Consider the following 288358-nt stretch of genomic DNA (forward strand, 5'->3'; position numbering starts at 1 on the left):
TCCTACTTAATATGATCCATGTTGGAAGACCTCTTGCCATCGGAGTCGGTCCATGCTTCCACGATGGTAAAAACATCCCCTCTTGGTATGGGGATTCAACACCTATCCTTGGGGGAGGTATATGGCTCCTCAATTTATATATGTTCCAATACTTAATTCAATCAAGATCTAATCTAGATAATCAAAAACAAGATTGATGTCTTCAAGCAATTATAAGTTCAAATACTCATGCAACTTTCAAGTTATGATTAATATCATAGCAATCGACACTTGAATTTCACATAATGAACTCTTCCCCTTTGAATTTAACTAAGGGTATCTAGATTTTGGGGTCTCTAACTTCCCAATTTAAGGTTTATTATTGTAACCAAGTTTCTTGGCCTTAAGTTAGTTTCTTTAACTTAGAGATATTTCTCGTCTTAAAATCTTCTATCAAAGCTTCTAGATTAAACTATATCCTTGACTAATTTCTTTGCGGTTCATTCTTAATAAATCCGTCTTGAAATGTTCCTCATGATTTCTCTTGAGTTCTAGAATTTCGTAGTTTCCCTAATAGTTTCTAGCCTATAAGATATTCTAATAATTTACCAAGTGAATACTCTAAGATCACGACATTTCTTAAGAGAATAATCTTATTTCTATTGATTTCAAATAATTTTTTTAAGAAAAAAACAGTGGTATCGAAATTGGTAAATGGTTGTTATCCATGCCTGTGACTTCATTAGTAACTCCCGTGCTCGTAACTCCAACTGTTGCTTCCACGTTAGTACGGTCATTCGTGATTTTCTCTTTTGAATTCTTTTTCTTTGGGGCCATGACGAAAATATGATTCATAGAAGAAGAAGAATACGATAGTAATACCGGTTGGCAAGGGTGTAAGACTCTCGATGATGATAATGGTTATTGCAGGATTCAATGATGTAGGCCTCACAAATGGTTCTTCTTGCCTCGTGGAGAACAATACTTCTCTCTCTCCAGATGGAATAGGGACGAGAGTAGAGGTATGACTTCTAATTGGATTGATAGAGTAGGATAAAGTTCTTCAGTGTCTTGTCTTCTTGGATTAGAGTAGAAGAGGATGAGAGACCTTCTGTGTATCCCCTTCCTTGGGTTGAATGGAATGATGTCTCTTTGTCTAGCAAAATAGAGTCTCCTCCTTCTCAATAGTGTCTCATCCTTGTCAAGATTGCTCTTGTCCCCCTTTCCTAGTCATCCCCAAGCCCTCAATTTATAGTTTTGTAGGGGGTAAAAGAGAGGACACTTGTTTTTTAGTGTTTTTCGATAGCATCATTGATGCGCGAAGATAAAAATTTATGAATATATGGATGAGCACCATGTGGCTGTTGAGATATCGAGCTCCACTCATGATATGCCAGGGTGACCGTTGTGCATTTATGTCACCAACTTGTCAGTTGCGAATGCGGTTGGTACACCCACCGCCCATGAATAATAGCTAAATGATAGCTATCCTTATCTACTCTAGTTCGTGGCTCAGTTAGTATGCCACCTTAGTTAGTTGAGTTTGGTTTGAGACCCATATATAGGGTTTTTCTATTTTTATGTACGAGAGTTCTTTTTGGCTTACACAACTAAGAAGAGGAAAATTGTTTTCAGCCTCCACCCTTGTGTGTATTCCCCCATTGTGCAAGCAAGAAAGCAACAAGTGAGACTCCTTCCTTCTCTCCCACAATCTTGACATGGTATCATAGCCTTGTTCGTGGTAAGGAGCTCAAGAAAGCAAGCCAAGTTCGCAGTGTTCTGATTGAGACACCCTTCGCGGTGAAGCAAGAGAGCAGTATATGCTACGGGAGAGGGCATTAGGCCTCGGTGACCCTGCTTTTTTTTATTTGAGGCCATTTTGGGGCTTGTTTTGGAGGCGGAAGTTTTCTGCACGCACTCAGGAAAAGGCCCAGTTTTATGTTGTGTAACCACTGTTCTGCAGGTCGGTGAAAAGTTACTGTAGAAATTGCATCGTATGCCTGTGCGCAGAGACATTAGGAGTTACAGAATCATCCTTGTTGCCTGTTGATGCAAAATCATCACTAAGAAGTGGCTGTGTGGTCAAATACCACTTTTGTCAGTTTTGCAGATTTGCCCTTGTGAGGCTGAAGCTGTGTTCTTTGTAGTGACAGAATTTTTTGCAGTGTTCTGTAATGGCGTCTGATTCTCTTTCACAGATTGTCACTGAAAAGCTTGATAAGAACAACTTCCAAGCATTGAAGTTTAGAATGACGAATTTCCTTATGGAAAAAGGATATTAGGAATTTGTTGCATGAAATGAAGAAGAACCAATTCTTCCTGATGTTCCCAATCAACAGTAAATGCAGGCATTTAAAGCATGGCATAAGAGAGCCAGGAAAGTTATGTACTGGCTGTCTATCAGCATTTCAGACTCTATGATTGTGCATATTCAAGATGCAAGTACGCCAAAGGAGGCATGGGATACTTTGTCAAAAATGTATAGCACAAATACGCAAGCCAGGAAAATGCAGCTCAAGCAAGAGTTGCATAATATGCAAAGAGAAAATATGAGCATCAATGACTACCACATGAAGGTGAAGAAGATTGCAGATGCACTTGCTTCCATTGGGTCGCCAGTGGAAGATGATGATTTAGTTTCTGTGACCTTGAATGGTCTAGGAAAGGATTATGCACAGTTCCGAACATTCATTTCCGTACGTGAAAGATTTCCTGATTTTGAGGAGTTGATTGCTCTTCTAATTTCTGAGGAGCAGAGAAATGGTGGTGCATCTTCTTCAGGAGGAACTTCAAAAGAAGCTGTCTTCTACTCAAATACTGGAAGAGGTAGAGACAGAGGTAGAGGAGGCCGATCTGGAGGCCGTGGTAGAAATCAGAATATGCAGCAAACTCAAGAAAACCAGTCCTATGGAGGAGGACGTGGTAACTCTAGAGGCAGGGGGAGCCAAAGAGGTCGTGGTGGATGGCAAAGAGGCCAAAATACAAACAGTAATGTTGAATGCTACTATTGTGATAAAATGGGTCATATGGCTAAAGACTGCTATAAAAAGCAGAATGACATCATAAATGGAAAACTGCAACAAGGGAATTATGCATCTTCTAGTAGACAGGGTGATGACAAAAATGAGCATTTGTTCATCGTGCATCACATGAACAATTCTGTAACAAGTGCAAAAGAAAGCAACGATGTATAGTATGTTGACTCAGGTGCATCAAACCACATGACAGGTCATGCAGAATGGATGGAGGATGCAAGGAAAATGGAAAAACCAGGATTTGTGGAGACTGGTGATGATACTGCACATCCTATTGTGCAGATTGGAAAAATTCATTTGTCTATGCAGGATGGGAAAAAGAAATACCTGTCCGATGTATTTCATGTCCCGAATATCACCAAGAATCTAGTTTCTGTTGGTCAAATGGTTGAGCAGGGCTTGTAGGTCAGATTTAATCCTCATGGATGCTTTGTTGAGGATATGAAAAATAAAGGTCGCTTGATAGCAAAAGGAAATAAGAAGGGCAGAATGTTTACGTTGGATGCAGACATGCCTGAATTGAGTGCAGCAATGTTTGCACATGGGACTGGTGTAGTTGCAGATATTGATATCTGGCATAAACGCATTGGTCATGTTAATGTACAGTGACTTAAATCAATGCTGGCCCAAAATATTGTTGCAGGATTGCCTAAATTCAAGGTTGCAGAAATGCATAAGGTATGTGAAGCTTGTCAATTTGGAAAACAGGCAAGGAAACCATTTCCTAGACATGTTCAAGAGAGTAAGAAGCCATTGGAATTAATCCACTCTGATGTGTGGACTACTAAAGCTGCATCTCTTGGAGGCTATCATTATTTTGTCACTTTTATTGATGACTATAGCAGAAAAGTTTGGGTGTATTTTATGAAAAAGAAAAGTAAAGTTTTTGGGCATTTAAAGCTATGGTTGAAAAAGAAAGAGGCCTGCAAATAAAATGCCTAAGGTCAGATGGAGGGGGTGAGTACCTCTCAAATGAGTTTGCAAGGTTCTTGCAAGAGCATGGCATAAAGCAGCAATATTCATGTAGTTATACCCCACAACAAAATGGAATTGCAGAAAGGAAAACATGCATATTGGAGAGGTATCTCATGCCATGCTCAACGAAAAAGACTTGCCAGATTTTTACTGGGCTGAAGCAGTTGCTACAGCAGTCTACATAATGAATAGGACTCCCACTGCAGCAATACATGGGATGACTCCAGAGAAGAGGTATACTGGTAGGAAACCAGATATTTCTCATTTGAAGATTTTTGGTTGCATTGCCTATGTACATGTGCCAGATGAGTTGAGATCCAAGTTGGATCCAAAAGTTGAGAAGTGTATCTTTATTGGTTACTCTCTGCAGCAGCAGAAAGGGTATAGATGCTATAACCCTTCTACTCGTAAGTTTACAGTGAGCAGAGATGTTGTTTTTGATGAGATGAGTAGCTGGTATAAACCAGTAAATGTGATTGATGATGTAGATGCACAAAATGGTAATGTTGCACAGAATTCACAGCACTAGTCACAAGATATTAGTGGACCTGGAGTGTCCTCTAGCAGTGGTTCACATTCTTCGCCATGGACAGGCACATTGAGATCAGGAGAATCTTCTCAAAGGAATGTAGATAGTGGTATGCAGGTATCACGAAAAGAAAAAGAGAAGGTAGATCAACCCATTTTTTATGTGACTGCAAGTCACTTTTATGTGGATGGTGAATCCAGTGACTCAGAACAGAGCATTGATGATGAGTTGGGTATTCCTTCTCTTGTTACACCTGGAGTAAGGAAGACCATGGATTTTTTGAGAGCACCTCTGAGTGAACCTACTTTGCGCAGGTCTACCAGAGCTAGGTATCCTATGGATAGGTTGAAATATGATGGATTTACAACCATTCACTATGCATATATGGTCAAAGTGATATAGGAACCAGAACCCACTTCTTTTGAGCAAGCCATGGGAAAAGAAAAATGGGAGAAAGCCATGGATGAAGAAATGGATGCCTTGGAAGCAAATGCTACATGGGAATTGGTACCTTTGCCTAAAGGTAAGAATACAATTGGCTGTAAGTGGGTTTATAAGGTGAAGCACAATAAAGATGGTTCTGTGAACAGATACAAGGCAAGATTAGTAGTCAAGGGGTATACACAAACATATGGCATTGATTATGAAGAAACACTCAGTCCAATTGCAAGGATGGCAACCGTAAGAGCAGTCATTGCTATGGCTGCATCAAAGGAATGGTCTTTACATCAAATGGATGTAAAGAATGCCTTCTTGCATAGTGATTTGCAAGAAGAGGTATATATGGAGCAACCACCAGGTTATGTGCATAGTGTTCATCCTGAGTTTGTTTGCAGGTTGAAGAAAGCCTTGTATGGCTTGAAGCAAGCGCCTAGAGCATGGTCTGACAAGATAGGACAGTATCTTGTCACTATTGGCTTTCAGATTTCAAACGCAGATTTTTCACTTTATGTGAGAAAAACAAAGAAAGATATTATACTACTTGTCATTTATGTTGATGATTTGATTATAACAGGTAATAGTGATGAAGATATCCTTCATGTGAAAATGCTATTGAAGCAGAAGTTTGAGATGAAGGATTTGGGAGAGCTGCGTTATTTCTTGGGCATTGAGGTGATTAGATCACCAAGTGGGATAGGGCTCTTGCAAAGGCAGTATGGATTGGACATGCTGTCCAAATATGGGATGACAGGTTGTAAGCCTATTTCAGTTCCTTTGGAGCAGAATGTGAAGCTGAGTGTAGATGCAGGTGAGCTTCTGGAAGACCCTACTATGTACAGATGCATAGTAAGAAGTTTGATTTATATGACTATTACCAGGCCAGATTTGAGCTATGATGTTGGATTGGTAAGTCAGTTTATGCAGGCTCCAAGGAAACCACATTTGGATGCGGCTAGACGCATACTCAGGTATGTGAAGTCCATATTGCAGTATGGACTATTTTATGAGACTGGGGTTCAGATACAGTTGCATGGATACACTGATGTTGATTGGGCTGGTAGTATTTCTGATAGACGATCTACCAGTGGATATGTGTTCTCTTTTGGGAGTGCTGCAGTCACTTGGAGCAGCAAGAAATAGCCTACAGTTGCCTTGTCGAGCACAGAGGCTGAGTACAGAGGTGTAGCAATGGCTACATGTGAGGTAGCTTGGTTGCATAAGCTACTTTATGATATGCATCAACCTACAGATGGGCCAGTTGTCATTTATTGTGACAACATGAGTATCATACACTTGGCAAATAACCCAGTCTATCATGCTAGAACAAAGCACACTGAGGTGCATTATCACTATATGCGGGAGAGGGTTTTACTAGGTCTTATTGATCTAGTTTATGTCAGCACAGAGGATTAGGTAGCTAACATATTCACGAAGGCATTGGGCGCAGAGAAGCTGCGCAAATTCAGAGACCTGCTTGGTGTGCAGGAATTGGGATTGAGCTCGAGGGGGAATGTTGAGATATCGAGCTCCACTCGTGATATGCTAGGGTGACCGTTGTGCATTTATGTCACCAACTTGTCAGTTTGCAGATGCAGTTGGTACACCGCCCATGAATAATAGCTAGATGACAGCTATCCTTATCTACTCTAGTTCGTGGCTCAGTTAGTATGCCACCTTAGTTAGTTGAGTTTGGTTTGAGACCCATATATAGGGTTCTTCTATTTCTATGTACGAGAGTTCTTTTTGGCTTACACAACTAAGAAGAGGAAAACTATTTTTAGCCTCCACCCTTGTGTGTATTCCCCCATTGTGCAAGCAAGAAAGCGACAAGTGAGACCCCTTCCTTCTCTCCCACAATCTTGACAACAGGAACCAGAACCCACTTCTTTTGAATAAGCAATGGGAAAAGAAAAATGGGAGAAAGCCATGGATGAAGATGTGGATGCCTTGGAAGCAAATGCTACATGGGAATTGATACCTTTGCCTAAAGATAAGAATGCAATTGGGTGTAAGTGGGTTTATAAGGTGAAACACAATGTAGATGGTTCTGTGAATAGATACAAGGCAAGATTAGTAGTCGAGGGGTATGCACAAACATATGGCATTGATTATGAAGAAACATTCAGTCCGGTTGCAAGGATGGCAACCGTAAGAGTAGTCATTGCTATGGCTGCATCAAAGGGATGGTCTTTACATCAGATGGATGTAAAGAATGCATTATTGCATGGTGATTTGCAAAAAGAGGTCTATATGGAGCAGCCACCAGGTTATGTGCATAGTGTTCATCCTGAGTTTGTTTGCAGGTTGAAGAAAGCCTTGTATGGTTTGAAGTAAGCACCTAGAGCATGGTCTGACAAGATAGGATAGTATATTGTCACTATTGGCTTTCAGATTTCCAAGGCAGATTTCTCACTTTATGTGAGAAAAACAAAGAAAGGTATTATGCTACTTGTCATTTATGTTGATGATTTGATTATCACAGGTGATAGTGATGAAGATATCCTTCATGTGAAAATACTATTAAAGCAGAAGTTTGAGATGAAGGATTTGGGAGAGCTGCGTTACTTCTTGGGCATTGAGGTGATTAGATCACTAAGTGGGATATGGCTCTTGCAGAGGCAGTATGGATTGGACATGCTGTCCAAATATGGGATGATAGGCTGTAAGCCTATTTCAGTTCCTTTGGAGCAGAATGTGAAGCTGAGCGCAGATGCAGGTGAGCTTCTGGAAGACCCTACCATGTATAGATGCATAGTAGGAAGTTTGATTTATATGACTATTACCAGGCTAGATTTGAGCTATGATGTTGGATTTGTAAGTCAGTTTATGCAGGCTCCAAGGAAACCGCATTTGGATGCGCCTAGACGCATACTCAGGTATGTGAAGTCCACATTGCATTATGGACTATTTTATGAGACTGGGGTTCAGATACAGTTGCATGGATGCACTGATGCTGATTGGGCTGGTAGTATTTCTGATAGATGATCTACCAGTGGATATGTATTCTCTTTTGGGAGTGCTGCAGTTACTTGGAGCAGCAAGAAACAACGTATAGTTGCCTTGTCAAGCACAAAGGCTGAGTACAAGGGTGTAGCAATGGCTGCATGTGAGGTAGCTTGGTTACATAAGCTATTTTATGATATGCATCAGCCTACAGATGGGCCAGTTGTCTTTTATTGTGACAACATGAGTAGTATACACTTGGCAAATAACCCAGTACATCATGCTAGAACAAAGCACATTGAGGTACATTATCACTATGTGCGGGAAAGGGTTTTACTAGGTCTTATTGATCTAGTTTATGTTAGCACAGAGGATCAGGTAGTTGACATATTCACGAAGTCATTGGGTGCAGAGAAGCTGCGCAAGTTCAAAGATGTGCTTGGTGTGCAAGAATTGGGATTGAGCTCGAGGGGGAGTGTTGAGATATCAAGCTCCACTCGTGATATGCCAGGGTGACCGTTGTGCATTTATGTCATCGACTTGTTAGTTGCAAATGCAGTTGGTACACCGCCCATGAATAATAGCTAGATGACAACTATTCTTATCTACTCTAGTTCGTGGTTCAGTTAGTATGCCACCTTAGTTAGTTGAGTTTGGTTTGAGACCCATATATAGGGTTCTTCTATTTCTTTGTATGAGAGTTCTTTTGGCTTACACAACTAAGAAGAGGAAAACTATTTTCAGCCTCCACCCTTGTGTGTATTCCCCCATTGCGCAAGCAAGAAAGCCACAAGTGAGACTCCTTACTTCTCTCCCACAATCTTGACATAGATGCCTAGTCAAGGATGAGAGCGGACTACCAATGCACTTGGTTCAAGGAGAATAAGTAACCTAGGGGAGTTTACCTCAACCCCTTTACACATAAAACATTATCTCACTCTGACCCCAAAAATGATGCTAGTTGGTATCCATGACGCAACTATAGATAGTCAAAGGTTAAATCTCTATTTATTTGAATTTTCATTAGGAAAGCACATGACTAATTGGATCCATATGTTCGTAGGACCTCATCCTCGATGAGGATTATCTACCACTTTCCATGCAATGCACCTAGTATACTTAATTATGTAATTAAGATCCAATCACTCTATAAGAACACAAATGTTGATTCACCAAATCAGTATGGTGGAACCAATAACATGGTCCAAGGAAAGTCATTTAGGTTTCTTAATTATCTCATTATACAAAGTTTGTTGAATGCTTTAAGCATGACACAACACTATCTTCACTATCAATGCTTCCATGTACTTTTGCAAGGTATGGTTATATTCTTCTCTCACAAGTAAGCCAATGATACCATCTTCTAACCCCTATCCTTGCTTAGTATTCTATCAAGTGAGCATGAAAAAGTACTCAATCCTTTATGGATAGACTTACTATTTATCATCATAAAGATCCTAAGGTGCTTGACATGAGAGGGATTGAAGAAAGGATTACCCGTCTATCTCATTAAACTCAACAAGGCTGAGCAGGATAGTGAAGCCAAGGATCAACCATCTTGGCTAAAAGAATATGCAAATGTTTTTCTAGAAGACTTGACAAAGCTTCCACTAGCAAGGTAAGTAGATCATGAAATTCGACTTATTCCAAGTGATGCCCCCGTCACCAAACGACCTTATTGATTGTCAATTTCTAAAGCCATTGAGCTAAAAGAACAACTCAAGCAGCTATTAGACCAGGGATACATCTAGCCAAGTAATTCACCATGGGGAGCTCTGGTTTTATTTTAGAAAAACAAAGACATTCTCCACCCACAACAAATATCTTAATTGGGTTGTTGTAGGACTTAGACAATCCTATGTAGCCATGGTATGTAACGAGGTTAACCTAATGATATACAAAACTTTCCATGAAGCTTACAAGCTTGTGTGTAGCTCTAGAGACAAATGACAAGTTTATTCTCTCAACATCTTCAAAGATCACAAACTAACATCAAAGAAGACATGTAGACACTTACTATTGGGATCTTCAGTGTGGTAGCCGCTACTAGTAGTATTCATTTCTACTCCCATTGCATCCTTCATTTCCTTCTTTCATCTCTTCTTGCTCTCCCCCCCCCCCCCCCCCCCGCGCCCCTCTTGTCCTTTTATCTTTATCACTCACACACTCTCTCTCTTATTTTTCTATATTCTATTATTCTCTCTCTCTCTCTCTCTCTCTCTCTCTCTCTCTCTCTCTCCAACCTCTTACCATCTCCCTCCAGGTGGTTCAAAAGGGGGGGAAGTGTTTATATAGAAAAGGGGGAGTTATTGTGTGTGTGTGTGTGTGTGTGTGTGGGGGGGGGGGGGGGGGGGGGTATGTCAACATGCAAGAAGGAAGGAGAATGTGTGTTTGGCTACATGGCCTATTGAGAGAGGAAAGGGAGGATGATGGTCATGGGGGAGGAGCAACTATGTGCTTTTCTTTTTTGGGAAAGGGGGGGGGGGGTGATGTTGAGTTGTGTGAGGGTTGATGACAGTGCTTGATTGCAATCTATCGTAGTTGCTTCTCCTCCTTAATACCCTCCCCACTTCAACTAACTTAATTCACCTTCTTTTATTAAAAAAAATTGAACTACCTACCCAATCTATACTCACTACTAATTTAATTAAGTAACAAACTTACATGACCTATATTACTAATGTAGATAATTTAGGTGACTAACTTGACTCACATTAACATAATTTATTGATTATTCATTTTCATTTGTACTCATATATGGATCATTTGCATGTGCACTCATGACCATGAAAACTTTTTGGGGTTGGGGGGGGGGGGGGGACAAGTATGTTACATTCTCTTCCTTGTAGAGAAATCCAGAAGTCCTCATCTTGAGAAAACTAGAGTGTTGCTTTTATAAGAATGATGCTTGATATCAAATAGCTTCATTAGTAGAGGATTCTTTGTACATGAGTTGACGAATTTTAGTACCAAAGGTTCCATCCTTGGTACATGCCTTTTACATAATGCAACTCATTTACATCTTACTATTATATTATTTTGGTTGTAGGTTTGGAAAGCCTCGAACCTCCAGAGGGCTTCCCAAACCTACCCCCTTCTCCAAACCTCTCTTTTTCAACTTTTTCAATTAAAACCCTCTCCCCTTCCCTCTCTCTCGTGTGTAATCTCTCCTTTTTTCTTCCCCCTCCTCTTTTTAATTATCCCCCTTCTCCTCTCTCTCATTGTAAGGCTTAGGCTCTCTCTCTCTCTCTCTCTCTCTCTCTCTCTCTCTCTCTCTCTCTCTCTCTCTCTCTCTCTCTCTCTCTCTAATTAAAATCCCCTCCCCTCTCTCTTTTACATGGAGAGATAGTTATAGAGAGAGGAAAGATACAATTTAAAGAGAGCGAGAAGAAGAAATACAGGAGAGAGAAAGAGAGAGAGAGAAAGAGAGAGAAGAAAAACACAAAGAGAAGAAAAGGAGAGAGACAAAGACAGAGACAAAGAATAAGAAAAATAGAGAGAGAAAAATCAAAATTTAAAAGAGGGAGGGAGAGAGAGAATATAGAAAATTTAAAAAGAGAATGAAAAGAGAGAGAAAAAGAAGAAAATGAAAAAAGAGAAGGGGAAGAGAGAAGGAAAAGAGAGGAGAATGAGAGAGAGAGAGAGAGAGAGAGAGAGAGGGTGAAGAAAAAAATTAAAAACAAAGAGGGAAAAGAGAAGAGAGAAAGATGAGACATTGATTGTTGAACGAACTTTCCATGCACATGGCAACTTTGCTCTTACTACTATATTATTTTGGTTGTAGGTTCGCAAAGCCCCGAACCTCCAGAGGGCTTTCCGAACCTATCCCCTTCTTCAAACCTCTCTTTTTCAATTAAAACCCCCTCATCTCCCCTCTCTCTCATCTATAATGTCATTTTTTCTTCCCCCTTCTCTTTTTAATTAAAAGTCCCCCCTCCTCTCTCTCATTGTAGGGCCTAGGCTGGCTGGCTCTCTCTCTCTCTCTCTCTCTCTCTCTCTCTCTCCTCCCTTTTTTAAACTAAAACCCCCCTCCCCTCTCTCTCACATATAATCTCTCCCTTTCTCTTTCCCCTCCCATTTTTAATTAAATTCCTTTCCCCTCCCCCCCTCTCTCTCTCTCATGTGTAGGGCCTACTCTCTCTCTCTCTCTCTCTCTCTCTCTCTTCAAACTTCTTTTTAAATCAAAAAGTTTCTCTCTCTCTCTCTCTCTCTCTCTCTCTCTCTCTCTCTCTCTCTCTCATTAAAATTTTTAAAATTAAATATGTTTGAAAATTTTTTACTTTAATATTTTTTTGGACAGTTTTTCACACACTTTAAAATGAAGAAGAAGAAAAAGAAAAAAAATTAAAGAAGAAGAAGAAGAAAAAGAAAAAGATAGAGAGAGGGGGGAAAGAGGAAAGAGAATAATCTTTTTTATATTAAACTTTTTTGATATAGTTTTTGACTTAGAGAGAGAGAAAGAAAGGAAATGTATAATTTGAAAGAGAGAGAAAATAGGGGAGAGAAAGGGGAAGAGAAGAAAGAGAAAAACAGATAGAGAAGAAAAAATATATAGAGAAAAAAGAGAGTGAGAAAAAAACTTGAGAGAGAGAGAGAGAGAGATACAAAGAGAGTAAAAAAGAAAGAAGAGGAGAGAGAGGGGAATAGAGAGAGAAAGAGAATTATAGAGAAAGGAAATATAAAATTTATGAGAGAGAGAGAATAAAAGGAGAGAGAGAAAATAAGTATTATAAAAAGAGAGGAAATATAAAATTTAAAAGACAAAGAAAAGAAAAAAAATAAAGAGAAGAAGAAGAAGAAAAGAGGAAGAGAGATGGGGAAAAAGAGGAAAGAGAAAAGTCTTTTTAAATTTTATTTATTTTTTAGGGAGAGAGAGAGAAAAGATAAAATTTAAAAGAGAGAGGGAGAAGAAAAAAAATAGGAGAAAGGGAAGGAGAATAAAAGGGGGCACAGAGAGACAGAGAGAGAGAGAGAGAGAGAGAGAGAATTATAGAGAGAGAGAAAAGATACAATTTAAAGAGAGAGAGAAGAAAAAAGAGGAGAGAGAGTGAGAGAGAAGAAAAGGGGAGAGAGAAGAAGAAGAAGAGGAGAGAATATAAACAGAGAGAGAGAGAGAGAGAGAGAGAGAGAGAAAGAGAGAGAGAGAAGAGAAGAAGAAAAAAGGAAAAAAGAGGAGAGGGAGAGAGAAGAAAAAGAGACGAGAATAAAAGGAGAGAGAGAGAGAGAGAGAGAAGAAAAGCAGGGAGAGAAAAAAAGGAGAGAGAGAACTAGGAGAGGAGAAAAATAAACTAAAATAAAAGGCAGAGAGAGAGAGAGAGAGAGAATTAGACATAGGGAATTGGGGGGGAGAGAGAGAGAGAGGGTGAAGAAAAAAATTAGAACTAGACATAGGGAATTGAGGGAATAGGGGGAGGAGAGAGAGACATAGGGAATTGGGGGAGAGAGAGAGAGAGAGGGTGAAGAAAAAAATTAGAAACAAAGAGGGAAAAGAGGAATGAGAAAGAGGAGAAATGGATTGCGGCAACTTTGCTTGCCATTTCGAGATAGCGAAGCTGCCATGAAGCAACCTAGCATTATTGTGCACAAAGTGCATGTGGAATGCCAGTATAGTTTAATGTGGGGCTCCTTATAAGAATATTCTACTAGTCTGGGGATGCATTCTATTACAACTTTAAAGGGTGGATTTGTTTCTAGCTTAGTTGTTTCTATTATGTGTAAAATATTTTTTCTCCTATATTGCATTGGCCTTCTTGCTTCTCCTTTTCTTGAGAAGATGCACGATGTAAATGATTTGGTACAATCCATTTTGTAAATGTACACTCTTATGCAGTTTAGCCTTGTATATGCATCTTGGCTTTCTTGAGTAATTTGATCTTGTTTTATTTGAGAATCATCTTTGTGATTGATACACTTTTAACACTCATGTAGATACTTGTAGATGATGATGTTGCTACCTCTAAATGATCGAGACGTTAATGATGATGATGAGGATAAAGAACAGTATATTCTACATTGCTATATAGAAGACAATAAATAAACATAGTGAAAAGAAATAACACAACCATTACAATATAGTACTAGGCATGCTATAAACTTATATACTAGACAATATACATATAACCCAAAGAAACATCATAGTAGAAAATACTCTAGCAATGAATATGCTATAGTGTTGTCTCAAGAGAGCAAATAAATATACCACAAAGAAATAGCACAATAGAAAATCTTATAGTAGTGTGGGCTATGGTGCTCTATACTAGATAAGAAACACTAAGTGTGAACATGCTAGAAAGGAAGAGGTGGCACAATAAATGTGCCAGGACTACGTGGTTCTAGTCCATAGAATGACTGGCATATTGTCACGTCGGTCACCTAACATGCCAGTGAATAATATCGTGCCACATCACCAAGGCATGTAGTGGATGCCAGCTCATGTAGAGTTCCACATCTCAACAAATATCTAGTTGTATTTTTCTTTAGGTAGTATATTTACTTTGCATGATGTATAGTTTTGGCTTTGACTAAAAGCCTACTTTCAACTGGATAGTTGGATAATGCATGTTATGTTGTCTCTTTTGGTGATTCCTCGTGGAAACTTACATTTGGGAATCTTGTCCTCGTAGGAGATGCTAAGTTTGGCACTCTTTATCCCTTACTTGTATTTAGATCCATTGATCATGTTTTGGTAGTGGTTGCAGTATCACATGTATCATTATGACATTGCCGCCTTGGCCATATGTCATAAAAGGGAATGAAAATGCTTACCCGTTTACAGCATCTTCCACCCCTTGACTATAAGTATTTTGATTCTTGTGATCATTGTCTGTATGGTTGGCAGACTTGTAATTCACATAAAAAGTCAGGCATTATGTGCATGGGTGAGCCTATGGCTCTTGTTCATTCTGATATTTGTAGATCTATGTCCTACAAGTCTTTAGGTGGCACAGCGTATTGCATTACTTTCATTGAATTGATTACTCGTATACGGTTTGGGCATACCCCCATAAAGTGGAAATCAAAAGTATTGGCTTGCTTTCATTGAGAACCAGTTTAGGTATAGGCTGAAATGTCTACGTTTTGACAATGAGAAAGAGTATGTCTCTAAAGCCTTTGAGTAATTTTGTGATGAGAGAGGTATTAAGCAGTAGTGATTGACTTGTACATTTCACCCTAAAATGGTATAGGTGAGCTGATGAATAGGACAATTCTAGAGCAAGTTCGTAGTATGCTTAGCCAAGTAGGCTTATCACAACACATTTGGGTTGAGATAATTACTACTAGTGTATATTTGATTAATAAATCCCTATGGACTACTCTTGACTATCAGGCTACAAAGTAGGTATGGTCGAAAGACCTCTATCATATGCTCATTTGCATGTCTTTGGTTGTGAAGCTTTCTTCTGTGTTTCCAAGGACAAATGCAATAAGCTAGATCCTAAGTCTATAAAATGTATCTTTCTTGGTTATGGGGATATAGGTGAGATGGGCTATTACCTATCGAATCCATAGGCTTGGAAGGTTATCTACAACCATGATGTTGCTTTCTATGAGAAGAAAATGCATGATACTCGAGTGGCCTAGGACCATGATATTAGACAAGAGGTACATGCCCGCAATCTATTTTGTGGTGATCTAATACAGATAGACATTAGCTTGATCGGGTTGTGCCCTCTATGGATTATGTTACGGTGATGAATACTGGTGAGCCTCTTACCTATGATGAGACCATGCATGGAGGTGATAGTCACTCTTCGAAGAGAACCGTGCAATTAGAGTGTGTCTCATTACAAAAAAATCATACATGGGATTTGGTTCCTTTGCCTAGTGGTAAACATTCTGTGCCATGTAAGTGGGTGTACAAGTTAGAGAGTACCCTTGGATACCCCAAGCTAGCCTATAAGATCAGATTGGTTGCTAAGGGTCTTAAGCATGAGCATGGTGTTGCCTTTGATGAAGCATTCTCTTCTCTCATCAAGATGACTATCCTACACTTGGCTTTGGCTTTGATTGCATAGCTCAATCTAGACCTCTATCAAATGGATATCAAGACAACTTTTTTACATGGAGACTTGCATTATGAGATTTATATGCAGCAACCTAAGGACTTTGAGAAAAAAGGCAGGAAACATCTAGTATGCAAGTTGAGAAAGAGCCTTTATGGCCTTAAGTAAGTACCTGAGGAATGGTACCACAAGTTTGATGCTTTCATGCATTCCCATGAATATACTTGTAGTGATATGCATATGCATTTATACATGAAGAAGGCTCGTGATGCTAATCTTATGATTTTGGCACTCTATGTTGATTATATGTTGATTGATGGGAGCACTCATTATGAGCCGGATGCCTTGAAAAAGTAGATCAAGAAGAGCTTTAAGATGAAGGACATGGGATAGACCTCACATATTCTAGATGCGCATCACACGCAATCACTCTTGGGGTTTCCTTTACTTGTCATAGAAGGGGTACATCCAAAAAGTTATTGAGCAGTTTCATATACATGATGTTAAGCCTATTGGTTGTTCTTTATCTTCTCATGTGAAGGTTAGTCAGGCCAATTGTTTGTAGTTTGATGAGTAAAAGACCGAGATGGCCAAGATCCCTTATGCATCCACAATGGACAGTTTGATGTATGCCATGATAGCCACTTTTCATGACATAGCATTTGTAGTGGGAGTTGTGACCCGCTATATGGATACACATGGCAAGCCACATTAGGATGTCGTGAAGGGTACCATGAGGTACCTTAAGAGTACTGTAGATATGTGTATATGTTATGGTGGCTAGGATATAAGAGTCGAGGGGTAAGTGACTCTAATTATGGAGTACATGTAGGCAGTAGGAAGTTCAACTCTGGCTATGTCTTCACCTTTGCTAGAGGTATTGTTTCTTAGATGTATAGGGTAAAAAAATACATGATCCTTTCCACTATAGAGACAAAGTATGTTGCAGCCCCATCGAGGCTTATAAGGAGACTCTCTAGTTAGGTTGTCTAGTGGCAAACCTTGGTATTATTGATATGGTCTCTACACTCAATTCGAATTTTATGAGTGCCATTAAGTTGGCCAAGAATTTGGCCTTCCATTCAAAGACAAAGCACATTGAGGTGTGCTATCACTTCGTTAGGGAGGTGGTAGAGAACAAGTCCATTGAGCTTGTCAAGATCTTGACTAACAAGAATCATACAGGTCTGCTCACTAAAAGTCTTTGAGTGGAACATTTTTCCTTCCTTAAGAAGATGATAGCATAGAATGAGATGATGTCTATTCCTTATCATGTTGTACTTTATATATTTTTTATACTTTATTACTTTTTTATTATTCTCACAACACTAGGGGCACATTTTTCTTTAAGTGGGAGGTAGTTGGGGGTAAAGACACATGTGCCTAACCACCCATGTATTCATTACACTGACATTATCTGCACACTTGTATACTACAAGTGGCAAGCACCTAGGGAAGGCCAATCACACATTGTGATAGTTGGAGTTTCCACGTACGGTGTCTCTCTCTATCTTGCTCTCTTGCTCCATCCCCCATAGCTCTTGTTTCCAAAGTGTCCTTCCACTCAGGCTCTACCTTTCAAAAGAAATGAATGAAGTGCATTTACAATGTGAATACAATATATGTATAAGTAAAATTAGATTAATTGAATAATGTAGGAGCTTATTACTATTGAAGCCAATCATACAAGTTAGGATTGTATTCCAAGGTAGCATAATGGTCCATATCACTTGGCTTGATACCCATATGAGTGATTTATGTGAGGACATCTATGAGGAAATGCCCTCGCCCAAGTAGCTAGCAATGTGAAGTTCCTTCTTACTGAATATTCGATCCAAATATGAATGTAGTAGAATATGGTCTTCTATTGGTCACTTCCATGTGATGGTGGCCAACACGTGGAATATATATTGGGGCCATATGAGTGGGATCATACTCAAATGTTTTGATGGTGTGACATTGTTTGGCATTTGTCATTATCTGACAACTGAGTCACTCCCATTGTGTACAAAGAGTGAACCACATTTGCAAAAATGTGTATTCAAATTTGACCAGGTCCTCTAAGTTTATAAATTCTACCCTTGTAGAACTATGTGGATGTGCTTGAAGGATGTAATTAAGTGGCTATTGATAGCTTGCTCTATGCTTAATTTTGTGCCAATAAGCTCTTCAGTGATAGAAGCGTGGTTGTTGAAGATGAAGTTAAAATCTTCCCAAGAACTAGGAAGGTTGCTAACTATTGTTGTTGTGTCTTTATCTAATAGACCGAAGTCAAGGTGATTGTAGCTACAAGCAAACATGTCACATCAAGATCTATGGTGGGCATGATGGTAGCACTAGATGGACAGTGGTCCTCAATTGAGGAGATTTGACTTGGAGATGGTGCTCGAGCCCTTGGGGCTTAAGAAGAAGTGGATTCCAAGACTTGATCCTCAACAACTTCTTGAGTGGCTTGAGTTGAGGTTGTTCAAGAGGTCCTAGGTTCCTAATGCTTAACTCCCATTTTTTAGCAGATGTTGGAAGTTGATAATACTGAGACACTCTTATGCTTGACTGGGATGGTGCTAAATCACATTTAGATAGTGCTAGACTAGTTGGTGTGCTATGTTATCTTCAGCTAGAGGAGAAGATGGTAGCAAGTTCAATTGTAGATCTAGCAGGGGTGTTAGAGTGGGTTGATTTGGTCTCCTACTATTTGGATGGTGTCGAGATGGCTACTATGATGTGTGTGGTGTTGCCAATGAGAGTGTTAGGGGACCCTTGGGAAGCCAAATTCTAGTGGTTATCCTTGTAGTATCCATGTGCTTGCAGTAGGGCTTTGGAGACCCATTGCGGCTTTACATGGGCTCATTTACCATGATGCCAACTCTTTCATTTACGTTTACAATAGGAAGTTAGAGGCATGGATCTCATTGTGAACTAAACTTCAAAGGGATTAGACTTGCCCTTAGGGACTCGTTTGGTTTAGTTCTTTAGAATGGTGGCCAACTTACTCACAAGTCCTTGTTTACTCTTCTCAACCTATTTTATATCATTTAATAGTCTTATATCCCCCTCACTAGAGTTGATGTGAGATGTAGATATCGGTGGCATTACAGGTGGCGTAGAAGCTAGAGTTCCCTTGCTAAAAAGCCACTATGATCTTGACATTTGCTAGGGCAATGTGGATGCATTGGGTCTCATGGTCAACCTTACATTGAGCTTGTTTTCTAAAGGCTTGTCTCGACAACATCTCCTTTCCCACCCCCTTAGTTTTTGGTAGTATGTAAAAAATGATGGGGAGGCTTTTAATCTCGATGATAGTAATCATGACTTTGCTTTTTCCTAGTAAAGGAGTAGGGTTTTCCCTTGTATGGGTTGACTTTAGCAGTGGTAGAGATCAATTGGGGCTGTCCTATTTTGGTCCAATCCTTGTAGATCAGTATGTTGTTGTCAGTCCCTTCATCAATTAGTGTGTGAAGGACGTGGTCTCTTTGGGCTCTTCGTCTTCAAGGTCAATCTTAGTGAGGAGACTACTCATATATTTATAGGGGTAATAGCATAGGGGGCTCATGCAATGGGTGTGCTTGCGGATAGTATTTCCTAATGTGACTTTCATTGAAGAAGCTTATGACCTTGCTATCTAAAGTTACGTGCTCCACATTGTTGGTCTTGCTAATTTGATGAACTGGAAAGGGTCCAAGTCCTCTAAATTTCATTTTCTATTTGTGGCCCTTAATTGAATAAACAATAGCAAGTTGTCATTTTCAAAATTACATTATTTGACATGTTTGTCAGACCAGGCCTTTTGTCACACTTTCTCACGTGTATGTGTAGGTATGAGTCAAGTTTCACATTGTTGTTCCAACTCGCTAGGTGGTCACTCCATGCCTACTTTTCTTCCCATTTTTCTAGCACAACTATCCTTTGGCCTGGAACAAAGAACACAGCAGACAAGATCACTTCTATCTCATAGGTTGCTTGAATGGTGTTTGTCCAATAGCCATTTTTATATGCAGTCGGATAGGCCCATAAGGTTACCATCAACTTATTGTCCCATTCACTCCATGAGATAGCGATAGCTTTCATCAATATACTCATTAAAATTTTGTTTATCGCATTACCTTGACCAAAATGGCTTGGTGATAATATGATGATGATGCATTTTGACGGACTATCAGGAAGGTGGACAATAGATGGGTGATGATTTTATTAATGAAACTCATTCTCGGATCATTAACTAATTCAATGGGACAATTTAACCTACAGATCACTTGCTCCTAAAAGAACTTAGCTATAGTCCTTGCATCATTTTTCCTAGTCGCTCTCACTTTAGCCCATTTCGTAAGGTAGTCCATGTGTACAATTATATATTTGGCTTGTGAGGACAAGGCTACAGAGCGGCTAATGGATCCAATGAATTTCGTACACTGGTGCTCATCACATAATGCTTGACAAACTTAGTAACATTACAAAAAGAGTGTAGGCCACCACAATTGAGACTAAATAACTTTATATGCGGTAGTGTCTCCTTTGAACTTTATATGCCTCTGTGAGTACATCATGCAGCTCATTTTTGCAAACACATATTCTCAATAAGCCATCTTGCCTTAATGAATGAAGCTAACTGGCAATTAATTGATACGATTGAACCTTCAAAATGAGTCACCATAGTCTACCCTTCTTGATTGGGTGATTTGGGATCCCTTTCTTTAAGATCTGAACTATATCATATGGCTAGTATAAGGTGTAAGATCTGTTTTGTAAAGCTCTTCTTTGTTAGAGATCTTGAAGAGGCAGGCATCAAGTAGATCATCCACGATGCCTTGCTCAATTGCATCTCTAGTGGGTATGCATGATATATGCTTGGCTATATAGTGTTGCTTGCCTTTATGTAGCACCATTAAGAAGTCAAACTCCAATGAAAGCAATAGTCATTTTGGAATGTGCCTTGTTGCACATTGCTTGTTCACAATATAAAACAATACTTGATCATCTACAAAGAGAGTGAATGGTATAGCTAAAAGATAATATCTAAATTTCTTAACTACAAACACCATAGCTAACTCTTCCTACTTTGTCTCGTTGAGTGATTCATCTTAGTGTCAATGATTTGTCTACTTACAAAGCTCATGGGAAAACCCATATTATGTTCACCAAGTTGGCACAACGCTGCTTTTGAAGCATCAATATGCACATGGAAAGTGATAGATCAATATGGGGCTCTTAAAATGGGTGTTGAAGTTAGAGCTTGTTTAAGCCCCTCATAGGCTTGTTGACATTCCTTTGTCCACTCAAACATAATCAATAGCTTGTATAGGGGTCTAACAATTAATGCATAGTTCAACACGGACCATCGATAGTATCCAACATGGCCAAGGAAGCATTGAACTCCCTTGCAGTTGGTCAAAGGTCGGAGATCCACGATCACTTTTGACTTTTGAGTTGTCAATGGCAATCCCATCCCTTGACATTGTGTGTCCTACTATGTATCCATGTTTGACCCAAAACTAGCTCTTCAAGGGGTTCAACGAGAGACCATATTGTCTACATTGCTCAAAGATGATACATAGTTTTTCCAAGTGTTCCTTCCAGGTGGTATAAACACACAAGTTGTCGACAAACACTTCCAATCACTTCCTGAGTATGTATTTGAAGATTACACATACGAGGTATTGGAAGGTAGTACATAGTTGGTCAAGTGTAGGGCATATGCATGGCTCTACAACAGTTGCCATCCATTGGGATTGTAAGCCTATGGTAGCCATGCCAATATAAGGTAGTCTTAGGTTTTTATGTTTTGCCACTATGGTTAAGATATCAAATGACCATGTCTTGGCAATGCACATGGATATTCTTCTTCACTTCTTTCACGAGACCTTTCTCATCTACTCAACACTTGCAAATGTTCATCCTTTCTGCTGCTCTCCTTTGTGCCAAAAGAAAGTCACACCTTGGGGGACAAGAATGTCACAAAATAGAGCAAGCTTTTTCGCCATTGGTTCGTAGGTCAGCAAGGTAACACAAAATATGGCAGAAGAGGAGATGTCCCAATAATATGCCAATAATAAGCCACATGACACGCATTAATAAAAAAAAAAAAGGATCCCGCCATTACATGGAGTTCAAATATGCAAGGATGACCGTCGACTGTGCGTCATCTGTCTCACAGGGGCGCAATTCCTGTTCTTCTTTTCGACGATGCGATCGCGAAGGACAAATAATGCGACGGTGCTCTTGGGCTTCCTGATTCGGTAATTCTCATTATGGAAACGCCAGGTACCCTCAGAAGAAACCCTCCAAGGAAAGCCAAAACCTCCTCCGTCGAGAAGAGCAGCGCAAAGGACCTTTTCAGCAGCACCCGTAAGCGGCTCCTTAGAGAGGGGAAACCTCTCGCCTTCCCACCAGACACTGTGCCAGAACAAGATAATCCTCCCGCTGAGCTGCAAGAGCTGCCTCGGCCTGCACTTGCACCACGTTTGGCAGCTGTGGACATCCACCATGCTCCACTCGAAGAAACTGCACCCATCAGCATTGTGTCCAATATCCCACATGCTGTGCTCGAAGAAACTATGTATACCAAGGCTGAGTCTGATGTGCCAGCTCTTGATTGTGATGCCTCTACAGCTCAGAACAAGCTTAATTGCAGTCAGAAGAAGCATGGCTTTGTCGACAAGTTGTCTGTTTATCTCCGCATTCGACCCCCTCATATCACCGGGGCTCTCAAGCACATCAAGATGGTAGACAAATCGTTTGATGGGTACCACAGAATCACAAAAATTGCTGGAAACAGGGCTACCCATAAAAAATCTGTGGCAGTTACATCATCATTGGATGCACCTGATGTATGTCTTGTTGCACAAGGTTCCACTAAGGTTACCCTTCGTACTCCAGTGTCATTTTCTGGAGCTCGGAAGCCCAAAGTAGAAGAGTTTGATGGATTTTCCCAAGTTTTTGGTCCAGATTGCTCTCAGGTTTTTGGTTTTTTATGCACACATCTTATAATTCTCACGTCATATGTCCTCAATATCATGCATAAGCTCAGTCTATTAAAGAAACTGTAAGCGCAATTGCACATGTGCAGGATGATGTGTTTGCTGCAGTCCTTGTCCCTCGCCTGTTGGGTTTACTGAATGGAGAAAGCTCATTGGTGGTGGCAATGGGCCCTACGAGTGCTGGTAAAACTCACACAATGCTGGGGAATTCAGTGGATCCTGGCTTGCTTCCTCGAAGTCTACAATATCTGCTTAATGGCAAACAGTTTGGAAGCACACTATCTACTAGGTAAAGTCTGCCCCATCATTTTTCAGTAATATATCTTGTGTGTTGAAAACTAATTCTTTTTCCCCCCGTCCCTTCCCCCCTCTTCCCCCCTCTTCCTTCCCCCTGTCTCTCTCTTCCCTCCCCAACAAAAACGGTTGCAGGAAAGTTATCATCTCCATGTTTGAAATTTATTCAGAGCAAGGAGGTAGAAGTGAGAAACTATTGGACCTATTGCAAGATGCTGCAGAGCTTAGTTTGCAGCATTTTAAAGTGAAGGGCTTGCATGAGGTAACAACAAAGTTTGATGTGCTCTACACTATTTCTTGACTTTTTAATAGAGCTGCTGGTATATCTGTTGCTTGCGCCTTATAATATGCTTTTCCTTTTTTCTGTCTGCACACTCTTATCGGCAAAGGTTTGCTTGTGATTTTGGTCCAATCAAGGATACAGATGACTGCATCCACAGTGCAACAAGCAGAATGCATTTTGTTAAATGGATTGCAGAGGAGGACAACAGCGAGTACAGCAGCCAATGAATGCTCTAGGTATTTTCTTTGGACAGAAATTGTGTAAGTGTCTTTTTTGTCTCTGAAAATGATGATTGTGTGATTTGTTTTTCATGCATCAAGCATGGATATTATTTTGTAGGTGGCATTTCTCTCAAATCATCAATGTGCAATGACCTTTAGCTAAACGTTGTATTAATTGGCCACAACAGTCTATACTGTACACAACTCATGCAGTGGATTTCACAACACCACAATTGGACAATAATTTTGAACGCAACAGATAAACATATGAATATGCAATAGAGATAGATAAAGATAATGATAGAGAAAGTATAGAGAGATACAATTACCTTTTACGAAAAAAAAACAGACAGTATAGAGAGACTGAAAATGGCTTCTGATTCCAAACAATTGAGAATTCTGACAGAAATAGGCCCTGACTACTGAGGTGCAAGTCTTTAATCCTGAAGGTGTACTTAAACTATCCTATTCTTTCCACATTCTTTTGGTTCTTAAACAGCCCCCAAAAGCAAATGTTCATTTTAGATGCACATGAGATGTTTTAGTCAATCAACTGGCTTAGAAAGTTTTGTAAAAGGGGACTCCGTGTGCACTCCCACTTTCATCCCTGATCCTCCATTCTTCATCTCACTCTGTGCCAACTCTTCTCCATGATCATCTCCATCATCTCTTTACTCTATTGGTTGCTACCCATCACTAGCCACCAGCTGCTACCCGTCATGTCAGAAGTGGTGCAGCAATGGAAGCATAAACAACATGCTGAAATAAACTGCTGAAACACAAGACAAGAGAAAGAATGAATGAATGAACACAAATATAGATGAGAACTCAGATGTATGCTCGGGAAACGGAATCCATATCGAACACGAGACAACAGCATATAACAGTGAGTCATTGGTTGTGTGGGCACCTTGGCACCGGCTCCTCTCTCCCCAGAAGAATCCACAAATGATGGCTGAAGTATATAGAGGAGGAGGAGCCCTGGCAATTTATACGCATAAAATGAGGGGAGCAATAAATGCAGTCAGCCAGCATTAAGTGCTCCCCAGCCCTAGACAACACTTCAGAAAATGCTAGATAAATACTACATAAAATGTTGTAGCCTCTGCAGCACAGACTCACACCTAAGCTGACTAATCTACTAACACCCTCTCTTAGATTAGGGGTGATTTGAGACAATACAATAGTACAATGATAGGGAATCAATAACTGTACAACATAGAACCATCAAAAGAACCATGGATATTCAAGCAGCAAGTGGCCAGTCCACCATCAAGATGCCTCGGAGAGTATCTGACGTCGATGTCGAGCATAAAAGCACCACTTGAAAATAGAGAAGAATCATAGCAGCTCTCTGGGTTATGTTACCTATGTCACTCAGGACATACAAGATTAATCTGCTAAACATGTCTCTGAACATGTGACCATGGACTTTCCGCCTCCAGCTAAAACTGTCAAAGTGTCCCCTCATGTGGACTCCAGACAAAAGCCGCCCGCTCTCTGTCAAGTAACCAGTCCATCATGAACTTGGATGTCAATCCTAGCTCTAGGATTTGTACCTGCTAGACTTTAGTCGATGCGTTAGGGATGTCCCTCTTTGGATCTTGTGTATCTGTATAGACATATAGATGAGGCACGGCTGCTCCATCTCACCACCCTCTCACACTTCCTCTTTGGCATTGGAGAGTCGTGAAGGATGTCCGCATCACCACCACTAGAAAGCAGCTGAGGAAGGGGCCATTAAGCCCTTTCCACGATCCGAAGAAGAGGATTCCTTCCGCGCCTTGGACTTCGCCATGGCGGGAGGATCGGAATCGGAAGGTGAGGCGGATGATGACTTGTCCGGGAGTCCGCATTTTGCTTTATCTTTTGCTCCTTTTTCTTCTTGGAATCTGCTAACTCTTTGCAGTCCTTTCTTAAATGACATTTCTTGCCACAATGGTAACACTGGGTCTTCGACTTCTTTATCTTTGAACCCCTCTCTGAAGCTGCAAGAGCCTCATCTGAACCTTTATAATGTGACGGAAGCTGCCCTTGTTGTCGCAAAGTAGCCTCATGCTCAAGTAGCATGGAGGACATGTGAAGAAAACTGACAGGAGTTGTAGATGTCTGCACTTGTAAGGCATTTGCCACTCCATCAAACTCCAGAGGAAGCTTGTAGAGTACCGTACCAACAAGATGTGCCTTTGATAGGGTAGACTGCAGAGTGTGAAGCTGGTCTTGGAGTTGGGTAACACGAAGTAGGAAGGATTGAATCGTATCTTTGGATTCAAACTTGCTGGAGCTAACCATAGAGAGTAACGGCCCTCATGGTGGAAGGAGTCTCGTACATCAACTGTAACTTCGACCATACATCTGAAGCTGTCGTATAGGAGGCGACCGCCGGTAGGACTTCTTTGGAAATACACCGAAGTAATGTCAAATAAGCACGGGCATCATCCGAATCCCATGTAAGCACAGCCTCCTCATGGTTGTCTTCATCAAAATTAGATGGAACAGGAGAAGGTTGTTGAGGATGTGCCATAGCTCCACCAACCACGTACCATAACCGCTTCTGTATAAACCAAGCCTTCATCACCGCACTCCATGTGTAATAATCAGGTCCATGGAGCTTGTCATTAGTGGATGTGCATGGAGGAGCCATTTGAAGAGGATTTAGAAAAAAAGTAGAGAAAAGAAAGGATTGGGAGAGGGAACACAGCCAAACCACGAGCACAGATTGCAAAAATCAAGAGTTCACATGCAGTATAACCCAAAATGTGATCAAAATAAGACAAAAGTTGCTGTAAAAAGTGAAGAAATCTGTCAAAAACGGTCAAAAATAGAAAAAACAGCCCGATGATGAGGGTCCAGCCAGGAGGAGATGCAAAAACACCAAAACGTAGGTTGAAAGGGATGCAGAGGCTGTACGGAGGTTGACGTAAGCTATAAACGTAGGCAAAACTGGTTGCCTGATTGGAGCAGCAGCTGCCTGATCAGCAAGAGGGAAAACAGTCCTGAAATCAGCAAGAACATAAATCTTGAAATTTGATACCATGTCAGAAGTGGTGCAGCAATGGAAGCATAAACAACATGCTGAAATAAACTGCTGAAACACAAGACAAGAGAAAGAAAGAATGAATGAATGAACACAAATACAGATGAGAACTTAGATGTATGCTTGGGAAACGGAATCCATATCGAACATGAGACAGCAACATACAACAGTGAGTCATTGGCTGTGTGGGCACCCTAGCACTTGCTCCTCTCTTCCCAGAAGAATCCACAAATGATGGCTGAAGTATATAGAGGAGGAGGAGGAGCCCTAGCAATATATAGGCATAAAATGGGGGGAGCAATAAATGTAGTTGGCCAGCATTAAATGCTCCCCAGCCCTAGACAGCACTCTAGAAAATGCTAGATAAATACTGCATAAAATGCTGTAGCTTCTGCAGCACAAACTCACACTTGAGCTACTAATCTGCTAACATGTCACTGTAGTTGCTGCCGTTTGTATAACTAGCTGCTGCCATGTGGCATCCTATAGGCTGTGTTTTGTCCTGCTGGTGCCCCTGCAGCCTCTTGTATCTGGAGCCTGCATTTTCATTTCCATTTGCTCTGAGATGTGCTCCAGCCTGTCATCTACTTGCCCAGCTGCTGCATTTGGCAGTCCAGCCACCCATCCAGCTGATTGGAGTGCTCTTTCTGCTGTTTGCACTGCCTGGACAGCCTTTGCCGATTGTGAATTCTGTATAGAAATGTTAGGGTTTGCAGTGGAGGCAATAGATTTTATGATAAACACTAACAGTGAATGAACTCAGAGATCAGAGAATGAATGAAATGATGAATCAAGTCTAATGATGGTACAATGGGGGCCCAGGAGCCCTTGGTTTCTGGGTTTCTGGGTGTGCAGGGCTGATGTATGAACTATGGAGTTTGGAGTTGATGGAGTGGCTCCAAATGACAACATAGTCCTGGCTGGTGTCAGTACTTGTGAAGGAGAATGCTCTGCAGAGGGAGTGAAATGCAGTCCTTTGGGCAGGGGGATATTGAAGAAGACATTGGATAAAGGTGGATAATAGTGAATGAGCAGAACGTAGTCCTCCGTAGCTATAGGTGATGATGAAGTTGGTCTCCAAGGGTAGGAGTAGCAAAAACAAAGTTGTTTGTTGATGAATGCATCTATAGTAGCAAAACCACAAATGTTTGCTGACTTGAAATGGGAAATTCTCCGGGGGCAGCAGCAGCAAAATAGAATTCATCTATTGATGCAAGGACTTGTAACAGCAAAAATGCAAACATTCATTGGTTGGAAAGGCCTTTGGGAAGGTTTGCAGCAAGAGCAAAAACTAAATTGTCTATTGATGGAAGGACCTATGGTAGCAAAAATGTAAATGTCTATTGCTTGAAAAGCCTTTGAGAAGGTCTCTTAGGGCATTCACAACAAAAGCATAATTGTTTGTTGATGGATGGATTTGTAGTTGTTTTGTGAAATCACAAATGTTTGCTGGTTGGGAAGCCTTTTAGAAGGTAGATGATTGCTCCAGAAGGCAACTAGTATGTGGCAACGGTGGAAGGAGCAGGAAAAACAATAGTTCACACACTAAATGATAATGTGGGTATGTCATAGTAGGTTAGATGTTGGTGATGCTAGTAGGGCGGTTTGTCCCAACACAAAAGGTAGCATTTGCAACATAGAACACATCTTCAATAGAGGTTGTGTTGGCTGGGTGGGCCTTTTCCTTCATGGGCCGCAGCATGGGCCATCTAGCTGCCACCCACGTGGGGGAGGCCATGGATGGAGCAATTATTAATCATTAATGCATGTAAATTAGTATTTAATGCTACCCTTGATTTTGGTTTTGAATAGATAACTACATTTTGGTATTCTCAATCCCTTGAAGGTTGTGGGAAAGGGTTCTTTGTAGCAACTTGACCCTCATGGATGCACTTGCACTTGCTTGTACATCCATGTCCATAGGGTTGTTGGCACTTGGTGAATCACTAACATCTATCCATATTCTATGCCTCTTTAGAGCACTATCACGTGTGGTAGCATTTGGACTCTCTTGCTTGCTTTCTTCTTTATTTCTCACGTCGACCACAAGGTGTTGGCACCTCCATTGCTCTAGCCTTGCAAAAACATTTAAAAAAAAAGTAGCAAAAGTGATGTGGCAAATAATATCACTAAGAAGAAAATGCAACAAAGATAGATTCTCAACAAGATAGTTGGAGCTAAACATGAATTAAATCAAATATATACAAGGCTTGTCAAGCGATCTTGAGTGGATGGGAGGAAGAAACCATGGTGAAGATGTGCAACACCACCAAGGTTCACCATCCTATAAGTCGAAAAATAGGCCATGGCAATCCCATGTTTGAAGAAACTCTTGCCGAAGCTCTTGTCGTTGCCTAGAGTCTTCTTGAAGCTGCACCCAATAGCTTTTGACGGAGTGAATGATGGACAACCATAGCTCCACTAGAGTGGCATGTACGGAAAGGGTCACACTATTGAATATCAGTTGGTAGTGTGCCTTACTAATGTGCCACCTTGTGAGGTTGTTGATAATGTCTCACACCTCTAATTGCGGTGCAATAGGCTACTAACCTATGGCTTCGGTAGAGCCTCTTGGCCCATAACTACACATGAATCAACATCACTAATGATCATATAATGCACCTTTACCTTGATGGAGGATGGTCTAAGACCAAAGGCAATGCTTTGGGGTCTCTAGGTGTTGTTGAGGGCAATGCTAGCAAACCTCATTTTGCTATATTTGAGCAACTAGTGTTAGCAAGATTAGTCAACTCATGTGTGTGTTTGTATGTGTGTTTGTGGGTTGGGCATATATGATACAATCAGCTGTTTTATTTGGTCCATAATGTAGCCGGCATGTCATTTTTTAATTGGGGGATTGCATGTTTTTGGCTTGCTGATGCTGGTCGACTTCTTGCTCATGTTGGCGTATTTATTGGCCATTGCTCCCTCTTCCAATCATTCATCTTCAACATACTTAGTTACTTGCAGGTCTTGTTGGAGAGAGGGAGGTAGTGCCAGTGCATTACTTAGTTGATGACTCATTGTTGTATTTGACTATCTCTTGCCTTGGTATATGGATTCCATTTCTTAAGCATTCTTCTTTTAGTTCTTTTGCAATGTTCATCATTCATTTGCAATCTCTCTCTTCTTGTATTTTGCAGTCTATTGCACCAATTCTCACACTTCCATCATTGCACCCACTTTTGACATGGTATCATATGTTCGTGTTTGGTATTGTGGTGCTGTTTTCTGTTGCTGCAGGTCTACCAGCACCTTATATTGCCATTGTTGATCTTTTCCTAGTTTTTGCAGCTTGGGCCACTTGTTTCTAGGTAATGTTGGCTTGTTTCAAGCCTTTGGCCATCTACATTTCTGTACTGCAGTCTGCATTTATGGTTTTTGCACTTTGTTCTTTTTGTACAGCTGCACTTAATGCTCATTCAATCTGTGTTTTTGTGATCTCGTGTGTGTTTTCTGCATTTATTGCATTTGTAGGCTGGGCGATGGCCTTTTCAGGCCTTTGTCAATGTCTATTGGCTGTAATCTATGTGATTTCTCCTTTTCACCTATTTAACCTGATTTCGCTCTATTTGCAGCAGTCATTTTGTGATCAGCTATTCTCTTACTTAATGCAGTCTATGCTGCATTTTGGCTGTACTCTTGCTCTACATCTTTTCTTTTCTTCATGTTCATTTCTTATCCTCTCCAAATGGTACTTCCCTATTGTTCCATAGATGATAAGCTTCATGGTCCTAATTGGCTAACTTGGAGTGCCATCATGAAAGCTTTGTTTGTGCAGAAGCGCATGTGGTATGTGGTTTTAGGAGCTATTGTGTGCTGTTGGATTCTGATTGGGATCACAACAACTACGAGGAAGCGATTCTTACTTGGGATATAGATGATACACATGCTTATTTTGCTTGCTTTTTTGGAGTGTATACCTAAAGAGGTCCTTCTAATGGCCACCTCGTGTAGGACAACTTTAGACATATGGGAGAAAATGTGAAAATATGCTAAGGTTTGTGTAGAGAAAACACAAGATGTACGACTACGACTAAAACACAATAACTCAAACAGTAATGCAATAAATGCAAACCCTAAAAGCTAAACTCAATACTCAAAATCAAAATGCAAAAACACAAACATAAACAAAGAAAGAAGAGAAATCTGAAGTGAATGAATCAATGCAGAAGATGAATGGAGGAGTGTATAGAATGCTGAAGTGTAGAGCAGTGAGAGTAGTTGTCCATTTGAGATGGATCTCGAGTGCTGAAACCACAAGTCGGAGTTGTAGGAGTGTGGAAAAGTGTATGGTAGTGGGTTGGACACCAAAACACAGCAATTTGGAGGCTGCAAAATGGTGAATGCAGTAGTGTATCTTCATTGGAAGCTAAAAACTAAATTGCACATTGTTGTTGTAAACGGCAGGGCAATAGTTGGAGGTGGTGTGTCAGAAAGTGTTAGGGCTTGCAATGCTGAAAATGTAGGCTGGTTGACCTTGTCAATGATGCATATTAGCTGGAGACAGGCTGAAACAGTAAACACTGTCACGAGGACGTGAAAATTTGATGCTTTGCTTATGTTTAATTGACATTTGATTAAAGGATTAATCAAATGTGCAATGAAAAGATGCACATGTGTTGCACATGTGAGGTGCAAGCTACTTTTTCATAGTTGAAGGCTGAAGGACCCTGTGAAAAAGATGGGTGTCAAAGGCAAAAGTTGTAACAAGTTACACTTGTTAGATTCTAGGTGAATTTTGTTGTTAGTTTTCCCCTAGGACCATTAATTGGCCATTCAGTGTCAGTGGTGACACTGGGGACTAGGCATTAATTAATGGATTAATGCTTCTCATCAAGGAAACCAACGAATACTGTAAATCTCGGTGCTCCCCTTTGGAGGTGATTTTGCCTCAATTGCACTTTTTCAGCTAAAATATCAAGAGTGTTCTCATCAAGGAAACCAATGAATATTGTAAATCTCGGTGCTCCCCTTTGGAGGTGAAGGGAGTATTTCCTTGTTTTGGAGCAAGCCATGGATAATGACAATCCCAAGGGGTGATGACCTTACCACATGGACTAAAAGCAAGCCAAGTAGAAGGGTCCCTCAAATGGCCAACAAAAGCTTCATGGTAGAAGATTTCTAAGGGGCCAATGAATCATGTCATTAATAGCATGTACCAAAGATGGCTTGTCTTTTTGCTGTACATAGGTGTGTAAGGGGTCTTGTGAAGTGCTAGGTGTAACAGTTGCCATGCCCATGTTAGACTTCTTGCCTCTTCTAGAACGGACATCAACCCAATCTCATGGTCAAGTTAGTCCGATGTTTGCTTGTTTTGTTTTTCTTTATCCACATTGATCCTCATAGGGACCTCATTTGCTTTAAGGCCATCAACCATAAGATTTACATGAGGAGCCATCCCCCCATCCAAGACATTGGTCTTCTTTGGACATTTAGCCACAAAGTACCTTAGTTTTCCATAAGAAAAACAATGCCTTGCAAAAGCATCCCATTTCAAGTGAAAGTGTAACGAAAACATTCCAAGACAATTTAAACGCAACCAATTGGGCCTTTTGTGTGTAGTGTTCCATACCATGTACGTACGGTAACAGTTCATAGCCCTCAAGCTGGGGGGAACTAGAATAGTGCCAATTTTCCCATAACATCTTTAAGAAAAGGCCAATACATTGTAGGATAGGATTCTACTTCTACCTGTATTGGGCATTCTTGTTGGAGCAAACATTGGAAACCTGCTAACTGTTTCCAAGCCACCACATGGACCAAACATCTATAAGAAAACAAAGGAACTCGAGCTGGAAGATCATCCCAATACCTTGTCAATCTTAGTACTACCTTGTAAAATCCCCTTGGGCCAACAAAGATTTCTTCCACACAATCTCCTTGCGATGTAGAGTGTAGTCATTGATGGGTTGAAGAAAGGTCGACTGCATTAAAGGTAGTCGATTGCATTAAAAAATGACCAAAAACTATCTGATTGCATAGCCTTTGACATGTGGCATCTACGATAGCATCTCCCATCACACGTGTGATTGTTGACCCGGCATAAATGATGATGTGGCGCCCTATTGCTAACATGGCACTCAAGCTAACCCCGACGGATCCGTCAATGGATTCGTCAACCTACTCTGCACACTGGAACACTCTCGAACGGCTGCTTGGCTGGAAACTACATATGTACATAGATTAAAAGAGAAAAATGCTTGTGTCCAGGGGATAATTTCTAACACCCCCTCTCAAGGGGATAATTTCTAACACCCCCTCTCAGATCCTGGATGAGGCATAAGGTTGAGGGATTTGGCATGTCTTCGAAGAAGAGCTTGGGGAACCCTCGAACAAGGTGTCCTCGTGACACCCTCCAAAGATAATCATAGTTCAGGTGGCCAAACCGATTATGCAACATCTCAGATTGTGTTTGAGAGGTAAGAAGAAGAGAAGTATGAGCTGTAGAAGACTTTAATTTGTAAATGCCATTCTCCTCATACCTTGAAGAGAGTATCTTCCTTGATTCACGATCAAGGACTCAAATAGCATCATTGTCAAACTCCACCAAAAGGCCAATAGAACAAATCTTACGTATCAAAAGTAAATGATATCCTAAACCTGGTACATGCAACACCTCGGAAGTATGGGTACCACCACGTCCATTTGGAATCAGTTGCATCTCACCCCTCGTAGCAATGGACATTGAAGAGCTATCTCCTATGAGAATTTGTCCACACACAAAGGTCGCAAATGGGCAACACCAACGATAGGAGTCTTATGCCGTGAGGCACCATTGGCAACGATCCACTCTCGAGCTTGGGGGGTTGTCATCGCAACATTAGAAGTCTTCGGTGTAGAGTCCTCAACAACCGCTAAGTGAAGAAAAGCAGCTGATGAGGGTGCAGCCACCACTCCAGAATCCTTTGGGTCCTTCTTGGTGTCCTTCTTGTCCTTGTCGGGGCAATCCTTCTTCCAATGGCCGGAATATGGCATGTCGATTCCTTCTCCTTGTCCTTCTTTGGTTTGTTGTCCTCCTTTTTCTTCTTTTGGTTCTTCCCCTTCTTTTGAGAGGCTTGACTTGTCAATGCCTCCGATTTGGAAGCATTCTTTCCCTTCACCTATTTCTCTTGGTCCAAGACCATAGGAACTAACTCTTCCCAACTAAGAGTCGACTCCCGCCCTGAAGCAATAAGAGTGGGATAAAAGGTATCGAATTCTGGCGGCAACTGGGACAGTAAAGTGATCGCCATGTCTTTGGAGGAAATCAGTTTCCCTGCATTCTGAATCTATATCTTAAGTTGTCTTAGCTTGTTGATGTGCTCCCGCAGTGAAGAAGACTTGCTCACGGACAGGGTCCGCATTTGCACCTCCAAAGAAACCCTTTTCATTAGGGTCATTCGGTTGTACATTTGGTCGAGCTCCAGCCATATCTCTCGAGCCATCGTCAAGTGCTCGATGTGAGCTATCATGGTTGTAGTACAAGACAGAGAAAGAAAAGAACGAATCCTGGCATTTAGTTTGTCCCAGTGAGATTAGGCCTTGGTCAACTCTGCACAAGCATTTGTAGAGAGTTTGGACTCATCTCTCATCGAGGGCCGTTCAATCTTCTTCGTCACAAGCTTTGCCAAATCGTAAGACTCCAGGATGGCCAACATCATCACCCGCCAGATGCGGTAATTGTCACCATCAAGCTTTTGATCCGATGGAAGAGCCGGTAGGACAGGCACCTTGTTGTCCATGATTGCTTGGAACTCCAAATCAGTCTCTAAAGACATTTACTTGCAATGCTTGCACAAACGCAACAGCAGCCCCCTCTGATTGTGTAAATGCAACTTGTTAAGGCTGTTTCCTCCGCTTCCCGAACCTTCTTCAGCTGTCGGAGGCGATGAAAAGGTAAAATCTGTAGTGGAAAGCCTAAAACACAGCCTCCCTCCCCTTCAAACAGCAATAAACTGCAGCAAATTCACCAGCTGGACTCCTTTTCCGCACGCCCACACTCGCTTCAGCCTTGTTCCGACGTGCAATCGTCCCGCTCGCCCTCGAATGCTGAAAATGCAGCCTTGTGTCATGCTGAAATCTCCTCTTCAGGTAGGTTCCTCACTTAGTCAGTCCATCTTCATTGCTTTGATACCACGTCAAAGTGTAGCGATATGGAAGCGTGGGACCAAGATTGAGAGAGAGAGAGAGAAAGAGACAGTAGAATAAGATCTGTTGTAGGAAGTATACTGAATACAAAGGAATGCAAATATGTACACGGGCGTAGTGTGTATGTCTGCATATCTCCCCCTTTATGATGTCACCACACGCGCACACCTCGAGGACAGCAAGGCCTGATCACAATCTGATCTTCACGATCTCGAGAGTGCCTGTGAATATATGAGAGTGTGCAAGAGACTGGCTATATATAGCCTAGGAAAAAACAATGCCCAGCATCAGGTTGGCTGCATTAAATGCAACCGACTGCATAAAAAAATGCCCAAAAACTGTCTGACTGCACAGCCTCTGCCACGTGGCATTTGCGACACCATCTCCTATCACACGTGTGATTGCTGACCTGGCAGAAATGATAACATGGCACCCTGCTGCTGACGTGACACTCAAACTGACCCTGACGGATCCGTCAACGGATCTGTCAACCTGCTCCGCACACTGGAACACTCTTGAACGGCTGCCTGGCTGGAAACTACATATGTACACAGCCTGAAAGAGGAAAATGCCCGTGTCTAGGGGATGATCTCTAACATTGTGAGTCTGCCATAATGGCATCAAGGGTGTGCTTGCTGCATTTGATTGTTGGCTGAACTTCAAAGCATGGGTGCACCTTTGGACAAGGTGGCATCATTTCAGTGCAAGGAACCATTTCTTTTGCCTCCTCCAGCTTTGAGTTGAGCCCCAAGACCTCCAAAACCTTATCAATGAAGGTAGTATTTAGCTTTGGCAACTTTCTCTCCCTTTCTCATACCATTTAATACTACACTCGCTAGCCTCAAGCCCTCCAAAGTGAAGTTCTCTCTCTGCATCCTCAAGCTCTCAAGTGCTCTTCCTTGAACTTTCAAGTTTGCAAGTCTGAAGCTCTCTCCTATTCCCTCAAGCACTAAATGTTTGAATATAGAATTTAAACGTTTGAAGTGTATTGTTTTAAGTCTCAACATTAAGTATAGCCCTTAAAATTATATGTATAATATTTTTTGTATTAGACATGGTAGTGGATATATGTCCAAGACTTTTTAATCAAATTAGTATTGTACATCGGAAAATATTAATCGGATACCATTAGGTGTGACAACCTTGGTTATATCATCTATGTATTATGGTGTTGAGGGTTTTCTAGTGTCCCTCGTGGTATGGGACGTAGGGAGCTTTTAGGAGATCTTCTCTAGTGTCCCTCGTACTACATCATTGCATATTTCATTGTACTCCCGTAATCGTGGAAAGGGTACTAGTGGTGTGAATTTCATGGGTGCTAGGGTACATTAAGCTTGGTGCCTACTAGCACAGCTGGGTGGCACCTTTTGTGGCTGGTTGGTCCCATTTCGCATGGCTGACCTGCTTTCTCTAGGATGGCACTCCATTGCTTATTATACAACTCTCCTCCTCCACCCTCCATTCGTCTCACATCATTGCATGCTATTGGAGAGAGGGAGATTGGAGGCACTGCTGGCCATTGTGTTGGTACCTTGGCAGTATTATAGTCTTCATCTCATGCTTCATGTTATGGATTCCATTCATAGTTACAAGTGATTGCTGTTTTTGGACTTGAGGATTGCAGGGATGGAAGCTTCTTTCTGTCCCATGTCCCATTCTATGTGCCTTTATAGTCACTAGTGATGGCGATTCCTCCCCGTCTCTTGTTTCCATCCCTTGTTCCTATCCCATTTTTCATCACTTGTGACTATGATTCTGTTGCTTGTTCATTTTGAGCATCTTGTGTTCATCTGTCTGTCAACGTTTATGCATTCTGTTCGTTTGCACATCCTCATAGTCAGTTTGTATAGGTTTGTACATGGTTCATAGCTAAATGCATGCACTGCCATCATTATAGTAATAAGTACAGCCTGGAGCACCTTTTGGCTCAATCATACAGCCTATTAGTATTCTATGCTTTTCTGAGTTATTCAATCTAGTACTTAATGATTGTCAGAGCTTCTTGACACTCAGCTTGTTCTTTGCTCTGTGGCAGCATTAATGTGTTTTCTGCACTCAAGTATACTCCTAATTTCAACATACCAGTAGCATACAACGTTGTCTTCTTCTTTTCCAGAACAAGGCCAGTGTATCATGCCATATATCTTTCTTTATTCCATCCTAGGAAATCATGACTGTTTCATCCTAGCCATGTAGAGGGTTGTGTTTTTTCTTCTTAACAACTGTACTTGTTTTATACAACATTAATGTGCAATGTTTGAAGATAAGAAATGCAATCTTTGTGCTCTGACGTTAAAAGAGGACAAGTCTTTTAACCTTGGTTTTCATTGAAGTGTCTAAGGGTTGCTGAATGTTAATGAATTGCTGTGATACCATGAATACATATGCCATGCATAAAGGAGAAAAAAAAACCTTCAAACCTTTTTTTTGTGTGATTTTGGAACAGCCGATCTCATTGCATCATCAACATTTCTACAATGGAGAGCGATATGCTGGGTTCAAATAAGGCAACACTTACAATTGCTGATTTGGCAGGATTTGAAAGAGAAAAAAAGACAGGAAACCAGGTAAGGTATCTTATGTTTGCTCTATGAGCTGTCATACTAAATTCAGGTCACTATTAGTTGTTCAAGCTCTCTTATTAATAAGGACACCATTACAAAAAGAAGAGAGGAAAAGAAAGAAAGAGAATTAGGGAAATGAAGCTTCCCACAAGTGATATGCTCTGCCATTGCAGGACCTCCCATGGGAGATATGTCTTTTGCACCACATGAGAGGAGACACTCACTCGTTTTTCAAGTTTTTGCCTAAGTGCCCAAGCAAATGTGGCCAAAAAAATGTGGGGCTTCATTTTTCAGGTTTTTGCCTAGTGGCCAAGCAAATGTGGGGTCATTCAAAGATACAAAGCTGATAGAACTGGTATAAACACAAAGAATTGAAAAGAAAAGCAAGAATGCATGAACTCAAAGGAAATGAACGAGGGAAATGGAATCCATATACCGAGGCTCAAGTGTGTATACAAAGGCATAGGCAATGGGCAACCAACAAAGTGCTGTAGTCTCCCTCTCTCCAGTAAGAAGCAGTGTGCTCATATGAATCAGTGATTAAAAATGGAGGAGAGAGAACCAAAAAATCATCTTCAAAATAGAAATGCCCTTTAGCTATGAGCCGTGTCACCTAAGAGACGTACAATGCTAATAGAAAAGCGATGGTCCCTTGAATATCCTTTTATTTGCACCTTGGTCATCAGTGCTCGTATGAATTAATGATTAAAAATGGACAAGAGACAACGAATAAATGCATCTACTTCAAAATAGAAATGCCCTTTGGCTATGAGCCTTGTCACCTAGGAGATGCACAATGCTAACAAAAAAGAGATGGTGCCTTGAATACCCATTTATTTGCACCTTGGTCATTTGTTTTGTAACCCATGTTGTTGCTCCCTAGGTTAGTGACATCTCTCCTTGAGCATCTTGGAATACCATTCTAAGCGCTTTCTTTCAAACCCCTTTGGCTTTGGGTCCCAAGCTTGTCTCCTTGATTGCTTTGCATCTCAAGTATGCTATTGGAACTTTGCCAAAGCCAAGCCAAGTGCCTATTTCTAGGCTCCTACATGCCATTATCCAAAAGAAGAGGGTAATCTTCCTTTGGTTTAAGTTTGCCTCAGCTCTCCTTCAAAACCTTATCAAGAAAGTTTTTGTGATACCTTGTCTAGACTAATGTGGTAAAGTTGTTTGGATGGTCTTAATTTGCTCCTCTTAGTTCTCTTGCTTAATTTTTATTAGAAAAGGGAATATTTAGAGTGCTATTTTGGAAATGGATCTATAGAGGGAATCTTGTTGTGCTCAAAAGGGAAAATGACATCAAACACCATCAAGTAGCCAGCCGACACGGTTATAGAGAACACATAGTGCTAGAGATCGGGCAAAGAAGAGAGCAAGAAGATGGCTAGTGACAAAGGCAGGGAAGAATTGCATAAGTGTGAGGCCACAGAAAAGAAGACACCTTTTGTATGGCATGGCAAAGAAGTGAAAAGAATACAATATTTGTGCCAATGTATGTGCGTCATAGCTGAAGATCAGAGACAAAGCTCATTGTTGTAGAGAAGGCCAACAAATGGGCCTTTGCCAACATGGGTGAGTGTCTCCTTTTTTTTCTTCTTCAGGTTGAGCAATTGAAGTATTGTGAACAACAAAGGGATAGGTAAGAGATCTTGATGCTTTGATATTAACAGACTCGGTAGTACCATACTCACTTTTACACTTCTTATGATTTGGGACCATAGACATCTGAGTGAATAAGCTGCATTTTTCAAACAACATGCATTGCACAACATGCAATGCATCTACCATATGACACCTTTGAAGGGTCCTTAAACTCCCAAAGCTCATATGTCCATAACGGGCATTCCAAAGCTTCACATTTTGCATAGGGGACGTAAGATTAGTGATTGCCAAAGTATCATGAGATTCTCGGTTATAAGTGTCCAACAAGAATAAACCCTTGTACAAGGTGTTGGATAGCTTGAGTGTATAGTCCATCTCTCTATCTTTGATAATATATTCTTTGTAATGTTAGGCATAAACAAGTTCTTTGTAATGCTAGGCATAAACAATATATCTAGAAGCATGAAGTTTGAACCATCTGCAGCAGTAATAGTGACTATCTTGATGCCACAAACATCATGAGTGTTGCTGTTTGCATATGTGACATGCTTCCTGGTAGGGGCTGAATATAAAGAAGTAAAGGGGTACTTCTTGGAAGTGATGTGCTTTGAAGCATCATTGTGAAAATACTACGTTTGTTGCATTTTAGCAGCATTAAATGTTGAATCAGCCATAGAAGAATCATAATTGCATGTGAGAAATGCATAATCTCCTCTATCAAGCTGACTGAAGCATCACCATTCACTAATTTGTTGGCTGATGCCTCTTGGACAGCCAAATTGGAGTCTTTTTTCTTGTCCTTGGCCAATCTCTTTTGCCAATTATTAATATAGTGATTGGGCTTCTTGCAATGACATTTTCCCTTCTTTTTAGACTTATTTGAGTCTTGGACAGCCTTGTTTGATAGCTGTCCAGCATCACCCTTATGCTGTTTTTTGCATTTTGCCGAGCTTTACCCTTGCCTTTAAACTAGGGAAGCATAACCACATCACTTGAACGCAATGCAACATTCTTGTGAGTCCACTTCTCTTGCAACAAGAGACCTTTCAACTCCACAAAAGTAAGGGGTTGTTGTCCCCTCCTCAATGATAATATCAAAGAGGTGTGAAAACCAAGATGTGACTCGGGAAGAGCGTTTATTGTGATGTTCACCAATTCAGCATCGTGAATAATCTCATCAGCATTGAGTAGCTACTGACGCAAATTCTGTATATGAGTCAGGTGATCTATCATGCTATCACCCTTATCCATCTTTTCATTTGCCAACTCTCCACAAAGATATGAGGTCTTGGCCTCATTGCAAGTAGCAAACATACGCTCAAGTATATCCCATGTTGATTTTGAGGTATTGCAAAACCAAACATGTGGAATCTCATTTCGAATGCTATCAAAGAAAGTGCTTGAGCATCCTTCAAATCCCATTTCCTTGATCCTCCGTAGGAGAGGGAGGAGGGGTAGAAGCAGCAACACCAACTTATCCTTGAGCCTGACGTTGAGGTGTGAGGTGCGAGACCTCTTGGTTGTTGCAAGTTACTTGTAACATAGACCCACTAGTCCTTTGAAAAGCAAGAAGGCTGTAGACCATAAAACTCAACAACGGGTAGTTGGAGCCATCAAGCTTGTCCTCTTGAGTGAGGATACCAAGGATGTTGCTTTGATCATTGTTTCCTTGTTGTGCCATGTTGTCAAGAATGATAAGAAATTTGCAGCCAAATACTATGATGCGGAAGTATAGTGTGTGTACTCCTCAGAGTACCAGAAATCCATTGGGATTATCAAACAAGTGCAAAACTATCTCACAAATGCCAAAGTGTGCACAATGTCACCCGTGATAGCACTCAGCCACAATAATAACAGGAATGCACTGTTGTATATTGCTGTAATATGCCTGCATCATAATGTGTGCCCATTAATGCCAATTCTCAACAAAATCTGAAATTTCCTGAAAACTTATTGCTCAATTTGACTTTTTAATAGCAATAAAATGTTGTACCACTGATTTCTTGCCTTGGAATGCGTGTAGGGCAAAAGCCCAAAATTTCTTCTTGAAATTTCAAAGAAAATTGAAGAATTTTTTACTTATAGGTCGAATTTCCGCAGAATTACACCCTGGGATGGGTGCCAATAGGGAGCAAGAGCTGGAATCTGCTTTGGGATGCATGCTGGAGCGGCTAGGCCAAAAAGCCCCTAATTTGTTGCACAAATCTAGTGGAAATTGTGCAATGTCACCTTCCTTGGTGTTGAGTTGTGTGCAAGAGGCTGATTTGGTCAAAAGCCTCAAATGTTGGATACCTTGGGATGCATACGAAGACTTTGGGTGGCTTGGTTGCAGCAGGGTTTGTGCTGGCTGAGCTCATGCTTAGAGTGCAGCAGAGGCGGTAGTAGTTGGCGCAACGGGTAGTAGCTTGAAGCTTGGCTGGTGGTGTTGACTGAATTAGTTGGCGGTTCCTCCTCTTCCTTGCGCTGAGCATTGGTTGGTTGTAGCAGGACCTTGGCGAAGTGGCACCAGCTGATGATGGCTGTTTGGGATCCGCATGTAGAAGCTGCTTTGATACCAACTGTGAGAAAACAGCACCAGCAATGGAGGAGAGAGAAATGAGACAGTGACAATGAGTGAGTTGTAGCAAGAGAGTAGAGTGTACTTGCTGAACTGAACTGAAAGAGTGAAAGTACAACCTAGTTTAGGTCATGAGTTGGCCTAACCAGCCTTCCACCAACTAACTAGAGTTAGGCTGACTTACTCTAGTTCTTAGTATCACTAACTTTATGTCTAAAGACACTAGGTAGACACTCTACATTGACATTTGACTAAGTGTCCACACCACATGAAATACATTGAGCTCTGCCCAGAACTACTGAATTCTAATGCTATCCTCTTCATTTGCATGTTGTTTGAGTTTAGTGTGTTAGTCATGTCTATACACACTTTGTGTTTTCTTTGCAAACCCTAGTGCATAGTTACATGGGACAGGTTTTGGAGGTAGGGATAGGAATTGCCATCCCTTGTCACTATGAGAGGGGGGGTCTAACATGGGGATGGGATTAGGTCAATATGGGAATGGGATGGGAGTGGGACGGGATGCTAGAAAATAGCCATCCCATGTTACTATACCCTAGTGTATCCTTGCATGCAGGAGCTGGGCTGTGGGCATAACCTGTGCAGTGTTGGGAGGGGCAGCTGAACGCAAGGGCAGTGAGGAAGGAGGGGCTTGATGTCGGCTGGAAAGGATAGTGGAAGGCTTCTCAACCATGCAGTTCATAATGAGTTAGATAATTCTATGCACAATCAATTGGAATTTCAGAAAGATTAGATTAATTAGAGTGCATTTGTAGACTCATGATTTATGTACAATTAATCCAGTAATATGCATTGATTGTAATGCTTCGAACATCTACTGGTTAAAAGTGCCGTCTCACAATCTATTTTTATGTGGCCACCTAAAAGGCTATCAGGGTCTAGTGAATATGGTCCGTCTGAAATTCTATTTTGCTCGAAGGCCCAGTTGTTAACTAATTATGTAGGGGTTATATAGGCATGGTTTGTGGATTCAAACAGCAGCTGGTACTCATGCTCTATTGTGGTGCAGGGAATTCGTTTGAATGAGAGCAATTTCATCAACAATACCTCGATGGTCTTCGGCCAATGCCTGAGAGTGTGTTTCATAACTTTTCTAAGATGACTTTTCTTTAGTGGAAAGCAAGGAGTGTATTATCTTTTCCTTTTTGGATTTCTGATAGTTGTCAATTTATAAAACTGATAAAAACAGTGACAAGATTTAACTCTTGCTTTAAGCTGCCAATAAATTGTCCTGAATATACAGGCCTTACTAGAACATCAAAGGAATCCGAAGAAAGCACTGCAAAAGCATTTCCAGTATTCCATGGTAAAAGAACTGTAGTTTTGTTACTGACTATATGTGGCTGCAACAATGAAAAAAGCTGTTTTGTTATAATGTCCTTGGGAAATTTTGACAGCTTACAAGATATCTCAAAACATATCTGGAAGCTAAAGGGAACATGACGTTGGTATGGGATCCATCATACTTTTAGAATCACTCTGTTTTGAAACTTAAATTAGGCCATATCTTCACCCAAAAAGCTTTTTGGTTTTTGCAAATGTCAGGTAGGTTTCTTTGCTACATTTATTGACAGGTTGCTGCCTGCAGATTGTGAATGTAAGTCCATGTGATGAGGATTATTTTGATACGGCCTTTGTACTTAGGCAGGCTGCACCTTATTCAAACATCAGGTAAGCCACACGTGCAACCTTCTCAGCAACATGTAATTATGAACAGAAGAAGGCACATGCCATAGTCATAGCACACTGGCTTTACAGTGACTATTTCCTTGTATTGAAAAGATATAGACTATGGTAACGGAAAATATAGTTTTCATATACAGGTTGAGTGTTCAGGCTCCTCTAGAAGCTCCCAGGAAGCCAATGCAGAAAAGGAAGGGTTCTGTGCCAAAAGACAGGCAACCTGTAGAGAAAAGAAGAAAGGTATTACTAGCTATTCTTTGGTGCTAGGGTGTTGCTTTGAAGAGGTGACTGATTCAAGTGCTGATTATTTTTCTGTTTATTCGTGGATATGGAATATGGATGAATTAGGCCAATGTCTTTGATGGTCAATTTACTGACATTATCGACAACCCCATTGTAGATGAGTGAGTGGAAGAGCATAGAGGGAAAAGTGGGAGAACATGTAACTGCTGATTTTGTCAATGAAAGCAGTGAAGGTCACACTATTAAAGGTGCAGTTTTCTTATTAAGGTTCACTTCTTAAGTTGGAAAAACCGCATTACATTGGATAGCTTTTCTTTCAACTTTGAAACACGTGTTCATAATTGCGGTAATTGTTAACATCCTAGTCGAAATGCTTACCCTGGGGCCTCGACTTTTTAAATGGGTTTCCTCATTATACTGTCAGTATTCACTATCCTTTTGGTATCTTGAAGTAGATTGACATCCCCTGAATTTTGTGTCAATTTAACTTGCAGCTATTACCACAGTCCGGTTTAAGTCAGATGTTTGCCTAAACAAAAACTGATCAAGCAGTCAAGTTCAGCAACAGGTGATTCTCCTAACTATGTGTAGTTCCTGTGACTTTTTGCAGGCCTCAATGGAGAGGGAGGAAATGCTCAGAGTCCATGTAGTCTGAATTCATGTGGTGAAAGGATCGTTCCTGGATTTTCTACTGCAGAGATGATACAAAGATCACTCCATCCACTTCCATGTGGATCAGTTGAGATCACAAGTAAATTAGCAGACAAGGTGGATGAGATTCTTCAGTGCAAGGAGTTTGAGAGCAACAGAGATATACGGAATGCATTGTGTAAATTAATAGATCATGTTCTGCAGCAAGAATTTAAGATCTTCAAGGTATTTTGATTTACTCTACGACTGAATTTTATGGGCTAGTTCTTGTTATATCAGTTGCTTGTCAGATGGTTAAAAAATGGCTCAAAAAAGACAATGGTTGCAATACATCATGTTTTTTGTAACAAATACTTCCTCTACCTGGAGAAGGAAAGAAGGCCTTTATTAAAGCTTAAGGCTGTTGTAAACCTGGCAAGTTGGTTGTCACATTCATGCGTGCAAGTTCGGCCATCAAGAAGGGTTGGATTGGGGTCTTGGGGGGATGTGTGGTTAAGTGCATCATATCCTTTTGGTGAGTTGACCTAGATTTGCTCTCTTGGTAAAAGGCCTAATTCAAAGACTTGCTCTTATGCTTTCAAAGTTGGCTACTAGTGATTTTCTAAATTTTAGGCTTTGTGCATGTTTAGTATGAGGCTACCCAAATTCAGAATGCACTTTTGGGGAGGTGAAGGAGTAATGTATTATTCATGGAAGGATGTAGAATGTTGCAGGCAATTACGTGAAATATCAACAATAGTGCATATCTCACAAAACTCATTATTCGAGAATGTAGGTTTGTGTAACCAATCATTTTTGGGGCTATCTAATTCAATGTTGAGATGTTTTCTCTCGCAATGAGCTGCAAACTCAACATGGTTGGTTGTGACATGTTTATGGTAGATTTGATGCTAGCTATATATCTCTGCTACATGATGCTCAGATACTAGATGATTTTTGCATAGCCTATTAGTGCAATTGGTGTAAACATTACACAGCACAACGGACAAAATCTGAGCAAGGAGTAAAGAATACACAACAAATGTGAGAAAAATAGAAATTGCTTTAATTTCAAAAGAACTGATACAAAGATGGCTCTATCCACCCGTGTGCTTCTACTGTGAAGCTTAGATGGCGATATAGATAGATGAAAGGTGAAGAGCTTAAGGCTAGCGTGAAGAACTTTGATTGGTTGAAAGATGACTTGATGATGGTTTTGGAGGGGTCTTTCTTTTATAGCTCGGGAAGGTAGTCAAGTCAGTTTGTTTGACCATATTATGAACCTTTGCTAGTTGGCTAAGGAATGTCCTAGGTAATATTTCCTTTAACGTTGGGCCAAGGGCGTTGCCCTCGGATCCTTGTTACGGGGGTTACTAGCCAGCCCCCTTGAGAACCCTGAGCCTCAGGTTGCTTTTGCGATCCTTGGACCCCCAAATAGGGGTCTATGATAGTTCCCACACCTCGCAAACTTGGTGCATTTTGTCTCCAGTTGCTATCAACGTGATTATTCTATCTAACCCAAAAGCTAGATCCGCAAAGGTCACCTTTTTGCCATCCGATCACATAGACCTCATCTGACATACAAGTTAGGACCCAACTAATATCCGCCCAAGTTCACATGTGGATTCTCCTCATAACGGGGGCCTTAAACTTAGAGCACCATGGATCATTGGTGGCCATAGTTGCCAAGAAACCTGTTTCATAAGGTTAGGAAACTTGTAGGCATTTCATAAACATATAAAACACCTATTTTAAACTTTCACAAATGCCATACCTTAAATGTATTGGGACTTTTGTAATCATTGTTTATCATGGATTTATTTAATATGTTGACATGGATATTGGCATTGATTGGCTTCTTTTACAACTAAAGTTGATGCTAGGCATGGATAGTGGACCATGATTTATACAAATATTGATGCTATGTTGAATGCTCATTTGCATTGTATAGAATAATAAATAATGTCATTGCATGTTTTCTACGTCACATGAGTTATATAGTATATGTATATAAAACTTTCATACTTTTTTCCATCTTGATTGAAACTTGTTTCTAACACTTTACAAAACTTGTATGAAACTTGGTTTCACACCTCCTGTTTTAGAAGCCTGTGGCAACTATGTTGGTGGCACCTTACGAGGGTGGGGCATTGAGCATATTTAACAACTGGTCGGGTGAATTTTTATGGGTCGGTTTCCACTGGGATACTTTGCTTTGGAGCATATGATTGAAATGTGAAAAACTAGTCTTTCATGTTAGACAGATTGACAATCCATGCTTCCATCAATCTTTCCATAGATCTCTTCATCGTTGCCTCCAACTGAAGGAAAAACATCAGTAGCAAGAATTTTTTGCATTGTTTGATCATGCAAAGGTTACAAAAGGTCCTGTCACAGCCTCATTATAAATTCAATTGATATAACAATGATTTATGAGAAAGAAGACAAAAGTAGCTCTGCAATTCTGGTCTGATCATAACTTTTAGTTACAATCACTATGCACCCCTCCTACTGAAGAAATTCTTCGTGAAAATGTCAACTATTTGATCCTGTGTGCTGACATACACCAAGTCAATCTCACCTGCTAGTACCTTCTCTCTCACAAAGTGGTAGTGTACCTCAATATGTTTTGTCCTGGCATGGAACACAAGGTTCCTAGCCAACTGTATACTGCTCATGTTGTCACAATAAATGACAACCGGACCTTCCACCTGCATATCTAAATCAGCCAATAACTTTCATAGCCATACTACCTCACATGTTGCTATAGTAGCACCTCTATACTCAGCCTCTGTACTCGACAAAGTAACTGTAGGTTGCTTTTTGCTGCTCGAAGTAATTGCTGCACTACCAAGAGAGAACGTGTATCCGCTGGTAGATCTTCTATCAGACATACTACCAGCCCAGCAGATGTGCACCATACTGATCTGTTGCTCCATGCAAACTCATATTTAATTGCATCTAGAAAAAAGATGCATGGTGTGTTGCGACTTCAGCTCTGATACCAAATGCAAATTTGGCTATCAGGTTGAAACCTGCTGCTGTTGCATTGTTGTCTTCAAACTAGGATTCCTCTATCAGTTAAAATAAATACCATGTAAAGTATGGAGAAGAGGAATAAGTACATGTGCACCCTTAACCTGGTGTTCTACAGGGTGGTGAGGACATATACAAAGTACTTACCTCTATACTGAAATGTGCCTTAAATATTGAGAGCATATGCTAAAAGGGCCCTCTTTTATGATTAGACTTGGCTCTAGTCCTTAATACAGTAAGAATTCAAGGTGTAGTCTTTGGTTCTACCTAGCTCTTACAGACTAACTGTATTTATCCTCGATCCTATTTTTGTTTTACTTCTGATGGCATTACTAAGAACTCTGTGAATCTGAAACCCTTGGGTTGGTGCTCTATAGGGTGGTGAGGACATATACAAAGCACTTATCTCTACAACCAAGTGTGCATTAAATCTGCATGGCACATGATAAATGGTTCACAAATAGACCTGGTAATTGTTAAACATAGTGAGGTTCAAGATGTCTTTGGTTCTATCTAGTTCTTGTAGACTAATTGTGTTTATCTTCCATTTTATCTTTGTTTTTCTATATTATGGCAGAACTAAGAACTTTGAGTTGAACTTAAAGAAAGGATAATGCTAGCTTAGAGAGTAGACTGCAGGCATTTGGTGGTTGTCCTGACTTTTAATACCTGATCATGATGTTTTGTATCTTTTATAATTTCAAGGTGGTTTTTCTTCAGTCTTTCTAGATTTTAAAAGTACCTGTTTACACATCTTTTCCTTGCATTCAGCACATGGAGACAAGGTTAAGAAAACAACAGGAGGAGATCACAGGCTTGAAAACTGATTTGCTAAAGGAAAAAGAACTCTCAGCTGTTTTAATCAAGGTGGTTGAAGACTTGAAGGCATACAATAGAAACTTGGAATCTCAAACGGTGAACCCTGCAGGGGATTTGCAACCAAATAAAAGAAGGTTCCACAGCTCCCCACCAAGAAAGTTGTTTAGAGCATTAGATGAAAATGCAAATGTCAGCATTGTTGTGCCCTTAGATGAAAAGTTGACTGTTGATCGTGAACAATGGAGCTCTGAGAAAAATGCAGGTAAATATAACTGTCAGCATTGTTTGTGTAAATGAGGACTTCCATTATCAAGAGTGTCACTTGTATGATCTAGAATGTTCTATGCTGGACTACATAGTGGTTGCATCAGTTTTCATTTGGGTGGTTTTAGTGGCGATTCTGTTTGTGTGGCCACACCAAGTCCATTATCATTGCAACAAATCAAGCACTTTTTCACTCTTTGTTTGTTTTGGGGGCGGGGGGGGGGGGGGAGGTTTGAAAACATGCAATATTTAATTCATAAATGCTTGATGCTTTTGTTGAAGTGAATAATGAAATCATTGATGCTTGTCAATTCAATGGGAAACAAGCTGATCTTTTGGTTTAGAGCTCGTCTAGAGAGCCCAAAAAGTGTGTGCAAGCAAAGGAAGATGCATATTGTTGCAATCTACATTCATGTTTCCCAAGTCTCTCAAAGATCCTAAATAATTTGGTGGAAAATGCCGATGGAAAGCTGTGACAACCAGAGAGGGAATCCTCTGCATATGGTCAGGTTCACAAAAGATTGTAAAAGATCACACTTGTCTCTTTTGAGAAGTATAGAGTTGGTAGGCTCTTGGCACAGTATATTTATATATGTGAAACCTCTAGTGAAAAAATGCCAAGGAGATATCTCCGTAACAAAAACCCTCTGCCTGAAGGTGATATCACCCCTCCAAAACTGTCTTACATTTTCCTTGTATATTTTTCTAAAGCAGGGAAGGGATACATGATGATTTTGGTTGGCATGGGTCAACAAAATAATGAGTAGGCCTGGAGGATTTTCCTACCAACTGCCATTACCTTGCCTCAATACATTGAACCCTTAAGCAACTTCTTGTGCTACATCTCTTATTAGCCACCATTGCCTAGGCCTTTCATCTATTTGGTCCTCTTTTTTCCATGAGCTTGATGAGAGAAAGTGTGGGAGGGGAAAGCATAGTAACATGGATGGTTGGTGAATTCTTTCCCTATGCAAAGGACCTCTTGGTGCAATCGGTAGCCTAAAGTACACAATCCTATGGATCATGATAATATCTTACTTTGATAAGATTTTGGATCAATTTTGGAGCACCAAGACAAGCTAGTGTTAGATGACACTGCCCGACACTTGGTCACATATTGACTCTTTAGGCCAAAGGGCTCAAGGTCTATTGAAGTTTTGTGGGCTTTCACAATATTATTGATGCAGTTTCATTGATTCATGTGCTAGGTGTAAGCACCCCATACAATGCAGTATATTTAACAATTAGAGCATGCACTTATTTTCAAGGCTAAACATTTCAATGGGATGGAGAGATGACCATTTGAGGCTAAAATGACAAGAAATCGAGACAAGTTGAGGGTTGAATATGGGTGAACCTTTTTTAAGGAATGTAGTTTTGTTGAATTGTCCCTTAGGATTGAGCTTAGTCACAATCAACCTTAGGATTAATAAATCTTCTAAAGACAGTATCCCAAGGCAAAGTACAAAAAAGCCTTGTAAGGGCTTTCCAAAGCAAAAAAAATGTCAAAAGGGAAGTCTATTACAAGGTTTGAGAGAATAATGAATTAGGATGTCTAGAGTGTCATCTTGCTGGTATGCCATCTTTTGACATTTGTGTTAATCCTCCACTTTGGGGGTACCACCTCCCTAATGCTCTGCATTATGTCTCTAGCCCCTCCAAGCCTGCAAAGTCTTTGTCTTTGTAATTGAGCTGATAGCTCATGAAATGTAAACCACCCCTCTTGTAGAGGCTTGTCCAATGGCGTGGCTTGTCTTCGTCTTGAGTAGTTTGTTGACAGGAAGAGCTGCCTCATCTTCTCTTCAATGATGGTTGGAGCAATTTAGTGAAATCGTGTAGTGTTTGATCTCCAGGCCCGGATGATAGAAGCTGCAAATCTGATCTTGGAATGTCTTCCAAACCCTTGAAGTACATAACGAATACAATGTCTCAATGAACAACCCAATCTGCTGGCTACAATGCCAGACCATCTGAGGTGCTGTGTGAAAACAGGTGTGGGAATCCCAGCATGAAGGCATGTCTCTTCCTCCTCATCCTCTTAGAGGCACCCTGCAACCTTTCACATCTCCCAGGGAGAGTATGGATGATCTCCATCCAAATCCTGAGTCCTCTAGAGAAAAAATAGATTTCTTTACAAATTAATGCAGGAAAAGAGGGAAAATCTGTTAGCAAACACATGTCTTGTATGGTCATCTCTTGAATGTGAGCCTCAGTTTGAGTCAAATGAGGACAGTAGGAGCTCTTACACGGTCTTTGTCCCTCAATTTCTCTCTCTGAGACTCTTTAGGTGGAACACCATTCCTGCATGTGTTCTGGCAGCTTGTATTAATGACCCCCAAGCAGGCATACTGTATACGTGCCATGTGGCAGGGCAGAAAGGTTCCACTTGGGCAGGCATTGCATGGTGGTTCCATTTTGGACATGTGGCTGTTTTAGACAGTCTGACCCACAGTTAATGTAGGTCACCCAGGTTGCTTGTTGGCCATCTTCATGGGCAAAGCCCTATTTATTGCTGCCCCTCCTCTCCACATTATTCGTTCATCATCACCAACCCTCCTCATCATTTTGTCATCGTTCTCTAGCATTGGTACTCCAGGGCTGACAAAGTCCAGGTTTACATCTTTGGATCAGTTAACTTTGTTCCTTCTATTCCACTTTGTTCCAACTTCCTCTTGTCCATTTTCTCTTCTCACTCAGTGTTCTTGTTCTTTTCAGCTATGCACCCCCACAAATCAGCCTTTCTTCATGGTCACTCAATAGCACATTGACATGGCTTCCTTCATGATCCAGAACGAGAAGAAGAGCTTTGAAAAAGAGGTGCTGTAGTGCATTTACAGGTCTGTCGTCTTGGAAAAAAGCGGTGGAAGAAGATAAAGATTGAGAGGTTTGGTGATGAAGAAGTGGAGGATGATGGTGGATATGGCTGTGAGGAACTTTGGCTCTATCTTTAGTTGCTATACAATAGATTGGAGCAAAGGAAAACTTGATGAAAAATGAGAGAAAGAGACCTCTTTTTCCATGAAAGAAACGCTCAATTGCAAAGAGACAAAGTGAGGTAGCACAAGATAAGTGTTCAGCTACATGCCACAAAGTGAAACAAGTGGAGGGACACTTGAAAGCTCGAAAGACAAGTGTCGTGGTATCTTCTTTATGGCTTTCCTTTGGTTGAAAATTGCCAAAATTTGAAACAACCATATTTAATAAGAACTGTCAAGTATTGCTATTTTTAGAACATCAAATCTAGTTCTTAGGATTAACAATTGCAGGTCAATTTGAGGCTCCAAGAAATTCAGGGACACCTTGAAAATTTAGAGATGCCCCCAATATGGGTATTATTTGAAAGCTCTTTCCATCCATATTGCAAAACCAGCTCGAGAATTTGAATATGAGATTTTCATGCTGAGACATGCACATTCTAAACTTTCATACTAGACATGTACATTGCATAAACTTTTTATAAGCTTGCCATCTTGTTAATTGTATATTTGTTTTGGCACATTCAGCCCACACTCTAAAGCATTATCTTCTTTGTGTGTGACCTTTGTATACTCGAGTGTTGGTCTTAGGCAGCATCGTACTATTCTAGATATAAGAATTGCAAAGAAAAACAAGTTTGATAACTAAATAAATATACAAATATAATAAAAAGGATAGAAGTCATTTTTTTGTTGTGTTGTGCTTATAGAACATGGGAATTACAAATAAATTACATGTAAAACATTGACACATATGATATGATTTGGTCACAAGCAGTATATGAGCAGTGGAAGGGATCTAAGCACAAAATAAAGGATATGAACGTGCAAGGAATCATGATACTCTTACATATAGGTTTGTCCGGATCTTAGACTCGCCATATTGCCTACAATTAGTGTTTGAGACTGTACATGCCATTTGCGATGAGCAAGACATACTAGTGTGATGTTTGTGAGAGTGTGCAACGGAAGAAGGAACACGAACACATAGAGAGAGAAAGAGAGAGAGAAGGCTGAATATGAATGTTGAATACAATGATGTGGATTGATCAGTCTTTGCACACAGCCCAAGGCATTGGTGACGGCACCAAATCAGGCTGAGATGATGGCAGCACCAAGTCGGAGAGTGTTTGGGAGCTAGAGTGTGCTGAAATCTGCAAGAGGAATTGATCAACTAGGTGGATGTGACTATATATAGCCAAACTCCTCTAAAGCTGGCCCCGATTGCTGAATATGCCTCTAAATCTGGCCGACCTGCTGAAATAGTTGATATGACTGCAATAAATGCAGTCCAATTGCACAGAAAAAATGGGAAAATAATGATAAAATATCCCAAGCAGGAGCAAGTACGCACTGTCAAGGGGTGGAATCAAACTGACAGAGAGAGGAAATGCACACTAAGTTGTGAGAGCTCCAATGACTCTGTCAGACTTTGATAGGAGCTCACAATGGGGAGATGGCATATTGACATGACTAAATAGGGTAGGCTAACATCCCCTCTCGGATCCTTGGAGTGTTTGAAGACCCAACAATCTCTTATGATGAAGTATAGAAGTTGTGGGTAACGGCTTCGTGAAGAGATTTTCCACATTGTCCTCCGTGGGACAATAGGCCACCGTTAGCTCGGAATCCACAATCCGCTCACGAATATAGTGATATTGAACTTCAATGTGTTTCATACTAGCATGAAACACCGGGTTTTTCGCTAGAGCAAGGGCACTCTGGTTGTCCATGTGCAGCTTTGCAGGTCCTGTTTGTGGAAAACATGTCTTCGCCAGCATATGATGGAGCCAAACTGTCTCCGTAGCCATTGAGCATAGAGCATGATACTCAGCCTCTGTAGAAGAAAGGGCCATAATAGGCTGCTTCTTGTTGCTCCATGATATAGCTCTCAATCCAAGAAGGGGGAATGCATAACCTGTAGTGGTCCATCTTGAATCTACATCACCTGCCCAATTATTGTCACTCCATCTAGAAAGAGTAACCCCCTTTTCATACATGATCCTGTAGGATTGAGTCCCTTGTAAATATTGAAGAACACACAAGGTTTCCCTCTAGTGATTCTGTGTAAGAGTTTGATAAAAGAAGACAACAAAGCCACCACAAAAGAAATATTTGACCGAGGGTGGATGAGCGAGATAAGGAAGCCAACCAGGCACCTGTAGCGGGTAGCACTTGAAAGGGGATCTCTTGTTGCCACAAGCTTGGACTTAGGGTCCATGGAGCAAGAAATAGGCCAACATTTGGCCATACCAAACTCCGAAAGTAACTTGGAGATATACTTTGCTGGGAGATAAAGATGCCCTGTGCCATTTGATAAATCTCCAAACCAAGGAAGAACTGTCGGATCCCAAGATTAGTCATCTCAAACTCCCGTTTTAGAATATTTGGAGTTTGATCAATCTCCGTAGAAGCGCTCCTTGTAATAATAAGATCATTCACATATAAGATAATCAAAATACCCATGTCATCTGCAACCTTATAGTAAAGCTTATCATGACCTGATCTTTAGAAGCCATTGTCACGAAAGAAGTGATCAATCTTGTGGTACCAAGCTCTCCGAGCTTACTTTAGGCCATAGAGGGCTTTCCGCAATTGATGAATAGAGTCCTCCTTTCCCTGCACAAGAATACTCGGAGGCTAAGAGACATAAATCTCCTCGTCAAGGATGCCATTCAAGAATGCAGACTTGATGTCCATCTAATAGACAAGCCAATGGTGATGGGTTGCAAGAACCAAAATAGCTCGAATGGTAGACATACGAGCTGTAGGTGTGAAGGTCTCAAAATAATCCAATCTTGCCCTTTGTGCAAAACCCTTGGCAAAAAGCCTAGTCTTATGCTTGTCCAAGGAACCATCTACATACTTTGTCTTATAGACCCACTTCACACCAATCACCTTCCGTTGTCGAGGACACGGAACCGATTCCAAAGTTTGATTTTGCTCGATAGAATCGAGCTCATCTTGCATAGCCTACCTCCAAACATCCAGTGCAAGAGCCTTATTAATTGAAGTAGGCTCATTGTCATGGAGAATTTGGGTCATAAGAGCATAATTCACACAAAGTGAATTGTTTCGCTAGGCTTGTAAACGAGCTGATATGTGTGGACCTATAGGAGTAGCATGAAAATGGGTAACACTTGCATTCTCCATGAGCTGTCGATTCTTCATGATGTAGGTGTGATGGTTGACCGGTGGCAGTGTGGGTTTGGCCTTGCCATTGCCCCTACTGAAGGTTGCTACCATCTTGCCTTCACTATTGGGGGCGAGGGTCTTGAGTCTTGGATTTTGGTGCTGTGCTTCTTACCTTTGATTGACTCTTGTTGTTAGAGTGCCCAATCTTTTGACAATGCTTACAATACCTATTCTTTTAGTTACACTCTGCCATGTGGGTTTGAAAAAAGATTGGGTGTTCCCTTGGGTCTCACTAGCTTGATTTTGATTTTGATTTGAGTTTTGGTTTTGTTTGCCCTTTCCTTGCTGCCCCTTTTGAGAAGAAGCAATGAGAGCCCCCTATGTAGAGATCATACTATGTTACTGATTGAACAATGGTGTATAACACAGCAAAATTGACACTCAAATTTATATTGTGGACATGGATGGTTGCGAGATCACTTGTTGCACAAAATGGAAATATATCCGCATGAGCTTATTAAGTCACAATGTGACTTGATCATCCAAGTCTCTTTTTCATGAGAATTAGTTACATCTTGCTGAAAAGAGGAAGTAAACTTAAAAGTGTAGTTTTGCGTATCTGACATAGAAGTGAATGAAGGTGGGGATGAAAATGGCATAGGTGAAAGAGGTAGAGATGGAGATGAAAGTGGTAAAGAGATGAAGGGTTTGTATTCCATGTTGGTTTCCACGTTAGGTTGGCTAGTTCTTTGTTGAGCTTATGTCCTTCCTACAAAATCATTAGACGTGTGCATTGAATCTAAAGGGGAAAACTCAATTTTACCTTCAATTTGTTGTTGGGTCTGACTCATGAGAATGAAGTCGTATTCGCTTCTTGAAATCTTGTAGGGTCTTTGGACTTCCATAACTCTTGTAGGGCTGCATGCGAGAGCCTCTTGTATCATGTCTTTCACTGTGTGCATTGGTCATTTGTCACCTATGTGAGAGAGGAAGGTAGGATTGAAGCTCAGCACAGAAAACAGTAGATAGTATGAGAGTGAAGCATGACACCCAATGCAATAGCTGAAAGAATGTAAGCTGAAAGTACAAGATACAACCCTTAAACCTTAGGGTTGTAGGGGGTGTTTACACCTGAACACAGTAATTGCCCGTAAGTGTGTGTCATAAGCATATACGATGTAATACCATAAGTCTGGGGAAAAAACCTCTCCTAACGAGAGTAAAAAGTGCCCTAGTATCCTATTGATCACCGACACTCCTATGTGAGCGTAGGCGTAAGTGAGACGTGAGTGAAATATCCAATAAACCCCCCTGGAGTGAAGAATAACAAGAGTACAAGGATCATCCGCCACCAAAGGAGATAAAATTTAAAGCATCGCGAAATACTTCAAATTTGTCACGAGAAAGAGCTTTGGTGAAGATGTTTGCCACATTACTGGTGGTAGGACAATAGACAAGGTTGATATCACTTGCATATAGCCTCTCTTTGACAAAGTGATAATGTATCTCAATGCGTTTCATGCATGCATGAAACACCGGGTTCCGTGCCACTGCAATTGCACTCTGACTGTCAGTGAACAAAGGAGTAGGCTCTGTAACAGATACATCGAGATCAGCTAGCAAGCGTCTAATCCATACGCATTCAACTGTGGTAGTGAAAGTTGCCTTGCATTCAGCTTCACATGATGGTGTGGCAACAGTGGATTGTTTCTTGCTAAGCCAAGATATGTAAGACGAGCCAAGAAAGAAACAATTGCCATTAGTGGAGTGACGTGAATCATAATCACCAGTCCAATCAGAATCACTATAAGCATGTAACTGTAGTGGTCTCCCCTTGGCATAAAGCAATCTAAAAGATCTAGTACCCTGCAAGTAACGGAAGACACACTTAATAGCTTGCCAATGTGATATGCGTAGCTGATGTATATATCTGCTCAGGGTTGAAACTGCAAACTGTATATGTGGCCTAGTGTTGCATAAGTAAATAATACATCCAACTGCTGGAGCATATGTGTGTATATCAAACAAATCACTGTCATCATGTAATGACAGCTTAAGTCCAGGTTCATTGGTGTATAGACTGGCTTGCAATTTTGTAAGTCAAACTTTTCAAGAAGTTTATCAATGTATCTTGACTGTGATAACCCAATACCTCTAGCATCATGTATGAATTGAATGCCCAAGTAATAATGCAAAGACCCCAAGTCTGACATGTCAAAAGTTTGCTGCAAATTTTGTTTAAATGCTGAAATCTGATCGGCATGTGTCCTTGTAAGTAAGAGATCATCAACATATAGACAAATGATTAGCATGGATTCCCTCTCTTTACATATGTAAAGGGTAGACTTAGATGAGCTGTTTATGAACCCTTGGTTAAGCAAGAAAGCCTCTATCCTTGTATACCAAGCTCTAAGAGCTTGTTTCAAGCCATATAAAGCATTTTTCAGCTTGCAAACCAGTGTTCCGAGCCCTCAATTGCAAAACCAATGGGCTGCTGTACATATACTTTCTCATGAAGTTCCCCATGTAAAAATGCAGTTTTAATATCCAATTGATGCACAGTCCATCCATAATGAGCAGCCAAAGCAACCATAGACTTGATGGTCGTCATGCGGGAAGTAGGAGCAAATGTCTCCTCATAGTCAATGCCTTTCTTCTGTGCATAGCCTTTAACTACAAGCCTTGCCTTGTATTTGTCAATGGATCCATCTGCATTCCGCTTCTGCTTCTTGTAGACCCATTTTGTTCCAATGGCTTTCTTCCCAAATGGCAAAGACACCAAATCCCATGTTTGATTCTTAGTGATAGAATCCAATTCAGCTTTCATTGCTGCCATCCAATGCACACTCTATTGTGTATCCTCAAAGCATTCGAGCTCTTCATCATCAAGGGTGCTTGTTGCCATAATGAACTCCATGGTATGTGCAGTATCATGCATACGAGCTTGCTTTCTAGTACAACCAGCCATGGATGCATCCAGATGACTATCTTTCATAGTCTATAAATACCATCTAGGCATTTTTTTTGCCTCTTGATTGTGCATAAGCTCTTGCTGAATTTCAGTTTCAGCACTTTGCTGAATTTTTTGCAGTTTCCAAAGGAGCACTTGGCTGAACATTGAGTTCACTTGTTGAAACTCTAGCTGGATTACCAAATGTAATGGGCAGCAGCCCCACTTGCTGAAACTCCAGTTGAATTACCAAATGTAATGGGCAGCAGCCCTCCAAATACATCACGGGCAACTTGATATGTGTCTAAACCAGCCAAGGAAAATTCTGATTTTTCATCAAATAGTACATCCCTACTGACAAACACTTTTTTAGAAACAGGATCATAGAGTCTGTAGCCTTTGCTTTCACTGCTATAACCCACAAAAATGCATTTAACTGCCTTGTTATCCAACTTTTTTTTGAGTACCTGTGGAATGTGCGCATATGCAAGGCACCCAAAGGTACGAAAGTGTCCAACAAAAGGTTTTCGGCTGTTCCAAGCCTCAAAAGGTGTAATTTTCTTCAAAGCTTTGCTGGGGCATCTGTTCAAAACATGGCAAGCTCACATGATGGCTTCCATCCAAAAACTGTGTGGCAAGCTCTTTGCATTCAACATACATTTGGCCATTTTCATGAGTGACCGATTCTTCCTCTCTGCAATCCCATTCTGCTATGGAGTATAAGCAATAGTGTACTGATGGACAATGTCCTTTTGCTTCAGAAAAGAATTCAGCATAGAGGACATGTATTTCCTCCCTCGGTCCAAATGGAGAGTTTTAACTTTACAACCAGACTGGTTTTCAACGAGTGCAATAAAATCCAAAAACGCATCATAGACTTCTGATTTTTTGACCAAAGAGTAGAACCAACAAAATCGAGTAAATTCATCAATAAAAGTCACAAAATAGTAATATCCTCCCAATGACTTTGTTTGCATAGGTCCACATACATCTGAATGTACTAACTGCAACTTGGATGTTGCTCTAAAAGTAACATCACGAGGAAACGAAAAACGATGCATTTTTCCCAAAATACATCCTTTCCACAAGTTCTTAGGAGGTCTCTCTAGTAGAGGTAATCCATCTAGCATTTGCGTACGCTGCAAGAGCATCAAGTTGCGAAAGTTCACATGCCCCATCCTAGCATGCCATAACTCTGCCTGTATCATAGCAGGAGTAAGAGTGGATGTCAAATGTGCTGAGTGATCAACTGAAAGAGCATCCAACTCGTATAACCCATGATATAAAGTGCCTGTCAAGACCAAAGTCATGTGTTCTTTGTTTCTCACCATGCATCTGTTATCATCAAATATGACGTGCAATCCACAATGTTCCAAAGAAGAAATAGAGAGTAAATTCTTCTTTATGCCTGGCACAAATAAAGCATCCTGTAGGCGGAGAATAGAGCCATCAATGGTTGTGAGCACAATCTCCCCAATACCTCGAACAGGGTATGATGCATTCTTGGCACATTGTACAGACTTGCCAATTGGAGTAGCACTAACAGAAGCAAATAAATCTTTGCGAGATGTAATATGCCTAGAAGCATCACTTTCAAAATACCAAGTACTTGTGTCCTGAGTAGAGCTAAATGCTCGATCAGCCCAAGAAGTGTCATAACTGCATGTGTAAAAACAATAGTCCTTGTATGCAACAAAGGACACGGACTCGGTAGCAGTAGAAGGAGCATCAATAAAACAAACATTTTTGACTTCTTTTTCTTCTCTTTGGCAATGCACTTTCTGCACTCAGTGATGTAGTGGCTTGGTTTTTTGCAATAATGACATTTGTCATTTTTGACTTGCGTATCCCCTTGTTTTTTACTTGCTTGTGATGTGCTAAAAGTTCCAGAACTCTGCGGAGCATTTTTCACTTGGCTTTCTTTCCCCTTCGTCTAGCCATAAAAGCTTACTCAGAGGCTATAGCATCCATACCACTATTTCTTTGTGTTTGCTTCATCTCTAGAAGCAAACTCACTAGCTGAAGAAAAGTGATTGGCTGTGCGGCAATCCTCATGGTGAGGTTTAAGGATGTATGAAAAGCCCAAGTACGAAGGAGGTAATGAGTTTAAAGTGGTAGATATCATCTATGCATCCGAATAGTACTCATCAACATTCATGAGTTGCTCTCGCAAGTCTTGATTTTTGTTCAAGTGGTCATGAATAGTATCACCTTCATCCATTTTTAATGTCTCTAGCTCTTTCTTTAAGAAAGAGATGCGAGTCTTATTCTTGCCTGCAAACGTTTGCTCTAAAGTCAGCCAAGCTTCTCGTGAAGAAGCTGTTGAACAAATGTGGGGGATGATTGACCGTTGAACTGCCAATGCAATCAATGACAAAGTGTGTGCATCCCGTGTATCCCATGCTTTTTGAGCTGTTATTCTTTGGGGAAGCGGTTGAAGTGGAGCAGGCTGAGAGTCCTCCTGGAAGAGGAGTAGTTGGAGCCACAACTCTAGGTCTAGCTTCTTCTCCACTGACATAATCCCAAAGACTTTTTGCCACAAGTACATTCTTCATCATGAAGGACCAAAGTGAATAGTTATTTCCATCCAATCTATCCTCCTTGGATGTATAGGTGAAGACGTCTCCTCCTGGATTTGCCATGATTATCAATTACCAAAAAAGTCAAAAGAGCAATGTCAAAGCGAGACCAAGTTGGAAATATAAAAATTCCTAGAAATTCCAAGAAATAACTTTCTGCAATTAGTGTACAGAGGTGCACTCTATCAAAACTGTCTGTAACACACACAATCCAAGGTACAATTAGTGTTCAGAAACATTGTACCAACAAAATTCCCAAAATTTATTGCCTCAAATTTGTTCAAAACAATCTTTCTGTGACTGTAACTACAGTGTGTATGCCAATGTCCTCAAAAAACATAAAAGCCCTAAAATTTTTGTTGAATGTGCCAAAAGATTTGCATCCAATGTGTCTCAGACATGTTTCTTTAATTTTGTGCCTGTTGCGTAGAAAACCTTGCTTCCAGAAATTTATGCTAGAATTAAAAAACAAAACGTTTATCACATAAATCACGGGTTGATTGGTGTAGATTTGTCAGGCAGGTGTCAGGTAGGTATAGTCGGGTACATGCGACGCTTTAGTTGGACTGAGTTGGCGGGAGGGATGATAAGCAAGCGGACGTTTGGCGGGGTACGTTAGGTGGCGAACAACACAACAAACACTTGGCGAGCAGTGGCGGGTGTGCAACTGTTGGCGGGTGATGTGGCAGTTGTAGGATAACATGGCGTTTGGTGGGACATTGCAGGCATAGGGACGCAGTCGATGGGCGAAGGGAAGGCGTCAGGCGGGCCAAAAGAGGCAAGCGCGTGATGTTAGACGGATGGGCTCACGTTGGTGGTGCCTCAAGCAAACTGTCGGGAAGCACAAAAAACGTGACAAAAGACAAACAAAAGGGGTCAAATGCCTGAGGTCTAGGTGGCAGGAGCTGATGGGCAGAATGTTGGCCATTGCTATAGGTCGTGCTGTTGAGCTGAGGAGAACTGCAAAGCTGAGATGAACAGAGCTGAGTTGAGCAGAGCCACTGTTGCTCTGATACCAAATGTGAGAGAGGAAGGCAGGATTGAAGCTCAGCACAGAAAACTGTAGTCAATATGAGATTGAAGCACGACACCCAATGCAATAGCTGAAAGAGTGTAAGCTGAAAGTACAAGGTAAAACCCTTAAACCTTAGGGTTGTAGGGGGTGTTCACACCCGAACACGGTAAGTGCCTATAAGTGTGTGCTATAAGCACGTACGAAATAATACCATAAGTATGGGGGAAAAATCTCTCTTAACGAGAGTAAAAGGTGCCCTAGTGTCCTATTGATCACCACACTCCTAAGTGAGCGTAGGCATAAGTGAGGCGTGAGTGAAATGCCCAACAATCTACCAATCAGCACGTCAGAGATGACACCTCCAAGGTCACTACTTTGTCTCTAATGTTGAGCTGTGCATGGAGATCAAACCTAAAATTTGGGATAGTATTGGCTGTGGGAACTATGGGGGCTGCACTAGAGTCCCTAGAGGGGACTGGCTATTGTCCCATGAGTTAAGTTTTCTCCTTCTTGTTGCTGTAGAGGTTCTTATGTTGCTCAATTTTCTGCACACTGCTGGTCTTGTGGGATCTCTTGTGAAGAGGGAACAAGTGACGAAGGAAAGGGCAGAGGCCATTGCATGGACCAACACTACTAGAATGGGGAGTGGAGCCATTTACAAGTTGTCGACTTTGATTCAATGGATCTCATAGAAGGAGATTAAGACGTCCTCTATTGAATCCGCGAGGCGGGGAGCAGTGGAGACGGTCTGTCTCTTTGAGAAATACCTGCCCACTAGCATGCTCACGATACAAATCCACCTTCTTGTGCATCTTGTGGATGAAGTGGAGATTGCTGGACTTGTCCATACGCGATGGATGTTCTTCTAAGAGCGCTTCATGAAAACCTTGAAAGGTTTTGTGCGACAACGAGCTCGGCCAGAAGGTAGCATGGCGCGAAGGTTGGTTGGTGTTTGAGGTGCTAGTGCATATTTCACAATGGCTACCAACAGTGGAACCAGACAATGAAATGCTATGGTCGTTGAAGGACGATGATAGACTGACTGGAGATGCGGTGGTTGGAAATGGGGTAGAAAAAAGAATGGATCCCTAAATGGAAGAGAATGTGAATCGCTTTTGTATGTTGCACCATGCCTATATGGAGACGTGTGTGGAGGCATTAATGGTGCAGGGTGCAACTGTCAATGGCTTGGGCATGTGGGCAGGTAAAGGAAGAAAGGGTTTATAGGTGTGTCAGACCAGTGTGGCTGGCCGGGATGATGTGTGAGAGGTAGTGGCAGCGTGCAGGTAGGTGTGATGGAAAAGTAAGGAGGTTTGGTGTGCAGCCAAGCATGGCTGGCAGGCAGGGGTGGTGTGCTGGCTGGTCTGGCATTGATTTTACCATCTTAAAGTTCATTGCCTATTTGCAGCAAGGGACTAATTTTTATCCAAGTTCGGAAGGGAATTTGATCTAGTGTTACACATGAGTGGAGACTCTTTTATTCACTCATTTCTTGAAGAATGTGGAGATGTATGTTTAGGGACCAATTAGGCACAAAGATCGAGGCAGACCGTCGTTATGCGCAGTGAGAGACAGAGAGAGTTCGAGAGAGTAGAGTAGAGAGTGAGCATGTTTTCAAGTACAATGACGAGTGTGTACCTTTAGGTTTTTAGATAGATATGTATGTGTAAGTACAAGTGCTAAGGGTGTGTTCACACTTGAGCACATTTAAAAGGCACGAGGCCTTTATTCCCAACAACCTCCCACCTAAAGGCAATGTGCCTAAAGAGGAGAAAAGAATAAGCTAAGTCTAGGTATGTACAAAGCTGAAATATCCAACTCCCATCATCTGTCGGCAATGAGAAGGTCTGTAGGGTTATCATCTGTATGCACTTTGACAAGCTCAATGCTTTTGCTGTCAAGTACATCTCTAATGAAGTGGTACTTCACCTGTATGTGCTTTGTCTTTGCATGAAAGACATGATTTCGTGCTAGCATGATAGCACTTTGACTATCACAATGGAGAACAAGTAACTCTGTGATGCCAAGCTCTCCTACCAGACGTGAAAGCCATAAAGCCTCCTTGCATGCCTCAGTGGCAGCCACCTACTCTACCTCTGTAGTAGACAATGCAATACACTTTTGTAGCCTGGAGATCCAAGAGACTGCTCCTCCTGTGAAAGTAACCACATACCCAGAAGTGGACTTTTTGCAGTCTGTATGACCAGCATAGTCTGTATCTGTAAAGCCAACAATAGATGCCTTTTGCTTTCCAAAGCAGATGCACAACTCCTTTGTGCCTTTGAGGTATCTTATAATACCTTTCACTGCATCCCAATGCTTCTTGCCAAGGGTTGCCATGTATCTGCTAACCACTCCCACTGCAAAGGCAATGTCAGGATGTGTAGCGACCATAGCATACATTAAATTGCCAACAGTTGATGCATATGGTATCTTGCCCATTTAAGCCTTTTCATCATCAGATGTAGGGCTGTCCACTGCACTAAGTTTCACATACGGAGGCAATGGAACCCCAATTGTTTTCCCCCCTCCATATTGAAACACTGCAGAACTTTGGAGATATACTCGTGCTGAGATGGATAGAGTAAGCCTTTCAATCTATCTCTGAGTATTCGCATGACAAGAATGTGATTTGAATCACCAAGATCCTTCATGTCAAATCTGCCATGAAGACTTTGCTTCAATGAATCCAAGGCATGAGTATCCTTGCCAGCAATCAACATGTCATCAACATACAAAACAAAGATAATCAGGCTGCCATTTGCTACCTTCTTGGTGTACAAGCAGTGATCCACTTGACTTCTATGAAAGCCTTGGGATTGCATGAATGTATCAAACTTATGATACCATTCTCTTTGTGCTTGTTTCAGTCCATACAAACTCCTTTTGAGTTTACATACCATTTTTTCTTTCCCTTGTTCAACAAACTCTTGAGGTTGCTACATATATATGTCTTCATGTAGATCACCATGTAAAAACACAGTCTTTACATCCATCTGTATGAGCTCCATATCCTCAACTGCAACCAAGCCCAAAATGGTTCTCAATGTAGTCATCTTGACTACAGGAGAGAAACTCTCATCAAAGTTAATTCCATGCTCCTGCTTGTGTCCCTTTGCAACCAATCTTGCTTTGTACTTTGGTGAGGAAACAGAAGTGACCTTCATCTTGTAAACCCATTTGTATGTAAGGGTTTTCTGCCCTTTAGGCAAATGCACCAAGTCCCAAGTGCCATTTTTTTCAAGAGATTCCATCTCTCACAGCATGGATTTATACCATTTCTTGCTGTTCTGTCTGTCTATTGCTTTCTTGAAGCAAGACGGTTCACCACAGTTTGTCAGCATGACATATTCAGCCACATTAATTGCACTAGGAACAAACATGTCAGGTTGTCTAGTAGCCCTAGACGATCTCCTAACCCAATGGTCATTGTTTGTTGGCTGTTCCTGCAAATTTCCATTTTCAGCATGCTGTCCTAGCATTTCAGCTTGCACATCAACATTAACAGCTTGCTGTCTTGGCTATTCTTGCATATGTAATGGCTCATTTTCATGGGCAATAGTTGCTTGATAATTTCCAACATCATTTCTTGCATTTACAAGTTCATTTACATCAGATATTTGCTGCTATACAACGGGCACATTTTGCTGTCCAAAATGTATTTTTTCTCGGAATACAACCCTATGGATCTCCTTAGTCTTTTTAGGCTGTTTGTGCATGCGATCTTCTCGAAAGATAATGTCATTGCTGCGAACTACTTTCCTTTTCTTGGGATCCCACAATGTATATCCCATTTCACCCTCGTCACCATATCCTAGGAAAATGCATTTACAGGACTTTGGCTCAAGTTTGTTGCGTTTTTCTTCACGAATGTGCACAAAAGCCTCGCAGCCAAACACTTTCAGATGAGCATATGAAGGTGGCTTGCTCTACCACGCTTCTTGGGGAACTCCCTCTGCCAAAGACTTGTTTGGTGTCCAATTAATTAAGTGAATGACTGTCATAACAGCCTCTGCCTAAAAACCATGGTGTAATGCAGCATGAGACAACATCGTACGGACCTTATCTTGTATAGTCTGATTCATATGCTCTGCAACTCCATTTTGGGGCGGATTATGAGGGGCAGTGAGCTTTCTGTTTATCCCTTTGCTATCACAAAATGCCTGAAAGGCCTTGGATACATATTCCCCACCATTGTCAGAGCGAAGACACTTAAGTGTCTTATCTGTCTGATTTTCAGCCAATGTCAATAAATTTTTAAACTCATCAAGCATTTTATCCTTGCTACGAATGGGATAAACCCATACCTTGCATGTAGCATCATCGACAAAGGTAATAAAATATTTATTTTCCCCTAAAGATAATCCTGGCATTTGATATACATCTGAATGTATTAACTCTAGAGGAGAAGATTTTAAGGAAAGAGAGTTTTTGTGAGACGTTTGTGCATGTTTTCCATAAGTGCAATGATCACAATGCTCAAAATCAGCATAACGAAGACAAGCTAAGTAACCCAAATGAGAAAGCACTTTCATTCTTGTTTGACTCATGTGTCCCAACCGGCCATGCCACAAAGAAATGCTTGGTTGCTCGATCACGACAACAACATGGTCAACCATGCCGATCCCCTGTATAGGCGGAAAACTACTCACGATGAGGGGTGATATGAAAGGAAGCACCTGAATCAAGAATCCAGGTATGCATGTCACCATTTGTATTTGCAAGTAAAGCATGTGCACCAAAGTGTGAAGAGACAAGGAGTACATCACTTCCACTGTCATTGTCATGAGTGACTACATTCACCTCTTCAATTTTTGCACTGCTCTTCTTAGGCTGACTGTCCTTCTTCTCTTCCTTGCTATCATCTGTCTTCTTGCCTTTTTCTTTCTCTTTCTTCCATTTGTAGCAGTCACGTTTAAAGTGACCCTTCTTTCCACAATAATGGCACTCAACATCTTTGCCACGTGATTTACTGCGTCCCTTGCCATCATATTTGTCCTTTTGCTGTGATCTGCCTCTAGTATGCAAAGCATTGGAAGACTTGTTGGATGCATTGTTTTGCCGATTCATCTTTTCCATAAGTAGAGCACTCTCCACATCAGCATACAACATGATTACATTAGAATTGCTCATAGGAGTCCTAAATGTATTCCAACTCTTTGGTAGAGTACAAAGCAAGAAAGTAGCCTTAAATTCCTCATCAATCATGAACTTCAAGGCAACCAGCTGGCTGAAAATGGAGTTAAACTCACTCAAGTGAGTAGATATTGCTGTATCCTCTTTCATACGCAAATCCATAAGCTTTTTCAGCCAATACACTTTGCTTGCAGCACTCTTCTGTCCATACAGTTCTTCCAGTCTAGTCCATATAGCATATGCAGAATCCAAACCTTCAATGTTGAAGAGCAAGGCATCAGAAATCGATAGCTCTATGGTTGAGCGTGTAAGCTCATTCAACTCATCCCAATCGTCCTGATCCATGTCCGTGGGCTTTGCCCCTTTGGTTTCGATCGGCTTTGCCTGCTTCTTTTGTAACAGGATATTGTAGCATTGCTTTTGCCAAACTGCAAAATTATGTACGCCTTCAAGCTTCTTTATGTGCATCAGATTACTGCTGTCATTGCTGCCAGCCATGAGTTTCAGTCCAAATGTGACAAAAAAAACAGCAAATGCAGGCCCAAACTGTCACCCAAGTGACCAAGGTACAAACAAGTATCAATCAGCAATAAATGAACACGCAGAAGTATGTATTTCAGATCTGTAATTAAATTTTCAGGAGGACCAAACCATGTGCTATAGCATTATCCAACTGATTACAGCTGTTCCAAGGGCATATGCATCACATTACATGAGAAATTCCAAAATTTCAGCTGCAATTTTTGTTCTACATGTATCCACGGGCATAAAATTTGACACGAACAGTCAAAAGCCCCAAAATTTTGTGCTCAAAGCATCAAACACACATTTGCATTTCCTCTGTCATGCATAGGACAGGCCAGTTTTTCCAAAATATAGCAATTTTAGCAAAACCCCCAAATTTTACCTAGTGTTGATGTCCAAAATGCGCGGAATTCAACTTGCATGTACATAAAATGACCAAATGCTGCACAAATTTTTCCCAAACTGCAAAAGCACTGAATTTTATGGGGTCGAATGTGCATCAATGTCGAGAAATTGGGTAAATTTCAGCCCAATTTCGAATGTACATTAAAAGCCCCAATTGTCGGGAACAAAATGTCACAAATTCCTGCAATTTTTGAGACAGATATCACTGTTGCATCTTGCTCCCACCAAATCTTGACAAATTTCCAAATTTTCCAAGTCCTGTGTGCACTCATTTCAGTGAAATTGTAAGAATTTCACTAAAATGTGAAAAGCCCCAAAGTTCCTGGGCAAACGTGCACCGACTTCGCAATTTCTGAGTTAGATTGTCCACTTTTGTGTTGAGATCCCCAAATTAGGGAAAAGCCCCAAATTTCTGGGCCAGTTTTGCATAGATCTGAATTTTTGTGCTTGCGCGTGCGAAACCCCATCAGTGGGTAAAAGAAATTTAAAAAAAAAAGATTGAATTTTTTAGAAAATCCTGACGGGTCCGTTCACTCGCCAGGCGTCGTGTGACTGATGGCCCGCTGCAGTCGCCTTCACGTTATGCCTGCTGTCGCCGTGGTCCACGGTGGACCCCCGACCAGCTGCAGCCCCATCGCATTCAGGTCGCGTCTCCCTGCAGACATCGCGTGTGCTGCCCGCTGGCCCCCTCCGTGAGTCCCGCTGCTGTTTGTCACTCCTGCTACTGCTCGCGACGATGCCTGGTCGTGACTGCTGGTCCACGGCTGCACCTGACTGTCCCGTCAGTTCCCGCTGGTCAACATTGGACTAGTCACCTGGTCCTGCCCGAGTCGCTGGTTACATGTGACTGTTTTCTTTCTCCTGTTTGGCGACGGACACACACTCAACTGTTGTACATGAGCTGCCTTTGACCTCGGGGAGTGTGCACTCTGCGCTCTAATACCAGTTTGTAGGGACCGATTAGGCACGGAGATCAAGGCAGACAGTTGTTACGCGCAGTGAGAGATAGAGAGTGTGTGAGAGAGCAGAGTAGAGAGTGAGCACGTTTTCAGGTACAATGATGAGTGTGTACCTTTAGGTTTTTAGATAGATATATATATGTAAGTACAAATGCTAAGGGTGTGTTCACACCCGAGCACGTTTAAAAGGCACGAGGCCTTTATTCCCAACAGTATGTTTTTGGAACAATGGTGAGAGCACATAATCAGGCTCATGTATTGTGTAATTTCATTTACGAGCCTCTGCAATTGCTGCTGATTGATTGATTATCTCTCTAGTCTTCAAAGTTTCCTGTCAATGACAGTATGACTATACACTGTCATGATCCGAATTTGGTTTTTGTTCCACATTTTTTGCTTCAAAAGATTTTAACATATTTGTAAATGGGTGCTAAAACTAAACTGGAATTCTGCCTGTTTTTCACTTACTCTCTTGATGAATGTGTCTTTCCCATTTTGCTTAGAAGTGCATTGAAAAATTTGTCTGAAAGAGATTTCGTTGCATTGAAAGGATACATTTTGCAGGGATACCAGCCTTATGTGCATTAGACAAGTTTGGACCAGAGGAGAATTCTTTGCAGAGATGCATTGAGGGCCCGAAAAATGAACTCAATGAAGAGAACTGCTCTCTCCAACAGTTGGATATATTACAAAGAAGTTGTGAATTGATAGACAGCAAGGACGGAAATGAGGATAATAGGCATAATGCATCATCTGTTGGAAACAGTTTCCGGGCCCAAAGTACAGGGGGACACTTAGGGAAGCTGGTATCTTTTTCTGAGATTGGAAGAAACAGATCTCCCACTAGCATGTTTGAACCTGGTGCGGATTTTGTTGATACGCAGGCAAACTCACAGCCAAAATCTTTGAACTTGCACACTCAGGATAGACCAGTGATTTTATCAAGCTTCTCATTGCAGTCTGAAGTGTGTGAGCTAGACAGTGTGGCTCAATCAATGAAGAGGAATAATCCTACTCACATTCAGGCAGTTGATGAAGTGCACCCAGCAGGGGATAGTCATGTAAGTTCCCAGCATAAACAACTCGAGGAAGAAAATATTTTACTTGGTGCAATCAGTCAGAATAAACAGTTTGAGGAATCCAATATTTTGATCAACAATGGATGTGATGAACACTCTAACCCTCCAGCAGCCATTGGAGATTACATGCAGAAACCATTATTTTCTTCAGAAAGCTCCAGGCTTGTGGGAGTTGTTTTTTCTGATGATGAGTGTACAGAACATAATGCTTTCATTAGTAACAATATTGAGAAAGAGTTAGACTCTCAGGTAAAAACTGGAGGTAGTGTGGAGACACCATTATTTGTATCAGAAAGTTGCAGGCTTATTGAAGCTCAGGCACAAACTGGAGATGGTTTGGATAAACTATCATTGGCCTTAGAAACTTGCAGGTTCAGGGAAGTTGGTCTCTCTGGGCATTCCATGCTTTTAGAAACTCTCCATTTGTCACAGGATGATTTGGCAGGCAGCGTATGCAGTAAGGATCTGGAAGATCTTGCTGTTTCTGATTCTCAGGTAGAATCTGGGGCACATTTACCAGGGGACCCTCGTGAACATGCCCAGTTACCGTCAACAGGGGAAGCTACTACCATATCAGAAGATCAAACTGGCAGTACCATCCCAACAAAAAGTTTCCAATCTCTTGATTCATGTAAGGTCGCATCACCTCCACCATTTATTTATTCTTGGTATTATATAATGCCAAGTATTTCATATTACATGTTAAGCATGGCTGAATATCCTTGGTCAAAAAATGCATAGGTGCTGATGAAAAGTCTTTTTTTTGATGTGATAAATGAGTACCTGACTGTTATAAGTCAAAGGTTGCTACACTCAGGATGTAACTAAGGGGAAAGGCATGTAAAGCTACTAGGAATGTTGTAGGCTGAAGAATGGACGGAGGAAATTATATGATGCCTATTGAGATATGATAGTTGAGTTGAGTGGATCATGTCCATGGAGTATATCAGCGTAGGTACTGAAATTGGTAAAATAAATGTGAATAGTAAGCTGAATCTAAGCCAAGTAGAATGAATTGCGAATGTGCCCAAGGCTCTTATATTATTCTAATGGAGACGTCATCCCAAAACATATTTTATGTGCTGTTGAAACATGGTACATAGTGTGGGTTAAGCTTAGTAACATGGCTAATCTTACAGTGACAAGATATCTTTGTGTGCTGTCATGGATAAGAGCAAGGTCCATAACATCTAGCTATCGCATATGAAAGAACTCAATGGTGCCTAATGTCACTTGTGAACTAGGATGTGAAAGTGTCACCCAAGTGAGCCACCAAGGTCCTTTAGCAAGAAGGTATCAAAAGATCAGGGGCCAACCAAGAATGAGGGATGGCTTTTGATACAATGACATTTGTATTTGCCAAGGGTGGTTGTTTTTGTAGAGACAAAGATGGTAAACAAGAAACTTTATTCCAAGTAGAACAAAAATGTGAAGTAGCCCTTGAAACTCTAGAAAAGATCTAGGGGAGGATTACCATCATTATGAAGCTCTGAGCTTAAATGTGTCATGGAAACCATTCCAGGTTGAATGCGCCATGCTCAAAGCATCTCATTCCACCCTAAAAAGTTTGATCACCAAGAAGCTTAGTAGTGATGTTGGGTTTTCCTTAGTCCAGCTTGTAACAAATGCTAGGGCAAACAAAGAGAAACATGAAGTGTATGATAAATGTTGAACAAGTTTGTAGGATGCTCAATGAAAATGAATGAACATCAATGTGGGGGCCTTGAACCTGTGTATCTTGAGAATTGAGGATGAGCTGAGCTGAAAGTAGTCTCAGAGATGTCGAGAAGAGCTTCTAGAGTGTGTCTCACTTGGGATGGATCCAGAAATGTAGTAGCAGTAGGTCATTGTTGAAGATGAAGTAGACAATAGTGGAAGTAGCAAAATGCAATTGTCTAGGTAGGATGCTTGAGATGCCCTCGGGCAGCAAAAACATAGACTTGTTGGCTTAGATGGCAGCTACACATGTGGAGATATGCTAGGATTTGCATTGAGGGAACACAAAATGCACGATCATGACTGAAACACAAAGACTCGGACAGTGACGTGCAAAACTCAACCCTAAACGCAAAATGCAAAAACACAAATACAAACAGAGAAAGAAGAGAACTTTGAAGTGAGTGAATCAATTTAATAAATGAATCTAAGAGTGTACAAAATGCTCAAGGATAGAGGAGTGAGTGTCAAAGTGTGACGTTCGCCGAAGATGGATCCTAAGTGCTATTACCACCAGTCGGAGCTTAAGAAGGTGAGGAAATTGCAAAATGTTGACACTTGAGGCTGTAGGATGCCTTGCGACAGCATAGGAAGTGGTGAATGATGCTAGCAGCCCTTGAAACTATCAAATGCAATAGCAAGAACTATCACATGTGTGTGGAGCTTGTTCACCAGGAGTCATGGACAGCAAACACAAGTTGATCAGGCCAAGAAGAGAGGCTAGTGATAACAGCAAACACCAAACACATTAGTGTAGACCACACGTGGTAGCAGCACAGCAGCAAGAGAGCAGTCGCTGGGTGCTAGGAGGGCTGATGGAGAGATGGTAGTAGTTGTGAAGGTTGGACAGCCATTGTGTGGAAGGTTAATGGTTGAAATCTGCACACAAGCGTGAGGAACCTGCACAGAAGGATGGGCTGAATGGTGGGCAACTTGTCTATTTATAGATATAAAAGGATTCTTCCAAATTATTTACTTCTGGGACTCAAGAACTCTTTAGAACCGCTCCTTGTTTAATGAAACTTTTTGTAATTCACTTTTTTGGGGCTGTTTTTAAAGAGCTAATCAATATATGTAATGAATTTTTAGCTCAACAAGATGTACAATAGCTTAGTAGGAATGATGTTGCCAACTGCTTGTCAATGAACTATAGTGAAAACCCAGGGTTTGGTTGGTCAAACACAGATGGCAACAACTTATGTGATGATGACAACTGGTTCATCAACCTTAGAAAGATGAAAAAATGCAGATAGATTAGCGATTGCTCCAACTAGTTGGAGCAATGGAGAATTATGATGCAACAACCACTTCTATTGAACCAACTACTTGTAAAGAAATGCCCTAATGCAAAAACATTAATGAAATGTACGATAAAACATAAACTCTTAGGGTTAGGGTAAGTTAAAGATAATGAATAGAGTGGTGATATGAATGAATTAATGAATATAATACGATGGTCATGCATCAAATCATGCAGGGAACGAAAACTATACTTTGAACTCTTGTGTCTCAAGGATCGAGGTAAAGGTAATGAGTTGGAGAGTGTGTCTTGCTTTTAATCCATCTCGAAACACAGCAAGGGAGCCTCCAAGATGTCAAACAACAGCAAACACCTCAGATGATGATGATGTTGTATCAATGGGCAGTTGGTGTGGTTGGATAGTGGCAATAGATTGTGTAAGTTGCACAGTGAAAGTTGGAAATAGGTGTCAGATAGATCTAGACAATGTTGGGCAGCTTTGGAAACTTGCAAAAATGAGATTATGAGTGAATGCTTGTTTCATTGCTTTTCATTAAGTAAGCATTTTTGGGATTGTTTAAGAGGCTACTTTAGCATGTGATGCATTATTTAGCTCAACACCCCCTCTCAAGCCCAAAAATTGAGCTAGAAAGGAAGACCAACCCAAAGTTTTGTGTGTTTTTGTGTTTATTCCAAGGCATCCTATCCCAAAGCAACCAGGGCATTGAACAAAGAGTGCATGTCGGCTGTCTAGTGGCTTACCAAGTCTTGCAAAGGCGGATGGAACCACTATGAACTTTTTTTTGTTGGAGTGGTTGTGTAAACAATATGGGTTATGGTTGGTATACAAAGGGTCAAACCCAAGACCTTCATGAAATAAGCGGGCTATTCTTACCACTACTAGGTGTTGATGAGGAAGAAATGGGGTAGGGGTGGAGTGAAGCAAATATGGGGGGGGGGGTATTTGGAGAGGCAAAACAATGTGTGAAAAGCAAGCTAGTGAAGCTAAGTAACCAAAGGAGATTGCCATGTGCAATGCTACGAATATGGTGGATTGACCACTCCAAAACACTGAAAATTGATAAATGCGCACAGATACATGTTTACAAGAATAGAATGCCAATGCACTAGAGTTAGGCAATCGGCAATGCAGGTGTGATGATGCTTATGCAAAATGCTATGCAACAGTGGCCCTTGGATACAGTGCCCTTGTAGGAGAATTATGTTAGTAGTCATGTTTGTCATGCCTTGTCATCTCCTGCTTGTGAGCCAATCTGAGCCAGACAAGGACTTTAGGAGCTTTGGCATGTCTATCACTTGTTTTGATGGAGGAGGTAGCTCATTCTAGAGCACATAGTTTATTGTATTTCAATGTATTTTCTTCTCCAGCCGGGATTTTATGTGCATTTCCAAGGGCAGTTTTTGCATTCTTCAGCTTGCCTCACTTGCAGGGCATTGTCCATCCTTTTCAGGATTTTGGTAGCATTTTTGGCATTTTTACCAGCATTAAATGCTAATTGACCATATTTTTGGCCCCAAATTTCAGCGGTCTATTTTTGGGATGTTTGGTGATTTATAGTCATTTCCCACTTGACAGTCAGTTAGATTATCAACTTCTCTCCTTCCTTGGTAAGAATGTTGTTACTATCATGTAAGTATATGTTAGGAGTTAATGTTTATTTTTATTGAGTAAATGAGGTCATTGGTGCTTGTTTGTTGTATACAATCCACGAGTGAGAGAGGTCACCTAACTACCCGGCGATCACCACATCCTATACTCATCTTGTACATTCGACATGTGTAACTACATTTCATCGTCCTAGGGCATTGACCAAGTAGTTGCACCAATACTAAATAGGCCTATTCACATGCACTATAGGGCTTTATGTAGATTTTCATATAGAGTGGATAAGCACATGTGGCCTACATGTGCTCAGATGCCATCATTTGGAGCCTACTGGGTGGAGGAGACTGTCTATTGACCAAGCGATTGGCTTCTGCAATCAAACACAACCTTTCAGGAGCAAGCAATAGCATTTACATCAGCGTTTTGGTGCTTTTGCATCCTTCGTGAGCAAGTAGTCCAGAGTATTTTCTCCCTCAGCGGACCTTCTACATCAAGACCTTTGTGTCTTGTAGCCGATTCCTCTTGTCTCCGGGTTATCCATAGCCAAACACAACTTTTTGTGGGTGTTTTGCAGATATATACAAAGATGTGTTATCACCAGTTTTTGCTGACTCTGAGGATGAGGTCTTTGTTCCTTCCGCTGAGAGACATAGATTTTCATGCCAGTTCACACAGCGATTGGAGGTCACCTAGTGCGTTTGTACGAGATCCCTCTCCTCCCCGTTCTCTCCATGTTTCACAGAAGACTCATTCTGTTGGCATTCATATGCCTTCCATGGCATCCTCTATACAGTTGCATGTACTCCCTTCTTTGCCCAAAGAAGATCGGCTTGATGGTTCCAACTACTCGCTTTGGTTGTGTAAGGTGAAGTGCATCCTTGATACCTTCGGTCTTTGGGAGTTTGTTACGCACCCTATTCCTCATCCAGTGGAGGATTCCACTGTTGGATCATCCATGGATCATGCGGCCTTATGGGATCAGCTCAACTCACAAGCTCGATCTTTCCTCTTTATATGCTTACAGGATTCTGTCTTAGTGCATGTGTGCAGGTTGCAGAAAGCAGCGGAAGTGTGGACAAAGCTTGCTTCTTTGTACCATTAGAAGACATTTGCCCATCGGGTTACTCTCGAGAAGAAATTACGGATGCTCGCTGTTGATGATTCTTCTTCCATGAAGGATCATATCCACAAGTTGGAGGATATGAGCGATGAGCTTGCATCCCTTGGCAGGATGATCTCTTTAGAGGATATGGCCATGATTCTTTTGATTCGGTTGCCATCTTCTCGATTTGATGTCTTTTGTACGAGCCATCTTACATTGAGGACCCGTGAGAAGCTTCTATGGGAGGAGCTTGCCCCGCTTGTTTTGCAGCATGACGAGCGCGCCAAAGAGGTAGGTAGTGGATCCACCTCCACCAAAGCTTTTGTTGCAGGTTGGTGAGGGGGGACATAGAAGAAATGGAAGTGATAGGCTAAAAGACGAGAGAGTTCTTCAGGTTCTGACTTCGACTTCGACTCAAAGAAGCCTAAATGCCCATGTGGTAGGAAGGGGACACATCCAGAGGAGAAATGTTGGAAGAAGTACTCTCACCTTCGTCTAGGAGTGAGGGATGGAGCTAAAACATACGAGCCTTCTACCTCTACTCCACCAGTTATCCACGAGTCAGTGTTCCTTCATATTGTTGACTCGGAGGAGCCTTCTTCAGTGGTTGCCTCATCTTCTAAGAGGCCTTGGCTGGTTGATAGTGGAGCTTCTAGTCATATGACTCCAAGAGGTGATTTGTTGCAGGATCTATGCCCTTCTAAGGGTTCAGCCATTGTTGGTGACATTGCTTCGGTGCTTATGTGTGGTGTTGGCACTTTGCCTTTATATTCCAACCGCATGTCAAGGTCCCTTTCACAGACTCTTTATGTTCCAGACTTGGGCTTTCTATTGCTCTTAGTTTATGGCCTTACACGGCTTGGTATCTGGGTTGTCTTTACTGAGCAGGCCGTTTGTATTGAGGATTCTTCTACAGGGGTTGTTATCACGACAGGTTGGCAAGAGAGCGAGCTTTACAGGCTCCATTATGTAGGGTCCTTTGAGGTAGTTGTCTATTGCTACATCCGTTGGCGCTTGTGCATCCTCTTTTCCACAGGTTCCTTTCTATCCCCCACCCTCTCCTTTAGTGGTTTCCTCGTACCCCCAATCCTTTCAGAGGGAGACCGTCTCGGTGATATAGTTGTGAATATTTTGGTCCCTATTGTTTTAGAGGGGGCTTTCTAGGATCGTGAGGAGCTTTTTCATTGTCAATCTTCATCGATAGACTTCATTGACATTGGCATTTCTCTTGCTACCCCAAGATCCGTTTCTCCCTTGGCCTTCTGCCACATCTAGGATCTGAGAGGGGGTGTTAGCAGTCATGTTTGTCATGCCTTGTCATCTCCTGCTGCATGTGAGCCTTACTTTGAGTCAAACAAGGACTTTAGGAGCTTTGGACCTTTCTATCACTTGTTTTGACAGAGGAAGTAGTTGATTCTAGAGCACTCAATTTATTGCATTTCAATGCATTTTTTTCTCTAGTCGGGATGTTATGTGCATTTCTTGGGGCAATTTTATCATTCTTTAGCTTGCCTCACCTACAGGACATTGTCCACCCTTTCCAAGATTTTTCTCAGCATTTTTGGCATTTTTACCAGCATTAAATGCTGGCCAGCCATATTTTTGGCCTAGAATTTCTAGTCGGCCAGCTTTTGGGAGTTTGGCTATTTATAGCCATTTTCCACTTGGCAGTCGGTTAGATTTGTTAGAGAGTCATTTCTTGGACAGCGCAGAGTGCCACATCAGCAGGCAGTACAGTACGGACATCGTAGAGTGCCATGTCAGCAGGCAGTACAGTCGGACAGGTGCCACGTCAGCACAGTCGAACAGGGGCAGGAGTAGTCGGCCCGTTTTTGTTAGCGATGATCAGAGTCTGGTCTGGTCGGACTGACACGTGGCAGTCCAGTCGGACTGATCAGTCGGCTGCATTTAATGCAGCCGACCTGCTTTTTTGGGCGCATTATTTCTGGCTATTTATAGCTGATATTCTGCAGTCTTTCACACTTCTGATTACAGATCTCAGGCTGGAGATTCGTGCAGATTACAGGCTGGAGATCGTGCAGACTGCAGCGTACTTCGAGGTGGACAACAGGTTGCATCATCGAGGTGGAGACACGCAGTCCCGCGCACTGCGCCCGTGTACATATCTGTATATCTTTGTATACAGCACACTTTATACAGCAGATCTTCATCTTCCACTGTCTCTCTCTTTTTTTTCGTAAAAGGTAATTGTATTAATTACGAAAAAGTACAAGATTACATGATTACACGAGTACAAGAGACACGAGGGCCGTAGGCCAACATGTGGGAAATCCCCAAACTAGTATACTAGAAAAGCTACACCAATCATGGCAAGGACCCAGAGGCAATTGCCAAATGCCAGGAATGCAAATCCTCCCGAGGGAGCAAGTCAGAGTGCCTGATGAGATCTAGCTGCCAATGCAAGAGCCCTTTAAGCCTTGCAATATGTCGCGGTACATTCGAGGCCGAATCAAAGAGAAAAGCATTTCGGGTGGTCCAAATGTGCCAGCATCCCCAGTATCTGAAAAAGGGAAATAAGATCTTCATATGTAACTGTGGCGGCGTGGGATACTTTGGGCGCACAAAAACCCAATCAAAAGGAGTCAGTGAGGGCCCCACCACTGTGCGCCAGATTTGGGACAAGAGAGACCAGATATTCTTGGCGAGCGGGCAAGAAAGAAAACGATGTCTGGCCGATTCCTCCGTAGTAGTACAAAAGAAACAATTGCCATTCGAGATTCGACGCTTGGAAAGGGCCGAGGCAAGAGGAAGACCACCAATCATTACCCGCCACAGGAAGACCTTGCATTTGAAAGGTGCCCTATTCTGCCACCCCTCCATCAGCGTTGCCTGCCACCATGACAAGGATTTCCGCAGGCCCCAAACAGTATTAGCTTTCTCACCCAGCCATTGGTGATCTTTAATAAGAAGATGATACACCTGATTAGTAGAGGCCTTTTCCAGAGTCAACCGGCCTGCAAGGTCCCAATCCTGCCAAGGGCGATCCATAGTCAGGGCAGGAAAGGGTTGCCTACCCTGAAGTTCCGATGAAAGCTTCTCCCATAAATCACGGTATCCGCGCGGGATCTTGAAAAGTCTCCTAGCGGTCCGAAACGATGCGAGGACATTGCGAGTAGCAAGGGTAGCATCCGCAATCGAAGTCACACCCAAACGGGCCATGCGATTAAATCTTGGTCTGAGCTGATGTTTATCTTCCCATGAAAGTAATCTGGATACTGCCAACAATTCCAGCTGGAAAGAATTAGTCTGCAAGCGATCCCCTACTGAATGCCAACGGGTCTTTTGGAGCACCACTTTCCAAGATCCGACCAAGTGCTGTAACAAAGAGGAAGAGGGACTGGAAAATCGAGAGTCAGCATTAAGGACATGCCACCATGAGGCCCGAAGCCGTGTATTGCCCTGGCGGAGGCCTCTATCCTCAAGAAAATAACGGGCGATGATGGTCCACGGGTGATGATCCGCACACATGGCACGAAAAAGAGACCAACGAAGAGCCAGCATATGAGTTTCTGCATCCAAAATAGCTCCACCACCCATGCGCTTAGGGGTACATGCATGTGACCATGAAATCCAAGAAATGCCTGCCTGTAGTGAATCTTTCTTCCATAGCATGAAACGAATGGGATGGGTGAGAGCCTTCAAAGTAGTGGGCGTCCATGGCAGTAATGGCAGGAAATACGTCAGCATTGGTAGCATAATTGTCTGAGCCACTTTGAGGCGGACATGGAACGGCCAGGCTTGCGACTTCCAATACATAAACTTCGCGACCAGTTTTTGTGAAATCCACTCCAACAGGTCCTTTGGCCGTACATCCACCCCCAATGGGTATCCAAGATGCCTGACAATGGAGCCACGGGAAACCACCTGGCCCTGCCAGCCTAACGACTGTAAATCCGGCTCCGTGCAACTGAGAATGGCCGACTTAAAGGCATTGATGCGAAGACCAGAGGCTTGACCAAAGAGCGTCCAAACATCTAATGCCTTGCGAATGTTGTCCCTGTCCGCCTGCAAAATCATAAAGGAGTCGTCAGCCAAAGATTGGCTAATGAAGTGCTGCCCCAAAGGAAGAGATAATCCTGCCAGCTGGGCAGAAGCCGCCATGGAGGATAGCATTGAAAGGACCGGGTGAGTCGCGAGGGCAAAGAAGAGAGGGCTCAAAGGGCAACCCTGTCTGACCGAGCGTGCAAGGACAAATGGCTCTGTAACCCCACCATTAAGCATAACTCTTGAAGAAGCCTCAGTACTGATGGTGTAAATCAATCGAGACATCCGGATACCAAAGCCCATAGCAGACATAAGATCAGCAAGGAAAGACCAGTCCACACAATCAAACGCCTTTTCCAGGTCCAATTGAATCAAGACCACTTGCTGATTGGAGTGCCGCGCATAGTCAATAGCCATTTGCACATTTAAGATATTATGCAAAATATTGCGGCCCTTAATGAACCCATACTGGAGAGGGTGCACAATAGCTGGAAGGTGCTTGTGAAGCCTATTTGCCAGTACTTTGGAAAAGATTTTATACATCGCGCCCATCAACGAAATTGGTCTCCAGTGTTGCAGCTTTGATGGCGAAGGTACCTTGGGAATCAGTTTGATAAGGCCTTCTTTCCATGAAGAAGGCATGACCCCTGTTTCCCAAACCTGCTGAAACATGACCACCAAAGGCTTTACCAACTGCGTGGCCGAGTGCTCAAAAAATTCATTAGTGAGACCATCCCAACCAGGACTTTTATCCTTAGGCAGGTGCAACAAGACATCCATAACCTCCTCTTCGCAAATATCCGCCTCCAAAGTAGCTTGCATATCAAATGGGACCTGCTGGTGGACCAGATGGTAGAAGACTGAGCGGGCATGCATAACCTGGCTGGACGGCAAGGAAGAGGAACCAAAAAGATCCATAAAATAATTTCTGCACATATCGATAATGGTCTGTGGATCAGTGACCATACGACCTTCCGAATCCTGGAGTCGCGTCATATTTTCGCGGGCCAGAGAAGCATGCAAGGCGCGAAAGAACTTATGAGACTGGCAGGCACTATCTTGCAATGTGTCAGTCAAGTTTTGCAGCTTGGCTTGCTGATAAGATTTCAAGCTAAATACTTGAATAAGATGGGCCAAACGCCTCTCCAGGGACAGTAGAAAATCATCATCTGGGGAGCTCAGGAGCAAGGAACGGACCAAGGCCAATAAATCCTCTGCTGCATGTCGATGACGGCGACAAAGAGAGGCATTATGAATCCCATACTGCCGAGCAACCCGCTGCACATTAGAGAGCTGGCGTGCGAACGAAGCCAAGCCCTCAGAGGCGAAGTCCAATAAGAACCTCTCAATCAATTGCTGCATATAACCCTGAAAGATTGGATGCTTCAAATAAGAGGAATTGAAGCGTAAAGGGAGCTTATTCAGCAACTGCCTAAAAGGTGCAATGGGTTGAGCCCGCATCTCAAGCTGGAGGGGGAAATGATCTGACAACGCATACTGCTGCAAGACCTTCATCTCCAGCATCTCGGGAAGAAAATCATCCCCCTGCATGATATACATTCTGTCCAGTCGCGACCAGGTGGTCGCATATTGTGCAGAATGAAAAGTGAAACCTGAAACAGAAGGGTGAAGCCACGACCAAAGATCTTGCTTAAGTACGTGCAAAGCAAAGGAGTTCCACACCCGGCTTTCTGGCGTATCCATAACCGAATGCCCTGAGGTGGACTGAGAAGAGTCAATACACATATTGAAATCTCCCATCAAAAATCCCCTGCGACCAAGTGCCATGGAGCCCTGCAAAGTCGACCATAGATCCCGTCGGGATGCGGGATCATTCGGAGCATAGAGCCCCAGCAACCAGAAAATTTCTCCTTCAAATAAGACTTCAATCACCAGAAATCGGCCGTGCACATCGTTTTTAACAAGAACAGGCTGGTATTTCTCATGGACAATCATCAGCACGCCCGAGTAGTGCTTAGCAGGTGTCCCTGCATAAAACAGACGGAATCCATGGCAATCCACAACTTTTCCTGCCTCACCATGACTTTTGTGCTCCACTGCACACAATACATCCCACTGGTTCTCATGCAAGACAGACCACATGGTATGTTGCTTATGGCGAGAGCAAATGCCTCGCACATTCCACGTGGCAATCTTCATATATTTTCAAAAAAGGAAGTCAGGAACGAGGCGCCTGTTGCCTCGATTGCACCTTTTCCGCGAGGGCATCCAGGACACCCTCATCCAGAAAATCAGCCAATACTGCAAACGAATTCGGGCGACCTGCTTTAGAGGTAGAAGGGAAATCCACTGCCTTGGGAGTAGGGCGGGGATAACGCCTATCCCAAGGTGTAATCACATTACCTTTTGCATCAAATGCCAGCTTAGCAGGTGGGCCCTTGGGGCCTGCTGAATAGCCTTTCCTTGAAGACGGATAACGGGGGGCGGACGGGGCCATAGTACGCGCATCCTGCTGTGGGGTGACCATGTCTTTCCTGCGCGTGTACGTGCGCACAGAATCCAGAGAAGCATTAGGCCCAGCATCAGCCAAGCCTGCGTCCAACTGTTTACCTTTTTTTTGTCGTGTCTCAATCCAGTCAGTGTTAGGAGAATCCAAACCCCGGACCTGTTGTTTGCCTTTAGCCATGACAGTAGGTGGCTGAAGGGTCTCCTGTGCCGGGGCATCGAGCACCATGTCATCCTTGGGCTGCACAACCTGCGCCTCCTCAGAAGACGGTTGCCGTTCCGGGCATTCGGCCACAAAATGCCCTAGTTTACCACATGAAAAGCAGTGTCCGGCAAAATTGCCCCATTTCAGGCGAAAATGCAAAGGATGCATGGCTGAACAATTGAGGCGAAGCCACGCAGGCCTTTTCTTGGCCGTATCCCATAGCATGCATAAACGGTTGCGGTTCATGGCCCTGAGGCTCGGGGGAACCAACACTGTGCCCACAACCGCCATCGCGTCCTTCAACAATGGCCAGTATACCGTTGGACAGTTTTCCACTTCCACCCACACCGGGCATTCTCGTTGAAGCAGACGCTGGAAGTCAGCCATAGGGCGCCATGGTACCACATGGACTAAGCGGCGATCAAAGAATAGTGGCAACTTGGACAGGAGCTCAGCTCGATGCGATTCCGATTTCAACAGCACCTCATAAAAACCGCGAGGTCCAAGGAATATCTCCTCAACACATTCCCCTTGCAGTAAATGGTGCATCCATTGGCGAATATGTGAGAGCACTGGGATCCTGCCGGTGAAAAAAAGTATAACTGCATGGTCGTAGAACACCGAGAAGGACCGCAAGACTGATTTTGGGTCCACCGTGGCTTCCAGCACATCATCCGCAGCCGCAGCAGAGAAAGTATCATTGTTATGCTGGACATAATCGCCAAGCAGAGTATTGGCAAAGTCCAGCAGATGTTCCCAGTCAATTTCCTGCGAATCCACAGGCTCGGAGGTAACCTGCGCATAGGAACGGTCCTGAGGACCCACTGGCTCGTCTGAAGTGTGCTTGGAGCGTTTGCCTGCAGGCGGTAATTCAGAACCCGGAGGCGGCTCCTCCGTGCATGGCACCATATCCTCCGGCTCCTCTGTATCGGAATCAGGGCCAAGGGTTGCCACCGTCCGGTCGAGAAAATCCATATCCAGGCCAGCCATACTGCTGTCTTCTCGCTTTCGCTCACTCCCTCACTCTCTCTCTTTTTCGCTCTGTGCAAGTCCCGGAGGGCTCGCTCTCTCTCTCTCTCTCTTCTCTCTCTCTCTCCCTCTCTCACTCTCTCTCTCTGTACAAGAGCAGATCAGATCTCGGAGGCGAGCAGGGTTGCTGTCACGCGCTGCCAGATTAGGGTTTCCTTTCCCTGTCACGGCACCGCAAGATGCAGAGGGCAGGCACCCGCGGGCAGCAGGCGTAGGGCAGGGGGCGGACAGAACAGCCGTGGTCTCAGACGAGCAGCTGTCGACAGCAACTGACGGAACGCGGGCCGAGGGCGGGAGCTCAGGCGATGGAGGCGGAGACGACGGAGCCTCTGACGGACGACGGGGGCCCAGGCGACGCGGATTGAGGAGCTCAGGCGACGAAGGCACGGCGGACGGGGACGCAGACCAGAACGACGGGGGCCCAGGCGACGGGGGCCGAGAGGCTCAGGCGACGAGGGCACGGACGACGGGGGCACAGGCCAGCGACGGGCGCTCAGGCGACGGGGATGGGGGCTCCATCATGGATGACTCTCTCTCTCCCCACTGTCTCTCTCTCTCTCTCTCTCTCTCTTCTCTCTGCGTTCACTCTCTCTCTCAGTCTTTGTCCCATGCTTCTGCATCGCTGCACTCTGACATGGTATCAGAGCAGTGAAGAAGGATTGACTGAGTGAAGAACCTGCCTGAAGAGGAGATTCCATTGCGACACAAGGCTGCGTTTCCAGCGTTCGAGGGCGAGCGGCAGGGCTGCGAATTGGAACAAGGTTGAAGTGAGCGTGGGCGTGCGGGAAAGGAGTCCAGTTGGTGGATTTGCTGCTGTTTACTACTGTTTAAAGAGGAGGAAGGCTGAGTTTTCAGCTTTCAAGTGCAGTTTTTACATTTTCATCGCCTCCGGCAGTAGGTGAAGAAGGTTCGGGACATGGAAAAAAGAATCCTAGCAGGTTGGGTTTTTACAATCAGAGGGGGCTGCTTTTGCGTTTGTGAGGGCATTACAGGTGAAGATGTCTACAGAGATTGACTTGGAGTTCCAGACGATCATGGATCGGAAGGTGCCTGTCTTATCGGCTCTTCCTACAGATCAAAAGCTCGATGGCGACAATTACCGCATCTGGCGCGTGATGATGTTGGCCATCCTTGAGTCTTATGATTTGGCGGAGCTTGTACAGGAGGAGATTGACCAGCCCTCGGTGAGAGACGAGTCCAAACTCTCTTCCGATGCTCGTGCGGAGTTGGCCAAGGCCCAGTCTCATTGGGACAAACTGAATGCCCGGATTCGTTCGTTTGTTTTTCTTTCTTGTACTACAGCTGTGATAGTCCACATTGAGCACTTGATGGTGGCTTGGGAGATATGGCTGGAGTTTGACCAGATGTATAACCAGATGACCCTTACGAAGAGGGTTTCTTTGGAGGTGCAGATGCGGACCTTGTCCGTAAACAAGTTTTCTTCGTTGTTGCGGGAGCACATCAACAAGCTTAGACAGCTTCAGATGCAGGTTCAGAATGCGGGGAAGCCGATTTCCTCCGAAGACATGGCGATCACACTTCTGTCCCAGTTGCTGCCACGATTCGGTGCTTTTTACTCCGCCCTTATTGCTTTGGGGCGTGAGTCTACTCTTCGATGGGAAGAGTTGGTTCCTATGGTCTTGGACCAAGAGGAACAACTAAAGGGACAGCATGCTTCCAAGTCGGAAGCCTTGACAGGTCAAGCCTCTCAGAAGAAGGGGAAGGACCAAAATAAGAAGAAGGAGGACAACAAGTCAAAGAAGGACAAGGACAAAGAATCCACATATCATATTTGTGGAAAGACCGGCCATTGGAATAAGGATTGCCCGACAAAGACAAGAAGGACACCAACAAGGACTTGAAGGATTCTGGAGCAGTGGCTGCACCCTCATTAGTTGCGTTTCTTCATCTAGTAGTCATTGAGGACTCTACACCGAAGGCTTCTGATGCTGCGATGACAGCTCCCCAGGCTCGAGAGTGGATCGTTGACAGTGGTGCCTCTCGGCATATGACTCCTTCATCAGTTGGTGTTGCCCAGTTGCGACCTTCGCGTGAGCAGATTCTCATCGGAGATAGCTATTCGGTGTCTATTGCAGGACGGGGTGAGATGCAGCTTATTCCAGATGGACGTGGTGGTACCCATACCTTAGAGGTCTTGCATGTACCAGGTTTAGGGTATCATCTACTTTCGGTTCATAAGATTTGTTCACTTGGACTTTTGGTGGAGTTTGATAGTGATTCGGTGCGAGTCCTTGATCGTGGGTCAAGGAAGGTTCTCTCATCAGGATATGAGGAAAACGACATCTACAAATTGACGTCTTCTACCGCTCTCCCTACTCTTCTTCTTACCTCTCAGACACATTCAGAGCTATGGCATGCTCGGTTTGGTCACCTCAACTATGATTATCTTCGGAGGGTGTCATGTGTACAGCTTGTTCAAGGGTTGCCGGACATAGTGGTGAGCCAACAGCCATGCGTCTCCTGCATTCGTGGGAAACAGCATAGGGATGCGATTCCCAACAAAGCTTCGCGGCGGTCTACTTCTCCAATGGAGCTTGTATCTACGGATCTTTGTGGCCCTATGCGGAACGAGTCCTTGAAAGGGAGCTCGTACTTCATGTATTCTACACAGTCTTTCACACTTCTGATTACAGATCTCAGGCTGGAGATTCGTGTAGATTACAGGCTGGAGATTGTGCATACTGCAGCGTACTTCGAGGTGGACAGTAGGTTGCATCGTTGAGGTGGAGACACGCAGTCACGTGCACTGCGCCCGTGTACATATCTGCATATCTTTGTATACAGCACACTTTATATAGCAGATCTTCATCTTCCACTGTCTCTTTCTCTCTCTTTTTTCTCTCTGCGTTCACTCTATCTCTCAGTCTTGGTCCCACGCTTTCGCATCGCTGCACTCTGACAGTTTTATGCAGCCGACCAGTTTTTTTATCACTTTCGTGGCATTTTTCGTCTGCTATTTATAGCAGCTTCAGTCCAACATTTTGATCACGTTCTGATCTGACATCTGATAGGGACGGCCTATTGAGACTGATAGCATGCGGGCTGACTGAGATCAAGGTTCTCAAGGCGGAGACACACGTAGATATTTTCTTTGCACCCGTGTATATTTCTGGACTCCTATACAGCATACTATACTGTAGATTTTCTGCATTTTACTGTCTCCTCTCTCTCTCTCTTCTCTCTGTGTTCACTCTCTCTCAGTCTTTGTCCTACGCTTCCGCATCACTGCACTCTGACATGGTATCATAGCGTTGAAATCGGAATGACTAATTGAGGAACCTACCTGAAGAGGAGATTTCAGTGCGACACAAGGTTGCGTTTTCAGCATTCGAGGGCGTGCAGGAGGGCTGCGCGTCAGAACAAGGCTGAAGTGAGTGTGGGCGTGCGGGAAAAGAGTCCAACTGGTGAATTTGCTGCAGTTTATTGCTGTTTGAAGGGGAGGAAGGCTGTGTTTTAGGCCTTCCATTGCAGATTTTACCTTTTCATCGCCTCTGATGGCTGAAGAAGGTTCGGAAAGCGGAGGAAACATTCCTAATAGGCTGCATTTACACAGTCAGAGGGGGCTGCTGTTGCGTTTGTGCAGGCATTGCAGGTGAACATGTCTATAGAAATTGATTTGGAGTTCCAAGCAATCATGGATAGGAAGGTGCATGTCCTACCGGCTCTTCTATCGGATCAAAAGCATGATGGTGACAATTACCGCATCTGGTGGGTGATGATGTTGGCCATTCTGGAGTCTTATGATTTGGCGGAACTTGTGATGGAGGAGATTAACAGACCCTTGGTAAGAGATGAGTCAAAACTCTGTTCCATTGCTCGTGCGGAGTTGACCAAGGCCCCAGTCTCATTGGGACAAACTGAATGCCAAGATTTGTTCTTTTCTTTTTCTGTCTTGTACTACAGCCGTGATAGCTCACATCGAGCACTTGACGGTGGCTCAAGAGATATGACTGGAGCTCTACTAGATGTATAACCAGATGACCCTGATGAAGAGGGTTTCTTTGGAGGTGCAGATGCGGACCTTGTCCGTGAATAAGTCTTATTCGCTTCGGGAATACATCAACAAACTTCGACAGCTTTAGGTGCAGGTTCAAAATGTAGGAAAGCTTATTTTCTTCGAAGACATGGCGATTACTTTGTTTTCCCCGTTACCGTCACGATTCGGTACCTTTTATTCCGCTCTTATTGCATCAGGGCGGGAGTCGACTCTTCGATGGGAAGAGTTGGTTTCTATGGTCTTGGACCAAGAGGAACAATTGAAGGGACAGAATGCTTCCAAATCGGAGGCTTTGGTTAGTCAAGCCTCTCAGAAGAAGGGGAAGGACCAAAAGAAGAAGGAGGAGAACAAATCCAAGGACAAGCAGAAGGAATTGACTTACCATATTTGTGGTAAGACCGGTCATTGGAAGAAGGATTGCCTTGACAAAGACAAGGATACCAAGAAGAAGGACTTGAAGGATTTTGAAGTGGTGGTTGCACCCTCATCAGCTGCTTTTCTACACTTAGCAGTCATTGAGGACTCTTCATCGAAGACTTCTGATGCTATGCTGATAGCTACTCAGGCTTGAGAGTGGATCGTGGACAGTGGTGCCTCACGGCACATGATTCTTTCTTCCGTTGGTATTGCCCATTTGCGACCTTCGCGTGCACAGATTCTTAGTGGAGACAGTTGTTCTCTGTCTATTATTGTGCGGGGTGAGTTGCAACTGATTCCAGATGGCCATGGTGGTACCAACACTTCCGATGTGTTGCATGTGCCGAGCTTACGGTATCATTTGCTTTCGGTCCATAAGATTTGTTCTCTTGGCCTCTTGGTGGAGTTTGACAGTGATGCTGTTCAAGTCCTTGATCGTGAATTGAGGAAGATTCTCTCTGTAGGTTATGAGGAGAATGACATCTACAAATTGAAGTCCTCTATAGCTCTTGTCTCTCTTCTTTTTACTTCTTAGACATAGTCTGAGCTAGGGCACTCTTGGTTTGGCCACTTGAACTATGAGTACCTTCTGAAGGCGTCGCGAGGATCGTTTGTTCGTGGTTTGCCGAACATAGTGGTGAGCCATCGGCCATGTGTCTCTTGCATTCGTGGCAAACTACATCACGATGCGATTCCCAGCAAAGCTTTGAGGCGGTCTACTTCACCTATGGAGCTTGTCTCTACGGATCTTTGTGGCCCGATGAGGACCGAGTCCTTGAAGGGGAGCTTGTACTTCATGTTGATCGTAGATGACTACAATAGAATGACATGGGCCTATTTCTTGACATTGAAGTTGGAGGCTTTCTTCCACTTCAAGGATTGGCTTCTCTTTGAGGAGAACCGATCTAGCCGGTGACTGAAGACCTTGCGTTCAAACAAGGGCGGTGAATTTATGTCTAATGAGTTTGCTCGTTTCTGCGCATTCACCAGGAGTTTGTTAACACCAACACTCAAGAGAATGGCATTTTGGAGCGGAAGAACAGAAGTGTGATGGAGATGGCACGCACCATGATGGAGCATCGATAGACACCTTAGTTTCTATGGGCCGAGGCCATGGCTACTCTAGTTCACATCCTCAATCGATCACCCACTTCAGCCGTTGATAGGATTGCACCTTTTGAGGCTTACTTTGGGACTAAGCTTGATGTCTCTTATTTCTAGATCTTTGGGTGTGACGCCTTTGTGCACAATCCGAAGACGCATCGTGACATGTTTGAGGCGGCTTCCCGACGATAGTTTTTTGTTGGCTACAGCTCCTAGTCCCAAGGTTATCATCTGCTTGATGCCGTCAAGTGGGATGTCTACACAAGCTGAGATGTACGGTTTGTGGAAGTTCTGGCCACAGAGGGGGGTGAGGTGCACCGTGTCCTTGGAGATCTAGAGGAGAGTTGGGCTCCCGAGACAGTTTCTTTGGAGCCAGCGCCTCTTGATGGATATTCTTCTTTTGATTCAAAGTCTTCTCTTCCACCGGCCACCCCAGTGGAGCTTCTGTCGGTGGATGTTTTTGAGTCTTTAGCAGATGGAGAGCAACGGGGAGAGATTTGGTCTCCTCCTTGTTAGGCCCGTGACACACTTTGAGATTCAAGGGTCGAGGGGGTCCTTGAGGAGTGGGAACCGCAAGATGGACCGTGGAGTTCACGGAGAAACCATGCACATTCTACAGAGCTTGTTTGCTCTAACTATTTTTTGATGACCCGTGGTTTGCAGGATCGAGAGTCCACTTCGGTGAAGGAAACTTTGTTGCCTAACCATTGGTGGAGGGCTATGGAAGCTGAGCTGGAGGCTATTGAGAGAAATGACACTTGGTCTCTTGTACCTCGTCCCTCTCACAAGAAGGTGATTGGCGTCAAGTGGGTCTTCGAGACCAAGTATCTTAGTGATGGTTCTTTGGACAAGCACAAGTCTTGCTTTGTTGCTAAAGATTTTGCTTAGTGCCCAGGCATTGACTTTCATGATACTTTTTCCCCCACTGCTCGTATGGCGACTATTCAAGCTGTTCTTGCCTTGGCTGGCCATAGGAGATGGCTTGTCTATCAGTTGGATGTGAAGTTAGCCTTTCTCAATGTTGACTTGCAAGAGGAGATCTATGTAGAGCAGCCTCTTGGCTTTGGATCCTTGGATGGGAAAGTTTACAGGTTGAAGAAGGCCTTGTATGGCCTCAAGTAGGCATCACATACATGGAATGAGAAGATTAACTCGTTTATTCAATCAAAGCTGCGATATCGGAGCTCCAAGGCTGATCGATAACTTTATGTGCACACTTCCGCGGTTGGTCGTGTGTTTTTTGTGTTGTATATTGATGATTTGATTTTGATAGGGGATTATGCTCAGAAGGTCCAAGAGACCAAGACAGCTTTACATCAGATGTTCGAGATGACGGATTTGGGGCTTTTTCATTTTTTCTTGGGTCATGAGGTTTATGAGTCTGAGAGGGGGATTTTCATCTCTCAGCAGAGATACATTCAAGAGCTCTTGGTGACTTTTGAGATGGAGACTTGTTGGACCATTTCTACTCCTATGGATTCAAATTGGAAGGCCACTTCACACTCAGATTTTCCCTTGACGGATGCTTTTTGCTATTGTTAATTGATTGGGCTCTTGATTTGTTTGCTCAGCACTCGTGTTCATCTTTGTTTTGTTGTGGATCTTTTGGCGGGGTTGATGAGTGAACCCAAACAGGTGCATTGGCAGGTTGCCATGAGGATTCTTCGATATTTGCGTGGGACCTCTGACTTAGGGATTTCTTATCCAGCAGGTATAGATGCTTCTGATCTTGTTCTTGCAGGTTGGAGCGACTTGGATTGGGTTAGCGATGTGGATCACCAACGGTCTACTACAAGCTACTGTTTAACCTTGGGTACATGTGTTATCTCATGGAGTAACAAGAAGCAGCCCACGGTAGCCCTTTTTTCTATTGAGGCGGAGTATCGGGCTGCGTCGTCCACCACATGTGGGGTTGTGTGGCTTTGAAGATTGTTAGAGGAGTTTGGATGTCCCGAGACTCGTTCTACTCTTCTACGGTACAAGAATGAGAGTTCCATTGCCTTAGTACGGCATTTTGTATTCCATGCTCGGATGAAGCACATTGAGATTCAGTATCTCTTCATTTGGACCCTCTGCTCGTTAATTTGAAGATTGACCACCTTGGTCATTATGTGTTCAAAGTTATCTTTTTTTTTTTCCCAAGAAAAGAGAATTCTATTAATAACACCTCAGAGAAAGTTCCCCTAAGGTAAATACAAAGTGCAAGAAACTCTGTGAAGAGTAACTAAGTACATCATAGATACAATGGTTGTGTAAACGACCAATCTGGTGGGCTAAAGTGCCAGACCATTTGAGGGGTAGTGTGAAAAAAGGTGTCTAAATTCTAAATCCTCAGGAAAGCCTCTCTTTTCTTCCTCATCCTCTCAGAGCTGCCTTGCAACCTCTCCCATCTCCCATGGAGAGTATGAACTATCTCTGTCCAAATTCTCGATAAAGACTCCCTAGTGGGTATATCTTGAAGATCAATGACCCAGCTACATCTCATAGTCCATATGTACCAAGCTATAATGTTGGAAATCAGCTCCCATCTGTGACAATGTCTCTGAGTCCATTGTGTCTGTGAGTAGTCTGGGGTAGGGATTCTGCTCAGATGCTCTCCAATGATGAGAAAAGAAATGCTTCCCTGAGTGTCCTCATAGCCGCATGCTATATCTCCGTTTGTGACCCAAGCTGCAGCACACTATGTCGCCACCATGGACTCTGTTGTACCATGGAATACTATCCTAAGAGCTCTCCTCCAAATGTCTTGGGCTCTAGGACAGTCCCATAGGCAATGTCTCTAAGTCTCCTCTGGCTCACCACATCGTGCGCAAGCCACTAGGTCCCTGCCATATCCAAGCCAAGTGCCAACTGCTAAACTCCTTTGGGCTAGAAGCCATAGAAAGAGAGATATCTTCCTAGGCCTAAAGCTGTCATGTAGCCGTCTTCAAAAGTCGTATAAGAACTCATCGAGACTCCCTCTCTATGCCAATGAGGGATGGTTGCAGGATGTGCTCTAATCTCACTCATCTGTATCCTCCGTCTCAATCTAGTAGTGTAGCCAAAGAAGGGGATATCGGATGGCCTATCAAGGAAGGGATCCCTCCACACCCACTCTCTTGGATCCCACTGAAGTCTCTCCCAATATCTCCATCCATCTATAAGACAAGTGCTTGGGTTTGGGTCTATGTGCCATTTTCTTTGAGAGTGTGCCACTACTCTGGTTCTCTGCATGTTTTAGCCACCCAGTGCTGTAAGGTCAAGGTTCTCTTGCTAGAGGCAGCCATCCTCCTTAACTGTGAAATTGAATGTCCTGTCTCTGCTAGATGCAATGACTTCTAGATGGATATCCCCTCTAGAGAAAAGACCAATCCAAGTCTAAGAGGAAGCTATTTCAGTTTGCCAATGTGATGGAACCCCTTCCATCATGACCTCAATCATAGCCCTGGCTCCCCTAAGATCATGTAATCTTTGCCTTTGGGTCTCTGGTGGTAACTCCTAAAATGCAAATCATTCCCCCACTGATGTAGTAGTGACCTGTAAAGAGAATCTCCCCCATGATAAGTGTGTCCGCTGCCCAATGGTGTGGCCTGACTCTGATCTCAAATAATGATTAAAGAAAAGAGGGTGCCTCCTCTTCTCTTCAATAGTAGTCGCGGGGAGCTGGTGGAGCCTTGGAGATATAGATCTCCAAGCTCTAATAATGGCAATTGCAAATCTAACCTCGAAGCTCCTCCCTAAATCTCTGGTGTTGATCTCCTGAAATATCCAATGAATGCGGGGCTGCCATGGTCCTCCATGTATAGGTGTCAAGTCCTCTAGCCTCCCCATCAAAAGTTTCTTCCAGGGCTCCTCACTTGGAAGCAGGCCCCTAACATTGAGCTTGACCAATAAGGCTTTGCTCTGACTATTTGGATCTGTGATCCCCAATCCTCCTCTGGATCTAGGCTGTACGATGATATCCCAAGCCACCTTTGCTCTAGCTCGATTCCCATCTCCTCCTGACCAAATAAAGTTCCTGATGAAGCGTTTCACCTGGCCAAGACACGACCTAGAGAATGCCCAACAAGAAGTGATTTACTACATGGTCGCAAGAAGAACTTGGTTGGCAACCACTACCCTTCTTGCCAATGAGTCTTGCCGAGCTCCAATACAAAAGCTTCTGTTTGATGCTCTAAAGGAGGGGTGTCAGTTGTTGCTCTGAGGTAATGTCAATCCCTACATGGCATCCGAGATATCTCACAGCGGTCCCGGGGAACCCATGTGAAATCCTCGTGTGGTCGCCACTTTGGCTGTCTAGTGTCACATATCCAAAATCCAAAGGATTTGTGCCAATTAATTAGTGCTCCTGATGCTCTGGAAAATGTCTCCATGGTTGTTACAAAGGCTCTAAAGTTGCCCTTATTCCCATCCAAGTAAACTGTTGTATCATTAGCAAACTCCACATCAAGAAGCTCCCCAAATTCAAGGATGGGTAGCCTGATGTCTCTGATACATGTAGATCTGTCTCTCAAGAAGGAACTCATGGCCTCTGCTACAAATAGAAACAAGAACGAAGCAAGTGGACATCCCTGTCTAACTGATCTATGGATGTTGAATCTATCTCCTCTTGCCCCTCGAGTCATGACCTAGCTATGTGCTGAAGAATAGAGAGTCGCTACACCCTTGACCCACTGCTCTAGAAAGCCCATCCTCAGCATTGTGTCCTCCAGGAACTCCCAATCCATGCGATCATATGCTTTCTCAAAGTCAAGAAGGAGCACAATAAGGTCTTGCCTCCTGGATCTAGCCAAAGCTATGGTCTCCCAGAAGATGAAGATGTTGTCCAAGATGCTGCGCTCTTGGACGAATGCTATCTGAGTGAGGTGTATAATATCTGACATCAATGGTGCCACCCTGAGACTAATTGCCTTTGCGAGGATCTTATAGGCAGTTCCAAGCAAGGTGATTGTTCTCCACTGTGTGATCTCCAATCTATCTCCACTTGCTTTCGAGATAAGATGAATTAGGCTCTCAGAGAGTCTCTCTGGCATAGTCCTTGATGCCATCATCTCCTGAAAGGCTGAGTGAAGGCCTTTTTTGATAAGATCCTAGCAGCCCACAAAGAAGGATTTATCTAGTCCATCTTTCCTTGGACACTTGGATGAGGGTAGAGCCCGAAGTGCCTCCTCCAACTCCTCCTCTGTAAAATGGGCCATCAGATTTATGCTCATCTTGTCTGTAAGCACCCTTTGCATGCTTTGCCAAACTCCTTCTCTATCTCTCTCATATCCAGGGGGTCTAGTGGTGAATCCTAGTAGGGATGTGTAGTATTGTGTGGCCACCTGTCTCGCCTCTAGAGGGCTCTGTGCAATGGATCCATCAGCTCTCTTGAGTCTTCGAACACCCTGTCTAGAGTATTTAGGCCCTGTGGTGCAGAAAAAATCCCTATTAACCCTGTCCCCAGATTGAGTCCAAAAAGAGGCTCTCGCATGAAATATGTACTTTGATCTAGCTTCCTTCATGGAGTCAATCTGTGCCCTGGCGGTATGCATCCTCTCAACTATCCATCTACATCTTGGCCATCTCTCCTTCTCCCTCTGTAAGGCAACCAATGATGCCATAGCAGCTCTTTCCTTCTCTAGAAGACTCTGTCTCCTCCTTGTGGCCTTCTCTTTAAAGAGGGAACTAATCTCCTGTAGGCTCTCTCATCCAAGTCACTAGCTGCTTGTCCAGCTGAGAAGGGTCTAGATCTCCAACATTGTGTGACTGTTTCTCTAAGATCATCCTCATAAAACAAGTGCTCTGGAATCTTGGCACTAGAATGGGGTCCCCCTACTCTCTCAAGAAGAAGTATCTGAATCGGTGAGTGGTTCGAGAGGGTCGTGCCAGGTATGATACCTGTAAGGCTGCCTCTGTGGCAGGCCCAGTCATCCACATAAAATGGATCAATCTTGGAGAAAGTCCTGGCTCCTATCGCCCTGTCTCTCTTAGAGAATTGAAGTGAGTATATGGTCCTGCCAAACTCTGCTGTGAACCATGGGTCATGGCCTCTAATCTGGAATAAGAACTTCTCCCAAGCAGCCTGCTCTCCTCCCCTAACGATTTCTGTGCATCTGCCTCTCCTGTCCTCAAAAGCCTCCACCATGTTAAAGTCACCCCCTACCATCCAGTGATCAACCTGTGGTAGAGACTGGTCCAAAACCGTCTCCTGTCTTGTTGGCCATTCGGGGAGTAAATGGCCAACAAACCAACGAGTGCCTCCTCCACTCTCATCGAGACCCACATGGCTCTTCTTGGAATTAGAATACCCCAGCCCTGTACTGACTGAATCCACTGCTCCCCAACACATATACATACTCCAATATGTATCTCTGTAGCACCTACAGCTGTTGCCTAGTAAGTGTGACTTTGACCTGGCAATAGCTTCCCGCAACATCGGGATATCTTGTCTGTTGAAAGGTGGTGCTCCTGTAACATAAGAAAATCAATCGATCCTCCTACTAGAGCTCTGTGTAGATCTTGTCGCATGAGGCTCCGGCCATGCCTAAAGTGACAACCTCCGAAGTCTCGTACATTCCATGAGAGTATCCTCATGGAGTGTGTCTGAACCTCTTGGACTGGCGTGGCTGTATATCCCATGCCTGCCTCTGTTGCCTCCTAGTATATACCTGATCATGTGTCCTCTCCGTTAGCTTTGCTGTGGGGTGTAATGGGGGGAAGTCCTCAGAGTAGGCATCTGAGTCGTCTACCTCCTGCTCTTTGTCCTGGGCTATCACGGCCTCCCTTGCCTGCTGTGTGTCGGGTACTTGAGATGGGCTAAGCTCAGGAACCTCAACCTGATGGAGCAATGGTATGGGGGATTGTGGTGTATCGAAAGCCTGTTGTAGCTCTTGAGAGGCTACTGGTGTTGCTACCTCTGTGGTCTGAATCACATCCATCTGCAGCGCTGCCCCTATCAGTGGGGCTGTGGGTCCTCTGGCTCTTGGGCATCTAGAGGAGCATCTATGGGAGCAGTGGGGGGCTGCAGTGGCTCTGCATGGGCTGACAGCTTGAGGTCCCTGATCATTCTCCATTGTCTTGGCTCTAGGCTCTCGTGCCTTTGTCTCTCGCCAGCGTGCTCTCTTCGTTGGCATTGTCTCCTCTGTCTAGCCTTGCGCCGTCTTTGGCGCTCTGCATTACTCCTCTGACGCGTCTCAGGTTTACCACCTCCCTCATCCCTGAAGGAGGTTTGGCGTCGGCGTGTCCTGGGGCATTCAGCTACAAGATGTCCAATCATCCTACAAGCAAAGCACTGACCAGGGAGGCTTGTATAAGAGACTGGGTCTGTGGTCTGAATCACATCCATCTGCAGCGCTGCCCCTATCAGTGGGGTTGTGGGACCTCTGGCTCTTGGGCATCTAGAGGAGCATCTATGGGAGCAGTGGGGGGCTGCAGTGGCTCTGCATGGGTTGATAGCCTGAGGTCCCTGATCATTCTCCATTGTCTTGGCTCTAGGCTCTCGTGCCTTTGTCTCTCGCCAGCGTGCTCTCTTCGTTGGCATTGTCTCCTCTGTCTAGCCTTGCGCCGTCTCTGGCGCTCTGCATTACTCCTCTGACGTGTCTCAGGTTTACCACCTCCCTCATCCCTGAAGGAGGTTTGGCGTCGGCGTATCCTGGGGCATTCAGCTACAAGATGTCCAATCATCCTACAAGCAAAGCACTGACCAGGGAGGCTTGTATAAGAGACTGGGTGGATAAGAAAGCCCCCGTGAATGGAGGGAATTCTAATACTCTGGGGAAGGCATTGCAAAGACTCTATGGGTATTATCACTCGGATTGATGGGTATCTATGTGGGCCTTCTGAGACTGCGTCAGCAAAAGTCCTATCCCTTTGTATGATGTGGCTGAATGCAATGCCAATCTTGGAAACGTATGGCATAAAATACTCATCAAGGCCAGGAAAAGAGACGGTGATGGCAGTGCCATCTCCAAGCAATGAATAGTCCCGGCCCTTGATCCATTTGTCAAAGTATGCTACTGAGGTCCTGACATCAAGCGGGCTGATAGCAAGCGCTCCCTCCATCTGCTCGGGTGAGTTGAATTGGAGTTTGAAGCATCCCTTTCCAAGGGGCACCACTCGCGTGATCTTGGCTAGGGTGCCGGTAAGAGCAGACTGGATGGAGTCCTTAAGATTGTGGATAGGCGGACGATCTCCAACCATTCTGCAGGCCAAGGATGATGCTTCTAGGGTTGTCACTCTCTCCTTGAGTGCCAGCTCTGTGCTCGGAGCAAAGTGTATCCGTGGGAAGGCATCGGCCAAGTGTATGCGAGGGGCTGCACTGGAACCCCCTGGGGATGGTGGAGGACCGGCTGCAATCTCAGGCGATACGCTAGCTCCATGTGTTGGTGGTGTGGGTGCTTCCTGGTCTGTTGGTGCAGGGTATAGCCGCTGGTCTGCCCGTTGGGTTTGTGCGGGGGAAGGGGAGATGGATGTTGCTCGTGCAAGGAATCTTATGAAGGCTACAAGGGTGGATGAGGAGGCTGAGGAAGTGTCCATGGCTGCGAAGCGAGGAGAGAGTGCGGGCAAAGAAGGTTGAGGCGTGGTAGGCAGGGCGATTGATATGAGCGAGGGAGGCGACTGTGGTGGGATAGAGGAGGCGGCTGTGATAGGAGGCGGAAGGTGAGGGGGCAGTAGGAACAGGGAGTTGGCAGCAGCGGCAGTGGGCCAGCAGGGCGAAAGGAGGATGGCAGGGTTGACGGCCAATTACCGGTCATGAGTTAGTGAGAGAGAGAGAGAACGATGGAGGCTGCCCCTCGTGGTCATGCTTGCACCATCGCTGGCCCTTCCTGACTGGCGTGTTGCTGCCCTAGCCGGTGCTCAGCCTTCATGCTGCTGTCCTTCCCTGCGTGCATGTGCAGTGGCTCTGCTCTGTTCACAGCCTATAGAGAGAAGCGTGCTGGCTGCCCGCCCTATTATGGCGCGTGCCTCCTGCACTCCTGCCCTGTTCGTGGTGCCAGCAGCCCTGCACTTGGTGGCCGCCCTGCCTGGAGTGTGACAGTCTGCAGCCCAGCTCGCAGAGGCTGCAGCCCTTTGTGCGTCACCTGCTCTAGAAGACCTTAATACTTCTCAGCCGTCGTATTCTCAAGTGCATCGAGCGAACCATTCTCTTCTTCTCGTGGACTGCATCACGTGGATTCCAAACTGCGTGTCATGGGGTGCACATCAACGTCATGAGCATTGTGTTGGATGAAGTGCGACGAGAATGGCCGTTCAAAGTTATCTTAATGAAGGTATAAAGTCCAAGTGGATGGTGCCTAGCTCAACTTGCTCTCTAGTGAAGTGATTATGAACTTTCTCATGCCATGCTCGTAGTGTAATGATCGGATTGTCCACAAGGGCAATGACACTTTGGTTGTTGCAGTAGACAACGGTAGGAGAGTTGCATGGAAATTGAAGTGTTGTCTGTAAGCTCCTCAAGTATATAGCCTCTGTGGTACTATTAAATGAATGTGACATTAATGTGACATTAAAAGTGATATTTAATATAACGTTAAGGTCACAAATATTGAATGTGACATTAAAGTGACATTAAGGTAAATCTAGGGGAACACGCACGAGGATGACCGTCTGGGCTCTTGGGCGCCCGAACGGGGTTAAGGGGAGCCTAGAGAGTAAGAGAGTCCAAGAATAGTAGGACTCACCTAAAGTGGATGGTTGGGAGAGGAAACGGGGAGAGAGGTACCAGCACTTATCTAGGCGAGGTTGGGAGGAGAAAGGGATCGCTCGTGCTCACAGAGAACTATTTTCTTCTGGCTTCATCGTCTTCTTCTGAATCATCTTTCATTAGGCAAACTAATTGGGAAGAGTATTTATCGATAGCAGAGTCACTCTTCCATTGGATATAGTCCATTTATGTTAATGTATGGGTTTCAGCCCAGAGCTCCTTTTGCAGTAGGACTGCATCAGGAAAAGGTTCAGGCAGCTAAAGACTTTTTGGAGGATATGAATAGTATGTTAAACTTTGCTCAAGAAAATATTAAAAAAGCTCAAAATCGAGCTAGAGCATATATAGATCCTCATCGAAGAGACATCTCCTTTGAAGAAGGAGAATTGGTCTATCTTAAGGTGCCTGAACAAACTAAAACTATGAAAAAGGGAGAATGTCCAAAGCTTTCACCAAGGTATTGTGGTCCTTTCATAATACTTAAAAAGGTGGGAGAATTGGCTTACAAGCTTCAACTACCTATTGGTAGTAAAATACATCCAGTTTTTCATGTAAGTAAATTAAGGAAGAAGCTGGGTGATTTGGATAATCTAATCTTAAATGATGACATTGAGGAGCTATTCAATGACCAATCTAATCCACATGAACCAGAAAGAATATTAAATGTTCGTAATAGACGAACGAGGAATACTATTTATCAAGAATGTTTGGTTAAGTGGAAAGATTATTCAAAAGAAAGCTCAACATGGGAGTGAGTAAGTACTTTAAAGAAAAGGTTTTCCGATTTACAGTTAGACCTTCCAAGTATCGTTTTCGACGACGAAACCGATTCTCAAGGGGAAGGAAACGTGACATTAATGTGACATTAAAAGTGATATTTAATGTAACGTTAAGGTCACAAATATTGAATGTGACATTAAAGTGACATTAAGGTAAATCTAGGGGAACATGCACGAGGATGACCGTCCGGGCTCTTGGGCGCCCGAACGGGGTTAAGGGGAGTCTAGAGAGTAAGAGAGTCCAAGAATAGTAGGACTCACCTAAAGTGGATGGTTGGCAGAGGAAACGGGGAGAGAGGTGCCAGTACTTATCTAGGCGAGGTTGGGAGGAGAAAGGGATCGCTCGTACTCACAGAGGAGAACTATTTTCTTCTGGCTTCATCGTCTTCTTCTGAATCATCTTTTAATGAAGCTCTATACTTAGCCGTGGTGAAGGAAACTGCCATTGTCTCTTCCTTACAATTGGCCCAAGAGATGAGTATTGTGCCCAAGGTAAAGAGATAGCCGCCATGGGAATGCTGGGTATTAGGATCTCTTATCCACTTAGAGTCAGTGTAACCAACCTTCCTTCCATGGATGGGTGGTAATTCCTTGATTACAACTTAGTTACAACAACATTTATTACAAAATTGAGAAATGCAAATAAACTCACAATCTTGGAAAATAGACACCATGTTGGCTCTAAAATTGGCGCTCCTTTCGGTATTTCTTTAACTTAATTAAAGAAGTTTATATACAATGGGATTTTCCCAATCCCTTTCAGTATTTCAACTCCCCTTGTTGTCCAAAATGACCAGCAAGTGTTCCATTTGATTTGCCTCTTAATTTAGGCTATCAGTACGGCCTTCATCCACTTTGATGGAGATGGAAAAAGCCCCAAATCATTTGATCCTTGAAGCTATCATCGAATTCTTCAACCCCTGGTTGGTCATTAACCTCTTTATGGATTGAAGTGTCAAGGATTGGGTCATTTTCCACATTTTCAGTTTGCTGTCCATGCAAAGAACCATGCCTAATATCGGTCACCCCTTCACCACGTGACTGACCAAGGAGTGATGCATCCTCTCTAGTTGATCCCATGTTCACCATCTGAAGACATGCTTGCTGTAATTCATTGCTAGAGCAATTTTAGTACTAATGCAATAGTCCCAAGCTACAATCAAGTGCCATCGACCCACCAATTCAAAGGATTTGTTGGTATCCTGGCAATGGAACCGTGTAACCAACCTTTCTTCCCTTGGTGGATGGTAATTTCTTGATTACAACCTAGTTAGAGTTGCAATATTTATTGCAAAACTGAGAAATGGAAATTAACTCACAATCTTGGACAATGAACACCATGTTGGCCCTAAAAACTGGCGCCCCTTTCGGTATGTCTTTAAGTTAATTGAAGAAGAAGTTGATGTACAATGGAATTTTCCCAATTCCTTTCAGTATATCAACTCCCCTTGCTGTCCAAAATGACCAGTAAGTCTTCAATCTGATTTGCCCCTTGATTCGAGCAATCAATTTGGCTTTCACTCGCTTTGATGGAGATGGAAAATGCCCCAAATTCATTGATTTGCTTATCCCTCCACTTGAATTTGATTGAAAACATCTTCAGCCTTGTTGAATCCAAGTCTTTGAGCTTTTAATTTTTGGCACACTATTCGAGGTTTCGAAATCTTAATTTTTATTGCAAGTTAGGATTTATAGGAGAGAAATCTGAAATTTCTCAGTCTTAGGTGATCTCAATGTTGTAATATTCGGAGCAAGGTTTTAAAACGTTGGGAGATGAGAGAGAATGCTGAGGAGAGAGAAATTCAAAATTTCTTCGTGAAGAAGTAAAGAAAATGAGTCATTTATTGTTGTTGCCGTGTCTTAACAGCTTATAGATGCTGTTGCTTGTTGTTGATTGGTCTTCTCTTGCCTCGGTTGCCTCAAAAGGTCCTCCAATGATTGCACATCAGATCAACAACATCTCCTCCCTTTCTCTCTTGTAGGTTGAAAGCACTAAAATGTCTCTCTCTAGTCTCTAAAGACGTTTTTCAGTCTTGCATGGGTATTTTTGACAAGTGGTAACCTTTCCAAATGGTCTTTCTAGCATTATCCATAATTAGATATTAATTTTGAATCTTTAAATATTAAGAATTTATCTAATTATTATTTCAATGCAAAAAAAATTCTGATTGGCCAATAATTAATTTGGCTAGACAATATTCATTCTTGAGTGTATCTGTGCCAGCTTCGACCATTAGATTGACATTGGATACCATCAAATACGACTTCTCTAGTGTCACTAATTGACACTTATGGCCAAATGAATGATCTAGGTTAACAACTGACATAAATGTCACCAGGTACTTCTGCAACATAACTTATAGCAGCTTTTGCCTTTGATATCTTGTGATTTTTTAGAGTCTTGAGCTTGTAAATTTACTCTAATCCTAGCTACAACTCACATGAGTAACACTTACTTATCATGTGATTAAAAATTAATCCACATGTTAACTGAGGTTTTAAAAATACATGTCCTCATGACATTGAGTGTATCTTTGTAAATGTAAATTGGAACCATATATGAGGCCATGAGAATAGATATACAGCCAATATCTCAAAACACGAGGACATGCAATCCAATGCGACAGGCTAGGCATAATGAAATACTGACTAAGCAAACCAACCATGTAAGCTAAATTTCATCTATTGTTAATCAACCAAAGGAGTTCTCCTACCATAGGTCTATAGGTGTGCTCATTGAAGGATTGACCTATAGATCTATAGGTGTGCTCGTCGAAGGGCCGACGTAGGGTATCCTTAGAAAGATGGATAGTAGGATCAAGAGATATGGCGCAGGCTATGTCAGATCTGTCCAATATTGGTCCACTAATTGAAGAGCGTACTTTTGTTGTGACACAAAAATACTTATCCTAGATTGAACTATCTTCATCTCCAAAAAGTAAGATAATAAACCAAAGTCTCTCATCTCAAAAGTAATACAAAAGTAAACCTTAATTTTTGCTATGACAGTAGAGTCTGAGCGAGTGATAAGTAAATCATCTACGAATAGTAGGATATAGCTGATCCGCTTTAAAGTGATGTAGACATATAAGTTTGGATCATAAGGGGTAGAATGGTATCCATGAGTTTAAAGGAACTCATCTATCCTTTGGAACCAAGAATGTGGTGCTTGTTTCAACCCATAAAGAGATTTTTGCAAGTGAAAGAGCTTATCTTTTTAGTTAGTAGAAGAAATCCGTGCCGTTGCTCCACACACACTTTCTTCTTTAGATAACTATTTAAAAAGGCACTTTTGATGTCCACCTGATAGATTGGCTAATTGTATTAAGTGATAAGCGCAACGAACACACAAAATAATATCAACGGTGGAGTAGGAGTAAAAGTCTCTTCATAGTCAATGCCTTGCTTTTGTCGAAACCCTTGCACCACAAGGTAAGCCTTGTACTCATCTAAATTTCCATTAGCCTTTAGCTTTGTCGCAAAAATCCACTTTGTCTCTCGATGAATTTTTTGGGACTTCAATGATCCACCAAGGCCCCAATCTCATTTCAATCAACACTCTCTAGCTCCTTTTGCATGGTCTCTCGCCATTGGAAATGTTAAAGAGCCTTTGCTAACTATTCGGCTCAGAATACATTGTGTTCATGATGGTTTGGTTCCTACGCTCTACAACTTCATTTTGTGAAGGACAGTTGGTAGAGGTAGGTTGTGTAATGCAATGCTCTTGTAGAAACTCAGAAACCTTGTGGGAGGTGAACTCATCCCATTAGAAAGTATACCGGTATGTATCTAGAATTATCATCCACAATTAAAAAGAAGTGTAGTGTTGTTCTAGGCGGTAGTGAATGTCGGCCCACAAAGATCAACTTAATCAATCTAAGAGGCATTGTAGCTTTATATGTAGACGATTGAGGGAATGTGGTTCGATGCTGCTACTTGAGGTGACAAGCTTTACAAATATCTTGCAATAGCTTTTAGCTATGGAAGGCCATGAACCGTCTGTTGACGCAATAACTCATAGAGAGTTGTATCTAAGATGTCCTACGCGAAAATGCCACAGATGCTCAGTGTTTGGCGGCTCTTGTGCAATGGCTAAAGCTTGGAAGCCATGGAACTCAAAGCTCACGTTTGTTGGTTTGGAAAGAAAGTGTACCCTGTGATAGAGGCCGCTACTGTCACAACTCTATAGAAATAGAATTTGTATCCTTTTTCATCAATTTGTCTATATAATGATTTATTAAATTTGTTTCCTTTGCATTAATTAGATATAAAGAAAAGTGTATTGGAGCTGGCCACTGATGAGTGGTCACAGGTTCTGGTGGATCCACACGGTGGGTTAGAGAAAAGATAGTTCACACTTTCCCCTATATGGCCCGATTAGGCGCCTGTGATGAGAATTTACGCATATCAGGGTTAGACTCGCACAAAGAAATGATTGATGCCTTGAAGTGCGGGCTAGATCCGCCAGAATAGACAGTTATAATCAACAAGATGACATGATCATGAAAAGCTTGTACAATGTGCCTGTGTGGGTTGAAAGCTTGAAATGCACATTTCTTTGCATAGGAAAGTCACATGAAGATTCTGATACTGTTTTTGCAATGTACACGGAAAAAGCTTTCATATGACACCCATGTTGGGGGTCCCTAAATTTTAGGAGGTCCCTAAATTTTAGGAGCCTCGAACTAGCCTAAAAATGCTAGTTAAAAAAAAATACGGATGCCATTCTAAAAATAGTAAATTCTGTACTCTGACTGTGCTTACTAAATTTGGTTGTTTCTATTCTTGATAGTATTTAGCCCAAAAAGGAAGGCCATAGAGAAGAGACAAGTGTCAAGACACTTGTCACACAAGTTTCCAAGAGTCCCACCACTTGTCACATCTCATGACATGTGGTTGGACACTTGTCTTGTGCTACTCCACTTTCCCCTTTTGTACTAGCTCTTCCCTGTCCTATAAGTAAGAGCTCATTTTTATTCATTCAACATCAATTTTTTTTGCTGTAAACTCATGTACAGCACCCGCAGATAGCCAGAAACTGGCCCCATCCATCCCCATCATCATCTCCCACTTCTCCATTATCAAATTTCTCCATATTACCTCTTCTATCACTGCTGTTTTACAGGACAGTAAGCGTGTAAATTCATTACAACACCTCCTTCTCGAGCTCTTTCTTCCATTTTAGCAATAAGAAGCAAGCCCTATTCATGTACTGTTGATCAACGATCAAGAATACTTATGATGAAGATACGAATTTTGCAGCAATTTGGTCAAATTTACAGCAAGGAGGTTCTCATCTAGATTATTCCATCAAAGACGGTTACCTTCTCATGAACAATCGCCTTTGTGTCACTCTTCCTGTTCGACAAAAGGTGCTTAAAGAAAGTCATGAAGCCCCTTATGGAGGGCATAGAGGGAGGGCAGCCACTCTAAGTGCAATTAGTGCTACTTTTATTGGCTAACATTACGAAGAGATACACATAACTTCATTGAGGCTTGTCTAGTATGCCAAAGATCCAAGTATGATAGGTAGAAGACTCCAGGATTGTTGCAACCTCTTCCAGTGCCCAAAGATCCATGGGAATCTATCACAATGGATTTTATCTCAGGTATTCCAAGAACACCTCAAGGTCATGATATGATTTGGGTCATAATTGATCGATTCAGTAAGCAATCACATTTTATTCCATGTCATAAAACATTGAAATCCGCACAAGCTGCAAGACTTTTCATTCAACATATCTTCAGATTACATGGTATGCCTTCTGAGATCATTTCAGATAGAGACTCCAAATTCACAAGTAACTATTGGCGTGCATTTATTTGAGAATTTGGGAACCACTTTAAAGTTCTCCTCAGCTTTTCATCCTCAAACTGTTGGCCAAACAGAGGTGATGAATCTCACTCTTTTGGATATGTTGAAAGCTTATGTTAGTGAACATAAGTCACAATGGGAGAAATATCTTCCATTATTGGAGTTTGCTTACAATAATACAGTGCACTCATCCACAGGAAAAGCTCCAAATGAAATAGTATAGGGTAAAGTGATTCCTCCTCCAACTATTCGTACTAAAGATAAGATTTTTGTTGCTGATGAGTTTGCTTGAGATTTAAAAACAGCAATGGATCAAGTTCAAGCCACTATCAAAGTTGCCCAAGAGCGACAAAAGAAGTAAGCAGATAAATGAAGAAGATCTTTGGCTTTTGAAAAAGGTCAATATGTCTTGCTAAAGTTTGATAAAAGCAGGCTCAAACAAGATTCTGGTCAAAATTCATCTTTTCCAAAGCTCTCCAGTAGATACTTTGGACCCTTCAAAGTGATTGAGAAAATAAATGAAGTTTCTTATCGACTGGAGCTTCCTGTTCATTGGAAAATATACAATGCTTTTCATGTAAGTTTGCTAAAACCTTACATAGGATTAGAACCAAAGAAACCCATTAGTGAAGATCCCCCAGAAGTTGAAGAAACAGAGCAACTCTTGGAACATGAACAGATTTTGTTTCACAAGGATCGAACCACGAGAAGTGGCCTTGTGTCACGAAAATTCTTATTAAAATTCAAGAATCTACCCACAACAGATGCAGAGTGGGTAGATGAAAAATTCATGAAGGATTACCCCGACATTCTTCAGCCATATCAAGAAGCTTTTCAGGTGAGGACAGTTGAATAAAAGCCATAGGGCTGTCACAAATCTATAGAAACAGAATTTGTATCCTTTTTTATCAATTTGTCTATATAATTATTTATTAAATTTGTTTCCTTTGCACTAATTAGATATAAAGAAAAGTGCATTGGAGCTGGCCACTGATGAGTGGTCACAGGTTATGGTGGACCCACACGATGGGTTAGAGAAAATATATTTCACACTTTCATGTATATGGCCCAATTGGGCGCCTGTGACCAGACCTCATGCATATTAGGGTTAGACTCGCATACAGAAAGGATTGATGCCTTGAAGTGTGGACTAGATCCGCTAGAACAGACAGTTACAATCAACAAGATGACATGATCACGAAAAGCTTGTACAATGTGTATGTGTGGGCTGAAAGCTTGAAATGCACATTTCTTTGCATAGGAAAGTCACATGAAGATTCTGATACCATTTTTGCAATGTACACGGAAAAAGCTTTCATATGACACCCATATTAGGGGTCCCTAAATTTTAGGAGATCTCTAAATTTTAGGAGCCTTGAACTAGTCTAAAAATGCTAGTTAAAAAAAATAGGGATGTCATTCTAAAAATAGTAAATTATGTACTCTGACTGTGCTTACTAAATTTGGTTGTTTCTATTCTTGACAGTATTCAGTCCAAAAAAGAAGGCCATAGAGAAGAGACAAGTGTCAAGACACTTGTCACACAAGTTTCCAAGAGTCCCACTACTTGTCACATCTCATGACATGTGGTTGGACACTTGTTTTGTGCTACTCCACTTTCCCCTTTTGTACTAGCTCTTCCCTCTCTTATAAATAAGAGCTCGTTTTTCTTCATTCAGCATCATTTTTCTTTGTTGTAAACTCATGTACAACACCCACAGATAGCAAGAAACTAGCCCCATCCATCCCCATCATCATCCCCCACTTCTCCATTATCTAATTCCTCCATATTCCCTCTTCTATCACTGCTGTTTTTTACAGGACAACAAGCCTGTAAATTCATTACAGCATCTCTTTCTCGAGCTTTTTTTTCCATTTTAGCAACAAAAAGCGAGCCCTATCCATGTGCTATTGATCAACGATGGAGAAAGGCTGATTTCCCCTCTTTCTTCTCTCATACTGTAAAGAAATCCGTTCTTATCATTGCATAATAGATAATGCATGTGTGTTTGTACATCTTTGCATGATCTTGTGAGAGTGAGAATTACTTCTCCTCACTCTCAGGTTGATTGTAACTGAGCTCTTCCGTAAGGGACTTGGGTTGAGCAGAAATACATTCCTTCGGAGGGGGGGGGGGTTTGCCATCTTTAACCCTCAACCTTGTCTCCATTACTTTTACATTTTCATGGCTGTAATTTTGTGAGTAATTTTCATTTTTAGCTTTAAGTGTTCATTCTCTTTTATATTAAATCTCGAAAACAAGCGATTATCATAATTGTTAAGCATACTACGTTGTTCGGGGCGTTTACAGCTACACGGATACAATGTGAAAAACCCTCGAGTACATCATCATCCGACTTTCTTATTAATCTAGAGAGTGAATGTCATATTAGTCTTTAGTGTTAGTGTTTATAGTATGGATGGTTCAAACTTATGGGATTTTTGAATAATTTTAGCATATTTTTGATATTTTGAACATTATTTTTTGTAAACATCCTAAAAAGATATAGAAAATTTTTAGAATAGGGTATCGTGCAAAAACAAGTTGCTTTGGAGTTAATTTTGGAGATCTCATGCAAAAAAAGGCAGCAAACAATACTCTTGACGGTGAAGAGAGAGAGCAACTTGGAAGAATTTTTGGTAAGGTGTCTTGGGGTTTTATCTCCCTTTCAGAGCGAATGGAACCATTAGATTTACCATTTGAGCACTAGAGTAGAAGCTAGTGTTTGGTGAGTTTTTGGGTATAACAGGGTGAAACAAGACACAGTGAAGGGGAGACTCATTGTAAACATGCTTTCTTAATCAAGGATTGGTTTTGGGATACTTTGAGGGCCTGAACTCTTACATGTGTGTTTTTTCATCTCTTGTTGGTGTCTACTCTATGTAATCTCTATCATCATCTTTGCTCTCATACAAGAATCTACCTAATCTCTTACTACCGTTTATCCTTGCTTAAAAATCTCTCTAACATTTTATATATATATATATATATATATATATATATATATATCCATAAATTACTGCTCTTATTTACCCCCATAGCCAAAGACTCGGTGTTTTCTTGGTATATGCCGAGATTATCTTGACTGACATCGTTTTGGTGAACTCAACATGAAACAGCGAGGGTTGGAGTTCAAAGCTATGACAAGTCTAGCTAGTGGGGTGAAAGTGTTGCGCGGCAAGAAGACATGTTGCAGATATTGAGGAAGTTTTCAATGTATATGCGACAACAACAAAGCATGGAGAGGATAGAAGAAGCTTTAACAAAAGCACTTTAATTGGTGGTAAACAAGGTAGATCAATTTGAAGGTCGTGATGTGTCTAAGTATTTGAAGACATATGCAAAGGAGTTGGAGTTGAGCAGGGTCTTAGAGTAATAAATGATGGCAAATTTTGAGCGGTTTTTTATGGAGATAAAAACAAGGATTAGAGAGATACAACGGGCGCATGCTAACAATTGGGACAATTTCAAGACGGTGCTCAAGGAGGAATACTTTATGGAAGATCTAGAGAGGGTAACCAAGAGGACTTTCCTGGAGTGGGTTGTTAAATCTAATAAAGTACAGTCGCATTACAGAATTGCTACGAGAGTTTGAGCATAAATACTCTTAATTATCAAACAAGAACAACAATCTTTTGATATTGAAAAGATTGAACTTTTCTTGCAAGCAGCTGATCCTACACTTCAAAGAAGTCTTGAAGTACTTTTGGAAGATGAGCATGTTGAACAAGGACTGAAAATTGATTGGAAAAAGGTGGAAGATGCTGTTTCTGTGCTTGCAAAGAGACAAAAACAAAGGGACAATATAGTTGTGGCTAGTATGTTCTAGCTTCTACTTCAATAGAGCAAGTAACCAAGCCAATAATTGTAAGTTTCAAAGTCGAAGACTCAGTTTTGGATGAGTTGTTGAAAGGTATGCGAGAGTTGCAATTAAAGTTTTCAAAACTTGAAAAAAAAGGAAAACCCTTTGAGCAAATACCACAAACTCGTGAAGGTTTTGTTTCGAGATGCATATGGCGTGATAATACTGATCACTTTCGAAAGGATTGTGATTCATTCAAAGATGCACTAGGCAAAGGTGTTGTCTTCTTTAAAGATGGTAAAATTCATTTGCGGGAGACACATTAAAGAGACCTTAAAGTCCCAAGGGATACAGGGAATATAAGAGGTACACAAGGCACATGCACATGAAGATGAAGATGCAAGAAGCATGGTGGATTGTAATCAGTTTTCGAGACAGATAAAGCAAGTTCAATTTGAGTATGATGAGAAATTTGAAGTTTCTCACAGATGCCATTATTCAAGGAATCATTGGGCCAGGGCTATGATAGAGACTCTAGGTAAGGTTGGTGATGTTGATGAGCCATGTGTTGCACTCATAGATTATGATTCAGAAATTAATCTTATGTCAAAGAGTCTCTACTCCAAAGAAAGGTGACGGATTGATACGGATGATGGATGGAGAATTCGGGTTGCGAATAACTCATCATTGGATTTGTATGGTGCTTGTTCCAATGTGAAAGTAACTATGAGAGATGTTGGAGATGAGTATAATTTCTTTGTATAGGATGTGTCTTCTTACCCTTTGATTCTTGGACAACTATATATTATTGCAGTCCGTATGGAGATTAAGGTGATGGATGATGGTTTTGCTTATTGCTAGAATAAGAAGTCGTGATGTGCAGCGTGCTGTTCAATTCTTGACTGTATGTGTGGATCATGAGAGGAATCGAGAAAGCGTTCGTGAGCATCCTTTACCAAAGATTAGCAAGGAGTTCAAAGAGCATCGAGATATGATGGGTTTTCTACATGTGCCATTGTAAAGCGATACTATGATAGTACACAAATAAAAAGGTTCTCGCCTAAGTTAGAAGGTAAGAAAGCTTTTTCTACAGGATTTATAGGGCTAATAGCAGAAGGTTTCATATGTTTTAGAAAGTTTCAAGACTTGTAAAGAAAGGAATGGCAACATGTTTGTAATGTTTAAAAGAACTTGAAGGAAAGTGGTGTGATTGAAGTAGATAAAGGGATTTTAGGAGTTTTTGAATAAGCTTCTTTTGTTCATATCATTGGAGAGCTTGCAGCCTTAGTTAATTCAAATCTAGAGGAAGGTAATGAAGTTGTCAAAGTATGTACAGTGGACATGTATAAAGTGATTGAAGGCTTCAAAGAAGATGTGTTCCAAAGCAAGTGAAGGACGAAAAGTGCATGTGGAGACCAACTACAAAATTGTCGCTAAAAAGGTAAAACGTGTTGCTTATTAACCTCTTCCTTCTAATAGCAGAGAGAAAATGAATCAAGCCTCTCAACAACCAAACCTACAAGATCCACAGAGAATTGAACATACATTTACACCAGAGACTTTAAAGGAATTGAAGATTGGATGTGAGGGATTTTTTTATACAAGAGGAGAAACAATGCTTCAAGGAGATGCTATCAAAACATGGTAAGGCCTTTGCTTTTTAAGTGCATGAAATTGGATGTGTGGATCCTAGTGTTGTTGATCCAATGGTTATTTTCACTACGCCTCATGTACCTTGAAACTTGAGACCTATTCCCGTTTCTAAGGTTCACTTACCAAAGTTGATTTAGTTGTCGAATGAAAAGATCAAGATGGGTATTTTGGGCCCTCTTGTGCTCCATATTCAAAGAGGTGGTTCATCGTGCCAAAGAAGAATGGAGCTTTGAGGTTTTTACAAGATATATAACTGGTGAACAAAGTGACTATCAGGAATGTTGGTTCAGATTCAATTATGGATGACTTTGTAGAAACTTTTGCAGGAAGGGCAATTTATTCTATAGGAGATCTCTACTCTCATTATGATCAATTTTAATTGGATGTGGATAACAAGGATTTAACAACTATAAGGACAGCTTTGAGTTTAGTAAGTATGTGTATCTTACCTCAAGGACCAACCAACTTAGTTGCACATATGATGAATGGGATGAACAAAGTCCTTTGTGACTTCATACTATAGGTTAGTGTGCCTTTTCTTGATGATGTGCCCATAAAAAGGTGCGAAGAAGGAGTCAAGGATGAGATAGTGGATTTGAGGGGGTGTCGCAAGTTTGTTGCAGATCATATTTTTGATTGTGAGAAGATCTTATCTAGGTTAGAAGAGATAAATCTTACACTTTTTGCGCCAAGGTTAGTTTTTGGAGTCAAGGAAGTTTTGATTGTGGGACATATGTATGGGCCTTATGGTCGAAGGTCTTCTCTAGTAAAGGTTGAAGCTGTTCAAAAGATGAAGGAGACTTGTACTTCCATAATTGAGATGAGATGATTCTTGGGTGCATGTGTTTTCTATCTTATTTGGATTCCACACTTTACACATGTAGCAGATGCACTCTATTAATTGGTGAGAAAAGGTCAAAAGTTTCATTGGCATGAATTGCATATAAAGGCAATGAGGAAATTGGAACATTTATTGTTATTTGCACCCACACTAGGGAAAGTAAATTATGAGTGTGGAAGGCCTATCATTGTTAAAGTGGATACTAGTCCAACAAGAATTCGGTGGGCTATTAGACAAGATGAGGAAGAGGGAAATAGATATGCTATGCAGTTTGGAGCTAAAGTCTTAAGTTCTCAATAACGAGATTACCCACAAGTTAAGAGGGAATTATGGGTAGTGGTCATTGCATTGAAGTTTGATAAATAATACTTTATTGGTGCACCAGTGGTTGTTGAGACAAATTGTCTATCTTTGCTTGGGGTGATCACTAGTTGCTCAACTTTGAATATTGCTATGTTGCGATGGATTGCTTCCATCAAGTCCTTGAACTTAGTGTTTGCCATATTGTAGGTAAAGATAATCCAGTTGCAGATATGTTATCGAGAGCCAAGTATGAGGATGAATAAGACATGGACGCTACTTGAGCTCTTTGACTAAGCAAGAGGGATGGAGTGATTAGGAGTTCAAGAGAATCCAAAGAAATGCATACTAGTACTTCTTGAAGGATAGCCATCTATGGAAGCATTCAAAACGAAGAAACATGACTCCACAAAGGGTAATATATGATAAGGAGACTCAACAACAAATTAGCAAAGAGTTTTATGAGAGCCTATGGGCTGGTTATCGAGGTGAGTTTCTCACTTTTACAAAGATCAAAGAAAGATATTGGTGGAAATGTATATATATAAAGATGTGTTGTAGCTTGTAGAGACTGATGCTACGTTCCAAAAGTATTTCAATGTGTGATATCGTGATGGTCTACATTCTACCTATTCGTTAGCCATACATTACAAATGGGTGGTTGACTTGGTGACTATGCCTATGGGCAGATCTAACAAATCAAGTGGAAGGCCGAGCGTTAAGAACAAATGCTACAAGTACATTATGTGTATTTCTTTTGGAAGATGTTATTTGCCGCTATGGTTGTGTTGGAAAGATAATTGTAGATCGAGGAGAGTTGGATGCAGAAGAAGCTAGGAAATTCTTCTTGAGGTTGGACATAAAGCTTGCTCTCACTTCACCATACATTCCTAAACGGAACGACAAAAGTGAAGGTGGACATCTACCTATCATCAAAGCTTTAGCCAAGGCATACAGAGGTAAGATTTGAGAGTGGCCCAAGCTACTTCTGTATGCTTTATGGGTTGCTCGCACTACACATAGTACAATGATTGGATATATGCTTGCTAAGTTGATGTGTGGCCAAAAGCATGTTATGCCTATTGGGGATGTTATTACTACTTGGAGTGTGCTATCTTGGGAGAATGATATGAACAGGGAGGACCTTTTTGCTTTGCAGATTTGAGAGCTAGAACTGAGGCTTGAAGACATCGAGATTGCAACCATGAGTTTAAAAGATGCCAGGTTGAATAATAAAGATAGGTTTGACAAGAAACACATGCTCTGACTAAAACCCATTGAGAAAGGAGATTGGGTGTTAGTCTATGACAATAGTCTTGACACTTAGAAAGGTCTTTAAGAGATGGTTTGGTCAGATTGTGAAGCATGTACATGATAATACAACATATTTTTTCTGTGAGCTCCATGATACGGATTTGAAGATTTCTATTGTAGAAAAGAGGATTAAGAGTTTTAAGGGATGGAATGTAAGTGAACCAATTGAAGAATATATGCAGGATGAAGAACAAATTTATGTTGACTTGGATCAATGTACCCCGAAATGCCATTTCGACAGGTTTGAAACAGACGGACCGTTTCGGACTGGACTGGAAATAGTAGACCGCCATTTCGGGATCTTGCGGTCCATTTTAAGCCTAGGTTATCTAGAGCTTCGGATTCACGATCCGAGTCTAGTTCAAGAGACTCCATCTCGTGGTAGGCGGCAACGCATTCACTCCAGCTCTCAAGTGCCACGACACACTCTAGCTCTCGTTGCCGCCGCCGTTGTCGTCTCCTCCTCCTCCTCCTCCTGTTCCTTTTCTTCTTCTTCTTTTTCTTTTTCTTCTTGTTGTTGTTGCTCTTTCTTTTTCTCTTTTTTTTTTTGTTTTTTTCTCTTCTTCTTCTTCCCATAATCCATTATATTCTTTTTCTTCTTCCTCTTTCTCTTTCTCTTTTTCTCTTTCTTCATTTTTCCATAATCCATTACCCAAAAGCTAATCATTATATCATGGTGCCGCGGATCCATATTGGAGACATGCCACTCCAATCAAGGGATATAAGGGCTTTGATAGATCAAAGAAGTGGCGGCGCAACTATTATGGATTGGAAAAATTGGGGAGTGTAACGCGCATGAAAGACCACTTGATATGCATTTTCAACAAAGATATTGGGCCTTGTGTAAATGTGCTGGCAGAAGTAACGGTAAGTCTTCATCTTTGGCGTCGAAAGCGTATGGGTATTGAGCTAGAAAAGTATGAATCCTCTCATCCAACACATTGGGCTAATGAAGCACAAGTGGGGCAAGGAAAGGCTAGTGGGTCTAGTGGCGCTAGTCAAATCGGAGGTGCGAGTGACTCATAAAAAAGAAGTACATGTATATCCGTATCGAATTCAAGTGCAAAAAGAACCTTGTTGCCATCTTCTGGTGGTGGTGCTGAATGAAAAAGCTCCTTGCATAGTGCAAGTATACACAGGGACTTCAAAGGCATGCAATTGTGGAGGCAACTAGGGAACTCACATGCTTATTTATTCAGTGTGTTATCTCTTCCAATGTGGCCACTATACATTAATGGAAGAAGACAATCACGATAGTGAGCGGCATACGGTGTGAGTGGAAAGGCCCATCCACAGATGCATGATGCACACGAGAGCTTCGAAAGGAGAAAGCATCTATAGAGGCTCAATTGGAGCCCTTGAAAAAGAGATGGGTGAAATATGGATGCATAATATTATACGACGGATGGTCATATATGTGTGAAAGGAATGTTTACAATGTTTTGGTGTGTTCATGGAAAGACATCTTGTTCATCAAGTCCATTGATGCCTCTTTCTTAGGTCTTACCATCACATGAGCTTTCATTTGGGAGCACATGCGATTAGTCATAATGAATGTAAGAGTCCAGAATATAGTGTAGGTGGTGACAGATAATGACAACAAATGTATATCTATGGGATGTATGCTTGACGAGTTTCTTAGCATAGTGTGGATTCCATGTGTATTCCATTGCCTTGCCTTACATATTGAAGATGTTGGGCAAATATCTTGGATGGATGACATTTTCAAGATCGCATTAAGCATGGTAAGATTTATGAAGAAAAGACTATCCGTCACAAGCATGTTTTGAGCGAATAGCATACTTGAGCTATTGAGACCCTCTACCACTAGATTTGCTTGTAAGTTTATTGTATTGGAGAGGTTGATATGGGTCTATCCAAATTTGATATAGAGTATTGTATGTCAGAAATGGCTCACATGGAGTGAGAGAGAGTCTTCAAAGGCTCTTTCTCTTAGGCACAATGTTTTAAATGAGAGTTAGTGGATTGAGACAGAGGCATTGGTGAAAAGTCTCACTTCTATTTACACTATACTAGGCACCATTGATATGGAGGGGAGTACTTTGGGCCTGTTATATGAATATATGGATAAAATTGGCGAGGCCTTGCTTCACAACAATTTTTTGCCTCAAGAAAAGTAAGTTGTTTAACTTTTACAGATGCAATTATTTGGTATTAACGACTCCTTGATGATCAATCATTATTATAATTGCTAAGTTTTTAATTAGAAGTGCTCCCTTTCAGATGAGGTATCACGTATTGGAAATAATTGAGTACAAAAAATTTTGTAGACAATTTACTGTAGCTGTCTGGAATTTCCTACAACCTGTGAATGCTCTGTTTTGGTCATTTAATGACTTGTACCATCAATTTTATTCATGTATAAACTATGTAGACTTGCAAAGGAACTCCATACAATTGCAAAACTGAGAATAACCTCTGCAAGTAACCAAGGGATTGAATAATCTTACTGTAGGTTGCAAAATAAGAATCCAATCAATGGGACCTTGTTTACATACCGTGTTTCAACTCTTTATAGTTGATATGTGAAATACACGATGGGATTAGTTCCATAAACCAATCCATGCTGTCACACATATTTTGGATTTCCTCTAGCGCAACGAGAAGTAGTATATCAATGAGGAGTTAGAGAAGGTCTTCATGGAGTACTTGAGGTGCCTCATAGGTGATGATAAAGATATGATGAGGAGAGTAGAGAATGATTTGCTGACATTCCACAATTATTCTATTTATTTTGGTCCACCTATAGCTAGGCTTTGAGAGACACAGCTTTAGTCTTGTCTCTTGGTGGAAGAAATACAACAATTGTGCTCCTACTTTGGTATGTGATTGGTGATTTTTATATTTTGAATCTGGATTATCTAATGCATTATGCAGCCTAGATATCATGTTCTATAATCTATTGTCTACTTAAATGTTGATTTTGCGGCTTGCATATTAGGAATTGCAAATTCCTCAACCTGAATATCTTAAATTTGAATAGAAACGCATTGCCATTCGGGTCCTCTTGCAAGAAAGTACTTAGCTATGATGAGTTGGCCTTGTTAGGAGGTAGCTCGCAAATGTGGATGAGACTCGTATCTTCAAATGTATCTACGTAGATGATGTGGTTCTTTGTAGGCTAGTTAGACAAGCCATTTGGCATTGAGAATGTTGTTGATTGTCATAGTTGATCAGTGGTAGCATGGTTTGGCCTTGCCACTGTCCTTGATGAGGGTTACTACCATTGTGGTTCTCGAGCTGAGGGTTACCAATTGAGGGGCGGGGGTTTGACTCTTAGCTTTTCGTGCAGCGCCTCTTGCCTTTGGTTGACATTTGTCGTCAAAGTGACAAGCCTTGTGACTATGTTGATAATATTAATTTTCTTTGGTACATTTTGCCACCCAAGTTTTAGAGATGATTGGGAGTTTTCTTGGATCTCACTAGCTTAAATTTGATTTTTATTTTGGTTTTATTTGTGATTTTGAGTGGAGGTTTGATTAGGTTTATTCTTTCCTTGCTGTCTCTTTTGAGAAGAAGCAAGGAGTTCCCTATGTAGAGGTCATTCTATGAAACTAATTTAACATGCGAGTGTAATGCAATAATTGTCACTCAAGTTTATAGATTGTGGGCATGGTGTTGTGGGTTGTGAGATCAATTGCTGCACAAAATGGAAGTTTTTCCTCAACAACTTGTTAAGAAAATATGTGACTGAATCATTCGAGGACTTTAAAGCCTTGATGGTAGAGAACTTCGTGAGAAGGCATGGATACTCAGCCAACTTGATTTTCAAGTCATCTTGGTCAGTGATTTTAAAGTTTTGGAGCTCATGATTCAAGTTGATACGATGGGTGGGTCCTATTCCGGGCGGCATAAGGGTGAGTAAATTGTGCGCGATGCTCGGATGCTAAGTCAAAATGCTGAAGGTATGAATCAAATGGGTAAACATTGCATCAACTTGAGAATAGTGAAGGCATTCATAGCCTTCCGTGAAGACAGGGCTGTATGGAACAAGTGAGGGATCATGTTGGGGTTTCAACCCTTGCACAATATCCCGTAGCTTCTGTGAGTCAAGGATATCTCGCATAAGGTTTGTCTAAGTAGTGAGGTTCAATTGCCTAAAATGAGTCTTGTCACTAGAGGCATGTCTGGTTGATGAGGATGAAGAACCATTAGGTGTCAGATAAGTGGCGTAAGATGGATAAGGAGGTGGTGGAGGGGGATAAGTAGAAGGTGGGTAGGCAAAAATAGGTTTAAAATGTCCAATGGGTGCTGATTGATGTGGACGTATTGAAACATGAATGTTTTCATTAAGTGTTGGGAGGTGGAGGAATTGGGACATGTAATCCTTGTCAAATTGTTGGCTGGGGCACAATAAGATGACTAGAAGGTCCACTAGGTAATGCCATGGAGGCAAACTGTGGTACCAAATGACCCATACTCGGTAATAGTTGGGTGGCATTCCCAAGCCATAAAAATTCCGAAAGTGTGTGGATGGGAGTATGAATCTCTATCAAGGAGACACGACTCAGTGGAGGAAAAGATAAGGTCTTAAAGACTGTGCCTAAGGATAAAGGATCTCTTGCTGTGATGTGTGAAGTCATGAAAGGTATGCATAATGAAAGTTGAAATGAAGATGAAGCAGAACTTGTAGATTAGAGATTAAATGGATTGGTCATTAGTGTACTTTTAAGGAATGAGTTAGGTTCCTATTGTCCGTTAAATTCAAATGATGTAAAAAATGATTCACCAAAATCAAATTGATCACGAGATGTAAAAGCCAAAGGAAAAGATGAAGAATCAACACTCAAGAAATAATCTTCCAATTTTTGCTTACCTTTTCTTTAGTCCAAATGGAAAAATCTAGTTTCCTCAGGGCTTATGAACCAATACTTCGTGTAAAGAGTTCATCTTGAGCATCATCAATATCTTGCGGAAAAGAGATAGTAGATTCATAAGATTGAGAAGGATTGTTTTGTCTACTTGACATAGGGGTTAATGAAAATGGAGTTGTGTATGGCATACAAGAAAGTGGTAAAGAAGTGTAGGGTGTAGATGTAGATGGAATGGGTAGAGAGAAATAGGGCTTGTACTCCATGCCAGTTTCCACGCTAGTGTGGCTAGTCCTTTGTGGAGCTTCCATCCTTCTTGCAAAATCATTAGAGTGGTGCATGGAATCTAAAGGGAAAAAACTCAAATTTACCTTCAATCTGTTGTTGAATTTGATAGATGAGGATGAGATCATTTTTGGCTTGTGAGATCTCATATAGTCTATGGGCTCCATGGTAGTCCAAAGTCTCCTTGGTCATATTGGAACTTGAAGGAGCAAGCTGTGAGGCCCAGTATGTCTCGTTTCTTGATTTGCTAGGGTCGGGAGCATCTTGATGTGGTGAAAATGTGTTCGAAGTCATCTTGCCTCCCTGTTGTTCTTGCTTCTTGCGAAGGACTTTCAAATCAAAGGCGTAGGTTTCTTCGAAGAGATCGTAGCTCTGATGCCATGTAAAGAAATACCCTAACATAGAAATGTAAATGAAAGCGTACGAAAAACCATAAATTGAATAGAACACAATTAGGGTTAGGGTTACTCAGAGACACTGAACATTGATGATTTAGATGAATGAATAAATACGATACGATGTTCATGTTGCAAACAAATCTTGTAGGGAATGGAAATTGTACCTCGAACTCTCGTGTGTCACGGAGTGAAGCAAAGGCAATGCGCTGGAGATGTGTCGTACTTGTGATAGATTTTGAAATGCAGCAAGGCAGCCTCCAAGATGTCGGATAGCGGCAAACGCAGCAGATGATGATGTCATATCTGTGTTGGATCCACAAAAGAGAGAGAAAACTATCAATGTAGCAGCAGGTGATGATGTGGCGGGTGGTATGATAGCCAACTAGTGAAAATGCAGTAGTTGGTGTAGTCGATGGGGGCAAGGCGACAGCCAGCAAGTGCAAGCACAACAGTTGCTACCATGTGGCAGCTGGCAACAACAGGGTGAGTGATCAGCAGCAGTTGCTGTGGCTAGACAGCAGCAATAGATCGTGTAGATTGTGGGGTGAAGGTTGGAAATAGGTGTCGGATGGATGTAGACAATGTTGGGCAGCTTTGGCTGAGATGTCCTCCGTGAACGGGGTTTGGGCAGCAAAGCTAGAGGTCGTGAAACCCGCAAAAATGAGATTAAGTCTGATGGAGGGTAGCCTGCATATTTATTGAAAGTTTCGGGACCTCAAACCTCTGCCCATCTTAACTCTCTTGAATTGCTCCTCGTTTTAGGTATTTTAATCAATTAAGCATTTTTGGGGCTGTTTAAGAGGCTAATTGAGCATGTAATGCTTAATTCAGCTCAACACTACTCAAAAGTCAGAGAGAGGTCACACATCATGTAGAGGACTCACTTATCTTGGGGGTTGTCTTCACAAATGGCTTGTACAGTGGGGATTGGTTTACATTTTCGGAGTCTCGGCAGCAGTATGTCTTGAATAGATAAAGAGGGCAGTTGTGCAAGCGACAGTCTAATCAGAGTGGTAGTTTAAAGTCTAGAACAGTGGTCTCTATTGTGGAGTCTGTTTGGAGTGCACAGATTGAAGAGCAGCTTGTCACTGGCTTGTAGGAGCAGAAAACACAGGTTAGACTTGTCACAATGATGGGATGGATGCTGATGTCAGCTGGCCTGATAAAAAAACAGCAATCTATGTAGTTTAGGGGCCTGGATGAGAGCTGTAGAGAGGTCAATAGGGACTGAAGATGCGTGGCAGCAGTTGGAGAAGAGTTGGCAGCTGCATGCTGAAGACAGCGGATGGTTGGAATGGACAGTATGATTGAGTCGATGAGCACACAATATTTATAGATGAGGAACCAACCACATTGGGAGAGTTTGCTTATGGGACACAAAAACTGTTTATAGCATTAAAGTTTAGCTTTTGTGGCTGTTTAAATTAGCCAATTAAGGTTTGATGAGAAATGTTCTTTTTTAAAGCTTAATAGTATCCCTAGAGAAGAATTGAAACACACTTCAAAGTCATGGATTTGGCTTTTCACCACAAGACACATCCTTCTAGTAGCGGTGGCTACTAGTGGAGGGAGTGTTTACTTTCTTAGTACATGAGGATAGTAGACCTAGAAGAGAGGATTTGGATTAGTTGGAGTTCACAGGATGCTCCTCACAAAGGATTAGGCTCGTGTCTCATTTCGATAGGACTTCTTACCCATATGTAGACCTTGAGATGGATGGCTCAAGGATGCATACAAGAGGGGCTCCCTTCAGAATCCAAATACTATAGTGTGGCCCTAGGGGATGGGTATGCACACACATGGTTTGGCCTTAATAATGACCTTATTCCTTGTGCTACATGAGAGGGTCCAAGCCAACATAGTAACATCACATGTTGGATTGAGGTGGAACTAAGGAGGTTTGGAGGAGAGCCCTTAGGACGGTGTTTCATAGGTGTACAAACTCTATGATTGTTACATGGGGAACAATTGCTTACAGTAGAGTCCCAACATGTAGATATGAGGATGCACAAGGGTGTCATGCTTACCTTTTTTGGAGGAAGCTTGTAAGTAGGATTGTGAATTGAACCTTGAAACTCTTGCCTAGGTCTCTAGTTCTGATATCTTTAACAAGCAAGTGAATGCTAGGCTACCATGCTCATCCAAGTTTATGTTTAATGGATTGTGGCATCTACAACAAAAGTTTCTTCGAAGGCTCCTTGCGTGGAAGTAAACCCTTGACAATGAGTTTAACCAACAAGGCTTTGCTTTTACTCTTTGGGTCTATGATCGCCAAGCCTCCTTTGTATCTATTTTGAATAATGGCATCGCGAGCCACCTTGCCCTTGGTTGGGCTCCCGTCTCCTCTTAATCAAATAAAGTTCTTGATGAGCCATTTGACTTGGCCAATGGATGGCCTAGGGAATCAGTAGAAAGCAATATATCACATCATTGTGAAAAGAACTTCGTTTGGAGCTACTACTCTTTTTACTAAAGAAGGCCTCATGAAGCTGCAATACAAGAGCTTTTGGTTGACTCTTTAATTATTGTCCACACCACACAAATTACATTGGGCACTACTAGGATTGGCAAATTCTAGTATCCCCCTATAGTGCCCATGTGATGAAGTAGAAGGATCAACAAGCACCAAAGAGTAACAAGTTCAAGGAATCAGGGAAAGCCTCAGACTTCTCATGTGGTAAAGCTTGTAAAGAAAATACCCTAACACAGAAGCATAAACAGAAACCTTACGACAAAGCACAGACTGATAAAAGAACATAGTTAGGGTTAGGGTTAGGGTAACTCAGAGACAATGAACACAGTTAATAAATGAAATGATATGACTACTAATAATACGATGCTCATGCAGCAAACAGATTTAGCAGTGAATGAATACTTAATCTCAAACTGCTGTATCTCAAGGTTCATGGCAGGGGTAATGAGGAAGAGAGTGTGTCGTACTCTGAATGGATCCCGAATCACAGCAAGGCAGTCTCTGGATGTCGAACACCAGCAAACGCAGCAGTGAGAAGTTGGATTTGATGCAGATAGCAGTGAGGAGAGAGAAATACTAAAAACGCATGCAGCAGGTGAGAGAAAGACTAAAAACGCAGGCAGGACAGCTTGTAGGGGAGAGAAAGACTAAAAATACAGGCAGGAAAGCTTGCAGGAGAAAAAAACTGCAACGACTGCAGCAGGAGAGAGAAAACTGTTAGGGTGGTAGCTGGGGCCTATAAACGCAGCAGTTTGCTGATGTGGCAGGCGGTACGACATCAATGCAGATGATCAGCAATCAGTTGCCAGGCAAAAACAGCAGCAATCAGCATGTGGAGGGCTGGCAACATGCGCCAGACTGTAGGGAACAGTGATGGACAGCAAGGGCTGAGATGTCCTCTGCGAATGGGGTGTGGGCAGCAAGCTGATAACACTTGAAACCTGCAAAAATGAGATTCAGGGTAGAGTCGAGGGCTTGCTACCAATTTATAGAAAATTAGGGTTCTAGATCCTCTCCCACTTAATTGCTCCCCATTTTAGGGTTTTGGCTAAAATAAGTCTAAAATAAGTATGTTTTGGGGCTGTTTAAGTGGCTAAGAGCAATTCTTAGCACAACAAAGCCTTGGTGAAAATGTTTATAGCATTTTCTTGTGTACGAACATACATCAAGTTGATCTTCTCTTGCATAAGATCTCTCTTTGACATAATGATAGTGAATCTCAATGTGTTTCGGGCGAGCATGAAAGATAGGACTTTGGGTCTACTGCAGTAGCACTTGGATTGTCTAAGAGAATGGGTGTAGGACCCTTCCATAAAACCTATAGATCAGCTTGCATTGTGTGTGTAGCCATACACATTCAATTGTTGCTTTGAAGGTTGCCTTGTACTCAATGTCACAAGACGAGGTAGCCATTGTAGATTGTTTGTTTTTATTAAGATATGAAATGCATGAATGGCCCAAAAAGAGACAATCTCTCCTAATAGATTGCCAAGTGTATTTGAGTCTCAGTCCAATTTGGATCACTATAAGCCTGTAGCTGCAAGTCTCCCCCTTGGGAAATATCAAGGTATTTGTTTGGGTACCTTGCAAGTAAGGGAAGATCAGCTTAACAATTTGCCAATTAATTGTACGTGGGTTATGCATAAACCTACTTACTTGAGATATTGCAAATTGTATGTCAGGACATGTGTTGCAAAGATACATAAGGCATACAACATCCTGGCTGTAAATTGCAACATTAGTCATCTTACTACCGTCATGCATAGAAAGCTTCAGCCCTGGCTCCATAGGAGTACTCATAGGTTTCAATCTTGGATGTTAAAACTATGTAGAAGCTTTTTCACATGCTGTGATTTTGACATGATAATACCATGTTGATTTTGGGTGAATTGAATCCCCAAATAGTAATGTAAGAGCGCCATATCTAACATATTGAATATATTGTTCAATTCAGCCTTAAAATCTGCAATTTTATCCTCTTTAGGTCCGATGACCAGCATATTGTTTGCACAAAACATGATGACGAGCAAGTCCCCACGATTCATTCTTAATGCATAGAATAGGAGGAGTTGGATTGTTCTTGTACCCTTTCCCACCAACCCCTAGAGGTTGTGACACGTAAACATCCTCATGTAGGTCATCATTAGAAGTGATGTTTTAATGTCCAAGTGATGCATCTTCCGTCTATGATGTGTAGCCATAGTAATAACACATCTAACAATACTCATGGCGGATGTAGGAGTAAAAGTCTTCCATGGCCGCTTGAAGATGATGACATAACATCGACATGCATCCTTGCTCTTCTTCTTTGTTGCTCAACAAGCACGGACATAGTATCTTTTACATATTGCCAATCAATTTGCAGTCCTTGCTCTATGTTTTCATCCTCCAAGAGCTCTTCAAGGCTCAACTACAGTGCAAGATGTGCCAATTGAAGAAACAACTCAATCTTTTCCAATTCTAGAGATTGCTACTTTGTATCATCCAAGTGATCATATTTGCATCTAAATTCGTAGAATAGCTCTATAGCAGCTAGCCCTTTGTTAGATTTTGCAACCCACTCCATGAAAGCTCTTTTAACGTCCAATCTTGCATCCTCAATAAGGTATTCTTCTTTTGGTGCTTTCGTGAAATCATCCCATGCAGCGCCTTTTACATAGATTTTAATTATGTGTGGTTTCAATTCATGAACTGCAAGTTGTGCAAAATAATGACTCATTTGGTTTGCAAGTATCCCAAGGAAATTTAATTTCTTTGCTTAAATCTTCAAAAATTTAATACATTCCATCCATTAAACAACTTTACTTGACATTTAATAGCCTAGAGTGCTTTTGCCACAATTGACTCATGCTTTGCAAAAGACTGCTATTGTTTGCTATTGGAGATACATGGTCAAGGTGTGAAGGAGTTGCCTTACATCATCAAATTTCCTTTCACACTTTTTCTTTGTCCTTTCATGTCCCGTTCACCAAAGATGTTTGGGTATATAGTGTGTAGGGCCAAAAGTCGCAGAGATTGAGGCAAGAAGAGCTTGAAGTACAAAGAGAAGAAATTTCATAGAAAAAGATGGTATAAACTAACATGGAACTAATATATGTTGAAACCCAATTGAAGATTATGTCTATGGCATAAAAGCTTATGCTCAACCCATATACAGCATGTACATCAACATATAGACCAAGAGTTGAAGCTATGGCTCAATATAAACTCAAACGTGTTGAGTCCATATGCATTTGAATCACCATCCACGAGTTTCGACAACAAACAATGTCTTTGTGGCTAAAAAACAGTTTAATACATTCATGAGAACAGCCTAGAACCTATGTAGCCCATACTGACATGAATAACCTTGTTTTGGGCGACAAAATATGCTTCTTTTTCATCTATCAAACATCAATCTTGCACCCCACAATAGTATAGAGGAAGATACACCCAAACCGTCTTTAAAACCCCTTGATTCGGGATGGCCAAGAGCAATCTTCAAACATAGCATAGTTACAAATATCTGTGTAAATCAGTACATAGCAATAAGTTTCTTCATGCATCAGTCCTTTGCCTTTCTTTTTCCACACAGCACTACAGTTGATCTCCAGCAGCAATATGGTATTTGCTTGCTGCCTTGTCCACGATTTTTGCAAGCAAGAGGGCATTCTGATCTGCTTTTGCAAATTGTTCAGAAAAAGCAGGGCTGTTCCTGCTTGACATCTACACTTTGTCTTACTCAAATTAGGTTGTGGGTTCATAAAGAAGTCCACTTTGCTGTTCTCTAAAGGCACTTGACACTTTTCTCTCAATTGAGGTTTGAAATTGACTTAATCCTCATGATAGATGCTCACTAAATGTATGTATTTAGCATATACACATGCAGTCCAGCCCATAGCCATACAACTTGAATATTATCATTGATGCTCTTCTGTAGAGTTTGCAATCATTGGACCTTCATCCACATGGCACTGAACATCGGGACGGTGTGGGTTGGTGGTACAGGACACCAGTCCTTGGGACATGATTGTGGCCTACAGTCTTGCAAGGTCTTAGGCTTGAGGTTGGGTCCGCTTGGCTTTATGTTTGGGAGGAGTTGGATGTCCAGTTTCTTTATATTGGTAGATATAGCTTGTGTCATGTCTTGCGTGCAAGTTGGATCCTAGGGGAGTGTTTCAGTGACTGCTCTTAGGATGGCTAAACATGATGGGTGGCAACAGACAACTGCAAATGCAACCACCTAGGTGGTGGAACTGGTGACTGTTTGTGATGGAAACTGCCAGGCTGATCAGGATGCTTGTAGACAGCTGCAAACACAAGGGCTGACAGCTCCAAAGCAGTGTTAGGAATGTTGGTGTGAGCTGGCAAGGCAGCTCCTCAAGCTGATGGAAGATTGATTGCCCCACAAACTGAGGTATCCACCAAGGAGGGGTGTAGACAACATTGGGAATTGGTGCCAATTGATGAAGGATTTGTAAAACAAGGATGAAAAGAGTGGTTGGGCAGCCTCGTATTTATAGATATGGATGCTTCCAAAGTTTGGGTGTTGGCTTATGTGACAGAGAAACTTTCGTAATTTTTGATAAAGTTTGGTAATTTGGAGTTTTGGCACTATTTTAACAAGCTAATTAAGGTTTCAAGTTAGTAATGCTCCCTTTTAGCTTAACAGCACTTGTATACGAGCGCTCTTTTTGAGTAATATCTTTATTCTAAACATACCTCCTCCGCTGAAAGATTTGAATAATTTTCTCTTGAATTGAGAGGTCTCTTGGTTTATTCTCCTTACGTAGTTTGATTTCTGAAATGTCCTCTATGTATAGTGATGGAACATGCAAGTTGTTTGTCTTGTAATTTAAAAAGTACTGTTATATGAATAGTTTCAGGGAGAGTTCCTAATCAATTTTTGCTTTTGACATAGCATGTCCCAATGGGAAGAGCAAATCTAATTTGGAGGATACAAGATTGCTTGAGTTGAGGCAAATGAAGGGGTGTAGATTATGTGGAAAAGACTGCAGCCCAAAGGCATGACTTGCTAGCAGACTTCTCAAAAATATGGCATTAAATCTTTCTATGAATGTCTGTATGTGTGAATTCAATGTGCTTTCTTGCAGATACTATCAACAAGTATTTCAAACAACCTAAGTTTGCTGGGCCCCATAGGACTGGCCTTAAAGGTTAGTTTGAAATTTTAAATGGTGTAGACTTTATTGGGCGTCTTTTCCTCTGTTGTTAATGGATATCTCAGTATAGCCATTCGCAAATAAAGAAAGATTTTGTGACATGCACTTGATTACTCAAGGGAATATAAAGTGAAATGGCCAATGAGATTTTTATTTTTATTTGTATTTTTTGTGGGAGAAAATAGTCACATATCTTCTGCGTTGTTATTGGCTCCAAAGCCTCTCTAAAATAGTGGTAGTTTGTAAGGGATTAAAAAGAAAGAGAAATGAGAGGGAATGATTTTTAGAAATGTTGAGTCTGTTAGGATTGATAAGCATTATTAAGGTGGATCACTAAAATAGGTGATTACTTCAGCTATTTACATATCTCTATATGAAACAAGAACATAATAACTTTGTTGGTACTTCTAAGATTAGAGCCATCATGACGAAAACAACCCTTTGCTATCTTCAAAAATGAAGTGAAGGTGGCTGTGTAGTGGTGACCGTACGGAGCTTATCTGCTTGCAGCAGGTCTAGATGGACAAGCTTATGCCCTTCCCCTACTGAAGTGATTCTGTCTAAGAAAGGTTTGTCCAAGTAAGTTTTAAATGTAATTTGAAGCAGAAAAAGTGCATTCCAATGGTTACTGAAAAATGTAGTGCAGAACTTTGTTTGGGTATGTGGGACACTCTGGAAAGATGAAATGAGCTCGCAATATGAGAGCCCTTCTATAAAGTTCGTGAAATGCCTATCTAGGCTTCGAACCTTACATGCAGAATTATAAACGACTGAAGACAACTTACAAGCTTGCAAAATGAAAGGACGTCCACGAATTTCTCAAGAGTCATCTAAGGGGGAGGCCTTACATGTAGGATAAATAGTAACTGAAGAATATCCTTCTCGTAGCATAATTAGAGCAACTGAAAAGCAGTGTAACACATGTTACGCACTACCAAATTCGAACAGAAGCTATCCAAATAGCTGCACGACAGTGGGGACTGCTGCTGGAAGAGTGCAGAACTAACGATGGGATTAATCATTATCAAGCTTGATCTGCATGATTATGTAGACTGGATGTGCAGTCTATAAATAGGCCAAAGACAATGAACTCACTGACAGATTTTTGAACGGAAGAGTGGGGACTGCTGCTGGAAGAGTGCAGAACTAATAATTGGATTAATTATTATCAAGCTTGATCTGCATGATTATGTAGACTGGATGTGCAGTCTATAAATAGGCCAAAGACAATGAACTCACTGACAGATTTTTGACTGAAATAATCTGGTCTGACCACTAGATATCATAAGTTTGGTGCGATTAAACTTAGTCTGGTCCAACTAGGCATAAGGCCTCTGTCTGACAGGCAGTTAACACTGCAGGCTGTCACGTGGCAGGGTACTGTGTCAGTGTCCAAAGAAACATGGCCCTTGCTGACATGTTGTGGACCTGCTGCTCTTTCCTTCTGCCTGTTCCTGTTTTGGATGTTGTGCTAAGCTTAGGTTGGGTAAAATGAGTCTTTTGATCACATTCCATTAAATAACTTCAGCCATGCTGAGGTGCACATTTCCACCTGAGAAATGCGTCATGTTGGGTTTGCATTATAATGTTGTGTACTGATATTGGAGCAACCACAAACATTGGTACTACAATACTGAATGCTGGGTCCTTATCTGAAACGTAGAACCAACATCCTAAAGCCTGGAGGACTGCATAGAATCCTCTCATCTGAAACATACCTAAATGTACACTATTCGCAGGTGTTTTTCAATGTTTCCATTGAGCAATCCCTTTCTTGAGTACTCCCTTTTTTAAGTCTATATGACATAAATGATAATATGAGTCTATGATTGTTCAAATGTTGACATCATCATTCATGGCATATTGTAGTCTTTTATATCCTGTTCCGAATCTTGATCTTGAAAGTTTTGGAAACTCATGGATTGTGAATTCAGTTGTTTCCTACGTTTCGAAAATGTGCAGATGCTTCTAACATTTCCTACTCGTAGGAAACATGTTTCTTGACAACTATGATCAAGAAGGTGCTTCTCCAAGAAAGTTTTGTGAGATTTGTTGCTGAGAACCATGTTGTATTGCTTTTGGACCAAAATGTATCTTAGGTTATGAAGATAGTCACAAGTGATCGGGTTGAGGATGTGGACAATGGCGCCATTTTGGTGGGGTGCCATTGTTAATGTGATAGGTAAGATTTCTATCATAGCTTTCTTTTCTGTTGATTGAGCCTCAGATAATATTGTAATTTAGGTGTGTTTTCCACAAAAAGACAAGATAGATGGATTCAGTCCTTTGGCCTACACAAGAAAGCTTCTTCAAAGATTATGGTGGATCTAGGAGAGTAGGTTTGGAGGATGATTTTGATAGGATAATTTTGATGTGTAGGATCGGATCACAGTCTATAGCCTCTTCTTATTGACATGCAAGGACATAGTTGTTAGCTTTAGGCCTAGAAAGATATTCCTCTTCCTATGTTTATTAGGCCATAGGTGCTTAGCAATTGTACATCCCTTGGGTATGGTAGACTCCCATTTGCATGTGTTTGATGTGGTAAGGTTAAGGAGATGTAGATATATTGCCTATGGGATTGTCTCATAGCTGAAGAGGTATATGAAAGGGCCTTTATGATGGCCTTTCACGACACAACATGGACGATGGTTGCAACTTCTTGCTCAAGCTTGGATCATAGACAGAGGCCTAGCATGTTGATATGAGTATTTCTAGGGGAGCCACTTCCTATTGAGAAACCCTTCACTCGTAGTTTTGCATTCCGTGTTTTGCATTTAGGGCTGTGTTTTGCGTTTTGCGATGGACAGCCCCAAAAAGGGGTTGGGTGCCATCCTAGACATTTGACGCCCTCCCTCCAAGTGTCACCCTAGATAGTCTGTTGCTTATTTATAGACTGCCTCTATCACTCATTCAACATAGCTGATTCATTCAATCCGTCACCTCTTTTCTCCAGCCTCTCCACTGCCCTCACATCCCTTGAGGAGGACATTGCAGTTCGTGGTTCATGGTTGTCTTCATCATCTTCCTTGTGCTACGACACCCTTGTTTCCTTGTATTACATTCACTCCATGATTCAGAACTTCATCATTCCATTCATTAGAGTTTCTTCTCTTCTCTTCTCCGTGTTCGCCGAGTTCACTCCGTGTTCCTTTCCACAAATCCTATTGTCTCGTTGGTACGTCATCTTTTGACATGGAATCAGAGCTGGATCTGCTCAAACAGTGGCAAAGATCCTCCACTCTAGTGAAGGCAAAGATCGGTGGCTGATTCAACATCTACTTCTCTTCTTCTTCTGTTGCATCAACATCCTAATTGGAGGCTGCCTCCTCTTGCGTTTGTTGTTTTGCAATCTACGTTCAAGGTTGGTGTTGTCACCTCCACCTCCGAAACTGTTGGTGGCTCCTACCACCTGGTGGCAGCTGTTCTCTGTTGCTGGCAGCCTAGTCAGACTGTTGGCGGTTTCTCCCATCTGTTGTTGGCGGCTCAACTAGACTGCTGGCGGCTGTTCTCTGCTGCTGTTGGCGGCTCAGCTAGAGATTGCTGACAGCTCCTCCCAGTCTGTTGGCTCCTCCCAGCTTTTGGTGGTTGTTTGTTGCTTGTGGTTGAGCCAGATTGCTGGCGCTTGTTCTCTGTAACTCGGCCGCTCAACTTGTTTTGCTGGCGGCTATTCTCTCAACCCGATAACTCCACCATATTGTTGTACCCTGTGTTTTTCTACTGGTTGCAATCTCTTACTACTGGTAGCATCCCCCTCCCACTGGTAGTTCACTTCTAGCCCTTCCACTACCCTCCCACCCCTTGAGGCGAACATTGCAAATTTGTGCTTTGCACTGCCCTCACACCCCTTGAGGTGGACATTGTAGTTCATGGTTCGTGGCTGAGCCCTTCCTTGTTTAGCAAGGCACACTGATACCAATGGCTTCTTTACAATAGATGACCAATCTACTGGGTGCTCCTATTGTTACATCACCGGACACACCACCAATGGTTGCAGACTTTTACCTTTGCTCCCCATCTCCCCTGTGTATATGCGTCTTCCACCCGCCACTACCTTTGCCACCTCTCCTTTCTAGGCCACACAGATTGTTTTGCATTGGCTATCAAAGTACTGTGCTCAAGCCAATAAGATGTATCCTATGCGCACTAAGTCCTTTCGAGCACATGGAGGATCGATTGGCACTACGACCTCTTGGAGATCGTCGCAATGCCATTGGTAGTCTTCTCCCACATGTTTTCGGGTAAAGTGGCTACCATGGCCAGCGATTTTGTAGTCCGCTCCATCGAGAGACAGTGATTGATTGATACCGTCTCCTCGTCAGTCTGCTCCTTTGAGAGACAATGAGTGCTCAACTCTTTTCTCTTCTTCGGATTCCCAGTCGACTCCATTGAGACGCCGCGACTCTTGCCCACTCATTGCTTGGTCTGAGCCCCACCCTTCACCCTTGCCTACTCAGGTTCGAGAGGCTACGTCTGGGAGTTCTTCACCACCCCAGATTCATTCTTCAGCATGACTGGTGACACTTTATCCTCAGACATTTGGGAGTCCGTGATCCATGAGTTTTTGGATTTTCTATCTACCTCAGAGGGGGATTCAAAGGGGGATGATCTTTCTTTGCCCTCCAAGGGGGCATCTACAAAGGGGGATTCTATTTCTCCAGTTTAAAAGGCAGTGCCCACCCATTGCTCAACCCTTCGCACACCCTAGCGGAGGCCTTTTACCTTCTTCTTCTATCCTTGGATGGGGTGGCTTCCTTCCAGCTGTCATCTCACCTATTGATTCCCATGATCTCAAGGATCTTCCTAGATCGGGGCCTTGAAGGTTTAGCTGCGACTTGGTGATGAGGCCTTCTTATTCCTTCTTGCATGGATATGCGGAGCTACTGGCTTCTCTGCCGAGGTTGAGTTTTGGGTTCTCCAGTTCACTATGTCTACTGTTTTTCATTGTAGGTTCCCTTTCGGGTGGAAATCTTGGATCTTAGGGATCCTCTACATCTTCTTCTTGCTCTTCTTCTTGCCTTGGTCACTTGGTCAACATGGAGCCAACTCTTGAGATCGAGCACGTGCATATCCTTATGTTTCTTGGTACCACACAAAGTCTGACATTCCTTCTATGCATTGCATGTTTTCATCATCTTTGTACTAGGTTGCTTGGGCAAGTGAACAATTTATCCACGAGAGACACTGTCCAAGTGTGTAATATTTCCGCTCGAAATATTAAGTCAATCTTAAACCCCGCACACACCCGCAATAAGGCACCCCAAAGTGATTTCCCACATCGTAAAATGTTGGCAGTTAAATGCTTACCCTACGAGCACGATAATAATCTCCATCTGCGTTGTGCAAATAAGGCCAAGGTTAAAACCCGCAAGCCGCACGAGAACACCCCTTACGGAAAGAGAAATGGATAAATGATTAAAGTAATGCAAATTTTTTTATTATTTACCCCCTCCCCTTAGCCGATGCATGGCGGGGGAGAGGAGTGTGAGAGGGAGGTGAGTAGTCCATGAGAGGTGGAGTGCATGGGGGAGGGAGAAGTCATGCAAGTATGCCATAGGGGTGGCTATCCCCCCCCCCTCAAAGGCTATATAACCTTCCCCTTAAGCTTGGGGAGAGGCACGAAAGAGAGAGAAGATAGAGGTTGTGGTGCTGTTGCTACTGCCGCCTTGCGCTGTGCTGGCCGCCACCGTGAAGATCGGTAGGCTGCCGTTGCTGCCGGCATCATCGTCATAATCTCCCCCCTTTCGTCGTCAATCTCCTCTCCTCCAAATAATTAACCCCTAGACACATCCCCCCCCTCCACGTCATTCAGTTAAGAAGCAGAAGCTTCTTGGAAGCTTCTAAAGTTAGGCTCCCATCAGCCTCGTTTTCACGTGCCTCCCCGGTTTCAGACACTGGACTCATAAGTCCCAACTCCTACGTGAGGAAAGAAGTATCGGCCTAATAGGAAGTTCGTAGATCACATAAAGGCGAGGACAAATCGCAGAGTTCAAGTCCACTACATCAACGATGGCTTTGAAGCGAAAGACGCAAGGCGTACACGCGGAAGCCTCGAACCCAAGTTTACACGTGGACATCGCAGCGAGTCCTCCTACCCAGGTTCTTAGAAGTTAAATTCCTCATAAACGGAATGCATTGGGCACGTTTAAATTTCATGAGGAAGTTATGAAGATAAACTACTCATTCGTCTTACGAGTTTTAGTTGCATGTTGCCCTTTGCTTACATTTCCAGAGTGACAACCCCAATTGCATAGGTTAAAAGGATGAAAAATTGTTTTAAATGCATCCTTGTCTTCCTCGCATGAAAGAACAAGCGCATAATGCATCTAGGCAATGATTTCCTAGATATGATTCGTAAGAAATAATCACTAAACATCCGCTAGAATATTGTCCAAAGTAGTTGCATTGCATGGAAATGAAACCATGAACTTACCTGTTGCATGCGAAGATGCTTGCATTTTAAAGACGGATTAAGGCCGTAGAACGGATTAAGTCAGCATAAGTATTATGACATTCGTCATACATGAACTTCATTTATCGAAGTTGTATCTAGAAAAAGTTGCATGTCACATATTCGTCATGCATGAACTTCATTTATCGAAGTTGTATCTAGAAAAGGTTGCATGTCACATATTCGTCATGCATGAACTTCATTTATCCAAGCTGTATCTAGAAAAGGTTGCATGCCATATTAAAGCCTGAAATTCAATTGCATTAAACAAAAGGTAGTAGGCATAGCTCCTTGATGTAAATCTATGTAGGTTTTATGCAAGTTATCCCCCAAATTGTCAATCATCATGATTTTTGCAAGGAAAAGAAATGGTCATTGCAAACCTTATAGTTACATAGAAGTAATGAATCGCATATTTGGACATAATGTGATGTCTTGCAACTATTTACACATTTTAGAACAAATTTAGCATCTCTAAGAAAAGATCGTTTCTTGTCGCAAGACAAGTAGACCGATTTAGCTAAATCACTTGTAATGACATAACCCACATGGAATTCTTAAAAGCATAAGTAGTTAGTACAATGAACACCTCAAAGTGCTAGCTAGGGTTTAGTACGTTAAAAATTCTGCCTAGTATCGCACTTGGGATTCCAAGTCAAGACTTTTGATCCCAAAGGTCCTACCCATGTTCACGGAACGTTAGGGTTAGCTAAACACCCATGCAACAACAATCTAGGGATTTACCCTAAGGATCGATCGACCTAGTACTAAAACTCCGATTGAGTTTAGAAACCCTAGGTCTGAACGTTGTCGGCCTAGTATGATTAGGGTTGGGTTGGGTAAGAAGACATCCCAAACCCTACATCTTGACCAAACATATTTCTTAACCAAGAAACGTCGTTTGATGGAAAAAATGATCTCGTAAGTCAGATGTGACTCCTATATAACAAGTTGCAATGTCGCATGGTTTTGTGTTAAACCACAAAGTAGAGTTGCCACTCCTTAGAACAAGGTTGGCAGGTTCTAGCGCAAGTCTAACTTGCAAAAGGATGAGTAGTCATCGTGCTATATCACCCTTCTTGGGCTAATTTGCGAAGTTACGGGAAGTTATGTATTGCCTAGCAAGCAAAGGATCAATCAAGATGGAGTGACAAAGTTGCCCAGGATTTACTATCTTAACTTAAAGAACCTAAGGTGTTGGTTAATTTAGGTTAATAGGGTATAAATCCTAAACCATGGATAAAAGGGTTAACAAGCAACGAAACCCTTGGGGATCTTGCCAAGTCGCAATTGATCCCGGATCCGATGCTGGACGTATTCGGAGAAGAGGATTCACACCTTAGCAGTTGGCCAAATAAACGACCACTGGATTGATTGTGTTTGTACAGTTTAGGAGCACTGTTTGTATTGCTTTGCTCAAGGAACTAAAGATGGAAAGATAATTCATACTTTAGATTGAAGGCCTGGACGGAGAGGCAGCATCAGTTACCCTTGATTGTCTGCGTGACCCTAACCAAGGAGGTTGTTAGCCGTGCCGGGAACGTGGACCGAACTCGCCGCGAGAGGTCTCTCCATTGGGCGCTACTTGGAGCAGGAGGATGCTTGGGTGCCGGGGGGGCTCTGGCCGTAAATCCCTTGCCTTTCGGATCCTGCATAAGAGGCCGACGTGACTCGGGATTGGATCTCTAGGCTCGCATACTAGTCTACGGGTGGAAAGTTGGATTAGTAATCCGTGAGGATTGCTGGATTGTCTTTGGGCGGATTATGGATTGCATTCGGGCAGATTATGGATTAGCCTACGGGCTGGATTATATGAGGTATTTCAAAGATAAATAAGATCAATTGTTGAAAATGAACTTGCTTGATATTATTTTTTTGAGTGGAACCGGTGCTAAGATTACGTAAAGGAACCGGTGACTAATTGGCTAATTAAGGAAGTTGTTTTATGCATGTCAAACTAAATGTGGTAGTTAATTAGATAACTAAAGCAACCCTGAGAAAAGTGCGGTGGATGTGGCCATGGGTCCGTCCTACGGATGGGTGGTCCCGGTTGGTCATGAACTTTTCTCGAAAGGAAGTTGACAGCAAGGTAACGATGACTTAGAATCTAGGATACTAGAGTCGCGATTTATGCTATTTTAGGGGAACGGAATGGGACTATGCCTTATGGGCAGAGAGGTTGAGCTTTGCATCCCTCTCGTTTGCCATTCTCCTTAAACCAAGTGCAGCATGAATCCACTTCGACCTTGACGTTTCTGCGTAAAGTAGTTCGCCTGGGGTTCGATGCTAGCTGCCGTTCTAGGAATTTGACCACTAGGAAAAACCCTAATTCAGGTCGGTTCGAATGCTTCCGCTTCGTGGTAGACTCGGGAAGACCTAGATTGCAAACCCCGTGACATTCCGTGGGAGTATCGGGCGGGGCTTTCTGGACTCTCTTCCGGATGGGCTACTAAGACGTGTCCTACGAGCGAACAGGTGGACACGTTACAAAGTGGCATTTGCTGCATAAGCATTCTTCAGTGTGTAGAATTCCATCTCGACCTCACTCTTCTCATCTCCTTTTTGGGCTTGAGAGGGGGTGTTGAGAAACCCTTCACCCGCACTTTTGCGTTCTGCGTTTTACATTTAGGGTTGTGTTTTGTGTTTAGGGTTTCACATTTTGCGTTTATGGTTTCACAATGGACAACACCCAAAAAGGGGTTGGGTGTCCACAGTGGGGCGCCAGCCTTTACAGCTGATGCCCTCCCTCCCGGTGCCACCCTAGACAGTCTCTTGCCTATTTATATGCTGCCTCTGTTACTCATTCAACACGACCTATTCATTCAATCTGTCACCTCTTCTCCATGTTTGCCGAGTTCACTCCATGTTCCTCCCTGCAAACCGTACTGTCTCGCTGGTATGCAATCTTTTGACACTTTCTTCTTATTGTTGACCAACATTTGGGTAGGATCTCTACTCTAGATTACTCGCAAGCACAATGGACTCAGAGAAACCATCATAGATGGGAGCGGATTGCTAGTATTGTTGCATAAGACATTTGGATTGCGAGGTGCAACCATACTATAGACCTTTGGGATGTCTCTACCACTCAGATTGTTTCCAAGGTTTGGATAAAGGATCATTTATACTTTTGGAGGGAGATGGGAGAGGTTGCAAGGTGGATTTGAGAGGAGGACGAGGAGAGATCCTTTCTTTTGGACATGAGTCTCCAATACCTTCTTTCACCTAGCCCCATAGATGGTTTGGCATTATAGGCCACTAGATTGGTTGTTCACACAACCATTGTATTTACAACTCGGGCACTCTCTACAAGGTGTTGTGTGCTTTGTATTTTACCTCATAGGGATTTTTTGTGAGGTGTTATTAATAGGAGTTTTCTTGTCGTTGAAAAAATGACGAACATAATCTTTAAGAAGACATGCCTTTCGATGCATACAAACTTAATTTACTTGGTTTGATGGGCAAAATAGGAAAAAGCAAGCATGGGAACTAGTCAAATTTAGGCCTTGACTAGGGATGTCCAAAAGCAAGAGATAAATGTGAATAAATATTTGAGCAAAGATATAGAACTCAAAGTGTATGACAAGAAAACTGAATAGTAGAGCTCCAGATCAAGACAATTCAGCGTGGTGAATAAATGAATGAGTCAAATTATATGCTATATATGATCCAATGGGCGTCTCATGGACAGGGGATGAGGTGAGCAAGAGGAGTTCGAGACACTGATGTTAGCAGAAAGAGAATGGATCAAAACACGAATCTACGCCGTGCTGGAACAGGTTGCCTAGCTGAGGAGTAGCACTAGACAGCTGCATGAGATGGAGGAAATGATGGCGAAGGAAGCTCTCAAAATCAGGTTGCTAGGCTGAAAGGACAGTCTAGACAGGAAGGGCAGCACTCCATGCAGTTCCATGAACTGATATGTCCAGGTTGATCATGAAGATTGCGGATTCAAGCTTCTTCTATGCATTTGTGCTTGCAGTCCATATCTTGATAGAGATAGTACTCTCATCACTACGCTCTAAATCTTAGGTAAACATGTACTTTGGATTGAGGAGCCATTAGGCTCAATTTGAGGGCTGCAATAGCCATTTTGGCATTGTTTAGGTAGCCATTAGCAGATGGGATTGATGCAAAACAGATTGGGTTTGGTTGCTCAAAAAGAGATTTTGCTACATGGTTGTGATGTGTGTAAGCATAGGACCTGCTTGAGGAAGGGGCAGCTTCTCAATCATATGCAAGGGTTTGGCTTGCTGTAAGATGGTGTTTTAAGCAAAGGCCTGAAGCAAAGCCTTCGAAGTGGGGGCCTTGCAGCATGGGGTTCATCATTTCTATGATGTACACATGTTAATGGAAGGAAAGGACTGTCTCATGTTATACATATATGAAATTCATATTGCATGCCAAGAGACAAAAGGCATGGTTCTTCTTTCTCACTGGGGATTCAAAAGCAGTCTAGATGCAATTGCTTGATGATTAAGTACATACTGGAGCACATAAACCTTGGCGTTGACATACTATGAGTTTGCAAGAAAAAACGATGCATGTTTGGAATTTAAGCTCCTTGCTTTCATGACTATAAATTTGAACAAAGGTCTAAAGGCTCATCAAACAACACTTTATTATCCTCTCATCACTTTCAACCACTCAACCACTCTCCCGGTCAATGAACATATCATTTATTTTCTTTTGGGGTTTTGAAAGGCCGGGCATTTGCCTTATTTCCAAGACAAATTGGTTGTGGTAAGGGCCAGATCTTACATCTTTTAAGTCTTGTTCACATTGGCATTAATGGATGATATTTGTTAGCCTTTGTGATTGACTTTAGCATCGACCATTTGTCAACTTGGAGTTATATTTTTGTTGTATCGTGTTGGTGTTGTAAGGATGATGCTAGTTGTATTGGTATTGTAAAGGTAGTTTGTATGCCTTTGGTTTCAAATGGCTACTTAATGCTTATAAAATAGCCAAAATAATATCGAAAAAATGCAAAAAAATCATTTGCTTTTAGGAGTGCTAGAACATTAGATTTGCATTAGTTTGGGGCTGATTTGCTCTTGATTTAGCCGTTGTTGAGCTTTGTGGGATACTCATATGGTAGTTGGTTGGTCTCTCGTGATCTTGCAATTTGGCAAGTCTTGATATTTTAGTATGTAGGACGTGTTACAATCATTATGGCTTCTTCGCCCAATTTTGAAAATGCATTATCTAAAATTGAAAAATTAGATTGCACCAAATTTTCCAACAAAAAAGAGCAAATCTATAATGCATTCGTTTAGAAGAAATAAGTAAAGCGAATCGAATGCAATGGTGTTAAGTGTGAGGGCATAGATGTAGATGTATGGAAGAAATGGATGAATTCGTGTGTTCGACTATCATGTTGATACTCTCAAAGTTTGTACTCTGATGTAAAAGATGTGGTATGTGGTGTATGGAAGAACCTTGGTGACTTGTATGAGAAAGAATGTATCGATTTGTATGCTTATCAGTTTAACAAACTAATTAATCTCTGCATGGAGAAGGGGGCTTCCATATTTAAGCATGACAGTGAGTTTAATATTATTTTCATGATTTAGTTAAAGCTATGTTTTTGATTGTCACCTTGCCTAAGAGTTGGCACACTTTTGGGATAGCCATTAGTAACTTTGTAGTTGGAGGTGGTCTTATGAGGGCTAATGTTCAAATGGGTTTGCTCACTCAAGGAGTTGAATAGAAAGAATAAAGCAAGGTCAAAGAACTCTATACACTCATTGTGCGAGGAAGGTAAAATGTCAGAGGAAACTTTTATGAGAGAGGTAAGTCGCGAGTCTCATAGCAAGAAGGATATAGAATGCTTCTTTTGTAATAAGAAATGATACATAAAGAAGAATTGCTATAAGTGGTATAATGAGCAAAAGGACAAAAAGCATAATGAGGATGATGGCAAAAAGAAAGAGAAATGCAAGGAAATGATATAAGCGATTAATACATATAGTAGTGATGATAGAGATGTCTTATATGTTTTCTCTTTTGGTGATGCATTCTTGGTTATGAGGGATAATGGCATGTTATATAATTGACATTTTGACTTGAGAGTGTAATTCCATGGCATTGTGCATAGAGAGTGATTCACTACTTATGATGTTGGGAGATGAGGCATCTAGTCTTTCTCCTTGAAGAGGTTGATCTCATTCATCAATAATCACAACAAAAAATTAAAGCATATAAAATGAAATGCGCAACGCTCCACTTAATCTTGGATAATGGATAGCCTGTTGGTCCCAAAATCGGTGTCCCTTGCGATATTCCTATATTCTTTATTATGAAGAGATGGAGTATATTGGTATTCTTTAATCTCCTTAGCTTATCTAAGTGCCTATTGTTATCATAAATAACTAAAAAGCCTTCAAACCAATTTTACCCTTGTTTTGCATGGGGATTGGCCTTCAATTGTGCTCCTTGGGTGATGAATTCAGCCTCAAACGTTTGTTGGCTAAATGGCCCTTGAAATCTCTTGAAATTGCTCCAATTTTTGTTGTAAATTAGGATTTACAATTGAGATCCATCAAAATCTCCACATCCATGGTTGAACCTGTTGGAAATTATCGACGAAGAGTGAGAAAACGTTGGGAGATGAGAGAGAATACTGTAGAGAGAGAAATTTTAGAGTTTTACCTTGAGGAAATCTTTAACAATTGCTGCTTGTTCTGAAGGCATTTGCTATTGTCACTTGCTATCTTAGAGTCCAGAATGGGCCGTCTCCATTCCAAAAACATGTTGCTAGTTGCCTAGTAGCCTTTCCACGTTGTGATCCACTGTTGTAGGCTCTTTTGGATAGTTTGCTAGCTTGTCGAAGGTTTGTTGGTGGCTGGAAATGATAGGTCCATTGTTGTAGCAGCAATGGTGGTCTTTTCTCTCTCCCTCTTAGCTTCCACAAGGTTGGAATGACCCTCTCTCAGTTTCCCAAAGCCTTTTTTCCACTTTCATGGGTAAGTTTTGCCAACTGGCAACTTTTCAAATCCAATTTTCAGCATTATCCAACTTTATTTAAATAAATTTTAGAATATTAATTGAAGAATTATTTGTGGCTTAAAAAATATTTAGATTGGCCAACGATGGAATTGGCTAGACGAATTTATTTATAGTAGCAAAGAAATATGTTTCTTTGCATAGAAAACATAGGTTTAAAGAGAAAACGTATTGGACAAACCTCAAACCTCGATCGTCGACCCCTTTATCACTCATGCTTAGTTGGTCTCTTTTTGCTTAAGAGAGAGTTTATCAAAGGTTTAAAATCCTCTTTCACTAGTTTAAAACTAGAAAAAAGGAGTGTATAAAAAGACTCACGTTTTTAATTAAACTCCCTCTTGAAAAAAAGTTATGAAACACGTTTTGACATTTTGTTTTTAAACATCATTGGCTGCTATGAATTTATCCTCAGTGAACTTGAGCACTTATTAGGCTTGGAACTAACATTATTTGATTAATTAATGCTAACTTTGTAGTGTTGCCACTGACAGTTTTGACTAATTAAATATTCTAAGCCAAATTGCGATACTAGTTACTATCTTGTGCTTGTGAGGTATAACTTGTTATAACTTTTTCCTTTGACAATACTTGATATCTTGGGGTCCTACATCCCAAATTGTGAAATAACTAAGTTGCACCTCACATTTGCAAGCCATATTTGCACATTTGGTTGACTCTTTAATCAAATGCTGAGCAAAGCAGCAACATTTCACACGCTTGTGATGGACCCCCCCTTGAAATCCTAGCCATCGTGTTGGATTGCATTGCAATGTGTCAGCGCAAAAAAATTATTGCACTAGAATTTTCCGAAAGGCATCATAGTCAAGACAACATTGGCCATTGTTGCTTAAGCATGCTAATGCCAATGACTTATTGAAAATCTCAATTGGCATAACTATAACATAAGACTCACAGAAACTGCAAAATTGTTGCAAAAAACCCATAGAATACATCTCTCACTAAGATATCTGAACAATTTTGGCTAAACAATGATAGCAAAGTTGAAACTCAACATAATGTGTGATTGAACTTTTCATGGCATTTGTTAAGTGTATTGCTATTTAGAATATGAGTTGAATACCATTGACAATGGATGATCATTGAAAACTAGCAAGTGATAATCGCTCTTTGATGACCATGCACCATAGAAACAGGGAACGACAGTTTTGGCTTGTAGGAACGGCCTAATGTGTTCAAACCCTCCAAGGAGGTGACATGGCTAGGAAATATTCCCTACCGTTCCGTGCCGTTCCCCCTGCCGTTCTTTGCTTGGAACGGTTGTTCTAGGCTTGCTAACCAAAAATTGACATTTTTTCTAGTTTTTCCTTCTTGCTTGTGTTACACTCCTTCTACCACATGTTCATCCATCTCCATTGTCTAACATGCACACACTAATCTTTGTGTGTGTCTTTTTCTCCCTCTCAAGTTGAAGATTCAAAGTGTCAAGCCAAGCTACAAGCCAATCACAAGTCCATGCAAAGGTCAAATTTGATGCACTATCCAACTCTTGCAAATCACAATCAAATTTCAGCCCTATCCTCAATTCCAAGGTAATCATCCATTTATTTTCTCTAATTTCAAGGGAAATTGGGATAATTGGGGCATTTGGGGCAATTCAGGGCAATTTGGAGCTATGGGGGTAATTGAGTCAATTTTGGGACATTTGGGTCAATTTGGAGCATTGAGGGGTATTGGGGCAATTAGAGGGACATTTGGGGCATTTGGGAATTTGTGGCATTTTTGGGGCATTGAGAGCAATTCGGGGCATTTAAGGCAATTTGGGCGATTTATAGCATTGGAGGGACTATTGGGGCAATTTGGGTTATGCAGGGCATATTCGGGGCACTTAAGATATGTGCCGTTCCCCTCTTTCCCATTCCTTGACCTTGGACATTCCCCCCGTTTCAGGGGGTCCCATTTCCCTTCCCATTTCCCATTCCAGGTAACTATGCCATACATTGATGGAAACTTACGCAAATGTATAGTTTCAGAGTTGTAGTGAAAACAATACCGATTTATGTATATCCTAGATTCACTATAGATGAGAGCTGTCCTTATTGAAGGAGTGAAAGCACTCGATTTAGCCTTTTCTAGCCTTCACCTTTGTCATTTTAGTTCCTTACGATTTTCCTTTGATGAAACTTTCCCTTACTTTGTTTCTGTAGTATAATTCTATGGCTTCTGAGCAACATGAATGTAGACTTTGATTAAAAAAATATCCCCTTGAGCATCATGCAATGCTCTAGACCTCTTCTCTCTTGAACCAAACTGAGCCCAATCCATAGTCGGCTTTAACTCAAAAGCCTCGAAGTAAAGCTATAACAACTAAGGATGGTCTGTCAAGTCATCCTTTTCCATTGATGACTTGAAAGCTGTCTTATGAGCATCCTCTGGTCTAATGCAAATCTGGTAATACCCAATTTTTAAATCAATATGGCTGAATATGATTGCCCCTTGTAATCTATCCATAACAACATTGAACTGAGGGATTGGGAGTTAATTTCTTATCATGATTTTTTTCATAGCATGATAGTCAATGCACATAGTGACATAGGCCATGACCCATCCTATTTTTGAAGAAAAAGCACTGGAGAACAAAAGGGAGATGAGCTCAGCTGAATTAGCCTTTTTTATAACAGCTCATTCACTTGAATCATCTCCTCTTGTTGGGTTGCACGAATGTATAGGGTGGCTTATTAGGAGGGCTACTTCTAGGGATAAGGTCTATGGCATGATCTTCGGGTCTCTGAGGTAATATTTGCCTTGGAAGTGACTAAGAAATCTTAGTGAAAATGAAGCATGTTGAAAGATGCTTTTCATTAATTTAGAAATAGCAATAGGCGATACAATATGGACAGATTCCCCTTTCAATTTCATATCTAGGTATGGGCCTTGCCCTCATGTTAAATAGTGATCATCTTAGCATGTGTATCAAGTGCTCCATGTGCACAATGGCACGAAGACATATGAAGCAAGACATGATACATCACAATCATTGAGTGGAGCAATGAAAACCTCTTTGTTGTTGAGATATCCCTAAATGTGCAAGTGAAGCTTTCCAATGAGTGGTGTGAAAGGCTTTGTATGGCCTTGCATGCCATAACAACTTTTCCCATGGGTCCCATTTGATCCTCTTTGAGGTATAGATGGCTTGCCATGTTTGTAGAGATAAAGTTGGCTTGTGCTTCATTATCAAAGAAGATTAATGCATGCTGTTCTTTGATTTGCCCCATGCTTTGCATAACTCAGTAGTACCATCCTCGGGTTGATCACTAATGACATGAAACACGAAATCAATTGATTTTTTGGGCTTCTTTCCGTTTGGATCTCCCTCATTTTTTGATTTTTTCAAGCTTGTTGGCTACTTGGATAGTCCTTAGCCATGTGACCCTCCTGTTCACAAACAAAGCATTTATTTGTAGCCCTTAATTCCTTACATTATGCAATTGTTTCCCAACCCTTTACTTGTGGTTTTGGTCTCTTTTTAGCTTCATTTTCAGATCGTCCCCTTCTCTCAGCCCTTGAAAACATCTTATTCGGATTTCCATTTGTATCTTGAAAAGACAAACCTTTCACATGCAGCAATGCATTTGTACTAGTTGTTTCTATGAGCAGAGACATGCTAGTCCTTAGATATGGTTTATGTGATGCAAAAATCTGTGATGCCTTTAGGCAGTCCACATGCATACTTTCTACTTTGCTGATGAAGATGAATTGGACGATAAGAAGTTACTAGTGACAGGGCATCCCAAGACTTCTTATTCTACTACTTAACATTCTTGTTTTGCATTGTATGAAACTTATTCCAAGTTGTCATTCTATCCACCTCAAATGTTCTAGTTAAAGCTTCTTATTATATGGCATAATTAGTAGGGATGAACTAGTGATAATACCCAAAATTGATTGTGATTACTAGTGAAATGATTCCAATCAGGGCCAAAATTTCAAATTGTAGCTTGCTAGTGTACATTATTTTGTCTTGATGCAAGCTTATTGTGGGCTTTGTAAACCATGCATTAATTGTGGTATATCCTAAGGAGTCCTACCATACATTCTCGCTTGTATGGATGCTTGACTATCCAAAATGTGTTGGATTGGCACTACTAAGATAGCCTTGAATTTGCGTATCCAATCCCATTGGTATCTATTGCTTTTGCTCATTATTATTCGTTGGTGCAGCTTTAGGCTGTAGTGGTTGCTCTTTGGAAGCTTCTTGCCGTCCCAATGCCTTCAAAGGTGACATCTTCTCGTTGCCCTTGCTATCCTTTTTTGGAGGGTTTGAGAGTCTCTCAAACTATGGATCTTTGGCTAGTTAAGCAAATATGTGAGCTGTTGCCTTCAACGAAGCCTTTAATTGGTTTTTATATTCTTCACTTCCTTGTTGGTCATCCACATTATATGGACTAGGAGACACATGTTTCTTGGTCTAGAAGCACATATTCTTTTCTTCCTTGTTGGTCACTCACATCATATTATGACTTGTTTCTCGGTTTGGAACCACATTTTCTTCTTGCAGTCCATACTGTAAGTATGTTCCAAGATTAGGCATTGCATTTTCCCCTCCATTATGTGCATTTCTAGAATGAGATGTACCATTAGTAGTTGATCCCATCTCATTGTAAGGAGCCATTCTTGCTGTGTAAATGCCTAGGTGAACACAATTTCAGCACTAGAGAAAAGCTTTTGACCTTCAGTTAGATGCCTTTAGCCCACCAAGTTAAAGGAATTGATGATATCCCAACAATGGAATCATGAAACCAGCCTTCCTTCTCACAAAGGCTAGTAATAACCTTATTAGTTGATAATTATTGCAAGTAATTAAAGCAAATAAAGTGAAATGCACAATTCACCACTTAATCTTTGGCAATAGGTAGTGTATTGGCTCCAAAATTGGTGCCCCTTGTGGTATTTTCTAATCCTTGATTACAAATTGATTGAATACATAGAGATTCCTCCTTTGCTTATCCAAGTGCCTCTTACTATCATAAATGACCAACAAGCCTTGAAACCAAATCTCCCCTTAGTTTGTATGGGGATTGACTTTCAATTGTGCTCCTTGGGGTAATGAATTCGGCCTAAAATGTTTGTTGGTTGAATGGCCACTTGAATCTCTTGAAATTGCCTCAATTTCAGTGATTGAGATTCAAGTCTCTAGGCCTTCAATTTTAGAGCGCAATTTTTGAATTGGTTGTCATGACTTAATTTTTGCTCTAAATTAGGGTTTATAACACAGATCCGTTTAAATCTCCACCTTCCATGGTTAAATTTGTTGGAAATTCTTAAGGAAGAGTGAGAATAGGCTAGGAGATGAGAGAGAATTTGGTATAGAGAGAAATTTTAGAGTTTCATCATAAGAAAGTCTTCAAATTAGTTTTGGCTTTGTTCTCAAGGGCGTTTGTTGCTGTCTCTGACTACTTGGGAGTCCATAATGGTTTGTCTCTAGTCCGAGAAGCTGTTGTCAGCTACCAAGCACCTCTCTTAGTTTCTCACCTATTGATGTAGGCTCTTATGGGCAATTGGCCAGCTTGTAGAGGATCTCCTAATGGTTGGAAATGACATGTCTACTGTTGCAGCAACAATGGTAGCCTTGTGTGTGTGTGTGCGCGCGCGCGCGCGTGTGCGCGTGTGTGCGTGTGTGCGTACATGCTTGCACTAGGTTGAAATGACTTTCCCTCAACCTTCCATAACCTTTTCCTTACTTGCATGGGCAAGTTTTGCGAAATGGCATCTTCCAAATCTATTTTCCAGCATTATTCAACTTGATTAAACTAGTTTCTTGAATATTAATTTAGGAATTACATATGGCTCAGAAAAATAATTAGAGTAGCGAATGACCAAATTGGCTAGGTTAATCTATTACTCAAGTAAACTGGAGCACTCATTAGCCTTGGAATGGACATTAATTAACTTATTAATGGCAATTCTTTAGTGTCATCATTGATAGTTATGGCTAAATAAATGCTCTAGGTTCAATTTTGGTACCAAGTATCATGTAGAACTTGTGAGGTATAACTTGCTACAAGTACCTTACATCTTTTTCTAGTGGCACCAACTAATATTTCAGGGTTTTAAGTCTCATATTGTGAAATACCTAAGTTTCATCTCACATGTACAAGTCATGTTTGCACATTTGATAATCAAATGCTAAACAAAGCGTCAAGATTTTATGTCATCATGACATATGGTCTTTGGGGTATGCTAGAATTAAGTGTATGAAACACCGGTTTTGAACTTTCAAAAATGCCACATCCTAAACGTCTGGGGACTTTTGTAATCATCATTTATCATGGATTTATTTAACACGTTGACATTATGGGTATTGACATTGATTGCTGGATTTTTGTTTTGAGTTGTGATCCATGATGATTGCATATATTGATGGCTCGTTTTACAACTAAAATTGATGTTGGGCAAGGATAGTGAACCATGATGCATGCAAATATTGATGCTATGTTGAATGTTCATTTGCATTGCATTAAATCATGAGTAATGTCAATCTGTGTTTTCTATGTCACATGGGTCATACAGTATATGTATATAAAACTAGGTCAAACGGGTCATATAGTCAGATCTTCAAACCACGAGTAACAACAATTTTAGAAATGTCATGTCTTTTCTTCCCGTAATCTAGATGGTCGTTGACAAAAACTACGACACATTGCTTTCATATCTTCAAACCAAAATCATGTCTTTTCTTCACATAATTTAGATGGTGGTTTCAAAATCTATGAGATGGCCTTCTTGATTGAACACTACACTCATACAATCATTACAAGCATCCGCTTCTATCACAAATATTTTAACCACATCTAGAATAAAAAAAATAGGTTTAGAAGTGAGGGCTGATTTCAGCTTAGTGAAGGCTGTCTTCTCTTTCTCCCACCATTGGAAGGAGCTTTTATTCTTTAGAAGGTCTCAAAGAGAAGCCACATGTGTAAAAATGCATTGATCAAGATCTCATTTTCTAAAAGTAGTTGTGTAGAACAATCTCTAGTTGTTGGCAATGCTCCTCTTTATTATTTCTAAACACAAGAATAACATTAGGAAGCATTGATATATTCTGGATCATCCTTAAAGATGTGTTCAATCATTCAATTGAAGATGGATGGTGGAATGGTTAATCCAAAGGCAACCACATGTTTTCAGCCCTTGTATCAATTGCTTCAACATGCAGTTCTTAGACTTTTAGCTGCCCTCAACTTTAGAAAATAACGGAATATTTGAAAGACCTATTTAGCAGTGGTGGGTGGATGAGACGAAGCCTTGCCATTTTGTTCTCTTGTTCTTCTTGTTCAAAAGATGGATGGCACACTCATGATGTGCATTGATTATCAAGTGATCAACAAAATCATTGCGAAGAATTAGTTTTCTATTCCCAAAATTGATGACACTTTGAATCATCAAGGAGATCTAAAGCTTTTCAACTAAATTGATTTGAAGAATTGTCTTCACTAGATTAAGGAAATACCACAAGATATATACAAAACAACTTTTCATACTTGAAAACTCATAATGGTAAAGTACTACTAGTGTTGGGGTGAGAATCGAGCCAAAGCTCTCAAACTTTTCTAGTATGCTCTACCAATCAATGCAAGGCCTGAAAACAAGCAACCTTATAATTGTAAGCATTGCTATTGTTGGATTGCGGATCCAATTATAGCTTTGGTATCTCTAGAAACACCCCATACAATGTACTATCTTAAGACTTAAAATATTTTCCTACTTTTGTCACTAGAAATTGTAATGAAATGGAAGGGACAAACAGTTGGGCTGAATATGACAAATTATTCACAAATAATTTCTATCATAGGTACATAGGCAAAAAATTGTCATCTAGTCTTCTCCAAAAGTTTGACAAAAGGATCTAAGATACTCTACTAAAGAGATGGATACATAGGCCTAAGGTTGTCATTTAGTCTCCTCCCAAAAGTTTGATTAAAAAATAAGACTCTAAAATAATTTTTGCCATAGGTTTATAGGCCTAAAGTTGTCATCTAGTCTTCTCCAAAGGTTTGACAAAAAAGGATCTAAGATAATCTATCAAAGAGATGGGTATATAGGCCTAAGGTTTTCATCTAGTCTCCTGGAAAAGTTTGATAAAAAAGGATCTAAAATAGTTTTTGCCGTAGGTTTATAGGCGTAAAGTTTATTGACATGACACATAAATGTTACACGATACGTGAGAGCAATGTATACTCTTGTATTATTCAATGAAAGAAATGGTACAACATAGGCATATATGAGGACTACACCTTTGTGACACCTCATGTGTGAGGGTTCACCATTGGGTATAGGAAATCACACGTCAAGTGGAAACCAAGTAGGGCTTAGAGTCACTACTACTTCCTATTTAGGTGTTTTGGGTAGCAATGCCATGGTATAGCTACAATGCCCTTACACTCACCCCCACAAAATGGATTACTGTCCTCAATAATCTAAGGGTAGTGTTTAACTCATTTCAAGGTCTTAACACAAGTTCTTCTAACAAGGTGGTCAGTGTCTGTTGCTGAGGACTTGATGCATTGGCGGGGTCTTAACGCAGCCTTTTCTATCAAGCTGGTCAATGTTTGCCGTACTACAACTTGGGGCTCTTAACATAGCTTTTCCTATTAGGCTGTCTAGTGTTTGTCCATCTAGAATTATTTTTTAAAAAAAATCCTGTTACCATGCGAGTCCACCCTTGACTCAATTACATTTGAGGAGTGAATGCTTTGCAAGCCCTATGGTAAGTTGAGTAATGACTTAAGGTACATTGGAAGTATTGTTGGGACTCTCCTTGAGCTAGGTAGCGAAGGCCTCATTGCCACATTCGTAGGCTTTTGCCTGCGAAATCCAAGTGGCTTCTTTGAGAGGGCACCGTTTGCACTTGGTGAGATACTCATAGTAACCTTTGTATTTCCAATATCAAAGGATTGCTTCTACTTTGAAGGGGACGTTGAAATGAAGTTATGGAATGTGTTGCTCCCATTGGGTGTCCAGGTAGAATTTGCGTAGAAGACGTGCATGGAATGCATTGTGGACATAGATGCTTTCTGGCAGGTCTAGCTTGTATGTGACTTCATTCAAGACCTAGGTGATCCGGTAGGGTTCATAGTAGCGATGGTTGAACTTGGGGTTCATATTCTTTGGAAGGGACATATGCTTGGAGTTGATTGGAACCATCCCTTGCGTTTCTTGTTGGCGTGTTCGGTCATGGTGATTTTGCTCTTTTCCAAACTCTGCTTGGTTGTTGCATTTCTTTCTCTCTGCTTCTTCAATAAGTCTTCGACATCTGGATCTTTTGCTTTGGCAACTCTTGAGGCTAAGGCTGTTATGACTTCTTTTCTTGTGGCTAACTCAAAGGGTAACTTGTTGCTAAATGAATTGAGTTGTTGTATTGGAACTCCAACGCATTAAGATACAAGGCCCATTCATTTTAGTCCACCTTGGCATAGCTTTTGCAATAGTCTTCAATGCTTTGGTTCACTGTTTATATTTGCTTATCTGTCTTGGGATGGAAGGATGACGAGAATCTCAATTGTGTTTCCAGTCTTAAAGAGTTTTTTCCACGTGTCACATATGACACGATGATGTCGATTTGATACAATGGCTAATGGTAGGCCATGTAACTTGAAGACATGTGTGAAGAAGAGGTGGTCTACCTCCTTGGCATTCAATGGTAGCTTGGGAAGTATAAAGTGGGCTTGTTGAGAAAAATATTCGACCACTACAAAGATGATGGTATAGCCATGGGATTCAGGGAGTTCCATAATAAAATCTATGCTGGTGATCTCTTGTGGCCAGCTAGATATCCGCATTGGTTGAAGTAAAACTGTTGGCTTGGATGGTGGTGCTTTTACTATTAGGCAGATGGGACAAGTCTTGACATAGTCTTTGACTTTCTCCTTCATGTTTGGCCAAAAGAATTTTTTTTTGGAGAGCCTTGAGTGACTTGCTTCGACCCTTATGTCCCCCTAACTTTCCATCGTGCACTTCATGTAGTATGATTTTCTTCAACTCCATATTATTGGGAAGGTACAATCTCTTGCCTAGAAACAAAATTCCCTCCTCCAGGATATACATGCCATGAGGTGTCTTTTCAGCTGTCACTTCTTCTATGATCTTGTGCATTTCTTGGTAATGTTCTAAAGCCTCTTTTACTAACTCAAGGGAGTTGCTATTGGCCACACTCAATGCCTTCAAACATGCCTTGTGACTTAGTGCATTAAGTATTTTGTTTTTGGACCCTTGCTTGTGTTTGATGTCCAAGTTGAACTTTGTCAAGAAGTCGAGCCATCTGGCTTGTTTGGCGGATAACTTGGGTTGGGATCGGAAGTATTTAAGTGATATGTTGTTTGTGAACACAACTATGTGTTTTTTCCTGTACATAGTGCTTCCATATTCTAAGGTAGTGAATTACTGCTATCATTTCCTTCTCATGTATGCTCCATCTAGTTTGTGTATGTGTGAACTTTTTGGATTTATAAGCTATGGGGTGCCCATCTTGCACAACAGTTCCCCAATGCCATAATCCAATGCATTTGAGGAGATTTCAAAGGGTTTGGTAAACTTTGACATTTTGAGTATGGGGTCTTGACTCATACATTCTTTCATCAACTCAAAAGCGGTTTGTTGCTCACTCCCTCATGTGAAATTTCCATCTCCTCTAGTTAGGTGGGATAGTGGGACGGTCATCATGTTGTAATCCTTGATGAATCTTCTATAAAATACCGTGAACCCTAGTAATTGCCAAACTTCTCTAACGGTCTTTAGTATTGGCCATTCTTCAATGTGGCTACTTTCTTGTGGTCTACTTTGATGCCTTTCTTGCCTACGGTGAACCCTAGGAATTTTAACTTCTTCACTGCAAGCTCATATTTTTCGGGTTTGGCATAAAGTTTGTGTTGTCTCAGCTTCTTAAAGACTAATCTTAGGTGTTGCTTATGTTCCTCTTAGGTTTTGTCATACACTAGGAGATCATCCATGTAGATAATGATAAATACATCTATCTCTGTTTGGAATACTCCATCCATTAAGCCACAAAAAGTACCCGGTCCGTTACTCACTCCAAACTCTAGGATGAGGCACTCGAGGCTTCCATATCGAGTACGAAAAGCTGTTTTGGAAATGTCTTCTTTAGTTATATGGATTTGGTGGTACCCGAACCTGAGGTTTATGTGGGTGAAATATTTGGCTCCATCTTGTCTATCTTATAGGACTTCAACTAAGGGCATGGGATACTTGTTCTTGATGGTGATTTTATTAAGAGCCCTATAGTCTAAATAGAATTGATGTTCCGCATCGTTCTTCTTGACAAACAAGACTAGGGCACTGCAAGGAAACTTGCTAGGTCGGATGAATCCTTGCTCTTCCAATTCATGTAATTGCTTCTTTAACTGCATGAGTTTGGTGTGATTCATGTGGTATGGGGCTCTAGTTGGTGGTAGTTCCCCTTGGGATAAGCTCAATCTTGTGGTCTACCTCTCTTTCGGGGTGTAGGCCTTTGGTAGTTCTGTTGGCATCACATTTGTATATTGCTCAAGTATTGTGTCCACTTCTTTGTTGCCAACTTGTGGTTTGGGTTTCTTGGCGACCTGCTTTACAGGTCGGATCATGCATAAATACACTATTTTTCCTTGCTTCATTGATTTCTCCACTTGTTTGGCACTGCATCTCATGATGAGGAGCCGAATATTTGTAACTTGTTGAGGCATTACTTGGATTGGTGCTCTTGGTTTGCTAGGTGCCGACTTTGCTGTTCGGCACAAAACTCTAGGCTTACTCTCCTTAATCCGCACTTTGATTGACGTCTTTCTTGGGAGTTGCATGCTTTCACACGGTAATCTTACGTCCTCTCCTTGCATATCCAGTAGCATGTCATTCACTCCTTCTCCAAACATTGCAATGATATACTTGTAATAGAACTTCGGGCCTAGAATGACTTCAAAGTCGTCCATGGAAATTACTAGAAAATTGAGCACAGCGTTTCATTTAGCTACTTCCTCTTGTACTACAAAGACTTGCTTGACTTACTTTGCTTCTCCTTATGCAAAGGTCACTATTAATCCTTTTGGGGCCTTAGACAATTTGAGTCCATGTTTTGCTGCATAATCTGATATGATCAAGTTGTGAGTGGCTCTTGTATATACCATGATTGCTTGATCCCCTTCACTCACACTTCCCTTGAGGTATAAGTGTTGTATTGCTGCTATTGGAGCCACCATTCACTGGGGACATGCACTAACTGTCCCTACTCTTGGGTGGTCTAGGCTTTCTTCAGTTTCAATGGGAATTTCTTGGATGTGCAATGGTTGTGGCTTCTCTCCTCCCCTTGTTGAGGCTGTCTTCCATGGCACATCTAGTTTGGTAGCGGGGTTCTCTGCACTTGAAACATCTAACCCTTCTGATTGAGGCTTGAGGTCTCCACCATGATGTACTTAATCCTGTAGACCCATAGGATGCACTAGGGGTTGATTTGTAGTGGTTGTTTGCCAACTGTCCAACTGCTCCTCTCGGTACAAAGGGTGACTGCAATGTGGTTGGGATTATTCCCGAGATTTGACTCTGAATCTTTGAGATGGGGTCTCTTGGGGGATTGGCTCTCGAGGTTCAAGAGTTGGTGGTAAGGTTGGTGTTGAATCTAGCTTGACTCCTTGGGGTTGTTCTTTTCCCTTCTAAGTTGACTAATCTTTTAGCATCCTCATGGCCTTTGCCAAACTAGTTGGTTCTTGCCTTTCAATGTCTCTCTTGGCCTACTCTTGCATGCTGAATAGAAATACATGTAACTTTGTATCTATGCCCATGTCGGATTATTGCAACATCAATTGTCTATACTTGCTAAGATAGTTCTTGATCTTTCATTGTGTTTACTTGAGATTTCTCTACTCATCTCGAACTTTGAATTTTCCCATCTTTTGGAATGAAGCAGTCTTCGAGTTTCTCTTAAAGTTTTTCCCATGAAAAGACAGTGCGTCCTTGCTCTTCTCCGTATAGGTATCAACAACTAGCAACGTTCTCTTTTAAGTAGATGGTTGCTACTTATCTCTTTTTTGTCTTCAGTGATTCTAGCATACTTTAAGTATCTATCTATCTGTGCAATCCATTTCTGCAAAATTAACCTGTCTCTCTTTCCCTTGTAGCTGGTGGGTTGGGCATTTTAAACTTGCCATAGTCATCTTTTGAACTCACTTCTCTCTTTCTCCTTATTGTTTTGTCTCTTGTATTTCTTCTTGTCCTTCTTCTTGCTTCCTACTTCATCTTTCTTGTGCTTGTCTTTCTTTGTATCATGGGCTCTCCTTGACGTTTCCTCACTAGCTAACTTATCTGCCAATGTATCCATCACTTGTATTTATAACTCATGAATTATCTATGATCTAAAGAGCAGTGAAGATTGACATCAAGAACAATAGAACAAGAATCAAGATGCATAATAAGTGAAATGAAGATACAATGATATATGTAACTATGTCATGTGAATAATCTGTCAAAACTCCAAAGTCTAGTGAGCATTGAGCACCATGTACTAGTCTCTAGACTCTAGTAACTATTGAGTAATAAGTATCAACATCAATGAACAACTCGTAACTGTAGTTTGCAATGCTAAACTGACTCTTGTATATCATGAGTCATGACTCGTTTGGACTTCGAGGATCCGTGCACCATCTCGGCGACTGTGAGGGCTGCGATGACTCCTCAGCATCCGATGATGAGACACACTCATACTCATCCTCATTGATGCGGTTACCGTCATCATCAATTGATGGCTCCCTAGGTAGCGGTTGTGTAGGCAAGGGGGGGATGTCATCACAAGGCATAGGATGTGAGCTACTAGAGCCCCGCCTTACATATGTCTGCAAGCCACTCGAACCACCTCTCCTCCATGATGGAGGGTGTCGAATGACCATGCCTCTGCTACCACCTACTCGAACTCCTTGCCCACGAGCACGTTGACTGCGAGTGTCACGAGTATCTGCTGCTCTATTCTCTCTATAGAGCTCTGCAAAAATCATCTCCTCCTCCTCGTCCACCTCCTTATGTATACTCAGAAACAATGCAGTGATGCATGTAAGATTGATAATTGTAAATGATAAATTCTAAATTGTAAAGTATAAAGTTTAAACTTCAAAGTTGAAAGTGTGCTAGTGGGCGAGGAGTTTCATACGAATGACGAAGTCAACAGTTTTACAACAAGTCACAAGAAGTCTGGTAACCTTTGCATGTGGAACCTATATTGTTGAACTATGTGTGGATGTTTGTATTCCTAGTCATGTATAGGAGAAAGACTGTTTTTGGGAAGTGTTGACTGAACCTTTTTTATTGAAACTTTGTTGGTATGTTGACCAGGACATCTTGGGTGTGGGTAATGATGAACTCGAAAATGTCATTGGGAATCCTGCTGCAGCATTTCAGAAGAAGCTTGCTGATTTGATGTTAAAGAGTAATGGTGTTCTTGATATCAACTATTTCCAAAAGAGATTTTCACCTCAACGCAAATTGTGTCTAAGGTAAGTAGTATCACAGAGACCTTTCTGATTAATGTGACCTATTGACTTTCCATTGCATACATCCTGACGAGAAAGAATTTGAAGGGGTGTTATTTTTTCTATATTTGGCTCGTGGAGTTTTCCTTAAACATAGGAAATGTGTGTTTATGCATTCTGCTGCTTAGTTATTGTGGGCACACCTACACCTACACATGCACATGCAGAGTGCAATCTGTTTTATCTTGGGCAACATGTATTTTCTATGATGTCTTCAATGTGAGGGGCTTTTCATACATATCAAAAACAGTGGAAAAACAAACTAAGTTACCGAGTCTGAAGCGGCTAGAGCTACATGCTGTAAACCAGGGGTTGCCTCAATCATTGATGGATGTAGCAATGCTTGCCAGTCCACTGCGAGTGGGAAAACCAACTTATTTCTTGATGTCCAATTTGGTCAAAGAATGTTGTTCAAGTACAAAAGGAAGCATGAGGGGTCAATGTAGATACATATTTCTGAGAAAAGAACCAAGAAGTCTGCTGAAAAATGATTGTTTTTCGTGATAAGAGTGCCAAAAAGATGTTGTTTGTATCCAAGCATTCCGATAGTAGATGGCATATCATTTCCTCAAGGTAGGCCTAGAACTAAGTTGCACCAAAAGCATAAAAAAATTGAAATCTTTCTATGTCTAATGCTGTCCTCCAATCTCCTCTAGAAATCAGCAAGGGAAGGTGGTGATATACCCTGTGCAGTCCAATGCTGAGGTGCTGCTGCCATCATTCTGATTTTGCTCCTCTGCATCATCCCTCCAATCTAGTGGTGTACTTGAAAAAGTGGGCATCCTTAAGTGTATTTGCAAATGGGTCTCTGCATACCCACTTCCTAAGTTCCCATTGTAGTCTTGAAGTGATCTTTCTTGTATGCTGAATACATCCAACCATCGATCATGTATGTCTCAGGGTGTGGGTCTATCACAATGACCCACAACCCAAATCCTCTGTTAGGAGCATCCTGTGGATTCCAATTGGTCTAGATCCTTCTCTCAGTTTGGCACTCTGCTCTTGCATTGAGAAAGCAAACACTCTCTCTCCAATAGTAGCCACCAATGCAAGAAGTATGTCTCTTGTTGTGAAGAGCCGAATCCATGTCCTAGAGGTGTTCGTGTCAGTTGTGCACTTTGGCGTAGCCCCTTTGATGGTGCAAGGAATTGTTTTTGCAAGTGCGTCAGTAGCCGAAGAATGACAGGGCACTCCCCCATTGTAGAAGCTATTTGCGAAGACAACCTCCCCGAAGATAAGAATGTCCAGTCTCCAAGTGTGTGGCCTCTCTCTATCATGAGTAGTTAGTTGGTTGAACAGAAGTGGCTGCCTCAACATCTCCTCAACTACAGTTGGGTCAATCTGGTGAAGTCATGTAGATATTGATCTCCAAGCGCAGACCATAGCTGCAATAAATCTAACATAAAGAAAATAATTCCCAAGTCTATTACGCTGATGTGCTGAAAAATCTAGTGGATGTTAGATTGCCATGGTGCTTGATGAGCAAGAACAATTGTCTTTAGTCTCTATAACAACTTTTTCTAAGGCTTCTTGCTCTTAGTGTCTAGGTCAAGGATATCCAAACCATTGCGAGATCTGGTTTGAATAATAACATCCTAGGCTACATAAGCCCTTGCTGGATTCCCATCTCGAGTTGACCAAATGTGAGATTTCACATGGTTAATGCATGAGCTAGAAAAGGCCCAACAAGAGCTAATATAGTGCATGGTAGCATGTAGAACTTGGCTATGGACTATCACCTTGCCTACTAGCTTCATGGTAGCAAAGGACAAGAAAAGAGTGACATTACTCGCTAGCACTGTGGTCGGAAGGGCCACAAGAAACCTGATTACAGGTATTACAAGAAGGAACAAGAGAGGAAGAAGAATGTAGGAGATAAAAAGAAGAAGGAAGAAAAGACAGATGCATCGGAGACATCCCAAGGCAAAGAGAAGGCCAATGTGGCCTCTAGCATGGTCATAGAAGAGCTTTCAGATACAAAGGTAGATGTATTATGTGCAGCTGATTATGATGCGCTTGTATGTCACATGCAGGATATGCAAATTACCAAGGCTTATGTGATTGATGCACTCTTGTCAGTTGATGATGGCGTCACTTAGACTTGGATTGCAAACTCTCGTGCGTCTTTCTATGTGACTCCTTGCTTGGAGTGTTTTGTTATGTTCAATGTAGGCAGTTATGGAAAGGTTTATCTTGGAAATAACCATGCTTGCAACATCGATGGGATTGACACGGTACGCTTCTCTTTAGACAGTGGACAAGAGCTTATGTTGAAAGATGTCAAATATGTACCTGGCATTAAAAAGAGTTTACTTTCTTTTGGGCAGCTTGACCTGCATGGCTACACCACACTGTTTGGTGGCGGTCTGTGGAAAGTGAAAAAGGGTTCCATGCTGATTGCAAAAGGAACCAAGAATGGCACTTTGTATTGCTTGCGCTGTAAAGCCTTGAATGGCAAGTTTCTTGCAGTTGCTGAAATTTGCAGCCACTTGGAGTTATGGCATAAGAGATTAGGCCATGTGAGCCAAAAAGGACTTGATGTCCTTACCTCTCTGAAGAGGGTTGAGGGAAAAGGCTCTAAACTTGATTTTTGTAATGAGTGTCAATTTGGAAAGCAAGTAAGAAATTCCTTTTACTCTGGTGTCTCTTGTAAGTCCAATGTCTTGGACTTAGTGCATTCTGATGTATGTAGTATGCCCGTGCAATCATTGGGTGGTGTTGCATGTTTGCTCCTTTATTGATGACTGTTCCAAGAAGATTTGGGTGTACTTGCTAAAAAAGAAAAGTGAAGTGTTTGCTGTTTTTACAACTTTTCATGCATTTTTGACCACTCAGATGGTAGAAAGTTGAAATGCTTGAGAACTGATAATGGGGGTGAGTTCACATCCACTGAATTCAAGTCCTTTTGTGACTTGCATGGTATTAAGAGGAAGCTTAAATGCCCCTTACAGCCCTTTTTCAAATGGGGTGGCTGAAAGATATAGCAAGACTTTATGTGAAAGAGTGCGGTGCATGTTGTCCACTGCTAATCTCCCTCATGCATTTTGGGGAGAGGCACTGAAAACGGCGGTTCACATTTGCAACCGCTCTCCAAACAGGTCCTTAAATAATGGCATCTCTAAGGAGATTTGGCTTGGCAAATCGGCCTCATATGATCAATTACGCATATTTGACTGTGATGCTTTTGTGCATGTTAGGGATGAGGTGAGGAACAAACTTGACCCAAAATCCACCAAAGGCATCTTCATGGGCTATGGTGATGAGGGTGAATTTGGTTACAGAGTGTGGTTACCTCAGTCCAAGAAAATTATTCGCAGCCGCAATGTTATGTTCAATGAGGCAAAATTGCTGAAAGTCACTTTAGCCTCTAATGAAGATCTGAAAAAGGTAAAAGTTCAGAGTTTGTAGCCACTCATTACTTCAGAAAATGAGCCTCAAGGTGCTGTAGCATAGGCTAGAATTGATGATTAGCCGGTTATTTTTGAGCCAGATGATGATGGACAACAAATAGAAGCACAAGGAGGTCATGGACAGCAAGATAGGCTTGCTGTTTATGAAAATGTAGGTGCTGGAAATGAAAATGAAGGTGATGTACAGCATGAACAACATGCTAAAAATGGTTTACAGCAGCCAATAAATGTTGAAAATAATATACCTCCAATTCGTGAAAATGTTGATCATTGGGTACGCAGGTCTGCACGCGTAAGAAGGCAATCCAATAGGTTTGACCCCTCCTTGGATTATGTGATGCTTACAGATGAGGGTGAGTATCTTACATACAAAGAGGCCAAGTCATGTGAGTTTAGCATTAAGTGGGAGCTAGCTATGCAAGAAGTGATTAAATCTCTACATGCAAATGATACTTGGGATCTTGTGTCATTGCCCAAGGGAAGGAAGCCACTTCCAAACAAATGGGTGTACAAAGTCAAGACAGTTGATGGGAAATCAAGTACAAGGCAAGGCTAGTTGCCAAAGGTTATGCAAAAAAGAAAGGGATTGACTTTCAAGAGGTCTTCTCACTTGTTGTGAAGATGACCACTTTACATGTGCTTTTTGCTCTTATTGCTGTTTTGGATTTAGAGCTATATCAAATGGATGTAAAAACAGCTTTCTTGCATGGTGACATTGATGAGGAAATCTACATGAAACAGCCTAAGGGCTTTGTAGTTCTTGGAAAAGAGCAGATGGTGTGTAAGCTAAAACGCAGCCTGTATGGGCTGAAGCAAGCACCATGGCAGTGGTACAAAAAGTTTGGCACTTTTATGCTATCTCATGAGTTTACACAGCGATGCAATCCATTGCTTGTACATGAAAAAGGATATAGATGGCAGCCCCATCATACTTCTTTTATATGTGGATGATATATTACTAGCTGCGAAAAGAAAGACTAGCTTGGATACTCTCAGAAATCAATTGAAATCAGCTTTCTCCATGAAAGATTTGGGAAAAGCAGAGCATATTTTGGGCATGAGGATAAATAGAGATAGAATGCAGAAATTGTTGTTTTTATCTCAAGAAAAGTATCTTGGAAAGGTACGGGACAGATTTAACATGGTTAAAGCTAAGCCTTTTGGGGTAACCTTACCTCCTTATCTCAAGCTTAGCAAAGCCAATAGCCCGAAAAACGATGTGGAAGCAAATGCTATCAAGGGAGTTTCTTATGCATCAGTTTGTGGCTCTCTTATGTATGCTATGGTTGCTACTCGTCGAGATATTGCTCATGCAGTGGGAGTTGTCAGTAGGTTTATGTCAAATCCTAGCAAAGCACATTGGAAGGTTGTCAAGTATATTCTTGGATACCTTAAGGGTACACAAAGAAAAAGTATTTGCTATGGGTAGGGTGCACTTAGTTTGCAGGGTTATTGTGATGCAGACATGGCAGGTGACTTGGACACTCGTAGGTCCACCAGCGGGTATATATTTACAGTTGCTGGTGGGGTTGTTTCTTGGTGTTCCAGGTTGCAGAGCATTGCTGCACTGAGTACCACTGAAGCTAAATACATATCAGCTACTAAAGCTTCTAAGAAAGCTATATGGTTGAGCAGACTTGCAGATGATCTCAACATGTCTATGCGTACTACAGTTTTGAGATCATTGATGCTAAGAATGCCATGTATCATTCATGCACAAAGCATATAGATGTGCGATATCACTTCATCAAACAGATTTGGGAAGATGATCAAATCACATTGGCCAAGAGTAAAACACAATATAACCTTGCAGATGTTCTCACTAAAAGTTTAAGCAAAGCTCAACATGAGCATTGCATTCAACTAGTGGGAGTTGGTTAGCTAGAGGTTCATATCGGGCCTTTAAGTGGGAGGTTGTTGGGATATAAAGGCCTAGCAATCTCCATGTATAGTACATGCACATTGTACATGTGAACGCACCCTTTACGTGCCCCAAGTATAAATACATTTTATTCTTTGTGTACCAACACATTGTTGGTACACTCTTATTGATTCGACCTTTCACTCTGCGTATACCCTCTCCAGTCGTCACACTCTCACGCTTACTCCTGCTCGACGTCCATCTCTCTCAGCTGTGCCCCTCTTGCTTCAACACAATCAGTTGCGACTATCGCATTGACCTAAAGCCACATGGCGCCCGCTTGATCGGTCGTGAAGTCGTGCCTCACCTGTCGTGCAGTCTTCCCCTGGCTCCTTGTCAACCGCGAGTCAGTAACACCTATAGCAGGCGTTAATACAGTTGATACGTGTTGGTCCCAATAGTGAGGACTGCACTGTCAGCAGTGACTACCACTTACGATTGCCTGCTTGCGTGAGCCACTAGCTCTGATACTAGTTTGTAGAGTTGGAGGGAGGGAGAGAGAGAGAGAGAGAGAGAGAGAGAGAGAGAGAGAGAGAGAGAGAGAGAGGAGAGAGAGAGAGAGAGAGAGAGAGAGAGAGAGAGAGAGAGAGGGAGGGAGGGAGAGAGAGACTGGGAGGGAGGGAGAGAGAGAGAATTCCTATTGATTGTTATCCAACCTTTGTCACAGAGAGAGAGAGAGAGAGAGAGAGAGAGAGAGAGAGAGATGGAGCGTGCCCCGTCGCCTGAGCGTTTGAGTGCCTGCGCGCCCCGTCGTTTGCGTGCCCCGTCGCGCCCCATCGCTTAAGTGCCCTGTCGTCTGGCTGCCCGTCGCCTGACTGCCCGTCGCGCCCCGTCGTTTGACTGCCCGTCGCGCCCCGTCGTGTGCGCGCCATCGCCTGAGCGGCATGTTCCCTGCGCGCCCTGTCGCCTGACTGCCTCGTCGCGTGCGCGCCCCGTCGTCCACGAGCCAGGTTGCCCTGTCGCCACGTCGCCTAGTCCTGTCCTTGCCCTCGCTTGACCTGGGCACCCGGACAGTGCGCACCATTGACGCCTGGAGCTTGTCCGCCTGTCCCGCCCCTGTTTACCTGTGCCTGTCGGATCCGGCTTGCCTGACGACCGCCCACCTGTGCTGCCTGTGCTCGTTTCCTCTGCGTCAGTGTGGCTGTGGCCGTGTCGAGGCGTGCGAGACGCTGCCCTCGCCAGTCAGCCACCGTGGTGGTCGCCCCAAACTTTTAATGCTTGCAATTTGTTTGTGTGACGTCCTGAGGGTCGTCCTCCGCCGTGTCCAAACCCAGCTTACAGGGGTACCGATTTCCAACTCAGCCGACAGTGATCTGCACTGTGCGTCAGTCCTCCTTTGAGATTAGCTCGTCATACACGATGGCTGGTTTGGATCTATATTTCATAAACCAAACAGTGGCAGCACTTGGCCCGGATTCTGATGCTGAGAAATCGGAGAATATGGTTCCGTGCCCTGAAGAGATGCCCCCGGGTCCTGACATCCAGCCTGCAGGTAAACATACCAAGCATACCTCGAAAGAGATAGGTGTTATTCAGGATCGTTCCTATGCGCAGGTTGCTTCGGATTCTGTGGACTCTCAGGAGGTGGACTGGGAGCATTTGCTGGAATTTGCCAACACTTTGCTTGGCGAATATGTTCAACATAATCAGGAAGCCTTCTCTGACTCTGCACTTGAAGATGTTCTGGAAGCTACTGTCGACCCCAAAACTGTCCTACGCTCCTTTTCGGTGTTTTATGATCGCGCTGTGATACTCTTCTTCACTGGTCGAATCCCGTTGCTTTCCCGTATTCGCCAATGGTTGCAGAGTCTGCTACAAGGGGAATGTGTTGAAGAGATTTTTGTTGGGTCCCGAGGTTTTTTTGAGGTCCTCTTGAAAACTGAGATGCACCGTGCTGCTCTCGTGTCTAAACTGCCTTTGTTTTTTGATCGTCGGTTGGTTTATGTGGTTTCATGGCGCCCGATGGCCGATTTTCAGCGCCTCCTGGTACGTGAATGCCCTGTGTGGGTAGAAGTGGAAAATTGTCCGGCTGTTTATTGGCCGCTATTGAAGGATGCTATGGCCGCTGTGGGCACGGTTTTGGTCCCTCCCAGTCTCAGGGCGGTGAATCGCAACTGCTTGTGCATGTTATGGGATACTGCAAGAAAACGACCTGCTTGGTTACGCCTCAATTGCTCTGGCATGCATCCGTTACACTTTCGTTTGAAATGGGGCAATTTTGCAGGACATCGCTTTTCCTGTGGACAATTGAGGCATTTTATGGCCGAATGCCCGGAGCAGCAACACACCGTAGATGCTGGCCATGTTGCGCTGCCCATGGAAGATATGGTGTGTGATGCTCCGTCGCTGGATGCTATCCACCCACCTAAAGCTCTGGACAAAGGTAAACAACAGGTTTCGGGTTTGGATTCCCGTGCCACTGACTCGATTGAAGTACTTGCAAAAAAAGCCAACAGGGTTGTTGCTGGCATGGAGAATACTGTGCAGGCCATTGCTTTTCCTGTGGACAGTTGGGGCAGTTTATGGCCGAATGCCTAGAGCAGCAACACATTTCAGATGCGGGTCATGTTGCTCCGCCCTTGGAAGATATGGTGTGTGATGCTCCGTCGTCGCTGGGTACTATCCACCCGCCCCAAGTTCTGGCCAAAGGTAAACAACAGGTTTCGGGTCTGGATTCCCTTGCCACTGATTGGGTTGAAGTCCGTGCCAAACAAGGCAACAGGATTGTTGCTGGCATGGAGCGTACTGTGCCTACTACCTCCCAAGATTCCATGCGTACATATATGCGCAGGAAGGAAATGTTGTCACCTGAGCGCTCTGCTCCTACTATGGTTTCCTCAGCCCCCCGTCCTCAGCCCGCCAAGAAAATGTATTCGGATCGTCTAAAGGGTCCACCTGCAAAGCTGGCTTTTGATACTAGAGGTAACGTCATTACCCCGTGGGACCGTCGTTATCCACGTTCCAACCCCAAGCAAGCAGATATGCCGTCTACTTCCAAATCTGGTCCTCAGAACTCTTTTGCGGTGTTGGCGGATTTCTTGGATGAGGGAGTCCTGGACATTCTCGCCAACAAAGTCAAATCGAGGCAAGCTGTGCCTCGTATCTGATTGTGTTTTGCATACACATGAAAAAAGCCACGTGGAATGTGCGAGGAATTTGTTCTCGACACAAGCAACATGCCATGTGGACTGCATTGTATGAGAATCAGTGGGATGTCCTGGCCGCTGTGGAGCACAAGAGTCACGGTGACGCCGGAAAAGTTGGGGATTGCCATGGCTTTCGTTTGTTCTATGCAGGAAGACACGCCATGCATTATTCGGGGGTGCTTATGATTGTACATGCCAAATATCAGCCTGTTCTTATTAAAAATGATGTTCATGGCCGCTTTTTGGTGGTTGAAATTTTACTCGAAGGGGAAATCTTATGGTTACTTGGCCTCTATGCTCCGAATGATTCGTTATCTCGTCGGGAGCTTTGGCAGACTTTGCAGACTTGCTTGTCACTTGGCAGACGGGGCTTCTTCATGGGGGATTTCAATATGTGTGTTGATTCTTCCCAGTCCACATCGGAGCACTCGGTAATGGATGCGCCGGAAAGTCGTATGTGGCATGAGTTGGCTCTTGCTGTTCTTAAGCAAGATCTCTCGTCCTGGCTACACCCGTCATCTACAGGCTTTACTTTCTATTCGGCCCAGTATGCAACAACATGGTTGCGGTTGGACCGTATATATATCATGCAGAATGATGATTTTCTGCCTGAGATGCCCGAAATAAAAGTTTTGCAGCAATATGCCTTGTCGGACCATTTCCCTCTGCAGTTCGAGTTGCTTGCACAACCCATTGCACCTTTCAAGCAATTTCTGGAGAGACTTCCTTTGCGTTTCAACTCGTCCTACTTGAAGCATGCAAATTTTCAGGGCTATATGCAGCAATTGCTTGACAAATTCTTCTTGGACGTTTCCTCTCAGGGCACTGCGTCATTTGAATGAATGCTCTCTAATGTGTAGCGGGTTGCTCGGTAGTATGGGATCTATCATGCCTCTCTTTGTCGGCGCCGTCCACAAGCCGCGGAGGACCTGCTGGTTTTGGTTCGCTCCCTGCTGGTGGACACTCCGGATGATGCATTTCTGCTTGCACTGGCCATGCGGGTGGCCGATGTGATTAAAGACTTTCAGTTAAAATCGTATCAGCAAGCCAAATTGCAACATCTGACAGAGACTTTGCAAGATAGTGCATGTCAGACCCATAAGTTCTTTCGAGCTCTCCATGCCTCTCCGGCTCGAGAGAATATGACCAGACTCGAGGATGCAGAAGGCCACCTTATCCTGGATCCACAGACTATTGTGCATATGTGCAGGAATTATTTCCATGACCTTCTTGGTTCCGCTTCTCCACCTTCAGCCCAAATTACTCAGGCCCGTTCGGTTTTTTATGACCTGGTCCGCACTCAGCTTCCGCAGCACATGCAAGCTACTATGGACTCAGATATTGGTGAGGCAGAGGTTATGGACATCTTGTTACACTTGCCCAAAGATAGAAGTCCGGGTTGGGATGGTCTTACCAATGAGTTCTTTGAAGCTTTCGCTACCCAACTGACGAAACCATTACAGGCTTTGTTTCAGCAGGTGTGGGAAACGTGGATCATGCCTCCCTGATGGAAACAAGGACTTATTAAACTGCTTCCAAAAGTTCCTTCGCCATCTAAGTTGACAGTGGCGCCCAATTTCTTTGATGGGTTCCATGTACAAAATCTTTTCCAAAGTAATGGCGAATCGGCTCCATAAGCATCTCCCTGCCCTTGTGCACCCTCTCCAGTATTGTTTCATTAAGGGCCGAAATATTCTACACAATGTTTTGAATGCCCAATTGGCCATTGATTATGCCAGGCATTCTAATCAGGAGGTAGTACTAATTCAACTGGACCTGGAAAAGGCTTTTGACTATCTGGACTGGTCTATCGTTGCTGAACTTATGTCTGCTATGGGCTTTGGTGCTCGGATGTCTCGTCTAATCTACACCATTAGTGCTGCGGCGTCTTCGTGAGTCATACTGAACGGAGGTGTTACTGAGCCGTTTGTCCTTGCCCGTTCTGTCAGATAGGGGTGCCCTTTGAGCCCTTTATTCTTTGCCCTTGCGACACATCTAGTTCTTTCCATGTTATCACATATGGCCGCCTCTTCTCAGTTGGCCGGACTGTCGCTTCCTACAGGATAGCACTTCATTAGCCAATCCCTGGCGGATGATACCTTTATGATTTTGCGTGCGGACAATGATAACCTTCGAAAAGCATTGGATATTTGCGGTCTCTTTGGTCAGGCGTCAGGCCTTCGTATCAATGCGCTCAAATCAGCCATTCTAAGCTGCACGGAGTCGGATTTGCAGTCCTTGGACTGGCATGGTCTGGTTGTTCCTCGTGGCTCCATTGTCAGGCATCTTGGCTACCCTTTGGGTGTTGATGTTCCTCCAAAGTAGCTTCTGTAGTGGATTTCTCAGAAAATGGTGGCTAAGTTTATGTATTGGAAGTCTCAGGCCTGGCCCTTCCATGTTCGCCTCAAAGTAGCCCAGATAATTATGTTGCCAATGCTCACATATTTCTTGCCATTGTTGCCCTGGACTACTACGACTCTGAATGCTCTTACTCAATCTATTCGCTTCATGCTATGGAAGGACTCATTGCATGCAGGTATTTCTTGGATCTCGTGGTCGCATGCGTGCACCCCCAAACGCATGGGTGGCGGAGCTATTTTAGATGCCCAAACTCACATGCAGGCACTTCGTTGGTCTCTTTTCCGCGCCATGTGCTTTGATCATCATCCGTGGGTCGCTATAGCCCGTTATTTCCTTGAGGGCCATGGGCTTGTGCATGGCAATACCCAAATCCGGAGTTCGTGGTGGCATGTTCTTAATGCTGATTCGCGGTTCTCCAGTTCTTCTTCATCGCTGCTTACTCATTTGGTATATTCCTGGAAACACGTCCTTCAAAAGGCTCAATGGCATCCAACGGCGGATCGCTTGGCTACTAACTCTTTTCAATTGGAATAACTGGCAGTCTCGCGTTTACTTTCATGGGAAGGTAAACATGAGCTTAGACCACAATTCAACCCGATGGCACGTTTGGGCTTGTCTTCGGTTGCGGATGCCACCCTTACCAGTCGCAATGTGCTTATATCGTTTCGTACAGCTAGGAGGCTTCTCAGGATCCCTCGTGGATATAGGCCTTTATGGGAACAACTTTTGACGGTGCTCCAGAGCAGACAACCCTTTTCTGCCCTTGCTTCAGATCATCCCTGGCAGGATTGGGACCTACAAGGCCGGCTGAATTTGAGCAAAGCTTCTGCTAACCAAGTGTATGATCTTCTGATTAAAGATCATCAATGGCTAGTTACTAAAGCGAATGCTTTATGGGGATTGCGTAAATCCCGGTCATGGTGGAGGGCAACTGTGATGGAGGGCTGGTTGAACAAGACACCCTTTAAATATAAAGTCTTTCTTTGGAGAGTGATGATTGGGGGTCTTCCGCTTGCTTCGGCTCTTTCCAACCGACGAATCTCCAATGACACCCGTTTCTTTTGCACCACTACTACGGAATCCCCCCGCCACCGATTTATTTCTTGCTTCGTCGCTAAGAAAGTCTGGTTATTTTTGTCGGCTGTTTGGCGAGGGGTGGTTGTTATCACCTTGCGCCCCTTTGATTGGGTTTTTGGCCAGCCCAAATACCCTACTCCCGCACAGCCACATATGAAGCTCATGTATCACTTTCTTCGATACTGGGGCTGTTGGCATAACTTGACCATTCGGAATGCTTTTCTGTTTGACTCCGCCTCTAATGTTCAGCGGCATATTGTGAGGTTTAAGGGCCTCTTGTATTGACAGTTAGCTCTTCTCCATCGTTCTGATTTGCTCTCTACGGAGGACTTCCGTCCCTGGCATATGGCAATTTCCTCCGCATCCTTGCCATGACATTGTAACTTGTAGTTCTTAGAACCTCTTCACATGATGGCTTGGATTGTCGTCATGTATCTTGTAATCAAGTAATCTTGTATTTTTTTCGTAATCAATACAATTACCTTCTACGAGAGAGAGAGAGAGAGAGAGAGAGAGAGAGAGAATTTTTTGAGCACTCAGCCACGCATTTGGTAAAGCCTTTAGTGGTCATGTTCCAGCAGGTTTGGGAAACAGGGGTCATGCCTTCTTCATGGAAAGAAGGCCTTATCAAACTGATCCCCAAGATCCCTTCGCCGTCAAAGCTGCAACACTGGAGACCAATTTCGTTGATGGGCGTGATGTATAAAATCTTTTCCAAAGTGCTAGCAAATCGGCTTCACAAGCACCTTCCAGCTCTTGTGCACCCCCTCCAATATGGTTTCATTAAGGGACGCAACATTTTGCACAATATTTTGAATGTGCAAATGGCTATTGATTATGCGAGGCACTCGAATCAGCAAGTGGTCTTGATTCAACTGGACCTGGAAAAGGCGTTTGACTGTGTGGACTGGTCTTTCCTTGCAGAGCTTATGTCTGCTATGGGCTTTGGGATCCGCATGTCCCGATTGATCTACACCATTAGTACTGAGGCTTCTTCAATGGTGGGGTCACAGAGCCATTTCTCCTTGCACGCTCGCTCAGACAAGGCTGCCCTTTGAGTCCTCTCTTCTTTGCCTTGGAGACTCACCCGGTCCTTTCAATGTTATCCTCCATGGCGACTTCTGCCCAGCTGGCAGGGTTATCTCTTCCTTTGGGGCAGCACTTCATTAGCCAATCTTTGGCTGATGACTCCTTTATGATTTTGCAGGCGGACAGGGATAACATTCGCAAGGCATTAGATGTTTGGACGCTCTTTGGTCAAGCTTCTGGTCTTCGCATCAATGCCTTCAAGTCAGCCATTCTCAGTTGCATGGAGCCTGATTTAGAGTGATTAGGCTGGCAGGGCCAGGTGGTTTCTCGTGGCTCGATTGTCAGGCATCTTGGATACCCATTGGGGGTGGATGTACGGCCAAAGGCCCTGCTGGAGTGGATTTCACAAAAACTGGCGGTGAAGTTTATGTATTGGAAGTCGCAAGCGTGGCCATTCCATGTGCGCCTCAAAGTGGCTCAGACAATTATGCTACCAATGCTGACGTATTTCCTGCCATTACTGCCATGGACGCTCAGTACTTTGAAGGCTCTTACTCATCCCATTCGTTTCATGCTATGGAAGAAAGATTCACTGCAGGCAGGCATTTCCTGGATTTCATGGTCACATGCATGTACCCCTAAGCGCATGGGTGGTGGAGCTATTTTGGATGCAGAAACTCATATGCTGGCTCTTCGTTGGTCTCTGTTTCGTGCCATGTGTGTGGATCATCACCCGTGGACCATCATAGCCCGTTATTTTCTTTAGGACAGCGGCCTCCGCCAGGGTAACACACGGCTTCGAGCCTCATGGTGGCATGTCCTTAATGCTGACGCTCGATTCTCCAGTTCCTTTTCCTCTTTGTTAGTGCATTTGGTCGGCTCTTGGAGAGTGGTGCTCCAAAAGGCCCGTTGGCATCCTGTAGGGGACCGCGTGCAGACAAATTCTTTTCAGCTGGAATTGTTGGCGGTATCCACATTACTTTCATGGGAAGATAAACATCAGCTCAGACCAAGATTTAACCGCATGGCCCGTTTGGGTGTGACTTCGATTGCGGATGCTACCCTTGCCACTCGCAATGTCCTTGCATCATTTCGGACTGCTAGGAGACTTTTGAGGATCCCGCGCGGATACCGTGATTTATGGGGAAAGCTTTCCTCGGAACTTCAGGGTAGGCAACCCTTTCCTGCCCTGGCTATGGATCGCCCTTGGCAGGACTGGGACCTTGCAGGCCGGTTGAGTCTGGAAAAGGCCTCTACTAATCAGGTGTATCATCTTCTCATTAAAGATCACCAATGGTTGGGCGTGAAAGTTAATGCTGTTTGGGGCCTGCGGAAATCACTGTCATGGTGGCAGGCAACACTGATGGAGGGATGGCAGAACAAGACACCTTTCAAATGCAAGGTCTTTCTGTGGCGGGTAATGATTGGTGGTCTTCCTCTTGCCTCGGCCCTTTCCAAGCGTCGAATCTCGAATGGCACTTGCTTCTTCTGCACCACTTCGGCGGAATCGGCCCGACATCGTTTTCTTTCTTGCCCGCTCGCCAAGAACATCTGGTCACTCTTGTCACGAATCTGGCACGCGGTGGTGGGGTCTTCACTGACTCCCTTCGATTGGGTTTTTGTGCGCCCGAAGTATCCCACACCGCCACCGTTACATATGAAGATCTTATTCAAAATTTTTCAGATACTGGGGATGCTGGCACATTTGGACTACCCGAAATGCTTTTCTCTTTGATTCGGCTTCTAATGTACCGCGACATATTGCAAGGCTTAAAGGGCTCTTGCATTGGCAGCTAGATCTCATCAGGCACTCTGACTTGCTCCCTCGGGAGGATTTGTATTCCTGGCATTTGGCAATTGCCTCTGGGTCCTTGCCATGATTGGTGTAACTTTTTAGTACCCTAGTCCGGGGATTTCCCACACGTTGGCCTACGGCCCTCGTGCCTCTTGTACTCATGTAATCATGTAATCTTGTACTTTTTTCGTAATTAATACAATTACCTTTTACGAAAAGAGAGAGAGAGAGAGAGAGAGAGAGAGAGAGAGAGAGAGAGAGAGAGAGAGAGAGAGAGAGAGAGGGGGGCTCTACGCGTGCGTTTCGCACTTTTGCCCTGTGCATTAGGGTTTCGGTTGACGCTTGGTCCTTGCCCTGCGCCCCCGACTGTCCCCTCTGCCATTGACTGCCCGCCCTGTGCTCCACCCTGCTGCCCTTGCACTGTTAGGGTTTTGCCTTGCTGTGCACCCTCTTGGGACAGGTCGCGACTGCGGAGGACAAGGTTGCGTTTCCCGCTCGCCACCACGCATTAGTCCTCCTTCGAGATCCAATTGTGATACAGGATGGATGGTTAGGATCTGGATTTCATAGACCAAACGGTGGCAGCACTTGGCCGGGATTCTGATACCGAGGAACCTGAGGATATGGTTTCATGCACCGTAGAGATGCTCCCTGGTCCTGACATCCAGCCTGCGGGTAAACGTACCAAGCATACTTCGGAAGAGACAGTGGTTCATCAGGATCGTTCCTATGCTCAGGTTGCTTTGGATTCTGTGGACTCTCAGGATGTTGACTTGGAGCATTTGCTGGAATTTGCCAACATTTTGCTTAGCGATTATGTTCAACACAATCAGGAAGTCTTTTGGGACTCTGCACCTGATGAGGTTTTGGAAGCCACTGTGGACATATTGGCCAGTGGCTGCACAGTCTGCTACAGGGGGAATGTGTTGAAGAGATTTTTGTTGGGCCTCGAGGTTTTTTTGAGGTCCTGTTGAATTCTGAGATGCACCTTGCTGCTCTCTTGTCTGAACTGCCCTTGTTTTTTGATCGCCGGCTGGTTCATGTTGTTCCATGGCGCCCATTGGCAGATTTTCAGCGTCTGCTGCAACGTAAATGCCCTGTGTTGTAGAAGTGGAAAATTGTCCGGCTGTTTATTGGCCACTATTGAAGGATGCTATGGCCGCTTTGGGCACTGTTCTAGTCCCTCCAAGTGTAAGGGTTGTGAATCGCAACTGCTTGTGTATGTTATGGGACACTGCAAGGAAAAGGCCTGCTTGGTTACGTCTCAATTGCTCTGGCATGCATTCGTAACACTTTCGTTTGAAATGGGACAATTTTGCAGGACATCGCTTTTCCTGTGGACAATTCAGGTATTTTATGGCCGAATGCCCGGAGCAGCAACACACCGCAGATGCTGGCCATGTTGCGCGGCCCATGGAAGATATGGTGGGTGATGCACCGTCGCTGGATGCTATCCACCCACCTAAAGCTCTGGACAAAGGTAAACAACAGGTTTCGGGTTTGGATTCCCGTGCCACTGACTGGGTTGAAGTACTCGCAAAAAAAGCCAACAGGGTTGTTGCTGGCATGGAGAATACTGTGCCTACTACCTCACAAGACTCCATGCGTACATATATGCGTAGGAAGGAAATGTTGTTTTCAGAGCGCTCTGCTCCTGCTATGGTTTCCTCTGCCCCCCGTCCTCAGCCCGCCAGGAAAATGTATTCGGATTGTCCAAAGGGTCCACTTGCTAAGTTAGCTTTTGATACCAGAGGCAACGTCATTACCCCGTGGGACCGTCGTTATCCCAGTTCCATCCCCAAGCCAGCAGATATGCCGTCTACTTCCAAATCTGGTCCTCAGAACTCTTTTGCTGTGTTGGCAGATTTTTTGGACGAGGGAGTCCTGGACATTCTCGCAGAAAAAGTCAAATCGAGGCAAGCTGTGCCTCGTACCTGATTTTGTTTTGAATACAGATGAAAATAGCCATTTGAAATGTGCGAGGAATTTATTCTCGACACAAGCAACATGCCATGTGGACTGTAGTGTATGAGAATCAGTGGGACATCCTGTGCGCTGTTGAGCACAATAGTCACGGAGAAGTCGGAAAAGTTGTGGATTGCCATGGCTTTCGTTTGTTCTATGCAGGGACACAGACCATGCATTATTCGGGTGTGCTGATGATTGTACGTGACAAATATTAGCCTGTACTTATTAAAAATGATGTACATGGCGGCTTTCTGGTGATTGAAATTTTATTCGAAGGCGAGATCGTATGGTTACTTGGCCTCTATGCTCCGAATGATCCGTTGTCTCGTCGGGAGCTTTGGTAGACTTTGCAGACCTCCTTGTCACTTGGTAGACGGGGCTTCTTGATGGGGGATTTCAATATGTGTGTTGATTCTTCCCAGTCCACATCGGAGCATTCGGTAATGGATGCGTTGGAAAGTCGTATGTGGCATGAGTTGGCTCTTGTTGTTCTTAAGAAAGATCTTTGGCCCTGGCTACACCCGTCTACTACAGGGTTTACTTTCCATTCTGCCCAGTATGCAATGACATGGTCGCGGTTGGACCGCATATACATCATGCAGAATGATTATTTTCTTCCTGAGATGCTCGAACTAAAAGTGTTGCAGCAATATGCCTTGTCGGACCATTTCCCTCTGTAGCTTGAGCTGCTTGCACAACGCATTGCACCTTTCAAGAAATTTTTGGAGAGACTCCCTTTGCGTTTCAACTTGTCTTACTTAAAGCATGCTCTCTTTCAAGGCTATATGTAGCAATTGATTGACAGATGCTTCTTGGACTTCTCCTCTCAGGGCACTGCATCATTTGAAAGATTGCTCTCTAATGTGCAGCGGGTTGCTCGGCAGTACGGGATCTATCATGCCTCTCTTCGTCGGCGGCGTCGACAAGCAACGGAGGACTCGCTGGTTTTGGTTTGTTCTTTGCTGGTAGACACTCCGGAGGATGCATTTCAACTAGCACTGGCAATGCGGGTGGCTGATCTTATTAAAGAGTTCCAGTTGAAATCGTATCAACAGGACAAATTGTACCATCTGATGGAGACTTTGCAAGATAGTGCGTGTCAGACCCATAAGTTCTTTCGAGCTCTCCATACCTCTCTTCCTCGAGAGAATATGACCAGACTGGAGGATGCAGAAGGCCAAATTATCCTGGATCCGCAGACTATTGTGTATATGCGTAGGAATTATTTCCGTGACCTTTTCGGTTCCACTTCTCCACCTTCAGGCCAAATTACTCAGGCCCGTTTGATTTTTTTTGACCTGGTCCGCAATCAGGTTTCGCAGGACATGCAAGCTACTATGGAGTCAGATATCTGTGAGGAAGAGGTTATGCACGTTTTGTTACACTTGCCCAAGGATAAAAGTCCGGGTTGGGATGGTCTCAGCAATGAGTTCTTCGAGGCTTTTGCTACCCAACTGGAGAAACCATTGCAGGCTTTGTTTTAGCAGGTGTGGGAAATGGGGATCATGCCTTCCTCATGGAAAGGACTTATTAAACTGCTTCCAAAGGTTCCTTCGCCATCTACGTTGAAAGAGTGGCGCCCAATTTCTTTGATGGGTTCTATGTACAAAATCTTTTCCAAAGTAATGGCGAACCGGCTCCATAAGCATCTCCCTGCCATTGTGCACCCTCTCCAGTATGGTTTCATTAAGGCTTGAAATGCATTCTAATCAAGAGTCATACTGATTCAACTGGACCTGGAAAAGGCTTTTGACTATCTGGACTGGTCTTTCGTTGCTGAACTTATGTCTGCTATGGGATTTGGTGCTCGGATGTCTCATCTAATCTACACCATCAGCGCTGCGGCGTCTTCGCAAGTCATGTTGAATGGAGGTGTTACTGCGCCATTTGTCCTTGCCCGCTCTGTCAGATAGGGCTGCCCTTTGAGCCCTCTCTTCTTTGCCCTTGCGACACATCCAGTTCTTTCGATGTTATCTCATATGGCAGCTTCTACTCAGTTGGCCGGATTGTCGCTTCCTACAGAACCTGGGCTGATGATAGCTTTATGATTTTGCATGCGGACAAGGATAACCTTCGAAAAGCATTGGATGTTTGGGCTCTCTTTGGTCAGGCGTCCGGCCTTCCCATCAATGCGCTCAAATCAGCCATTCTCAGTTGCACGGAGTCGGATTTGCAGTCCTTGGACTGGCAGGGTCTGGTTGTTCCTTGTGGCTCCATTGTCAGGCATCTTGGGTACCCTTTGGGTGTTGATGTTCCCCCAAAGCAGCTTCTGTAGTGGATTTCTCAAAAAATGGTTGCTAAGTTTCTGTATTGGAAGTCTCAGGCCTGGCCCTTTCATGTTTGCCTGAAAGTAGCCCAGACAATTATGTTGCCAATGCTCACATCTTTCTTGCCATTGCTGTCCTGGACTACTACGACCCTGAATGCTCTTACCCAGTCTATTCGTTTTATGCTATGGAAGAAGGACTCATTGCATACAGGTATTTCCTGGATTTCTTGGTCACATGCGTGCACCCCAAAACGCATGGGTGGAGGAGCTATTTTAGATGCCCAAACTCACATGCTGGCACTCCGTTGGTCTCTTTTCCGCGCCTTCTTGCTCGGATCATCATCCGTGGGTCGTTTGTAGCCCGTTATTTCCTTGAGGACCAGGGGCTTTTGCATGGCAATACCCAAATCCGGAGCTCTTGGTGGCATGTTCTTAATACTGATTCGTGGTTCTCCCCGGAGCTCTTGGTGGCATGTTCTTAATACTGATTCGTGGTTCTCCAGTTCTTTTTCATCGCTGCTTACTCATTTGGTATGTTCTTAGAAAGTGGTTCTCCAGAAGGCTAAGTGGCAGCCAGCGGAGGATTGCTTAGCTACTAACTGATTTCAATTGGAATTGTTGGCAGTCTCGTGGTTACTTTCGTGGGAAGGTAAACACGAGCTTCGACCACAATTCAACCGGATAGCACGCTTGGGCTTGTCTTCAATCGCGGATGCCACCCTTGCCAGTCGAAATGTGCTAATATCATTTCGTACAGCTAGGAGGCTTTTCAGGATCCCTCGTGGATATAGGCATTTATGGAAACAGCTTTTGACGGTGCTCCAGAGCAGACAACCCTTTCCTGCCCTTGCTTCGGATCATTCCTGGCACGATTGGGACTTTGATGGCCGGCTGCATTTAAGCAAAGCTTCTGCTAACCAAGTGTATCATCTTTTGATTAAAGATCATCAATGGCTAGTTACTAAAGCTAATGCTTTATAGGAATTGCGTAAATCCCGGTCATGGTGGAGGGCAACTGTGATGCAGGGCTGGTTGAACAAGACACCCTTCAAATATAAGGTCTTTCTTTGGAGAGTGATGATTGGTGGTCTTCCGCTTTCTTTAGCTCTTTTCGAGCGACGAATCTCCAATGGCAACTGTTTCTTTTGGACCACTACTGTGGAATCCGCCCAGCACCCATTAATTTCTTGCCCCATCGCTAAGAAAGTCTGGTTATTTTTGTCGGCTGTTTGGCGAGCGGTGGTTGGTTTCACCCTATGCCCCTTTGATTGGGTTTTTGGGCAGCCAAAATACCCCACTCTCGCATAGCCACATATGAAGCTGATGTATCATTTTCTTCGATATTGGGGCTGTTGGCATAACTGGACCATTCGGAATGCTTTTCTTTTGATTCCGCCTATAGTGTTCAGCGGAATATTGCTAGGCTTAAGGGTCTCTTGTATAGGCAGTTAGATCTTCTCCAGCATTCTGAGTTGCTCTCCATTGAGGACTTACGTCCCTGGCATCTGGCAATTTCCTCCGCATCTTTGCCATGACTTTGTAACTTGTAGTACTTGGAACCTCTTCACATGATGGCGTAGATTGTCATCATGTATCTTGTAATCAAGTAATCTTGTATTTTTTTCGTAATTAATACAATTACCTTTTAAGAGAGAGAGAGAGAGAGGGAGGGAGGGAGAGGGAGAGGGAGAGGGAGAGGGAGAGGGAGAGGGAGAGGGAGAGGGAGAGGGAGAGGGAGAGGGAGAGGGAGAGGGAGAGGGAGAGGGAGAGGGAGAGGGAGAGGGAGAGGGAGAGAGAGAGAGAGAGAGAGAGAGAGAGAGAGAGAGAGAGAGAGAGAGAGAGAGAGAGAGAGAGAGGGGGGGAATTAGAGGTCGCGATGGTGCTCCTGCTTCGTGCCGCCCTGCCCTCGCCTGGTCTGACGCGCCCTGCTGTCGCCTCGCTCTGCCTCGTCGCAGTCTGACGATCTGCCTGGTGTCCCCCCCAGTTCGGGTCAGCACCATCGTCGCCCCTGATCGCCTGTCATTCGCGTTTTGTCAACGTCGATGCCTGAATCTCCGCCTGGTTTTTGACCTTGGCGCCTGCTGCCTACGCCGCTAGTGGAATCCCTAGTGCCTTCTTTCTGCCGCCCTGCTCCTGGAGCCGTCAGGAGCAGACGCCCTGCTCCTGGAGCCGCCAGCGCGTCCTGCTCCTGGCACCCTGTCCACGACCAGGCGCCCTGTCTCTGACGCCCTGTTGATGGTTGCCTACCACTGACGCCCTGTTCCCGGACGCTGCTGACGAATCCCTGCCCGGCACCCCAGCCTATCCCGTCCTGCCGTGGAGACCGTCAGGCCTTTGTTTCGCCCTTCTGCCCTTGCACGGTGACAGGTAAAGCTCCGTTTTCTTTCGCTGTCCTTGCAGAGTACGCACTTGGACAGCGCCTCTGTACAGAAAAGAGGGAGAGCGAGAGAGCCGGCAAGAGACATGGCCAGTCCTCCTTCGAGTTCAAATCATCATATACGATGGCTGGTTTGGATTTGGATTTCATAGATCAAACAGTGCCAGCGCTTGGTCCGGACTCTGATGCTGAGGAACCTGAGGATATGGTTCCGTGCAACGAAGAGATGCCCCTTGGTCCGGACATCCAGCCTGCGGGTAAATGTACCAAGCATACTTCGGAAGAGATAGGTGTTTCTCAGGATCGGTCCTATGCTCAGGTTGCTTCGGATCCTGTGGACTCTCAGGAAGTGGACTGGGAGCATTTGCTGGAATTTGCAAACACTTTGCTTGGAGATTATGTTCAACATAATCAAGAAGTCTTTTCTGAATCGGCACCTGACGATGTTTTGTATGCCACCGTGGACCCAAAAACTGTCCTATGCTCCTTTTCGGTATTTTATGATCGCGCTGTGATACTCTTCTTCACTGGTCGAATCCCGTTGCTTTCCCGTATTCTCCAGTGGCTGCACAGTCTGCTACAAGGGGAATGTGTTGAAGAGATTTTTGTTGGCTCCCGAGGTTTTTTTGAGGTTCTGTTGAAATCAGAGATGCACTATGCTGCTCTCTTGTCTGAACTGCCTTTGTATTTTGAACGCCGGTTGGTTCATGTGGTTCCATGGCGCCCAATGGCAGATTTTCAGCGTCTGCTGCAACGCGAATGCCCTGTGTGGGTAGAGGTGGAAAATTGTCCGGCTGTTTATTGGCCCCTATTGAAGGATGCTTTGGCCGCTGTGGGCACTATTCTGGTCCCTCCCAGTCTCAGGGCTGTGAATTGCAACCGCTTGTGTATGCTATGGGACACTGCAAGAAAAAGGCCTGCCTGGTTACGCCTCAATTGCTCTGGCATGGACCCGTTACACTTTCGTTTGAAATGGGGCAATTTTGCAGGTCATTGCTTTTCCTGTGGACAGTTGGGGCATTTTATGGCCGAATGCCCCGAACAGCAACACACTTCTGATGTTGGCCATGCTGTGCCGCGCATGGAAGATATGGTGTGTGATGCCCCGTCGTTGGATGCTACCCATCAGCCCCAAGCTCTGGCCAAAGGTAAACAATAGGTTTCCGGTCTCGATTCCAGTGCCACTAATTGGGTGGAAGTACGTGCAAAAGAAGCCAACAGGGTTGTTGCTGGCATGGAGAACACTGTGCCTACTACCTCACAAGATTCCATGCGTACATATATGCGCAGGAAGGAAATGTTGTCTTCCGAGCGCTCTGCTCTTGCTATGGTTTCCTTTGCCCCCCTTCATCAGCCAGCCAGGAAAATGTATTCGGATCGTCCAAAGGGTCCCCGTGCTAAGCTGGCATTTGATACCAGAGGTAATGTCATTACCCCGTGGGACCGTCGTTATCCCCGTTCCACCCCCAAGCCAGCAGATATGCCGTCCACTTTCAAATCTGGTCCTCGGAACTCTTTTGCAGTGTAGGTGGATTTCTTGGACGACGGCGTCCTGGACATTCTCGCTGACAAAGTCAAATCGAGGCAAGCTGTGCCTCGTACCTGATTTTGTTTTGAATACACATGAAAATAGCCACGTGGAATGTGCGAGGAATTTGTTCTCGACACAAGCAACATGCCATGTGGATTGTATTGCATGAAAATCAGTGGGATGTCCTGTGCGCTGTTGAGCACAAGAGTCACGGTGAAGCCGGAAAAGTGGTAGATTGCCATGGCTTTGAATTGTTTTATGCAAGGACACAGGCCATGCATTATTCGGGTGTGCTCATGATTGTCCATAACAAATATCAGCCGGTTCTTATTAAAAATGATGTTCATGGCCGTTTTTTGGTGATTGAAATTTTATTCGAAGGGGAAATCTTATGGCTACTTGGCCTCTATGCTCCGAATGATTCCTTATCTCGTCGGGCGCTTTGGCAGACTTTGCAGACCTCCTTGTCACTTGGCAGATGGGGCTTCTTCATGGGGGATTTCAATATGTGTGTTGATTCTTCCCAGTCCACATCGGAGCATTCGGTGATGGATGCGCATGAAAGTCGTATGTGGCATGCGTTGGCTCTTGCTGTTCTTAAGCAAGATCTCTGGTCCTGGCTACACCCGTCTTCTACAGGGTTTACTTTCCATTCTGCCCAGTATGCAATAACATGGTCGCGATTGGACCGTATATATATCATGCAGAATGATGATTTTCTTCCCGAGCTGCTCGAAATAAAAGTGCTGCAGCAATATGCCTTGTCGGACCATTTCCCTCTGCAGCTTGAGCTGCTTGCACAACCCGTTGCACCTTTCAAGCAATTTTTGGAGAGACTCCCTTTGCGTTTCAATTCGTCCTACCTGAAGCATGCAATCTTTCAGGGCTATATGCAACAATTGATTGACAGATTCCTCTTGGACTTCTCTTCTCAGGACACTGCGTCATTTGAAAGGTTGCTCTCTAATGTGCAGAGGGTTGCTCGGCAGTATGGGATCTATCATGCCTCTCTCTGTCGGCAGCGTCGCAAGGCAGGCGAGGATATACTGGCTTTGGTTCGTTCTCTGCTGGTGGACACTCCGGATGATGCATTTCTGCTCGCCCTGGCCATGCGAGTGGCTGATCTTATTAAAGAATTCCACTTGAAATCATATCAGCAGGCCAAACTGCAACATCTGACAGAGACTCTGCAAGATAGTGCATGTCAGACCCATAAGTTCTTTCGAGCTCTCCATGCCTCTCCTCCTCGCGAAAATATAACCAGACTAGAGGATGCAGAAGGCCACCTTATCCTGGATCCGCAGACTATTGTGCATATGTGCAGGAATTATTTCCGTGACCTTCTCGGCTCCACTTCTCCACCTTCAGCCCAAATCACTCAGGCCCGTTCAGGTTTTTTTGACCTGGTTCGCAATCAGCTTCCGCAGGACATGCAAGCTACTATGGAGTCCGATATTTGTGAGGCAGAGGTTATGGACGTCTTGTTACACTTGCCCAAGGATAAAAGTCCGGGTTGGGATGGTCTCACCAATGAGTTCTTCGAAGCTTTTGCTACCCAACTGGCGAAGCCATTGCAGGCGTTGTTCAGCAGGTGTGGCAAATGGGGATTATGCCTTCCTCATGGAAAGAAGGCCTTATTAAACTGCTTCCCAAAGTTCCTTCGCCATCTAAGTTGACACAGTGGCGCCCCATTTCTTTGATGGGTTCAATGTACAAAATATTTTCCAAAGTAATGGCGAATCGGCTTCATAAGCATCTCCCGGCCATTGTGTACCCTGTACAGTATGGTTTGATCAAGGGCCGCAATATTCTGCACAATGTATTGAATGCTCAATTGGCTATTGATTATGCAAGGCATTCTAATCAGGAGGTAGTACTGATTCAACTGGACCTCGAACAGGCTTTTGACTATCTAGATTGGTCTTTCGTGGCTGAACTTATGTCTGCTATGGGCTTTGGTCCCCGGATGTCGCGTCTAATCTACACCATCAGCGCTGCAGCGTCTTCGCGAGTCATGCTGAACGGAGGTGTTACTGAGGCATTTGTACTTGCCCGCTCTGTCAGACAAGGATGCCCTTTGAGCCCTTTATTCTTTGCCCTTGCGACACAACCAATTATTTCAATGTTATCCTATATGGGAGCCTCTTCTCAGTTGGCCGGTCTGTCGCTTCCTATAGGACAGCACTTCATTAGCCAATCCCTGGCGGATCATACTTTTATGATTTTGCGTGCAGACAAGGACAACCTTCGACGAGCATTGGATGTTTGGGGCATCTTTGGTCAGGCGTCCGGCCTTCGTATCAATGCGCTCAAATCAGCATTCTCAGCTGCACGGAGTCGAACTTGCAGTCCTTGGACTGGCAGGGTCTGGTTGTTCCTCGTGGCTCAATTGTCAGGCACCTTGGGTACCCTTTGGGTGTTGACGTTCCACCAAAGCAGCTTCTGCAGTGGATTTCCGAGAAAATGGTGGCTAAGTTTATGTATTGGAAATCTCAAGCCTGGCCCTTCCATATTCGGCTCAAAGTGGCCCAGACAATTATGTTGCCAATGCTCACATATTTCTTGCCATTGTTGCCTTGGACTACTACGACTCTGAATGCTCTCACTCAGTCTATTCGCTTCATGCTATGGAAGAAGGACTCATTGCATGCAGGTATTTCCTGGATCTCTTGGTTGCATGCGTGCACCCCCAAACACATGGGTGGCGGAGCTATTTTGGATGCCCAAACTCACATGCAGGCACTCCGTTGGTCTCTTTTCCGCGCCATGTGCTCTGATCATCATCCGTGGGTCGCTATAGCCCGTTATTTCCTTGAGGGCCATGGGCTTGTGCATGGCAATACCCAAATCCGGAGTTCTTGGTGGCATGTTCTTAATGCTGATTCGCGGTTCTCCAGTTCTTCTTTGTCGCTGCTTACTCATTTGGTATATTCTTGGAAACACGTCCTTCAAAAGGCTCAGTGGCATCCAACGGCGGATCGCTTGGCTACTAACTCTTGTCAATTGGAATTACTGGCAGTCTCGCGTTTACTTTCATGGGAAGGTAAACATGAGCTTAGACCACAATTCAACCGGATGGCCCGTTTGGGCTTGTCTTCAGTTGCGGATGCCACCCTTGCCAGTCGCAATGTGCTTATATTTTTTCGTACGGCTCGGAGGCTTTTCAGGATCCCTCAGGGACATAGGCCTTTATGGGAAGAGCTTTTGCAGATGCTCCAGAGCAGACAACCCTTTCCTGCCCCAGTTCAGATCATCCCTGGCAGGATTGGGACCTACAAGGCCGCCTGACTTTAAGCAAAGCTTCTGCTAACCAAGTGTATCATATTCTGATTGAAGATCGTCAATGGCTCGTTACCAAAGTGAATGCTTTATGGGGATTACGTAAATCTTGGTCATGGTGGAGGGAAACTGTGATGGAGGGCTGGTTGAACAAGACACCCTTCAAATGTAAAGTCTTTCTTTGGAGAGTGATGATTGGTGGTCTTCCGCTTGCGTCGGCTCTTTCCAAGCGACGAATCTCCAATGGCAAATGTTTCTTTTGTACCACTGATGTGGAATCAGCCCGCCACCGATTTATTTCTTGCCCCATTGCAAAGAAAGTCTGGTTATTTTTGTCCGCTGTTTGGCAAGGAGTGGTTGGATTCACCCTGCGCCCCTTTGATTGGGTTTTCGGCCAGCCCAAATACCCCACTCCTGCACAACCACATATGAAGCTCATGTATCATTTTCTTCGATATTGGGGCTGTTGGCATAACTGGACCATTAGGAATGCCTTACTTTTTGACTCCACCCATAATGTTCAGCGGCATATTGCGAGGCTTAATGGCCTCTTGTATTGGCAGTTGGATCTTCTCTAGCATTTTGATTTTCTCTCTAGGGAGGACTTACGTCCCTGGCATATGGCAATTTCATCTGCATCCTTGCCATAACATTGTAACTTGTAGTACTTAGGAACCTTTTCACATGATGGCTTAGATTGTCGTCATGTATCTTGTAATCAAATCATCTTGTACTCTTTTTTGTAATTAATACAATTACCTTTTACGAAAGAGAGAGAGAGAGAGAGAGAGAGAGAGAGAGAGAGGCCTCTTTGTCGACAGGGTCTGAGCGTGGAGATGGCGGCCGTTAGTGTCGTGCCCCTGCGCCCTCAGACGAAGCCCTAAATGGCTGCATCGTCGTTGCTTGCCTGCCTGCGAGCGCCCTCCTGCACGCGAGCACCTTCCTGTGGCGGCGCAGAATCCGCCGTCGACGCACGTGCCTGCCAAGCTCGTCGCGTGCCTCTGCAGCTCGTCGCCTCCTCTGACGCCGTCGTCGCCTGCAGGCCCGTCGCCTGCGGCTCAGCTCCTCACCTGGCAGTCTGTAGGTCCCTCGATTTTGTCAGTGGCCCTGCCATCGCCCGCGTGAGCTGCGGGCTCTGCACCTGCGTTTCGTCTGTCCGCCCTGCGTGTTAGGGTTTCTGCGTGCGAGGCCCCTGCCCTGCGCCCTCGACTATCCCATGTTGCCGTCAACTGCCGGCCCTCTGTTCCAGCCTCAGGCCCCTGCTCTGTTGGTGTTCCGCCCTGCCACACGCGTTCTTGGGACAGGCCACGACTGAGGCTGACAGGTAAAGTTCAAGTTTCATCGCCTTTGCTTGTGGAATCCGCCCTTGGATAGCGCCGCTGTACAGAAAAGAACGAGAGAGAGAGAGCGAGAGAGCGCGCGAGCGAGAAGACAGCAGTATGGTTGGCCTTGATATGGATTTTCTTGACCGGACGGTGGCTGCCCTTGGCCCTGATTCCGATGCAGAAGAGCCAGAGGATATGGTGCCATGCACGGAGAAGCTGCCTCTGCAGCTCGTCGACGCACGTGCCTGCCAAGCTCGTCGCCTGCCTCTGCAGCCCGTCGCCTCCTCTGACGCCGTCGTCGCCTGCAGGCCCGTCGCCTGCGGCTCAGTCCCTCACCTGGCGGTCTGTAGAATCCGCCGTCGACGCATGTGCCTGCGAAGCTCGTCGCCTGCCTCTGAAGCCGGTCGCCTCCTCTGACGCTGTCGTCGCCTGCAGGCCAGTCGCCTGCGGCTCAGCCCCTCACCTGGCGGTCTGTAGGTCCCTCGATTTTGTCAGTCGCCGTGCCATCGCCCGCGTGAGCTGCGGGCTCTGCACCTGCGTTTTGTCCGTCCGCCCTGCGTGTTAGGGTTTCTGCGGGCGAGGCCCCTGCCCTGCGCCCTCGACTATCCCATGTTGCCGTCAACTGCCGGCCCTCTGTTCCAGCCTCAGGCCCCTGCTCTGTTGGTGTTCCGCCCTGCCACACGCGTTCTTGGGACAGGCCACGACTGAGGCTGACAGGTAAAGTTCAAGTTTCATCGCCTGTGCTTGTGGAATCCGCCCTTGGACAGCGCCGCTGTACAGAAAAGAACGAGAGAGAGAGAGCGAGAGAGCGCGCGAGCGAGAAGACAGCAGTATGGTTGGCCTTGATATGGATTTTCTTGACCGGACGGTGGCAGCCTTTGGCCCTGATTCCGATGCAGAAGAGCCAGAGGATATGGTGCCATGCACAGAGGAGCTGCCTCCGGGTTCTGAATTGCCGGGTGCTGAACTGCCGCCTGTTGGCAAACGCTCCAAACATACTTCTGATGAGCCAATGGGTCCTCAGGAACGTTCCTATGTGCAAGTGGCCTGTGATCCTGTGGATTCGCAGGAAATTGACTGGGAGCATTTGCTAGACTTCGCCAATACTGTGCTTGGCGATTATGTCCAGCATAATAATGAATCTTTTTCTGAAGCGGGAACGGATGATGTGCTGGAAGCCACGGTGAACCCCAAATCAGTCTTGCGCTCCTCGGTATTTTATGATCGTGCGATTATACTTTTCTTCACTGGCAGGATCCCAGTGCTGTCGCATATTCGCCAGTGGATGCACCATTTATTGCAAGGGGAGTGTGTTGAGGAGATCTTCCTTGGTCCTCGCGGCTTTTATGAGGTGTTGTTGAAATCGGAAATGCATCGAGCAGAGCTCCTGTCCAAGTTGCCACTATTCTTTGATCGCCGCTTGGTCCATGTGGTGCCCTGGCGCCCCATGGCCGACTTCCAGCGTCTACTTCAACGAGAATGCCCGGTGTGGGTGGAAGTGGAAAATTGTCCGGCGGTCTATTGGCCAATGTTAAAGGATGCGATGGCGGTTGTGGGAACAGTGCTGGTTCCCCCAAGCCTTAGGGCAATGAACCGCAACCGTTTATGCATGTTATGGGACATGGCTAGGAAAAGGCCCGCGTGGGTTCGCCTCAATTGTTCAGGCATCCACCCTCTGCATTTTCGCTTGAAATGGGGCAACTTTGCGGGACACTGCTTCTCATGTGGTAAACTGGGGCATTTCATGGCTGAATGCCCTGAAAGGCAACCGTCTTCGGAGGATGTGCAGGTGGTGCTGCCCAAGGATGACATGGTGATTGATGCCCCGCCCCAGGAAGCCCTTCAGTCACCTCATGTCATGGATAAAGGCAAACAATAGGTCCTGGGTTTGGATTCCCGTCGCACTGACTGGATTGAGGCACGTCCAAAAAAAGATAAAAAGTTGGATGCAGGCCTGACTGGATTGAGGCACGTCCAAAAAAAGATAAAAAGTTGGATGCAGGTATACGCGCAGAAAAGAAATGGTCACTTCACAGCAGGCTGCGTGTACCACGACCCCGTCTACCCCCCGTAATCAGTCGCCAAGGAAAGCCTATACCGACGGCCCCAAAGGCCCTCCTGCTAAGCTGGCATTTGATACCAAAGGTAATGTGATTACGCCCTGGGATCGGGGTTATCCCCGCCCCACTCCCAAGCCAGTGGATTTCCCTTCTACCTCTAAAGCAGGTCGCCCGAATTCGTTTGCAGTATTGACTGATTTTCTGGGTGAGGGCGTCTTGGATGCTCTTGCGGCAAAGGTAAAATCGAGGCAACAGGCGCCTCGTTTTTGACTTCCCTTTTTGAAGATATATGAAGCTAGCCACGTGGAATGTGCGAGGCATTTGCTCTCGCCATAAGCAACATGCCATGTGGACCGTCTTGCATCAGAACCAGTGGGATGTGTTGTGCGCAGTTGAGCACAAAAGTCATGGTGAAGCAGGAAAAGTTGTGGATTGTCATGGCTTCCGTCTGTTGTATGCAGGCTCCCATGCTACGCACTATTCAGGCGTGCTGATGATTGCCCATGAGAAATATCAGCTTGTCCTTATTAAAAATGATGTGCAGGGCCGCTTTCTGGTTATCGAAGTCTTATTTGAAGGAGAGATTTTATGGTTCTTGGGCCTCTATGCTCCGAATGATCCGGCATCCCGCCGGGATCTTTGGTCCACTTTGCAGGCCTCCATGTCCCTTGGCCGAAGGGGGTTTTTGATGGGAGATTTCAATATGTGTGTTCACTCGTCTCAGTCCACCTCAGGGCATTCGGTTATGGATGCGCCGGAAAGCCGGGTGTGGAATTCATTTGCTTTGCACGTACTCAAGCAGGATCTTTGGTCGTGGCTTCACCCCTCTTCTTCAGGGTTTACTTTTCATTCCGCACAATATGCAACTACTTGGTCGCGGCTGGACAAAATGTATATCATGCAGGAGGACGATTTTCTTCCTGAGATGCTGGAAATGAAGTTCTTGCAGCAGTATGCGTTGTCGGATCATTTCCCCCTGCAGTTGGAGATGCGGGCACAGTCTATTGCACCTTTTAGGCAGTTGCTAGATCGGCTCCCTTTACGTTTCAACTCCTCTTATTTGAAGCATTCAAATTTTCAAGGCTATATGCAGCAATTGATCGAGAGGTTCTTATTGGACTTCCCTTCTGAGGGCTTGCCTTCATTTGCACGCTTGCTCTCTAATGTAGAGCGGGTTGCTCGGCAGTATGGGATCCATCATGCCTCGCTTTGTCGCCGTCGTCGATCTGCAGCAGAGGACTTACTAGCTTTGGTCCGTTCCTTGCTCCTCGATTCCCCGGATGATGATTTTCTGTTGTGATTGGAGAGGCGCTTGGCCCATCTTCTTCAAGTATTTCAGTTGAAATCTTATCAGCAGGCCAAGCTGCATAACTTGACTGCATATTGCAAGATAGTGCCTGCCAGTCTCATAAGTTCTTTCGAGCCTTGCATGCGTCTCCGGCTCGCGACAATATGACCAGACTCCAGGATTCGGAGGGTTGCATGGTCACTGATCCGCAGACCATTGTCAATATGTGCAGAAATTATTTTATGGAACTTCTTGGTTCTTCTCCCTTGCCTTCTAGCGAGGATACGCATGCTCGCTCGGTCTTCTATCATCTGGTCCGCCAGCAGGTTCCATTGGATATGCAAGTCACTTTGGAGGTGGATATTTGCGAGGAGGAGGTTATGGATGTTTTGTTGCATCTGCCCACGGATAAAAGTCCTCGCTCGGATGGTCTCACTAATGAATTCTTTCAGAGCTCGGCCACACAGTTGGCGAAGCCATTGGTGGTCATGTTTCAGCAGGTTTGGGAAACAGGGGTCATGCCCTCCTCATGGAAAGAAGGCCTTATCAAACTGATTCCAAAGGTCCCTTCGCCGTCAAAGCTGCAACACTGGAGACCAATCTCTTTGATGGGCTCCATGTATAAAATCTACTCCAAAGTGCTGGCAAATCGGCTTCACAAGCACCTTCCCGCTATTGTGCATCCTCTCCAATATGGTTTCATTAAGGGCCGCAACATTTTGCATAATATCTTGAATGTGCAAATGGCTATTGACTATGCGCGACACTCCGGTCAGGAAGTGGTATTGATCCAATTGGACTTGGAAAAGGCGTTTGATTATGTGGACTGGTCTTTCATTGCAGATCTCATGTCTGCCATGGGCTTTGGTACCCGGATGTCCCGATTGATCTAGACCCTTAGTGCTGCGGCTTCATCCAGAGTTATGCTCAATGGTGGGGTTACAGAGCCCTTTGTCCTTGCACACTCAGTCAGACAGGGTTGTCCCTTGAGTCCTTTTTTCTTTGCCCTGGTGACTCACCCGGTCCTTTCAATGTTATCCTCCATGGCAGATTCTGCTCAGCTGGCAGGGTTGTCTCTTCGGTTGGGCCAGCACTTCATTAGCCAATCTTTGGTTGATGACACCTTTATGATTTTGCCAGCGGACAGGGACAACATTCGCCAGGCATTGGATTTTTGGACGCTTTTTGGTCAGGCCTCTGGGCTTCGCATCAATGCCTTTAAGTCAGCCATTCTCAGTTGCACGGAGCCCGATTTACAGTCATTAGGCTGGCAAGGCCAGATGGTTTCCCGTGGCTCTATTGTTAGGCATCTGGGATACCCATTGGGGGTGTATGTACGGCCAAAGGACCTGCTGGAGTGGATTTTGCAAAAACTCGCGGCAAAGTTTATGTATTGGAAGTCGCAAGCGTGGCCCTTCCATGTCCGCCTCAAAGTGGCTCAGTCAATTATGCTCCCAATGCTAACGTATTTCCTGCCATTGTTGCCATGGACGCCTACTACTTTGAAGACTCTCACTCATCCCATCCGTTTTATGCTATGGAAGAAGGATTCACTGAAGGCAGGCATTTCATGGATTTCCTGGTCACATACATGTACCCCTAAGCGCATGGGTGGTGGAGCTCTTTTGGATGCAGAAAACCATATGCTAGCTCTCCGTTGGTCCCTGTTTCGTGCCATGTGTGTGGATCATCACCCATGGACCATCATAGCCCGTTATTTTCTTGAGGACAGCGGGCTCCGCCATGGTAACACCCGGCTTCGGGCCTCCTGGTGGCATGTTCTTAATGCAGACTCCCGTTTTTCCAGTCCCTCTTCTGCTTTGTTACTGCACTTGGTCGGCTCTTGGAAAGTGGTGCTCCAAAAGGCCCGCTGGCACCCGGGAGGGGACCGCTTGCAGACTATCTCCTTTCAGCTGGAATTGTTGGCAGTATCGCGACTACTTTCATGGGAAGATAAACATCAGCTCAGACTGAGATTTAACCGCATGGCCTGTTTAGGTGTGACGTCGGTTGCGGATGCTACCCTTGCCACTCGCAATGTCCTCGTATCGTTTCGGACTGCTAGACGACTTTTCAAGATCCCGCGCGGATACCGTGGTTTATGGGGAAAGCTTTCGTCTGAGCTTCAGGGTAGGCAACCCTTTCTTGCCCTAGCTGTGGATCGCCCTTGGCAGGACTGGGACCTTGCAAGCCGGTTGAGTCTGGAAAAGGCCTCTACTAATCAGGTGTACCATCTTCTCATTCAGGATCACCAATGGCTGGGTGACAAAGCTAGTACTGTTTGGGGACTGCGGAAATTGCTGACATGGTGGCAGACAACGCTGATGGAGGGCTGGCTGAATAAGGCACCTTTCAAATGCAAGGTCTTTCTTTGGCGGGTAATGATTGGTGGTCTTCCTCTTGCCTCGGCCCTTGCCAAGCGTCGCATCTCGAATGGCACTTGTTTCTTCTGTACCACAACGGCGGAATCGGCCCGACATCGTTTTCTTTCTTGCCCGCTCGCCAAGAATATCTGGTCCCTCTTGTCGCACATTTGGTGCACTGTGGTGGGGTCCTCACTATCTCCTTTCGACTGGGTTTTTGTGCGCCCGAAGTATCCCACACCGCCACAGTTGCATATGAAGATCTTATTTCACTTTTTCAGATTCTGGGGATGCTGGCACATTTGGACCACACGCAAATCTTTTCTCTTTGATTCGGCCTCTAATGTACCGTGCCATATTGCCACGCTTAAAGGGCTCTTGCATTGGCAGCTAGATCTCATCCGACACTCAGACTTGCTCCCTCGGGAGGATTTGCTTCCTTGGCATATGGCAATTGCCTCTGGGTCGTTGCCATGATTGGTGTAACTTTTTATCGCACTATTACGGGAATTTCTCACACGTTGGCCTAGGGCCTTCGTGCCTCTTGTAATCAGAAAGAGACAGAGAGAGAGTGGCCTAGGGCCTTCGTGCCTCTTGTAATCAGAAAGAGAGAGAGAGAGAGAGAGTGAGAGCACTTCTTCACCTGATGGTTAGTGTCATCAACTATCTTGTAATCAAGTAATCTTGTATTTTTTCGTAATTAATACAATTACCTTTTACAAAAGAGAGAGAGAGAGAGAGAGAGAGAGAGAGAGAGAGAGAGAGAGAGAGAGAGAGAGAGAGAGAGCGCATGGCGGATCGTGGTTGTGACTTGCCGTTTGCCCTTCTTCGTCATCCGTCGACTGCTCGCACAGGTGTGCAGACGGCGTAAGCGTTGCTCATCCGTCGCATGTCCTGGACGCGGGGGTCCCTGCCGTCACATGGCCCCGTGTCTCTACGTCTCGCACCTGAGCCTCGCCGTGTTTCGTCCCGCCTTCCGTCCCACCCTGTCTACTGCCTGTCGCATTGCCACATCTGCAGCTGCCCCGTCTTCGTCGCCTCGGCTGCTCTTTGAGGCTCCGCCTGCGTGTGCTTGTCCTTTCCTGCAGAGGCGCCCAACTCCTGTAAACCCTAAGTCTGATGACCTCCGTGTGCTTGTCTTTTCCTGCAGAGGCGTCCAGCTCCTGTAAACCCTAAACCTTACCGTCCTCAAGTAGGCAGCGTCCCGGACAGCGTGTCCGCTTATCTCTGCACAGAGAGAGAGAGAGAGAGAGAGAGGGGAGGGAGGGGGAGGAGAGAGGGAGGGAGGGGGGGGAGAGAGAGAGAGAGAGAGAGAGAGAGAGAGAGAGAGAGAGAGAGAGAGAGAGAGAGAGAGAGAGAGAGAGGGGGGAGGGAGGGAGGGAGGGAGGGGGAGAGAGAGAGAGAGAGAGAGAGAGAGAGAGAGAGAGAGAGAGAGAGAGAGAGAGAGAGAGAGAGAGAGAGTTCTCGCTTCACAAGTGTAGTGTCGGATCGAAGCAGGCTGCGCGTGCTTGGGAGATCCATGGCTTCCGTTTCCAACCAGTTCGTTCAAGGTAGGGTCTCAAGCAATGGATTAGCTGTCATCACCCTCGACAGAGCCAAGGCTCTTAATGCCATGAATTTAGAAGGCGTCGGCCGTCACCTGTCGTTCGTCCTGGTGGCTGGGGTTCCTGCTGTCGTCCTTCCGCCTCGTCATCGTTTCGCGCGCTGTCGTCCTTCGGTCTCGTCGTCGTTTCGCTCGTCCTCCTCCTCGGCGCCCTTCTGGTACGTCACGAGTTTCCTTGCGCTGACTTCCTGCCCGCTTGCGTTGCTGCGACTGCAGACGCCCCTGTGCCTTCAACGTCTCTTTTGTTCGCGGGTGCGCCTGGTCGTTTTGCTCCCTTCTGCAGAGGCGCTCAGTTGTGGTCAACCGTAAGCCCCACAGACGTCAGAGAGGCAGTGTCCGGTCGAGTGTGCTTGTTGCTCTGTCCAGCGAGAGAGCTCCCTCGGGATAGGCCACGGCTGAGGCCGCCAAGTCTGCGGGACTTGCACAGAGAGAGAGAGAGAGAGAGAGAGAGAGAGAGAGAGAGAGAGAGAGAGAGAGAGAGAGAGAGAGAGAGAGAGAGAGAGAGAGAGAGAGAGAGAGAGAGAGAGAGAGAGAGAGAGAGGGAGCGCGAACGCGAAGACAGCAGTATGGCTGGCCTGGATATGGATTTTCTCGACTGGACGGTGGCAGCCCTTGGCCTTGATTCAGATGCAGAAGAAGCGGAGGATATGATGCCATGCACGGAGGAGTTGCCTCGGGGTTCTGAACCGCCGCCTGCCGGCAAACGCTCCAAGCATACTTCTGATGAGCCAATGGGTCCTCCGGAACGCTCCTATGCGCAAGTGGCCTCTGATCCTGTGGATTCGCAGGAAATTGACTGGGAGCATTTGCTGGACTTTGCCAATACTCTGCTTGGCGATTATGTCCAGCATAATAGTGAATCTTTTTCGGATGCGGCAACCGATGATGTGCTGGAAGCCACAGTGGACCCCAAATCAGTCTTGCGATCCTTCTCGGTGTTTTATGACTGTGCAGTTATACTTTTCTTCACTGGCAGGATCCCAGTGCTTTCGCATATTCGCTAGTGGATGCACCATTTATTGCAAGGGGAGTGTGTTGAGGAGATCTTCCTTGGACCTCGCGGCTTTTATGAGGTGCTGTTTAAATCGGAAACGCATCGAGCTGAGCTGCTGTCCAAGTTGCCACTATTCTTTGATCGTCGCTTGGTCCATGTTGTGCCATGGCGCCCCATGGCCGACTTCCAGCGTCTGCTTCAATGAGAATGCCCGGTGTGGGTGGAGGTGGAAAATTGTTCGGCGGTCTATTGGCCCATGTTGAAGGATGCGATGGCGGTTGTGGAAACAGTGTTGGTTCCCCCAAGCCTCAGGGCGATGAACCGAAACCATTTATGGATGCTATGGTACACGGCCAAGAAAAGGCCCGCGTGGCTTCGCCTCAATTGTTCAGGCATGCATCCTTTGCATTTCCCCTTAAAATGGGGCAACTTTGCGGGACACCGGTTTTCATGTGGTAAATTGGGGCATTTCATGGCCGAATGCCCTAAAAGGCAACCGTCTTCAGAGGATGCGCAGGTTGTACTGCCCAAGGATGACATGGTGCTTGATGCCACGCCCCAGGAAGCCCTTCAGTCTCCTTATGTCATGGATAAAGGCAAACAACAGGTCTTGAGTGTGGATGCCCGTCGCACTGACTGGATTGAGGCACGTCCCAAAAAAGGTAAAAAGTTGGATGCAGGCCTGGCGGATCCTGGGCCTACTGCTTCCCAGGATCAGTGCGCACGTATATGCGCAGGAAAGAAATGGTCACTTCACAGCAGGTTGTGCATCCTATGGCCCCGTCTGCCTCTCGTAATCAGTCTCCAAGGAGAGTCTATACCGACGGCTCCAAAGGCCCACTTGCTAAGCTGGCGTTTGATGCCAAAGGTAATGTTATTACACCCTGGGATCGGCGTTATCCCCGCCCCTCTCCCAAGGCAGTGGATTTCCCTTCTATCTCTAAAGCAAGTCGCCAGAATTCGTTTGGAATATTGGCTGATTTTCTGGATGAGGGTGTCTTGGATGCTCTCGCGGAAAAGGTGAAATCGAGGCAGCAGGCGCCTCGTTCTTGACTTCCTTCTTTGAGGATACATGAACATAGCCATGTGGAATGTGCGAGGCATTTGCTCTCGCCATAAGCAACATGCCATGTGGACCGTCTTGCATGAGAACCAGTGGGATGTATTGTGTGCAGTTGGGCACAAAAGTCACGGTGAAGCAGGAAAAATTGTGGATTGTCATGGATTCCGTCTGTTTTATGCAGGGACCCATGCTACGCACTATTCGGGCGTGTTGATGATTGTCCATGAGAAATATCAGCCTGTCTTTGTTAAAAGTGATGTGCAGGGCCGCTTTCTGGTAATCGAAGTCTTATTTGAAGGAGAGATTTTATGGTTGTTGGGCCTCTATGCTCCGAGTGATCCCGCATCCCGACGGGATCTTTGGTCCACTTTGTAGGGCTCCATGTCACTTGGCCGAAGGGGGTTTTCGATGGGTGATTTTAATATGTGTGTTGATTCTTCTCAGTCCACTTCAGGGCATTCGGTAATGGATACGCCGGAAAGCCGGGTGTGGAGTTCCTTTGCTTTGCACGTACTCAAGCAAGATCTTTGGTCGTGGCTTCACCCTTCTTTTTCGGGGTTTACTTTTCATTCCGCACAATATGCAACTACCTGGTCGCGGCTGGACAGAATGTATATCATGCAGGGGGATGATTTTCTTCCCGAGATGTTGGAAATGAAGGTCTTGCAGCAATATGCGTTGTCGGACCATTTCCCCCTCCAGCTTGAGATGCGGGCACAATCTATTGCACCTTTTGTGCAATTGCTGGATAGGCTCCCTTTACGTTTCAACTCCTCTTATTTGAAGCCTTCAATTTTCCTGGGCTATATGCAGTAGTTGATTGAGAGGTTCTTATTGGACTTCGCCTCTGAGGGCTTGCCTTCATTTGCACGGCTGCTCTCTAATGTGCAGCGGGTTGTTCGGCAGTACGGGATCCATCATGCCTCGATTTGTCGTCGAGGTGGACATGCAGCAGAGGACTTACTGGCTTTGGTCCGTTCCTTGCTCCTGGATTCCCCAGATGATGATTTTCTGCTGTCACTGGAGAGGCGTTTGGCCCATCTTATTCAAGTGTTTCAGTTGAAATCTTATCAGCAGGCCAAGCTGCATAACTTGACTGACACATTGCAAAATAGTGCCTGCCAGTCTCATAAGTTCTTTCGCGCCTTGCATGCGTCTCTGGCTCGTGAAAATATGACTAGACTCCAGGATTCGGAAGGTCGCATGGTCACTGATCCGCAGACCATTGTCACTATGTGCAGAAATTATTTTAGGGAACTTCTTGGTTTTTCTCCCTCGCCTTCTAGCCAGGTTACGCATGCCAGCTCGGTCTTCTATTATCTTTTCCACCAGCAGGTTGCAGTTGATATGCAAGCCACCTTGGAGGCCGATATTTGCGAGGAGGAGGTTATGGATGTTTTGTTGCACTTGCCGAAGGATAAAAGTCCTGGTTGGGATGGTCTCACTAATGAATTCTTTCAGACCTCGGCCACGCAGTTGGTAAAGCCATTGGTGGTCATGTTTTAGCAGGTTTGGGAAACCGAGGTCATGTCCTCATGGAAAGAAGGCCTTATCAAACTAATTCCAAAGGTCCCTTCACCGTCAAAGCTGCAACACTCGAGACCAATCTCTTTGATGGGCTTCATGTTTAAAATCTACCTCAAAGTGCTGGCGAATCGGCTACACAAGCACCTTCCAGCTATTGTGCATCCTCTCCAATATGGCTTCATTAAGGGCCGCAACATTCTGCATAATATCTTAAATGTGCAAATGGCCATTGACTATGCGCGGCACTCTGGTCAGGAAGTGCTATTGATTCAATTGGACTTGGAAAAGGCGTTTGATTATGTGGACTGGTCTTTCATTGCAGATCTCATGTCTCATATGGGCTTTGGTACGCGCATGTCCCGATTGATCTACACCATTAGTGCTGCGGCCTCCTCCAGAGTTATGCTCAATGGTGGGGTTACATATCCATTTGTCCTTGCATGCTCAGTCAGACAGGGTTGTCCTTTGAGCCCTCTCTTCTTTGCCCTGGTGACTCACCCGGTCCTTTCAATGTCATCCTCCATGGTAGCCTCTGCTCAGCTGGCAGGCCTGTCTCTCCCTTCGGGTCAGCACTTCGTTAGCCAATCTTTGGCTGATGACACCTTTATGATTTTGCAGACGGAGAGGGACAACATTCGAAGGGCATTAGATGTTTGGACACTCTTTGGTTAGGCCTCTGGGCTTCGCATCAATGCCTTTAAGTCAGCCATTCTAAGTTGTACGGAGCCTGATTTACAGTCATTAGGCTGGCAAGGCCAAGTGGTTTCCTGTGGCTCCATTGTCAGGCATGTTGGATACCCATTGGGGGTGGATGTACGGCCAAAAGACCTGCTGGAGTGGATTTCACAAAAACTAGTGACGAAGTTTATGTATTGGAAGTCGCAAGCGTGGCCATTCCATGTCCGCCTCAAAGTGGCCCAGACAATCATGCTACCAATGCTAACGTATTTCTTGCCTTTGTTGCCATGGACGCCTACTACTTTGAAGGCTCTCACTCATCCCATCCGTTTCATGCTATGGAAGAAGGATTCACTGCAGGTAGGCATTTCGTGGATTTCATGGTCACATTCATATACCCCCAAGCGCATGGGTGGTGGAGCTATTTTGGATGCAGAAACTCATATGCTAGCTCTCTGTTTGTCCCTTTTTCGTGCCATGTGTGTGGATCATCACCCGTGGACCATCATAGCCCCTTATTTTCTTGAGGACAGCGAGCTCCGCCATGGTAACACACGTCTTCGGCCTCCTCGTGGCATGTCCTTAATGCTGACTCTCGTTTTTCCAGTCCCTCTTCCTCTTTGTTACTGCACTTGGTCGGCTCTTGGAAAGTGGTGCTCCAAAAGTCCCGTTGGCACCCAGTAGGGGACCGCTTGCAGACTAACTCCTTTCAGCTGGAATTGTTGGCAGTATCGAGACTCCTTTCATGGGATGATAAACATCAGCTCAGACCAAGATTTAACCGCATGGCCCGTTTGGGTGTGTCGTCGGTTGCAGATGCTACCCTTGCCACTCACAATGTTCTCGTATCGTTTCGGACTGCTAGGCGACTCTTCAAGATCCTGCGCGGATACCGTGATTTATGGGAAAAGCTTTCGTCGGAGCTTTAGGGTAGGCAACCCTTTCCTGCCCTGGTTGTGGATCGCCCTTGGCAGGACTGGGACCTTGCAGGCGGGTTGAGTCTGGAAAAGGCCTCTACTAATCAGGTGTATCATCTTTCCATTTTGTGAGAGAGAGAGAGAGAGAGAGAGAGAGAGAGAGAGAGAGAGAGAGAGAGAGAGAGAGCTTCTTCGTTAGTGCCGGGTCCGTTTTCCTGAGAAAGAGGAAGAACAGCCTGTGCATTCTTGCCTTCTGTGAGATCTTCGTTCGGCCTCTTACCGGTATACGCAGTGATACACCATGGTTGGCTTGGACCTGGATTTTATAGACCAAATGGTGGCAGCGCTTGGTCCGGACTGTGATATCGAGGAACCCGATGATATGGTTCCGAGCAATGAAGAGATGCCCACTGCTCTTGACTTTCAGCCTGCAGGCAAACGCACCAAGCACACTTCGGAGGAGTCAATGGATCATCAGGATCGTTCCTATGCTCAGGTTGCTTCGGATTCTGCAGACTCTCAGGATGTTGACTGGGAGCATTTGCTAGAGTTCGCCAACACTCTACTTGGCGATTATGTTCAACATAATCAGGAAGCCTTTCCTGACTTTGCAGCGGAAGATGTTTTGGAAGCCACTGTTGACCCCAAATGTGTCTTGCGCTCCTTTTCAGTATTCTATGGTCGCGCGGTGATACTCTTCTTCACTGGTAGAATCCCCCAGCTTTCCCGTATTCGCCAGTGGCTGCACAGTCTGCTACAAGGGGAATGTGTTGAAGAGATTTTCGTGGGGCCCCGAGGTTTTTTTGAGGTGTTGTTAAAATCTGAGACGCACCGTGTTGCTCTTCTGTCTAAACTGCCTCTGTTTCTTGATCGTCGTTTGGTCCATGTTGTACCATGGCACCCAATGGCAGATTTTCAGCGCCTACTACAACGGGAGTGCCCTATATGGGTTGAAGTGGAAAATTGCCTGTTGTTTATTGGCCACTGTTGAAGGACGCCATGGCTGTTGTGGGCACGATTTTGGTCCCTCCAAGTTTAAGGGCAGTGAATCGTAATTGCTTGTGCATGTTATGGGACACTACCAGGAAAAGGCTTGCGTGGCTACGTGTCAATTGCTCTGGGATGCATCCCTTACAGTTTCGTTTCGAATGGGGCAATTTTGCAGGGCACTGCTTTTCCTGTCGAAAATTAGGGCATTTCATGGCCGAATGCCCAGACTAGCAACACACTTCACATTGCGGGGCATGTTGCGCTACCCATGGATGATATGGTATGTGATGTCCCATCGCAGGATGCTATTCACCCACCTAAAGCTCTCGATAAAGGTAAACAACAAGTTCCGGTTTTAGATTCCCATGGCACGGACTGGGTTGAAGTACGCGTAAAAAAAGGTAACAGGGTGGTTGCTGGCATGGAGAATTTTATGCCTTCTGCGTCACAAGATTCCATGCATACTTATATGCGCAGGAAAGAAATGTGGCCATCGGAGCACTCTCCTCCTGCGATGGCTTCCTCTGCCCCCGTCCTCAGTCCACTCGGAGAGTGTATTCGGATTGTCCAAAGGGTCCACCAGCTAAGCTGAGTTTTGATACCAGAGGCAATGTCATTACCCCATGGGATCATCGTTATCCCCGCTCCATTCCCAAGCCAGCAGATATGCCGTCTACCTCCAAATCTGGTTCGTAGAACTCTTTTGCTGTGTTGGCTGATTTCTTGGATGAGGGAGTCTTGGACATTCTCGCAGAAAAGGTTAAATCGAGGCAAGCTGTGCCTCGTACCTGATTTTCTTTTACAGAAACCATATGAAAATAGCCACTTGGAATGTGCGAGGAATCTGTTCTCGCCATAAGCAACATGCCATGTGGACTGTATTGCATGAGAATCAGTGGGATATCTTGTGTGCTATTGAACACAAGAGTCACGGTGAAGCTGGAAAAGTTGTTGATTGCCATGGCTTTCGTCTGTTCTATGCAGGGACACAGGCCATGCGTTATTCTGGTGTGCTCATGATTGTACACAAAAAATATCAACCTCTTCTTATTAAAAATGATGTGCATGGCCGCTTTGTGGTGATTGAAATTTTATTTGATGGAGAAATCTTATGGTTACTTGGTCTCTATGCACCGAATGATCCTTTATCACGCCGGGAGCTTTGGCATACTTTGCAGACTTCTTTGTCACCTGGCAGACGGGGCCTCTTCATGGGAGATTTCAATATGTGTGTTGATTCTTCGCAGTCCACATCGGAGCATTCGGTAATGAACGCGTCGGAAAGCCGTAGGTGGCATGAGTTGGCTCTTGCTGTTCTTAAGCAAGATCTCTGGTCCTGGTTGCACCCGTCTTCTACAGGGTTTACTTTCCATTCCGCTCAGTATGCAACAACATGGTCCCGGCTAGACCGCATATACATGATGCAGAATGATGATTTCCTCGCTGAGATGCTTGAAATGAAAGTGTTGCAGCAATATGCATTGTCGGACCATTTTCCTCTGCAGCTTGAGATGCTCACACAACCCATTGCACCTTCTAAGCGATTTCTGGAGCAGCTCCCTCTGGGTTTTAACTCATCTTATTTGAAGCGTGCAATCTTTCAGGGTTATATGCAGCAATTGATTGATAGATTCTTACTGGACTTCTCCTCTCAGGGCACTGCTTCGTTTGAATGATTGCTCTCTAATGTGCAACAGGTTGCTCGGCAGTATGGAATCCATCATGCCTCTCTTTGTCGACAGCGTCGGCAAGCAGCGGAGGACTTGCTGGCTTTGGTCCGTTGTCTGCTGATGGACACTCCAGATGATGCATTTCTACTAGCACTGGCAATGCGTGTGGCTCATCTTATTCAAGAGTTTCAATTGAAATCGTATCAGCAAGCCAAATTGCAGCATCTGACGGAGACTTTGCAAGATAATGCCTGTCAGACTCATAAGTTCTTTCGAGCCCTCCATGCCTCTCATGCTAGAGAGAATATGACTAGACTTATGGATGCAGACGGGCACCTGGTCCTTGATCCGCAGACTATTGTGCATATGTGTAGGGATTACTTCATCGATCTTCTTGGTTCCACTTCTCCACCTTCAGCCCAAACTACTCAGGCCCGTTCAGTTTTTTATGACCTGGTTTGTAGTCAGGTTCCGCAGGACATGCAAGCCACTATGGAGTCAGATATTTGTGAGGCGGAGGTTATGGATGTTTTGTTACACTTACCCAAGGATAAAAGTTCTGGCTGGGATGGTCTCACCAATGAGTTCTTTGAGGTTTTTGCTACCCAATTGGCGAAACCATTGACGGCTTTGTTTCAGCAGGTATGGGAAACGGGGATTAAATTGCTTCCGAAGGTTCCTTCGCCGTCTATGTTGAAACATTGGTGCCCATTTTCTTTAATGGGTTCTATGTACAAAATCTTTTCCGAAGTAATGGCGAATTGGCTCCACAAGCATCTTCCTGCCATTGTGGATCCTCTTCAATATGGTTTTATTAAGGGCCGAAACATTCTGCACAATGTTTTAAATGCGTAACTAGCGATTGATTATGCACGGCATTCTAATCAGGAGGTCGTATTGATTCAATTGGACCTGGAAAAGGGTTTCGACTATCTGGACTGGTCTTTTGTTGCAGAGCTTATGTCTGCTATGGGCTTTGGTGATCGGATGTCTCGACTGATCTACATGATCTGTGCAGCGGCGTCTTCGCGAGTCATGTTGAATGGAGGGGTTACCGAGCCATTTGCCCTTGCTTGGTCTGTCAGACAGGGGTGCCCATTGAGCCCGCTCTTCTTTGCCATTGCGACTCATTTGGTTCTTTCGATGTTATCTCATATGGTAGCTTCCACTCAGTTGGCTGGATTGTCGCTTCCTTCTGGACAACATTTCATTAGTCAATCCTTGGCTGATGACAGTTTTATGATTCTGCGGGCGGATAAGGATAACCTTCGCAAAGCATTGGACGTTTAGGCTCTCTTTGGTCAGGCTTCCGGCCTTCGCATCAATGCGTTGAAATCAGCCATTCTCAGCTGCATGGAGTCGGATTTGTATTCTTTGAACTGGCAGGGTATCGTTGTGCCTCCTGGCTCCATTGTCAGGCATCTTGGCTACCCCTTGGGCGTTGATGTTTCCCTAAAGCAGCTTCTACAGTGGACTTCTCAGAAACTGGTAACTAAGTTTCTGTATTGGAAGTCTCAGGCGTGGCCATTCCATGTTCGCCTCAAAGTAGCCCAAACAATTATGTTGCCGATGCTCACATATTTCTTGCCCTTGCTGCCCTGGACTACTACTAGTCTGAATGCTCTGAGTCAGTTTATTCGTTTCATGTTATGAAAGAAAGATTCCTTGCATGCAGGCATTTCCTGGATTTCTTGGTCGCATGCGTGCACCCCCAAACGCATGGGTGGAGGAGCTATTTTGGATGCCCAAACTCACATGCTGGCCCTCCGTTGGTCTCTTTTCCACGCAATGTGCTCAGATCATCATCCGTGGGTCGTTATAGCCCATTATTTCCTTGAGGAGCAGGGACTTCGGCATGGCAATACCCAAATCCAGAGTTCGTGGTGGCATGTTCTTAATGGAGATTCCCGGTTCTCTTGTTTCTCTTCATCACTGCTTACCCATTTGGTATGTTCCTGGAAACTGGTCCTTCGGAAGGCTCAGTGGCATCCGGCGGAGGATCGCTTAGTTGCTAATTCTTTTCAATTGGAATTGCGGGCAGTCTCGCGGTTACTTTCATGGGAAGGTAAACAAGAGCTTCGACCACAATTCAACCGTATGGCACGTTTGGGCTTAACTTCAGTCGCGGATGCCACCCTTGCCAGTCGCAATGTGTTAATATCATTTCGTACAGCCAGGAGGATCTTTAGGATCCCTCATGGATGCACGCATTTATGGGAACAACTTTTGATGGTGCTCCAGAGCAGACAACCCTTTCCTGCCTTTGCTTCGGATCGTCCTTGGCAGGATTGGGACTTTGAAGGCCGGTTGAGTTTAGACAAAGCTTCCGCTAACCAGGTCTATCATCTTCTGATTAAAGATCATCACTGGCTGGTCACTAAAGCTAATGTTCTATGGGGATTGCGTAAATCCCGGTCATGGTGCAGGGCAACTGTGATGGAAGGGTGGCTGAACAAGACACCCTTCAAATATAAGGTTTTTCTTTGGAGGGTGATGATTGGGGGTCTTCTGCTTGCTTCGGCTCTTTCCAAGCGACGAATATCCAATGGCAATTGTTTCTTTTGCACCACTAGTGTCGAATTTGCCCGTCACGGATTTATTTCTTGCCCTATCGCTAAGAAAATATGGTCGTTCTTGTCAGCCGTTTGGAGAGCAGTGGTTGGTTTCTCGCTAAGGCCCTTTGATTGGGTCTTTGTGCAGCCCAAATACCCAACATCGGCACAGCCACATATGAAGGTCGTGTTTCACTTTCTTCGATATTGGGGCTGTTGGCATAACTGGACCATTCGGAATGCTTTTCTTTTTGATTCCGCCTGTAATGTTCCGCGGCATATTGCTAGGCTTAAGTGTCTCTTGTATTGGCAGATAGATCTTCTTCAGCATTCTGACTTACTTTCCCGGGAGGACTTGCGTCCCTGGCATATGGCAATTTCCTCTATATCTTTGCCATGACCGTGTAACTCTTAGAACTAGAACCGTTTCACATGATGGCTTAGTGCCATCATGTATCTTGTAATCAAGTAAACTTGTACTTTTTTCGTAATTAATACAATTACCCTTTACGAAAGTGAGAGAGAGAGACACACAGAGAGAGAGAGAGAGAGAGAGAGAGAGAGAGAGAGAGAGAGAGAGAGGGAGGGAGGGAGGGAGGGAGGGAGGGAGGGAGGGAGGGAGAGAGAGAGAGAGAAGAGAGAGAGAAGAGAGAGAGAGAGAGAGAGTGAGCGAGTGAGCGTGATGGTGCCCTGCTTCGCGCCGCCTTGCCATCGCCTGGTTCTGCACGCCCTGTCGTCGCCTTGATCTGCGCCGTCGAAGAATGAAGACCCGCCTGTCTTCCTCGCTCGCTCGCGTCCGCACAGTCGTTGCTTGACGTTTCGTCGCTGCTTGCCTGACGTTCCGTCGCTGCTCGCCTGACGTTCGCGCCTTCTTAGCTCCGTCGACGCCTGCAGATCCGTCTGTCCTCGTCCTGCTTCATGCCTTCTCCCTGCGCCGCCAGCAGAATCCATCGCGCCTTGTTCCTGACGCCCTGCGCCTGCCGCCGTCAGCGCGTCCTGCGCCTTGCGCCCTGTCCACGGCCGCCCCTGATGCCCTGCTTCAGATGCCCTGTCCACGGCCGCCCTTGCTGCCCTGTCCCTTGAACTGACGGATCCCTGCCCGGCATCCCAGCCTGTCCCGTCCTGCCGTTGCGACCGCCAGGCCTTTGTTTCGCCCCGTTGCCCCTGCACGGTGACAGGTACAGCTCAGTTTTCATTAGCAGTCTTTGAAGAGTACACCCCTGGACAGCCCCTTTGTACAGACTAGCGGGCGAGAGAGAGAGCGGGATAGAGACAGGGTCAGTCCTCCTTCAAGATAAAATCGTCACACGATGGCTGGTTTGGATCTGGATTTCATAGACCATTTAGTGGCAGCACTTGGCCCGGATTCTGATGCCGAGGAACCTGAGGACATGGTTCCGTGCAACGAAGAGATGCCCCCTGGTTCCGACATCCAGCCTGCGGGTAAACGTACCAAGCATACTTCGGAAGAGATAGGTGTTCCTCAGGATCGTTCCTATGCTCAGGTTGCTTCGGATCCTGTGGACTCTTTGGATGTTGACTGGGAACATTTGGTGGAATTTGCCAACATGTTGCTTGGCGATTATGTTCAACATAATCACGAAGCCTTTTCTGACTCAGCACCTGACGATGTTCTGGATGCCACCGTGGACCCCAAAACTGTCCTACGCTCCTTTTCGGTATTTTATGATCGCGCTGTGATACTCTTCTTCACTGGTTGAATCCCGCTGCTTTCCCGTATTCGCCAGTGGCTGCACAGTCTGCTACAAGGGGAATGTGTTGAAGAGATTTTTGTTGGCTCGCGAGGTTTTTTTGAGGTTCTGTTGAAATCAGAGATGCACTATGCTGCTCTCCTATCTGAATTGCCTTTGTTTTTTGAACGCCGGTTGGTTCATGTGGTTCCATGGCGCCCAATGGCAGATTTTCAGCGTCTGCTGCAACGTGAATGCCCTGTGTGGGTAGAAGTGGAAAATTGTCCGGCTGTTTATTGGCCACTGTTGAAGGATGCTATGGCCGCGGTGGGCACTGTTCTGGTCCCTCCCAGTCTCCGGGCGGTGAATCGCAACCGCTTGTGTATGCTATTGGACACTGCAAGAAAAAGGCCTGCTTGGTTATGCCTCAACTGCTCTGGCATGCATCCGTTGCACTTTCGTTTGAAATGGGGCAATTTTGCAGGGCATTGCTTTTCCTGTGGACAGTTGGGGCATTTTATGGCTGAATGCCCGGAACAGCAACATACCTCCGATGTTGGCCATGCTGCGTCGCCCATGGAAGATATGGTGTGTGATGCCCCGTCGCTGGATGCTATCCACCAGCCCCAAGTTCTGGGCAAAGGTAAACAACAGGTTTCCGGTCTGGATTCCCGTGCCACTGATTAGGTTGAAGTGTGTGCAAAAAAAGGCAACAGGGTTGTTGCTTGCATGGAAAATACTGTGCCTACTACCTCACAAGATTCTATGCGTACATATATGCGTAGGAAGGAAATGTTGGCTTCCGAGCGCGCTGCCCCTGCTATGGTTTCCTCAGCCCCCCGTCATCAGCCCCCCCAGAAAAATGTATTCGGATCGTCCAAAGGGTCCCCCTGCTAAGCTGGAATTTGATACCAGAGGTAACGTCATTACCCCGTGGGACCGTCGTTATCCCCGTTCCAACCCCAAGCCAGCAGATATGCCGTCTACTTCCAAATCTGGTCCTCAGAACTCTTTTGCCGTGTTGGCAGATTTCTTGGACGAGGGAGTCCTGGACATTCTTGCCGACAAAGTCAAATCAAGGCAAGCTGTGCCTCGTACTTGATTTTGTTTTAACTACACATGAAAATAGCCACGTGGAATGTGCGAGGAATTTGTTCTCGCCACAAGCAACATGCCATGTGGACTGTATTGCATGAAAATTAGTGGGATGTCCTGTGCGCTGTTGAGCACAAGACTCACGGTGAAGCCGGAAAAGTGGTGGATTGCAATGGCTTTCGACTGCTCTGTGCAGGGACACAGGCCATGCATTATTCGGGAGTGCTCATGATTGTACATGACAAATATCACCCTGTTCTTATTAGAAATGATGTTCATGGCCGCTTTTTGGTGATTGAAATTTTATTTGAAGGGGAAATCTTATGGTTACTTGGCCTCTATGCTCCGAATGATTCGTTATCTCGTCGGGAGCTTTGGCAGACTTTGCAGACCTCCTTGTCACTTGGCAGACGGGGCTTCTTCATGGGGGATTTCAATATGTGTGTTGATTCTTCCTAGTCCACATCGGAGCATTCAGTAATGGACGCGTCGGAAAGTCGTATGTGGCATGAGTTGGCTCTTGCTGTTCTTAAGCAAGATCTCTGGTCCTGGCTACACCCGTCTTCTACAGGGTTTACTCTCCATTCTGCCCAATATGCAACAACATGGTCGCGACTGGATCGTATATATATCGTGCAGAATGATAGGTTTCTTCCCGAGATGCTCGACATCAAAGTGTTGCAGCAATATGCCTTGTCGGACCATTTCCCTCTGCAGCTTGAGCTCCTTGCACAACCCATTGCACCTTTCAAGCGATTTCTGGACCGACTCACATTGCGTTTCAACTCGTCTTACCTGAAGCATGCAATCTTTCAGGGCTATATGCAGCAATTGATTGATAGATTCGTCTTGGACTTCTCTTCTGATGGCATTGCGTCATTTGAAAGATTGCTCTCTAATGTGTAGCGGGTCGCTCGGCAATATCGGATTTATCATGCCTCTCTTTGTCGGCAGCGTCGCAAGGCAGCAGAGGATCTGCTGGCCTTGGTTCGTTCTCTGTTGCTAGACACTCCGGATGATGCATTTTTGCTCGCACTGGCCATGCGGGTGGCTGATCTTATTAAAGCATTCCAGTTGAAATCATATCAGCAGGCCAAACTGCAACATTTAACGGAGACTTTGCAAGATAGTGCATGTCAGACCCATAAGTTCTTTCGAGCTCTCCATGCCTCTCGTGCTAGAGAAAATATGACCAGGCTCGAGGATGCAGAAGGCCACCTTATGCTTGATCCGCAGACTATTGTGCATATGTGCAGGAATTACTTCCGTGACCTTCTCGGTTCCACTTCTCCACCTTCAGCCCAAATTACTCAGGCCCGTTTGGGTTTTTATGGCCTGGTCCGCAATCAGCTTCCGCAGGACATGCAAGCTACTATGGAGTCCGATATTTGTGAGGCAGAGGTTATGGACGTCTTGTTACACTTGCCCAAGGATAAATGCCCGGGTTGGGATGGTCTCACTAATGAGTTCTTTGAAGCTTTTGCTACCCAACTGGCGAAACCTTTGCAGGCTTTCTTTCAACAAGTGTGGGAAACGGGAATCATGCCTTTCTCATGGAAAGGAGGCCTTATTAAACTGCTTCCAAAAGCTCCTTCGCCATCTAAGTTGACACAGTGGCGCCCAATTTCTTTGATGGGTTCAATGTACAAAATCTTTTCCAAAGTAATGGCAAATCGGCTCCATAAGCATCTCCTGACCATTGTACACCCTCTACAGTATGGTTTCATTAAGGGCCCAAATATTCTACACACTGTATTGAATGCTCAACTGGCAATTGATTATGCTAGGCATTCCAATTAGGAGGTCGTACTGATTCAACTGGACCTCGAAAAGGCTTTTGACTATCTGGACTGGTCTTTCGTTGTTGAACTTATGTCTGCTATGGGCTTTGGTCCTCGGATGTCTCGTCTAATATACACCATTAGCGCTGCAACGTCTTCGCGGGTCATGCTGAACGGAGGTGTTACTGAGCCATTTGTCCTTGCCCGGTCTGTCAGACAACGGTGCCCTTTGAGCCCTCTATTTTTTGTCCTTGCAACAGATCCAGTTCTTTCGATGTTATCTCATATGGCAGCCTCTTCTCAGTTGGCAGGACTGTCGCTTCCTAGAGGACAACACTTCATTAGCCAATCCCTGGCGGATGATACTTTTATGCTTTTGCGTGCGGACAATGATAACCTTCGAAGAGCATTGGATGTTTGGGGCCTCTTTGGTCAGGCGTCCGGCCTTCCTATCAATGCGCTCAAATCAGCCATTCTCAGTTGCACCGAGTCGGATTTGCAGTCCTTGGACTGGCAGTGTCTGGTTGTTCCTCGTGGCTCCATTGTCAGGCACCTTGGGTACCTTTTGGGTGTGGATGTTCCCCCAAAGCAGCTTCTGCAGTGGATTTCTCAGAAAATGGTGGCTAAGTTTATGTATTGGAAATCTCAAGCCTGGCCTTTCCATGTTCGCCTCAAAGTGGCCCAGAGAATGCTCACATATTTCTTGCCATTGTTGCCTTGGACTACTACGACTCTGAATGCTCTCACTCAGTCTATTCGCTTCATGCTATGGAAGGACTCATTGCATACAGGTATTTCCTGGATCTCTTGGTGGCATGCGTGCACCCCCAAACGCATGGGTGGCGGAGCTATTTTGGGTGCCCAAACTCACATGCAGGCACTCCGTTGGTCTCTTTTCCGCGCCATGTGCTCGGATCATCATCCATGGGTCGATATAGCCCGTTATTTCCTTGAGCGCCATGTTCTTAATGCTGATTCGAGGTTCTCCAGCTCTTCTTCGTCGCTGCTTACTCATTGGGTGTGCTCCTGGAAACGGGTCCTCCAAAAGGCCCAGTGGCATCCAGCGGAGGATCGCTTGGCTACTAACTCTTTTGAATTGGAATTACTGGCGGTCTCGCGTTTACTTGCATGGGAAGGTAAACATGAGCTTAGACCACAATTCAACCGGATGGCCCATTTGGGCTTGTCTTCAGTTGTGGATGCCACCCTTGCCAGTCGCAATGTGCTTATATCTTTTCGTACGGCTCAGAGGCTTTTCAGGATCCCTCGGGGATATAGGCCTTTATGGGAACAACTTTTGCAGATGCTCCAGAGCAGACAACCCTTTCCTGCCCCTGCTTCAGATCATCCCTGGCAGGATTGGGACCTATAAGGCCGGCTGACTTTAAGCAAAGCTTCTGGTAACCAAGTGTATCATATTCTGATTGAAGATCGTCAATGGCTCGTTACCAAAGTGGATGCTTTATGGGGATTGCATAAATCCTGGTCATGGTGGAGGGAAACTATGATGGCGGGCTGGTTGAACAAGACACCCTTCAAATGTAAAGTCTTTCTTTGGAGAGTGATGATTGGGGGTCTTCCGCTTGCTTCGGCTCTTTTCAAGCGATGAATCTCCAATGGCCACTGTTTCTTTTGCACCACTTTTGTGGAATCTGCCCCCACCGGTTTATTTCTTGCCCCATCGCAAAGAAAGTCTGGTTATTTTTGTCGGATGTTTGACAAGGAGTGGTTGGATTCACCCTGCGCCCCTTTGATTGGGTTTTCGGCCAGCCCAAATACCCCGCTCCTGCACAGCCACATATGAAGCTCGTGTATCATTTTCTTCGATATTGGGGCTGGTCGCATAACTGGACCATTCGGAATGCTTTTCTTTTTGACTCCGCCTATAATGTTCAGCGGCATATTGCGAGGCTTAACGGCCTCTTGTATTGGCAGTTGGATCTTCTCCGGCATTCTGATTTGCTCTCTAGGGAGGACTTACGTCCCTGGCATATGGCAATTTCCTGTGCATCTTTGTCATGACATTGTAACTTGTAGTACTTAGAACCTCTTCACATGATGACTTAGATTATCATCATTTATCTTGTAATCAAGTAATCTTGTACTTTTTTGGTAATTAATACAATTATCTTTTACGAAAAGAGAGAGAGAGAGAGAGAGAGAGAGAGAGAGAGAGAGAGAGAGAGAGAGAGAGAGAGAGTAGCTCTTCACTTGGCCTTGGACCGGCATACGCAGTGATACAATATGCCTGGTCTCGATCTGGCTTTTCTAGACCAAACGGTGGCAGCTCTTGGTCTGGATTTCGATATCGATGAACCAGAGGATATGGTTCCGTGCACAGAAGAGGTGCCTTCTGGTCCTGACTTCCAGGCCACACCAAGCATACTTCGGAAGAGACAATGGATCCTTAGGATCGTTCCTATGCTCAGGTTGCTTCTGATTCTGTGGACTCCTAGGAGGTTGACTGGGAGCATTTTCTTGAGTTTGGCAACACTCTGCTTGGCGATTATGTTCAACATAATCTGGAAGCCTTTTCTGATTCTGCAACTGAAGATGTTCTGGAGGCCACTGTGGATCCAAAAAATGTGTTGCGCTCCTTTTCAGTGTTCTATGAACGTGCCGTGATTCTCTTCTTCACTGGTCGGATTCCATAGCTTTCCCGTATACGCCACTGGCGGCACAGTCTGTTACAAGGGGAATTTGTGGAAGAGATTTTTGTTGTGCCATGAGGTTTTTTTGAGGTGCTGTTGAAATCTCAGATGCACTGTGTTCTCCTGTCTAAACTGCCTTTGTTCTTTGATCGCCGTTTGGTCCATGTTTAACCATGGCGCCCAATGGCATATTTTCAGCGCCTGCTCCAAGGTAAATGCCTTGTGTGGATTGAAGTGGAAAACTGTACGGGTATCTATTGGCCACTGTTAAAGGACGCCATGGCCGTTGTGGGCAGTTTTCTGGTCCCCCCAAGCCTAAGGGCCGTGAATCATAACTGCTTACGTATGTTATAGGACACTGCTATGAAAAGGCCTGTTTGGTTATGTCTTAATTGCTCTGGCATGCATCCTTTACACTTTCGTTTGAAATGGGGCAACTTTGCAGGACATTGCTTTTCATGTGGTAAATTGGGGCATTTTATGACCGAATGCCCAGAGAAGCCCTACACTTCAGAACCTGAGCATGTTGCACTGCCCATGGAAGATATGGTGTGTGATGCACCGCGCAGGATGCCACCCAGCCATCTAAAGTGTTGGATAAAGGTGCCAATGAATGGGTCGATGTACACGGGAAAAAAGGCAAAAGGCCTGTTGCTGGCATGGTGGATACGGTGCCGACTGCCTCACAAGATTCCATGCGTACTTATATGCGCAGGAAAGAGATGTTGTCTTCAGAACACTCTGCTCTTGCTATGGTTTTCGTTGCTCCCTGTCAACAGCCCACAAGGAGAGTGTATTGGAATGGTCCAAAGGGTCCACCTGCTAAGTTGGCTTTTGATACTAGAGGTAACGTCATTACGCCATGGGACCGTCAGTATTTCCGTTCGATCCCCAAGACAGCGGATATGCCGTCTAACTCCAAATCTGGTCGTTCGAACTCTTTTGCCGTATTAGCTGATTTTTTGGTTGAGGGGGTCGTGGACATTCTTGTAGAAAAGGTTAAATTGAGGCAAGCCGTGCCTCGTACCTTATTTTCTTTTTCAATAGACATGAAAATAGACACGTGGAATGTGCGAGGACTTTGTTCTCGTCACAAGCAACATGCCATGTGGACTGTCTTGCATGAGAATCAGTGGGATGTTTTGTGTGCTGTTGAGCACAAGAGTCACGGAGAAGTAGGTAAAGTTTTGGATTGCCATGGCTTTCGTTTGTTCTATGCAGGGACACATGGCATGCATTATTCTGGTGTGCTCATGATTGTCCATGAAAAATATATGCTTGCTCTTATTAAAAATGTACATGGCCGCTTTGTGGTGATTAAAATTTTATTTGAAGGAGAGATCTTATGGTGGCTTCATGCTCCGAATGATCCTTTATCTCGTCGAGAGCTTTGGCATATCTTGTAGACTTCCTTGTCAATTGGCAGTGGGGGTTTTTTTATGGGGGATTTCAATATGTGTGTCGATTCTTCGCAGTCCACATCAGAGCATTCGGTAATGGACGCGCCGGAATGTCATATGTGGCATGAGTTGGCTCATGCCGTTCTTAAGCAAGATCTCTAGTCTTGGCTACACCCTTTTTCTACAAGGTTTACTTACCTTTCTATCGAGTATGCAACAACATGGTCGCGGTTGGACCGCATATACATCATGCAAAATGATGATTTCCTTCCTGAGATGCTCGAAATGAAAGTTCTGCAGCAATATGCCTTGTCGGACCATTTCTCTCTACAGCTTGAGCTGCTAGCACAACCCATTGCACCTTATAAGCAATTTTCTGGAGAGACTTCCTTTGCATTTCAACTCATCTTATTTGAAGCATGCAATCTTTTAGGGCTATATGCAGCAATTGATTGATAGATTGCTATTGGACTTCTCCTCTCAGGGCACTGCTTCGTTTGAACGATTGCTCTCTAATGTGCAGCGGGTGGCTCGGCAGTATGGGATCCATCATGCATGTCTTTGTTGCCGGCGTTGACAAGTAGCAGAGGATATGCCGTCTACTTCCAAATATGATCCTCAGAACTCTTTTGTTGTGTTGGCAGATTTCTTGGATGAGGGAGTCCTGGACATTCTCGCAGAAAAAGTCAAATCGAGGCAAGCTGTGCCTCGTACGTGATTTTGTTTTGAATACACATGAAAATAGCCACGTGGAATGTCCAGGACAAGAGTCATGGAGAAGCCGGAAAAGTTGTGGATTGCCATGGCTTTCGTTTGTTCTATGCAGGGACCCAGTCCATGCATTATTCGGGTGCGCTCATGATTATACATGAAAAATATCAACCTGTTCTTATTAAAAATGATGTACATGGCCGCTTTTTGGTGATTGAAATTTTATTCGAAGGCGAGATCTTATGGTTACTTTGCCTCTATGCAGACTTTAAAGACTTCCTTGTCACTTGGCAGAGGGGGCTTCTTGATGGGGGATTTGAATATGTGTGTTGATTCTTCCCAGTCCACATCGGAGCATTCGGTAATGGATGCGCCGGAAAGTCGTATGTGCCATGAGTTGGCTCTTGCTATTCTTAAGCAAGATCTCTGGTCCTGGCTATACCCGTCTTCTATAAGGTTTACTTTCCATTCTGCCCAGTATGCAACCACATGGTCGCGGTTGGACCGCATATACATCATGCAAAATGATGATTTTCTTCCTGAGATGCTCGAAATGAAGGTGTTGCAGCAATATGCCTTGTCGGACCATTTCCCTTTGCAGCTTGAGCTGCTTGCACAACCCATTGCACCTTTCAAGCAATTTCTGGAGAGACTCCTTTTGCGTTTCAACTCGTCTTTCTTGAAGCATGCAATCTTTCAGAGCTATATGCAGTAATTAATTGATAGATTCCTATTGGACTTCTCCTCTCAGGGCACTGCTTCATTTGAAAGATTGCTCTCTAATGTGCAGCGGGTTGCTCGGCAGTATGGAAACCATCATGCCTCTCTTTGTCGACGGCGTTGACAAGCAGCGGAGAACCTGCTGGCTTTGGTTCGTTCTCTGCTGGTGGACACTTCGAATGAGGCATTTCTGCTAGCACTGGTAAAGAGGGTGGCTGATCTTATTGAAGAGTTTCAGTTGAAATGTTATCAGCAGGCCAAATTGCAACATCTGACGGAGACTTTGCAAGATAGTGCGTGTGAGACTCATAAGTTCTTTCGAGCTCTCCATGCCTCTCCTGCTCAAGAGAATATGACCAGACTTGAGGATGCAGAAGGCCACCTGGTCCTTGATCCGCAGACTATTGTGCATATGTGTAGGAATTATTTTTTACGACCTTCTTGTTTCCACTTCTATACCTTCAGCCCAAACTACTCAGGCTCATTCGGTTTTTTATGGCCTGGTCCGCAATTAGGTTCCGCAGGACATGCAAGCTACTATGGAGTCAGATATTTGTGAGGTAGAGGTTATGGACGTTTTGTTACACTTGCCCAAGGATAAAAGTCCGGGTTGGGATGGGGTCCCATCAATGAGTTCTTTCAGGCTTTTGCTTTCCAACTAGCGAAACAATTGAAGGCTTTGTTTCAGCAAGTGTGGAAAACGGGGATTATGCCCTCCTCATGGAAAGGACTTATTAAACTGCTTCCTAAGGTTCCTTCGCCGTCCATGTTGAAAGATTGGCGCCTAATTTCTTTGATGGGTTCTATGTATAAAAGCTTTTCAAGAGTAATGGCGAATCGGCTCCATAAGCATCTCCCTGCCATTGTGCACCCTCTCCAATATGGTTTCATTAAGGGCCGAAACATTTTGCACAATGTATTAAATGCGCAACTGGCGATTGATTATGCAAGGCATTCTAATCAGGAGATTGTACTGATTCGATTGGACTTGGAAAAGGCTTTTGACTGTCTCGACTGGTCTTTCGTTTGCTGAACTTATGTCTGCTTTGGGCTTTGGTGCTCGGATGTCTCGTCTAATCTACACCATTAGTGTTGCGGCGTCTATGCGCGTCGTACTGAATGGAAGCATTACTGAGCTATTGGTCCTTGCCCGCTTTGTCAGATAGGGGTGCCCTTTGAGCCCTCTCTTCTTTGCCCTTGCAACTCAACCAGTTCTTTCGATGTTAACTCATATGGCAGCTTCTACTCAGTTGGCTGGATTGTCACTCCTTTCTGGTGAGCACTTCATTAGTCAATCCTTGGCGGATGATAGCTTTATGATTTTGCGTGCGGACAAGGATAACCTTCGAAAAGCATTGGATGTTTGGGCTCTCTTTGGTCAGGCGTCTGGCCTTCGCATCAATGCGCTCAAATCAGCCATTCTCAGCTGCATGGAGTCGGATTTGTAGTCCTTGGACTGGCAGGGTATGGTTGTTCCTCGTGGCTCCATTGTCAGGCATCTTGGGTACCCTTTGGATGTTGATGTTTCCCTAAAGCAGCTTTTGCACTGGATTTCTCAGAAAATGGCGGCTAAGTTTTTGTATTGAAAGTCTCAGGCCTGGCCCTTCCATGTTCACCTCAAAGTAGCCCAGACAATTATGTTGCTAATGCTCACATATTTCTTGCCATTGCTGTCCTGGACTACTACGACTTTGAATGCTCTTACTCAGTCTATTCGTTTTATGCTATGGAAGAAGGATTCCTTGAATGCAAGTATTTCCTGGATTTCTTGGTCGCATGCATGCACCTTCAAACGCATGGTTGGAGGGGCTATTTTAGATGCCCAAACTCATATGCTGGCACTCCGTTGGTCTCTTTTCCGCGCCATGTGTTCGGATCATCATCCGTGGTTCGTTATAGCCCGTTATTTCTTGAGGACCATGGGCTTCTGCATGGCAATACCCAAATCCGGGGTTCTTGGTGGCATGTTCTTAATACTGATTTGCGGTTTTTCAGTTCTTCTTCATCGTTGCTTACTCATTTGGTATGTTCATGGATACGGGTCTTTCAGAAGGCGTAGTAGCATCCAGTGGAGGATCGCTTAGCTACTAATTTTTTTCAATTGGAATTGTTGGCAATCTCGCGGTTACTTTCATGGGAAGGTAAACACTAGCTTAGACCACAATGCAACCAGATGGGATGTTTGGGCTGATCTTCAGTCACGGGAACCACCCTTGCCAGTCGCATTGTGCTAATATCATTTGGTACAGCTAGGAGGCTTTTCCGGATCCCTCGTGGATATAGGGAATTATGGGAACAGCTTTTGATGGTGCTCCAGAGCAGACAACCCTTTCCTGCCCTTGGTTCGGATCATCCCTGGCAAGATTGGGACTTCAAAGGCCAGCTAAATTTAAGCAAAGCTTCTGCTAACCAGGCGTATCATCTTCTGATTAAAGATCATCAATGGCTGGTTACTAAAGCAAATACTCTATGGGGATTGCGTAAATCCCGGTCATGGTGGAGGGCAACTGTGATGGAGGGCTGGTTGAACAAGACACCCTTCAAATATAAGGTCTTTCTTTGGAAAGTGATGGTTGGTGGTCTTCCGCTTGCTTCAGCTCTTTCCAAGTGACGAATCTCCAACTGCAATTGTTTCTTTTGCACCTCTACTGTGGAATCCGCCCGGCACCGATTTATTTCTTGCCCCATCGCCAAGAAAGTCTGGTTATTCTTGTCAGCCGTTTGGCGAGGGGTGGTTGGTTTCTCACTACGCCCCTTTCATTGGGTTTTTGGGCAGCCCAAATACCCCACTCCGGCACAGCCACATATGAAGCTCGTGTATCACTTTCTTCAATGTTGGGGCCGTTGGCATAACTGGACCATTCGGAATGCTTTTCTTTTTGAATCTGCTTATAATATTAGTGGCATATTGCTAGGCTTAAGGGCCTCTTGTATTGGCAGCTAGATCTTCTCCAGCATTTTGACATGCTCTTTAGGGAGGACTTACGTCCTTGGCATATGGCAATTTCTTCCGTGTCTTTGCCATGACTTTGTATCTAGTAATACTGGAACCTCTTCACATGATGGCTTGGTGTCATCATGTATCTTGTAATCAAGTAATCTTGTATTTTTTTCGTAATTAATACAATTACCTTTTACAAAAAGAGAGAGAGAGAGAGAGAGATAGAGAGAGAGAGAGAGAGAGAGAGAGAGGGGGGGAGAGAGAGAGAGAGAGAGAGAGAGAGAGAGAGAGAGAGAGAGAGAGAGAGAGAGAGAGAGAGAGGGGGAGAGAGAGAGAGAGAGAGAGAGAGAGAGAGAGAGAGAGAGAGAGAGAGAGAGAGAGAGAAGATTGAGACAATGCGGTGGGAGAGAGAGGGAATCGCGATGTTGGTCGCCTGCTCGTCGTCTGCGCCTAACGCCTCGTCTGCTCGTCGCCTGCATGTTTCGCCTGCCCGTCTGGCCTGCTCGTCTCGCTTGCACGTCTCGCCTGCACGTCGCCTGCTCGTCTCGCCTGCACGTGGTCTACCCGTCTGCCGTCGCGCCTGCTTTTGACGTCCCTCGCCTGTCACGTTGCTTGCCCCAGAGCGTGCCCGATTGCTTGCACCGCCGCCTGCACTATCGCCGGTCTCTGACGCTCTGCACCTGCATTTCGCTTGCGCTTCGTCCTTTCGCCCTGCGCGTTAGGGCTTCGGCTACTGCCTGGCCCTTGCCCTACGACTCCGATTGTTCCCCTTTGTCATCGCCTGCCCGCCTTGTGCTCTACCCTTCTGCCCCTGCACTGTTAGGGTTGTGCCCTACCGCGCGCCCTCCTGGGACAGGTCGCGACTGAAGACAGCAGAATGGCTGGCCTGGATATGGATTTTCTAGACCGGACGGTGGCAGCCCTTGGCCCTGATTCCGATACAGAGGAGCCGGAGGATATGGTGCCCTGCACGGAGGAGATGCCTCCGGGTTCTGAACTGCCGCCTGCGGGCAAACGCTCCAAGCATACTTCTGACGAGCCAATGGGTCCTCAGGAACGTTCCTATGCGCAGGTTGCCTGTGATCCTCTGGATTCGCAGGAGATTGACTGGGAGCATTTGTTGGACTTTGCCAATACTCTGCTTGGCGATTATGTCTAGCACAATAATGAAACTTTTTTTGACGCGGGAACTGATGATGTGCTGGAAGCCACAGTGGACCCGAAATCAGTCTTGCGGTCCTTCTCGGTGTTTTATGACCGTGCAGTTATACTTTTCTTCACTGGCAGGATCCCAGTGCTTTCACATATTCGCCAGTGGATGCACCATTTATTGCAAGGGGAGTGTGTTGAGGAGATCTTCCTTGGACCGCGCGGCTTTTATGAGGTGCTATTGAAATCGGAAACACATCGAGCTGAGCTCCTGTCCAAGTTGCCATTATTCTTTGATCGCCGCTTGGTCCATGTTGTACCATGGCGCCCTATGGGCGATTTTCAGCGTCTGCTTCAATGAGAATGCCCAGTATGGGTGGAAGTGGAAAATTTTCTGGCGGTCTATTGGCCATTGTTGAAGGATGCGATGGCAGTTGTGGGAACAGTGCTGGTTTCCCCAAGCCTCAGGGCTATGAATCGAAACCGTTTATGCATGTTATGGGACACAGCCACGAAAAGGCCTGCATGGCTTCGCCTCAATTGTTCTGGCATGCATCCTTTGCATTTTCGCTTAAAATGGGGCAACTTTGCAGGCCACTGCTTTTCATGTGGTAAATTGGGGCATTTTATGGCCGAATGCCCTGAAAGGCAACCGTCTTCCGAGGATGCGCAGGTTGTGCTGCCTAAGGATGACATGGTGCTTGATGCCGCGATACAGGAGGCCCTTCAGCCATCTAATATCGTTGGTAAAGGCAAACAATAGGTCTTGGGTTTGGATTCTCGTAGCACTGATTGTATTGAGGCACGTCAAAAAAAAGGTAAAAAGTTGGATGCAGGCCTGGTGGATTCTGGGCCTAATACTTCACAGGATTTCGTGCGCACGTATATGCGCAGGAAAGAAATGTTCACTTCACAGCCGGCTACGCGTACTATGGCCCCGCCTGCCCCCCGTAATCAATCTACAAGGAAAGTCTATACAAACGGCCCCAAGGGCCCACCTGCTAAGCTGGCGTTTGATACAAAGGGTAATGTGATTACAGCCTGGGATCGGCGTTATCCCCGCCCCACTCCCAAGGCAGTGGATTTTCCTTCTACCTCTAAAGCAGGTCGCCAGAATTCGTTTGCAGTATTGGCTGATTTTCTGGATGAGGGTGTCCTAGATGCTCTCGCGGAAAAGGTGAATTCGAGGCAACAGGCGCCTCGTTCCTGACTTCCTTTTTTTGAAGATATATGAAGATAGCCACGTGGAATGTGCGAGGCATTTGCTCTCGCCATAAGCAACATACCATGTGGACTGTCTTGCATGAGAACCAGTGGGATTTATTGGGTGCAGTTGAGCACGCAAGTCACGATGAAGCAGGAAAAATTGTGGATTGTCATGGATTCTGTCTATTTTATGCAGGGACACATGCTACGCAGTATTCGGGCGTGCTAATGATTGTCCATGAGAAGTACCAGCCTGTTCTTGTTAAAAATGATGTGCAGGGCCGCTTTCTGGTAATCGAAGTCTTATTTGAAGGAGAGATTTTATGGTTGCTGGGCCTCTATGCTCCGAATGATCGCGCATCCCGACGGGATCTTTGGTCGACTTTGCAGGGCTCCATGTCACTTGGCCGAACGGGGTTTTTGATGGGAGATTTCAATATGTGTGTTGACTCTTCTCAGTCCACTTCAGGGCATTCGGTAATGGATACGCCGGAAAGCCGGGTGTGGAATTCCTTTGCTTTGCGCGTACTTAAGCAAGATCTTTGGTCGTGGCTTTACCCTTCTTTTTCAGGGTTTACTTTTCATTCCGCACAATATGCAACTACTTGGTCGCAGTTGGACCGAATGTATATCATGCAGGGGGATGATTTTCTTTGCGAGATGTTGGAAATGAAGGTCTTGCAGCAATATGCGTTGTCGGACCATTTCCCCCTCCAGCTTGAGATGCGGGCACAATCTATTGCACCTTTTATGCAGTTGCTGGCTAGGCTCTCTTTACGTTTCAACTCCTCTTATTTGAAGCATCCAATTTTTCAGGGCTATATGCAGCAATTGATTGAGAGGTTCTTATTGGACTTCACCTCTGACGGCTTGGCTGCATTTGCACGGCTGCTCTCTAATGTGCAGCGGGTTGCTCGGCAGTATGGGATTCATCATGCCTCTCTTTGTCGGCGACGTTGACATGCAGCAGAGGACGTACTGGCTTTGGTCCGTTCCTTGCTCGTGGATTCCCCAGATGATGATTTTTTGCTGTCACTGGAAAGGCGTTTGGCCCATCTTATTCAAGTATTATCAGCAGGCCAAGCTGCATAACTTGACTAACACATTGTAAGATAGTGCCTGCCAGTCTCATAAGTTCTTTCGCGCCTTGCATGCTTCTCCGGCTCGTGAAAATATGACTAGACTCCAGGATTCGAAAGGTCGCATGGTCACTGATCCGCATACCATTGTCACTATGTGCAGAAATTATTTTATGGAACTTCTTGGTTCTTCTCCCTCGCCTTCTAGCCAGGTTATGCATGCCCGCTCGGTCTTCTATCATCTGGTCCACCAGCAGGTTTCACTTGATATGCAAGCCACTTTGGAGGCGGATATTTGCGAGGAGGAGGTTATGGATGTTTTGTTGCACCTGCCTAAGGATAAAAGTCCTGGTTGGGATGGTCTCACTAATGAATTCTTTGAGAACTCAGCCACGCAGTTGGTGAAGCCATTGGCGGTCATGTTTCAGCAGGTTTGGGAAACAGGGGTCATGCCTTCCTCATGGAAAGAAGGCCTTATCAAACGGATTCCCAAGGTCCCTTCGCCGTCAAAGCTGCAACACTGGAGACCAATTTCTTTGATGGGCTCGATGTATAAAATCTACTCCAAAGTGCTGGCAAATCGGCTTCACAAGCACCTTCCAGCTATTGTGCATCCTCTCCAATATGGTTTCATTAAGGGCCACAACATTTTGCATAATATCTTGAATGTGCAAATGGCTATTGACTATGCGCGGCACTCCAATCAAGAAGTGGTATTGATTCAATTGGACTTGGAAAAGGCGTTTGACTATGTGGATTGGTCTTTCATTGCAGATCTCATGTCTGCTATGGGCTTTGGTACCCGGATGTCTCGATTGATCTACACCATTAGTGGTGCAGCTTCTTCAAGAGTCATGCTCAATGGTGGGGTTACAGAGCCATTTGTCCTTGCACGCTTGGTCAGACAGGGTTGCCCTTTGAGTCCTCTCATCTTTGCCCTGGCGACTCACCCGGTCCTTTCAATGTTATTCTCAATGGCGGCTTCTGCTTCAGCTGGAAGGATTGTCTCTTCCTTTGGGGCAGCACTTCATTAGCCAATCTTTGGTTGATGACACCTTTATGATTTTGCGGGCGGACAGGGACAACAGTCGAAAGGCATTAGATGTTTGGACGGGCCTCTGGTCTTCGCATCAATGCCTTTAAGTCAGCCATTCTCAGTTGCACGGAGCCTGATTTACAGTCGTTAGGCTGGCAAGGCCAGGTGGTTTCTCGTCGATCCATTGTCAGGCATCTTGGATACCCGTTGGGGGTGGATGTATGGCCAAAGGAACTATTGGAGTGGATTTCACAAAAACTGGCGGCGAAGTTTATGTATTGGAAGTCGCAAGCGTGGCCATTCCATGTGCGCCTCAAAGTGGCTCAGACAATTATACTACCAATGCTAACGTATTTCCTGCCATTGCTGCCGTGGACGTCTACTACTTTGAAGGCTCTCACTCATCCCATTTGTTTCATGCTATGGAAGAAGGATTCACTGCAGGCAGGCATTTCGTGGATTTCATGGTCACATACATGTACCCCTAAACGCATGGATGGTGGCGATATTTTGGATGCAGAAACTCATATGCTGGCTCTTCGTTGTTCTCTTTTTCGTGCCATGTGTGTGGATCATCACCCGTGGACCATCATAGCCCGTTACTTTCTTGAGGAGAGCGCGCTACGCCATGGTAACACACGGCTTCGGGCCTTCTGGTGGCATGTCCTTAATGCTGACTCTCGTTTTTCCAGTCCCTCTTCCTCTTTATTACTGCACTTGGTCGGCTCTTGGAAAGTGGTGCTCCAAAAGGCCCGTTGGCATCCAGTAGGGGACCGCTTGCAGACTAACTCCTTTCAGCTGGAATTGTTGGCAGTATCCAGATTACTTTCATGGGAAGACAAGCATGAGCTCAGACCGAGATTTAACCGCATGGCCCGTTTAGGTGTGACTTCGATTGCGGATGCAACCCTTGCCACTCGCAATGTCCTCGCATCTTTTCGGACTGCTAGGAGACTTTTCAGGATCCCGCGCGGATACCGTGGTTTATGGGGAAAGCTTTTGTTGGAGCTTCAGGGTAGGCAACCCTTTCTTGCCCTGTCCTTGGCAGGACTGGGATCTTGCAGGCCGGTTGAGTGTGGAAAAGGTCTCTACTAATCAGGTGTATCATCTTGTCATTCAAGATCACCAATGGCTGGGTGTGAAAGCTAATACTGTTTGGGGACTGCGGAAATTGCTGTCATGGTGGCAGGCAACGCTGATGGAGGGCTGGCTGAATAAGGCACATTTCATATGCAAGGTCTTTGTTTGGCGAGTAATGATTAGCGGTTTTCCTCTTGCCTCGGCCCTTTCCAAGCGTCGAATGTCGAATGGCAATTGTTTCTTCTGCACCACTACTGCGGAATCGGCCCGACATCGTTTTCTTTCTTGCCCGCTCGCCAAGAATATCTGGTTGCTCTTGTCGCAAATCTGGCGCGGAGTGGTGGGGTCCTCAATAACTCCTTTCGATTGGTTTTTTGTGCGCCCAAAGTACCCCACACTGCCACAGTTACATATGAAGATCTTATTTCACTTTTTCAGATACTGGGGATGCTGGCACATTTGGACCACACGCAATGCTTTTCTCTTTGATTCGGCCTCTAATGTACCGAGACATATTGCCAGGCTTAAAGGGCTCTTGCATTGGTAGCTAGATCTCATTCGGCACTCCGACTTGCTCCCTCGGGAGGATTTGCATCCCTGGCATATGGCAATTGCCTCTGTGTCGTTGCCATGATTGGTGTAACCTTTTTAGTGCATTAGTACGGGGATTTCCCACACGTTGGCCTAGGGCCCTCGTGTCTCTTGTAATCATGTAATCATGTAATCTTGTACCTTTTTTTGTAATTAATACAATTACCTTTTACGAAAAAACAAAAAAAAGAGAGAGAGAGGGGCATGAAAGATTCATCCAGCTGTGGTAAGGTTCCGTATCAGGGTATAGTGTTCATGTGGAGGCTACTTATTGGGGGTCTTCCAACTGGTGTGCCCACAAGATCTCTGCTGGTCATTGTGTATTCTGTACTACATGCAATAAAACAATGCTTTATCTCTTTGTCTCTTGCATTGTTGCTAGACAAATTTGGAGTTCTGTTTCCTGTGTGTGGTCCTCAGCACCTCAGCACCGGATATCAGTTCGTTCGTGGATTATGGGAAAGATGATTTCTTCATCTTCTTTGCATTCAGATTATTCGTGCCTTTTCCATTTTCTTATGACAGCCTTGTGGCATATTTGGCGTACTCGGAATGCCTTCATTTGTGATTCAGTATCGGGTATCCATTGCCATGTGGATCGTGTTCGTGGTTTAGTATTATGGTAGATCTCCTCTATGGTCTCAATTGATCTGGTTCTTCCTGACATTGCTGCTCCTTGGCTGGATAGTGTTCGCTCCACTCCAGTTGTCCTTTCTGAGTGACATTTTTGTGTTAGAGTTGTGGTAGACTTGGAGACCAATGGCAGACTTCCAATGTTTGCTTCAATGGGAATGCTCAGTCTGTGTGGGTGGAAGTGGAGGGATGTCCCGCTGTGTATTGGCCTTTGCTAAAAGATGCTATGGAAGCTGTTGGCATTGTCTTGATTCTCTATAGTTTTAGGGCCGCTAATTGCAATCATGTATGCATGCTGTGGGACACTTCTCGTAAAAGGTCTAATTGGTTGCACCTGAATTGTCCTAGAATGTATCCTTTTAATTTTTGCTTGAAATGGATCACTTTCTGCGGGACATTGCTTCTACTATGGAAAGTTGGGGCATTTTATAGTTGAGTGCCTAGATAAAAATGCAGCTCCAAATGTCAGGATTGCTCCGCTTGTCAATGATGATCTCATGGTTAAAGGCTATTTGCATGATGAGGCCCTTCTACTGAAATCTATAGATAAAGGGAAACAGGCTGTGGAGCGTCGGGATTAGCCTGAAGATTGTTGGGTTGATATTCGGTCTAAAAGAGGCAAAATGATTGATGTTGACAGGGTAGCCACTATGTCTACCACTTTGCAGGACTCATTATGCACCTATGCACAGCAGAAACAAAAGCCTTCTTCTGCATGTGCTGCTAATGAAGTGAGTTCTGCTCCACAGAGGCCTGCCACTGGGAAGGTATGGACTGATTGCTCAAGGGATCCACCTGCTAGACCTGCTTTGGTGTGTTGGGGATGTAGGGCTAATTTTCTGATCTCCATGAATGAAAATGCACTTGTCTCTTCAAAGTTGTGTTATTTTGTGTAGAATACAAATGCTTTATTTTTCTTGCTCTGCTAACCATGAATGATGTCAGAAGCCTCATCCAGATGACAATGCACATCTTGCAGTTCTGAACCACTATAAAGGTTTAAAATTTAACATTATTGTTGAGCAGGTACCTTCTTGCTGTTTTCTGTAGAAAGGTGAATGTAGATGGAAAATGGTTGGACTGGGCAGATATTGATTTACCTTCTAGATGCAAGCGCTTTCAGGATATCATACAGGTGCCTACAGTTGGGGAAGCAGTACAAATTGCCACCACCGGGTTTGAAGAGGAAGGTATACGAATAAGTACACTGGATCTGGTCGAAGGCTTTGGTACTAGGAGACAGGTCATTACAAGCGATTCTGCACAAAAAGTTGGCATGTCCATTGACACTGAGGACAAAGGAAAAGAAAACAGCAAATGCTTACCACTATCTGATGAAAGGGACAAGTTATCAAGGACCTCTAGACGGTAGGTTTCTTGGGCTGCAAAGAAGAGTGATGCATCATTTTATGGTTGCTCGCTTTTGAAATTCTATGATCTTTCACTATTTACAGTAGTCACTTGTTCGCTGGTGCTTTGTCAGGAGGAAACTGCAACCACTATCTGCTCTTGCATTGCAAACACGAGTTACTTATTCAGATACAGAATATCTAAATGTATGCGTATTTTGTGAAAATTTTCTGGCTTTTAAAGATGAAGTATATGCCCAACATGATGTTATTCTGACTTGTCTTTGCCTTGAACCAGGGTTTGCAAGATGATGGCACTGTCCCTGTCAAGGAATGTTTAGAAGGGCACGTTTCCGCAAGAATAGAGAAGAAGGCTACAAACTCTTTGGCTGACCTGCTTACTCGTCAAAGGATTTAGATTGCATCACATGTGGAAATGGACATGGATGCAATTTCCTGCAGTCTATTTCAGCTTCCCGTTCCACAAAGATGCAGTGTGATGAAGCTATATTAGGGCAAAATATGGATGAAATCTGAAACTTAAATCACTTCTTAGTCACAAGAGAGTGTCAAGCAACAGTACATTGAAATGGTTATATGTTTTGGGCCTTGTACCATCTTATGCTACAAACTTGTCAATGTATCATGGGGATTCGGCATTTCCAAATATATTTAGTGCCCTTGTTCCTATTGCAAAAAGGAGTGTTGTTCCATCTATATTCCTGTTCCATATGTATATGCCTATAAGCCATGGTCTGGTGATGGCTACACGTTTTGCACAGACATCTGTTGATATGGAGTACTTGTGTGTTCTATGTATTCATTTTCAGTCCATTGATTTGTGCTCTGCCCAAACTAGGATCTGTACGGTGTATCCATACATGCAGTGCATTTCTAACTACAGTAGGTTTATCCATATGGACGAGACAATCCATATGTGGGAAATGAGCAATGCCAGGCCTCAAATTTGAAGGGTTGCCCAACTTTCCATTTGGATGGTCTTAGAGGAGCTTCCTTTTCCTTTTGAAGAGATAGGAAAGTTATGTGACTTTTTTTCTGAATGTATCATCTCTCACTTGAAGGGCAATATACAGGATTGGCGAGCACTTGAAATTTCCTTTTAAAAAGTTTTACCCTTTGCAGTCATGCATCCTTGAGCTTATAGAACCGTTTATAAATTGTGTGCAAGTGCACATGTGTGTGCTTAAATGCTATTGCTGTAACTGGTTTAAGGTTACTAAATACCAGATAGCACATTGTCTGCACTTGTGCATTTGCCACTCTTGTACTTAACATGTTCGCACACCCACACACACACACACACACACACACACATGCACGTAATACTGTTGGCACTGATGTGTTGTGGTGGCCTTTTTAGAAAAATGCAAACATTTGTTTTTGGTAGTGGATATTTAGATAATAAGAGGGGTTTTGCACTTAAACTGTGACCATAGCAATGTATATTAATTAGTCTCATTCTACTCTTCAAACAATTCCTTGCTGGGGTAAAGCTTGTTCCCCATTACAAAGTATTGACATTCTCAGCATACTCATAAACTATGGTGTCGACATTCATGAGCACTACATAAGCAAGTTGTGTTGCTTTGTATAGGCAGCAATGGAGAAATCTTATTGAGGAACTCCCTATAGAATTTGCTACATATGAATGTGTATCTACATGCAAGTGATGGGTACATGATGTTAGATCAAGCACTCAGCTCTACCCTCTTGATTCATTTCATTAGTTGTCATAATACCATATACTCATTACCAGGCTTGAGGGTCCATCATAAATGCAACTCATGAGCCACGGTGCTGGTGTTGCCATTTAGATCTTACCACACAAGGCTGTGTTATTTGTAAAACCAGAACACATGCAACACGTGATGTAGATGCATCAAAATTAGTAGTCCCCTTGAGGTGGTGTACAGGAAAAATCAGTAAAAAACTATAGTAAAACACAATTGGCATTTTAAAGATTGTAGAGAACCTAGAAGATGAGAACGGGAATTTGTCTCTTGGTCTTCTTGTTAATTCCCCAGAAATTCCCTACGTTGCAACACCCACGTTCTTGCATGCAACACCTTTGTAACTGATTTCTTGACCCCCGACAACCCTAACCATCGATTGCTTATTTCTCCTGCCACTTGTCTTCTGAGTGGCATTTCCTATCCGTATCTCGTTTTTGTGGACAGCATGCTTCCATTGTTGATACCTCTGCTTTGTAACTAAGATTTTTGTGTCTACTTGTTGATATGTGGCTGTCCAGGTGTACTGCTTCGAGGTATATCAATGGCGTTATTGCTGCTGGGTCGTCTACTGCAAGCTCATGATTTGCATTTCTTTCTCCTTGTGCTTCAATTGTGTGAGCTGCCTTGTCCTCTGTGTGGTTGGTTGACCACTTTGTTGGACTAGCTGGTCTACTTAACCTATACCTTCGTTATACTGTAGCAAGAGACTACATTATTATTACTGTTTGTTATTTATCATCTTCATGCTCATGTTGCTCGGGATTCGTTCATGTCTTTCTCTACTGATTACAGTTCTTCCGTGTTGCTTCCTTGTGGGCGATCATGATGCTGAACGCTGCATCCAACATGCAGCAACCTTGATTGGTCCGTCGGGGTTGCGCTACACTCATGAAGAATCCGGTATTGTTTGTTCTTTCTCATTCTTCTCTCTTTCTATTTGGCTTTCGGTTTGATGATACGGATTGCCTTTAGACTAGCTTTTGGATGAAACCACCTCTCATAAGTTGACATATGGTTTCATTCTTGAAATATGGGTGATTGTTTGTGTTTGTTTGAGCTAGTATTGGAGCAAGTATGTATTTTTACTAATAGATCTTATTACATTATATGGGCTGATCCATCTATCCATGAATGATTTTGCAAATTCTTTCCCCCCACGCCCCCCCCCCCCCCCCCGGAGGATAATGTGTTAACATGATTTTCTATGATATATTGTGGTTATTCTTTGCATTCATCATAGTTACTCTACTTGTAGCTCTTCACCATGCACATAAGATTGGGTACAATCTCCCCCCACACATATGGGTAAATTATATCCCCATGCATGTATTTATGTATTTACATTATTCCTTAATGCAAAAAGTACATGAAAAACATCCTTCTTGGGCTATTGCTTTCTATGCACGAATGACATGTTTATTTGACCTATTAGTTTTTAACTCATGTCTAAATAAGGTTTTGTAAGGTTTATACACATTGTCTAGCCCTTTAGGCCTTGCACAAAGATTGCAACCAAATAAATAACTTGTAGGTGTGTGCATCCAATAATCCTATGTTAGAGAAGTGCCTAAAATTAGAATAATAGTTTCACATTAGATAAGCATCCGAAAATACCTAATCCTTGCACATTAAACTATTATCTACTCATTATAATTACTGTGCATAGCTTTTTTTAATAATTTGCTTACCACAATACAAACTGCATAAGTTTCCTTTCATCTATATGCCAAGCATAATGAGTTGAGTGTTATATGTAGCATTACACAATAGATCACCATCATGTAGTAGATAGAGAATGAAAATCCACAAAAATAAACAAATATCAATTCATCTCATTTTCATTTATATTATCATGTGATAAAAATTCATAAAGATAAATAAATTTAAAACATTGTATTTTAGTAGCAATTATTAGAACGGTAATGTTGTGGCTCTTCACTATATAACCTTATTTTTATAGCAATCATCAAGCTTTTATCACCCAAGTCCACTTTTTTTTTTTTGTCTATGGTATAATAGAAGGATGCTTGATGTGTTCATAAATGTGTCTTTGAGTATGAATGTATGTCTCCTTTTCTTGATGTTGATATATAGAGCAATCACCATGCTCTAATACCAATATTGTAGCTCTTTACCATACAAAAGCACTTTATAAGATGGAAGGTAGATAATAAAAGGAGTGTAGGACCTACAATAGGGTTTAATTTTGTTTTTGTAGCCAAAATATAAAGATACTATCCTTTTTTTTGCATGAATAATATGTTTTTTTGGTTTGTTATTTTTCAATATCAAACTAAATAAACTATTCTAAGATTTGTAAAAAAATATTATCTAGTCCTTTAGGCCTTACACAAAGATTACAAGCACTTAAATAAATTGTACATGTGCACATCCAATAATTTTGTATATGAAAAGTGATTAAAAAATGCTATAAAATTATGCTAGATAAGTTTCCCAAAGATAATTAATCCTTGCATATTAAAACAATCTTTACTAAGAAAAATTAATCTCCATAGCTCTGCCTAATAATCTGCTCACCATAACATAAAGCACATTAGTTTTTCACCATGTATCTATATACACAATGCAACAAGTGTTACATGTGGTGCCACGCATAACAAGTCATTGTTACACAAGAAATTGACGATGAAATTTCATAAAAATTGTTGGGATGTTGAGCTCTACATGACCTAGAATCCATTACTATGTGGCTTGGGTAAATGGTAGGATATTATTCATTGGCGTGTTAGGTAATCGACATGAGGATAGACCAAAGGTTTTGTATGTGGACTACACCTACGTAGTCTAACATTGGTTATGGTACATTCATTGTGCCACATCTTCTTTCCTTAGTAGTCGGTTCACACTTAGTGACCGTGTGTACATATGGTACTTTCATATTAGTCTTTTATCATGTTATAGACTTAGTTATTTTATGTAGAAGAAGAAGATTTCATTCCTATCTATATGTGTGCTCAAGTCTCCATTGCTTTTGTGTGTGTATTGTTAGTCTCTTCACCTTTGTTCTCTCTTGTCCGTTTTTCAAAACTAAACAAATATAGTCATTTTAATCTATAATAATTACTATATAATAGAAATATTTTAAAAATAATAAAATTATCTTATTCTTATAGCTATTATCATAATATTGTGTAGAGGCTAAAAAGAAAAATCCTTTAGTGGATGACAAAACTAGATTATGGTAGCTAGCTACATGCTAGTGTTATCTTATATAGTAAGTTTATACTACATTAATGAGGTAATCCAAAATATCTATGTATTGTCTTATGAACTTATTGTATGTACCTTGTGAAAATAAGGCAACCATGGATTTTCTAAAAACACTCTCTCATGTAGTTACGATGTGCTTGGTTGACATTAATGTGACTATGAGCGGTATGTAGTTATTAGATAATCATAAGTCAAAGTTAGTGATGGCTTTTGAGTCCATTGGGATTCTTCAACATAATTATTATTATATTTCACTAGATATATATGGTTATTTGTTCTACTAATGGTTTGTTGGTCATGGTCAAGAATAGCTTTGAGTACTAGTATTTCTATGTCTTTCTCTAGTAAAGGACTGTAATGAAGTGAACCCAATAAGACCTAAGAGAGAGGAGAAAGAGTGCAAAAGAGAGACAAAGAGAGTGACATGGAGAGAGAAAGACTAGAAAAAGAGAGAGATAGAAAGAGAGAGAAAGAGAGAGAGAACAAGAAGGAAACCATGGAAGCTGTGAAGGTGAGGAGAGAGTTTCTTGATTAATACATGATAACTAACCTAACCCTCTTACACCTTAAATACCGTGAGAGTGATTGGTATTTTTCCCTTATTTTCTCGTATATCCCACTCGTCACAATCCATTCCCACTCAGAGAGTTTTTGTCCCTAAAAACAAAAGAAGAATGGGGGGGAAGGGGCAGTAGAGTACTACTCTATGTTGTAATACAAGGGAAATAAGCAAAGGAGGGGGGCACAAGTACCATGTGAAATGGGCTATATAGAGGCAAGGTAGTATGGGCATCATAAAGGGGGGATCCACACAAGAGACGGTCCACCATTTCATGAAAAACAGGGCTCTGGATGAAGGAGAAAACATGCTATCCAAAATAGGACTGCATTAGAAAAATAGTCATAACTTTGGATGGGAAGCTCTAAATAGGATGGTTGAGGTGTCAACACGGAGCTTGTGAAGTGTAATTTCAGCTGATATAGGTGGGGTGGGGTTGAATAGTTTTCAAGACCAAAAGTGATTCAAAACATCTTGTTGTCAAGAGGCAAACATGGCCAAAATGGGCGAGTTGCGCCCGCTTGGATCAAAGGGAATGCCATCATAAGAGTCATCATGAGTGCCGTCCATTTTATCTATGTATTGTCTTATGAACTTATTGTATGTACCCTGTGAAAACAAGACAACCATGGATTTTCTCAAAACACTATCTCATGTAGTAAATATATGCTTGGTTGACATTAATGTGACTATGAGTGGTATGTAGTTATTAGATAATCATAAATTAAAGTTAGTGATTGCTTTTGAATCTAGTAGGATTATTCAACATAATTATTATTATATTTCACTAGATTTATATGGTTATTTGTTCTACTAGTGGTCTAGTCATGGTCAAGAATAACTTTGAGTTTTAGTATTTCTGTCTTTCTCTAGTAAAGGAGCGACTGTGCATGCAACACGAGGCACAATCTAGGTGGCCATCATAGGGCAATTGAAGCCCAATACTTAAGCTTTCTTCCCATTAAAGAATATCTAGAAATGATTATGTATACAACCCACAAAGATTGAAAAATGAGGTCCCTGTCATCTTGGAACCCTTACTGGCAACCGTAGCTAAAGCTTGGAAACTTGATTTTTTTTCACTGTTACTCCTCACTGAAGCCTCTGCCAATCAAATCTACTCAAATTCCAGCAATATTTCCTCTCCAACACAAAGAGAAAAAGCTTCAAGAAGAAGATTAAGCATCAATGACCAACATTGAGCTCCAAGATAGTATCCCCTTGATAATCATACAGTGTCGTTAAACACTAATCATCCTATGTCTCTTGACACATTGAGATACAACTTATTTGCTGGTTATGTGAAGCTCATTGCTACTGGTCAAAAATGGCATAGCTTGAGCAAATAACAAGGTTTAATGGGGAAGGATTTCATGCTTGGAAGGAGAATACTATGTACCATCTTATGCGAAAAGATTTGTGGGATCTCTTTGAAGAAGATGATGCAAAAGATATTAAAGAGGACTGTAGAAGACGAGACTAAAACAAAGGCATGGAAAATGATGAACAACAAAGCTTTAGGTACTATTGCGTGGGGTCTATCAGATGATGTACTACATCACATCTTTGGCATCAGGGATGCAAAGAAGGCATTGGAAGAACTTGACAAAATCTTTGGTACACAAGCAAAGAAATCAAAAGTAAAATTACTTATGAAGTTCTATTAGTTGGATGTAAAAGACAGTTCATCTATGACTGCACACATCAATAAGTTCAAGAGCCTTAAAACTCAACTAGCAACTCTTAAAAAGAACATTGATGAGGATGAGGCAATAGCAGTGCTACTCACCAATGTTAATCATGAACTGTATGAGAACTTTGTTTCAACACTAAGTAATGTTCCCACTCAAAGACATTAAGCACTCACTGGTTGATGGAGAAAGTAATTTAAAAGCAAAGATATAAAAGAGACCAGCTCAAGGGAAAATCTCTTGTACACCAAAGGAGTTGTTGGACCCAAAGGAAGAGGTCGAGGATTCAACACCGACAACAAAAGTCGGATGACATGTCATTATTGTGGTAAGACTTGCCATATTGTCAATGAATGTTTTCACAAGAAAAGAGCACAGCAGATGCAGAATGACAATCACCAAAGTCAATTCATGAATGAAGAAGAAGAAGAAGATGCTTACGCTACCATCAACAACTCTAACAGATTGTTCTAAGGAATTTGTTCCTATAGTGGATTTGTTTTGTAAAAACCCTACCAAGATGTAAAGTTTCAAGCCTTAACTTGACTAGGCTGCCAAAGAGCTAGTCTCCTGGTCCATGTTCACATGGAAGGGGGGAAAAAGCCAGCAAGGGTAGAGACTCATCATTTGAGGGGGGTGTTGAGAAATCAAATGATGTTGGCCCATAGAGGGTAGATGTATGCCCTGAAGAGGTTAGAAGAGAGACAAATTATGTATGCTCCAGGAAGAGATGTCCTAAATCCTATATGCACAATGAGGAGAGTGGAGAAGCTGAAAAGTTATAAAGGCATGTACTTGGTTCACCTTTTAATGCAATGCTATTAGTACTTTGTACTTCATTCTAAGTCTCTGTCATGGTCAAATCAAGATTGTGTTTATGATTCCAAGTCTACATCTTGGAACCTAATTCACTTGAGCAACAATTTGTCTTCTTGTCTATGCCACAATGAGTCTTGTTACTGACTTCCATCCTCCATAGTCAGTGCTCTAGATCCATATTTTATTTCACCTAACGGGACCTAAGAGAGAGAAGAAAGAGTGCACATGAGACAGAAAGTGAGTGACAAGGAGAGAGAAATACTAGAAAGAGAGAGAGAGAGAGAGAGAGAGAGAGAGAGAGAGAGAGAGAGAGAGGAAGAAGAAGAAGGAAGCCATGGAATGTGTGAAGGTGAGGAGAGAGTTTCTTGATTATTACATGATAATTGACCTAACCCTCTTACACCTTAAATACCATCAAGGTGACTGGTATTTCCCGCTTATTTTCTCATATATTCCGCTCATTACAATCCATTCCCACTCAAAGAGTTTTTGTCCCTAAAAACAAAATAAGAATTTGGGGGGGGAGGGGCACCAGAGTACTACTCTATGTAGTAATACAAGGGAAATATGCAGAGGAGGGGGGATCAAGTACCATGTGAAATGGGGTATATAGAGGCAGAGGTAGTATGGGCATCATAAAGGGGGCCCACACAAGAGATGGTCCACCATTTCATGAAAATTAGGGCTTTGGTGGATGAAGGAGACAACATGCTATCCAAAAGAGGACCACGTTAGAAAAATAGTCATAACTTTGGATGGGAAGCTCCAAATAGGATGATTGAGGTGTCATCATGCAAAACTTATTCAAAATAGCTTGTTGTCGAGAGGCAAACATGGCCAAAATGGGCGAGTTGGGCCCTTCTTTGTGGCATCCTAACTACCCATAGTACCCACTTGGATCAAAGGGAATGCCATCATAAAAGTCATCATGAGTGCCATCCTCACTTGGATCGAAAGGCATCCCAACATAATGGCTTTTAAGGATGGGCAAACTATCATCAAGCATATACTCCCAACCACCCAGATCAAACGGGTAATCATTTTCATGGTGAGTTCTATAATCTCTTGGTTCATAAGGAAGCATAATGTCATAATCATCATCTTCATTTGCTTCCACATCAAGGGGGCATTATCCACATCATATGTATAGGCATTAAGCTCCTCTCTTTGTAAGCGTTGGGGCTGGGTATGGAATGATGCATAGCATCCATAGGGTCATGGTGTGGTTGTTGCTAGAAATAACCACTAAAATCATCCTCAATATATTCTCCTTCTTCAAATTCAAGAGATCCATGTAATTCTACACCTTGATCTACAACATGCTCTTTAAGATAATCAAGATTCTTGCTCTTCTGTATCTTTGTCATCTACATTTGCAGCAATCATAGTGTTCACCATTACATGGGCTAACCCCATCGGAGCATACTACCCAAACATGTGTGGATGTGGCTCCAAGAAAGAAGAATGATCTACATCCTAAGGGGGCTACCCATAAGAACAAGTGCATCCATCAACTTGATACTGGTCCAAGGTATGTGAACGCTCATAACCACAACCATAAGCATGTTGCCTATTTGAGCCATGGTATCCATCATATGCATTGTACCTAGTATGGCCATGTTGCCCTTGATATATACATCAACTTGATACCGATCCAAGGTATATGAAGCATAACCATAAGCATATTTATGATTATATGGATCATTCCATTTCCCACTAGCATGATAATCCAGCCCTTGCTTTAGTAGGATACTTGCATTTGAGATATCAGCATTAGCAACAAGCTGATCAAGGATAGAGCATGCTTGGTGCATTTTATCCATCAAGTTCGTATGCCTTTCTTCATCCCTTGTATCAAGCCACCATAAAGTGTGGAACAAGGCTCTACATTCTTGGTCGCTAATCTTTCATTTACCCTTGTCCCCTACCATTGAAGGTGTAGCCCACACAGACCCCTAGTCAAAAAATTTGGGATAAATTTGGCTATGAAGCTCTGATCGAGGAACTTTCTAATTCAGAAAAGAGGGAAGGGTACCCTCTACAAGTGTGTGCAAAAATATTTATGACAAATTTTTTTAAGAATTGGCTGCGAGTAACTTTCTGTAGCTGTATAGAAGTGGACTACAGCATGTGTCCTACAAGACCATTGCACACAAAAGAGGTTGACTCTCCAAGGGAGCTCCAATTGGAGAGATTTTTGACTTTATTCAAAGATATCTATCCCCTCTATGCAAGGAGCATAGGCATCCAATAATAGGTCTTATACAAAAAATTATATAATTAAAAATGTGTGGATGAATTGTGCAGTCCAGTACCTTGTTTTTCAACTATGAAAGGCCTATTTTGAGCAATAGATATCCTACAGGGTCTAACCACGTTATCAAAATGAATGAGGACCTTTGGGAGACTTGTGAGCACCCTTGGGAACCTGCAAATACTTTCCCAAACCACAAATACCGTTCCAAACACTTGTAAAAGCCTATGACAACATGTATAAGCCTATTATGAGTTGGAAGTTGTCCTTAAATCATTGTGGGTTGGAAGTTGTTGCCAATATGATCCAAACCTGTATTGCCACAGCAAGAGCATAACCTTGTCAAGCATGATCATCTCATGACCAACATAAGCATCACTACCAAACAGGGGCATACAATTGCCTATATAGACATAGGCATTGTTGAGAGTGGAAAAACACTAAATTTTTGACTGATTTTTGTTGTTTTTTAGGACTGAATGATTGATTTTTGATGGATTTACAGTGATGTATGGTTGATAATGGAAGTGTTTGAGAGTGTTTTGGATAATAATGATTATGTTTTGGAAGATCATGATGATTCTTAGTAGAGATATGACGCTCTGTGATGTTTTGATAGGTTCTGTTGAGGTTCTGATTAGTTATGTATACCTTCTATATAGCTTCTATTTTGTTCTGATTTTCTTTTGTATGAAGCATGGATTTATGATTGATGAAGATTGACATCTTTTAGAAGCTTATTGAATAGTTTTTGATAGTTTGGAATGGTTTTAATATGAGTTATGAGGTTCTGATGACCTTCTGTAACCTTCTGTAGACCTTCTATAGAGCCTCTGTCTCTGCTCTATCTCTGCTCTGTAACTGTTATATAGCTGCTTTGGTACTGTACTGTACTATTCTATAGATCTTCTATAAGTTTTGTAGAATGTATGTGTGACTTTGGGAAAGTTTTCTAACTTTTAGAAAGAATGAATCTAAGTTCAAAAGAGCTAAAACTAATGGAAGAACCAGTTGCTGAAGACTGAAGAGAAGACTAGAGTGATAGTGATAGTAGTGAGTTGTGAAGAGACACTGTAGTGGCTCTAGTGACTCTTCATATCAGACATACCTCTTGGGAGGTGCATCCATGACCTAAAAGGGATTATTGAGAGTTATTATGAGAGTATTGTAGTGAGGAGATGATGTACTATTGAGAGAGAGAGAGAGAGAGAGAGAGAGAGAGAGAGAGAGAGAGAGAGAGAGAGAGAGAGAGAGAGAGAGAGAGAGAGAGAGAGAGAGAGAGAGAGTCAATTCTATCAAAACAGTGTAATTGTATATGAGAGATTGAGAGAGAAAACTATGAAGACATTGAAGATGAATACTATGTGATTGATTTACATTCAAAAATGGTGTATTCTTTTGTGTTCATTGTTCTATTGAAGAATTCTGTGAAGTTGTTGAAGATTATGGTTGATTCTATCAAATCTGTAGGGGATATTTACTATGATGCTGCGTGAAGATTTGCTGTTTTCTTTGTTTTGGCCATCAAAAGAATGAAATAAAAGCTTGTTGATGTTACAAGATAGATTTTCTTGCAGTAGAATCCCCTTTTCCTTGGTGTTCCTCTTGGGGCTCCGGGCATACCGCTATGAGTACCATTATCGAGTTCATACACATCTCAATGTCAACATGAGCAGATGAGTGCCACCATAAGCGCCATTACCAGAAAGAAGTCAATGTGTCAATATCATTTGCAATTATGATAGAATATTTGAGGCATAAGTATACCACATCCATAGACCAATTAGCATCAATACACCTATCATGCACTCCCATGTATACCATAGTTGCAATGCCCCATAGTAGTGCACTTCTGTTACTTGACAAAGAGTTCACAAGGTAGATTGAAGCCTCAATAGTTCCAAAGTGTCCAACTATCCAAGACTCAATGAAGAGGAATTCCCAAGATGCAAGTAGTATGAGAGATGCTCAACAATGAAAATGAAGGTAGAGAGCCAAAATTCCCAATTTTTGGTTCCTAATAGCCTCTTGAGGGCTCTCAAGCATTAACAATTTGCAATGGTCAATCCATCGTAGCCATAGATTACTATGAAATAGCTTTAGGATTCAATAACCAATGATTAGCACTCACTGACATAAGCTGTTAAACAGTTTAAACCTTTTGATCTTTTCCATGGAAACTTGAAACCACCAAGGCTGATCAGTTTCCTGCAAATTTCCAAAGCATGGAAATATTCTCCTCCAAACTCATCACTCAGTTGTGATTGAAGCAGATATTCAACAAATAATGTATTCAACGATGATACTATCAGTGATTCTGGTTTTGGTTAAAGTGAAATGTGTTCAAGCTAAAACTCAAATGCTCCAATTCTAACATCACTTTTGGACCTGATTGATTTTGCCTACCATAGGCCATTTCCAACTATAAGGACACTCCTTGCAGCTCACAAAATGAAGATCCTTTGATATCTACACTCCTCATATGCCCTATTATTTAGCTCTAATTGAATCAGTAGAACTTCAGAGCAGCACCCATATGCTCAGCATAATAGTGATTGCAATGATTTTCTCTTGTCATCATAGTAGCTTGGATGGTGCTACTACCAAGACTTTAGACTGTCTATTTTCCTAGGTTTGAGAAATCATATGCATCTGCTACTCCCTTGTCTAACATAGTCATTGTCAGCATGTTAAATGAGTTGGTCTGAGGCTCTAGTTTTGCAGTTTTTATTCTCTATCTTGAAGCATCCTCTTTTAATGATAGAGTGCAATTCTCCTAAAAGAATTGGAGGAAGGTCTAAGGTCTCAACCAGGGGAGGAAAATTTGAGCAAGAAGAAGGTCCACAATCGAGTAAACAAGAGAAGTACACAATCAAGTAAAAAAGGAGAAGCTTATTAGGAGAAAGGTATAGGGTTAAGCTAAGAAGGAGAGTATGCACACGACACGTAAGAAGAAGGCTCAAAGTCAATTAAATATGAAGTTTCCCATTTGAAGCAAGAAGATTGAGAGCTAAGCAAGGAAGAAGTGGGTTCATCTTTAAATAGCAAGAAGTGGGTGCACCATTTGATCATCAAGGAAAGATTAAATAGTTTGAAATCATTACTAAAGAGGATAAAGAGATGAAGGAAGAAGCCCAAGTGGAAGCACAATCAATCTGAAGCAAGAGAGGTGTGAGATATGGCGGATGGAGCAAAAGAGCAAGAGAGAGAGACACACAAGATGTGGAAACTCCAATAGTCACAATGTGTGACTAGTTAGCCTTCCCTTTATTCAAATGTCACTTAAAGAATAAAGATTGAAGTGACTGTGATGGGCAGCTGCTGCCTACAATGTGCAGGTGTGCGGGTACTATCATTGTAGTAATGTATGGGTGGCTAGGCACATGCACCTTTACCCCCAGTAACCTCCCACTTAAAGATGAATGTGCCTCAATTGAAGAGGGACCAATTTAAAAAATGACAAAGTACAATGTGTACATATAGTACAACAGGATGAGGAATAGAGATCATCTCATCCAACACCAATCAACTTCCTAAGGAAGGCAAAACAGTGTGCTAAGAGACTTTTCATGAGCAGATCTACATGATTTTGGTCAATTGAGATCTTGACAATGCCAATAGACTTGTCCTTAATGACCTCTCTAATAAAGTGGTACCACACTTCAATGTGCTTTGTCTTCACATGAAAGATCAGATTCTTGGCTAACTGGATAGCACTCATAGAATTCGAATGCAGTGTAGGGACCATGTCAATCATACCGAGGTCTACGACACTAGACAACGTAACTAGAGAGCCTCCTTGCAAGCCTCATTGGGTGGCTACAACATACTTGGCCTTTATGTAATAGAGAGGGCCATGCATTTCTACACCCTAGACATCCTAGAAACAACACCCCTAGCAAAGGTAAACACATAGCCAGAGGTGTATTTTCTACAATCTACATGTCTTGCATAATTAAAGTCATTGTACCCCACGATTCATGTATCTTGGACACCATAGCATATGCACATATCTATTCTGCTCTTTAGGTATCTCATGATACTCTTGACGGCATCCCAATGCTGCTTGCTAGGTGTAGCCATATAGCGTACCACAAATCCTACTACAAAAGCTATGTCAGGATGAGTGACTATCATGGCATACATCAAACTATCCACCACTACGGATGCATAAGGGATTTGGGCCATCTTGGTCTTTTGCTTATCAAACTCTGTGGACAATCGGCTTGGCTCACCTTCACATGAGAAGACAAAGGACAACCAATATGCTTAACATCCTCCGTATGAAACCACTCAAGGACCTTATGGATATACTCCTTCTGTGTTGACAAGTAAAGGAGCCCCTGAGAGCAATCACGTGTAATGCACATCCCAAGAATATGTGAGGCTTGTCCTACGTCTTTCATCTCAAAGCTCTTCTTGAGCTAACTTTTCAGAGCATCTAGCTCATTAAGAGATCTCCGAGACAATCAACATGTCATCCACATAGAGTGCCAAAATCAAAAGGCTGCCATCACAAGCCTTCTTCATGTATAAACACAAATCCATATCACTATGTGTATAGCCTTGGTGAATGCGTAAAAGCATCAAACTTGTGGTACCATTCCCTAAGTGTTTGCTTAAGGCCATACATGCCTTTTCTCAATTTTCACACTAGGTGTTCCCTGCCTTTTTTCTCAAAGCCATGAGGCTACTGCATATAAATCTCCTCATGCAAGTCCCCATGTAAGAAAGCCGTCTTAACATCCATTTGATAAAGGTCCAAATATAACTAAGCAACCAATGTTAGCACCAGGCGTAGGGTAGTCACCTTGACTACAAGAGAAAATAATTTCTCGAAGTCAATGCCATGCCCTTGTTTAAAACCCTTAGCAACCAATCTCGCCTTATAGGTAGACTGGGGGCATCTAGGGGTACTCTTGAACTTGTATATCCACTTGCATGGCAATACATGCTTTCCACTAGGCAAAGGAACCAACTCCCACACATATGATTTTTTTGTAAAGAGTCAAACTCTGACTACAATGGCCATCTCCCAAGAGTGACTATCACCACAGTGCATGGCCTCATCATAAGTAAGAGTCTCACCTACATCTTTCGCCATCATATAATCAATTGAGGGCTCAAACCATTCACGAGGACATTTGGCTCTAGCAGAGTGTCTCAAGATGGCTGAGAAGCTTGCACATTCTGTCTAACATCATGGTCATGGGCCATTGGTGCATCAATTGCTACTAAAGCTATCTAGCTGGCTATACAGGAGTAGAAGGATCCTCCATAAATATAACCCTATGTATTTCGACTATTCGCTTATGTTGCTTATGCATCTCTTCCTCATGGAAAACTATATCATGGCTGCGGATGGCTTTCCGAGCCTGTGGATCCCATAGGTGATACCCCATCTCACTTGCATCCCCATAACAAAGAAAGATGCATTTCAGGACTTAGGCGATGATAGCTAGCCAATGATAGCATAAAACTCACTCAAATGCTGAGAAACATTGGTACCTTCCTTCATATGAAGGTCCATAAGCTACTTTAGGCAATACATCTAAGAAGTAGGGCTCCACTTATCTTAGAGATTACAAATTTTCTCCCAAAGATCCCATGCAGACTACCCATCTATGAAACATTATAATAAACCTGCTTGTTGAGGGACATGATAATCGTGGACCCTGCAAAGCTCATCTAAGTCATCCCATACATCATGATCTTGACCTTCAAGCTTAATGCTCTTGCATTTGATCAGCCTAATATGAGATTTTTCCACTAAAACCAGCCAATTTTGTGTCTTTCAAAAGCCATAATTACTACCATCTAACTTTTTAATGTTGAAGATGGCACTATCATTTGAATGACTAGCCATATTCTAGGAAAGAGAGGCACTGTATAGACCAAACATGCTATTGTAATACCCACAAACACCCCCAAAGCCACTGCCAAAACATGCTAAAAACAAGAGGTACAAACCAAATAATGAGTTGTCCATAAACTACGACCAAATTAGCATCAAATGGAGGGGACTTCTCTCATAACTAATGCAACAACGTGCAATTACAAGATGTTGAAAATGAGGTATAGCACTAAGAAACCAATGCCAAACAGGGGTAATCACTAAAACAAAACAAGAGAGCAGAAGTTGGAGTAGCTCAAGCTCAATTGCAAATAAAATCCAAAGCTCAATGTAACATCCAAGTGTCAAGTAAGCAACTCCCATTGGAAAAAAAAAGAGAGACGCTAAATGAGCAAACAAAGCTCAAATCCTCATGTGAGTGGCATCCCAGTATCTAAGATACATCAAGTACATAGTCAAGAGCATAAGACCCAATAAAAGCTTCAAGCCCATAAGGTCATAGGCCTTTGAAGCATCCAATGAAGTAATTGACAACCAATGTCAAATTTCCTAAGCTCAAATCAAAGCTCAAATGCATTCAATAGCATAACCAAGCATAGAGCTTCAATGTCATGCAGCAATACATCTGATACAATGCCCGAATAGTATGAAAGAGCATTAGGCATAGACTGCCCTTATTAAAAGCTTGATGTCCATTGTATGTACAATAGTAAAATGATAGTTAAGTCTGAGCAAAAGTGAGCTCAATCAAAGCCCAAAAGCATTTTGAGAGCATGGCCAAGCATGTGGTATCAACCATAGATATCAATGTGTCATTCCAAGTAGCCAAGAAGCATCAGCAAGCAATACGTGTATGCTTTCATTGATAAAATAGCCTTGATCCTTGCTCATTACAGAAATAAAAGTGATAGTAAAACTAAGCAAAATATGGACTTCTTTATGCAACTACTATTGAAGAAGCCTATGCCCTCTCCATCTAGGGTCTCGAGCTATACATTGCTAGTTCGGTTGATAGTGCGGGCTCGAAAAGGCCCTAATATCCTAAATTTCATCTTCTATTTATGTCCTCTTATTAAGTACAAAAACACTAAGTCACCCTACTCGAATTCTTGCTGCTTGACATGCTTATCAAACCAACTCTTGCGGCATGCCTTTTTGCAAATCAACGCATGGGTGGCTAGAAGTTGAGTCTATGATAAGAGTTCTAGCTCGATTAGGTGCTTTGCCCATGCCTCCTTTCCATTCCATTTCTCTTGGTTGGCTACTCTCAAGCTTGTGAAAAGAACTCTACAGGTAGAATGACTTTAGTCCCGTAGGTTAACTTGAAGGGAGTCTATCCTACCATTGTTTTATAGGTTGTTTGGTAGGCCCATAAGGTTGCCATCAGTTTGTTGTCCTAGTCACTGTGCGGCAAGGCAGAGATTACTTTGGTCAAGACATTCACTAAGATCTCATTAGTAGACTTAGTCTAGCCATTCACTTGAGGGTAATAGGGTGAGGATTTTTTATGGATGATCAGAAAGGTCGATAGGAGGTGAGCGATCACTTCATTAATGAAGTGTGTGCCTTGATCACTAACTAGTTCAATGGGGTAGTTGAATCATGAGATCACCTACTCCCAAAGGAACTTGGCAATGGTTCTAGCATTGTTTTTCCTCGTGGCTCGTGCTTTTTCCCACTTTATGAGACAGTCTGTATCAATGATGATGTACTTGGCTTGTGAGTACTGTGCCAAAGGGATAATCAGCCCAATGAAGTCAATTCCCCATTTCTTGAATTGTTGTCTTCTTGCAATGATTGGACTTAGCTCCATTTTGTCCTTGCCAACGGGTGCCTTGGTATGTTGGCACTCGTCACAGTGCTTTACAAATCGTGTTGCATCTCAAAAAAGAGTAGGCCACCATAGTTAAGACAACATTAGCTTGCGATCCATTGTGTCTCTACTGAAGTGCCTCTTGCGATTTTGCTATGTACTTTTGCAAGCATGTCATGCATCTCATGTTCGCACACACATTTATGCAGCAAGCCATCTTACCCTAACATATAGAGTTGTCCTACTATCAACTGATATGGTTGTATTTTAAGGATGAACCACCTAAGTTGGGGCCTTCTCGATGGGTCTTTCAGGTAGTCCATGCTCAAGCATTTGGACTATGTTGGTATCAAGTCAACTCTAAACAAGTCCCTTTCACTAGACATGTTGAATAGATGCACGTGAGGCAAGTTGTTTGTGATGCCCTGTCGAGCTGCTTCTCCTGTGGTGGATATGCTCAGATATATAGTCAGCCATGTAGTGATGCTTCCCTTTGCGTACAACCACAGAGAAGTCAAACTCTAGAAATAGAAGTAACCATCAAGCAATGCGTCCCATAGCATAAGGTTTGTTAACAAGATAAAGTAAGGCTTGATGGTCAACAAAGAAGACAAAAGGTGTAGCCAAAAGATAATGCTGAAATTTCCTTACAGCAAACACCATGGCTAACCCTTCCCTCTCTGTAGTGGAGTAGTTCATTTTAGTATCCGTGAGTTGTATGCTAGCAAAGCTCACTGAATAGTCTAAATTGTATTCACTAGGCTGGCACAACACAACTCCCATGGCAAACTTCGAGGTGTCAATGTAAATGTGAAAGGTTATGGTCCACAGTCTGGGACTCTTAAGATTGGTGTTGTGGTTAGAGCCTTCTTCAACTCTTCATATGCATATTGGCATTCCTCCGTCCATTCAAATATTATCAGCAATTTGTATAGAGGTCTAGCAATTAATGCATAGTTCAACACAAATCGTCAATAGTACCCTGTATGGCCTAGAAAACACTAAACTCCCTTGTAATTGGTTGGTGGTGGAAGATCGATAATAACCTTAACGTTCAAGAAGTCGGTGGCAACACCATTCTTTGATATGGTGCCCTAGGATGCATCCATGCTTTACCAAGAATTGGCACTTTAAGGGGTTCAATGAGAGACGATATAGTCTACATATTTCAAAGACTGCTTGGATATTGTCTAGGTGTTCCTTCCAATTAGAGTGAACACATAAATCCTCAATGAATACCTCTAACTCTTGCCTAAGCATGTCTTTGAAAATGGCACACATGAGCCTCTAGAATGTGGCTAGTGCGTTCATCAACTTGAAGGACATGACTATGTAGGCAAAGGTGCCCCACTTAGTAGTGAATGTGGTATTGTGCCTATCATCAAGATGCACTTGCACTTGATTGTATCCAGAGAAGCCATCCAAGAAACTGTAGGCCTCTTTACCAGCTACCCTCTCGAGCATATGCTCATTGTACGGCAGCGGATAATTGTCTCTCTTCGTGAAATGTTGACTTTCTTGTTATTGACACACACTTTGATCTTTCCATTCTTCTTCATTACAATCACTATGGGTGACACCCAGTCCGTGTGCTCAATTTCATAAATGAATCATGATCTTAACAGCTTATCAATTTCCTCTTTGACAGTGTGAGCATGTTTGGGATTCATCAAATATGGTTGCTACTTGACCGTCATTGCATCAGGTGTCATTGGGATGTTATGAGTCACTACACTCGGATCTACCCCTTTCAGCTCATCAAGGGACCAAGAAAATACATCTATGTACTCTCACAAGAGAGCAATAAGAGTTTCCTCCTCTTCCTTGGTCAAGTTGTCGGCCATGAAAATAGATCGGGGCATTTCCCCTTTCTTAGCTAGATTGATCTCCTTGACTTTGGTGGGTCCTTCTATAGGCTCACTCGCTTGCCCTTGTCTTTTGGCTCCTAGCAAGATCACTACCCTATTTCCTTTCTTAAATCTTCTGTATCATTTCAACAGGTATTGTGGCTTTCTTTGCTCCTCAGCTTATGGATCCCTAGGTTGTTTTCTTCTTTCCTCCTTCAACCTTCGGTGCCTTAGGTGGACTAGTAGGTCTCCTTTGGTGCGTTTGGTCTTAGGTGGTTGGGGTATCTCAAGATCACTGCCTCAGCTTACTTTCAACTCACAATTGAACTCTCTCTCTTTGCTAGAAGAGGGAGTCTCTCCTGGATGTCGTAGCACTGATAGTGATTCTATTTTGAGTACTGGTGTGGCACTTGGTTGGGCAAGACCCCCTCAGTCATAATCAATCACTCCTATGTGTTCCAACCAAGTGAGATCGCAATCCATTCGCATGACTCCTTTCTCGATTCTCAAGATGCTCTTCTTCTACGGTTTGGAGTCTACCCAATCACATGCCCCTTAGTGTTGTACTCTATCATGTCGATCTCTTCTTTGCTCTTGTTATCACTGGAAGAACAATAATCTTCGTACTCATCCTCTGAATTTTCTTCATCAAACTGCTTGTCATCTCCTAGGTCTTGATAGTACATTTTCTTGTCATTGGTGTGACTAAGGCCCAATTGTATATCAAGTTGAGATTTTGCACCTTGGTCCATCGCCACTTGGGTTCATCCAAGAGATGCTTGAGTGGTTTTAGATTTGCAGCTAGGTTACCAACTAATTTGTCCAGTCATCAAGTGCTCTAAGATCTTGTGGAGGTCTCGTTTGTTATTCATGACATGGAATGTGACAGAGGTGGATCACCCATGCGAGCTTCTAGCCATCATGCAGACTGGTTATACTCAGGGCATGTCTTTAGGATTATCCATTGCCTTAGTAGCTTGCTCGTATTCCTCGTTATCTGAGAATGGCAGATCTATTTTGGCTAGCACATGCATCCAATCTCGCTCATCCTTAGGGCAAGGGATATACTTGGTCAGTGGCCCATATGATTTTCTAATCTGAGCATCACCCTTTAGCATAGATAAGATGGTATCTAGGTCGATTGATATAGTCTTCCAAGTATCCATCTCCACTCTTATCTCTTCGATCCGATTGCCGAAGAAGATTAGACCATTCCTCGAGTTTTCTCTGACTCATGCATTGCGCATCCAGGGTCATCCTAACAAGATATTGTAGTCCACTCGTTTCATGACTATGAAGTCCACAGAGAACCAGACTCCTGTGATCTTCAATGGGAAAATTTTTAGCACTCCGGATGACTTTACTTTCATTTCATTAGCTAGTGTGACGTTGAACCTAGCATCCTTGACAGAAGGGTTACCCCAAGCCTAGAGTACTGCGTGGCTAAGCACACTAACTCCTACCCCTGTGTCTACAATCCCCTTCCTCGTGGTATCACCTAGAGCTAGGACTAGCAAGACTGTGTGCATCTTTGTGCCTTCCCAGAAAGCATTAATGTGCAAGGACTTGGGCACTAAGTGCAGAGTCAAGCTCAATATTTGCATTACTATGTCATGGTCTTGCAAGTCAACTCTCGTTCGGTCTAGCGATCCTTCCACCCATTGCTTTAGCTCCTGCCATAGCGTCGGATGCTGCCTAAAAAGATCTCCTAGGCTCAGGGTTACAAAGTGGTCACTAGTGTTGTGAGGAGATTGCTAGCCGCTTGCTTCACTTCTAATTATGTGCTCCTTAACCAATAGCTTGGATTAGTTTGCTGGCCCCTGGTGTTCAAGCTCTGTCTAGGCGGCACAATTTGAGGTGCAGATGTATCTCTTAGCTATCGTGTGGGAGATATTGGCATGCTTATGCTAGAGAGATCATCGATCTTGTCCTCCAATATGGGCTTTGCGTCTTTTAGGTGTTCTTAGGATCCTTTCACCCATTCCTTGACCTTTTCTATGGCTTCGATCTGGCACTTGGTTTAGGATACTTCCCAACCTTAGCACTCCTACTTTTCTTCTTTCTTCACCTATGACTTTTCTTTTTGATTGAGGTTGTGTCTAGGTTACTAGGCCTGATATGCCTACCCGCTTCATCTACGTGCAGGTCATAACATGCAATGGGATGGGCGTGGCCTCCCTGTCAAGTGTTTCGACACCGAATACTCCTAATGGAATCGATGGTACAATTGCCAAACTAGAGGATGGTTTTTGCCTAAGGCAATCAGCAAAAAGGTGGGTGATTCCACACTTAGCGCATCTGAGATCAATCTTATCTTGATTGGCTTGCTCCCTCTCAGGGAAAAATGTGAAGAGATGTGTCCTAGGTGACTGTAATTCCAACAAGAAATCGTCTCTTGGGTCTACCCTCCTAAGCCGTTGCCTCTCCCTCTTCCTAACACCATCATCAACATTGGTTGATAGTCCATGAGAATTGGATTGCCCTCCTCGTCGTACAAGATGTAAGGGTTCGCATAAGACTCCTCATTGTTTGGCTCCTCCACGTAGTAGTGGACTGAAGTGTCACTCGGTGGATGGTTTACGTAAGGTCCAGGTGGCCTAGGTATGCTTATGGGACTAATTTCCATCCTAGGGATGACTAGCTTTTCATCATTAGGTGCCAAAAGGACCAATGGGGCTCCTCTCCCAAAGAAATTTGGAGGCCTATTCCCTAGGTAAGGTTGGTTGTAAGGTTGTGAGTATGGAAGCCTCCTTGGTAGTCTCTGCAGTGCATGGCATCATGGCTGAACCTACCACAATCGGCATAAGGTTGGGACCTGGGATCCTAACACTCAGCTAGAAGGTGGTTTCCGCCACAATACACACATTGGATGTGTGGGTGCATAGGTCTTCTCATCATCTCTTGTAGTATGGCTAGCTCCATTTTCATCTTTGCTAGCACCTAGCTTGGGTCAGCGCCCCTCCCTTTGTCTTGGTTGCTTAGACTTGATCATTCACTAGATGTTGTTGCCTAGTCTGAGCTTCTAAAATTGGCTTCGTCTCGATTTGAGCTCCTTGAGCTTCTCTCCTTGAGCTAGTCATCCACTCATATGGCCTCTTCAAAGACCCTTGCTAGTGTGTCTCTTTGCAAGCTTGAGTTACCTGCCCTACCAAGACCTTATAGAGTTCCTCATTGCGTATTCGATTGATAAACACGATGGACACCGCTCTCTTAATGGGTCATTCATTAGTTGGGATTCTCTTATAGAGACTCCACACATGAGTAGGGTAGTCCCTGATGTCCTCTTTGTCCCTCTGCTTGACATTCATTAGCTACACTATAAGATTATGTGAGTACCCAGCCTCTAAGAATCTCTTAATGAAAAGAATCTTGAGGTTATTGAAATTGTTGTGCTCCGCAACGCCTAAGCTTGTGTACCACATTCTACCCTTATTGCCCAAGCATAGGCTGAAAGCTTACGAGTGCTGAGCAAGATCAGTGAGGCCATTAGCCTCGCAGACCTACTTGAACTGCTCTACGAAACTATACATATCGTTACTCAACTAGTATTTGTCTAACTATTTTGCAACTATGTGGATTTTCGATGGGCTCTTGGAGCCCTAGATAACACCTAATCCTGCAAGCAATGATGTTGCTAGTGCTGTTGCGCTTTGTTCTGCCGATGTGTTGTCTGTTAGTCACTTCATGAGAAGCTCACTTAGCATTAAATATGCCTCTAGTGCTCCTTCCCTCTCCGCAGTTGGTCCTATTTAGTTTCTATTTGCTAGGGCTAGCATAACTTCTCGCATTTCTATGTCCTGCTGCAATCTCCTATGTTGAGATATTTGCAATCACACCTACTTCATTCCCTTTGTGAGGAGCAGTGAGGGCTTAGGACCAGAATCCCATATGCACAGTAGGAGAAAGTACCACCACTCAATTCCTATAAAGCATTGTACTTGCACTCTTTTTCTAATGCAATGATAGTACTCTTTTCTTTCTAGTAAAGTGTCAATGTCACTGTCCATACACAAGATTGTGTTTATGAGTCCAAGTCTCAATCTTGGAACCTAATTCACTTGTGTGACAATTTGTCTTTGTGAAGGTCAATGTATTCATGAGTTTCTTCTTCCTCTTTCAACCTCCATAGTTTCCGCATCTTCCATGCTCTAGATCCCGCACATTTCTATCATCCTAGTTTATTGCTACTGGTTGTATGCCGTTATGCTTTGCAAAGCTTTTTGGGCTAGATTTCTTTCCTCCTTGAAGTCTGCCATGACGTCTTCTGATGGTCTAGCACTGTGGTCCAGGCTAGTTTTTGCGCGTCATATTTATTCACCATCTGCTAGATTTCGATTGGGAAATCCCCCAAGTCAAGCTCTTCGTTTCCATGGTTTTGTAAGGTGTGCGTCCATTGGCTGTCTAGGCATGCTTTTAGTGGTCTATTGAGAAACGAATCTAAGTGTCGTTGCCCGGCACTCCCATGGAATGTTTCGAGTTTTGTAGCTTAGGGTTTCCCAAATCCTCCTCTCAACGGAATGTTCACGGCCGAACCCACTAGGATCGACTTGAAATTTGGGCTCCTCGTAGCCAAGGTCTCCTATCAATATTCTAATGTCGAATCCTAGGTATCCTACTTGACACAGAGATACCCAAGCCGAAGCAGACCCATGCTGTACTTGGTTCAAAGAGAATGGGAAACGAGAGGGATGCACTGCTCAACCTCTCTCTCTCGCGCTCTCTCTCTCTCTCAAGCTTTCTTTCACAATCTCTTAGAGGGGTATCCTTCTCTCTACCTCTCTCTCATAGCCTTGCAGGGTCTCCGTATGCTTTCTTGTGCCTCCCCATGCCTCATATTTATAGTGAATTTGAGAAGAGTCTTGTGGGTGAGAAGGGAGCTCTTTGTGGAGGGGGATTTTGGAAAAATCAGTGATCTGATGCTTAGATAATAATGTGATGGTTCCATTGGCTCTGAAAGGGGGGTAAAACTCCAAGACACTTGTTTAGAAAGCTCTTAGTTCACTCCTTCTTTTCTCTATTTAAAGTGTTGTTTTCTATTTGTAGACTATGATCGCGGCGCACACGATTTTACAAATCACTATCTTTATTTTTTTCTTTTTGTAAAATCTCCAAAACTAACTAAAATATCACTTGTCTTTTCTTTTAAATGACATCTAGTTCTAGAAATCTCCATATCTTTTTAAGATAATATCTAAAATACTTAAAATATACTAGTTTATCCCAAAATCTAATATTTTTGGACCATCCAAACTATACACCTTAATATTAGTGATTAATGTAGCTCGTAAGCCTCGTTCATGTTGTAACTTACGTGAGGGGTGGCTACGGTCCTTGTCAATTTGAGAAAAATATCAGATTTACGACTCTCAACTTTTCTAAATAAAATAATTTTAATTAAATAAAAAATCATTAATTAGTAACATTAGTTAGTTAGTTTTTTTAAAAAAGTTAGTCTTTAGTTAGTAAGATTACTAACTTATTAATTGACTAACTAACTTTCAAACTAACCAACTAACTTTTATTGTGTGGAAATATTACATCCTTCTCCCCTTAAAGAAATTGAGATGGCCTCATCTCAAGAGAAATTGGGGGTATCATTTTGGAACCTGTGGGTTATTGGCCCACCATGCTTTTGCTATGCTACTCTGATCACTCACAGGCATGCGGTCTTTTGAAACAACAACCTATTGTATTTGATATATCCGAGTCTTGATTACAAGAGAAAATTTATTGTAGTTACATCTCATGAATATCTTCTAGGTTTCTCCTAAGTATATAATAATTTCCTAGTAAGTTCTAGATCACTTGAGCTTGTACAACTTCATTCCTCGTAAGCTCGTTCTCTTCGAGTTTTGTTGGGACAATTAATGTAGTTATGTTCAATGTTGTGACACTGGAAGCATTGGTGTTTAGGGTGCTTTGAAGATTCCCTTTTGAAATGACCTAACTCTCTGCAATAGAAACATCGTTGAACTTTATCACTTGTGGTCACGAGATTCTTGGTTGTCATTGGTAGGATTTTCTTCTTTAGATCAAATTGTCCTAGGATCCTTTTAGCATATTGGAGTGATCCTTTATCTCGGAAACTATGTTCCCAGATTGTCCTCTTCTTAGTTCGAGATGGAGCTCCATGGACAATTGGCTTTGCTTGTAATACTAAAGAATACTTCCAAGTTTTGACATTCTGGTAAGACCCAATCTATATTAGTTGAGAAGAAATGACTTAAGAGAAATTCATTGTACATTATAACTGTCATTCCTTGCCAGAGTATCTCTAATCATTTGCAAGCTCTAGGCTCAAAATAGATGCAACTCATATTACTCAAGTTAAATATAGTTTCAAGAGTAAAGTTTATTACAATACAATTTGTATTTCATGTCGATAAAATTTCTAGGATTTCTAGTCATCATGAAGAGGTATTGTCGGTTCTAGGTCTTTGTCTTCATCTGATTCCTCTATATATCCATAGACTGCACCTATGTAGCTTCATTTTCTTAGAGGCTTAATGTCTTCTAGACTTAGATCAGAGCAATCTGCTTGGATGTGTCCTAGCTCATTACAGTGAAAACATCGACGGTAGAGGCATCTCCTACAAATGTGCACTATCTCTCCACACGTATGGCATCTCTTACCCAGATCTCGGGAGTCATCTTTGCTACAATTTCCCGATTTAAGTTCTTGCACGATTGGATTCACTCAAAGTAATTCATCTTGCAAGTCTGTTGAACGCATTGCTTCAAGACAGTGGTTCAGGGAAGTGTTCAGGCCATGGCAAAACTTGGATACTTGCTGTGCAATATCCACAGGTGGTGCATATTTGAGTAGGGTTACAAATTTTGAGTAGTAAGCTTTCAAGGTTAATTCCAGCTACTTGAGCTTGAAAAATTCATTCATCCTCAAAGTCTGGTAGGTTGGCGGAAGGTATCGTCCGTGTACAACATCTTTCAACTGAGCCCAAGTGAAAGTGGCTTCAGAAACACCTTGATCTTCACCCTTGCTTCCACCATAACCGAGCCTGGCCAACTAACTTCAATTTTCCAATCATAGCTTGATTCATGGAGGCAGTTCCTAAAGCAAAAAAATAATCATCCATCGATGCAATCCATATCTGTGCCTCTACTGCAACGTCTATTCCTTCACCATCAAACTCGGGTGTCTTATGCAGGATGTCCCTAGCGCTAGAACATACCATTTAGGTTATTCTATTTATGATATGTCTATGAACCATGCATTAATTAATCACACATCATTAGGAAGTTTCTCTTTGATACCAATTGTAAGGTGCCTGCCCATTGGCTATCCAGGCATGCTTTTAGTGGTCTATCGAGAAACGAATCTAAGCATCGTTGTCGGTACTCCCATGGAATGTTCCTAGTTTTGTCGGCTAGGGTTTTCCAAATCTGCCTCGCAACGGAACGTTCACGGCCCGAACCCACTAGGATCGACTTGAAATTTGGGCTTCTAGTGGCCAAGGTCTCCTAGCAGCATTATAACCTCGAATCTTGGACATCCTACTTTATGCAAAGATACCCAAGCCGAAGTAGACCCATGCCGTACTTGGTTCAAAGAGAATGGAAAACAAGAGGAATGCGCCACTCAAGCTCTTTGCCCATAGGGCATAGTCCCATTTCGGTCCTCTAAAACTTCAAGAATCGGGTTCTAACCTAACAATAACTAAAGGTCGAATGACGGTAAAAATCTTGTGAGAAGCCTCCCAGTTCTCTGGGACCACCCTGCCATAGGAGGGACCCGTCGGGGATTCCACCCACCTACTTCCCTCAGTAGCTTTAGTTTTCTAATTAGGTCCTACCACATTTATGTGTGACATTTAAAGTCGGCTTCATTAATTAAGCCTTTTAGGGAACATGGTTTGTTCGCATAACTTATCACACAGACACTAAAACAGAGCAAAGCAATCTATTGACAAACAAGTTCAAAAAATTTCCCTAACTTATCTTCAAGTTAATCTTTGTCTCCCGTCCATACAAGAGAATTTATGTATCCCTTCTGTCCAACAAAAGTATCCCTTCTGCCCTGCAAAAGTAACTAGTCCAAATCACATGGCACCACAAATTCAATCCTTTATCTAGAATAGGATCTCCCAACATGCCCAGACATTGGGAGCCACAGAGGTCTTCAACTCCATTCTAGACCTAGCAACGGGTGTCCAAAGCTCCACCTGACCTGCAAGCTATCTAGGAGCAAAACATCATTCCCGTGGTTGGCCTTTTCACCACTTGACCTTCAGCCCATGAATTGAGCAGTGCCCTCTTTGGGTTACGATCATGGAGGTGATCCACCCGTGCAATATATCCTTCCTTGATTAAATCCTTTAGAAATCCAGCATAACAAGGCATGCAGCCCTAATATCATTTTCTAGGAAAACATTCCTTTATCTCCATGGCAATTTGTCATTAGAGACCCTTGCCATGCATTTAGTATAAATCACAAGCACTTGGAACAATCATCCAAACAACAAACTAACAACCAATTGAATGTAAAAGCATTTAGGATGTTGTTAGATCAACTAATAAAAAAAACCAATTGTATTCTTACCAAACAATGCAAGAATAGTCACGATAACATTACCATCGCATATAGGTTCATCCCCTTGGGATCAAAGAGCATCTCTATGTAAAATTTTCTTAACTCTTGTATGCACAATTTTTAATGTCATGATTATGCCATCCATAACCCCTAACCAATTCTTCCTTGTAATTGCTCTATTAACGAACAAGCCATATGCAACTAGGTGCAATTAACTTTCCTTAATACATGCACTTTGCAAGCTCGATATTTTGAATACATGAGATAAAATTTATCCCTTCCAATGACCTATACTCATGCATCATGATATGGGGCCTAACGTATCTCATACGAGAATCAAACAAGCATCTAGAAATTTGGAAATACATTACTTACGACCGGAACCACAGTTGGATTGACAGTGATGCCTTTGCCTGAAGCTTCGTCTCTGGTTGTGGGATTGACATCCGCATGCAACATTCTTCACTTGGAGGCCATCATCTGCAAGTAGACTCAAGAGATTAAGAATGTGGAATAGATTCGAGATGGGAGAGTGTAAGAGAAGATGGTTAAGTCAAGGATCGAGATAGAGGGAATTGAGCTAACTCTTTCCCTTGTAGCCTCTCGTGGTAACTACTCTCTCTCTCTCTCTCTCTCTCTCTCTCTCTCTCTCTCTCTCTCTCTCTCTCTCTCTCTCTCTCTCTCCACAATCTCTTGGAGGGGTATCCTTCTCTCTACCTCTCTCTCGCAAACCTCTCGGGGTCTCCTTATGCTTTCTTGTGCCTCCCCATGCCTCATATTTATAGTGAATTTGAGAAGAGGCTTGTGGCTGAAAAGAGGAGCTCTTCGTGGAGGGGAATCTTGGAAAAATCGGTGATCTGATGCTTAGATCATAAATATGATGGTTCCATTGGCTCCAAAAGACACTTGACTAGAAAGCTCTTAGTTCACACCTTCTTTTCTCTGTTCGAAGTGTTGTTTTCTGTTTGTAGACTGCGATCGCGACACACGCGATTTCACAAATCCCTCTCTTTATTTTTTCATTTTTTAGTTAGTCTTTAGTTAGTAATCTTTCCAACTTATTAATTGACTAACTAACTTTCAAACTAACCAACTAACTTTGATTCTATGGAAATATTATAGGTTTGTACTACTTTTTCCCATATCTATGGCCTCTTGCTCCACCAAGTTGTCGATGGGGTGTCCCGCTCGCAATGCGGTCAATCCTTCTATGTGTCTAGCTTTCCATGGTGCGTCTCTCACTTGGTCCTACCAATTGGAATTCTCGATCATCTGTCTAGGTTTGAGGGTCATCTTCTATTGATGGGTTCGTTATGTTTATTAAGTATGAGTGCATTCCTTCTTATTCACAGACAATCCTCAATTTATGTTCACTCAGTGTGCGCGTGGTGCTCTTTTTTGTGCATTGTGTGAAATTAAACTTTCAGTTTTTTCAAGTACACTTCAAGCATTAAAAACAATGTGGGTGCAAACATGAGATGATAAATGCACCTTGCGCACTTTAGTCTAAGTTCTCGTCCGAATAGGGCTTTATGCTCAGTCATTGGCCACTCTCAGTGGTGTCTATGGTTTGTGCTATGTTATTCATCTTGGTCAAGGTCAATGGAGTAGTCTATAGGTCAGTTTACGACTCTAAGAGGGGCTAAAAGCTAACCATGACTATTAGTGGTCATGTCTAGCCGTCCGACTCTGATTTCTAATGTCAATTGTGCCTGTAAGGCTTTCGAAGTCTTCCCCTATTGCGGGAGGCGTTGTGCTTTGTCCGAGATGTGCTAAATTTGCTAGTTTTTCTTCTGTCTGATTTTGAGTCTGATTTTGCAATGTCTGATTGTGCAGTGTCCGATCCCTAGAATAATCAAACGTCCAATTTTTAACCGTCTAATTTTTGCGCATCCGATTGAGACTTGTCCAATTATCGTTTGTTCGAGTGGTTGATGGGGGCCGAGCATCTGAATCTAATTTTGGAGGTTTCCAATTGTTCAAATCTGTAGGCCGTTCGATCGTTTGAATCGGATAGGGCAAATGTCTGAATGGATAGGCAAAAGGTGAGGCAAAGGGTGGTATGATTGTTCGGTTTGATTTTTCAGAATCGAACACATAGTGTCTGATTGGTCAGGCCGAGGTAGTTCAAGCGTTCAATTGCCCATAATTGGACGTCCGATTGTCAGATTCTAGGAATCGGACCATGTGAGCTCTGTTCGATTTTGGCGGCACAAAAGTAGCGACGACGAAAAATCAAATCAAAGCGACGATTTTGGCCATGCAAGCATGCAATGAGCTCCAAAATACAAGAATGGACACAAAGAAAGGTTTCTATATACCTGGTGTGTGCAAAAAATGCCTATGGAAGACTATCGATCTGCCCAAAGCTCAAGGTCTCCCTCCCTCCCTCCCTCCCTCCCTCCCTCCCTCCCTCCCTCCCTCTCTCTCTCTCTCTCTCTCTCTCTCTCTCTCTCTCTCTCTCTCTCTCTCTCTCTCTCTCTCTCTCAATCTCTCTCTCTCATTGTTGAAAGTGAAAATGATCTTCTCCCTTGCTCTCTGGGGTCTTAAACCCTTGTTCTGCTCAACCTTGACCTCTCTAATCACTCCCCTTGTGGCATTAACACATTAAAGCACTCTTTTTTCTCCATTTTTCCCTTGTTTATGCCCTATTTAGGCCCGTTTTACAATAGAAACCCTAAAGCATTTTGGTTCGATCTCTCGATCATCCTATCCTACTCTAAATGCAACAAAAATCAAGACTCAAATATTGAAATGATTTATCCTACTTGCCTACTCATCAAAAATTCAAAATATTTACTTGTTTTGAAGATTAAAAATCTCAAATCTCCTACCTACATCAAGCACTGATTCAGGGATGAAACTCTACTTCGATTCTCGATTTGAGGCACGCAAGTGCTCAAGCTTAAATTCGTTGGTCCCAACAACAGAACCAAAATGAAGTGAGAGCTCTCGCTCATCCGCCAAGACCCACTGGTTGCTTATTGCTTCAAGTGTTTCAAGTGAGCACAAATGGCTATCTCCCACCTAGCCGATGCGCCTTCGATCCTACGGAGATATAGTGAGCTTACCTTGATACTCAAATGAGTAGCCTCCTCCCTCAAGCAAATTGATAGCTCCACAATTCGATATGCAAGCTCAAGCAACCTCAAGCCTCCACCTCCAAGCTCCATCCCCCATAGCCATGTGCGAGGTAAGAGAAGAGAAGAGAAGAGAAGAGGAGAAGAACAAAAAGAGAGGAGATGATGGAGAGCTTCTTCTCCAAGATCCCTTGCCCTCACACACTCACTCCCTCACACTCTCACACTCCCTCTCTCAAGCACACACAAGCAACAAGCAAGAAGGAGAGAAGAAGAGACCACTTTTGCTACACACCAAAGAATGAACTTCTCATTCACTTTTTGAGTTTATATACAAACCCTAAATCCCTTGGATACCCATCCCCTTTTTTACATGACCAGGCATCCTTCCAAGGTCCTCTTTCCCTATTCCCTTCTAATTGCCTTATCCCTTCACCAGTGCCTATTTTGACTTTACAATTTGCATAGGAGGGAGCCTAGTGCTCTTTTACAACATTTTAGTAGTGCCCTTGCATTTTAAGATGTGCATGTGTCTTCGACTTGGCCTTTGAGGTCGCCCTTGCGCTTTTGGCCTTTCTTCTCTTATTCCTTTGCATGGCTGCCTTTTTTTGCATTATTCCGTATTTTTGAGTTTTCTTATTCCCACCTTACATCGGGGTTAACAATGAATTAAGATTTTTCAAATGAGGAGGAATCTTCAATTTGAATGCATTATAATTGATCTTATGTATAATATCAAATGTTCCATAATTTATTGAAGCCAATAGAATTTAAGCTCCTCTTTTTAATATAAAGCCAAATTTTATCATTTTCCTTGAATTTTATAGCTTTCCATTTCTCATTCTCTTGAGTTGCATATCTTATTTGAGATTGCTTGATTTTTTTATTCACTTCATCTACATTTTTCATATGGTCACTAGCTAAAACATTGGTTGGCTAGAATATTCTTTACTACATTAGTCATAGGACTTTAAATTGTCATCTACCATTGCTAAATTCATAGTATTTAAATTATAAGTGAATTGTAGGATTGTGTGGTTTCCAATTTTTTGGTTGGGTAATTGTGTAGCATCTAAGAAAGTCAAGGATAGTATGATTGGTTTCTTCAATTTAGCTATTGCTTTCAGGGTGGAAAACTAAAGTAAAATCCACCTTGGAACCTAGATTCAAAGCAATACTACCTAGAAATGGTTAGAAGTTCTTTATCACGATAAAAACTATTACTTTTGGAAATCCGCAATGAGAGAACCTAGTTTTACAAAAGTGAAGTCCATCTTAGAATCTAGATTTAAACAATGTTGCCTAAAAATGGTTGTAAGATGTATGCCACAATTTAAAAAATAATAATTTTGCAAATCCATGATGAGGAAAAGTGGCCTTAACAATTACCAATTTGAGGCACAATGATAGTCTTTTTTAGGAACTAAACTATACTTGTTTACTTTATCTCTTGACAATTCTCTAGATCATGTCATTATGAGTGGACGTTGTAGGTAGATTGATGATAAAGTCCATATGAATTCCATCCATAAGATTTACTATAATGGCATGATCCAATAAAGCATATTCAAAGGTATGAGCAATCCATAAGATTTACCATAATGAGACTTACTTCATTGATGAATAATGCACTTAGAAACAAATTTTGGAATATCATGATTCATGTCAAGCCAATAAAATATTTTACATGTAGTTATGGTTGATTGAACATCTCTATGTCCCATATATACAAGTGCATTTCTTATTTACAATGTTTGTAAATGATGCAATTATACCTAATTTTCTTTGAAAATAAAAGAATCCATTTGCATATCTATAATGATAAAAAATATTAGTGTTAGTATTTTGAAATATTCTCAATGCATTAAAAATATCAGCATCTAATGCATATGTGGGTATGTGGCATCACAAGTTTAACTTTCAAAGTAAAAATATGATTTACCTATATATGTTTAATTTTATCAAGAACACGACAATGATGAGAAGAAACATTCTCATTTCATCTATGATTTAATGCATCTATAATCTCGTCTATGATTCGATGCATGTGTAATCACATTAACACGCCTAAGTTGGTATTGGATCAAGGGGTGAATATTTTAAATAAAGAATGCCCAATTAATGTGATAGTTAGAAATGAGTTACTAGCTCAATAAGCGATAGATGGCTTATTGGTAAGTTTGGAAAGAACTTTTCACTCCACAAGCTAATTTTTCCAAGTATCTAATGCATGGACTATGGTAGCTATAGTTTTGTTCTAAGGGTTTAAGTATCCTACTCTTATAGATAATAGGGTGATCCTTTTACATTAGGACAATAGCTATGCAAAACTTATGGCATTTGTAATTCCTAAAAAGATGGGTCTAGAGTAGGGACTGAATATTAATCTAATTACTCAAAATCTTTTGTAAATGAGATGCATGATTATTGTGTTGACATGTTTATATTGATAATTGTTTACTCTTGAGCGAGTCATAGGTGATGTAATAATCAACTAAAAGAATATTTGGTCTACAATCAAAACCTAGACGAGTCCCATATATATAAACATGAGGCCCAGGGGCCCATTGGGCTCTCATTCATTCTCTTCTCTCTTCTCTCTTCTCTCTTCTCTCTCCCTCTCCCTCTCCCTCTCCCTCTCCCTCTCCCTCTCCCTCTCCCTCTCCCTCTCTCCCTCTCCCTCTCCCTCTCCCTCTCCCTCTCCCTCTCCCTCTCCCTCTCCCTCTCCCTCTCCCTCTCCCTCCCTCTCCCTCTCCCTCTCTCTCTCTCTCTCTCTCTCTCTCTCTCTCTCTCTCTCTCTCTCTCTCTCTCTCTCTCTCTCTCTCTCTCTCTCATGTGTGCCATGTGTGGCATGAGAGGGCTATCAATTGGCATGCAAGATGAATTTTGTATATGTATAACATGAGACAGTCATTTCCTTCCACTTAACATGTGTGCATACATGTTTATGCATGATAAGAGGCCATCTAAGTGGCATGCATTCTAAACCTAGCATATGCATATCATGAGGATTGATGAGGTGATACTCACTCACTGCATATATGTGTACATAGTTGACATGCATGTGCATGGCAAGGAGGAGTCTATTGATTAGCATTCACTATGCATGTCATGTGGCAGTGGTTTTCCCTTATCATTTATTATTTGTGTATTGGAGTTTTTGTGTGTGTGTGTGTGTGTTTATGTTGTGGGACATGTGGATTGGCATATATTGTATATTTGATATATACATGTCATGATAACTCTATCTTTTGATGGAGACATGTGTGTGTTGGGCCACAATGTGCTTATCAAATAGGCACTCAGTTTGTGAATTCAATAAGTTGGTATCTTTTAGCAAGTATGTTAGAATCGAGTGAACACTATGTCATGAACTCAACATAGAGATGTCATTTGGGTTGTGACACCCTTCCTTTCTTACTAGGTATGGATGGGTACTTGGTCATGAATTTAGCCAGATAGTGTCTTGATGGGCTACATTACGATAGTTGAGTGGTGAGATTTTGGTCATATATTTGGCTAGACAATGTCATGATATGCCAATTATCTTGTATTGTTTGATGTGCTTGGTATTTAGGCTGTCTAGAAAATGTCCTCACCTATTTGTGGTTTTAATAAAAACTTATCATATTCTTTCATATTTTAACTTACTAACAAACTACTTAATCTAAATTATGTTATAATTACCAATAACTTTTATGTCATATAGTCACATTTTTAAACCAAAGATAAAATGCAAGATTTATTTAAGTTAAAATAGATATTGTGCAGTTGCATTTTTAAATTGAATAGAGAATACAACAACAATTTAACTTAGAGTTGATGTCATGCAATTGCATTTTCAAACTAGAGATAGAATGCAACACAAAAATTTTCATGAAAACAATGAATTCCAAGATCAAACAACTCATAAAAATGTCATTTGGAAGGAATGATTGATGTATGTAAAGTAGACCGACACAAGAGGTACATATGGATTATGCTCAAGCACACTACATCGATACATTGCGGGATGTTACATTCCACATAAGGGGTCCCCCTTCTATGCACGACATGAAGTGGATTCACAAGAACCTTTTGAAAATTTGAGTATGGATGCATGCACATACATGCAACAAAGGACATGTGATGGTCTTAGGTGATTTAAATGCGTGTATTGGACGTATGCAATTTCAGCCCATAGCGCATAATGAGATAGACAAGAAAGAGGTTGTGGATGTAGATGCATGTTGGAGTAGATAGTCTGAGGATATAGACATTAACACTCATGGATGTGCTTTGATGGATATGGTTAATGGTTTGCACATGTTGATATTGAATGGTATAAATTGTTTCCCTGATATTGAAGGATACATGTGCTACTCAGCTAGTGGAGGTTCCAATGTGGTAGACTATGCAATGGTACATATGAATGATTTATGCATGATTAGAGAGTTTTGGTTAGGTGAAAAACATCTAGAATCGGATCATATAGATTTGGGCTTAACAATTGATATTTACCACCATGTAGGACATGCAGAGGACACAGTAGGTACTAGTGCGTTCCGTATTGATGTAGACAAGAAACAAGCATAGGTCACCGGGATAGTCTTATGAGCAATCTTACTAGGAGCACATGGGCTAATCTAAGAGATGCAATGGTAAATACAACTATAGAGGTTTTTGGGAAACCAAAGAGTAGTCACAAAAATGTCAAAGGATTGCCATGTAAGAAATGGTTTGATGATGAATGTAAGGTTGTATGTAGAAAGCTGAAAGTCCTCCCTAAGGGACAAGAACGAAGTGAGGCAGGAAAACAATTTAATGCTCTCATGCGTAAAAAGCGATGATGATATGTAGTGGCCAAAGGAAGTGAAGATGCTAGGGAGTTTGAGAAATGTCCAAGGCAAGCATGGAGAAAGTTGCAAACCAAACAGTCAAGTGTTATGGGGGATTTTACAGATGCTGACATGCTATCGTATATTATATATTACAAAACTTTACATGCATAAAGGGGTACAAGCCATCAAATGTGATGTACATATGCAACCATTTAGTGTTCTATGCCAAGAATCGCGTGGTGGGGGGACTTGCTCAAGATGCTGTGTCGAACACACACAAAATGCACAAGGAGAAGCTCACTCAAGAGACAAGAAGAGAGGTGGAGGCCAAAACGTTTTCTTGCTAGTTTCTTCTTCTTCTTCCACACACTTTACAATGTACACAAAGTATAGATAAGATACAACATAAAGGAAAGTGGCCTACTAAGTCAAATAATGCATAACCGACTACACTAGTCGACTGGCGCTATAATTATGCTAGTTGTAAATAGGTGTAACAACCTGAATATAATAAGTAATGAGTCAGTGGCCATGTGATAGTCATAATGACCACTGACGTGCTAAGTGTAGATGTGTGGACCCATCTAACCAGGCGGTCCATCATTAATTTCCGCATGTGTTGAGCTTGTCATCTCAACACTCCCCCTCAAGCTCAACTGCATCTCTACAACTCCAAGTAAGCTTAAAATTTTTTGAAGCTTCTCTGTACCCAATGTCTTTGTGAAGATGTCAGCTATCTGATCCTGTGTGCTGACATACACCAAGTCAATCTCACCTGCTAGTACCCTTGCTCTCACAAAGTGGTAGTGTATCTCAATACGTTTTGTCGTGGCATGGAACACAAGGTTTCTAGCCAACTATATACTGCTCATGTTGTCACAATAAATGACAACTCGACCTTCCACCTGCACATCTAAATCAGCCAATAACTTTTGCAGCCATACTACGTCACATGTTGCAACAACAGCACCTCTATACTCAGCCTCTGTACTCGACAAAGCAATTGTAGATTGCTTTTTGCTGCTCCAAGTAACTGCTGCACTACTAAGAGAGAACATGTATCCGCTGGCAGATCTTCTATCAGACATACTACCAGCCCAACCTGCATCTGTGTATCCAAACACCTGTACATCTATACCTGCCTCATAGAAAAGTCCATAATGTAATGTGGACTTCACATATCTCAATATGCATCTGACTGCATCCAAATGTGGCTTTCTAGGTACTTGCATAAACTGACTCACAAGACCAACAACGTAGCTCAAGTCTGGCCTTGTAATGGTCATGTAGATCAAACTCCCCACTATCCTCCTAAACATAGTAGGGTCTTCTATCTCATCCCCAACATCAGCACTCAAATTTACATTCTGCTCCAATGGGACTGAAAGTGGTTTGCATGCTGTCATACCATACTTGGACAATATATCCAAGCCATACTGTCTTTGGGACAGCCATATACCATCATCACATCTGATCACCTCAATGCCAAGGAAGTACCTTAGCTCACCTGAATCCTTCATCTCAAAATTCTTATTCAAAAATTCCTTGACTTCAGCAATCCCACTATCACTATCACCTGTAATAATCAAGTCATCCACATAGATGACTATGATGACCAAACCTACATCTCCCTTTCTCACATGAGTGATCAACATCAGAAACATAAAAGCCAATATTGACAAGATACTCTTTGATCTTGTCAGACCATGCTCTAGGTGCTTGCTTGAGCCCATAGAGTGCCTTCTTCAACCTGCACACATACGTGGGATGCTCTAAATCTTCATAACCTACTGGCTGATCCATATACACTTCTTCTTTCAAATCACCATGCAAGAAAGCATTCTTCATATCCATTTGCTGCAACCTCCAACCTTTGGCTACTGCCAAAGCAATCACACATCTGATAGTTGCCATTATAGCAACTGGACTGAAGGTGTCATCATAATATATGCCATATGTCTGGGCATAGCCTTTTGCAACTAGCCTAGCTTTGTTCCTACTAATAGAACCATCTACATTGTGCTTAATCTTATAAACCCACTTACATCCAATAGCTTTCTTGCCCTTTGGCAATGATACTAGATCCCAAGCCTTATTGGCCTCTAATGCAACCATCTCCTCATCCATTGCTGCATCCCAATGAGTATGACCAAGAGCATCCTCAAAACAAGTGGTTCACTCATTTCAAAGATTTTTTAAGGGTGGAATGTGGCATTGACCCTACAAAGGCGTAATGACCTCTTGTAGAGCTTGGTGGCTCAATCCTAGCCCACCTCTTATAACCAGCCTCAATTCTTTGTAAAACAACTTTAGTAACTTTCATGATTTCTATGAATGTAATGATGACTTATAAGGAGTCCCAATTTTTTGTCAAACAATATGTTGTGGAAATAAAACTTAGAAACTTTTAGTGTCTCTATGACTCATGAGTCCAATGGCGAGTACTTAGATAGTGCATTTGGCATAATTAAATAGTGAATTTGGTGACTTTAGTGGGTAAGTTGTATCTCTATGAATTTGTAATCAACTTTGAGACTTTCCTTATCATGCATTTAATTAGTTTGAATTGGATCAAAGAAGTTATTAAGGAGCTTTGGGGCTCTATCGAATGAGACAAGCTATGTCATATGTGCTACCTCATGCATTTAATTTTTTTATAAATTGGTTCAAATCTTGTGTTGTTAGACATATTGTGCAAGTAACTCTAGCTATTTTTCTCTCACGGTTTCCCTATAAGATGTGCTAACTTGTCTTTCATCATGTTGTGGATGGAATTACCTAGCCAAACAATCTTCATATCTCATTTGCAAACAATGAACACCTTTGTCTCTCAACAACGAAACATGGCCAAGGTCTTGAGCCATTGACGAGTGAGGAAATAAGGTGAGAACAATGAAGAGAGGCATACAAAGATCATGCTTGAAAGGCACACAAGCACCTAAAAGATTTGGCAGTGACATTACATGGAAGAGAGGCCCAATACACCTCCCAATGGCTCCTACAATGGGCGAATACATCCCATATGCAATTGAACAATATGAGTTAGTCCGTGACCACCAATATGGTGAAGAAAGTGATGCTTAGATGTAGAAATAACAAAGGGACATTAGAACACAAAAAAGTGCCTCCATCAAGGTACTAGGGAGAATGCTAAGCACATAGCTCTTACTGACATTAATAGGTAATAAAATCCTCTAGACTTAGTTTCAAACTTTTGGATTGCAAGATTTTATTATTCATTAATGCCAGTAGAAGTGACACTATGAAGTAGGCATTAATTAATTAACTAATTCCTACTTAGAGACTAATAAATGCTTAGGAATATGTGGATGAGAGATTGGTGTAGCCAGTTTAATTGTTGGCTAGTAAATTTTTTTCTAAGAAATATGACCCTTGGTCAATCTCTATCTCACTATCAACCACAACGATCAAAGCATCCACATATATAGTAATGACCACAATACCTACATTAGTCTCACATACATAGAGTGAGTGATCAACTTGTGCTCTACGAAATCCAATGCTGAGAATGTATTTTGCAATCCTATCATGCCATACCCTAGGTGCTTGCTTCAGCCCACATACAATACCTACATTAGTCTCACATACATAGAGTGAGTGATCAACTTGTGCTCTACGAAATCCAATGCTGAGAATGTATTTTGCAATCCTATCATGCCATACCCTAGGTGCTTGCTTCAGCCCACATACAAGGCCTTATGAGGTTTGCATACATAATCTAAAAGTCTCCCATCCATATAACTAGGTGGCTACTCCACATAAACTTCCTCTTGCAACTCCTCATGATGTAAGAAGACATTCTTAACATCCATTTGATGCATGATCCAACCTTTTGATGCAGCCAGTGCTATGACAACCCTTACATTGGCCATTTTAGCCACTCAAGAAAAAGTCTCCTCATAATCACTACCATGAATCAAAACATACATTTTGGCAACCAACCATGCCTTATAGTGCTCAATATATCCATCTAATTTATGCTTTGCTTGTAAACCCATTTGCAGCAAATAGCTTTCTTGCCTTCAGGTAAATGCATCAACTCCCATATGTTATTCTCCTTATGTGTAGCCATTTTTTCATCCATAGCATGATCCCAATACTCATTACCCATTGCATCCTCAAAACAAGTGGGTTCCACATCATGCACAACCTTAGCTTTATATGCATAGTGATGAGCTATGTAATAATCATATGTCAATCATTGCATTGGCTCTCTTACTCTACTTGACTTGTGTGGATCTAGATCACTACCATGTGCTTTAGCATCCTCTTCTGCCTTCTGCATACCAAGTGTTTTGATAAACATAATTTCAAACTCCTCATCCAAGCTTTGATTAGAGCCATTTGAATCACTTGATGATATATCTATCATAATAGGTAACTCTTGAACTTTCTCTTTACTTTTTCTTCACATCTATGATGTACTTGGTGGAGAAACTTGTGATCTCAATCTATCACTCCAAGGTCTATCAATAGAATCATGATTAGGAGACTCTTGTAGTGTTAATGTCTGTGATTGCTGACCTATTTTTTGCACAGCCACACTCTCATACTCATAAATTCCAAGTGCATTTTTCACATTACTATACTAGCTACTCATTTCATAAAAAACATCCCTACTAACTCTCAATTCACATGTACTAGGGTTATAATATCTACATCCCTTTTGCTTAAGAGAATATCCCACAATATTTTTCTACTTTGAAATCTAGTTTATTGAGAAATTCATAAAGAATATGCATATAATGAATACATCCAAGTACTTTCAAATGGGACATATTTGGCTTTCTACCTGTAAACTTCTCTTCAAGTGTCATACCATGGACATCAACAATGGATGTCCTATTCATAATGTATATATAGCAATTGCTTTAGTCCAATAATAATGAGAAAACTTAATTTTTGATATCAATGTATGAGCCACTTATGCAATATGCTTGTTTTTTTCCCACAAGAACTCCATTTTGTTGCGAAGTATATCTACATGCATCCTACATATGTATACGATTTTTGTGTAATAAATAAAAAAACTCATGGAATAGATATTCTCTCCCTCCATCCTATCTTAGGCATTTAATATGTAGCCATGTCTCCTTGTTAACCAAAGCCTCAAAGCTTTTAAAGTAAGTGAATACCTCACTTTTTCTCATGCATAAAGTAAATCCATACTTTGTGAGTACGATCATTAATAAAAGAAATATAATATTTGCAACCACTAAAGTTGTAGTCTTTATAGGACCCCACACATTAGAATGTATCAAATCAAGTGACTTCTTGTATACATGCTTTTCACATGGAAACACATGCATTGCTTGCTTTTCAAATTGACATGCTTCACATACTTTATGCATCCCATCAACTCTAAACTTGGGCAAACCATCTACAACCTGTTTCGACTACATGTATTTCAAGTGATGCATATTCATATGACAAATTCTCTTATGCCAAACTTCAATATAAACTACAATACTTGAACCTTGTGCAAATATGGCAATATCCATTTTAGGTAGACTTCCATCAAGAGTAGATAATCTGCCAACATGTTTCCCTTCTGCATTCAACCTACAATCATTTTTAAAATCTTCTATATATAACAACCATCAAATGTGAGCTAAACATGCAATCCTTGTTCTACCATTTGACCAACAGAAACCAAAATTTTTGTAATATTTGGTGCATGTAGCACATCAGCCAAGTACTTAGCTTTACCATCTTGCATACTTAAAGGAACATTTCAAACATGAGTAATGGGGTGAGGGTATCATCCCTTGTCTCCACATAGCCTGGAGACTCTAGACTACATAGCTATTTAAACCACTATTTGTGAGAAGTCATGTTGTTAGAGATGCCTCAATCTGCTTACCATACATCATTCTTTGACAAACCATTAGCAGTCATAGTATTCATAAAGTGCTACATAATAAAAAAATGTTCACTTCAATCATCACTATTTCTACCTAGATACAAAATTATCTTACTGCTTTTTCCCAAGTCTAATTTCAGCCTTCTTTTTGAAATAGTTTATAGAAATGTGGCCATACTAATGACAATACCAATACTCTCTACTATCACCAAAATTCTATTTTCTATTAGATTTTGAAACTTGGCCTCTTTGACTTTCCCTTTCTCGGGACTGTCCTCCTCTATTTTGTTGTGCATCAGAACTTTGACCATGACAGCCACCTTGACCTCTACCATGACCTCTATCTTTTCTAGTAGAGTAAAAAAAATGTTTAGACTTGTTCTTTCTTAGAGAATAAGAGGAATTCAAGCCAAGGTTTTTATTCTCAAGTATCAACATAGAAATCAAGTCTACAAAATCAAGGATATCATCCCTCATATTCATAGATGATATAAAGCTCTTGTATTCATCTCCAAGTCTATCTAAGCATGTACACACGACATCATCATCAAGTACCACGCTAATAGATCGAAGAGCTTTTATGATACTCTTGATCTTCCAGGCATAATCATTAATAGACAGGTTCTCTCTTTTCACTTGGTTCAACTTTGACTTGTGAACTGTAGCTTTCTAGCCTTTGGGTTTACTTCAAACAATCTTGCTAGATTCTTCCATACAAAAGTGCGGGTATCAAATTCCTACAAATAGCCCATCATCCTATCAATAATATTAACAGACAACCAATACGTGACTTTAGTCTATGTTTTCTCCCAATCTTTCTTAGCCTTTTCTTGTTCTACAATAGCATTTAACATAGAAATTTCAGATGCCATTGCCATGTCTCCTTCAATGCAATTGCAAACACCTTTTCCCTTGAAGAAATCAGTTGTCCTAAACTTCCATATAGAACAATTATTCTTATCAACCTTCTTACTAACAATCTGGTTGAAGTTGTTAGACATTTTGACAAAACTAAAAACTTACAAAAACTGTAATTCGCAAGCAAGTTGATACCCAATGCACCACAACTAAACACAGTCTTTTTCAGTAATTATACAATAATAACTACAATTTACAATCTATATACAAATTCCTTCTATGTCTACAAATGAGCAAACATAAAAAACCCTTACAAAATCAAGATTTTTAACTTGCACACTTGTCAATGACTGACATAGCCAAAAAAAGATAGCAAGATAGCCATAAAGGACTTATTTGTAGTATATACAAAGCTTTTCTTGATCATCAAATTTTACTACAATCAAAGACTGCAACCCCATGAGCCATAAGAGCCTCCAGCGTCTATAATCCAAGGTAAATCGAGCAAGGTGGACAAGCTTCCTATCCATTGCTTGATTTTTTGCTTTATGCTCCAATTCCTTCACCTTGGCCTTCAATCGAGCTCCATATAGTTATGTGACAACTTTGATACCATGAAAATAGACAAGAGGGAAGAGAGATGAATAAGCCAAGAACACACACACAAAACAATAGAAACTTGAGCACATAGAGAGATAAAGATGAAATCTTCTTCTTCTTCTTCTTCTTCCACACAAAAGAACTATTTACAACATGATAAAAGACTAATATGAAAGTATAAGAACATATGTATACATGGTCAATGAGTGTGAGCTTGCTAAGAAAGAAAGAGGTGGCATAATGAATGTGCCATAACCAAGGATGGACTACGTGGGTGTATCACTAGTGTCTCCTTATGTCAATTACCTAACATGCCAGTGAGTAATATCTTACCATATTACCAAGGCATATAGTGGATGTTGGATCATGTAGAGCTTGAATTATTAAGAGAAAAAGGTAGTTAATGGGAGAGAACACTCAAGCATATTGATGTGAGTTGATGAGAATATTGGTTTGCAAGGGATTAAGTTAGAGTCTACTAATGAATTTGTTGATGTTGAGGGCTGAAATGATGAACGGGTTGCCTCTTACCCATCCAACCTCCAATCCTCACTAAGAGAACTAAAGAGGGGCACCACCTAGCCAAAGGGAGGATGGGCTAGGACATCCCTTTTCTCAAAGAGAATCAAGAGAACCAAGACACAAATTTACAAGAGAGAATATATGTACCAGACACCATATTGGAATATAAGAGAGAGAGATGAGAGGAGAGGGAAACAAGAGGAGAAGAGGTAGAAGAAGCTTGCCATTATGCTACATGGAATGAGAAGATGAGAGGAGAGGGAGATAATAGGAGAAGAGGTAGAGGAAGCTTGCCATTATGCTACATAATAAAAGAACTCACTCATAGCTTACCTCAAAGAGATGAGGATATTCTAGAGTGCTCTCATGGACTTGTCATTGTCCTTCCTCCCCCTCTTTTCTCAAAGAGAATCAAGAGAACCAAGACACAAATTTACAAGAGAGAATATATGTACTAGACACCATATTGGAATATAAGAGAGAGAGAGATGAGAGGAGAGGGAGATAAGAGGAGAAGAGGTAGAAGAAGCTTACCATTATGCTACATGGAATGAGAAGATGACAAGAGAGGAAGATAATAGAAGAAGAGGTAGAAGAAGCTTGCCATTATGCTACATAATAAAAGAAATCACTCATAGCTCACCTCAAAGAGATGAGGGTATTCTAGAGTGCTCTCATGGGCTTGTCATTGTTCTTTCTCTCTCTCTCTCTTTCTTCATTCTCCATGGGCTCTTTATATAGCCTCCATGAGGGATTAGATTAAGCTAACCTTCTTGATTAACATAATCCTAGATTATGTATGGCATCTTTGAAAATATGGAGCATAGTGGATGGGACAAGTCCCCACCTTGGTCATCATGCAAGAAGCCAAGGGTGGTGGTAGACAACATAGAGAAATGGAGCTAGATTACAAGAGGTGGGTGCCCAAAGCATATTATTATAATATATTTACAAGAAGGACAGAGTGGAAAGTTGGTGTGGTGAAAGAGAGAAGAAAATTGCATGTAGCCAGCAGTCTGCGCCTTCGTAACTCCAAATCTGTGAGGAATTTGAAAAAAGTTTCTTCTCCAACTTTGTAGACCAGGTCGAAACCGATCGGGCTGCGGGGGAATTTTTTTAAAATTCGCTTTTTCTTGGGAGTTATTGAGATGATAAAAAATGGCTTCTAAAAGTTGCTTTAACTTTAGTCCCCCATATGTATATAAATACATATAAGCATGTGACAAAAGGGGTCCATGCTTGTAAGCTTTTGTGCAAGATCCAAATGACACCATGATATGGATATTGACTTGTGTGCTAGGGTGAGGTGTCCTCTAATGATGGTGATAGATTCCAAATCTTAGTGATGCAGACGGAGCCCATGTGTAGTTGGAGGCTAGTCCTTTGAAAAATCTATGCATTCACTCAACTCCTAGGTGTAATCCATTTTCATCTTCACTAAGATAACCATCCCTTTTACCCTTTACATTGACATGCCTTCTAAGAACTTGCTCCCCCCATTTGCTAGAGTTATCATAATCGAGAAGCAATGTAGCATACCTAGTGCTTGAAGAGTAAACCCAAAGTGATATGGTAAGCTCTTGATAGGGGCTTTGGCCAAATTTTGTGGTAATAATCCAGGTTGTAAAAAACCTGGATCATTAGCCCTCCCCTTAGACTAGAGGTATTCATGACTTAGCTTGATAATGATGGTCCAATAGAGCAAGGAGGACTGCACCCCCTCATTGGTGGCTCTTCATTGAATGAGTGCTTCAAAGTGTTCATATTTCTTTGAAAATAAGGCTTCAATCGCCATCCATTTACCCTTGTCTTGTGAACCTTCCCATCCATGTCACCTAGCTTATAGCTGCCATTTGGATATCTCCTTATGACCATGAATGGCCCTTCCCACTTGAACACAAGTTTAGCATCCTTTCTATTATCATAGCGTAGCACAAGTGATCCTTCCCTTATGTGTTTGCTAGCCAACTTCTTATTAAATGTCTTCCTTCTCTCTTCAGCTTCCATGGAATAGTGTTGGACTGCTGCTTCTCTGTCTAACTCCAGCCTCTCTAGATCCAAGATCCTTTCCTCTAACTTCTTATCTTGATTCTTCTCTCGACTGGCTACTAAAACACGCAAACTGGCCAGTTCCACCTCTATAGGAAGCAAAGCTTCTTTGCCATAGACGAGGTGAAATGGAGTATAGCCAAGTGAGGTTCTAAATGAAGTCCTGTAGGCCCAAAGAGCTACATTCAATTTTTTATCCCAGTGCTTGGGGTGCATGTGTACTTGCTTGGTAATTATCTTACAAATTAGCCCATTTACTTTTTTGACCAAACCATTACACTATGGATAGTAGGGAGTAGAATGCATGTGCTTGATTTTTAGCCTTTCCATTAGCTCCCCTACTAGGTTCGCCCTAAAACCAGGACCCCGATCAGAGATAATTTCCAAAGGTGTGCCAAACCTGCAACAAATATTTTCAAACACAAATTTTCCCACTTCTTAGGCTGTGATCCTACTAGTTGCTGAAGCCTCTCTCCACCTCATCATGTAGTCCACACCCATTATGATGTATTCCTTGCCAGATTGAGTTCGTGGGAGTGGCCCTATTGCATCAATCCTCCATTTCTCAAATGGGACATATGTAGTTATGAGATTTTGTTCCTCATGCACTAGCTTTCTTGGTCCGGCCTTTTGGCAATTGTCACAAGTGCGGCACCAATGTTGCACATCTCGATGTAGACTAGGCCACACAAAACCGGCTTGGAGAATCTTCCTACTGGTTATTTCTTGAGAAAAATGTCTGCCACAAACCCCTTCATGGCAGCTCTTAATCACATCTATAATCTCCTTTGCTGTTGGCACCCTTCTAAGCACTGCATCCTTTCCTTTGCAATACAACACATCATTTATCAAGCGGTAGTTAGTGGCCTTAGTAGCTAGCCACCTTTTCTCACTTTTACTCATATGTGTAGGTGCCTCATCTTGCTCGAGAAAATAAAGCACATCTTGTAGTTGAAACTTACCCTGAAACAAGGGAACCTTTACTGTAATGATGCCCACCATTACCTCTTTCAATTTTTCAGCTGTGCTAGAGCATCTGCGTCGCTATTTGTGCGCCTTGGCACAAAATAGATTTGAGCTTTCTATATCTTTCTCATGAGAGTTTTAGCTTCCCTCATTTTTACTGCTAAGTTATCATTTTTACAAGCCTAGATTCCTTTTATTTGCTTAACAATGAGCATAGAATCCCCAAAAACATTAAGTCGAGTGACACCATGTGAAAGACACCACCTCAAACCTAAAAGCAAGGCTTGATATTCTGCCTCATTGTTAGAGTGGACGTCCTCCAAGCTGATACCTTCTCCATAAAGTTTGTCACCTTCGGGACTAAACACCACTATTCCTGCTGCCGCTCTGTCTTTAATACGCTTGTAGGCCCCATCGAAGTAGAGGGCATGGGCATTCTCCACCCGTGGCGGCTCCTCAAGAGGAGGTGTCTCCTCTTTTACCTTTCCCTTCTCCTTTTCCTTCTTTTGATGGCATCTATGGGTCAACAAATCAGCTAGGCCAGCTCGAGTAGAATCCTCCACCTTGAAGGTGTAGTCGAACTCTTGGAGTTGTATCACCCACTTAGCTATTCTAGCTGAAACATCCATGTGATGTAAGGCATAGGGAAAATTCTCTTGTGTCGTGATCACTGTGAATGGCCTAGGGAGAAGATAAGGACGAAGCTTTCTTATAGCAAACATTAGAGACAAAACCATCAGCTCGGCCATCTTGTACCCTCGTTCTGATGTTGTCATTACTCTACTAGAAAAGTAAACCGGTCTCATTAGGCCAGTTTTAGCATCCTTTTGTATTAGTCCTGCCCCTAGAGCATCTTCCCCAAAACTTGGATTGACAAAAAACTCCTGATCCCAACACGGCTGTAAAATTATAGGAAGGGTGCTAAGAGCCTTCTTCACCTCGTGAAAGCACCTTTCGCTGTCGTCACTCCACAGGAGCTCCTCAGAGTGGGTTAACTGCTGCAGTGGAAATATTAATTGGGAGAGGAGATGAATGAACCACCCCATATATCGCACATTCTCAATGAAAGAGGTTAGTTGCTTCACAGAAGATGGTGATGGCACCGCCAATAGGGCCTCAACTTTGTTTGGATCTGCTTCAATGTCCCTCTCACTTACGACATGCCCTAACAAAGTTACACTGCTTTCGCCAATGCCACACTTCTCATGGTTTAATTGCCCCTCCATTTGTGCGAGTCGGTTGAAAGCTTCATCCACCTTCCCTAGATGTAGATCCTTAGAACTATAAATACAAAAATCATCAATAAAGACCCTGATGGATTTCCCAAAATATGGTTGGAAGACATAATTCATGCATCGCTGGAAGGTAGCTGGGGCATTTGTTAATCCAAATGGCATTACTTTGTAAGAAAAACAACCCCAAGGTGTAATGAAGGTGGTCTTCTGTTGATCCTCCTCAGCTATTCGGATCTGGAAATAACCTGAATACCCATCACAAACAGTGTATCTCTCATGCCCGGCCACCTTTTTAAGTATTTCATCCTAAAAGGGAAGAGGAAAGTGATCTCTCTTAGTTGCAGCATTTAGTGGCTTGTAATCCACACAAATCCTCCATTTTCCATTCTTCTTGGGTATCACCACCACAGATGAAACCCACTCTGAGTCCCCTATTGGATAGATGAAGCCTGCCTTTAAAAGTCGTTGCACCTCAGTGAGTAGAGCGTTTTGTTGAACTACTCCCAATCGTCGTAGTCGCTGCACCACTGGCCGTGCTTCCTCTTTTAGATTAATGTGATGTTGTACTACTGTCACACCTGTGATGTGTTCATAATCAGAAATAAAAAGTGCAGAGTGTTTTATCACCACTTCCATGTAGGCTGCCTTCTCCTCAACTGATAGATCCTTAGTCAACATTTTTTCTAACCCCTCCTTCTCAACCTTTGGAAGCTGCTGTGGAATTTCACTACTAGAAGGACCTTTTAATGTAATCCCCATCACTTCTAGAGAGCTTTCTTCCTCCTCATTAGAAGACTCTCCCTCTGTCATAGATGACCAACCCTCGCTGGAACTCTATTCATCAGCGGTGGTCTCTAACACAAGATCCTCCTGTCGGCCCTCCTTCATGTTGTAGATAGTGCTCTTCCATTTTTTATGCAGCCCCTTTTGTGGCCTTAGCTCTAAAGCCCTTGTCTCCCAATCTTGTCTGGCTTTCATTCCCATTAGCCATGGTCGCCCAAGAATGAGCGGATAGCCATCCCCCTTCACTGGCATCATATACATGTCAAGCTCCAATTGCACTCCACACACATTTACCTTGACTTTCTTTATAACTCCCAAACAATTTACTACTACATTGTTAGCCATTTTGGCCCCAAATTTAGTAGTTTCATTTACCTCTAATCCCAAACGATGCATCAACTTTTCTGTCATGACACAAATCTCAGCACCTCCATCCACATATGTCTTTGGCACTCTCTGCCCATTGATTTCAGCTTCCACTAGAGGCACAATATCTTTCATCTTTCTAACCTGGATTGCATTCACATGTCTATTCTTCATGGGTCTAATGCTTACCATCTTTGACCATTGTCGCTGCACTATTGGAGATAGATGTAGTAATTGGGGCCATGAAATTTTTGGCCCTTGATTCCTCACATTAGCAAGCAAATCATAAGCTCTAGTACCTTTACCCAAGGAAAAATCATCTGGCTCAATGTATCGGCGTGAGCGAGCCCTCCTCTTTTTACTGTTGCATGTCTTTGCAACCATTGATGACTCTGCCTCCTCTTCCATATTTTCAACCTCCTTTGGTGGTGTAGGCTCCATTCTCTCAATTCTCCGGGCTTTCTTCACCGGCGTTGCTTCAACCTCTACTACTTTGGCCCTCCCTTTGACATCACTCTCATCTAAACTAATTATCCTAACATCATGATTCTCTGGCAGTTGGACAGGCAAGGGCGGCACCTCTGCAAGTGGTCGAGGATGCTGGAGAACTTGAACCGATGGTGGAAGCCCTGGATTCGGTGGAACAAACCTTTCCCTAGGTGGTGTCACTTGTTGTCCCCTCCTTCTTGGTTAGAACCCATTTCTTGGAAAACACCTAGGATGAGGGCAAAAGTACATACCATGGCCAGTCTCCCCACAATTATAGCAAACATACTCTCTTTCTTACCTCCTTGGACCTCGATTGCCTTCATTTATGAGGGGAGGGGCCCGCACTCCTTGTACCAAATTTAATGAAAGGCTTTCAAGTTGATTAGTAATGTGTTGTAGGAGCTCTTGCTGTGGTATCTCTGGTTCAGGTGGGGCCTCTACTATTTCTCTAGGCCTTGGCATGGTTGGTAAAACCTGCATGGGCTCAACTCCCCCCTTCAACTGGGCTTGATACTTCAATTTTCTATCTTTCTCCCTCGCATAAGTGACTGATTCTTCATAGGATGTGGGTGTCAAGATTGTGGGAGAGAAGGAAGGAGTCTCACTTGTAGCTTTCTTGCTTGCACAATGGGGGAATACACACAAGGGTGGAGGCTGAAAATAGTTTTCCTCTTAGTTGTGTAAGCCAAAAGAACTCTCATACAAAGAAATAGAAGAACCCTATATATGGGTCTCAAACCAAACTCAACTAACTAAGGTGGCATACTAACTGAGCCATGAACTAGAGTAGATAAGGATAGCTGTCATGTAGCTATTATTCATGGGTGGTGTACCAACCGCGTCTGCAACTGACAAGTCGGTGACATAAATACACAATAGTCACCCTGGCGTATCACGAGTGGAGCTCAATATCTCAACACTCCCCCTCGAGCTCAATCCCAATTCCTACACACCAAGCAGGTCTCTGAACTTGCGCAGCTTCTCTGTGCCCAATGCCTTCGTGAATATGTCAGCTACCTGATCCTCTGTGCTGACATAAACTAGATCAATAAGACCTAGTAAAACCCTCTCTCGCACATAGTGATAATGCACCTCAATGTACTTTGTTCTAGCATGATAGACTGGGTTATTTGCCAAGTGTATACTACTCATGTTGTCACAATAAATGACAACTGGCCCATCTGTAGACTGATGCATATCATAAAGTAGCTTATGCAACCAAGCTACCTCACATGCAGCCATTGCTACACCCCTGTACTCAGCCTCTGTGCTCGACAAGGCAGCTGTAGGCTGTTTCTTACTGCTCCAAGTGACTGCAGCACTCCCAAAAAGAACACATATCCACTGGTAGATCGTCTATCAGAAATACTACAAGCCCAATCAGCATCAGTGTATCCATGCAACTGTATCTGAACCCCAGTCTCATAAAATAGTCCATACTGCAATGTGGACTTCACATACGTAAGTATGCGTCTAGCCACATCCAAATCTGGTTTCCTTGGAGCCTACATAAACTGACTTACCAATCCAACAGCATAGCTCAAATCTGGCCTGGTAATAGTCATGTAAATCAAACTTTCTACTATGCGTCTGTATATAGTAGGGTCTTCTAGAAGCCCACCTGCATCTGTGCTCAGCTTCACATTCTGCTCCAAAGGAACTGAAATAGGCTTACAGCCTGTCATCCCATATTTGGACAGCATGTCCAATCCATACTGCCTCTACAAGAGTTGTATCTCACTTGGTGATCTAATCACCTCAATGCCCAAGAAATAACGCAGCTCTCCCAAATTCTTCATCTCAAACTTCTGCTTCAATAGCATTTTCACATGAAGGATATCTTCATCACTGTCACTTGTCATAATCAAATCATCAACATAAATGACAAGTAGCATAATACCTTTCTCTGTTTTTCTCACATAAAGTGAGAAATCTGCCTTGGAAATCTGAAAGCCAATAGTGACAAGATACTGTCCTATCTTGTCAGACCATGCTCTAGGTGCTTGCTTCAAGCCATACAAGGCTTTCTTCAACCTGCAAACAAACTCAGGATAAACAGCATGCACATAACCTGGTGGCTGCTCCATATAGACCTCTTCTTGCAAATCACCATGCAAGAAGGCATTCTTTACATCCATCTGATGTAAAGACCATCCCTTTGATGCAGCCATAGCAATGACTGCTCTTACGGTTGCCATCCTTGCAACCGGACTGAATGTTTCTTCATAGTCAATGCCATATGTTTGTGCATACCCCTTGACTACTAATCTTGCCTTGTATCTGTTCACAGAACCATCTGCATTGTGCTTCACCTTATAAACCCACTTAAAGCCAATTGCATTTTTACCTTTAGGCAAAGGTACCAATTCCCATGTAGCATTTGCTTCCAAGGCATCCATTTCTTCATCCATGGCTTTCTCCCATTTTTCTTTTCCCATGGCTTGCTCAAAAGAAGTGGGTTCTGGTTCCTGTATCACTTTGACCATATATGCATAGTGAATGGCTGTAAATCCATCATATTTCAGCCTATCCACAAGATACCTAGCTCTCGTAGACCTGCGCAAAGTAGGTTCACTCCCAGGTGCTCTCAAAACATCCTTGGTCTTCCTTACTCTAGGTGTAACAATAGAAGGAATACCCAATTCATCATCAATGCTCTGTTCCGAGCCACTGGATTCACCATCCACATAAGAGTGACCTGCATTCACATCAAAAATGGGCTGATCAACCTTCTCTTTTTCTTTTCGTGATACATGCATACCACTATCTGCATTACTTTGAGAAGATTCGCCTGATCTCAATCTGCCTGTCCATGGCGAAGAATGTGAACCACTGTTAGAGGACGCTCCAGGTCCACTAATATTTTGTGACTGCTGTTGTGAATTCTGTGTAGCATTACCATTTTGTGCATCTACATCATCAATCACATTTACTGGTTTATACCAGCTACTCATCTCATCAAAAACAACATCTCTGCTCACTGTAAACTTACGAGTAGAAGGGTTATAGCATCTATACCATTTTTATTGTAGAGAGTAACCAATAAAGATGCACTTCTCAGTTTTTGGATCCAACTTGGATCTCAACTCATCTGGCACATGTACATAGGCAATGCAACCAAAAATTTTCAAATGAGAAATATCTGGTTTCCTACCAGTATACCTCTCCTCTGAAGTCATTCCATGTATTGCTGCAGTGGGAGTCCTGTTCATTATGTAGACTGCTGTAGCAACTGCTTCAGTCCAATAAAAATCTGGCAAGTCTTTTTCATTGAGCATGGCACGAGATACCTCTCCAATATGCATGTTTTTCCTTTCTGCAATTCCATTTTGTTGTGGGGTATGACTGCATGAATATTGCCGCTTTATGCCATGCTCCTGCAGGAACCTTGCAAACTCATTTGAGAGGTACTCTCCCCCTCCATCTGACCTTAGGCATTTTATCTGCATGCCTGTTTCTTTTTCAACCATAGCTTTAAGAGTTTTGAAGTGCCCAAAAACTTCACTTTTCTTTTTCATAAAATACACCCAAACTTTTCTGCTATAGTCATCAATAAAAGTGACAAAATAATGACAACCTCCAAGAGATGCAGCTTTAGTAGTCCACACATCAGAGTGGATTAATTCCAATGGCTTCTCACTCTCTTGAACATGTCTAGAAAATGGTTTCCTTGCCTGTTTTCCAAACTGACAGGCTTCACATACCTTATGCATTTCTGCAACCTTGAATTTGGGCAATCCTGCAACAATATTTTGGGCCTGCATTGATTTAAGTCGCTGTACATTAACATGACCAATGCGTTTATGCCAGATATCAATATCTGCAACTACACCAGTCCCATGTGCAAACATTGCTGCACTCAATTTAGGCATGTCTGCATCCAATGTAAACATTCTGCCCTTCTTCTTTCCTTTTGCTATCAAGCGACCTTTATTTTTCATATCCTCAACAAAGCATCCATGAGGATTAAATCTGACCTACAAGCCCTGCTCAACCATTTGACCAACAGAAACCAGATTCTTGGTGATATTTGGGACATGAAATACATCGGACAGGTATTTCTTTTTCCCATCCTGCATAGACAAAGGAATTTTTCCAATCTGCACAATAGGATGTGCAGTATCATCACCAGTCTCCACAAATCTTGGTTTTTCCATTTTCCTTGCATCCTCCATCCATTATGCATGACCTGTCATGTGGTTTGATGTACCTGAGTCAACATACCATACATCATTACTTTCTTTTGCACTTGTCACAGAATTGTTCATGTGCTGCACCATAAACAAATGCTCATTTATATCATCACCCTGTCTACTAGAAGATGCATAATTCCCTTGTTGCAGTTTTCCATTCATGATGTCATTCTGCTTTTTATAGCAGTCTTTAGCCATATGACCCATTTTACCACAGTAATAGCATTCAACATTACTGTTTGCATTTTGGCCTCTTTGCCATCCACCATGACCTCTTTGGCTCCCCCTGCCTCTAGAGTTACCACGTCCTCCTCCATAGGACTGGTTTTCTTGAGTTTGCTGCATATTCTGATTTCTACCACGGCCTCCATATCGGCCTCCTCTACCTCTGCCTCTACCTCTTCCAGCATTTGAGTAGAAGACAGCTTCTTTTGAAGTTCCTCCTGAAGAAGATGCACCACCATTTCTCTGCTCCTCAGAAATTAGAAGAGCAATCAACTCCTCAAAATCAGGAAATCTTTCACGGACGGAAATGGATGTTCGGAACTGTGCATAATCCTTTCCTAGACCATTCAAGGTCACAGAAACTAAATCATCATCTTCCACTGGCGACCCAATGGAAGCAAGTGCATCTGCAATCTTCTTCACCTTCATGTGGTAGTCATTGATGCTCATATTTTCTCTCTGCACATTATGCAACTCTTGCTTGAGCTGCATTTTCATGGCTTGCGTATTTGTGCTATACATTTTTGACAAAGTATCCCATGCCTCCTTTGGCGTACTTGCATCTTGAATATGCACAATCATAGAGTCTGAAATGCTGATAGACAGCCAGTACATAACTTTCCTGGCTCTCTCATGCCATGCTTTAAATGCCTGCATTTGCTGTTGATTGGGAACATCAGGAAGAACTGGTTCTTCTTCATTTCCTGCAACAAATTCCCAACATCCTTTTCCCATAAGGAAATTCGTCATTCTAAACTTCCATGCTTGGAAGTTGTTCTTGTCAAGCTTTTCAGTGACAATCTGTGAAAGAGAATCAGATGCCATTACAGAACACTGCAAAAAATTCTGTCACTGCAAAAAACACAGCTTCACCCTCACAAGGGAAAATCTGCAAAACTGGCGAAAGTGGTATTTGACCACACAGTCACTTCCTAGTGACAATTTTGCATCAACAAGCAACAGGGATGATTCTGTAACTCCCAATGTCTCTGTGCACAAGCATATGATGCAATTTCTACAGTAACTTTTCACCAACCTGTAGAACAGTGGCTGCACAGCATAAAACTGGGCCTTTTTCTGAGTGCATGCAGAAAACTTCCGCCTCCAAAACAGGCCCTGAAATGGCCTCAAATAAAAAAAACAAGGTCGCGAAGGGCGTCTCAACCTGAGACAATGCACTCCTGCACTTTCCGGTTGTGCTACTTGCAGAGATCTGCTCCCAAAACAAAAAATGAAAGCAACACTGCTCCTCTTACCAGAACACCGCGAGCTTGGCTTGCTTTCTTGAGCTCCTTACCACGAACAAGGCTCTGATACCATGTCAAGATTGTGGGAGAGAAGGAAGGAGTCTCACTTGTAGCTTTCTTACTTGCACAATGGGGGAATACACACAAGGGTGGAGGCTGAAAATAGTTTTCCTCTTCTTAGTTGTGTAAGCCAAAAGAACTCTCATACAAAGAAATAGAAGAACCCTATATATGGGTCTCAAACCAAACTCAACTAACTAAGGTGGCATACTAACTGAGCCATGAACTAGAGTAGATAAGGATAGCTGTCATGTAGCTATTATTCATGGGCGGTGTACCAACCGCGTCTGCAACTGACAAGTCAGTGACATAAATACACAACGGTCACCCTCGCGTATCACGAGTGGAGCTCGATATATCAACAGTGGGAAACTTTCCTTTGACCTTCTCCCTTAGTAGAGGATGGATTCCGGCTAGAAAACAATCTTTCTTAAGGCAATCAGGTACTCTTTCTCCCTCGGCTAAAGAGGCTGTCTATTTATCCCACAATTTTATAAACATGCCTTCATATGCTTAGTACTCCCCTGGTAAGGTTTGGCGAAGATCTAAGAGTTGTCTCCAAATATCTTTAGGTGGCTCTGTATCTTGGTACTTGTGCATGAATGCGGTCTTGAGATTCTCCCAATTACCCTTTGTAGCCTCCGGGAGAGCTTGATACCACACTCGAGCATCACCTTTTAGAACTAAAGAGAAGGCCCGTACTTTGGTTGCTTCATCATTCCGGCCTATGACTAGGAAGGCCATTTCTAAGTCATCCAAAAAGTCTAGAGCTTTCTCCCCTTTGTGCCCAAAAAAACTTGGAAATGCCATGCTGCCTTAGTAGAGTATGAAGATAAAAACGTCTGGACTTAAGTTGTATTTTATAAGGGGAAGGATGAATGGGTTCACAGATGCATTGATTTCAGCAAGACGTCTAGGCCCTAGTATGCTTCTAATAATGCCTTGGAATCTAAGCTTTGTGCTAGCTACAATATGCACAATTTGCATAGCAAGTGGACGGATAAATCCATACAACTCGTTCTGATTCATGAGAAACTATTATAATAGGATAAAGACATGTACATTGAAGGATGCATTGTAGTCTAGCATTGGGAAGATTATAGGTTCTGGTGATACAAGAATCTCCCTTAATCTTTCAGCCCCAAAGTACATGACAAGACGCTGTTGGAAGAAAATCTTCCTACTGATGCATACATTAACTCGGATGTTTTGTACAGAGTGGAAGGTGTAGAAATTCAGGCCATTATTATTATTCATGAGTGGAGACTACTTAAGGGAGTAGAGGGAATACACTTTCTTGAATTATGAAGGATTTTTCCCAGAGTGTTTCTTTTTGGAACCCACCAACTTTGCTATACGGAGAGTTTGCTCACTAGTGATTGTTCTTGCCTTGGTGTGTCCATCCTCGGCGACATATATTTCATAAGGTGTGATGGCCACCTTTTCAACCACACCCAACCTTCGAGCTAACAACAGTTGAAGGTAGTCTCCATACTTTGCACTTCTACAAAACTCAACACCGTTCATGCATAGTTGTCCTCCTTTGATATGGATTAGGCTAGAGAGAGAGAGGGATTTGATGATTTGGAGACGAGGACCTCTCGGAAGGGCCTTCACTTTGTTTACAAAACACTCACCACAATTATGAGAACCTAGCAATTGATGGCAACATAATTTTTTCCGTTGTGAGATAATGGAATTTCTAAAGTGAACACCTTTTACCCGCATGTGTGCCGTCGTCCGATAGGCATACTTTCTTTCTTGAGCTTCTTTAGGAGACAATTTTGGGAGTCGTGGACTTCGACCAGCTTCAAAAATAGTTGGTAAAGGCGTTGAGAAAGAGCCACTTAGGGAACTTGTTGTAGAGGATGCACCACCATGTGTTGTATCATTCCACATAAGGAGGTAGAGAATTGTGGTTGAGAATGTCCTTAGTGGGGGCACCAAAAATGAGGGCTGAAATGATGAACGGGTTGCCTCTTACCCATCCAACCTCCAATCCTCACTAAGAGAACTAAAGAGGGGCACCACCTAGCCAAAGGGAGGATGGGCTAGGACATCCCTTTTCTCAAAGAGAATCAAGAGAACCAAGACACAAATTTACAAGAGAGAATATATGTACCAGACACCATATTGGAATATAAGAGAGAGAGATGAGAGGAGAGGGAAACAAGAGGAGAAGAGGTAGAAGAAGCTTGCCATTATGCTACATGGAATGAGAAGATGAGAGGAGAGGGAGATAATAGGAGAAGAGGTAGAGGAAGCTTGCCATTATGCTACATAATAAAAGAACTCACTCATAGCTTACCTCAAAGAGATGAGGATATGCTAGAGTGCTCTCATGGACTTGTCATTGTCCTTCCTCCCCCTCTTTTCTCAAAGAGAATCAAGAGAACCAAGACACAAATTTACAAGAGAGAATATATGTACTAGACACCATATTGGAATATAAGAGAGAGAGAGAGATGAGAGGAGAGGGAGATAAGAGGAGAAGAGGTAGAAGAAGCTTGCCATTATGCTACATGGAATGAGAAGATGACAAGAGAGGAAGATAATAGAAGAAGAGGTAGAAGAAGCTTGCCATTATGCTACATAATAAAAGAAATCACTCATAGCTCACCTCAAAGAGATGAGGGTATTCTAGAGTGCTCTCATGGGCTTGTCATTGTTCTTTCTCCCTCTCTCTTTCTTCATTCTCCATGGGCTCTTTATATAGCCTCCATGAGGGATTATATTAAGCTAACCTTCTTGATTAACATAATCCTAGATTATGTATGGCATCTTTGAAAATATGGAGCATAGTGGATGGGACAAGTCCCCACCTTGGTCATCATGCAAGAAGACAAGGGTGGTGGTAGACAACATAGAGAAATTGAGCTAGATTACAAGAGGTGGGTGCCCAAAGCACATTATTATAATATATTTACAAGAAAGACAGAGTGAAAAGTTGGTGTGGTGAAAGAGAGAAGAAAATTGCATGTAGCCAGCAGTCTGCGCCTTCGTAACTCCAAATCCGTGAGGAATTTGAAAAAAGTTTCTTCTCCAACTTTGTAGACCAAATCGAAACAGATCGGGTTACATGGGAATTTTCTTGAAATTCGCTTTTTCTTGGGAGTTATTGAGATTATAAAAAACGGCTTCTAAAAGTTGCTTTGACTTTAGTCCCCCATATGTATATAAATACATATAAACATGTGACAAAAGGGATCCATGCTTGTAAGCTTTTGTGCAAGATCCAAATGACACCATGATGTGGATATTGACTTGTGTGCTAGGGTGAGGTGTCCTCTAATGATGGTGATAGATTCCAAATCTTAGTGATGTAGACGGAGCCCATGTGTAGTTGGAGGCTAGTCCTTTGAAAAATCTATGCATTCACTCAACTCCTAGGTATAATCCATTTTCATCTTCACTAAGATAACCATCCCTTTTACCCTTTACATTGACATGCCTTCTAAGAACTTGCTCCCCCCATTTGCTAGAGCTATCATAATCGAGAAGCAATGTAGCATACCTAGTGCTTGAAGAGTAAACCCAAAGTGATATGGTAAGCTCTTGATAGGGGCTTTGGCCAAATTTTGTGGTAATAATCCAGGTTGTAAAAAACCCGGATCAATGTTTTAAAGTAGGCGTAAGCTAAAATGGGCTGCTTGAGGATGGAAAGGTCATTGTGCTGGCTAAAAATGTTGTTGCGAACAACACAATCTCAACATTCTCAGTACTACTTAAAGAAGTGTATGCATGTATAGTATCATGAGGATAAGGAATTCAATTTCATTCTTAGAAGCCATTATTCGTGATACACTAAGCTAGAGCCACTGTAGAGACTATAATGAAGATTGGAGAATGAGAGACTTCATGTATTGCATTGCTTGATCATGTGTATGGGTTGTATGTATTCTTTACTAGATGTTTACAATGTGGTCATTTGACCTAGATGGAGGTTATGGATGCTTGTTACTGTAATTAGCAGTTTAGGTTAGATTTAGTATTTTAATGATTTATTCTTAATTAGAGATGTATTATGGTTGTTGACACTTCTAGAATGGTTTTTATACTTGGGAAAGAGGCCTACCAAGTTTGGTTGTCATCTAAGCTAGCTTGCAAGAGTTACATGTTTTGGAAGGTCAATGTTTGTGACTGAGAATGCATGTACAAAAACAAAGTTGCAAGCTATAGAGGTTTTTTGGGGTAGAATCTTTCAAAGTTTGGTATGGATGTCTTCCAAAGTTGTAAATCAAAAGTGGGCTATAGTTTTGCAAAAGAAATCTTGGCTATTCGAGTTATGGATCAGAAGTTATGAACAAATTTTTGTAGGGTGGTCCTAATTGATAGTTTTCAAAGCAAGATATTAATGAAGGAGAAGATACAAAGCTTGTAAAAGATGATGAGGAACTTGAACTAAAAATTAAACCTATAGATGAAGAAGAGTGAAGGTGGAATATGGTGAAGGATATGTAGGTTTGAGGGGTGGATGTCATGAGAATTTAAGTCCAGGGTATGAAAGCAAAGGAAAAGTCATATCCTAATGTAACGTACCCGGCTTGATATCTTGATGGATAACATTTTAGTAATTGCCTAGAGTTTACACCCCAGCCGTCGCCATCCGTACTCTAACCAGAATGATCAGATTTTGTCTCGGCTAGTTAACCCTAGTTCTATCCTGCAAGGAAAGCATCCTACCATTATCCACGGAGGACCGACCTGAAGGTTCCTAATTGACCTAACAGTCACCTATCAACAATTTGCTCACATCCGCACGTGTCCTTTGAGAGGCTTCTTGTTCAGAAGGAGCGACTGCCATTGCCCTTGGTTCATGAAGTACAACATTTTTTTCCAGTAGCAACTGCCATTACCCTTGGTTCATGGAGTACAATGTTTTTTTCCAGTAGCAGACTAAGGATTTATGAAATCCCTCGTAGTGCTCTAGCACAGCCGCCATACCTTTCCCCTAAGATAATTTACAGTTCGGGCTCTGAGACCAAACCTTAGATAAGTTAGTGAATTGTCCCTTCTTAGAGTTCCTTCCTAGCATTTGTTTTTGGGAAAACCTCTCGGCTAACCGAGATCACCCTACCATAGGACTAGATTTGTCAGGAATCCATCCACTCACTTCCCTCTATTGAAGTTCTTAGTTATCTAATTACCTACCACATTACGTGAAACATATAAAAACAGCTTCATTAATTAAAATCCTTTTATGCACAATTGTTCATTTACGTAATTTACTCATCGACATACAATCAGAATAAAACAATTTCATTGATTATATTCCATAATGTTTGTTCTCCCGCCCATACAAGAGAAAAATTACAATTTCAAGCGAGCAGTTAGTGGACATCCCTACTCTTTGCAATTTTTCTTCTATTAGATATTGTCTTGTCTATGATTTTGGACTGTTTTGCTATCATTTATAGAAACCTATTTGTCTTGGGCTATGCTTTCATTTCTTGCATTATGGCTAGTGGATCAAATGATAGTGCTATCTTCAACATTGACAAACTAGATAGCACTAATCACAACTATTGGAAGGCACAAATATGACAAGTTTTGGTGCGAAAATTACAAATTAAGCCATTGAGACATGAGGATGTAAAGCTTGAATGCTTTGATGAAGAGGATTGGGATGAACTAGATGAGTTATGTAAATCTATGATCATTTTGTCACTCTCTAAGTAGGTTTTCTATAATGTTGTCTCTGAGGGGTAGACTATCTGTCTCACAATTATGGGAGAAGATCCATGATATTTGTGACAAGAAAAGCTTCATGAATGTATTAGTTGAAGCAGCTCATGTATCTTTGTATGAAGGAGGGGACTTCCATGTATGCCCACTTAAATGAGTTTCATTCTATTTTCAACCACTTGTCTTCATAAGGTATTGAATTTAAAGATACTTTTCCTCCCTTGTTCATGTTGTTGATTACATTGTTTGTGATGTCAGGAGGCATATTTCACGGTGGATTCCGTGAGGTTTTACAATGAACTCCATAAACTTTGATTATCGGGGCTCATACACAAAGTGGATTCTTTGTGCGAGAAGTCGATGGGGACGCCTATCCTTTTCGGGTGTTTTGTTAATGTAGTGTGTACATGGGTGATTCCATAGCAGGTGATTCTGCAAAATACATATTAAATTAATAAATGTTTATGAGTTTAGAGTGCGCACTCGTGATAAATTAAGGCTAGGATTGATTTCTAACCAATTGATTTATTTATGTAGCTGAAGACTGCTAGGTATTCACTTTTGTTGGTTTAATTGTATTATTTTACTAACGATTGTGAATGCTTCAGTTAATGTGTAGAGATAGAAGCAGTGGCGGAGGAAATCATTGGAGGATAGTGTATGTTCGAGTTATCATCTATATTTTGATAGCATATACATTAGGCATGGCACCTATATTTTATCGTGCCTATTTATCAAGGTGTTTGATATTTATTTATTATTTTTTATATGCGCATGGGCGCACGATTTAGATATTTGTATTTTGACATTGTATTGGGTATGCCTGACTTCTTGGGCGCCCATTAGCTTTATTTCTATTTGGCACTAAAGCAAACTCAAAAGCCAAAAGCATGCTATTTTGTAATTTGGGCTATTATTTGAGCTTGAAGATGATTAATACATAAAATACATGCTTTGTGGAGCGCTCACACAAGGCATGGGAGGAGATTGCACCCAATTGGTCTCTTGTTCATGTCGTGCAAGTCTTCTACATTGATTTGTGTGCAAAAAGTAGAGCTCTTTTGTTCTTGGGGACCTTCTGACGCTCACTACACGCGCTTACGGCATCTGATCTATGCACCACTGATATCAGAGCAAAACTGAGATCGAGAGCTTCCAATCGCTACCCATCTTGCGCGAAGGCGGAGCTCCTGGAATGATCAAGCTCTACAATGATTTTCATCACAAACGATCAATACGGGTGGATTCCTGGCGATCAAGAACCTCTGTCTGCAGCCTCTGATCGCGAAGGACCGGCCTGAGGAGGCGGAGGACCACGTCAACATCTCCTTCATCAAGTCGTTTTTTCCACAGAGAATACAGTAAGCTTCATCATAATCAAAAGTTCTTAAGCTTTAAAATAAAGCTTAGTAAGCTTTATAAGAAGCTTGAAACATACTAACTGCAATTACTACCATAAAGATTGTTCCTGCGTAGAAGCACTGAACTACAAAATTGCTCCTTGGAAGACTCTGTTCGCACACGCAGACTTGCTGAACCAGTTTCAGCACACGAAGAAGGTCATACGTAGTTTCTACGAAGACTACGAACACCGCAACCGCAAAAGACAAAGACCATAAAAGCTAAACAAAAATATATAAGCCTTGTATACCCGACTTTGAGCTACGCTCATCTCGCTAATCAGATTTTGAGAGTGTGAGGTCTTTTGGATTTTTTACAGGATGACGAAACAAAACATGGATGATTTAATGGCTGAAGGTGATCTTTCCGAACCTACGATGGAACAAAAATTGGATTTAATTATGATACAGCTTGATGAAGAACGAAGAGCCCTACAAGCTTTGCAAGTTCAATTGGCCAATTTGCAACGATCTACCACTGACAAAGACGGACCGCAACCTGAAGATCTTATTCGACGTACCATCGATGAGACGCTCGAAACTCAATCCATCCGCAAAGAAACAAAGATAAGTAAAAGAAATTTCAAATTTTGTATTTTCAATGGATCACGAGATGGAAAGACTGTACTTGCATTTATCAGTCAGTTTGATGACTACTTTCATGAAGAGACATATGCTGAGAAAGACAAAATTAAATGTGTCACTAATCATTTAGTCAATCGAGCATCTCTATGGTGGACTGTGGTTCGCAAGAGCATTGATTGTCCCACTACCTAGGAGAGTTTCAAAAAGAAGTTTTTGTAGAATTTCCTTCCTCCTCAATTCCATGAAAAATCCATAAAGCAATGGGATCTTCTATAGCAAAGAGATCGTGAGCCTATTTCCCAATACACCGAACATTTTTGGAATGCCCTACTGCAACTACACATGCTAGAAGATGTACCTGAACCGACTCACAAACGCAAGTTTATGTCTCGCTTACTTGGGCATTACTATGCTGAAGTCAATATGTTCAAGCCTACAACCCTTGAAGATGCAATTTCTTTGGCTCATGACACTGAAGACAAGATTCGAGGAAGAGACAAGCGTCCACAACAATTTCAAGCAAATGGTAACTATGGTTCCAAGCAATTCAATTCAAATTTTAGAAGATTCAATCAAAGTCATTTTCTTCCATCGTCATTCCGTAAGTCTTGGACAAAACCACCTGCTTTGCCATCAAATACCAATCAAAACCCTAAGCCATCCTCACAACCAAATCCCAATACTCCTAGACTTCCTGCCATTGCCAACAATGTATCTAAAGCCAAACCTATAGTTTGTTACAAATGCCATCAACCTGGACATTTAGCAGCCAATTGCCAATCGAAGAAACCACCTGTCCATATCAATTATCTTGGAGCAATGGATGAAGAAGAACGTGAGGAAATGCCTGACTTTATGGAAGATGAAGACGACATTGGTACTACTTCGAATACTTTGCCAAGTATGCTAACTCCACATTCTTTGTTAACAATGAAATGTTTTGTGCATGGTAAAGAAAAGATTATTTTGCATGATGATGGTAGTACACATGATTTTATTTCTGCAAAGTCAGTGAAAGAATTGAATTTACAAACTGTTTCTACACATTATCATATTAAAGCAGCATTCTTAGGCACAAGATATAATGGAACACAAGAGGTGCATGACTTAGAAATTAAAATTAGTGAATACACTGAACGTAGAAATTTTCTAGTTATACCTTTGCAGTCTAGTGATATTATCATAGGTATGCCTTGGCGTCATCAGCATAATCCTGACATAGATCATTCCACGCATTCAATTAAAATTCATTTCCAAGGAAAACAAATTACATTGCATGCTATGCAAACATCTAATAATTTTCCACTGCTTACTCATACTCAAGCTAAACGTGCATTACGTAAAAGTAGTAAATCTTATTTAATTTGGGTGAATGAACTTCAAGCTAAAGAAAAACATATGCATCCTAGGCATACACAATTTCTTGCTCAATTTAAAGATTGTTTTGCTGATGATTTACCACTTGGACTACTACCTTCATGTCCTGAAGATCACAAAATAGATTTAATTCCTGGTACAAAACCACCATGTAAAGCACCATATAGGCATAATCAAATTGAACAGAAAGAAATTCAAAATCAAGTAGAGGAATTGTTAAACAAAGGATTAATTAGACCTAGTAGTTCTCCATTTGGCGCACCTGTTTTATTAATAAAGAATAATAATAATAATAATTATCGCATGTGCATAGATTATCGTACCCTGAATAAAATTACAGTTAAGAATAGATATCCGATTCCTAGGGTAGATGATCTTATGGATAAACTACAAGGTTCTGCTATATTTAGTAAGATAGATCTTAAATCTGGTTATCATCAAGTGAGATTGGATAAATCTGATATATTCAAAACTGCATTTAGAACACAATTTGGACATTATGAATTTCTAGTGATGCCTTTTGGTTTAACTAATGCACCTGCTACATTTAGTCAAATGATGAATCGCATATTCTTGAAATATCAGCATTGTGTTATAGTATTCTTTGATGATATATTGGTATTCAGTAAAAATGAGAATGAGCATTATGAACATATGTCTTTAGTTTTCAAGTTGTTAAAAGATAATCAATTGTATACTAATCCAGAAAAGAGTGAATTTTTCCAAACAGAAATTGAATATCTAGGTCACATTGTTTCATCAGAAGGTATTAAGGTTGACCCTAAAAAGATAAAAGTAATTTTAAATTGGCCCATACCCAAAAATGTGCATGAGTTACGTTCTTTTCTAGGTCTTGCTAGTTTCTACAGAAAGTTTGTGCGAAATTTTTCATTACTTGCCTTGCCTTTGACTAAACTTTTAAAGAAGGGTATTGTTTATAACTGGACTGATAATCAACAAAAATCTTTTGATTTATTGAAACATGCATTAACCCATGCTCCTGTATTACAACTACTTGATTTCAATAGACCATTCGTTTTAGTAGTTACTGATGCTAGTGGATCTGGAATAGGAGCTGTATTTATGCAAGATAATCATCCCATAGCCTACTCTAGCTGTAAACTGAAACCATCTGAACTTAAATATTCTACATATGATAAAGAATTGCTAGCTATAGTACAAGCCTTACATCAATGGAAACATTACTTAATGGGTTCTGAGTTTATGATTAAGACTGACCAACAAAGCATTAGACATCTCCTTAGTCAACCCCAAATATCTAATCGACATATCAAATGGGCAGCTTTCATTCAGAGTTTTCATCCCCTTATACAATATCAACCCGAAAAAGAGAATGTAGTAGCTGACGCTTTAAGTAGAAGACCAACAATTCATAATATTTCTGTGATATCATTTGATTCCCTTATCCCTATGAAAGATACTTATTATCAGGACATTACTTTTCAAGTTGATTGGAATAAATTAGTTGTAAATAATTGGATTCCTATTGATTCACTGTCTTACAATAATGGATTCATGTTTTATGAGAAGAGATTATGTGTTACAGTTTCATTTAGATCTTTTGTTTTGAACGAGATTCATTGTCCTCCATATCAAGGTCATAGAGGTATTATCTCTACTTTGCGTACATTGACTGAAGATTTTTATTGGCCACATATGGACACTATGTGCCTTTATCTATTCCATCACAATCATGGGAATAGATTTCTATGGATTTTATTACTGGTTTACCTAACACTAAAGCTAACCATGATATGATTTGGACTGTTGTAGACAGGTTTAGCAGACAAGCATATTTCATTCCATGCAAGAAAACTTCAACTGCGTCTCAAGCAGCTCAATTATTTTTTAAAACTGTTTTTACTAATCATGGTTTACCAAAAGTTATTATTTCTAATCGTGATTCAAGATTTTGTAATAATTTTTGGATTACTTTGTTTGCTAACTTAGGAACAAAGATTGATTTTTCATCTGCATTTCATCCTAAAACAAATGGTCAAACAAAAGCTACTAATAGTACTATTTTAGATCTTTTATGTGCTTACACTATTTCTAAACCACATACATGGGATACACATCTACATTCACTTCAGTTTGCCTATAATAATACACCACACACAGCTACAAAGAAAGCACCGTTTGAAGTTATTTATGGTTATAGATTGCCTACACCTATTGCATCTTTATCTAATAAGATTCAGAGTGCTGATGATATTGCTAACATGCACGATACTATTTTTGATGAAGTTAAAGATATGATTGCCAAAGCCCAGCAATCATATACAAAACAAGCCAATAAGAAAAGACAGGCCATGAATTTTAAAGCTGATGACTATGTTTGGTTAAGAATAGAAAAACATAGATTACAAAGTGTAGATAAACACCCAGTTGTGAAATTAGCACCTAGATTCTATGGACCATTCAAGATCATTCACAAAATCAATGACAATGCATTTAAACTAAAACTACCACCACATTGAAAAATTCACAACACCTTTCATATTAGTTTATTACGACCCTTTAGAGGCCAATTACATGTACACCCTGTCTATGAAAACCCACCTTTGTTAGATGAAGAGACTGAAATCCTTGAGCCTGAAGCTATTATAGATACTAACTTTATGACTACTAGAACTGGCCGTAGATATTCTAGATATGTGGTCAAGTTTAAAAACCATCCTGTTGAAGAAGCCCAATGGATGCACGCTAGAGACTTAAATGCTTTCCCCACTATGTTAGCTCCACATTGAGCTAATAGCAATTGAGGGCAATTACTATCCCACCCCGGGGGTATGATGCCAGGAGGCATATTTCACGGTGGATTCCGTGCCACAGTGGATTCCGTGAGGTTTTACGGTGGATTCTATAAACTTGGATTACCGGGGCTCATACACAAAGTGGATTCTTTGTGCAAGAAGTTGATGGGGACGCCTATTCTTTTCGGGCGTTTCGTTAATTTAGTGTGTACATGGGTGATTCCATAGCGGGTGATTCCGTAAAATACATATTAAATTAATAAATATTTATGAGTTTAGAGTGCGCACTCGTGATAAATTAAGGTTAGGATTGATTTCTAACCAATTTATTTATTTATGTAGCTGAAGACTACTAGGTATTCACTTTTGTCGGTTTAATTGTATTATTTTACTAACGATTGTGAATGCTTCAATTAATGTGTAGAGATAGCAGCAGTGGCAGAGGAAAGCATTGGAGAATAGCGTGTATTCGAGTTATCATCTATATTTTGATGGCCACATACCTTAGGCATGGCGCCTATATTTTGTCGCGCCTATTTATCAAGGCGTTTGATATTTATTTATTATTTTTGTATGCGCATGGGTGCACGAATTAGATATTTGTATTTGGACATTGTATTGGGTATGCCTGACTTCTTGGGCACCCATTAGCTTTATTTCTATTTGGCACTAAAGCAAACTCAAAAGCCAAAAGCGTGCTATTTTGTAATTTGGGCTATTATTTGAGCGAAAGATGATTAATACATAAAATACATGCTTTATGGAGCGCTCACACAAGGCATGGGGTGAGATTGCACCCAATTGGTCTCTTGTTCATGTCGTGCAAGTCCTCTACATTGATTTGTGTGCAAAAAGTAGAGTTCTTTTGTTCTTGGGGACTTTCTGACGCTCACTATGCACGCTTACGGCATCCAATCTGTGCACCAGTTTGATTCATGAGACACATTCCATACTAGAGTATGTGTGAAAATATGCATGTTGATGAGCTGAAATTGTAGGATGTAGAGGGTGCACTCTTGAATAAAGAGGTTAATGGAAAGAATGTTGATGCTTCGCATAGTTCTTATACTTTGATAGTTAGAGGCAATAATGGTATGAGCGGTAATGACAACCATTGAAGAGATGCTTAGCAGCCTTGTTCTTAGTCACGTGGATAGTCTCATATTAAGTCTCATGGCCATAAGTCTGCATTGACTTGTCATTACTATGAGAAGCAGGGTCGTATTTGGCCACA

General features: G+C 42.8%; 1 protein-coding gene across 3 annotated transcripts; it reads left to right on the forward strand.

The window, feature by feature from the left end:
- The first annotated feature begins 22023 nt into the window (after positions 1 to 22023).
- On the forward strand, positions 22024 to 220649 carry LOC148034588 (ATP binding microtubule motor family protein). Of its 3 annotated transcripts, none has more exons than XM_087679537.1 (20): positions 22024 to 22858; positions 22969 to 23168; positions 23309 to 23435; positions 23598 to 23692; positions 37291 to 37411; positions 42598 to 42663; positions 42832 to 42894; positions 42986 to 43036; positions 43177 to 43259; positions 43412 to 43511; positions 43672 to 43762; positions 44125 to 44390; positions 47952 to 48261; positions 68507 to 69652; positions 125008 to 125111; positions 125201 to 125263; positions 153051 to 153211; positions 219231 to 219572; positions 219688 to 219760; positions 219852 to 220649. In XM_087679537.1, the coding sequence occupies exons 1-20, from the start codon at positions 22151 to 22153 to the stop codon at positions 219969 to 219971; spliced, it is 4290 nt and encodes a 1429-aa protein (XP_087535663.1). In that variant the 5' UTR covers positions 22024 to 22150; the 3' UTR covers positions 219972 to 220649. The 3 variants fall into 3 exon arrangements, with proteins under 3 accessions (XP_087535663.1, XP_087535664.1, XP_087535665.1); XM_087679538.1 differs by having other exon boundaries at positions 219255 to 219572; XM_087679539.1 differs by lacking the exons at positions 22024 to 22858; positions 22969 to 23168 and having other exon boundaries at positions 23307 to 23435; positions 23591 to 23692.
- The last annotated feature ends 67709 nt before the right edge of the window (positions 220650 to 288358 follow it).

Source organism: Lygodium microphyllum, chromosome 6 (assembly GCF_053477565.2).
Source record: "Lygodium microphyllum isolate KBCC chromosome 6, Lygodium_microphyllum_v1.1.10, whole genome shotgun sequence".
Taxonomy (NCBI): domain Eukaryota; kingdom Viridiplantae; phylum Streptophyta; class Polypodiopsida; order Schizaeales; family Lygodiaceae; genus Lygodium; species Lygodium microphyllum.

Coding starts and splice junctions, on each gene's coding strand:
- LOC148034588 (XM_087679537.1), top strand. CDS start 22,151: ATGGAAACGCCAGGTACCCTCAGAAGAAACCCTCCAAGGAAAGCCAAA. Junction 42,895..42,985: donor AGCATTTCCAGTATTCCATG/GTAAAAGAACTG, acceptor AAATTTTGACAG/CTTACAAGATATCTCAAAAC. Junction 125,112..125,200: donor GAAAAGACTGCAGCCCAAAG/GCATGACTTGCT, acceptor GCTTTCTTGCAG/ATACTATCAACAAGTATTTC.